This window comes from Lepisosteus oculatus, chromosome 3 (genome assembly GCF_040954835.1).
Source record: "Lepisosteus oculatus isolate fLepOcu1 chromosome 3, fLepOcu1.hap2, whole genome shotgun sequence".
NCBI classification, from domain to species: domain Eukaryota; kingdom Metazoa; phylum Chordata; class Actinopteri; order Semionotiformes; family Lepisosteidae; genus Lepisosteus; species Lepisosteus oculatus.
In genome coordinates, this window is record NC_090698.1 from 53820620 (window position 1) to 54108977 (window position 288358).

General features: G+C 36.1%; 4 protein-coding genes and 2 long non-coding RNA genes across 11 annotated transcripts; 1 reads left to right on the top strand and 5 right to left on the bottom strand.

Moving 5' to 3' along the window:
• Positions 1–4677: 4677 nt before the first annotated feature.
• On the top strand, positions 4678–89641 carry sema6a (sema domain, transmembrane domain (TM), and cytoplasmic domain, (semaphorin) 6A). Of its 4 annotated transcripts, XM_015368123.2 has the most exons (20): positions 4678–5135; positions 43324–43467; positions 44158–44275; positions 51506–51566; positions 52101–52163; positions 53291–53392; positions 57415–57505; positions 60425–60544; positions 61273–61361; positions 62670–62887; positions 65416–65547; positions 66389–66544; positions 68586–68759; positions 69608–69748; positions 70103–70180; positions 72180–72238; positions 72822–72842; positions 72994–73044; positions 75426–75584; positions 85964–89641. In XM_015368123.2, the coding sequence occupies exons 2-20, from the start codon at positions 43368–43370 to the stop codon at positions 87133–87135; spliced, it is 3105 nt and encodes a 1034-aa protein (XP_015223609.1). In that variant the 5' UTR covers positions 4678–5135; positions 43324–43367; the 3' UTR covers positions 87136–89641. The 4 variants fall into 4 exon arrangements, with proteins under 4 accessions (XP_015223609.1, XP_015223624.1, XP_015223617.1 ...); XM_015368138.2 differs by lacking the exon at positions 75426–75584 and having other exon boundaries at positions 4679–5135; XM_015368131.2 differs by lacking the exon at positions 72994–73044 and having other exon boundaries at positions 4679–5135.
• On the bottom strand, positions 22503–30089 carry LOC107080001 (uncharacterized). Its single transcript, XR_001480888.2, has 3 exons — positions 29935–30089; positions 22837–22877; positions 22503–22671 (listed from the first exon to the last, which is right to left on the bottom strand). It is a non-coding gene; the product is annotated as an uncharacterized lncRNA (long non-coding RNA).
• On the bottom strand, positions 51492–62778 carry LOC138237729 (uncharacterized). The gene is made up of 3 exons (XR_011189090.1): positions 62570–62778; positions 58381–58466; positions 51492–51757 (listed from the first exon to the last, which is right to left on the bottom strand). It is a non-coding gene; the product is annotated as an uncharacterized lncRNA (long non-coding RNA).
• A 19388-nt stretch (positions 89642–109029) lies between the features above and the next one.
• On the bottom strand, positions 109030–189093 carry commd10 (COMM domain containing 10). Its single transcript, XM_006626854.3, has 7 exons — positions 188984–189093; positions 188478–188568; positions 187838–187948; positions 185103–185258; positions 183769–183879; positions 110290–110349; positions 109030–110183 (listed from the first exon to the last, which is right to left on the bottom strand). The coding sequence occupies exons 1-7, from the start codon at positions 189010–189012 to the stop codon at positions 110145–110147; spliced, it is 597 nt and encodes a 198-aa protein (XP_006626917.1). The 5' UTR covers positions 189013–189093; the 3' UTR covers positions 109030–110144.
• Positions 189094–193635: 4542 nt separating this feature from the next.
• LOC102699005 (aminopeptidase Q) lies at positions 193636–230017 on the bottom strand. Of its 2 annotated transcripts, none has more exons than XM_015366045.2 (20): positions 229236–230017; positions 221041–221183; positions 219134–219273; positions 214575–214701; positions 211502–211656; positions 211098–211211; positions 210022–210165; positions 208702–208767; positions 207977–208042; positions 206664–206830; positions 206259–206335; positions 206015–206151; positions 204968–205023; positions 204470–204617; positions 204282–204379; positions 203741–203851; positions 203243–203398; positions 201029–201169; positions 199164–199245; positions 193636–197191 (listed from the first exon to the last, which is right to left on the bottom strand). In XM_015366045.2, exons 1-20 carry the CDS (start codon positions 229856–229858, stop codon positions 197030–197032), a joined length of 2913 nt encoding a protein of 970 aa, XP_015221531.1. In that variant the 5' UTR covers positions 229859–230017; the 3' UTR covers positions 193636–197029. The 2 variants fall into 2 exon arrangements, with proteins under 2 accessions (XP_015221531.1, XP_069043351.1); XM_069187250.1 differs by lacking the exon at positions 229236–230017 and adding an exon at positions 226422–227098.
• A 10955-nt stretch (positions 230018–240972) lies between these two features.
• On the bottom strand, positions 240973–279280 carry ap3s1 (adaptor related protein complex 3 subunit sigma 1). 2 transcript variants are annotated; one of them, XM_015336468.2, is made up of 7 exons: positions 279042–279280; positions 274048–274139; positions 265730–265841; positions 261059–261130; positions 256436–256543; positions 250946–250987; positions 241471–241559 (listed from the first exon to the last, which is right to left on the bottom strand). In XM_015336468.2, the coding sequence occupies exons 1-6, from the start codon at positions 279108–279110 to the stop codon at positions 250952–250954; spliced, it is 489 nt and encodes a 162-aa protein (XP_015191954.1). In that variant the 5' UTR covers positions 279111–279280; the 3' UTR covers positions 241471–241559; positions 250946–250951. The 2 variants fall into 2 exon arrangements, with proteins under 2 accessions (XP_006626918.1, XP_015191954.1); XM_006626855.3 differs by lacking the exon at positions 250946–250987 and having other exon boundaries at positions 240973–241559; positions 279042–279278.
• Positions 279281–288358: the final 9078 nt, after the last annotated feature.

The following is a 288358-nucleotide window of genomic DNA, read 5'->3' on the forward strand; positions in this document are numbered from 1 at the left end:
ATTCTTTTTATAAGGAACAATATTGTAAGCTGATGTGAGTAACTATTGACGATCCATTTGTAAGCATGTCTTTTTTCATAATTAAAAAGGGAAGGTATCCAAAATGCTCCTTTCATTACATTAACAATTTTACATTGCATTAGTAGCTAAAATTGTCTTCATTAGCCCTATAATCCACTACTCACCAACGCTACTAAGAAAGTTTTTATTGGTGCACTCATTTTTGCAATGAGATGTCAAAATAATCTGCCTTTCTTTGCCAAACAATAATACTAGGACTGCTTATTGCATATTAATCAATGTATTTCTTTGCAGCCATCCACCTCTTAATAATCTGTATAAAACACAGGCTATTAAATTATCATCATAGACCTTTTCTTCCTTGACATTGAGAACACCAGAACTGAACATGAATTACAGTACAAAATAGATATGTATTGTGAGATAAATACTATTTTTTCATGGTTGCACTTAATAAATCCTTTAAAATACATTTATATATGTAGCTGTTAAACACACAATCATCTTTGTTTTTTTATTGGCATGTTATCTCATTCACTGAAAGACAAATAGAGGAAGTATTAAAAATAAAAGCTTATGTTTACTTTCAAGTACTTTTAATAAAACACATATTTTCATTAACATCTCCAGACTATGCATAGCTGTGTACATTTTTTAATACAAATGTTCTTTCCCTTACACTCATATCATAGAACTGTAACTTCAAAGTTTCTAGCCTTCAGAGATCTCTAGACTAGCTGAAGTTCACAGCTTAGAAACCCTGGACTGAGCTGGCACTGTCATGAAAATGTGCCATAGACCTTATTTCATGCCAAGTGTTTGTGGGACAGGAAAAGCGCAGATAGAAATTTAGTGAATCTAAAAGACAGGTCTAAAGCTTTCTCTCAAGACTAAATGATGTGAAGTACTTTAGAATGTCATAGGCATTGTGGAGCCACTCTGTAGGTTGAAAAAAACTTAAGCAGTAAATAAGTCAAATATCAGTGTACTTATCTAGTACGATTATACCAGATAATCACATTCAATCTTAGAGTCTGCAAGAGAAGTTTCATCCAATAAGATTTATGTGTGTGGCTGAGTTTTTGATTGTGAAGAGCTTTTGCCAACATGAAAGAGACATACTTTATAAGCAAGCAATATAACCTTTGTGCCACTGTAATATGGCTACTTTTGCATCTATTTACTTGTGAAAAAAAAGAATGAGATTTTATCAGATGTTCCATGAAGAACAATGTCATCCCGGATAACAACACAATCTGGTTTATTGCTTTTCAACCAAAATATGTTGAAGGCAACAGCTGCACAACCCCACAGATTCATCATCTAATAGTATTGTTTTCTCTAATAGTGGAAGACAGCCTGGGATTATCTTTTCCTCCCTGCACTAATGTTTTTTTCTTAATACATACAAGTTAATTGCTAATTCCTGTTGTCTGTCTCACATAGTATTCTTTGTGAAATGTAAAGTTATGTGTCCAAACCTAGCCAACACTTATTATTTTATATTGACAGTCAACCCAACTTATTCAGACTTATTCAGAAGCAATAGTGAGATGTAAAAAGAGGACACAAGTGGAACTACTGTAGAATTGGAACAAAGAGGAACTTTTGAAGGATTGGAAAGAAGTAATCTAATTGGCTTCTTTCAAGAAACAACTGGAAGAAATTTTCAGACTTAAGTGACCTACAGTAAATGGGCTTAATAGTCTCTTCTCATTTGTAACTAACCTTTCTTATTTTCCTATGTTCTGAACTTTGCTGCTGTGTATAGAAAAAATCAGGAATCAGGAAACCGGCTAAAGTGAGGCACAGCCCACATCCTTAAAGGCAGTGGGTCAGCACACCAGCCCAGGAACGTCAAACCTATCTTATCCATCTGCATAATCATTTTACTTCAGTGGCTACTAAACAAGAAATTCCAGGAAGAAATCATTTCTAATAATGGATTACAATGACAAGACTTTAAGAAAACAACTTTGAGGTCTTGACGTGGGCAGCATTTATCTTGATCTAAGTCCAGCAGGACATTTGTGGGGAAGCACTCACTAATCCCATCCCCAGCAGACAAAATGAGACCAGCCAACCTTTGCAAACTGCACAAAACAAGGGGGAAAATCCAGCTGTATTCTGTCCAGAAGCTGTTTTCTTCAGAATTTCTATTGACGCTGTGTGATATCTGTCTTTAATACTTAATTCAGTCTGTGAGAATAAAGAATTGTTTTTTTGTGCATTCGAATATGTATTTTAAAAGATATAATCAAAACCATATTTTAATTTTTTGCTTAAAAAATACTATACTGTATGGAAGCTGACTAAAGGATCATCATTGTTCTGGAACCTGTGCTCTGGAAGTTTTATTATAGTAAGCATTCTCTTGATACAAACGCGAATGTACAAAACCCACGTGAATGAGTTCCTGTATTTACATGCCCTCTAGATAAATAACTATCCAGTGAAGGTAGACTAGACTCACAAACATCACTACCCACCCATGCATGCCCCTCACCGTCCATCAGTGTACATAAAGAGTGCATTCTTCAGATAAAAAGTGGCCTTTACAACAAGTGAAACATTGTCTAATCCAGTGGCAGTGACATGCTGCATAGGAACATAAGAAAGAGTGCATGCGACAAATGACCATTTGTTTCATCTCATTTTTTAGTTTAGTAACTAAATGAAACTAAAATTTTGTCCAGCTGTGTCAGAAAAGTGCTCAGAGTTTTGGCTTCAAGAACCTGGCTGGGAAGCTTGTTCCAGATACCCACGATTATCAGTGTAAAGAAATCAGTGTCCATCCTGAATAAATTCCCTTTTAGTTTCCAATTTTGTAAAACAGTCCCATGGTTAAACCTATCTATATCAGTTTGAATCTTGTATGCTTGAATTAAATGCCTTCTTGACCCCTCTTGTTCTATACTGAAGATATTTAACTCCCTTAGATAGCCAGTATTTGGCAAACCCCCGAAACCAGGAATTATTCTTGTGTCTTTATTTTGACCACCTTCTAAGGCTATAATATACAGTACTTTTTGTGGTGTGGTGAACAGAAGTGAACATAATGTTCTACATGAAGTCTTATTAATAAAAGGCTTAAATATAACTACCTTGGATTTAAATTCCACATTTTCTGTTATATACTGTATCCAGGATTTCTGTTTACTTTTTTATTGCAGCTACAAATATTGATAAGGATACAGAAGAAGGATACATTAATATCCATGTCACTTTCTTCCGCAGTTTTCTGCATCTCCTAATCACCCACGATTGACTACAGTTGCAACGGCTGGTTATGTGACATCCCGTTATATTCTATACTTTATATATTACATTTTAAACGAAATTACATAAAATAGAAAGCAGCCTGGCTACATTGGTTTCGCGTTTGTTTTTGTCTGATTAGTGATACGATAATCTCACGTGTACATATAACAGGGGTTTTGAAAAAATCATTAAATCGTTATTTGTTATAAATCAATTGATATCCTGATGAAAACGTATCTCAACTTATATTATGATCTCCCAGGTACCATTAATCATCTACGACACAACAATCATGTAGAAACAATTTTTAGCAAACCTTTTGCTGGCTAAAAATAAGCAAAAATAAGAAAACTGAATTAAATTTTGTAAGTAGTTACTATTGTTATTTACTTCAATTGAGTATTTTTTAATTGACTAGAAATTAATAATATCACTTTCTGTTCACCCATTAATCATTTTAGAAATGAATCATTTATAAACTATTTCGGTCTTCAACACTGTGTACAAAATCACCTGTCGTGTAAAACAGTGCGTCTGTATTACAGCCTGCCAAGCCTGTCATCCGTGCGCTTCGTCATTACTCCTATAGATAGATTGCTATAGAGGTAATCCCTTTACAATTGCGACTTTGAAGAATTGAGAGGGATTTCTGGAGATGTATTTTGTATGAACGAGAGTTCTTGTACCACAAATATCGCACAGTGTGCTAAACGAGCAGCAGAACATAGTTCCTTAAGAAACATGGGTTTATGCACAAAAAACAAACCATGTTCAGCACAACTGAAATCGCAATACCGAAGCAGCAACTTTAAAAGGATTTGCTCTCCTCTTCCCTCACAGAACTGATTGGCTATTAAGGGGATCAGGGCGATTAGAAACACTGTGCCTGGAAAATCCCAGCCCACCGGAGTTGGGTTTCTTCCTCCATGACAAAGGAGAGTTTAAAAGACCACAGTTTAGCCGCCTAGAACTGCATTTCGTCTGCTTTTCGTTTCAATAAGTATACGAAACTTATAAAGCCACATTGTTTACCATGTGTAAAACTGTAGAGGAGATATTTTAGTTTCCTACTGAATTGTTGGTTCCTTCCTAGAAACTGCGCACGTGAGACAGGTGCATTTTACGCATCATTAACCCATTTTAACGACAACACAACCAGGACATCAGGGTAAAACAAGGTTTACCTATAAAAAACCATTGAATTATTGAACATATAAAAATAATGTAAGTAGTAATGCTAAGTAAAACTCACTCTCTATTTCTATTTTTTTTTTAAATTATAGACGTTATGGTTCCGTTCAAGTAAACATTTGGTAAATACTGTATGGACGGTAGCACAAGGAATCCAAATCCACATGACTGTGATCCAGTCTGGAATTTAACTCCTCCCCATTTGTAGCGAGTGACAGCTGGGATCGGTGTGCGCTAGTAAGAAACCTTCATCTCCAAATAGGATGACTAGGAGCTTTTGTGAGGAGCGGTGTGCTAGCCTGCTGCGAATGAACAGGGTTCGGGACACTACATGGTCAATTCTTGGAGGCAAGATTTATTCTGTTTCGGTTTCCTTAAAGGATTTAAACAACATTGGCTTTGAAAGTGGATTTCTTCTGGATTTTCTCGCTTGAAGAACAAAAGTTGTTGTTCAAAGCTCCCTCACGGTCTGTATGACAAAAGCGCGTACTCTTCACAGATTTCTAAAAGAAAATATTCTACTTAAACACTCATGTAGTTATACGAAGAACAAAGATACTTTAAATCGGAACTGCCCAGGCAAAATCTTAAATGGATTACTAACGGGACGGTCTTGCAGCTAGTTCTGCTATCCTTGCCTGCTGCCTATTCATGAGCAGGAGGTAGAGTATTTTTCTTAAGTTTCTTTGCATGCGTGTCTCTGGATTGTTTTTTTCCTTATATATAAGTGTATGTATTATTATTTTGCATATTAACACGACGTTGTCAAATATGCAACTTGTACAGCAAGGCTGGCTGCATCGCATATTCTCTTTCATTCGAACAATGTGTTTTCAGGGACTATTCTATTTGTAATGGTCTGCCTTTATTTTGTATAAAGCAAAGCTATTTTCATATTTATTTGATTTTGTAATCACTCTATGTTCAAAGTCCCTTAGTTAAATATAGAGACATTTTCCACTCCGTGTTTTGCTAGAGTAAAATACATGTAGTGACAGTTTTACTGTGGATATATTTCCCATCTAAAAATGTGAGCTGCTCAGCTTGTAACTTGGCAGTGTTAGCTACTAGGAAGCCTTCATAAAATTGTGAAGTCCTGTCGTAAAGTTAACAGAAACATAATATAACACTAAATAATTTAAAACATATCTCCACTTAAACTCAATTTTGTCTTTCAAGGGAAACATGTTCTCACGTCTGCTGGTTTACAGAAATGTATCCGTATATATGTGATCTTAAATAAATCCTTAAGCTTGGGATTTCTCATGTTAGCGGAGTGACTTTATGTGCCCCTGAAACAAGATGAGCAACAAAACTCATCTTGTTTTATGTATATTTCCAAATAAAATTTAGAGTAATCTGCGCTGAGTGGTCCTGAAGATTTTCATCCGTGACACGGAGTCTTAAACCAGTTGCTAATGTGTTTGCGTCAGTGCTATTGATACTGTGTACATCAGACTGTGCATTTTACAAGCGAGGTTCCTTGTATCTGGAAGAGATTTTATGCGTATTGGGCAAGTCTGTGAGATTCAGCTATTTATTGATTTTACAGCAACTTCAGAACTTGTAAAAGTTTAGCGCAGCTTTCCTGAAGTCCAACATGGCGAGAAAAAACGTACCTTTTAGGTCAAGGCATTCAACTCTGAAGTTCGGGCAAAACACTATGCCACTTGCCTTAAGAAGTTTTAAGGGACTAAAGTAAAATAATATTCCAACAAAACACCAGCTTCCCAGAGGTACACGGACCCAATACACGCAGAGGCTGTCAGGATTCAAATGCGTGAAATTTTAAACAGAACCATTAGTCTTTTATGATAGTGTCACAATGTATAGTCGCAATGTGCAGTATAACACTAAACCATGTGGATAATTAAGGAGTTGGCATTTGTGTTTAAACGAAAAATACCATATGCTTTAGGAACTAGTTCTTTGGAAAAAGAACGTAGAAATATACAGTATTAGTCGAGTGCCTGTTTGCAGTCTGGTCTCGGGTTTTTTTCTTTCGTTACATTAATTTGAGCCATTTGTAAGCAGGGGAAGAATAAAATGAACCACATCCCCTGGGTAGAGCACAATCGCTGACAGCAACGGTGTTAGGATTAAATTGACCCCCGCTAATACGTGTGCCGCCTTGTAACCAAGTCATGGCGCTGAGCGCATCCTTTCCTACGAGGGAGGTGTGTAGTAATATCACAGCCTTTTTGTGTCAGTTGAAATACATCGCTATTTAAATATATCTATATTACAGTCTTAAAACCCCTTTCTATCTTTGTGCACTTAAAACGGAACGTTTTCGGGAAGGAAGTGAAAAACGTGAAACGGCATAACAGAATAGGTTCAACAAAGATTTGATTGCAGTTATACTTCTTGGATAACTACCTTTCTGAACACAGTTCGTTTTACCTCGGGTTTTTTCATAGGTAAATAATGCGTAGAGATCAGACACCAGGTTAAATGGCAATGTAATTATAAATTACTCACTTAAAGTATTTATAAACTGTAAACCAATGTAAATTCATTCATGCCACTCAGGTTTACATCTGTTACTTTGAAAAAGGTCAGCATTTCTGTTGGTTTCATATAAAACTTATTTTATGAAATGTGTTATCGAATTGATGTAACATGTTAACCGTTTAATGACTTACAGAGAATCGGAAACCGACGACGACTATTTACAATAAAGACGATAATGTTAAAAATGTAAAGCTACGGAATCTGTTTTTCCCACGTTATTTTTACCCAGTGCGATCTTCATGAGCATCATCTCAAAAGTGCCTTTCTAACTCGGGGTACTTTAAAAGTTAGCATTCAAATGCTTTAACCCAAGAGATCTTGAAACCAAATAGTTAAAAGCAGTTCCTACTGAAATCTGCATTGTAAATTAGGTTTTGTGTTAAAAGAAGAAAGTTAGAGCTTCAGAATACTATGTAAAGGGATTAAAATACAAAATGAAGTACTGTATCAAGATGATTAGCAGACAGCCATCCACTTGTCTTAAATTATTTTGTGATCATGCATTTCTTGGAAATCCATTGTCCTTATTCAAGTGTCTGGCAAGTGCACTTGGAGTTGGGTTTGATGTAAGCGCATCTGTGCTCGTCCTGAGTTATGGCCTTGCTAGATTGTCACTGGGATCTTCATCTATTAATCATGGAGCCTGCTTTCTTATTCGGTTGCCATAGTTTCAAAGCCTCAGATAGTGTTGGGGTGCCTTGGGAATGGCTGGAAATATTGCAGGGCAGTGCTCTTAGCAGTCATTTTCAATGGCATCATTTGCTCCAAAAAGCATAAAAGCTTGCAATATTGTGTTTTTTTTAATAAAAGATTTTATGGTGAAAAAAATCCCATGGATCTCACCGTAATTATGCCTGATATATTTTTTGTATGGATCTCAAGCCATTTGGTCTGTTTACGTAGTAGTTTTTTGGCCTCACACTTGAATTTGCTGGTAGTTTACAGTTCAAAGATTAATGGCTGCCTTTGCTGCCAGACTAGGGAGGCTTTTCATTAGAATTAATGAAGAATGGCTGGGCAGAGGATTGAATTTAAATATTGGCAAAGAATTTCTGATAATGTCGACAATGTGCAGAGAACATTTCTGTTTCTCTTACATTAAAACAAGAAGTATACTAAGGCAGTTTATCTTTAAATCTGTTTGTTCAATGGAAAAAGGTATTAAGCCAAAGTAATATGTGAATTGATAGATACTTTATTGATCCCCTGAGGGAAATTGCAGATAATTAAAAGTTTAATGTATAATTGGATACTTTATTACACTTGAAACCCTTGTGATGAGAACAAGTGTTTTTCCTGAAAACCTGTTTTTTATGTTAAACCTGAATTTATAATGAAGAAAGCTTTGCCATACACTCCCCTCAAAACTGAGAAAACCTTTGAATATGGAGTAAATGTGTGAAGTTTTTTCACTTTATAGCTATCAAAGATCTTTTGTAGAGTAAGTATCTGCAACTCTGTTCAACTCCATCATTTTCAATAGAGATATTAGTGTTGCAATGCAAAAAAAAAAAAACACTTTCCTGATCAAAGCTTTCCTTTTTCTGAAAGGCTGTTCTTATTCATATCCAAGTTATGATTTATCCTAGATTAGTCCAGGTATTTAGTATGTAGTAGAAACTACTTTGATAATATAGAATAAGAACCATTTACTTTGGTCTAGCTTATATAGATATATAAGTATCTGACTTTTGGTCTCATAGTGATTGTTACAGTAGTATGAATTGGATTACGTTTGATAAAAGTGGTAAATACATGAGTTGCTTGTTCTAAGACCTTTATGTAAACTGTGTTGGTCTAGTGACTGAATAGTATTGTATCCAACTGTGTCTTCGAATGGCTTCCACTGTTTCTGTTACCGATTTAAAAGTAATTTGCAGGTGGTGTGTTCCCTGTACAAAGGACCTAGTAGTGGCGCCTGTATGAGTAGTTGTGACAGTGATTTATTTTGGGACCTGGTTGTTCACAAAGTCTTTTGTATGCCTCAGTTTAGTGCTATGTCACATTTATAGGACATCTACCTCAAAATGTGGTTTACACTGCTTGTTTGTGTCACGTCTTGTAATGCCTGTTATTGACAATGGTAAAGTATAGTGTAAAATGTTTTATGGAATGTCTTCATACTCTTCTATGAGATAGGTGTCTTAAATCAGACTTATATTAAAGTACAAGACTGTAGGACTTTGATTAAAACAGTGACAGTACAATCTACGATCAGAATGATTGCTTGTTCAATTGGCAAAATATTCTCTTTTTAAATTTTTTTTAATTAACTAGAATGGTTCTTCCTTTTTTATTATTTTCTTGCTTAATTAGCTAGCTATATGTTTTACCATAATAAAGAAACTTGTCTTTGTGAATGCCATTGGACTGAAATCCCAGGCAAGATGACACACAGAAGCTGTGATACTCTTGGTAAAATGTCATTTTCTAGCCAGAATGTTACATTACAATAGAAAAGGAAATGTGCACCTTTGGATTCTGACATAGATGTTTTATTTTTCCTTTAAACTGTTGTGATCTTTGGTAGGTGCAGTAGAATCACTTTGAAAACATGTCCAGGTGCAAATAAAAACCTCTCCAACCTTAGAAGTTTGACTGTTTGGGAAAATATTGTGTTTCTTTAATTTTGCAAGAAAGATGATTTTTGAAAAATGATATTGGGAGTGGGTGAAGCTATTTTCTTGTCCTGGGGGAAAGGACTTTGTTATCTCCAAGGTGTTTCCTTTTAAGTATGATTAAAGGAAATGTGTTGGACATGAACGTACTGATTACTGACCTTCACAAAGACACATCTTTCGGGTGGGGTTCCTGGTTTTTCTTGTCTGTGGTCCAGTGTTGTTGTTTTTTTACTGAAGACCTATTGACTCTTTTAAGAAATGTTGCATCAAGGTTTCCTTTTTTCCCAGGGATAACAGAAGTAGGTGGTTCTAATAATAATGTAAAGAAGTCCATTTTGATGCAGAATTGCACATATTCATTTCTTAGCAGGCTGTTACCATAAGCAAGATGGTCAATTAACTCGAAATAGAAGTCACTTGTGGAAAAAAAAACTGAAGAAAACAATGCACAGCACTTTTCTTTCTACTGTGCAATGCAGTCTTTTGAATGCAGCAACATTCATAGTGAATGGCTCATTTTAAGCACGATGTCTTAAAAACATCTTAGGGAATTATTGAGTCAACTTTATTAGAATCAGACACTGCACAGTAAATGAAGCAGCGCATCTAAAGCTGTTGGTTTCAAGTTCTGTTTTAACCTTGTCAAAAGAAGAAGTATAGGAAAAACGAAGAATATGTTTACATTTATTATAGTTAATTAACAAAATTGTTCCCACGTGCATGAATGAAGGCTGTCTCTAGTTCACGCAGTACCACTACAAGGCTCTCACTGTTTCACCACCTCTTACTTGTTATTCCACTTTATAAAACATAATGAAAACATTAAACAGCCTCTGAAAGGAATGGTAGAATCAGTTGTTCATTATGCTTTGATATATGTGGGGTAGTTACAATACAAGGACATCTACTGTATTGAAGGGCAGTATGCTTAAAGGCATAGAGGCTAAATTCCTTACCTGTTATGCTGTTCAACTTGAATATATTAGAGAATCAAGCATAATATCAGTGCTTGAAATATTTGCATCTGTCTAAATAAATGCTAAATGTTATTTCTAAAAATAAATGCTAAAAGGTAAATGTTATGGCTTGTATTCTTTATTTAGCACTTCTATGTCCCACACAATGGAGTGTTTTGGTGTATTTTCATAGCAAACAGTTGCAATAACTTTGTGAAATTAAATATTAATGAGGTCTCACCATTTCACAATGCTAGAGTCAGTCAAAATACACTTCTTATTCTGTTTTGCATATTAAGTCAGAGACCACAATGACAGAAAATTGTTGCACTATTTTTATTAGCAGAGCATAGCTAATAGTGGACAGTGAAACGTGTCTTATGAGAAACATCTTTCAGGATTATGATGTGTTTTGAAAAGCAAGTTGTTCCTGTGAATTATGTGAATATGAATATATGAGCAATGCCTCCCTGATGAGTCCTGGTAATGGTGAAATAGTGACAAACACAAAAATATTCACCTGCAACGTAAGGAGTGTGTAACAAAGGTGAAAAAATACATTCAATTAATAATTAAAACTAGAAAAAACAAAGTATCTGGGAAAAGCTGATAACTGGAGTGTTTTTGGATGGCCTCTTGTCATGTGAGAAATTCTAATTATTTTGATTAAAGGATATTGAATGTATTAATATTGGCAATTTTAAGGCCCTCATAATTAAAGTCTGAATTGGATTCTAGCTGATTGCAGTGGCTATTTCCTCTTTAAATGTTCCTTAATTGATTTAATTGTGTGCTTTGAATTATTCTTTTGTCGAAATATAAATCTATGTTGAAAGTTTTTCACCATTTTGTTTATTTTATTAGTGAAATGGTTAGTACTTACAGAGTTAAAGCAGGCACAAACTCTTATGGAGCCATCATCACTCTTGGTAGAAGATCCATTTAACTTCTCATTATTGTTTTCTCCTTTTGTCCTCCATGTGAATTATGGTTCAAGCTTTCAGAATTGCTCATTTTTGACTAGCGGATATACCTGTAGTTTGTGTATTTTATTCAAAAAGACGTTTCCACTTACTGCCTAAGGCCCATTGATGCTAAATATGGTACTACTTGTTTCCTGTAAACTTCTTTGCTTTTTCATGCTTAGATGATGCCATCTGGTCACCTGGTTGAGCAGTTTTGTGATTCAGCAATAAGACTGAGTGGCCGTGCACTCCTTTAACCTATGATCCAGGTTGTGATATAGATGATGGGTTTACAGCCTCTTTAATATGTGTAAGTCCTGTTGTGAAAGTCATGTTTGTAGGTTCATTTAAACAGGTTCAGTCTCTATCTGTTCTGTTACTGATGTGAATGTTTATAGATCTCTCAAACAAATTATTTTATTGTATTTACAGACATTCTGCTTTGATTATTTGCATTTTTTAATAACTTAGTACTCTGAAATCCTCCAAATACATAACCTTCCTGCTAAATGTTTGCTAAACATTTGTCTGGTATCTGTACATTTATTGTACATATGGTGATAAATGTATAATTACTGGTTTCTGTAATTACATACTTGTTTTTTCATATGTAAACCATGAGAAAATAACTGTGTCCAATCATGGTATTTTTGCTGTGTGGTGTTGTGTGAAATACACAAAATGTTTTGTATTTTTATAAATGTATTTTACCTTTAATTTTTAATTAAGGAATTGATTCCTTTACCAGTATTAGACTTTATATTCATTACATTGTACAGATTACACAGGAGTTCAAGCATGTCTCTTATTACAACTGTTATCTCAATAATTAGTAATGAGGTAGACTGGTATCTATCTTACTGTATATTCCGGTTTTATAGCTTATTAGGGTGCCCTCTAATGTTTATGAGAGCTAATACAACTTAGTCCAAATCTTCTTCACAATGTACTGGAAAAGATGTTGCTCCTTACAATGTAGCTTATTTAATTGGGGTTTTTGTCTTGTATCTGGAAAAAAAAAGTTTTTCTGCCTCATTTTGATCTATTTTCACCCTTTATAATCCTTCTTAAAATTTAATGTGAGGCCTCAGCATTTCATGTTCCTTTTCCAGTGCTGGGGCTTGGGCCTGACTTCTTCTAAATGTTTAATGTTGCAAGACTTCTTATCTTAAACAAACATGGTTTAATGTAACTGCTTGAGCTGATTTCTCCAGAAGGATTTAGCACAGTGTTATGATACCATTTCATCCTGGGTTATTCATTTCATATGTAAACAACTAAAAGGCAAAGTACATCTTCTTTATTACCAAGTGTCATATATAAAAAAAGGTTTCAGATAGATTACAGGTCTAATATTCTGTTACGTTCTATTGATAGATTCTAAAAGCTCCATACCTAACCAATATCCTTATTTCTCTGCTGTCATGTGTAAAGTTATTCCTTCAGATTCAAAATAACAATCATTCCATCTACTACATGCTACAGCTCTACAATCATTAGCTGTTGAATGCTCAACAAAGACTCATGTAGCAAAAATTCATACTTAGACTTAAATTTTTCAATCAAATTTACTTTAAGTCTACATCTCATTGTGAACCTCAGGCAAGACAGCTTCATTTAAAATATTTTCTGACCAGCAGAAAGCTGTCATATTAAAGTTATAAATTATTCTATAGTTTTTAGATATGGTAATGGGTGTATGCGAACTAGTTCTGAGTTTGTTTAATCTCATCTCAGTTGTCACTTATTGTGCACTATTCTATGGAATGTGACAGCATTTGGTATTTTGGTGGTTTAATTGTTCCCCCTCCCAACACGCTCAATGTATAAAGCATAGGGCTCATTATAAGAAGCAATACACGCTTCACTTGCATTGTCACATACTATAAAATCTGTTTTGTGCAGCTGTTTTATGAGTTAAAACTGAAAAAGTATGATGCTTAAAGAATCTTGTTCACCACTATACAATTTCCCTTTTCCACGTTAGATAAACCAACAGAAAAGAATTCACACTCTCTGCTACTATTTTAATTGATTTTGTTTTTGCATAACCTCATCTCTATAATCTTTGGGTATATATTCTTCTTCTCACTCTCATGTCAAACATGGAACAATTTATTGTCTCTACTGCCTTGCTTTTCAGCTAATACTTTCAAAAGAACCGTGGGCGTAACACTACATACCTGTATGCACTAGACCAGTGTTAATGCTTCAGATTTTGTGGATGAAGAATAAACATTTAATTTAAGTAATATTTAACTGGGATTTATCTTATAGATTTTGCATGGCCCTAAAAATGTTTATATCTATGGTCCAGTATCAGACAGATGCCTGTTTGTTATCTTTACGTGTCAGTTGAAAATGTATTGGGTAAAATGTGCTTGTGGAGAACAGGACTCCCAAGGCCAGTATGACACAAGAATTATCATCACTCATGTAGGCTGTGTTTACATCACATTGATAAGACTGTCGGGAAGACCTTCAAATTTCTTTACTCTTTAAAATATTTTTTGTCCAATTGGTGCTGACATAATATGTGTACTTAGCAGTATCTCCTTTCTTCCATCTTGAATTTCCTAAGCTCTAGTTGACAAAGCTATTCAGTGTAACTAGAAACTTTTGGAAAGAGAATCTCACCTATAAAACACAGACATGGGACTATAATTTATAAGTCAGGAGTTCTTGTGTGTTTAAATAAAATGGGATTCAGTTCACATTGGTATGCTTGTGCTTAATGCCCTCCACTGATAGTTCTTATTGGACAAGGTTTTTTTTTTCTTTGTCTGTTCTGTTTAATTTATATTATAATTTTATATCGCGAGAAGAGTTTTGTTTTTCACAGTCCTTTGTAGCCATATGTTTAAAGGTCATAGTTTTGGTTTATTGTTTATGAAGAAACATTTGCTTTGTTCTAAATAATGTGACATTGTAAGGAAATTTACAATGACATTCATTTTTGTGTAGGCAAAATGACCAAAAAATTGCATTGTCTGGCATCATGCATAGCCACTGTAGAATGTTAACAAAGTACATATAAAGCACTATTTGTTTTTGTTTTAGCACATCATTTTCACGGGAGCAACCTGCTTTGCAGCTATAGTCGCTGAGCAGCACGTGGTACTTCAGAGAAAGGAACCTCATGTTTTCATTTAACAATTCTGGATTGCTCCACTATTTTTAAAATAGATTACTGTTATCAAATTCAATGTCATATTTATCAGCTCTTGAGTGAACATTGTTTTCTTTAGATATTTCTCAACTCTAAAAGGAAGGTTTAATGCAATAGTGTATTTTGTCTTTTATTTCTATTAAAATGGGTTTAAATCTTCCCTGTAGTACAACATAATAATAATGACTGGGATGGTGTTGACAGTAGCTGTAGTCTAAAATAGAATGTAATTTAAACTTAATATTGTGTTTTAATATAATTCTTTTAATTATTATTATAAATAAAATAAAATAATTTTATAAGCGTTGGCTCTGTGGCTAAGGATCTGTGCCTGTGGTTGGAAGGTTGCCGGTTCAGATCCCACGGCCAGCAGAGGAATCCTACTCCACTGGGCCCCTGAGCAAGGCCCTTAAGCCCAACAGCTCCAGGGGCGCTGTATAAATGGCTGACCCTGTGCTCTGACGCCAAGCTTCTCTCTCCCTGTCTGTGTGTTTCATGGAGAGCAAGCTGGGGTATGTGAAAAGACAAATTCCTAATGCAAGAAATTGTATATGGCTAATAAAGTGATCTTATCTTATCTTATATCTTATAGTCATTATTAAAGGATAACTGTTACCACATGTACCACTTAAGCCATGTACTAAGAATGTGTGGGCATCATTTTTCTTTTAACTAATACCAACAGCAATGAAAGGGAAATGAGCAACACTACTAAAGTACACTAAAGTGTACTTCCTCAAGAGAAGCTGTGTGAGGGATTACTGGATGAGCGCACGTGTAGTTAGAGCTAAGAAACATTTCCAACTTTGAACCTCCAAGAGCTTAATTGTCTTACTTCTTAATAGTGTCAGATCACTGTAAAAAAAAACTCTACTCGACGTAGTGTGAAATTCATCAACCACAACTTGTTCCGCTAAACTCAAAAATTCCAGTCTCCATGATCATCCTTCCAATCCCATTGAAACAAAACTGCCATTCTGTGTGCTTGTTTAGTTTTATTTGTACTAATTTATACCTTTTTTCACTAGGAGTAGTTTACCTCCCAAGAAGGTAGCATTTATATAAGATGTCTGAATTCTTCCACTTAGGCCAAAATCTTTTTGACAATAGCAGAACCATGTTAAAAAATGTAATCTTGGGGTCTTAACTCTCCATGGTGGACTAAACCTTAAAATATGTGTCTCTGCTGCCTTTTTTATAGTGTGTACACAAGTGAATTTGAATAATTAAGAGATTACAGATTACATTTTCAAACTTACATTCCAAAACTATGGCAAGTTTTTTTTTTCATTAATCGCTCTTTTGAAATGTAATTTAAAACTTCTTCTCCTGCCGTGTTTCATTCTGAGTGTCTGATTGATGTGAATGTTTTATGAAGCCATATGTTTATGTTCACTTCTTACTATAAAGAGCAGTCTTGATTGAAACTGGCTTGTTGATTGCCTTTGTTATTCGTTGAACGTGATCAGATAAACTGGAAAGTAAGGATCCAACCTAACCTCAAAACTTGCAGTTGCTGGCAATCAATATTAAAACAATTCATGGTCATTATGTTTCAGAAGTGTCATTGTCAATTACAATAATAGCAATCATGCGGTTTCATAAAATTTTGAACATGCAATGTGTGGGTGTTATAAATAGGGTATTAGTTTCTGTTCATTTGAGCTTCGGCCTCATGTTGCAGTATTCTTTTCACTTATTTGGTTGGCATGCTCATAGGGAACAGGCTAAAAAAGTCAGAATTCTTCAGAATTATTTACTCCTTTCTTTTGTTCCTTCAAAACTTTATTAATTTTTTATATGAGACTTAAGGTTATGGGAATAAACCAAAGGAAATTGAATTCTGAATATAAAATACATATGAAAAACACAAAGCTTGAAAAGAAGTATTAACTACAATATGCAAAGATTTTTTTGTCCAAAGAAATGGAATAAAGTAGTAAGAGTTCTCTGCATATCATTCGGTATGTCATGTATTCATATTAATACAAGTGAACTTATCAAGGCATGTGAGTCTGTGATTGTATGGTGGGTAGTTTGTGACACGTCTCCTCAGTTGGCGTCCAGTGTATACAGTATATGTGACTTGAGATTCTTTTTTTTTTCTTTCAAGCAGTGCTTTACTGAGAACATTCAACATGAGAACAGTGCAGTATTTTTTTTGGCTTGGCAACAAACTTTATGTTTTGAATATAAGTAAAAGTGTTACATAATTTGCAACATTTGGGAACAAGGTGGTGACTTAGAATACCACCACTTACCCACAAAATTAATTTAAAGAATCTCTTGGTTGGTTTATTATTAAACTGGCAAGAAAATATACGTATCCAATTAAAATGAATGTCATATTGAAATAGAGATCTACTATATCGTTAAAAATATGAGATTAAGTTACAGTATCTAAATCTAAAATATGGCAGATTTTATATGCATTGATTAGAAAAAAAACAATACATTTCTTAAAATATTTCTCAGTAAATGTGATGTTTTGAAAAAAACAAGAAAAACTGAGTGCTTTGGCTTAATTTAGTATGCACAACGGATCAATTTGTGTGATTGAAATGGCATTGATATTCAGATCACCTAAGATCAATCAAATTGACTGCATTCGCTTTGATGGAAAAGGTACATTATGCCAATTCTTGTGCAATGTGCTCTACAGTATGTAAGGCAGTCCACAGCAGTCTGCTTGAACTCCCCTGGCGGAGTGCAGTGTTGATTGTTCAAGAGCCACTGGCAACAAACATGTAAATCAGGTTGAGATGTCAACATCTGCTAATGCTGAGATGGTCCCAGACATCAGATACTGCTAGTGTCTGCTGAGCCAGTAGACAGCACTCCAGTCGGTTAGTATACACTGTTTTTATTTCATACTGAGGTAATCATTCAATTGCACAGTGGTGGTTAGGAAAAACATAGGACAGCAACCTTCATGACTGAATGTGTGGTGCCTATATTTAAAGAAACCCCAAAGCAACACAGACGCAGTTTTATTTTTTCAGATCAAGTGAGATATACTTGTGCTGAACCTTTGTTTTAGCATGTACAATTTCTATTGAAAGAACGTGTCATTGTTATGTGGGCAGTAGTTACAGTGCCTCCTTTTCACTCACTGCCACCCCTTGGGGCTCTGCTAATTGGTTCTGCTGCTTGAGTTCTTTTGCCTAAGAGTTTTTTTTTTAAGTGTCCGCGGGTATCATGTGGGCTGAAAGTAAAAGATGGGACAAGGGGAGGGGCATAGGATGGTGGAACAAAGCATAGCAAGTTGATTAGAGAGAACTACAGTATGTGCAGTCTATAAAGATGATATATCAAGTGAGACTCCTAAGTTATTTGTGGCCTAGATACTCACCCATGTGTAAGACATTTCTTTGCCTTTCAGCTCTGCACTTGTATAATTAATTATTTGCTTTTTCAAACCTTTGTGTATGGCGCAAAGTATGACAGCAATAACAAACTGGTCTAGTGGGCGTGAGATGGGCTGTAAGAAGCTGAAAATGTGACATTGTCGGTTTCCGTCGAAGGACTTTGATTAAAAACATGAAGATCCCTTGCTAAGCAGAAAGCACTTTAATAGTTCTGCAGCAAAATATTGATTATTCTATTTTAGAATGACTTCAATGAGGATATTGCAGTGAGCTACAATTAAAGGTCATATTAAAAGACCTATTTTATTGCCTTAGAACTGTAAGGATCAGTAGGAACCTTCATGAAGGAATTGCAAAGCAAAGACAAAACAAAGCTACATTTTTAAAGTATATTGATGAAAGTACAGTGCAGCTACATCAGAAATGTTTTTAAAAACACTAAATATGTGTCCATGTAATGTTTCAAACACTTCTTTAGGATACTTTTACTGTACTTGACAAATAACAGACAAATGTAATTTGTCTTTTCAGCATTCTTTTTTATTAATTATTAATTAGTGTTAGCAATATTTAATCAACCTATATCTAAATGGTTCTGACTAAGGACAATGTAGTTCATATGAAATATTTTGTGTATATTGATTATATTATCATTTCAGTGTTCTTTAGGGAAGGGTCAATATCATTGGTAAGTTTATGTTCCATGTTTTTAAAATGTGGGGTTATAATAATTATGTTGTGTTAAATAGGCTAACTTTTATGCCACATCATCTCAAGATGCTTTACAGTACACATTGTTTCACGGAATGATAAAATTATTCTTTTGATTTTAAGATATGCACAGCCTGAGGGTTTTCTTACATAAAGTACTTTCATGTTATTTGTAAAGTGTTGATGTTAACAGAAATAGTATTATTTGGTATTGTAAGTGACTTTTCTTACAAGAATAAAATATAAAGATGTTCATGAAAAGGACATCTCTCATGTTTTTATAGTTTAAATAATTCCTTGTATTATCAACCCAAGCCTTTTTTCTGAGATTACATCCTTGTAATCTTGTCATTCTACCAGAGCTAGAAACATTCTCTTATGATCCCATGGCTGAAATAAGATTTCCAGCGGGTTGATTAAATTCCTCTGAATGTATTCCAAACTGTAACATGGGCTTCTAAAGCAAAACAAAACATGTGTTAGAAAGACGGTTCTATGACAGAATTCAGTGAGAAAAGGCTATACATGCAGTGCTAAGTATGTATAGTAATAGCAAGAAAAAATAATGAAAAAAATAAATAATGTAATTTGAATGGATCCTAGTATCCAAACATTCAATAGGGGTTTGAGTCAACCACACAACTCAAAGTATATTACTTCAGAGCCCAGCAACACTAGGTGATCATGACAGCCAATGGGGGATGCCAAATCATGAGATTTGTGAAATTGAATAGTTTGATTGCACACCATAACTTTATGGTATAGCACAGGCTGTTGGTCAGATCAGACTGACTCGTAGCCTGTCTGCTGAATGTGCTCACTGCATAAAATGGTTGCTTGTTTGGATGTTAACGTTTAATGAAATGGATAAGTCAGCAATCCTTAATGACCAGCTGGGTTGCAGCAAGATGTACAATTAATGTTGGTCATTATACTTGGGGATACAAAAATATAGTGTAGAATGCTAAACATGAAAACTGATATAAGAATTTAAACTAAATGCCGAGCATGTATTTCTCATATAAAGACAGGTTGAATTTTGTGTGTATAAAAAACATTTGAAAATGAGAATAAACTTTTTTTTTTGGTTTTAAAAAGGAGGTTTTTAAAAAATAAGTACAGGCAAGGAAGCACTGCCAGTGTCGTCTTTTAAATTTGCTGCTTCAATAGCTATGTAGTATATCATTGAGTATTGTCTTGAAAGAAAAGGGTGCAGTTCTAAACATAGTGAAAATTCTGAAAGATGATTCAAACAAATATTTTCAGCATGTTTCCATGACGGTTTTGGCTGTAAGATAGTCAGTAAGGAACTTTCCCAGAAGGTGACTGCTGAGGTCTCTAAACCTAAGAGTATCACTTTGATTGATGTCACTGCACACCCTGATAAAAGGTTGTGATTTGAACTAGTGAATCCATGATTCATTGTTGTTGACGTGGTATGGAAAAAATGAATTTTTCCTTTGTGCGTGTATCAATACTCCGCTGATGTCAAATCCGTAGTGTTGATTGGTTAACACTTCCAGAACCAAATGTACCTTGTACCTGTCTATATTTGGCCTCCTGTGCCATGAATGGTTTTCTCTATTAACTTGTTTACTCACTAATACATTCTGGGCCAGGCTATGTACTCACTCTTTAAAAATGTATCGTCCTATTTCACAGGCTTCTGACCGTCCTTTCTCACGACTTTAATCACTCACTGCTCTTGGCTCTTTCCATGTATGTTGCCGTTTCTCTCTAATCAGAGAGATGTCGGTTATACCTGTGTTTGTCTTCCCTGGATGATAGCCAAACTGACAAGCAGCATTCAAAATACATCAGATGAATATTTCATGTAATTAAGTTACGCCTTTTAGATACCCTTAACTCATAATAAACATATATATGTATGTATGTAGGAAGCACTTTGAAATCTGAAAAGAATATTTAAATGCTCTTTCTGTTCTGATATTGACAATAGTCTGCATCTCTGTACCTCAGCCTTAGTTGTATTAACTCAGAACTTCTCTTATGTTTAACAATAAAGAAGACTTATACTAAGTTGCTTTCTGAAATGTAATACATTACATTCTTTCATACGTACACAATACATTCAGCCCCTGCAGGTATGTTCCTTTTACTTCCTTAGCTACACAGGATACTATATTTGAGTCATACATTTCCGAAAGCAAACTTAAAGTTATGTACTATGGCCTCATATTGAAACTCACACAGCTACTGGTCCATTTCACTCATTAAATAGAATGGGTGTAATGAGTTTCAGTCAGTTACAGCTTTTGTGTGACTGCCAGTAGTCCCTTCAGTATTTTATTACAGTCTTACATCAGCTTGTTGGCAGCCTGATTAATGCATGGAACACTGCTCAATGAGCTTATGCTGGACCTTGATTAGATGGGGACCTTGCATGAAGCAGCATACGTCACCCTTATTTAAATAGTTCATCTGCTTCTAAGGACAATGCCTATTTCTTTAATTCACTAACGTTCCAGTTGAACTTCTTTCACAAGAACCATCCACAGATTGCCGTGAAGCATGGCAGATGTTTTGCCAAAGTTTCAGTAATGTTCTGCAGGATTTCTTCCAAGCTGCGTATGCAGTATATATTAAGATTTTGCCAATTAAAATAATTTGATTTGCTTAAGGTCTGAGTTATATCATAAAACATATAACTGCATAACTCTCATTTTTCATTTGTCTAAACTGGAGTATTCACATAATTATTTCCCCCCTTTAGTTAAATACCTTTAACTTAAAGTAAGATGTTTTAATGCACCACACACTATTTTGTTAATTTTACAAAATCATCTTACAAACTGATTACATTGAGGAAGTTATGTTTTAGTTGTGGTTTTGTATGTCTTGTTTCATTTAGATAGATTTTATGCTGGGATAACTGTGTTGTATAGTGATGAATAGATATGAACTTTTCCACTTACTATTTTTTGTCCTGTGCTAAATACTGATTTTCTTAAAAGTGCTATTTGTAATTAAAAGTAGCAGTGATCATTTGCAAATGTTAATGAATTCAGATGTTATGGAGGTGGTCTAATCTTGTTTATTCAAATAAAGAACAGCTGCTTTGATTTGTAGCGCCTGCTGGAAGGGCCTCTGTTTCCACCAGATAAAGTTATATCTGAAGGCCTTCCTGTGCAAAGCTGATATTAATCCCTACAATGAGCCCACTTGAAGGAGAATTTACCTGAAAAGCTGTATAATCTGTCCTGCTGTACAGTTTTACAGCACCCAGCATTACTATTAAAGGAATATCTCCAACAGGGACAGTTTATTTTGGTAGTACTAGCTACCAGTGAAAGTATGGCGTCAGAGAAATGGTAGTGTTCCAGATTTTAGTGTGAAATATGCATTACAAATATGTGTTTCCAGCATAATAGACAAATTTAGAAATAATACTGTAAATAATTAAAAACAAATGTGCGTGTCGTGGAAATACCAGAGAAAGAAGAATTTTTACCGTTTGTATGTCACAGTGTTCATCTGGAAAGTTTATACATTGCATTTACAAGTATTAAATATTGCTTTCTAGATGTTGTTTACGTATAGGTTTTACATTGTTCTCAAGCAACAAGCATCTGGGCTAACCTTGCAGATTCAGATGTTAAGGGTACATAATGGATTGGTACACAAACAGTTAAGTGCTTAAAGGATGAGCAGGCTTATCTTCTTTATGTCTTAAAGACTGAGACCGACAGTAAAGTAGACACAGATTTTATTGTTATGTCAAGAAGTCTCAGGTTGCTGTCTGACAATGATTGCTAACTACCTTCCCGGAAGTCAGACATGTCCTTGGATTAAGCATCATGATGAGAGGTGGGGGTGTGGTCGGAAAGCATCACTGACAGGTTTGGTAGCAGCGGGACATTAAGCAGAGACTCACTGAAAAAAAAAGTGTGTCTTTCAAGCTACAGCATGACATGATGCAGCAGCTGTTATACTGTTGCTTTAGTCATTAGTTGAGTGGATACTTGAGCCTAATCACTATCAAAGAGATGGTCACAGAGTCCTCAATTCCATTAAGTTAATTTACATTACTCAGCTTACCCATGAATCAAATTTTCCTGCTGCATTAATCTGCTCACCATCTAGAAACGTAAGAAAAAGCAAATGAAAGTCATTCCATCAGATTGTCCAGCAAAAATAGGCATTGCCATTACTATAGAGACAATCTGCTAAAATACTGCGCACTTAGTGTTGTGTCCAAACAAACTTCTGTCAGGTGGATGTGTCTGGCTGTAGAAGAAATGCTGCTGAACTCCCTTGATCTGTTGTTTTTCCTTCAATTGACCTATTTAAAGAGTCGATATCACAATTGGAAAACACTTTAATGTGCCAAGGGTTTCAGCTTGGTGTGATTAACAACATTGACAAGATCATTTTAGATGTTGTGTGATTATTGTTTTACAAGTGGAATCAACTCATTTATGAGAGAAACGATACAATCAGGAAAATAATAAGAACTGATAAAACGGAACAAATTTGTTTCCTTGTTTATTTCTCATATTTCCCTGGTACATTTGCAAGTGGAGTGTGAAGTAGGGATGGTTACATGCTGTCAGTAAATGTCTTTCTCTTTTACTGAGAATTCAAACCATATATGGGAGGCTGGATTTGTCTTATTATGATTCTGATCTTGTTGTAATCTATTCTAGTCTTCAGTGATGCTCAGTGGGGGTAACAGGTTTTAAACATCTTCTAAGGAAGTAACATTTTTTCTACATGTGAGAATGTATCCAATTATGTTAACATATTTTTAGTTTAGTTTGAGTAAAGTGTACTGAGTAATGTAACACCTTTCTACTGTTGTCAGCTGAAAAATACTAATATAAAGTAACATTCAGAAATGAGCAGTTCTGTAAACCTTTGTGCTTGATGGATAAGAAGCCTAAAAATAGCTGAGTTAATTTTTGTTCAAACACTAAGAAGTAGATAAACCACAAGGCTGGCAGGCTTTTTTTTTTAGTTTAACAATACCAGGATAGTGAATAAATATTAATTACACTTTGTGAAGAATTAAACAAAACATACCTTGTGAAGATAACAATGGTCCTTTATAGTGGTCATAGTGGGTGCACAGTATTTACTTTTCCTGAGAATTCAGTCACCTCTAAATATCCACGTGTTTTTTTCCACCTAAAGATCCAAGTCTCCCATATAACTTGTTTTTAGGATCAGTTGGTAGGTTTCTGAAGTTATCCAAAGCTTCCCTTGTATTTCTCAGAGGGTGTGGGTTTCATACAAACAAGAATTATAATCCCTGCAGAAAGCAAACACTACAGACTGTACTCTGCCAGGTTCAAGTGACTCGAGCACTGGAGATATGACGGCAGATGCTCTATCTAAGATCTCTTCTGGCTTTCAGATTTTACTACATAACAGCTCACTGCTACCACTGTGAAAAATGTGCTTTTTATCTCATAAAAAGCACCCAGGAAAGTTAAGTGAACAATTGAAAATCTCAATGTTTTTTCGTTCATGTTTTCTTAATATATGTAAGCAATAATATAATAGGTTAGTGTGGGAGTGTAGAGTGACAATTGCAATTATTTATGGTTCCGAATGTTATTAACTCTTTATTCAATCACAGCATTGCAGGAGTAGGACCTGTCATAGATGTGATATCTCTGTCCACTGTAATAGTTGTGATTGGACTATTGTGAAATTAATATTCATATTCTGTGTAGAATTTGTACTTTTTCCTTGCATTTGGTCAGGATTTGCCGTACTTTCAACACAGTATTGCAGTACTGTGTGCAGCCTGATGTGTGATATTACTGGGTGACCAAAATTAGAAATTAGTGACTCTTACAGTGTTTATTTGTCAAGTTTGCTGTGATTAGATTTGTGACATTCACAAAATGTGACATCATGTTTCCTGCATACTGTATGTATATTCACTGCACCATATATTGTTTTACATGCTACTGTATTATAGTTTCCTGTCAGTCAGCATTTCCTAGAATTATGATTATCCTTCACTAAACTATCATTTCTATTGATTACAAAGGAGATATGATTACATTTTTCAGCCTGGATCACACTTACCCAGAGATTAAATGCGTGACTGCACAGAAACCAACAGTCTCATATATAAAGCAATTCAATAATTGGTCTAGGTGAAACAATTTACAGTATGTACAATTACAGAAGCTTTAATTCATGATGTGTTCAATTTATACTTGACCTCCCCCCACAAAAAGTAAAAAATAATTATCCTTATGTTATTATTTTGATTAGCAGTTATGTACCCGATTGTGCTTGTTTAGGTGTGACTGCATGTCTTAATTTTATTTTAGAAGGTCTTATTAACCTGATTCCATATGTTTGGGATAAAAGGGTTGATTGGTGGGTGTCCTTGCATCCTGGTGAGTCACTCCTTAGTTGCTAAGGGAGTTGTTTTGGCATGTGATCTATTGTACCACTCACTGGTGCAATGAAATACTTCCATCAGAAAAATTGCTAGGAATGAAGTTGGTAATCAAGGAATTACAAATACAATGAAGAGATCTACATATCGAACGTGTCATTCAATCTAAGAATAGCATTTACATGTCGGAGAGATAAATCAGTGTTCTCTCCCAATAATTTATTCCAGTTTTATGGAGATATTTAGCGAGTGCATTTACAGAATGATGTTTAGGTCAGAAATGTTCTAGATTTTCATTTTAAAAATAATTGAGAGATATGTAAAAATTAATAGGGATTATCGTCCTTTTCTGCTGAATAAAATGTGCATAGGTACATACTGTATGTTTTCTGGCAGTGTTAATACAGTGATTGCAGTGATTATAGGAGAACAAATAATTCAATGCAGTCAGAATAGGGCCCCTATTCAAATTCTAAGATCCACGCATTTCATCCTATCAATACTAGTGTCAGTGGAACATTAGAATTAGCAAATTAGATGATAATAAAGTAATAATCATGAACAATTATCGGCTCATAATCAGGGACCATTACCCTATAATCTTATTCTTGAGTAAAATGGAGCCTGATAATATTTTAACCACAGACAATTAATTCACCCTTCCACCAAATTACCTAATTTCATCGTCTAGCGACTAGACAGCCTCCCTTACATAACCAGTAATTGTCACTTGTAGTACAATTGGAAAAATGAATCCCAAGAATTTCTGAAATGTTGGGTATTGTGATCTTAAGTAATCCAGCAGAAAACTAGATATACTGTATGTTGTACTAACCATAGAAGGTCATGCAAATAAAACAAAAGCTTGTTGCATGAAAAAAGAGAACAGGGAATTTGAAAAGTCATTTGAGAATAAATTCTGATTTATAATGAGAAAGGGGATGCCCATTTGTAGAGCAGGACATTTCACTGGATGGTGGCAAAGTAGTTAGCATTGCTGCCTCACAGCACTGAACTTGAACTTGAACCTGAACTTTATTGCCATATGTAACCAGCACATGTCCTGGTGCAATGGAATTCTTACTCACAGAAAGTCTCTCGATTGTGACAAAAAAGTGTAAAACACAAAGTGCAGACGGTGCATCAAGACAATATACAAACAAACAGTAGACAATGTAGGAGTAAACAAACAAGTAAACAGGGCCCTTGGTTCCATCACATCACAGAGCTGGCTTACTACCTGTGTGGGTTTTGTATGTTACACTTGTATTCATGTAGATTTCCTTCAGGTCTTCTGGTTTCTTTCCAGAGTCGAAAGATATGCTGCTAGGTTATTTGCCTTTTGGGAAAATTGGCCCTGGTGTGAGTGTATATGTTTGTGTCTTTGTGTCTGTCCCATGATGGACTGGCATCCCAACCAGGGTGTACATTGCCTTGCGCACACTGCTTGTCAAGATAGGTTGCAGCTCCTCCGTGACCCAAAAATTGGAAGAAGAAGTTAGAAAATTGATGTCTGAAGATTTCACTGGATTGATCTGAGCAAAGAACATTGATTTAGGGCACAAAATCCCATCTAGCCTTATGCCCGCTGGTCCAGACTCCTCACCACTAAAAGGCACAGCTGTTCTTTGTACATTGTCTGTATACATACAACACCAAAAAAATAAAAGTTTAATTCTAGAAATGAATTGTCTGGTTGGGCCATAAATTACATGGATAAATATATTAATTTTTCAGTAATTTTCAAGAAGACAGCATCCCATACCATAAAGTCTAAAAACACCAAATAATTCATTTTTTACTAGAAGTCGCTAAAAGCACAGATTTACAATTGACTGAAAAATATGAACAAATCTAGACAGGTGTTTATGTTGTTGTATAAAGAAATTGCTTGCATTGCTTTAAGACTTGAAACTGCTGAGTGGAAGAAATTAAAACAGCCCTTATTTCAAAATGTGGTTGACTCAGTTTTCTAAGTTCAGTAAGTGCTGAAAGCCCATGGAGGATTATTACATGATATAATGATATAGTAATTCCTGAATTGATTAGTATGTGTCACATTTTGCATTACCATGCATTCTAACAGAGAGGAACATTTTATAAAGATTTGAGTGTCAAGTAGTTTAATAGAAAAAAGTCTCAAATTGTTATATCCCTGTATAAGATAATAATATTGTTAGATAAAATAAGATCACTTTGTATTAGGAATTTGTCTTTTCACATACCCCAACTTGGTCTCCATGAGACACACAGACAGGGAGAGAAGCTTGGGTCAGAGCACAGGGTCAGCCATTTATACAGCACCCCTGGAGCAGTTGGGGTTAAGGGCCTTGATCAGGGTCCCAGTGGAATAGGATTCCTCTGCCAGCCACAGGATTTGAACCAACAACCTTCAAGCCACAGGCCCAGATCCTTAGCCACAGAGCCACTGCACCGCACTGTTACAGATATTAAATACATTTGAAAGAAAAATAGAAAATACTAAGTAAGATCAATAATTAAACTATATATATAACACCCATAAAAGATGTGCCAAGAATATACCCATGTCCTGACAAACAGAAAATCCAGACTGCTAACCCAGTACTCAGATATCCTATGCCATGCCTAACAGGCCAACAAAGACATAAACCTACATCCTAAATAAAACAGAATACAGCCCAAAGCTCAATACTCCAAAGTGAATGTTTCCCTATTCTATTTTTAACTAGTTAAAATGCATCCACTAACCATGGAAGATTGTTTTAAACTTTGGGATTCTTTATAAAGGAAATTAGAGTTTCCTAATATGAGACAGCAAACTCTCGTAAACAATACTTAGACTTTTAGAATCTAGTCTTTAAGGTTGATTTGAGTTCCTCTTGCCTGGCATACAGTACTTCATCTCCTTTCTATTTGTACTTCTTGTTCTTCTTCTTTGTGTGCATGTGTTACTTGCTTCTGCTTCCTGTCTTTTATCTTGGATTTTTTAAGTAGTTGATTAAGCTAAACCAGAAGATTAATATTATTGTCCCATACTATTACAGGGTATAATATTGATCCTTGAAGAACCTCTGTGGTTCTATTTCAAATCAGTTTGTCATTTTTTGTCATTACAGACTTATCTCTGGAATATTGCCATTAGAATTAGATTTAAGGATATCCCCTGTGAGAGACAGACTAAAAAGTAATATTGTTGTCAACACACCATTTACGGTACAACAGGACCTACTTACCATATTCAGTTCAGTTTTCTTAATCAAATGAAATTAATTAGCGGCAAGAATCTTTCTAGGTTGTAGTATTGAATTGTAACTTTGGGTAATGTTTTTATGTTTATAAGTCCAATCTTTTACGAATATCATAAATGTTGCAGTTGACATGTAGAGCTCCCAACAGAAATGGAGATAACTTCATGAATAACAAAATTTATGAGAAGAAATGTGAAGACACTCCAAGTCATCCAAGCATAACAATTCATATCGTTTCGTGATTGAACTGTGTGCACAGGTTTACAAGCCTGGAGAAATAGAAAAACTTTCTAAACATAACCACAATATATGCGAGAGAACTGATGGCAAAGTTCTAAAATAATGCATAAACATGAAAAGTATTTCATATATATTAATTCTGTGTAAATCTACAGTGAGTAAAATAATATTGTATGTGAATGCTTTTAACAAATGTGGTTTAATTTAAAGTGTAAAAATCTTTTCAAATTAGGCTCATATTATTTAATGCTAAAATATGCTAAAATCATTACACAAACTAATATAATGGTACGGATATAATATATCGAAGTTGAATTAGATAAAAGGTATGTTAAAAATGTGCTATCCAAAAAAGCAATATTAAATCAATACGTAGGAGAAAAACTAGTCTACTAAAAGACGTGCAAGCTTGGAATTTACAAGATTATAAGCTTGTAATGTAACAGTTAAGCAGTAAATTAAGAATAAATGTTCAGGCTCCTCTGGGATACTTAATAAGGTGTTTTCTACAAATTGTATTGATAACCAGTTTTTGTGTTCAAATATGACTGCTTTTGCCTTTTTGATTTAATATAGTTAATAGAGCTTTTCTTGCTTGAAAACAGGAAGAGAAGATCTTTTCAACCTAAAACATGAATAGCCACAATCAAAAATAAGTTTTGGTTCTGGTTTTCAGATCTTTCTTACATTTCTTACATAAATTGGCACATTGTTGTAAATGAGCATAAATAACAAAAATAAAATAATCTAATATAAAAATGTTTTACCTCAAATTTTCTCTGTGATTACATTAAAATTCTGGTTTCAAATGCTTGCTTGCATTTTGCTTTCTATAGTTTCATCAGTCTGGTGATAGTAGTCAGGTTAATTGAATTTTAAACTAATGTTGTAGCTAATGACACAATAAGTGCTTGTAAAGAGTATTTTATTTATTTTAAAACCAGTTCAAAAAAGCATGTGTAAACTACTTCTTTACTGAGAGTCCAGTACCATTTGCAGAGCAGCTATGCTTTTATCAGCAAACAGATATAGATAAAGATTTAATTAGCTTGTAGCTTTTAGTATTAATAGTTTGTTATGTAGCTGTTGAACGAACTATTCTAGATGTGTTTTAGTTCCCAGGTTGTACAGGTGAGTTGATTGTATAATTATCTGTTTATGGTAATGTGCTTCTTAAATAGATAAAATATGATCTACTAGAACTATTTTCACCAATCTGACAGAACTTCTTGGGCTAGAACATTATCGTTATCTTATTGCTATTATTATTTATTATAGAACAGAAATACACATCTTTATACTTACAGCACTGTAAACTTCCTTCATGAAAGTTGAACGCCTTAAATATCTTGTAGGTGACATTTATCCTCCTCTAACGAAGACCGTGGAGAGCAATTTTCTATCCATTTACAAAAATGTCAAAAAGGATCAACTTAAATGGATGCAATACCCTTATTCAATTCAAGCACATATGTCAATTATTAAGATGAATATACTTTTTCAGATTACTTTTGTCTGCTTGATGATCCATTTACCTCGTCATAAAGGGTATTGTGACAGAATTAATTCATTAATTGCTAAAATTATGACCAGGTCACATGGCCTGGCCCAAAGCTTTTTATGTTTCTGTCAAATTCTAATGGTGGTCTGTTTCTACAACATTTTGAAATCTTATTTCGGCCAACCATTCCTCATGTGGTCACTGTATGCCATAATCCCGAGATCCCTCTTTCATGGATCCATGGCATGAACTCAAGTCAAATGAAGTTTCTCCTTAAAAGTTATAGTACCTGCTTATCCCCGGATGATCTATGTGATTCAGATCTTTTATCTCATTTTTAGTTACAATCTAGTTTTGCAGATAAACATCAAATTGCAATCAAAATTGTTTCTACAATCCCCCTCTTCCATAATGCTTCTCTTTAACCAGAAATCACCAGTTTGATTCCCAGCAATGGTCATTGATGTCTCACAAAGTTTGTATAGATGTTCAGAACATTTCAGGATCTTCCTTTTTCCTTTATGTGCAGGTACAAGTTGCAACGTGATCCCATTAAGTTCCCTGGGGCAAAATACTTACTGTATTTCTGACTGCTATTTGATATTCTGTATAGAAGTAATTCATGGTGTTTAGATTCTTTTATTCCTTCTTATTAAGGAAACCACTCCAAATTATGAATATTTTAACCAAGGGAACTCTCACTTGATTAGAGTATTGAGTATTTCATGGTAAGGTTTGGAGCAAAGCATGAAGTATGCCTCTAAAAACCCAGATCATCAAGTGATCTTTTACAGATTTATTAATATGATGTACTGTACTTAACCACACACAAAAGAATTTTACTCCATCTAGCTGATTCTCCACAAGGTACACTATGCCCCCATGGAATAGTTGGGACTTTCTTCCATCTGATAAGGAAATCCTTGGTCTTTCTCTGGTGCCGACAGATCTTTTTCTTGGTGTATGTTTTGTTTCTGGAACTTTCATTAGCTAATGGGTGCATGGGGTTGGACACTGGACTGTTTGCTTCTTAGAGCATGAAATAGAATTATTTATCTTGTTTGCAGTGTGTTGTCACTTAATAGAAAGTAGTTCACAAAAAATAAGCTTCCGCGGCAAAATGGTGCTTCAGAATATATCACATATATGTACAAATCCTGTCATTCCTATTCTTGATTTCTTGTGCATTTCCAACTGCATTTTAAATGTCTACATCAAAGGAAACCAAATGATCAACAAGCAAATGTGCTTTAGTTTGTTTTCTGTGGCAATGAAGGAGCTACCTGTCAGCAAAACTTGTGATTTCTGCAATCTACCACATTACTTGAATGATCTTTTCTGCTGAAATGTCTTGACCCTATACGGGGTGGCTACTGAGCCCGATGCGATGTAGTTTAAAGAATGCTGTATGTTTTCTAAGCATGAAAATGGGATCTGACCCTCTATTTCTGTCAACCCAGTGTGCACTTTTCTTATTGCATGCACCATGATGTATAAAATCGTGCCATGTTCAAATCACTATGCTGTTCTTAAAGAGCAAAAGTGGTTAAATCAGGTTCTTCAAATCTACATGTCAATATATATTTGTAGCGCTTGTCTGTTGTGCCTAAATTTTGTACAGATTTCTCTATGGTGTACTTCTGAATCACCCTCGTAATTAAAAATTGCACTTTTTACATTTGTGTTTTTCTGCCCTCTCATGATTCTCTCCTGCTATGTCTTCCACTTTTGACCTGTTACTTATTTAAACACATTGAGAGAAAAATGAGAACCGGAGAAAATGTTTTTAGTTGTTTTAGATTAGAATCACCCTTGCAATGTTTTCTCCGTGTATCTCACTTAAATATTTCTCTGAAATTGAAAGCTCCATGTGGATATGAATGAAAGAAAAAAAAATTAACACTCAGCTGCATTTTATTATGTTGTTGACAAACTCTAGAGAGAAAAGGGTCAGAGATTCGTGTTTAGTAACACCCTGGCAGCCAGTGTCTAGCATGTCTCTTCAGAATTTTTACAGCTAAAATTCTGAGTGATAGTGCATATTATTTGGATAACGAACAGGGCGAGGATTAAAACCCTGGAGTGAGCCCAAAAGTTATCAGAAAAAATATGTATACCTGTAGGTAATGCTTTCAGCATGTAATTAGCTTCCTCAGAAGGAAATTTGATTGTTCAGTGGGACTTGCATGCTATTCAATAGCAACATATGGTTACCATTTACAATTTTTGCTCAGAGTGCTAGTGATTACCTCATGACAGGTTTAGATGAATGGAGAAACTGTTTTCCGAACTTTTGCTTCTTGTAATGCTGGAAATTGTATAGTATTTACAGAAGATACTGTAAATACAGTTAAGAAAATCCTGTCTACTGCTTAGTCATATTTTTGTTTTGTATAATGATACCATAACTCACTCCACATTTTTAACACATTCTGGAATTAATATAAAACTAACAAATGTATTACCCGAAGAAGGCTCCACAGCAGAAACGTTGTGTTTCTTTTCACCATAGAAAAAACCTATTACTTGTTCCTTTGTAGCCTACACATGCTGACGCAGCTACCTACCTGAACTATATTTGATTAGTATTAAATTGTACATAATAATTTATTATAATAACTTGATATTATATTATCTTGAGTATTATTATAATTATACCCATAATAAACTTTATTTTATATAGTGCCTTTAAAGGTAGATTCTCAAAGTGCTTTAAAGATGTAGTTGTCTTAGATGACCAATATTAGAAAAAAACAGTTACATGAAAAGATTGATTTTTCTGCTTCAGATACAAACAATTCATCCTTAAGGAAACTAATATTAGTTCAAGAGCAACCCACAAAAGCTGATTGCTTGTGATCTTTAAAGCTTTTCTTGTGTGCTCATGAAACATTCAGTGCTCACTAGAAAGGTTTAAGACAAAAGGTACATTTTGGATTTCAATAAAGTGCATATTATCATGTATTTTTTATGAAATTATTGAATGCATGAATTTTACATTTTCCTTAGAAAGTATGTCTTTTAGATTGTATTAGAAGGTACTATACAGTTATGTAAACTGAACTCCTCAGTTTCCTGGGAAGAGAAGCATCATACAAATACCCACAGAACCTTGTTCCCAGTGTTGTTGTATAGTTGCATACCTATAAACTTCACAACATCAATGGTAAAACATATCCATTCAGTCATCAAAGATTGACCATTGATCATTGGTCCCCAATTGTATTGAAATATGTAATATGAAAGACTTTTCAAATTAATTCCATATAATTCCGTTGTTTTTACCTGGTTACTCAAAGCATACTGTACTTCTTTAATAATCTGGTTATTTATGATATGTATTTTTTTTAATTAAATGTAAATATTATGATCTGCTACTTCATTATAGTGGTACAAGATGTAGGTTGATTTAAAAAAAAACATTTACATTTAATTAACAATGACTACTTTTTATCTTCAGTGTCTGTTTTGACAGTTTAGATGCAAATAATATAAAGAAATATGAGAAGTCAGAGGTGCAAAGTTAACCTGTAATTTAGAAGATTTAAATTGGATGTGCATTCTGCGTGAGAGAAGCGACATTTACTGATCTGAGTGCATTATCACTGAGCCTGATGAGGGGGGTTGATCTACAATCCCAGAACACGTATAGCAGCCTTTACCTGGATGTTTTATAATTCATGAAAATGATCTTTATAGTCTGGAACGCTACCTCCAGAATGCACCACAAGGCTCTCATTCAGTGGTTGAATGAAAAGTTTAACAGGTTACCAAGGAGACTGCATCTTTGCAAGGGGTGATGTGTATCATGTGTAATGTGTATCATTCAAAAACAGGTTTCCAGTCTGTAATTTTGGAACTAACATGCTCCACTGATAGAGAATCACACATCAGGTGAGACACTGCTAAAAAAAATGAAAGCACCTAAAAAGTTCATTTGAATTACAAAAATTCTTGTTATCCACTAATGCTTCCAGCTGTTATAAGTGGTTTGAGCTTAGAAGCTCTCCTAAAATATAATTATTTTGGTCTCACTATTGGAACAGATTAAATGAATTCCTGTGAAAATGCTGGTTGTTACCACTATTGGGTAGTGGTTCTGACTTCAGTATTAGGATCATGGAAGAGTTGAGGGTGTTTTTGTGGGTGTTGTTGAGTTGACAGAGTTGTGTTGCCAATCTTTTGACAGGGAGAAGGGGCATTTGTCTGCATGTTTTGATGATGTGACTTGTGCATCAGATTTTAACACACCTGTCTGAGCATTGTCTTTAATCCTGATTATACATATCAGGTGAATTAATGTGATTTGTTTGTAGTTTGTGCTGTCAGAAAGGTAAAACAGCTTGCGGAAACAAACAACATAATTTGATGAAAGCAGGTATTAAGAGGTTCAATCATGTTTTCTATATCAATGCTAATGGCACATTTGTAGAGGTCAAAGGAAGGTGTATCCTACAGCTATTGCCTAATAGTGCTATAAAATATGTAATGAGGATGGGAAGATCAATAGGAGACACTGGTATTAAAAAGATAGCTCTTCCTATTAAGATTATAAGATTCTTGAGATACCAATTGCTAATATACATGAACAGATGAGTAAAGCCTGTTAAGAATGCTCTCTTGACTTTCAGATTGGCTGCTGGCAGCTGGTATCTCTTCCACATCAACAGTTTGTCTGTGTGATGGTGTGGTGTCAAGAGGTTAATTTTGACACTTCATATCCAATCCCTTGTGTGCCCGTTAGTTCCTGTGTTTAAGAATTTGGCACATTATTGTCAGCTTCAGTAGACATACTTGTCCATGGAAAGGTGCAAAAACTAATTTGCTGGAGCTAATTAATCAGAAGCAATAAAAGTTATTTTTCTATATTACTTAGTAAACCTGTACAGGTAACTTGTGATAAAGTAAAATGATTTTCAACATGAAAATAGAAAGTGTCATCAGGTACAAGTTTGGTAACCTGTGCGAAACGTGTCTGAAACCACCCATGGAGCTGTCTGGGATTCAGCAAATTGTACAGTTGAGCATTTTACACTCAGGTGTAAGCATTTTTCATTGTAAATACTTATGGTTTTTATAAAAGTAACACTTCAGCAACCTTTGCACCCTATCAATTAAGTTTGTTGCTTGCTAAACAAAATGACAAAACGTTTGCAAAACAAAAGGATTTTTCTTCTGTAAGTTCAGGCATTTATTTTTTTCTCTGAACATTGGGATTTTAGTTTTTGTAGTAAAATAACCATCTTGCTGAGGAAATGATATTCAAATAGTAGCTTTTTTAGCTACAAATGGAATTCAAATTTTTATAAGTTAAATTTGAAATCTCCTAAAGCTAAAGCACTATTCCACTTTATTTATCTTGGTTATATTATTACTGTGCTAGTTTTTCGTGTGGAAGAATTTGCCTTAATAGTGTAGGTGTGCTCTGATTGTAACGAACAGTTCTTTCCGGACCCTATGCGGATGACACAATCCGACGGAGTGGGGAAACACTAGGGAAACGTCATGCAGGAAAACGGGGCTGAAGACAGGGGGGCGTGTCCAAGGTGCGCTGGTGCACGGGGGAGGTGTGGCCGAGGCGAACAATCCCAAAGAGTAATCCATAGAGTATCCAAAACACGAAGGTAAGTCCATAGCCAGGAGATCCATCAAAACACGACGTTAAAACCACGAAGGCCGGGTCGGAACCGGCGGACAGGGGACAAGGAACAGGAACAGGGGTTAAAACCTTAACGGGACCAGGCGCTTCCAGGTCCCGGACTCGCACGATATGGAAATCAGCTGCAGAGCCCGGAAGAGCGTCAGTGCCTGGCTTTTAAGGTGGGCAGGGAATGGGAAACAGGTGCAGAGAATGAAGTCTTTAGTGAAAGGGCTGGAGCACCCTTAAGGAGGGGGGACTATAGTCGTGACACTGATGTGATCTTTTGTGCCATGTAGAATTAACCATTTTGGGTGAGACACGCTTTAGAAGCAGTGTCAGTGAGAACAGCAATCTCTTCATAGGGATTGTAATCCATTTTATCTAAATGGCGATACTGTGGTCTAACTAAATAAACTAGCTAAATATCTTTTTATTTTACAAGAAAATGTTGTGGATTTTCTGACTCTTTGTATTTAATTAATCAGATCCGCTCTGGTTTATTAAGCTCACAGCAGCCATAGAATAATATTATATGGGTCTTGCTTTTTTTCAGAGAGTCTGAGCTACAGTACTTTATCCATAGAACATGTTACTGCTTTAATTTCAAAGACAAGAGCAGGATCCTGCAAGCTTCAAGATTATTTAACTCTATATATTCAACATTCAACAGTATGATTTAATTAACATTACGCCAGGGGAATGTTCAAAAACCCTAATTTGATTTACTAGGCAACACATACTGTATATTCTCCGAGTTCTCAGTTATACAGTACAGCTTTCATTGTAAAAGGGGGTCACGCTGAACTGGCATCATGCTTATAAAACTGCAAAATATGCCCTCACTAATGTTACCTTGCAAAGATTGCAAAAAATAATTTTGATTTCAAATTAGAACTTGTTGCCATGAAAGTTCATTACTAATTCAGATATGCCGAATGGAATTTCCCTATCTGCCCTGCCTTGAGACGAGACAGTCCCATTTTAATTCCTGCTCAGTAGAAAAATAAAGAAGCTGATGAACCAGTCCAGCAGTTCCTTGGGTCACACCTGCCACTATTCTATATTACTTTTTTATTCAGGAGAGTCATATTTCCTAGGCATTCCTTTACAGCTTTTCATAATTAGTTGCTTTGGGTTTGAAAAAGTGGATTCGAAAGGAGCTCAGAGAACTACGATCCATGTCATACACTTTGGAATCTTAAGGTCACCAAATTGGGTGAGGAAAGGATAAAATCAAATCAAAGAGGAAAATGTCGCATGTTACAGTGAAGAAAAGGGAGAGTCATTTTAATTGGCTTTGGAAGAAACTGTTTCTTCATTTTCTTCACAAATCGGGATTTCCAATGAAGCACCGTCTGTGGCATCCCTGCTGATGGTTAACAGTAAAGGTTGCGTGGAGAATTGATTGGACGTCAGAGGCCTTTCTACTAGGGAAGGTTTGTTCCTTAGTAATCAAGCCTCTCAGACCATATGGACAATATCCTATTAAGGGGATAGTTATTAAATGCGAGCTGCCGGTCAGCAGAGGTTCCTTCAATTTAAAGCAGTCATTTATTCTCTAGAAGACATCTCAAGCCCTTGGGGCAGAAGCTAGCCACACTAAACTTTAATAGAGATATGAAACAGTGTGGCTTTGATGAATCTAATGTATATTCACATTGAGACCTGACATTTGGATTTCCTAATTCTTCAGGATTGTGTACAATGTTACAGAATGTATCCTTTTCTCAACTAATCTACATAATCACCAAAGGTCAACTTTGCCATTTGAGTTTTGGTTTATTTATGAGTTATATAACATTTCCAATTAGTCAGAATTGTCAATTTAATCACTTTCTTGTATAAGGTTACCCACTTAATTCAAGATATTCAGTTTTGTGTTATATGGATAAGGTGAGCAAGAATTTGGGCTTATGTCCTTGTAAGAGCTTATAAAGTTTTTTTTTACGTTCTAAATTAAATTCTCTCTATGAGAAAATGACATCTTTTTTTATTTTAACAGAGCTAACATTTAGAAGTTACTTTGTGAAAAGCAAAGTCAGCTCTAATTTAATTTAGAAAATATGTTTATCGTGTCCAGGACATTTACATGTATCTGGTTAATATAAGTAAGGATCATAGCTCTAAAGATCCTGGATTTGCTTTTGAGGTCTCACTGTAAAATCTAGAGGGGAGACAGTGACCTCTTTATAGTACTATATCTGCAGAATTAAGTCTGCTTAATAAAAGAGACTGCACTAGCTGACCTTCTGACTGGGTAATGTAAATAATGTTCTTTTCTGTGTCTTTTTTTAAAGCTTTTTTAGCTGCTGGAGTAAATGGGTTTCTATGATCAAACTGTGCATATGTCTGTCTTTAATTCTGTGATTGAGCAGAATTCAACCCACAAAATACCCTGAGTCTCTGAATTTCCACATAAACATGGAACAAGGGCAAGAAACTGGGGCTCTGCATAAACTTCACACACATTTTATTGTATTTTAATTTGTAACCTGGAAGAGTATGAATGAGTGCAATTAAAAGCGATTAAGATAATATTTTTTTTCAACTACGTGTTTTATTTAACCTTGTTTTATAAAGGTCTTAAAGGTCTATTTATTTTCTTTCTTTCAGTATTCCCAAATACTGTAATGTTTCTTTAGCTACAGTACTTACACATTACAGTATATCCAAAAGACTTATAAATTTAACTATAATTAAAATTTCATATTTTTCAGTGAAAACTTAAAAAAATACAGTGTGCTTCCCTTGTGCCAATTCAAAATTAATTAACCTAAAAGATAAATACATCACCTTTAACATTAAGCCACATAGAACAGATTGTCGGGAAGCTGGCAGAGCTTTGTGAATTCCTAGATGTTTTACATCTAGTATACATTTTGTCTGTGTTCTCGACAATGTGTTACTGATGTTGTGGTAGCATGGTAGTTCCAGTTTGTTTTTAGAATCCCAGTGCTGTCTTGCATCAGGAGGGAAGTTCGTTGTTGTCCTCTTTTTAAATTTCCCCTGTCCTTTTTATTAATGATTGACGACTGTGGAGAGGTTCTGTAATTTAATCTGCCACCTCATTTTCTAAAGGATCAAATGGTTGCAAGATAACAGTTGGGGGCGTCCCTGAATAACTTTGGATTGACAAGCCTGTCAACAAGTAGAACAGACCAAAGTAATGTTTGATATTTAAACATTAAAGACATCAGACACTGATGGATGAGGCTGCCATATGTAAACAATATCTTAAGCTGTTGTTCTGTGCAAAAGCTACTGTTACAGTAATTGTCTTTGAGTTGTCTATATGTTGTTTCTGTTTACATTGCTTTTAAGTGATTGATGTCCAACTGGGAATAGCTCTTGAGCTTTAAATTAATGTAATACTTGGCAAACTGCTGCACAGGGTGAAATCCTAATAAAATCCCAGCTTTATAGCGCTAGTCCCTTTGTTTAATCAACTGGTTGCTCACGTCTCTCCCCTATAAATGTTGTTATATCTGCAGCCATTGAATGCTGTCCAAGATATGTGATCCAAATCCTTTTCAAAGACAAAAGTTCAAAACCATAAGTTCATAAAGAGTTCAAATTAATTTCAAATGCTTAACAAAGGAAAAGGCTGCACTTTTAATTCTTGGTTCCAAGTGAGGCAATGAAAAGGTGATTATTGAACAGTGGAGGTTTTGTGCTGAAACATGCCTTTTGCTGTTAATATTTTCACATGTATCTGAGAGGTTCATGTCCTTTTCTGCAGTCTCACAATGAAGCTGTTCCCAGATTGCCTCAACAGCTAGAGCAAGTGTAAATTGCTATACTAACAGTTATCAAGCAGGTAGGGTATGTATTGCAGGAAAAGGCTAGAGCTTGAAGTACTCTTGATGTGTTACCATAGGTCTGTGGTTAATTCTGCTATCTCTGGCAGTACCATGATAAACTGATCTGAAAACACATATTCTCTCATAATCAAACAATCTGATGACAAAAGACACTACCTGACCCAAAATCATGATATAATGTGATTTCTAATTGGACTAACTGTTTAAGAATTGTCTAGTAAAACCCCAGATTTGCCTGAAGTTCAGAAAAAAATGTATGTGCCTTAAGAGGGCATTTATTTACTGTGAAGTGTTATGATCTGTACTTCATCTACGGTATTGAGAGTACTTACAGTATGTTACATTTATCCAAAGTATGCTTTGGCAAATTTTTCACAAGAAATTAAATACTATATTTGTGTCTGGTCAAATGAAAGAAAAATCAAACCACTATTATCTAGTGCTGATGTCACAAGCAGTTCTTTCCGGGCCCTATGTGGACGACACGATCCAGAATAGAGAAGACACAAGGGCAAAAACTTGTCATGCAGGAAAAGGGTCTGGAGACGGGGGGCGTGTCCATGCAGTGCAGGTGTCCAGGGGAAGTGAATCCAGGCGAACAATCCATGTAGGAAATCCAAACGGGAAATCAGAAACAAGGGCTGAAGTCCATAAACAGGCGATCCATACGGTGGGGGGGAACAGGTTGGAACCGGCGAGGGGAACCAGGAACTAGGAACAGAAAGTTAAAAGCATAACGGAGCCAGACGCAGCAGGACCTCGGGCTCTCACGATACGGAAATCAATGAGGAAACCAGGAGTAAGGTCCGCGTCTGGCTTTAAAGGGGGAGTGGGATTAGGGACCAGGTGCAGACAATGGGGCAGAACAAGGAAGGGCTGGAGCGCCCTTAAGAGGAGGGGTTAGCGATCGTGACAAATGTCACATGCTCACTCCTAAAGATTTTTTATATATGTTTTGTAATGTGTTTAGAGAAGTAAACAGAAAGCAAACAAGAAAACAGTTGTGTTGCGTTGAAGAGATTATCACTGTAATTGATCGGTAATGCCTGTAAAGCTTTTTTAATTTGAATCTGAATTTGGTTGTTTGTACTGTAACATTTCCAAGGAGTGACATCTAGCCTTTTGATTCAACTAAAATTAATTGTATTTACTTTGTTTAATATTGTTATTTTTTATTGTATGTGACGACCTATTCCTCTAACATTTGTAAGATCAATATTGTGTGAAGTACAATAATACTGATATTCTCACATGCACCTTGTATATTCATCTTCTTTACAGCCAAAAATATTAATGTGAAGCATTTACAGCAATAGCAAACAGTTTCCTTTTCACTAATTTTATAAAGTTTATTAAAGTTTTAGAATCATTACTTGAAAAGTGATTGCTTGCATTTATGGCAGACCTTTCACTCAGGAATCATTTCATTTAAACGCAACACAGCATTTATTTTTTAGCATGTTTTATAACATCTTAAATCATATCTTAAAGGTTTCTTCCAAATTCCATAACAATGTTGAGTTATAACTAAAGTATACTTACGAAAAACTTCATGAAACATTTCTAAACATTTTAGACGTCTCTACACAGTTTTTTCCTGGCATAAAGTTATTTTTTGTTCCCTTTGTGCAGTTAACCTATCTCCACTGATTTTTGGGGGAAATCTCACAGCAATCGTGTTTTAACATGATTGCCTAAAATGGCTGTATTTAACCCAGAGTGGCCTAATTCCAGACAGTAGCATAAAGCATATCTGATGACCTTACAGTGATACACATCTTAATCTTGTCTTTATCAATGGGCTATCTTGGTAGAACTTTGCTTAAGGGAAAAGAAGAAGAAAGGCTTGGGATTACAATTTCCTGCATTTAAAACTGCAGTGTTATTAATACAAACTGACATTCTGCATTGCCTGAAGATATAAGCTCCTAACCTTGCTGTTCAGAAAGGGTTCTAGATCAGACATGTATTCCTTATGTGCAAGGTATAACCATTCAAATGAGCCTTTCAATGATAAAATCTGCAGGAAGTATTACATACTGTCTAAAGCATAAGAATATGGTTAATTTAAACATCTAAAAGTATTTGTTAAATAACATATTTATCTGGTTGAAATAGGCTTTCTTTTTACAAGCAATCTCCTGATACTCATTATGATGAATTAAGTACACAGTATAATATTTAAATACATATGTAATGCATACTGCAGGGCATGCTTGCTTTTCCTGAACATCAAACTTTCATGCACAACTGAAATTAAATGCTTTCAGTTCATCTGACCATAGTAATATGAAAATAGATATTTTAATAATTTAAGCAAGAAGAAAAAAATAAATATGTAATATTTTTAAAAACTGAAAGTCTATGCCTTATTTTAAAACATGTTGAATGACCCTTGTTGAATGTTGGGGACATGTTAAATGTCCCTTTCTACATCCACCACAGTACAAGTGTACAGTTGAACTCTACATTAAACTCTGAAGCGTGTCTGGAGAAATTGAAGAACAAACATGTTTTAGTTTGTTGTTTATCTTGGGTTTCTGCCATTAAATCCTCAGTATTGCATGTCTGGTTTAGCCAGAAGTAGCCTCAAACTTGCAGGTATCCACAAGACAAAAATCTCATCGATTCAATCCATTTAAAAAACTGTAGTGTCAAAATCTGTGAGCAGGTTATTGATATATCACAAACATGATATTTTCCACAATCACCACAGAAATGCCACTTCAAATGTAAGTGTCACACTCAGGGCTTTTTGAGTCACACTGAATGAATCTCAAGTAACCGCTACTGCATTAGGTTCAGGGATAACAGCATCTCAAGACATAATTTCTAATGCCCTTTATGAAAAAAAATGTTCTTCAATAAATCTTTACATGGCATTCATATGTTTTTATTAGTCATGAGACTTGGCTTTCATTGTAATTGTCCCTCTTATTGTCCCTCTTCTCTTCAAATTGTTTAGGACTTATAAATAAATATATTGTTGTGGTTTCAAGATTGCCTTTTCCCTAGATCACACTTCAGAAAAACATGTTTAATGTGGTTCTCAGATGTAGAGGGAAAAAAAATTCTAACCAAGCACAGCATTGATTTGTCCAAATGATAAGAAGGATAACCTTTTAAGTTCCTGATCCATAACTATTGACTACTGCTCTATCTTTGCCAACACTGATGAGTTAAGTATTTTTACTTGACTAAAAAACAGCTACAACCTACTGTGATGACCAGGACAATTTGTCCATTACTGTTGTATCCACATTGACAAGACCAGAAAGAGCTGGATGTGAGCACATATATCACAGGTGTTTAAAGACACTCTTTTATCAAGTAAGAGAAAGAATCAGCTACAAACTGTTTTTTTAGGGTTAAAACCAGATTATTGATTGCAATTAATGTTAAGTGAAGGTATTTTGATTTTGTAGGAGGAATCATGCCCCCCTAAAGTACTGCTTTGTAACTAACAAAGACAGCAAATTTGCAGCTTTCATGTTTCAGAACTGCAAATACCATGTCAGGCTTCTGAAAGCCATTTTTCTTAGCATGTGCAAGTGGAATCTTAAGAATGTTACCATCTTCTTCAGATGATTTTTTTTTGTACTGCCATGCATGTTTGATTTCTCAGAAGACAATATTGACAGTTGGCCTTGATCTAGAAGAAAAGTTATGTAATGTTGGTGACAGTTGCAGCAGTGATAGTAATAATATTTTGTTTTCTTGCTCACTTTCAGGCCAACATAAAGAAGTAACCAAGTAAAGGACGAGCTGCGCTACTATGAGGTCTGAAGCCTTGCTGCTATATTTCACACTATTACATATCGCTGGGGCTGGATTCCCTGAAGACTCTGAGCCAATCAGTATTGCACATGGCAACTGTAAGTACACCTTGACCAGCTCTTCAGTATTGCCTGATTGAAAGACACTCCCTGAATTTCCCTCATATTGTATAAGCTTGAAATGTACATTGGTCATTGGTAACTAGAACAAAACTCTCCTTTAGTTATATCTTCTTAGATAATGATTTATTCCTTAGAAGAAATTCGAGACACAACTAAAAAGCTTCTTGTGTATGCTAAACAATTTCATTCAGAAATGCATTGAGAAAAATGTCTTTTCTGATGAGACAAAAGATGAGAACTTTTTATCTCAAAGTATGCAATTGTCCTAATGATAAATTTGCAAATGTGCAAATTGTTCTGGTATAAATTTGAGGATGTTGTCTGCGTTGGTGAGAAAGTTACCATAATGATTTGCTTTTATAATTTGCAATATATATAATACCATATGAAATATAAAGTATGGGCAAAAAATAAATTCAACTTTCTTTAGAGTGATTAGTAATATAGAATACCAGAGATTATATTTAAAGCATTTGCATTACATTATTTTTCTTCTGATTGCAACCATAAATAAGTAAAAATCTTAAACATACACTTCTTACACTTACACTACATACATTAGGCATGCATGAAATAATTTTAAAAAGAGAGAAAATAAGTATTTTTATAGAACTGTCCCAACCAGTGACTCAGGTATTATGTGATATGTTTGTCTTTTCTTGACAGATACAAAACAATACCCAGCTTTCGTGGGTCACAAGCCAGGAAGAAACAACACGCAGAGGCATAAACTGGATATCCAGCTGATACTGATAATGAACAGGACACTCTACATTGCTGCTAGGTCAGTCTTGTTTTAAAGGCAGAGACGGAATCTTTTAAATGGCCCCACAGAATCTTTTTGTCACAATACAAGGAGACATAATCGCTTTCACATGAGAAGGTCACAGGGGTAAGGCTAGGACAACAGTATGGGTCTATCTGCAACATCTGATTACTTTATTAATTGCTAGTTACAAATTAACATTTTCCTTGTGGAATGCCAATGTCCTGTTTTAACCCTAGCCTGTATCTATGTGCTTAAAGTGTTCGTTTCTGCAAACCTCTAAGATACCACAGCCACTATAGTCTTAATAGCTGTTAAGTGTGAAATCCCTTTGAGACAGAAGCATATTCTTAAATTGAATTGATTCTAATTTGTAAAGTATTCCTAAAACGGCTCTTGTATCTTTTTGATGACAAATGGGGATAAAGTGGGCATAAGGATAGAGTAAGAGCAGGAGATATTTAATCCTTGTTTAACTAATTACTCAGCCCTTGGAGATGTTATTTCAGATGGTTACTCCTCATTCTTTTCCAGATGTGTTATGAAATAGAGTATGACAATTAAATATTTATATGCCACCCAACCAGTTTTGACTATGCAGAAATTAGACATACAGATGCCCATGCTTATTCTGTAACCATAAACAGCTGGTAAAGTCTGAAGGGGTTTTAATGTACTGTACATGGTGCTATTGTTTGTCTTAAGAGCGGCATATGCAAGGACTTTTGCTTAAAGAATGACAGCAAACATAATAAGAAAACTTCAAGCATTAAGGCCTTTCCTTTTCTTCTTTTTAATTTTTTTCTTGATTTTCATGTTTCCATTTATTTTGATGTTTATGGTGTGGTACTCATGTTTTTTTTCACATCATACAGACATGGTCTAGCAGCACACATTAACAACAAAAAACAAGTCCTCTGTGCTAAAGAAGAAACAAGTTGAGATTCAGTCCATGCTGAAAACTAAAAAGAGAATGAAATGTTGTTCCTTTTGTATTATGCATGCTAATGAAGCTCACCACTCTTAAGATATTCCATAGAAGCAAAGTCTTATAACTCCTGGTCATATTCTCTCCTAATTGGTCAAAGGCATAATGTTTTGAGAAGCTACAGTACGTCTACTCCAGGACATTTGTTTCTGGGAACACAAAAACAACCAGCATGCACTTTGAAATATTGTTTATGGAAGCTTGTTTCTTGTTTTATGCAGAGCAAGAATGTGCTTAAATACTGTGAGAATGGAATTGAGCAATCCTGGTATCAACAGCCTTTTTCACTGACCTGCGATTGTCAATAACCATGCTTGAGCATGACCCTTATATATTCCAATAGGATTCCCTGTCTGGTATCCTCAGTTTATTGTTTGTAAGTTCAGCACATACAGACATTTCTTAAATCTGGTAGTAAGTGTATAATCCCTGTTAAAATATTAATAAAAAATATGTTTTAAAAAAAATACCACCAGAAGCAAATTGTTCAGTTGTACATAAGCTTACAAAGTCAATGTCATTGATTTCTTGTGAGTGTCTTTTTCACATTTATTAAATGTTAATGTATCCAAAAATAAATATTTAATATATGTTGTTCTCTGAAACCCCTAAGAACTTACAGATAAGAACTTACAGAAAAGTTACAGATAAGGAGAGGTTCATCTAGCTTTGGTTGCTAGTAGCTAACGGATCTGAGGACTTTTTCCAGCCATTTCCTGCAAGAAGCCAGTCTAGGGGCTTCAACAACATGGTTGAGTACCAAACATCAACACCCTTTTCCTGGAGAAAAACGTCCAAGAGCTCCAATTTCCTAATATCCTTCACACGGAGCAGGAGTGTTTCAGTTACTGTGTTGAATCATGTGGATTCTGACACTGTTATTTGTCAATTACACCATGTTGCATTTAGGTTCCATAAAAAGCAATTCAATTTCCGTTTCCCACACAATGGTGCAGCTTTTTCTTTTTCCTCATCTTACAGTGCTTCAAACTTAAAACATGTTATAAAACCCCTGAGCATTTAATGCTTTTGGCAGTGTTGCTCTCTATATGCTAAATCTAAAGAGTCTAGAAAACATCTGTGCTCTTCAAATGTATAAATTAGACATGTGAGTTCAGTTCTGACTCCCTCCTTGCCTTTAACTGTAAGGTAGCACAGTAACCTTGTAGATGGCACAGGGTGGGTTATATAATTCATTATATTTCAGGTGGGTAGCTGCGTCAGCATGCATAGGCTGCAAAGGAACAAGTAATACATTTATTCCATGCTGAAAGAGAAGAAAGAAAACACAACATTTCAGCCGTGGAGTCTGAAGCATGACACACATGAAGAAGGCTCCACAGCCAAAACGTTGTTTTCTTTCTTCTTTTTTTCAGCATGGAATAAACCTATTGTTCTAATTCATTTTATTTACTAGCAGTGCTTATTAATTACAGCATTTCTCAGTGCCTTTATGATGGCTCATACTGTCGGGTTATATCAAACCATGGTTCAGTGCTATAGCTCACATGTCTTATCAAGTGGCGTGTCAAACTTTTCACAGGCAGAAATTGTGACACATTACACTTCTCCTGGCTTAAATACTGTTACTCAGTTCACCCTTGTCAATGGGGGAGCCAGCTCCCATGGCCTGGTTTTAACTTGACTTCAACTCTGCGCTAGACCTATCCAGTGGTTCCTGTAAATTTTGGAGAAATACACTACAGAAGCAGATGTTGTACAGTATAGTCAACAGATAGTCACAATTGGTGGTCTCTCTAAGAAATAAAACTTCTCCTTGATACATTAAGATTATCTAAGAATAATTACTATCTCCCCGTCCATTTCTGATATGTCTGATTGGATCAGTATTTCATTGTTTTCATGGAAGGTGGTACAGTACTGCTACTGTACTAGTACTATAGTAGTCTAGTCAAGTACTGGTTGTGAACACTGGAGTGTAGACTGTTCTGAATCCATCCCTGCAAAAGCATCCAGGTGAACTGATTTTAAGAGACAGCAACAGTCAAGGAGAGCATCTCATATGCTTTACACCATTTGTTATGTGTCAGTGCTATTGGCAGTATGGTTTAAGAATAAACACGTTGCCTGAACCCAGGTGTCTATTATAGTGCAGTTCTACAAAACGTTTTTCAGATCCAAAAAACAGATTAATAAAAAAACACATAATCTAACCTCCATTAAACTGTTACCTACTTTAGCTTTTGTTCATATTTTTTCAACTAACATTAAATCTATTTTCCCTTTTAGGGAATTCAATTTAAAAATTGAATATGTGCAAATAGATTTTTTTTATAATAAACAAATGATTATACATAGAATTGAAGTGTACTATAGAAGCCTAACATGGTGAAAAAGTTGTTTGCTCATTAAGAAAGTCTTTTGACAATCAAAACTATCTCTGCACTATATTTGTGTATTTTATGTTACCTAAAGGTGTGTTAGTGAACTTCAACTTAGAATAGAGGACCTATGCAGTTCATACAATTCATATCTATAACACATTTTATGGATCAAAAGCACAGATTTTGCATGGCATAAATTAATAAATTGCATTGGTCCACTTTTTTACATGGAAAAACAATCTGGACACCTGCACGTCATTTAAAAATTCTGTAAAATTCCTAATTTTCACTGACTTTCAGACAATAATCTCTGTTTGACATTTAGGCATACGTTCTTTTTTCTTTTTCTGAAGTAATTTGGACTTTCTCTTTAAAACTAAGTCTTCTTCTGTCAACAGGTCACAAATGAAATTCTCTGCCCACTTTGATTTTGAAATCTTAATGGAATCAATGGATGTCTAAAAAAATCCTTTGTATCTGCTGTTCCATCTCATGCAGCTATCAATGTTGAAATATGAATTAATATTAATATTGAAATGTCACAATTCTCATTTTCCTTTAACGCTGAAACTGAAAAACAACAAAGGGGAAGGGGGGATGGGAGAGGAGAATTTTTCCAAACCCTTCTTTCTCTGTCTGAGGGGAGCTGCAGAAATCCAGAGCTTATCCTAATTAAACTTGTGCTCAGGCTGTCCCAGCTCTGGGGTTCAGTCATCACCTGCCAGTTCACCAGCAGGTTTCGCAGGATTATTTTGTACCCAGGGCATTGTCTGAATTTTTTTCCTGTGCTACAGTACACCATGGCAACCCAAACCAGTTTTCCTGATTGAAAATGGGAAATCGGAAATGTTGGGATTAAGGGACTATTTTCAATCATTCTGAAAACTGGACCATTTATTACTGCACTAGAGGCTCATCAATTCAAATTATTGTGTCAAAATCAAATCCTGTTAAAACCTACTAATGAAGAGGATTACACTTTCTCAAGCTCTCTGTGCCAGATGTCAATGATTGATGGTTACCTTATTGTACAGGTTTTAAAATTCTAAATGGGAAATGACAATACTGGCAAACAAAATTATGTAAATTTATCTTCTGTAAATGCATCTTTTATATGATTTATCGTTTTTATATATAACATTCCCCCTTGTCTTCTGGAAGCCTCCTGAAAGAAAAGGATTACAATTACATCTGCTAGCTCTGGCCGGTGCCACATGAGAATTTTTTTTTTACAATACAATGCACAATAGTCTCCTGCTATGCATTCTTTATTTATGAAAAGTAAAGAAAGTAGCGGGGGTGGAGAAGACCTTTTGGAAGTTAATAGGTGCTTCGTGCATACTAATTAGGGTTCCGTTTCTCAGATCACAGAGTAACTGTATGCTGTGGAAAGTGTCATGTGATAGACTGCGTAGCACAACTGCATGGACTTCAGAATTTCAGAGTTAAACAAAGTGCATGCTTCAGTACAAAAGACCTTCTGTTCACATAGTTTACATTGTGGCTACAAATTACGTTTTTCCTCTCTCCTTCTTCTTTTTTCCCTTGCTGTTATTTTCAGAACTCAAAATACAGACATTAAAACTGCAAAAAATCTTTGAGAGCCTTAAAATAATACATTTTTACCTTGTTTTTTATTACTCCGAGCCAGTATGTGGTTTGTAGGATAATTGCATTACATTTAAGAATTTATCATATTCCTACAAGAACTTCACAGGATGCCTTTATTTACTGAATGCTAAAGAAATTAGTTTTTGAAGGTATGAACACAATGTTGAAACACTTTATTTTCTTTCTGGATAAAGCTGAGGCATTAAAGATAACAAATGCCATTTAACAACAAAGGTTTGAAGCTGATAGGTTGAATTGCCAGAACATTCCTATTTCCATTTGAAGGGTGATATTTGTGTGCAGTACTTTATGAAATATAAATATATTGTCAGAAATGAGTTTTTTTTTTCCAAAGATCATAAGTTTCTGCAGGCTCTGGTTTATTGACCAGATCTACTACATTTGCTATTGAAACATTCAATAAAATTACAATTCCAAAAGTGAATTTATTTGCAATAACAAATATTGTGAATTTAAGCATACTTATAACAATAGCAATAAAGATATATTCATTCGTGAAGAACATATCAGCAATTGTTTGTCCATTCTTACCCTTACAGGGGAATTTTCAAACCTTTTCTTTCAAAGTAGGATTTTCTCCTAATAAGGTTTTTGGAAAAGTATGGAGATGCCATCAAAGCTAGTGGAAAAAGTGTGGAAAGCAAACTTAAAAATAACATTTCACATTTTTCACTTAAACATAATTTTACATTTAGGAATAGAATTTTGGATTGGGCCAAAACATTTAGGTAGTATTCTTATGTGCATTTTCATGATTTTTTACAAATAAAGTTTCGTAAGAATATTTCACTTCTACTGTATAACCTTAAATTCATTTTCTTGGTTTGTTTGGTTGGGGGGGATAATGGAATTGACAGAGTGCTTCAGTCCAAAAATGTGATTCAACTGTTGTAAAAATAGTATAATAGTCTTTTTGTTACAAGACTCACAAGGAAGATAGGAAGTAAAACTGAGAGAGGGAAACAAGTATTGACTTGCATGGGTATGACTAAAAGTGCAGACATTGTTTGTCTTACCTTATTTATATAGTGACAGCTTACAATAGTTTTCCCAGGATGTTTGTTAAAATGACACATCAACTGATTCTTATCTACTTAGTAATTCTATAGAGACAGACTTATTTTGCATATTAATGGAACACTAGTTATGTTATCTTTTATGGAGCCCAAGATGATACTGTTCTTAGTGCTGTGAATACAAGGGCCATGTGTTTAAAGCATCAAATTTTCATTTAGAATTTTTCTTACTAGTGCTTAATGTAACATTTGCAGTCATATCTTAAGAGGGTATATTGTCCTTAAGTCTCCCATTCTTATTTATCCTTCAACAAAAATAGTTTTGCACTCAAGTTAAAAAAATTCTGTTTATATATATCCCAATATGTGAAGACAGCAGGTTTCAGAACAGTCAGTAAATTTTAGAATCAAGTACAAGGCAAGCAGTTCCGAAAGACAGTGTATAAAGTCCAGCATTAGTTATTGGATTTTCAAAAAGAAAAATGAACTTTCATAATCCAGCCAAGTCTTTTAACATTAGCAAGATATGTTCCAAATTTCTAGCAATTTATTGAAATTTAAGAAACCATTGGCTCTACAATTTTCTCTCTTTTGTCAGAGGTTGAAGTAGACCATTGGTCCATGTGCTTATAAATTTTGGCAAGAGAACTAAATTTGCTACAAAGGTGTATGAGTTTATTGTATAATTAAAATGAGCCTCGGAGAGCATTAAGTAAGATGGTGTAGGATTAAAAACACACCTGCAATTAATCATAAACCTCTAAAACAATTTGGAGTTTTTGGCTTGAACTCTGTTTTTCCTCTCTTCAACTAAAGGCTTTCTTTTTTCACCTTTCTGCTTTGTTTATAAAATTCTTGTGGTCAGGGAACATTTCTAAAATAAACAGAGCTTCTTTACGTTCCATAGTTTTTATGATAGTAAGAAACCTGAAATGTCAGGTTGAGCACAAAAGTGCAACATACTATTTAAGAACTGTTAATTTAAACTTCCTAAGGCCAAACGCCATGCTTAACTGACCTGAACAGAATACGGTTAAAACTTCATGCTAAATTCCAGCTTTTGCACTGCACCTGTAAACCTCCTCAGAAAACAAAGCGGCCTTTGTTTGAAACAGCAGTACTGTAAGCCCCTGCTGTCTTCCTCCAAGTGAGAGAAGTGATAGTTCTTTTACAGACTGCTTTTGTTTTCTGTATATACAACATTCAATTTAGTTATTTCGTTTTTTATTATGTTATTTTAATGTGTCCTTTTTTTAAATCTTTCTAGGGATCATATTTATACAATTGATATGGATACATCGCATACGGAGGAAATTTTTTTTAACAAAGTAAGTATGTTTTTCCCTTCAAACTGTTCCATGTACCATGATAGCTTACGTGCTGTGCACTAATTACCTGAATGGAGTGGAACTTGAGAAGGATCCGATGACTCAGACAGGAAGAAAAAAATACTGTGACTCCCCCTTAAGCTCATGATACAATCTGGAATTGAATGGCTCTTTCGGCATGCGTCATCTTCCTGTGTACAAGGAGAAGAGAAAGCATTTACATGAACATACTAGTCTTCTTAACTTACCATGCCATTCATGATATTCAGTATAAGAAGGATATTTGTTCATTTTGATAAAGTTCACTTCCATCAGAAAAAGAACTTGAATATTTATCACAAAGTATGCTTACATAAATGGTCTGGTTCAGAAATAATTTTAAAAACAGGCAAACTGTGCAAGAGGGAATTTGCCATAATCTTTTGGAAGTATTGTGCTCATTACTCTTGTTATCTCTAGAGAGTACTTACCTTGAAAATCAGCCACAGCAATATTTTTATCTCTGTCGATTTGCCTTTGCTTTGCTCTTTACAGAAATTGACATGGAAGTCTAGACAAGGCGATGTCGACACTTGTAGAATGAAGGGAAAGCACAAGGTATGCTGATTCATTTTGAGGATGGCTTTTAAAAAGGTCACATCTGTCTCTTGTTTTCAAAGCTTCTGTAATGTAACTAGTGTTTCCATGTGTTTACTCTTCACTTGTGTGGGTTCACTGATTGTCAAAGAGCATTGAATTGAACAGCGAGTTCTTTCTGTTGGAGGTACCACAGACTGTGAATTATTGAGAGAATTCATGGCTATTTATCATATTATAAACTACAGTACCATTTTATTCTCATCATTAGACTGTATTGTGTAATTAGAAGACCTGAAATTGAGAACAAATATATATATATACTGAGTTGCATTAAAACCACAAGACATGAGTATGGGCCCCCACAGCATATGTGCTAGTAGAGATTAATTCTACACTGAAAAGCAGGAAGAAGAAAAACTAACATCTCAGATATGGAGCCTTCTTGGAGTTAAAATAAAGTTTCATGGTGAATTAAAATGTGATCAACCTTTCTGATGGACAAGAACAAAGGCCAATTCAAACAGATGTTTTTTTTTTATTAGGGAAGATTTAAACCACAATAAAGCATTTTCAATTAGACCAACAACCTTCTAATATCTATTAAGCAAGATAAAATGATCAACAGTGTCAAAGGACAATATCAGCATGTACTATGTTCCTGCAGAAAACATTGGGTAGAAAGAGAATCCTCACCAGATCATTCACAACTCTGAGAAGAGCTTGTAACTGTACAGCAAATGTCTGTTCTAAAACCTTTGTTAAGAAAGGTCATTTATCTTTAAATGAGGTTCACACCTTCCACGACCTCTCAATGTAAAGATAAGAGAATGCTTGAACTTTCTAAAACTTTTATTGTTACCCATTTTTCCAAGCATACCAATTAAAACAATGCATAATTCTGTGCTTTACTGTGATTGCAATGCATATAAAAACATTTTAAAATTCTTATATTCACAGACCCAATTTTTTTTCAGTTATTAAAATTATTTTTACATTCCATACTAAAAATATGTGTTGTGATATTAGTAGTGATTTGTGGTTTTAGCTTCAGTTACAGGTATTCAAAGCCTACTTAAAACACATTTTCCATGAAGGCAATACAAGCATTCCATTGCTTATGGGAGTTTTTCTTTGTTTTCTTCAAGGACGAATGTCATAATTTTATAAAAGTTCTTCTTCAACAAAACAATGATACATTGTTTGTATGTGGAACAAATGCCTTCAACCCTGCATGCCGAACGTACAAGGTATGTTTCTTATTTTCTTTTCCAGTCTTGTAGCTAATGGTAAACATTAATGGAGTTTATGATTAAAACAAGTAATTGAAAATAAATAATTAGAATTAATCATTGAAAAGTAAAGATAATGGCGGATAAATCCGTTTGTACATCATGTAGTAACAGGTAATGATTTCAGATTCACCATATATCTTTTTTTCAATGATGTTAATCTAAATTTTCATCATCCTTATCCATATTCAACTGTACTCCTTAAAAGACGTTTTCCAAACTCATGGTTCAAGTCTGTTATCCCATGCAGTCTTGAGTGCAGCTGTTATCCAGATTAGTAATGGAAAACTTCACAATGGATCACACACCATTATAAAAACCTGAGGTTACACAGCTACTTATTTCCTTGAAGGACACTCAAAGAAATCTCAATGTCTTGCACACTGTCCTCAAACAACTTAAGTTTCATTTTTTTTTAGACCTTGCTATATGCACTCCATGCACTGTGTAATACCTTTGGAATGTAACGGCAAGACACGTTTATCTTTTAGTAAAATGAAAAAAGCAAAATGCAACGAAATCTTGTTTTGTGAATCAAATGAATGCCAAGCTCACAGAATTTCTAGGACATCTGGAATTCTTATCTGTGACACTTTTACAGTGTAATACTTCATTTTAGATCCTGTTGGCCATTGTTATCTGGGTATGAATTATTCAAATGTAATAGTTTCCTTGTTGGCTTAAATGGCCTTTTTCACTTTTCAAGTAATAATTCAAGTAACTCTGAATTTTACAAACATTTTAAAATCATCATCTTAATTTCTCATCTGTATGCTATTCTTCGGGACTCTAATAATTTATCATTTCTTAAGCGCAGGCATTATGATAACAGTCTACATTTCTTTAGCACTAGAGCACTTTCTCTTATCATTTAAAAATAAACCAAAATCCTTTCAAATCAATCTATTTGATTTAATGAAGCAATGGAATTGAAGGTCTATATTCGATTGATAAAGAACCTCTACAACTTATAAGAAAAACTGGAAATCTATGATTTTTTATCTGTCAAGTCATTCTTAAGTACTGAACGTGTTGTTAAATTCTAAGGATTGAAGATTAAAACAGACTAATATACTAACAAAAGCATCTGTCAAATTGCTCATATTTGGTGTGGATGGAGATCAGGCACTTTCAGTTGTGTGTTCGTATGTTGAGCTCCTGTGCCATAGAGGCCTCGGATGGAAAAAGTATCATATGACACTAGAGGGAAGGGGCGCTATGTAGTGTACATGAAAGTCAGGATGAACAGTTAGAAAACAGGGCTTGTGATGAAGTATTGTTTAACCAGCAAGTCGAAGCAGGCCTCTGAATAAAGAGTATTGGAGTTCAAAAAGATTTAATGAATGACACAGAACAATCTTTAAATGCAGCCTAATTGTAATGGGGAGAAGCTCAATTGACAGCTCTGTTGGCAATAGCCTCCTCAGCAGAAGATAACCCTTTTAATCTATTTGGCTTAACTCTAGTGTCTGAAAGAAGGAGCTGCACGTGTGCACATCTACCTTGGCTGCAGTTTTCTTTTCCTCTTCCCTCGTGTGATTGGCCTGAATGGAGCTCTGTTTCAGGGGCTGGCACATTTCACATTAATCAGAGTCACTTGACAGGGGGAGTGAAAATCAGTACAAATGTTCTTGTCAGCAGCATCTAACCTCATCCATCCATCCCTAGCCCCATCTGCAGCCAGCTCCAATTCCTACCCAAATATTTGTGTTTCCAGCTCTGCTTATCACAGTTAATGTTCCCAATAAACACCTTTCTAGTCTCTTGCCACAGACAGCCTCTATTTTTTCTTATTCCTCCTTTGTTTTCTTCCTGATATTTTATTAGGATGAGTTAACCAGGACTCACTAATGGCTTTTACAGCTGCATTCCTACCTTGATATATTGCTAGTATTGATGACATCACCTGTTGCTGCGCTGTGTTAGGGATTTAGTGCTGATCTTTGCAGGTCACATGGGTACTTGCAGTACTTCTTTTTCACCATCTTTAATAACTGAGAAGGGCTGAAAAGGGACCTACCTACCCTTAATAACTGAGAAATGCCTGAGACAAGTCAAAGCAGTGGATATTGATTTTGTGGCACCTCGGATTCTGAGCCAAAACTAAGATTAAACTGGAATTACACAATTCATCATGACAGAGATTAGATTGGAATATCGTAATTTATTCTGACTGCGAGGCCAAGGAAGACAAATGTTTTCATATAGGTTCAAAGCATCACAGTACTTTGGGGTTTTGCAGACAGCAAATTAGAACTTTGTGTTAGGAATGATAATTATTTTATAATAAATAATTATTTATTAAAGCACATCTATGTAGAACATTTCATTCAGAAGTATCCCAAACAGTACAAGAGGACCCAGTGAAGTACAGCATTCACCTGGGTAATGCATGGCACTGATGCATCAGGAACCCAGTACACTTTAGCCTGCACAGCAAGGTTAACATCCCTGCTCTTTAATGATCAAGTCAGGGCCTCTAGATTAACATCTCATCCAAAGGACAGCACCTCTTACATGACCAAATCTCTGTTCACAGTACATCGCCATTGATTTTGCTTGAAAATTCTTATCCAGAGGGAAGAGTGAAACATACTTGTCCACGAAAAGCACTTACAGCAACAACACGATTTTCCTTGGAGGTCTCACTTCCCAGTGCTGGCCAGGCCCAGCCTTGTTTAGATTGTGAGATCTGACAAGATGAACTGACAAGGTGATAATGCAGCTGCAGTGTGGTTGTATTGGCCATCATATTTGACAAGAAAATGGGGTAAAGAAATCAAGAAAGATGATTTAAAGCATAAACCAAAGTATTTTATTTGTTACACTGAGGGGTTGGCATCAAATATCTGCTGTCATTACATTCTCAGATTGATTGATGGAAAGTTTATTTTATTCTTTAGTACTACAGTTAAGGATGTTCACTTGCATTGTAAAATGTAGTTGACTGAATTTATACACCTTTTATAAGGAAGTAGAGAATTCAGATTCATTTCTGTATATATGTTCAAATTAGGACATTTATTTGATGCGTATATATGTTTTTAGTATATTTGTGTTAGGTTAGGCATTACAAAAACCTGGAACTCGATGGAAGTGTGTTGAATTTAATTAAAAAGAAAATTCATTTCTTTACCGGATAAAATCAGCTTACTGTTCTTTTTTGCCTGCTTCGTGATCTATAGACCTCATATGTGTCCCATTTATTTGTCTGCCTCTTCTTTCGATTTCTCTCCACAAGGATAAATCAATGACTGTTTGCCAAAAACCACAGACCGCAAAGTTCCTTGAACTGTTCTGAAACAGGTTTCAGTGACTTTCACCCAGTGAACGGGTGGAGAGAGAGTTGAAAAAGCTGCATTTTCTTGTTACCTGTAGATGTACTGGAACATCTTAAAATGCTTGAAAAAATTAGGAGTATGAAAAATGAGGAGTGTGAAACAGAATGTAAAAATAATTTAGATTGTTAAATTTAATTGCAGTTATCCTTCTTCAAGGTTCAATTATCTTTTTACTCTCATTTGGCGTTTTAAAAAAGTTATGGTTTATGTGGTAATTAGTTGAATTTCGAGAAGTAGCTCCCAACAGAGCTCTTTAAGTGCTTTGACTTTTTTACACAGATTTTGTAAGTTCTTCTTATGTTGGGCAGGTTCCATTGAGATTTGAGCAAAAGGAGATGCTAAAAAAGTAGAGCATAATATTTTTATTTTGACCAGCCTCCCTTTTTCGTCAGGAAAAGCTTGAAAGCCTGTAAACCTGCACAGATAAGCTAAAATAGATCTTAGTCATTCTAAACGAAGTACCTAGCACTTGATAGAACACCTTACAGTATATGTAAATGATCAACTACATTTAACCCTACTACAGGATAATTAATTTCTACCCACACACATTCATTCACTTATCAATGTGTGTAATTAAATATGGTCAGAAGGCAGCCCTACCAGAGATATTCTGAAATCCCTCTCCCTGATTTGCAGATGGATTCCCTGGACACCGTTGGAGAAGAGATCAGTGGAATGGCTCGATGCCCCTATGATGCAAAGCACGCCAATGTTGCTCTTTTCGCTGGTACGTTCATACACCAAAATGTAAAGATGTCTGTGTTGTACCCATGAAGAATGCCATAGAAATGTGCTTTTGTCGTTGAAAACGGTGCTTTATTCAGAATTTTGTGTTTCCTTAATTGTGTACTTAGTCCTGTAAGAGGAATCAGTTTTCAAATAAGAAAAAGATTATAGCTTCAGCATAGAAAATAAATATTGCCTATATATTCTTTATTACAAAACAAAGGCAGTATATTGCACATAACTGTATATCATTATTATGAATACCATCTTGTCACTGTAAAATTAGGCAGAATTCACAGAGGAGTTATGTATAAATGGAAAAAAACATTGGTATGTTATGTAATCAGTGGTATGATACTCAAAACAATTGCAACAATTAACCGTAATGTAGTACAATATAACATGATTTAGCAGTTTTACTGCAGTAATTTTAATTCCCCTGTCAAATTAAATTTTGAAATGATACATATTGCAGTCCTTGTAAAACAAAAATAAACATATTTGATGAAAAACTATGTAACAAAAACAACTCACTTATCAACTGATTCTTTTAGGAAAAGTCCCTTCATAAATCTCAGTTTTGGTGTAACGTTATATGAAGAGACCGTCATTTTTATGTGACTTATGTTATCCCTGTCCACATTTTTAAAAGATAAGGAGGCACATTCAAGGAGGTTGTTGACTTATATTGGTAAGATTCGCATGACGAGTTCTGCCACAGATGGAAATCTTCTTGTCATGCTTCTCTAGATTTGGAAAACATCCCTGTTCCTTATTTCTTAAGCTGCTCCACAATAAGCAGAATATTCAGTTTTTCAAAAGTTGTATGAATGCCATGGCCTCACAAATATTAAGGTGCTTTAATTAAATAATTACCTTTTTATGCAATAGATCTTTTCATCCCAAGTGATGAAATAGGAGTGTCCACTTCAGTCACCACAGATGTGTCACACCACACCAACCTGCGTGATAAACAACAACAGTTGTAATCATACAGAACAGCCTCACTATGTAGCAGATGATGTGATGAATGCCTTTACCAGATTAATGGATGATTGAAGTTACTACCCCTAGTATTCCAAACTGCCACGAGATCTATAACGACCACATAGTCAGGACCTCTGTTTAATGTCTCTTCCAAAGGACATGTCCTGTACAAAAGTGTCTACCATTTTAGGTAATTCAGCAAGCACTGAATGAATGAATTCCACTCCACTCGATTACAGATTGCAGCCTTTCACACCACCCCCTGAAACGTGTCTTTCAAATTTCCATCTGCTTCACTTGCTAAGTTGTTGTTGCAGAGTCAGTCATTGGTAATTAGCAGTAGCAAGTTCATTTTGTTTCTTCTTTTCCATTTGTCATGTTTATAATTTATAGTTCTAGTTTGTCATGTTTATGTTTTTTTTCCTTTTTTTGTGCGTTGCACCTGAAGAGCTAGCCAGATCACTGATGTATAGTGTATACATTTTGAGAAATTCTAAATTTGTGTGGTAAAACATCGTAACACACCGTATCCCTTGAGTTGCACAGGCCTCAACAAGGCTTTAATCAGACTGTCAAAATGCATAATAAGATCATAGGTCTGTCATCCATGTCATGTTTATACATAATAATGTTGCCAGTCCCCAATGAATGCAGCTTCCAGTGGTATCTGCCCTCCTCCAACACCTGACCAAAGTGATCCAGATCCACACAATTCACATTCGTAAAAAAAATAATCTTATTTACTTATTTAGTCTGGTCTATAATAAATCACATTATAAGAAAGAAGGATTTAAGGATTCAGACTAATACATAAGGAACTACAGTGGCTTGTGCCTGGGAGTCACATGTAAAGTTACTATGTGATCTGTAAACATAGTATGATTGTGTTCATTAGTCACTTATTTCATTGATGATCGATTGGCTGCTGAATTGTAAATCATTATCTACTGTAGAGATAACAAACAAGGAAAACGGTAGTTGAAGGGCCAGCTTGTGTCTTCCTCTCTGTGGAGCACAGGTTTCACTTGGTGACATTTGTTGTACTGTAGCTGTAGCCCATTAAGTAAGTTTAAATAAAAGTATTTATGTGGTCTTGGTAACTGTATTTTTAAATGTTTTTTCAGGCTCTTACAGTAGTTTATATTTATAGTATATATTGAGTTACATAAACTTGTGTATATCAAATTTGTAGCCAAACAAGTTGTACTGTTTTCATCAGTTGTAAATATAGTAACTACTGATGCCTGGAAAGGTCATGCAATATCTTTTCTGAACAGTACATTTCAAAATGATTTGTTGTTTAAGAAATGCACTCAATATACTGTATACAATTTAGCCTTTATTAATGTTGTATTTCTTTCACAGTGATTTCTTGTTGCATTGGCACATGCCCATTTTATATTATTGAATTAATGAGGAGAATATAAAATATTTCAGGGCCTATGAACAAAGAAGCGTTTCTGGAGGTCTCAACTTAATTACATAAATGCAATGTGGACATCTCAGTGGAAAATTAGACATAAGAATATTCAGCGATTGCCTCACATTAAGAACAAGACAATAACAAAAACTGCAGTGTGAACTAGCTTTTTAGGATGATGTGTAGCTTGTCCAGATTGTTTTACTGTTAGATTCTCTAATTCATCCCCATTGATATAAATTGCTAACTTAATTATTATCCTCTTTTTTCCATTTTTCTATGGCAGGGTAAACATTTCAGGGCTACCCCTTAATTTCTGACAGAGTTGTAAATCTCTGTGTAATTTAAAAATCCAAACCATTTAGTCTTTCGTTGCCTCTCCAATTATGCAGTTAAAATTTCCAGTCCAGTGTTCCAGCATGTATTGAAATGATTTCAGTCATCCAGCTTATTTTCTTTGTGTGTATGACTGATGTGGGAAAATGAGTGCTGGTCTCTTTCTTTTCTCTCCAGATGGGAAGCTTTACTCTGCCACGGTAACGGATTTTCTAGCGATCGATGCTGTCATTTATCGCAGCCTTGGAGACAGTCCAACCCTGCGAACAGTCAAACATGACTCAAAATGGCTGAAAGGTGAGTAAACCGATGTGTACATCAGACAATTCTTAAAATGTTGATGGAAACACAATGCGTCTGAATGCAGGGTCAGGTCACAGACAGAGTTCTGGGATTTGGCAGAAGGAAATGGGTTCTTTGGTTCTGGAGGCAGGTTTGAGCTATGCATGTAAGAACAGTTGCCGTGCTAAACGCTTCAGATAGCAGCTTCACTGTCCTCCTTGCCTGACCGTTGATTTAATGAGTAATGTTTAAGACAGCTAAGCTCTGCCTATGCCTGATTTTGCTTTTAAGCTAGCCAGTTGTTAAGCACCGAGGAAATAAGGAAACTGCATTTTCAGATGTAAATCAGATGTGTTTTAGATGTTGGCTCCAAAGCTTTATAGTCCCCCCTTCATCAGCTGAAATTAGGCTAACATTCCTGACATCTTGACAAGTCAAGCAAAACATTTTTGTTGTTTATGAAATGCACACAAGCTATATAATTTAGCCTACTACCTTCGGAGCCAAGCCACAGTTTTGGCATTAGTATTTATTTGGAAATACTGTAACCAGTGTTTTAAAGTCAAATGTATTTCATTTCTACTGTGTAGTTAGAAGCTTCTGTAATTAAAATAACATGGTGGCTTCAATTAAAGTTACATCGGATAGGTCTCATCAATATCCCATATTTGGCTCATTTTTTGCTGTTTGATTCTTTTTGTTAGAAATTGCCCTGTAATAATCCTTCTTTTTCTTTTTTTCAGAGCCATACTTTGTACAGGCAGTGGATTATGGTGACTACATCTACTTCTTCTTTCGTGAAATTGCAGTGGAGTACAACAGCATGGGGAAGGTAAGTCTGGGCTAGAGAACGTGGAAGCTACAACAGACTTTGCCTCACACTGCAGCAGAATATTGGTGTAAAACAGTTTCCGAAAACACTCTGGCTTCCTTGATAAGACCAGAAACCGGATAAAACATTGGCACATAAATGAGGTGGTTGTATTGAGTGCCTTGTTGTTTTTTGCAGGAAGAACATAAACTTTACTAAAATATATTAAACTAAATAGTCCATTCTATGTACTGATGTAAACAGAATGTTGCAGTTTTGAAAGTGATTGAAAAAGAATGATAATACTGTTTAAATACATTAGGAATATATTTTTAATATACAGGATATTCGCATACACATATCAGTCACCTCAATCACTGAATGATTTGTTCAAGTTTCTTTATGAATGTTTGTAAAGGATCAAAGGAATAATGGCTTTCTGAATATTTTATGCATTAAAAGGGTTTGACCATTTTTGAAAGACTAAGCCGATCTTGCTGCTATTGCTGAATCAATTCTTACATAGAGAGAATTCTATATGTAAAGATATTTGTTTAGGAAAAAGAAAATGTGACCTCTTGCAAATGATGTACTTCTTCCATAACATAAAACCCATTTTCTAGGGAATACTATTTCCCCCCACACCGTTTGGCACATTTAATTGAACTACAATTTCAATATTTAGGATGAAAACAGAAAAAATAGTTGCTAGGAAAAACAATTTATGCAAATTCACTATTCTATTTTCATATTGAAAACATCAGTAGAGGGCATACAATTTTATTTCTAAAATGAGGAAACAGCATTTATTTTTTTGTTGTCTGTGAAAACAGTATCTAGGACATTAATTCCAGGTGAGCAGACTGATTACAATTGTATATTGAAATTTCTAACCTACAGTTCCTAATTAGTCAAGATAAGAAGGTTAGAAAGGTTAGAATCTAAGTAACCTTTGCACGTATGAGTTCCTGAATATCTACTGTCATAAAAACTCCTGAAGGGTTTCTGATATTATTATAAATGTCAGAACCAAAAGGTCTAAAAATTATCTGTTTTAGGTTGCTGCATGCAAGAGATAAAAAAGAATCTTTCCAGCTTTTCAGTTACTGAATTCTGAATCTATTCCCACATGTTTAAGTGTCCTTTTGGTAAACGGAGACTTGAGTTTATCACATTATTCTAGAGCTGGAATAGCACCGTGGGTGGATAGAAAGAAATATTCAACATACCAGATAATTTCTGATCTTTTTTTTTCAATTGTCCTGGCAAAACCCACTGTGGAGACGATTGGAGAAACGCAGTTTTCTGACCCAGAAACCTTTTGCCCAGGTTGTTTTTCCCAGGGTGGCACGAGTGTGCAAGAACGACAGAGGAGGGTCTCAGAGGGTGCTGGAGAAGCAGTGGACTTCATTTCTCAAAGCTCGTCTCAACTGCTCGGTCCCTGGGGATTCCCATTTCTATTTCAACATCCTCCAAGCTGTGACTAACGTAATCCAGATAAACGGCCGTGATGTAGTCATGGCAACATTTTCAACACCCTACAACAGGTATTACTTTTTGTTGTTGTTGTCTAGTCTAGTGGATTGAAAATATTTTCTTCTCAGGCACTCTGTGAAACCTTGTCTTTTATGTCTTACATAATGCATATACCCACCTAATGATAGTGCAAAATAGTGGCTGACAGAACTACACTGCAAATACTTATCGGTATGAACGTTCTTTTACTCACCGTTAGTGCTAGTGTATCCCTGTTTGACGTCTTTTACGGCTTTTTACTTATGACACTGGGGAAGTATTCAATATCCTTCTGAAAATATCCTCCATACTTCTATGGAGGTACTTTGAGAGCCTTCAAATAGATCGGTTACCTGGCACCTAAAACTTCCATGAGTTCCATTACATTTAAATAGAGTTCAGGATAGACAATATTCAATTCAATTTTGTATAGCGCCTTTCACAACAAGGTTGCCCAAAGGCACTTAACAAAGCTGTGTGACAACACATGACATGACAGTAGAAATAAGCAGCCCAATACTTGGATTTATTTCTTATATTAAAATTTGTTGTTGACGTGCTTCACAATGTTATCACAACCAATTGTGAACTTGTATCCAATATGCCCGAGAACGACAGATACTCTTTTCTACACAATGAGTTAAAGCAGGCATCGCGGTAGAACCATTCATGTGTTAGCACACCAGAGACAATGCAGCCGCAGGACGGCAGTTCTGTGCCAGTTGGAAAAACACCAACACTGCAAAGAAGGGGCAGGCATCACTTGGAGCCAAAAGAGCCCCAGTCAACTAATTCTAACCTTCCTTCAGCAGTGCTCAGGTAATTCTGTGCCACCTTTTATGGAATCACTCATAGTCAAATACTGATGTGACTCAGCTTAGAATTCATAACATATGGATGGTTGAACTCCAGTTGTGCTCAGGTGTACACCTTTGCTGGTTGAGTACAGATGCCCCTTGGAACACTGCAGACTGTTAGCCGTCATTATTTCTATATGTTAGTTTATTACATGTGCTAGTTTTTAGTAACATTTCTTGGCATCCCTTCTTCCCTGCTTCTAGTATCATTGTACAGTTCTTTTACTCTCTGAGGTTACCAAGTTGAACTGCAGGGCTTTTGTTATTAGATAAGAGATTTCTTGAACTCTTAAACAACTTGTATTTAATACTTTAGTTTGGATAGAGTTCTCTTTTTGCTTGTTTATTGGCACCACTCAAAAACTGATTGGTCTGTAAATGTTTCTGCCAAAAGTTGTATTGCTTTTTCCTTGTTTATTTAACTTTTTCAGGTTTGTCTCCTACTCTTTAGTCATGGCTGTTGCAGAAGTAATTACCTTGAATGCCTTACAGAATGCCTCAAAATTAAGAGGATAGACAGACTTTCAATAATGTTTGTTAGATTTTGTAGAGGGTAGATTTGGCTGTCTTCCTATTACATGCCCATCATTACAGTTCTAGTTTTAAATTTGTATTTTTTTTTACTTTCTACAAATACAAAAAAAAAACATATTTTGGTATTTTATTAATATAATATATGATTCTGACATTTATCATGTTGCATGTTTTTTTATCATCAGTTAAAGTAAGAAGGCAAACATTTAATTTTTTATTGTATTTGAACAATTTTTGTTCCGTAAGTGTAAAATTACCCATGAAAAATATTTGGATTAAATGCTAATTATTACTATAAGGAACAGTGCACAAAGTGATCACATAACTGAAATGCCCTGGCTTGTTTTTAATCCTCAAAATCCACATTAAAAAACATTTAAATGTTTCTTCAAATACATGGATACTTACATTATCTTAATGTATTCCATTATATAAATTGTGTGTGGAAGCAGTTCAAGCTTAAAATTATAAACTGTATCTTTATTTGTTTGCTGCTTATTGCATTAAATTATAGATATGGAAGACTTTGGGCCTGTCACCTAGTGAGTTCCATCGTTCTTTGTTCTGTTTTGAGCTGCATTACCAGTCGGATAATGACATAAAAGTGGCTTCCTATGAAGCACTGACTTGCAGAATGAATATCCTAGCAAGCACAATGACTCTGTTTCATGAATTTAAAAATTTAACTATTTGCACGGTTAATTAAGAAATACAATCATAAGCATAACATCTGTCTAACAACTTATTCAGCACTAGGACATAATCTTTTGATTAGGTCATGTATTTTAACTAGTGGGAGGAAAGAGAAAAGGCTTTCTTTCAAATTGCTTTATGTTTCAGTTGGATAGAACAGCCATAAAATTGGAAAAAAACAGTCATTATCTTGACAGAGTGCCTATACATTTAGTGCCTTGCTTTCTGTTCTTGACATATCTAATGCTCTCTGATTTGTGTTATTTACAACTCGCATTATGAGGTTAATAGAATAAGTTCTCTGTAGCTGCCACAATTCTGCCCTTTGTCTACAACCATAGTGACTGCCATGAATCTAATGTTGCTTTAAGTTACCCTTTAAAAAAAAGAGTTGAATTTAGCATATGATTCAGAGAAATGTTATGCATAGCTCTCATTTCAGTAAGAAATATGTCTTGTGCAATGTCGAATTGCAGCATCCCCGGTTCTGCAGTGTGTGCCTATGACATGGCAGATGTTGCCAATGCCTTTACTGGAAGATTCAAAGAACAGAAGTCCCCCGACTCCACTTGGACTCCCGTCCCTGATGAGAGAGTGCCCAAACCGAGGTAAACATCTCGTTTCCCTGTTCCAGCAGTCAGTGGAGAGAAGAAAAAAATAATTCCCTCTGAATAAACGAAGAACGCAATTCTAAAAAGAATTTCACAGATGGCTTAGTGATTCTCTTATTGCACTAACCAGATATACTTTTGTTCTAATGTGTACCTAATTAATTCAGTTCCTTGGACCTTTTGTGTCTTAAAAATAGCTTTAACAGAAAGATCTTTACAGGATAATTGCTACTATGCACATTCCATATGGCTTACGTTGCTGTTAAGAGATAGAGCAGCAGGATATTTTATAGATGAATAACATAAAATCATTCCCAGTATCTTGTAAAGTCAGGTGTTGGTGTGATATAAAATCTGAGAATAAACGAAAAGGAGAATTCTCAGAAGGTCTAAGGAATGTTCATTCTCTTCTTGACCTTTTAAAAAATATTTTTATTTAAAACTACAAAATAAATATTATTAAACATTAGCACTTAATTTTATGAATGCATCAATTAACTCTGTCTTAGAGAAGACAAAATGTAAGCAAAGATTTGAATTGTACTGTACATTTAAAAATGAAACTGTTTTCTGTTATAGACAACTTAAGAATACTGGTGTATGGCCAAATGTATTTCCCATTCAAGGGGGAAATTGCGTTCAAGTTCCCGTAAAGAAAAAAAATCATACACATACAAAGGATTTCCTGTTCCTTCTTAAAAAAAATAAACTGATTTCCTTTTGTTTTCAAGCTTGATGGCATTTGTGTTCATAACTCACCATGTTTACTAAGCAGATCATTGAGAACTCTGCCTGTTTTGTCTCCTCAACAATTACTCTTTTTGTCCCCATCAAACAGGCCGGGTAGTTGTGCTGGGTCAGCATCAGTTGAGAAATACAAAACGTCCAATGAATTTCCCGATGATACCTTAAATTTCATTAAAATGCACCCGCTAATGGATGAAGCAGTGTCATCCATTGCAAACAGACCATGGTTCTTGAAGACAATGGTTCGGTGAGTAGGAGTTCCTGCAGTAGTTGTCAGGTTGCTTGAGTATGTATTCCGATATGTATAATAATTTGAATTAAGTATAAAATCCAATATAAGTTCATCTGAATTATTACTAGTACAGTTGGAACTAAGTTGTTGGAACCTTGTTTTTCTTGTGAGGATTGTAGGATTAGGATTTCTTCCTTCTGCTGTTATTTTCACATGCACATGAAACTCATTAAATTTGGCAAATTGTTTAGGTCTTTGGGGAAAGTTGCACTGGTAGGTTTGATGATTTGCATTCCATATAGGATTTGTATCAAAATGGTATGACATATTTATGATGAAAAAGTGTTCACGACAAGATGACTGGCCATAAGGTTTGACTTCCTTCTTGGGTTTGGCAAAAACAAAAGTTCTCTGGTGAAGCCATGAGGCCGAACAAGGGGAAACTTGATATACATCAGTGGGCCATGTTGTCTGTTAAGATTGTTCCTGGCAAGCTGATACTTTAAAAAACATTGGCAGCATGAGTCATTAAACATGAAGGTGTATTTAATTTTTATGCATTGTATTCCATTTTGTCTTAGTGGTACAGTGCGCCATACTCATGAAACTCCGTCCTACAGCTCACGGTGAATTATTTGGATGTCACTTCCCTATGCAGATTCAGGAATTGCTCACAATTTTCAAAAGATCTTCTTTTAAAACAATGAATGTCCAGGTCTGAAACCTGGTGCAAAATGTTACCAGCGTCATGTCCGAGATCTGAGTTGTTCAGGAAAGGTAGTTAGACTTCCATTTTTGGATTTGTTAAATAGCATTCAAAGAACATTTTCATCCAAACAAGAGGTTCCCTCTTCGCATTGTTCAAAATGATGTTTAATATGCATCTTTGCAAAATGTTACAAAGTATACAGTATATATTTGTAGGCTCATGAATCATTTCACAGAGCAAAAGTATTCTAAAGCTTTTATAATCTACAAATGAATATGACTTCAAATTAAAGTGCAAAACTCTCTCTCAGCTTCTGAAAGATGCCAGGTAGCACATTGGTATTCTGGATCACATATCAGAAAACATGTTCTATGTAGGAAACCTTGATTTATAAACAAATATGAAAATCTGTATGTAGGCTTGGCACTTGGTCATTCTTCTTCTTATAATCAGAATTTGCTTAGCAATTAGCTAATTACGATAATACAGTGGTTTTAATCAAGGTAAATGCATACAATTTGTAAATTCCTAACATGTCCACCTCATATTTACATGGCTCATGCTAAAAAACTGTTTTCTTCACAATGTGCAAGAAAACAACTAGTTTTGGTTCTAAAAAATAAATTGTTTTACAACAATACTATATTTGTACAAACCTAGCAAAATATTTCTATAGTAAATGCCTGGACAAAGGAGACGTAAATATTTATGATGCTACTGAATTGTTGGTAAATTAATTCGCTTGGAGATAGAAAAAGGAGTGCAAGTGTGGATCTTCAATAAAAGCTTTAACAAATAATATACAAATGCATAGCTTTCACACGTAATGGAGATATATACAGTTACAGACTGGAGAGGATAGTTGAATCTATTGGCAAGGCTATGAATGGGGATTTTTATTTCTACTATTAAGGAATCCATACTGCTTTGCCGAGGCAAACAGAAAATAAGGGACTTAATTCACCTGAAGATCACATCTACTGTAACAATTGTACTCAGTTACTTCTAGTAGTATCAGTACACCCTATTTTATGCAAGTTTCAAGCTTATAAATGTTATCAGCTATGAAACTGTTTATAGAAGCGTTTCTCATTGAAGGTTGCAACACTAGGAGGACAGGAGGTTTAGAGGCCACAGTTCAAACTTCAGCTAGGTGGAAGCCTGAAGTCTAAGTGAGAAGCCTAAGGTCTAGGAAGTATAGCACACCTTACCATTTGTTACAGATTGTACACGTTTCCATACCAAAGAGCTGATCGGCAGTCTAAATCCTTTCAAATGTACTATCCTGTTGGACAAATGACAATGAAACCAGTCTGAAACAATGAAACCTGCTTTGTCTCTTTATAGATACAGACTGACCCGCATTGCTGTGGATAATGCTGCAGGACCTTATCAGAATCACACCGTCGTTTTCCTTGGATCAGAGAGGGGGATCATTTTAAAATTCCTGGCCAAAATGAGCAGTGGTTTCTTAAATGACAGTCTTTTCTTGGAGGAGCTGAATGTCTACAACCCAGAAAAGTGTGTATCTCATTAGATCCCTGGTCAGAGTCATCCAAGGAGATGGCTTGTCTTTCATTTAAATAATTTTATCAAGTTTCATTGCAATACAGTGGTTAGTAAATTAGAGAGCTCGTGGAACTTGTATTCTGAAGTTCCTCCATATATACCCTGCTTATAGTTAATAGAAGATTAGTCAAGAAAAAAGACATTGAAACTGTGTTGGCCTTTCAAGGCAACTTAGACATTCCTTTTAATGTCCTCTTGAAGATAGCTATACTTACAAATGCAGAACAGATTTATTTAAAATGAAAAGCAAATGTCGTCTTGGTAGGTTTTGCATTTACAACTTTAATGATTTAAATATAAATGCAGGGAAGGTTTTTACTTTTACTTTGAACTGATTGAGGTCATTTAAAAGATGCATGTTGTCGCACAGTGCAAGGCTTTTAGTAATGGTAGAGTGTGCTGAAGGACAAGCCAGCTCTTTCTTGTTTTACCAGCAAAAAATGCCTTGGCTGTAAGTCATATGGTTTAGCGGTTAGTGTAAAAGTGACTCTGCAAGGGAGGAATCACTGGGGCGAGTGCTGACTTTGTATTACAGAGCCTAGATGTAAGCTCTAATTGAGAACTGTGATGTAGATTGACTTCCCTCTTTTCTAGATAAATTACCCTAAGATCAAAGTTAGTCTCTCAGCCTTCAAGCTCTTGTGTCCAAGTGTTTCTTAGCTCTTTGTAGCTTGGCATAAGGTCTGAAATTAAGGTTGACAAGCAGAGGCACTATAACATTTATCTTTAAACTACTGCTGCTTTAAACTTTAAAGGTAATTGCTCAGCCTTACCATGCACATGTCTTTTGTTTTTGCCAGATGCAGCATTGATGGTGTGGAGGACAAGAGAATTGTTGGTATGCAGTTAGACAAAAAAGGGGGTTCCCTTTATGTGGCTTTCACATCTTGTGTCGTAAAAGTGCCACTGTCAAGATGTGAACGTCATGGCAAATGCAAGAAGTAAGTTTTTTTTGCTTATTATTCTGTAATTGAACAAACACACACATGTATGTATGCAGTCCATATATATATTGTTTTAAACCTTCCAAATCCTCTTACTGGCTAGTGTAGTTCAGTTTTTGAGATTGTCTTATGTGCATTGGTTTTGAAAAGCTATGATAAGCAGTGTCTTAAAGGACACTGCAAGAAAAGAGTTGTTGAATTGGAAAAGAGGTTTTTATTGGTTTTAATGCATCTTTTGAATTCTAGTATTAACATGGAAGTAATTAACGTGCATCAATAGAGTTTGCAAAACACAATGTAATTATAATGTAAATTTGAAAACATAGATCATTTAAATCTTTTCTCTTAAAGGGCATGCATTGCATCACGTGACCCCTATTGTGGATGGGTAAAAGAAGAAACATGCACAGACATCTCACCTGACACCAAGTAAGACAGAGCTATCACACTGCATTTGATTTCATTGAACATTACTGTTTGTTTGCCAGGTTGTTATTAATTAATAATAGCATAGTAAGAGTGATTTCTAGCATTTTTTCAAGTTGCTAAACATACAGAAAATGTTCAAAAAATATAAATGAATGGACTGTGGTGCAGTAGTTAGCATTGCTGCCTCACAGTGCTGGGGCCCTGGATTCAATTCCAGACCTGGAGTGCTATCTATGTTCATGGGGGTTTTCTCCTGGTGCTTCAGTTTCCTCCCACAGTCCAAAAACACGATGGTAGTTTTTTTGGCTTTTGGGAAACGTGGCCCCTAGGTGCAAGTGTGTGCAGGTTTGTATCTGTGTGTGCACCATGATGGAATGGCATCCTATCCAGGGTGTATCCAGTCTTGTGTAGTTGTGTCCTCCTGGGGATAGGAAGTGGCAGTCCCACGATCCTGTACTGGATGAAGCAGTTAGATAATGGATGTATGGATAATGTAAGTCAATGCTAACCCTACCACACTAGATGGATGAAATAACCGTTATAACACGTCATATTATCTTATTCACTAAAAGAGTATCTGCCTCCTAGTACTACATATAGTTAAAAATCATTAGGAGTTCAACATCTGCCATCGATATTTATTACAATTGTAAAAATAGGACAGCTACTACTGCAAAGCATATTGTATTTCATCAGAATCTGTCATTATTTTCTGAGCAGAGCTCTGATGGTTTTGATAGAGTTTCCATTTCAGTCTGTTTTGGGAATTGGGTGGACTGAGGCATTAAGAGGTGACGTGACCTTGACGTTACAGTATTCTTAAGTGGGTGAGCTGGGATTAAACAATCATGATCTCTGAGCTTGTAGTCTGCTGCTGGAAACATTTGACCATAAGCACTCCAAAGTTTAAAAAAAGAAAAAAAATGGTTTAATTCAAACAGACTGTGGAAATTTTGTAAAGGCCACTTTGCCAGCATGTTCGTTTAAGCTCCTTTCAAAATTCTCAACGGAACTGTGGTGCCATCTGGAAGTAGCTGATAATTGGCCTATTGCCCTTTTGAAATCCCAGTTAAAATTTCAGTAACAGGTTGGCCCCTTATCACCAGTGCTACGCCCACAGCAAACCTTTATAACAACTTCATGATTGTATGCTTCATCTTAGTCATAATGACTAACATTACAAAGATGTCTTTGGGGCCCCATTAACTCGACCACTTCCTGTGCTCAAAGACTAGGGTTGTAAAATGATACATAGCTAAGGATGCTCATGATTAAAACTGCATAAGGTTTGGTTAGCTTTTTTTTCAGGTATTGGGTGTCTGTGGTTTGCATAACCCATTATCAAATGCCTGTAATGGAGTAACCAAATTACTTAATAAGTAGAAGCCATGGATGTTAGCTGTGTAATTGAGTAGCAGATCTAAAAGAAAATGCTTAGTTTTTCAAATTACATATGAAGAAACTTCACATGTAGGAATGACTTGCATTTATTTTTTTTTCAGTGTTATTAAATTTCAAACTTTCTTTTTCTCTGCTCTCAGTTGTCATCTAATTACCAGAAAGCCTATTATTACCATAATGAAAACAAGGTTGTTTTATAAAGTGTGGACTATAATGTCTAGGTCTGTTCTTATTTCTGATTCATTTTATACGTGTTGGTCCTTAAAAGACAATGCATTTCTCAGGTGGGGACAATTGATCACTGTGAGGTGATGCTAACACAGGCTATTCACTATTCACTGAGTTGTGAAGTGTTTAAACAAATGGCCATTGACTGGATGCACAACCTGCTTTGTCAAACTCCTGTCAGTGGTTTCTTCTTATTGGAGGCAACGTGTGATTATTAAACCAGGCTTGTTGTATAAACAGTGGATTGTAGGCTTTGGCACTGTGAAAAAGCTGAACATATTCTTTCGAGTCTTGCCATCTTTATCCTATTAGGTATTCCTTTCTGTTGAAAGTTGAGATGCTCACCATGATGTCTCCTTTCATTATGCAGATTGGCATTTGAGCAGGACATTGAGCACGGCAACACAGATGGGCTGGGTGACTGCCAAAGTAAGCAAGTCTTCTTCCCTCTGTTTATCTTGGGTCAAAGTGTCTTTTTTGTGCAGTGTAGGAACAATATTACTTGAACAGCTTTATGTTGACAGAAAATGTATAAACGAAAAAGGAGATACAGAAATAGCTTGAAAAATGTCTAGTCATCTCAGAACAGGCCATAACAATATCGAGTCAAGATCATTTGTTATGGGTATCTTATTCTTTTATATTTTTTTCTATAAATATGAAATGTTAACATGCACTTAATTTTTTCATTTTTTTAATGGTGACTTATAATTAATCTTTTTAAAGAAATACTTTTTTAGGGAGTTTGAATAATTTGCCCAAAAAAAGCCCTTCAAGATTTAATAAAACAGATGTATATTAAGGCCATTAAGTTTTACAACTTGCAGGGAGCCACAAACCTGACATTTCAGTTCAAAAGTTGAACTTTAAAATTTTCCTCAAGAAAACCTACATTAGTATAATGCTGGTGAAATGAAAATATCTTTCTACTTTATGTACTTATAATAACACTGGTGATGTTATTATGTTTTTTCATGTACAAGTGTTGACATTCTATTTTTTTAACTTACAGATTCTTTTGTGGCTTTGAATGGTAAGCTAGCATACCGTTTTTAATCTATGATGCAAACTCTGTAATGTATTGTGCATTTATCAGTAGATGGCTTCGCAATCTTCCACAAATACATTTTTTTTTACTTTCTTAAAATACATTTTGTTGAATTCCCTTCTTGTTTTTTTCATAGACATTCCAACCAGTCCTCAAGGTCGTGAAAAGTCTCGAAACTCTCTGCATGGTCAGTTTTTCCCCCCACATCTTTAGTTCTCTTGCTGTTTTAGCTCAGAGAAATTAACCCCCTTTGACCTTAGAGTTACCCTCTTGTACAAGTTCAAATATTGTATATTTTCCCAGCTGCTTCTGCCTTTCTTTGTCATGTTTTGCATTCTTGCTAGCCTCTGTAGCATTGATTCTGCCTTGGCCTTTAATTGTCTAATTAGGTTGCTATAGTTGTTAATAAGATAGAACTTGGTGCTTCAGGGCCTCTAGGGTCTTGCTGACTTGTGCATATTAGAAGAACAATCAAGGCTAATTTGAGTGGCTGCCCTTGTAGAAAGCTAAACATGGACTTGTTTTTCAGCAGCCTAGAAATAATAGATTAAACCACAATACAATGTGTTAATCATGAAGTAAAGCAAAATGCAACTTGTTTGACACAAATGTTTGCTTCTCTTTCGCACTAATCAGGTGTTTTTTTGTCATTTGTGACATCATTTTCCACCTGGGACTGATGATGAAACTTAACACCTTGCATTAGTCTTGTCAGACATGTGATATTCAGTCTGGTTTTAACAACAGACTCAAGTCTTGGTTCTAAAGTATTTTTGTTTGTTTTCACTTTTGGAAAAATGTAGAACAGAATATAGATCATTGCATTTTTTGTGAGTAACAGAGGACTTTGTAATCTTCCCCATTGAATGAGGGCAAGTTGCCTTATTTGAAGGACTGAAACAGCAAAAATGCAAACATTTTCTCTGGTAAAGACTTAAAAGTCCTGTGGCACTACTGGGGTCCATTATTCTTTGTTTTTAAGTATATGTAATCTCTACAATAACTGCTGTCCTTGTTTTGGTTTCACTGAAAATCACAGAGCAGATTTAAAATTGCACAGGGCTGTTCATATTTCTGGAACCATGTCTCCTTATTGTTCTTGAATTCTTTCTATAAAGGGACATTTTGTAAAACTGTAAATGTAGCACTGACCAGAAGAATTGTCTTACACAGCTCTTATGCTTTGCTTTATAAAGGTGGTAAATTTAAGAGTATGCTATGCAGTTATAAGTATGCACATTATATTTACAATTACAGAAAATGCTGAGTTAGAAAAAAGTATTAAAAATCCCCACAAATTATATTTTAATTAATATAATGTATATACCATCAGATTATAACTGATGCAGTATTACCTAGTTGTTAAAATTCCTCTCCTGTGTCTCCATTTTATTTGCCTTAAGGATAAGTGATCCAGAAGCAAACCGTTTGTTTATCGAAATTAGGCATCCGTTTTTTAGTATGAATGTCATGTGCTTGAAAACTGACTTCCTGTCAGGGCTGATAATGAATTATAAAATAGCCCTGTCACACTAATCTTTCAGCCTGCGGTACATTGTTAAATAAATCATTTTAATGATTATGAGTTGCAGTCTGGAGGAGTGCAGTGCTTGGTAGAACCAAAGCTAACAACACTGGCTTCAAAGGACCATTTTTCACATAGGGTGGTTTGTTAGAATTGGTTTATTGTGAAAACTATAAAGTACAAAAGGATTGATCAGTATGCAGTTTGTCTCTTTGGAGCTCGGTGTCCCCTTTTCCATCAAAGGCTTCACTTTATGCTTTAAGATTCTGTGAAAATTGCCTTTTAGGATAAAGAATTTCTTTTCTATTTCTTTCTAAATTAATAATTTGGCATCTAACTCAAAATAGAATACTCATCTGTAGACCAAAAAAAAAACCTAGACTTTTCTGCTTTAGTAAAATCTATGTAACATTTCATTCAAAATATTACAGTTTAAAATAGCATTGGTCTAGGGACAGAAAGACTGGAGTTGTGTTGGAAAGTTGTATAGTTTGTTTCTTCATTCACATCCCCTAAACACTCTACATTTGCAATATGTATTGATAGAATAATAGTAATGGAATGACTAAAAGTTAATTCCACACTGAAAAGTAGAAATGTAAAACTCAGTGTTTCAGCAGTTCAGCTAATTGCACGTATGAGATGTGCTTCTTCTCACCTGAAGGCGTAAAACAATCTTGTTTTTCTTTCTACTTTCTGTGTGAAGTTGAATTTTTACCTGTTTCCTTTCAACCAAGATACACTGTTGCAGCTCCCCACGAGAAATAATAATTTGAATTAAAAACTACTTTTAAAAGGTTGCAAAATGCACTAAATCCAACTGGCGAACTGAGTTGCTAGATTTCTAGTGGAATTCCTAAAAGGAAAGGAGCTTGTTTTGAAGGCAAGGTTATTCCATGCAGCACGCGTACTGCAGTATCCTCTCAGTCGGGGGTACCACAGTGTTCTTGTCCAGCAGCGTGTAAAAGAAGGTTTCTATAATAAAATCATGAAATGTCTTGCTGTTCATATTGCAACCTCTGTTGTGTTTCTGGCACTAATAGGACACACAGGCTTTCCTTTTCTCACCACTTCCCACACACCAGCCAAAGAGATACTTGAGGATCGGGGGCGAATGCTTGATCAAAAAGATACCGGAGCCCCCTCTGACAAGAAGGACCCATACATGGCAGGCTCGCCCCATAATCATCATGATACCAATGGTAAGGCCTTGGAATAAAAATATTATTTTCCTGTGGTTGGGAATAGAATTACAGTGTAACTGCTTCCAGCTGAACCAATATGGTTTTAGTATAATAGCATCCAAGAATACTGTAGCCCACTTGTTTCTATGAAAACCTTTATGCCTACAAAGGAATTTAGTACCCAGCTGATTCCAGTTCAAGTCTGGCTAAATTGTTTTTAGCTTCCTTTAAAAGATTATGCCATCTTGATCTCATTTTTTACAGGACATTGAATAACCTATAAGGCTGGACCCTTCTATTGGCAACATTGCCATCATAAAAGTTCAGTCCACCCAAGGTCAATTCAAGGCATAGACAATGAAGCAGCTGCAGTGCAGAGACTAAGGTTGTTGCTAAATGGGTTATTCAAAGTCATATAAAAGAATGGTTTTACCACTAATAAATTTCAGTAGAAAAAATCAAATGCCTCTGTGGGGAAGCTTGTAAATTACATTTCCTTAATTGTTTAGGAACGCAATTTAGGGCTAAAATGATATCTGCTCATTAATAATCATAACAATTACAATCTGCCAAAATAGGTGCAAGGGGAAGGACAGACAAAAGAAGCTCTCTCTCTCGGCGTGTGTAATACACATCTCCTTGAACTGTGATGCAATTAAACTGACTTCTATGTATGAGATCATCTGAAGTGACCTGAGCTTCATCAGTTTCACTTTGGGTGATGTGTTGGGCATCAGTCGATTGCAATCTCTTCTGGGATAAAGAATGGCACAAGGGTCTTATTACTTAACGGGGTCAGTTTAATCTCCCAAGCTCCAGAGGAGAAGTTATTATTGACAAGGCTGGAAGCAGTACACCTAGAGACAGGAAGCAATGGTGGCAGAGGTGACTGCATGGATATACTGCATTAATGTGTTGCGTTATTCTCCCCTTTGCCATTACCGATTCAAATTCATGCTTCACACATCATTTAGGTAAAGGCAATGGGGGGGTCTCACATTTTAAAATAAAGCCTACTCTTATTTTGTTTTATTTAGAACTAAACTTTTCAATTTGTACACATATGTGTGTTTGATTTAATTAGCAGTGAGCATTTTGTTGGAAATATAATTTTGCTGTTTTGGAGTTGTGTTGCATGGCTTTCTTCTTGCTGTTTTGGGGTATCTTTATAGACTCCCCTGCTTTCAGCCCTTTGTGTTTCATAAGCACTGTATATTCCGATCAACCCTGGTTTTTTTTTTCTGTGGGAAAGCTGTTCCCCTGGTGATCTCACTTCTGTGTGCTTTCATCCAGACAATCTTATCCTGGAAGTAAACTTAAAAGACTTGTCTTCCAGCTAGTAGGTGCATGTGGTTATGACACATTTCCAGTTCTACCTTTGCTTAATGTACTCTGAAAACCACCAAACCATGAGAACCTTAGACTTCTAATCTCTCTAAGCCAGCATAGTTTGTAAACAGATAACACCCAAACTGGGAACTCCAAAGTACCTAGAAGTAGTTGCATGCTGCTGTTTGATTTCTTTTCACCACCTTGTTGTGGTGAGGTTTTTCACAAAAAATGAAAGGGAATGACATAGACACCCTGGCTAATTTCCTAACATGTTGTTCAGAGGACCCCTAACTCCAAAAAACTAAACTGAGAGTACTTAGTGGGATGTCCTGATGTCCTGTCATTCAGATTAAAATAGCAATCTAAATTAATATTTTACTTTCCACAAAAAATAGGTTTCTTAATTATTATTATTATTATTATTATTATTATTATTATTATTATTGTTGTTGTTGTTGTTGTTGTTGTTGTTATAGTGCATTTTTAGTCATAAGATTTATCCTCAGCATGGTGTGGTTTTCAAAGTATATTTGAGCATTGTTGTTCCGGAGCAAATCTTAATGTGTGTTGTGCTTTTTTACAGTGATTTCCAGTCACATTCCCCCACCTAACTAAACCTCCCTCCCCCATCTGCTACCATTGTAATTAGTCTCCCTTCCACAGGACATTTCATCTGTTGAGATGGAATGTTCCAAGGCTTTACCTTATGTAGTGCAATTGTATTACTAACCATATTGATGCAGCATCTGTACTAGTTTAACAAAGTTGTATCTCTTTCTTGTGCGGGGGAATGAAATCTGTCCTGCTCTTTTTTTCCCTTCCCTCATCCTGTGGTCATCCTTGTATATATTTCTATTTTGTAGACTTCTCTTTGTCACCCAGTATGTCGTCTGGAGTCTTTAACTATAGTGTTGACTTTGTCAAACACCAGCAAAACAATTGATTGACAAGTATGCCGTGTATTTTGCTTGACTGCATATCATGTCCTGATCTTTCTTCAAACAAATAGCAGAACGGAAACCATACTATAAGAAGAAAATGTAAGAATCAAGAAACTTTTCAGAGACGATGATTTAGTTGCTTTAATCTTTGAATATCTCAGAAGGTTTATTTTTCAGTTCTTGTATGATAATCCTGTGTTTTTGGCCATGTTCAGGTCATATTAAATAAAATGTCATGTCTGTGATATATGGGACATAATTGCTTTCTGATGTGCAGTTAAATTGCACATATTTTTGACACTGCTCCTGAACAGTGTATATAAAAATGTGCTTGGGTGAAATCCAAGAATGAGAAGAATAAACATGAGCCAGTCTTAGTACTGGATTTCTTATTTTGCAGAAATACTATAAATTTTATTTTCTTGGAATCAGAAGTATGAAGTTTTCAACTTACAATTTTAGCTCTATTTTTCCTACAAATGAGCATGATTTGTGACCTACATTTCTTGATAGGCCACCTACCATTAACAGGTCATTATGAAAGTTAATACCAATGATATCATGGTTCTCTGTGATTTAGATCTGTGGAGCAGAAAGGGAGATACCAACTGGCTTTGATCTACTATTTCAGTACTCCAAAGCCAAAAGGTGGCTAATTGTGTGACATTTGAAAACATTTGGAAAAAAAAGATGTCAAGGGTGATATAGATTGTTTTAGTCAAAGGGACAGATTTACAAGTCTCAGAGGAAACAGGGGTTAGGAAACAGTTAATGCGAGTGATCAGGGCACAAACAATTTAGGGAATTTTAGGAATCGAGGAATTGATAAAGATTGCTTTCACACACCACTACTAATACTGATGAACCTGTCATTCTATAAATCTCAAACAGAAACTCAATGAGTTAAAGATATCTGGATCTGGAAAGGAGTCTGTGATTGCAAAGCTTCAGCAATATGCCAAATAACGTTTTTAAATATGACATTAAAAAATGTGCTTCACAGGAAGGTGGAAAGTGTAGATAAGAAATGTAAAATCAGGTATACAAATGAATAGCAGAAACATGTGTATTCACAAAGAAACATTAAAGCAGTACGTGAATTCGGGCCCGTATACTGTATATACTTAATATATAGCTAAGGAGGAAAATGAGAATGAAGCTACAATAAGTCAGGTTTGTAAACATTTTAAGAAAGGGTGGGTTTCCTTTAAGTTAATTTCTTTATTTATTAATATTTAACCATTGTCTGAACAATATTCAGCAATTCAGAGACCTCTCTCCATTGAACAGTGTATCCTTCATTTTATTGATTTTGTACATTCTGTTCACATGCAGAAGTAATAATGTCAAATAAAAAACAATATCTCCTCCTTTCCTTCAATATCTTTACTTTGTCACTACACCTCTTGTAGTCTACACATAAATGTGTAGAAAATTCTCTATTAGTGTCGGTCATCAGAAGAAACAAAGGTTTTGTTTTGTTTGACTTCTTCAGCTCCAGGATGATGCAGTTTTGTGAAATGAATGAGCACTCGTTCTACCATGGATTCCTACATATGTGAAGTTTCTCATTTATTAAAATTTTAGATTTTTTGTTGAAATGCTGCTTTAAGACAGGTGTGCCAAACGCATTTGCTGTTGTGGCCAGATTTGTTTATATCTACTTCAAGTGAACCAGAAATTATTAAAATTAAACACAACCATTATATAGTTTTATTTATTGTATTATTATTTTGGGATGTTTATCACAATGATATACCTCCTTTTAAAATTCAATTAGAAGGCTTTACATATTCACTAGATGTCAGTTTAGGAAAATGTACTCATTACCCTCTGAGTATGAGATTTGTTTTGCGTTATTAACCTTAATTATTTAAAATATCATTGTTGTGATATTTGTACACCATGTAAATCTGTACTGAAAGTTACATTGTCAGGGCATTTCAATAACTGGTGAAAATAAATGTACAACTGTATAACCCACCACTTGCTTTTCAGTCACTAGATGTAAGAATTTTCACATCAAAAGCTGTTTTCGTTGTAGCTACTTCCAGTTTTGTCTAAGTGATTTTTATAATCAAACATCCTCCTTATTTTTAACATCATGTCAGCAAAATCCATTTCATTTTAATTGATAAAATAACAAAGAAAAATTTCCCCTGGCTGTAGAACAGACAGAAGGCATTGTGAAAGAAGAGGGGTCGAAAGTCTAGAATTGACCTGCACAGTACTGTTGTTCACAGTACTTATTTGTCTTCTTAACTACAGGACTAAGTTAGATGGGCCAATTGTTATACACACCCAAGAATGTTCTTTGGTGATTCAGTACTTTTGAGGTAATAATGCGTAATATTTGGCAAAGTTCTAGACCTCAAAAATGAGTCGTAAGCTTTTACATATAAAGTAATGGAAACTTAATTTACCATTGTAAACCATGGGAGGGTGCATATATATAAATTGGTAAACTGCAGGACTGAAATGCATGTTATACAGGCTCTCGGCTAAATTATAAAGTTTTACAAACAGCTGTGATGGCAAGTGAGAAGCGGTTTGCCTTGTTTTTTTTATTAATTTTAAGATTTTTGACTTGCAAACAGAATAAACAAAATGTAAAGTTAGAAGGATGTTGCTTGACTGAAACAAACAACGAAAGTTGGAGAACACAGAACACTCACAAATCTCCTAGATATAAGTTTTATTAAAACAGCAATAAATTCACTTTAACAACTGTGTCATCTTTTGGAAACAAAACATCCTTTTGAGATCATAAGAGTTTCAGTAAGACAAAGGGTGCCAAAAGTTGTCAGGCTTGAAATTTGGAGTTTAGAGAAAGTGTGTGCTCAGGTCTCACAGATGTCAATTTTTCCCCTTTTCCCTGTTTTCATATAAAAACATGCCCCTGTCAAACTCATTGTAACAGCATCAAACATGGGGGCCAGGAATGGACAGTGATTTTAGAACCACAGGGAGTGCAGTGCATGCACAACTATACATCACTAAGGGCACTTGTGTGTAGGCTATGTGGGCTCTGAAAAAATACAAATTGAATCCCAGCCGATAGCTCTGCCCGCAACTTCCACTTGGGCCGAACAAATTGGCTTGGCAGGCCAGACCAGGCCCGCAAGCCTCATTGACACCCCTGCCTTAAGGCTATGCTGGAGCTGTAAAGTGTGCATGACATCATGAAGAGTCATGTCATTATCCAGTCATATTTTGGGCAAAGTTCCCATTGACCCGGACAGAGTCTGGACAGAGACTAAAAGTGGGAAAGGCTAGAGATAGAACAGCAAAATAATGGAGATTTTGTCTAAACATTGCAGAATCTAATGCACAGGAACCTAAAATCATACAGCATGTTGCTAAATCAGTATTTTGGTTAAGTGTATTTTTTAGTGGATTGGCATACTGAAGAATTTCATGTTGTCATTGCTGCCATTCAGTTTCATGAATTTAAAAGAAGTCTTACACAACACGAAACATTTTGGGGTACAGGATTGTAAACAAGTTTTCTTATTGGGGCTTTTCATAGAATCGTTTTATTTTACTTTTTTACCATCTATATGGTTTTGGATTCTAATCAAAGGCACAAAACCTTATTGAACACTTCAATCCCTCTGTTTTCTGTCCATTTAATTGTGAATCATTTCAGTATCTATCCATCTATCTTTTTATCTAGCTATAATGGTGAATTACAAACAAAATGCACTTGTTCTGTTTGGGAGATTATACTGGAGCATTGAATTCTTTCTTTCTTTTCAAACAATGGCTTCCAATTCATTAGTCTTAAAGTAGTAGATCAAAGTTAACAGCCTTGATGGAACCTCTGCCATTATAAAATGTCTACTTTGAAGTCCCCATAGACAGAGGGAATAGTATTTGTTGTAATGAGTAAGGATGAAGTCAAGGGATTGAAATATAGAAAGGTCTCTGTATTTTGTTTGCATGCCCACGAAGGATTAACCAGGGCATATATATTGTACTAAGCATGGGTGACCTTGGTCTGAAGAGATGTGGGAATGGTCTTAAATGCTTGTTTAATGCTGACACAGGAATTGAAAATGAGAGTAATAATTGTGAGTGTTGGTTCCTTGTTGTAAAAAAGCAGTTTACATCAGGTAAAACTTAAAAGAGCTCAGAAACCTTTAGCTGTTTCTGCATACAGTAGGTATTTTATGAATCAATGTTCATGCATATGCTGAAGTTATTATTTGCCTGCAAAAGAAAGTTCATTCCCCAGAACTTATTTCACAAAAATAAATAGGATGTGAATTGCTTGTACTTTACTTTGAGCTTCAGATTGGCTGGAAGTATTATACCTATCTGATCATATTTGCTCATGCATCCATAAAACAGAAAATCCTGAAACTCTTCTATGCTTAAAATAAACCATTTGAGTACTCCCTCTTAGGCTCAGAACTAAGACATAATAATATATTAAAATCAAGTATATGAAAACCAGTGAAGACGTGAATTGCATAATAAAGGGAAGTCTGGGTAAGGTATCCTGCACCAAATGTACTGTACATCTGTACCTCCTAAAACACCCAAAGATCAGATTAGCTGTAGTTTAGGGACAAACCTTCCATGTTGCTGTAGGTTAGGGAGATGCCTCTTGTGTTGCTCTAAGTCTGAAACACACCTTTCCTATAATCAGTGATGAACATCCTGTGTTATGTTTACATATTTTACATAATATAAATAAATGTTAAAAAGATTCTGTTTATTTCTCAAGGAAAACATTACAGGAGCAATCACACATATCAGATTAGTTACAGTATACTTGTATTTGAAAATCCAGTGTAGACCATTTACACTGTACTTTGAGGTGTTTTAGGTTGTTCCTCCAAATTCATTAGTAAGTGATCTCATATCAGGACATGCTTGCTGGCAAAAAGCATTGAAGCCCTTTCAGATTTTGTTTTTATTTTAACACAGCCTAGGGTAGAAATGTGGAATTTACCTGTATGTTTGTAGAATGTTTCACTGAAAAAGTCAAAGTGACAAAGTTGTATTGCAGCTCTATGTTCAGTTATAGTTTTGGGTGGCCTTAAGATCTGACTGTTGTGTCTACATCTGCAGCTTAGATGAGAAACAATTTACTTAGTAAGTGAAAGATTAAAATCTCCAGAGTCATTCTAGGTAAATTTTATGTTTCTTTCACTTTTCCATAATGAGAACGTTGCTTGAATTTACCCTAGAGCATTGATCCTTATTGCACTGTTCCACTTATTCTTTCCAGCAAAGATAAATATTGCCATGGGCACCACAGGACTCTTATTTCTTCATTATGAACTTGGGCTTTGACAGGCTTAAAACTTTGCCGTCACATTCACTAGTTTATCATTCCAAAATGTGAAATTCTATCCCTTAAAGATAATATGTGGAGAAAATAAATACAGAGGGGCACTGCTTTAAATGAGCATTCACAGTTCTATGTATGGCTCAGAATATATAGCGAGTATGTCATTTGAATGATAGTACGTGTTTAGACTATACATTCTGAAGTCCTCCTAAGGTTAAAACTTTAATCAAATGTATAAAGAACGGTGTTTACATAAAAAGGGCAATAAAACCAAAATCCTCTGGATTCAGCAGCTTCATTTTCAAGCTTTATATCTGTAACAAATCAGAAGCAGTGTAAGTAACTTGAGATCACATCTAAACGTTTCCAAAATGTTTGGTTTTATAATTTACGTGGGTTGAAATAAATCAGGTCTTTATTTTAGAAAAATACTTTGTTTGCATTGAACCTATTGTTTACATTGAACACTATTAAAAACATCTTGTTCTATCCATTAGACCATAGATGCAAAAATGGCTTAGGTCTAATTTTCATAGAAAACAATTAAGCAAATTTGTTGGATGAATATCAGAGAAACAAATTGCTGCCTTAAAAACTTCACTGTATATATATTGTCTTGTTAACTCAGTTTTGCTAGCTTCTTTGACAAGATTGTACAAGGCTTTTTCATCATGTAGGTAAGTTGTCCACTTTAGCTGATACTGACTATTATCATTCAGTCCAGTGAAGCAGAGAACTGAGTGACTGATTGTGGGATGAGTGATTGGCCCTTTCAGTGAATAGCCTTCTGCACTGTTTACATTCTGATGAATCAAAGAATTTGCTGGCATTTTTCTTTCTACAGATTAGGCTTTCCCTGATAATCAGGTCTCCCTTGTAATTTCCAGTTCATGGCAGCTGCTAGATCAATCCAACACAGATAAAATGAGTTGGTCAATGATCTGCATCCTTCTATTAGTGATGTCAATATGGTAAAGAGCAAGATAGTATCCCTTAACTGCAGGTGTGAGTTAAAAACTTACTCCATCCACACATTCACCACATCTTCTATATAGAGGCTATTTAGTTAATGTTTTCCCATGCCAAAATACAAAGAGGACATGCAGTTTATTTAAACAAAATCTGATGATAGCCTTGAAAATAAGCAGATACTTACTCTCCACATGCATGTCATTCTGTTACTGACTGGACGCAGATGAAAACCTAAATGTCAAAGAAGGTGACCATTTGTTATGTGTAATGGTATGAGAGGTCTCTCTCTTATGAAAATATTTTTCATGTAAATATTTTTAGCATTAAACAGATTTTGCCAGAAATATCCAGCTAGAAAAAAAATAGACATAATCTCTTCAAGCACCAAATAAATGGACTCAAGGTCAAAGGGCTTAACAGTATCCCTCTCAAGTAAAGACTGACATTGTCAAGTCATGGCAGGTTAGCTTCTCACTAACTTAAGTTTAGCAAACCACCAGATCGACATTCCCAGAAACGAGTTTTCTTTCTATGGAACGTGTGAAGTATGATCATCAAAATAGATGCCATGACATATGGTTCAACTTCACTGAAAAAGTTTTCTCTGTATTTTGAAAAGGCACTAGAAACAGAAAAATAAAAGCAGCTTTATATCAGGGATAACCAATCATTAATTAACTGAACCAACTCAGAGTATTCTCTTCCTAAACTGGTCAACTTTTTATGTTTCCAACATCCTGGTCAGCGGTACCTACCTCTGTAATGAAATATAACTGTATTTCCCGGTTTTAGTAAATATTAAATTGTTTGTGTAATATTCAAAATACTGTAATGAATCGAGGTAATAATGTTTTATGGTAATAAAGAGTATCTTGAATTTTTTAACTAAAGTTTAAAAATTGAGTTACTGTACAATATAGTAATCATTGTGAATTCTAAAATATATATATATATTTTGTCTTATATAAAATGAGTACAGTATAACACTCTGTGGAATATATTGTTCTCATTTGTTCTTTTAAGATAAATGGCAGAATTATCTTGGTATATTCACATTCTCTACTAAGTAAGTCAAAATATTTTTCATATTTCAGTTTCAATCATGCTACAATTTATAAAAATCACAATCTCCAACAACTGAGACCAGTAATAGACTTTAATTTTTTTATTTTTTATTGTAAAGCTGATACTTAGCTGCTGCTACAAATTTGTTTTGATTTACAATCAAAACATTAGATTACTATGTATGTCAACAGATTTATATTTCCCAACAAGATGATTAACGATCCCAACAATTTTCATTTAAAGATACTGATGCATTTTCTGTGCAGGTACTTCCAGTTAATAAAAAAATGAGAAATAGATACAATTCTAAATTATTGAGCACATCTGAGTAATTCTTCAAAAGCACATGGCACCAACTGCTAGTCCTAACCTCCTCCTCAGTTAACCTTGACCCCCATCAAACTCAAAGTAGCTTAAGTAGACCACCCTTTGAAAGCACAGCTGCTCCAAGCCCACAACATTAATCAGAAGTTCTTTGTTAAATGTTTTTTAGAATCATTAGAAGTCATTTGGGTAGGTTCTTAAGTCTTAATTATAGCTTTTTTCCTGTGAAGTTAAATCTGCAGGAACAGGTCTAAGTACTTCTGTAAGCTTACACCAACTGGATCTCTATGTAAAATGCCTTTCAACAAGTATTAAGTATTAGTGAAGAATAATGGGGATTTCCAAGTTAGCGATGCCAAGTGTTCTTAAGTTATACTAAGAGGTAGTATGGATTTTCTTTTGAAGTATAAACAAATGTGTTCTTTTGCAAAGTGTTATTAAAGGTATTAACTTTCTTACAGGCGTGATACGAGAGAGTTACCAGAAGGGTCGTGATCAGCTCGTTCCTGTCACCCTCTTGGCGATAGCAGTCATCCTGGCTTTTGTAATGGGAGCCATCTTCTCCGGAATCATCGTCTACTGTGTGTGTGACCATCGGAGGAGGGATGTGGAGATGGTCCGGAGGAAAGACAAAGAAACGGTGCACTCAAGAAGAGGGTCAATGAACAGTGTCACCAAACTCACAGGGTTGTTCGAGACCCAGGCAAAGGAGCCCAAGCCCGAAGCTATCCTCACCCCACTGATGCATAACGGCAAGATGGGGACGCCCAATGGCACAGTGAAAATGCTGATTAAAGCTGATCAGCATCACTTAGACCTCACTGCGCTGCCCACTCCCGAGTCCACGCCTACCTTACAACAGAAGCGGAAGCCGAGCCGCGGCAGCCGTGAATGGGAGAGAAACCAAAACCTGATCAATGCCTGCACAAAAGACTTGGCTCCGATGGCTTCTCCGGTCATCCCCACGGATCTCCCGCTGCGGGCGTCTCCGGGGCACATCCCCAGCGTGGTGGTCCTCCCCATCACCCAGCAGTCTTATCAGCATGAATATGTGGACCAGCCCCACAGGGTTGAGATGAACCAGATTGCCATGGAAGACCAGAGTGCCACACTGGAATATAAGGCTATTAAAGAACACCTAGGCAGTAAGAGCCCATGCCATGGCTTAAATATAGTGGAAAACGACGCCATCCCGCCCAGAGTTCCTCAGAGAGAAGCATCCCTGGGGCCTCCCACTGGAGTACCTCAGATGGGAAAACGTCTAGAAGTGCATTCCTCTGCATATGGCCACGATTACAAGAGGGGGTACCCATTAAGCTCTCAGCAGAAAAGCCATCAAGGATCTGCTCTCAAAAAGCACAACACTAACTCCTCAAATTCTTCACACTTATCTAGAAACCACAGTTTCAACAGGGTGGAAAACCCACCTCCTGCTCCACAGAGAGTGGACTCCATACATATGAATGCTCAGGCACAGGCTGTGACTGTGTCCAGACAGCCAAGCATGAGCTCATACAGCTCTCTGCCCAGGACGGGGGTGAAACGCACACCTTCCTTAAAGCCTGATGTACCACCCAAACCCTCATTAGTTCCCCTTTCAGCAAACATCAATCCAAATGATGCATGTACATAATTACCACCTGAGAGACAGGGAACGCAACTGCATTGACTTTACTGTCTCTTGTCTGTGTACAGCAAATGCAACAAAAGGTTTTTTTTAGGAAAAAAAAAGGCTGTTGTTGAGCTCAGGATGTTTGGTCTCATTCCCTGGGAAAAGTGGAATATTTTCTGTTGAAACCTACAAACTACGATGAAACAAAAGAACAACAACAACAAAAAAATAAGCCACGCCATCCTTCAATGCTGTAAGAGATGGCAGCAAAGCATTATACAGCAACCCAATGGAAATTTTGTAACAACAGGCCAAAAGCACAATGTTGCATTGAATGTGTAATCACTCTTGTACTGTACAGCTCGCTCTCAGCTCAGTGAGAAGAGAGGAGAAAAGTGCATTGACAAAGCTGACTCAGACTTTAAACAATGGCTTACGTTTACTGTGTGCAGATAACTGTGAAACGCCTCTCAGTGTTACACCAATTGGTCATCGCAATCAAGTGCTGCTTTGGTCCAGGCTTTGGCCTGAAAAATCTGCTACTGGTTACTGAATAACACATGACTGTTAACACTAATAGCTCCTTGTATTTATTATTTAAGTGCTTTTGAAAAAAAGAAAAAAGACTGCCTTTGAGGCTACAAAAATCTCTTGAGACAATTAATCAAGTGTGAAATTATTTAAAGTCAATTAACTGGAGCCAGTCAATGTTTATTTTTTAGCAAATGGGTCCACTAACTGTGTGGAGCTGGTTTCTTGAACTTTGTTTGGACTTTCCTACACACATGAATTTTCTGAAAAAGGGGGAATATTTATTTAATTGTGCCAGGTGGCTGCTGATTGGATCTGAGATCGTCAGTAAGCAAAAACTCCAAGGTTGAAACGTAAAACAAACTACAAAAGGAACTCGTAAACTGCACATTTATCACACCATTGATGTCAGCATTCAGTAATATGGCTTTTGTCAGTAGTTGATACTTTCTGAAAAGGCATTGGCTTGTGACGTGCCATCTCATTTCACATTTGCATGTAAAAATGCAAACAAAAAATGGAAAGAATACCACGCAAAACTAAAGGTGTGAAAAACATTTATATGCCAGCTATTAAAATGCATAATTTGTAGTCTTATCACACGGGTTCTTAGTTGGAATACATCTGTGAATAGCCTGTTTTTTCTTCCACATGTAAATTTGTGCCTTACACCCTGAGTTGTGCATAGTTCTTTAGCTGTTAAATAAGTTTCCTTTCAATTTCAGTTGTTTTTTTAACAATTAAATTATTTTCCCTTGTCTGATTAAAGCAAATAAAAGAATGTAGATGTTATTGTTGTAACTCTGGTCCCTAGAAATATTCGGGGGTAGCACCACACCCTTCATCGTGGTTCATTTCTAATTGTGCCAACATTGCTCTTGAACAAACCCCTTGTTGTGCTGGCAGTGTAGACAGTGCTGTGGGTGGCATTTTTTTAATCATTGAGTCCTGTTTTTTTGTCTTCTTTGCTGTTAAAGAATGAGAGATGTGAGTTCTTACTATGGCCTCTTTTGTGTGATGCACTGATATATGAAACACTATCTGATTGGCTGCAATGTAGATGAAAGGGCACCATGACATTTATAATGTAAATTATAGAAATCAATAACCAGGCAGTAGATGCAGGCTGGTTCCTGCAACAATGAAAAGCTGCAAAATAAGGGCAACCAAAAGGTTTTTTTCTCCCAGAAAAGAATTCATTGGACAGCTGGTTTTAATATTTGGTTCTTTTGCTTTTTTTATTCAACCAGATTAGCATGTTTTAATCTATTAAATATCTTTATCAACATGCTGTAGGGATTATTTTTATGTACTAATCTGTATTATTTCAATTTTTTATACCTAATTTTCAATCTCCCCTTTTTCTCCCCAAATGGACAGAAGGACTGCTCATCAGGTAGTGTTTAGCATTTAGATAGATAATTTAGATCAGCTAGGTAAAAGTGTGTAACAAGGGTGTATGCACCTACTTGCTTCCCCATACTCTGTTTTTCAACTAAATCTGCTTTTTACTATAAATTGTGGAGAATTGGCTGATTGTCATCAAACAACCAAAGTGAATTAAATCAATAAGTGGCTTCTTCACAGTCGAAAGGGGTCAAGTTGTTTAACCTTTACTTGTTCATCCAAATTTATTTCTTAATTAGGTCTGGGTTGTTTTGGTGGTGTTTTTACACAGCCTTAAAACAGCAGCAGGTATTTAATATAGGGACACTCATTTTGAATTGAATCAACATGTTTATCAGATTACCAGAGATACTGCCCACAGTGTCAATGGCATCTTCATAGGCCATGAGTCCCTTAGTGTGCCTTCGTCTTTCACCCTTGCTATACACTGCTAGAAGCAACTAAGTCAGACTCTTGATTTTTGTAAAATATTGTGATGTCACAGACTTCCCCTTCTTCACCTTCTTAACATCTGATTCACAGCTAAATGTATGTTGTAAAGAAATTCTCTTTAATAATTGAAAAAATGTAATAAAAACAAATGAAAGCATGTTTGTATTTCAGTGTTTTCTAAACGTCAAAGCAGAACGACAGTTCAATCAAATTCTGAATTACCACACACTAGCATGCTACTGTATGTGTGCGAGCACACACATGCACCTACCTGTAAGTAAAATACTTTTTTTAACTTCTGTAAGGAATTGAAGAAACCATTCTTGAAAGTTTAGTGTTTCCGAATTCAGTGTGCGTTCAGTTTCAGAAATGGACAAACTGTATTTGAAGAAACAGATATGATTGTGATATCTTAAGCTAAGCATACGTGCAGGTACAGTATGAAAAAACAAATAAAAAGTGTATCTACAATCTTGGGGAGTATTTCTTTCTATATATAAATAGTTGGATAAGAATCAGTCTGGAGCCTGCAGGTTGACTGACTGGGTGAAGGCTTTTCACCATTATTTTGATATGGTAGTGAGTCACATATATAGAAGATAAGTACAAGGAAAAGAGAACTTGGAAGTGTATATCTAATTGAATGTCATTTTTTCTGAAAGCTTTAAATGACATTCTATTGTATGAGGACTACGGTTTGGTCATACAATACATAAACGTCTTAAACTATTGTGCTCCATTCCTAGTGTTGTGGAGTTACTGTAAAGGTGATTCTTCACAGTTACAAGCTACAGTACTATACTTGTGCAAGGGGCTTAATTTAAAAATTAATAAGAAGGGGGTAAATTTAAATAGTACAGTAAACACCTAATACCTTTAAAACTTAAAAGTAACTGCACACTGCGTAGATCACTAAAATGTTACTATTATTTTCTCCCAACTTCTGGTTCATTTTAAAATGCAATGCCTTACGGTAGTTGCTTTTAACTTTGCACTATGGTTTAAAGATAAGATTTTGATTTTTATGGACACACAGCACTCCTGTACATTTAAATAGAATGCAAACTAAAAAAAAATGAAGAAAAGAAAAACATTGCACATTATTTTATTACAAAAAATAAGAAAGACATTGCACATCACTCTATTGCACATTTGTAACATTTATAACACATCACAAAACATATTGCATTCAAGTGGGTTGGAAGAGTCAAAATTGTGTTTATCCTTGACATTTGCATTGACAGCTTCAATGGATAGTGGAACAAAGGAATGTTTGTATCTGTTTGACGGTTTGTATCTGTTTAAAGTTGACTTTACCCAGTACTGTCCATTCTATTGTACGTAGAATATTTTCAAAGAAAAAGTAAATATGCTGCTTCACAAGGATGCTTCTTCCAGCTTTAAATACACTATTCAGGACCATTCTTCCTTTTCTGAAGATAGAAGACCTAATTTGTCATGCCATAATTCACTGTGCTTTGAGATCTAAAATTCAAATTAAAAGAGGATTTTAATTTAATATAATAAAGGTAATCACATATTACATAACAAAGAGATTCATCATTTAACAACTACGAACATGTTAAATTAGACGGATGATGGTTTTGTTTTACATATTTGTCTTCTGTTATTTCCGTCTGCCAGCGTATTTGATATTTTGCCAAGACTCACTGTGGCCTGTGATGGTTATGGAAATCCAACAGTGATTGTCATTATTAACTCAGGGAATACCATGGTTTCAATACAAATTTAACTCCTGTACATTGCTTTTGTGATCTTTAGTATTCCCATAGGATATTCTAGAGAAGATGCATTCTAATTAAAATATTTTCAATCTGCAGACTCAAAAATGCAAATGTAGAGAAATTCAGAACAATGAAATTTACTATGACATTTTACCTTGATAATAAAGGTCAAAGTTTGAATTATGCTCTAAACATGCTCATCTCAACATTTTAAATTTAAATCTCTTATGCATATTGAGATTGTATGCAAAATTAATTCTCTTAGGAAATAGATCAATCTTTTACCATAACTTTGCATAAATAAGAAATTTTCCTTTTTTTCCAACTCCGATTTATAGTACTGTAGTAATTGTGTAAAAGCAATTTTTGTATATTTCAATCACATGCACAGTTGCTTCTTTAATAGAAAAGGATATTAATTCTCATCCCCAGATTCCTCTGACAGAAATGCATACATTGCTTTCTGTGCTTTCTAGTATCAACTTCAAAATCTATGCTTTTCAAAGGTTTCAATTGAACCTTTACAGCTTCTTAAAAAATTGAATGCTGCCAGACAAAATCCAAGTAAACTACACAAGCTTATATATTGAAAACTGGTAACATCTAGATTTATTTTTCAAATAAGTATGATACAGCACTTTATGAGCATTAGCCAACAAAACAACATACAACTCACTTTGCCCTTGACTAATCTTCAATGGGTGGAAAACATAGTATAGCTGATTATCCAGTAGATACTATTCTTCTCATTTTTGTTTTTCAAAGGCCCCAAATCTTGATTGATTTGTTACATCTTAAATTAAGTGAAGGCAATTCCAGAGTTGAACGAATACTCTGACACTCCTCTCAGCTTGTGATAGTTGTTCTACCTACCAACAACCCTGGGGACTTGAAAAATAAAGATAATTCACTGTTACAAAGTAGGGGAAGGCTATAAAAAGGTCTTTAAATGCTTCCAGATTGAAATTTTAACTGTCAGAAACATCATTAAAAAATTGAAGTTAGGGTGAACTGTTGGAATCGAGGCAAGAGCTGGGAAAAAATAAATCTTTCCAGAAAGATCTCTGACAGAACTGCTCAAAACTGGTCACTTCTGCAAAGCAGAACCCACAGCTCACTGCAAAGGACCTACAGAAACGTTTAGCTGACATTGGAGTACCTGTCCACAAGTCCACAGCACAACATTTCTTACACATAAATGATGTGCATGGGAGAGTTGTCAGAACAAAGTGCAGTGGACTGAAGAACGTCATGACCACAACCACAGAAGACACATTTGGAGAAAAATGGGTGAAACATTTGAGGAAACCATTTGCTAACCATTAAGCAATCTTTTTGTTATATTTACTGAGTTTGTACAGTTCGGGAGGTCAAATTTCTAAACTTGCCTATTTCGACTCTCTTACAAATCCATCCTTTCTTGCGCATTAAAGTTTGTTCTTGCCTGAAATAGATTTTACCTTCCCATACTCCATCTCAAACTTTTCATCTTCCATCAATCCTGCTAGCTGATGTCCCCATGCTTGCAATTCTAACTATTCTAATGGCAGACCTAGCAATCCAACTATTGTTTACCTCCTTCAAGCTGAGGAAGGAAGTCATCCTCTCACTCCACCTTGACCAAGTGAGTCTTCCACCTCTGCTTCTTCATGCTCTTCTAATCATCTGGCTCCCCATAGTTACCATGATGTCCACAGTCCTATTCCAGCTCCTTCTGAGATCATCACCCATCCCTGGAGCTTCAGAACAACTGCACTGCTGTCTTACATCACCCTTCCCCTTTTTCTTACTCCTCCCTTCTTCTCCACGGTCCCTGCTTGACTCTTCTTCTTTCTTACATTTCTGTCTTGTTACATCATCAGTTTCATCTAATCTTTAGTCCAAGCCAGTATCTCCTGTATCTCTATCTTTTTGTTTCTTCCACTTTCCCTGCTATCACTGCTATCTCTGTAGAAGCCACCTAATCACTGATGGTCATTCTGAGCCATGCGGATAGCTCATATCATCAGTCTGTATTGGGTTTTGGCTCCTTGTTCACAGGCTAAACCAGAAATGGTCCCTGCATCCCAGTCATTGAGCCAGCATCTCTGCATCTCATCAGAGATACCTAGTCTCTATTAATCGGACCCAAGATTGGAACTGTGCCAATCAAACAGATGCTTGCACATGCCAAGCTCTGTTAATGAAGAACTCTGCATCAGTGCTTTGGGTTTTCATTGATCTCGTTTCGATATCTGGTACCCTTGACCTTATGGTCAGACTGCCATTTCGTTAGCCAGGTTAGTTAAGCTAAATCTTAATACTCTGTCTTTACTAGTGCCATAATTTCATTACATTATTAAAGATGTGTCTGAACTGCTGATATTAGTTTATTCCCATCTCTGATTGTATTTTATCGAGATTAACAGAAAGCTTTTATTTCTATCTGCGCTTGCTACAGAAAAAAGTGCAGATTTTTGCAACATCAAAATAAAAGGGAGGAGAGTATTTCCAAGAGTATTCTACTTTTCCAGCGGTAATGTACAAGCTAAACATCATAGGTTTGCACGAGCACTATTTATTAGCATCATAGTGCCAAAAACAGCCATGAAAAACGCCATCCATATCTTTTCTAAACACTTCATCCAATACAGGGTTGCAGTGAAGCCAGAACCTATCCCAGCAAGTAACAGTTGTAAGGTAGGATACAATATGGGTGGGACACCGGTCCATCGTAAGGCACATGTAGATACAAGCATATACACACACAATTCTCTTTTCAAGCCAATTAACCTAACAGTGTGACTTTGGAGCACCTCGAGGAAACCCACTCGAAAATATAGGGAGAAGAATTGGCATCACATCATGCACCATTATCCGATATTTAAGATTTACAGACTCCCTCATTCAACAACAACTTGGAAGGCAATGAGATAAATACTTTCTAAGATGACCACTTCATATATAGCCGTTTCGGAAAAATGACTAAAGAAGCCAAAAAGTGGTGGTATTCTTCACGTAAGGATCACTGAGCTCATGGTCAGTGGCAACGCTAGGAAAGACTGATTTCCAATGGTCTAACATACAAATACAAATTCAAAGGTTCTGTGTTTGGACTCAGATTACAATTTATTCTACACCTCTGGTTGAACAAAGTAAGTTTTTTAATTATAAATGAGTCCTTAGTGAAATTAAAACTTTAAATTAATCACTCTTCAGCTCATATGAGGTAGCATTCAGAACTGATGCTGCATTTCCTTGGTCTGTGATTACAAGTTTAATTATTTCAGAAAATGTAAATATCTGGTTTAATGACACAAATATAAGCAGTATTAAGTGAGCTGCCCTTTGGTTAATATGCAAAGAGTCCTAAAGCTAAAAACAATTAATCAAAATATGATGGGAAGTTCATATAATCAAGTATATGTTTGAGTATGAGCTATTCTAATTAAAATTCTAGACAGTGAAGACCTTCCTTCTGTGATGAATGATAATTACCAAGTACAAATCCTGATTATTATTTTTTTTATATTTGTCGCTAGAAATGCGTTTTAAAACATTTTTCTTTATATATTAACATGGTGAATAGAGTGGGGAGCTGTGCTAGTGTATGAGCTGGAAAGGAACAAGCAGATTCCACAATGAACTGTAAAGGAAGAAGAAAGCACAAAGGGTATCAGCTGTGGAGCCTTTTTTAGATGCATGTAACTGCCTGAAGCCAGTAGAAGACTCTACTGCCAAGAAGTTGTGTTTTTCTTCTCTTTTTATTTTGAAGCATGGAAATTCACCTCTGCTTTTATTCCTTTATGAAAGATTTGTTCATGATTAAGAGCCAAAAACTCACTGAAGCCTTGTCTATCGAGATCAAACATTTAAATAGTGAAATACAGAAAGATGTGAAGAAGAGAAGACAAGCGGACTATAAGAAACTATGGGAAAGTACATCTACTGCACAAGTATGAACAGAAGGCCTTGTATTACACAAGATTGTGGGAGTAAAGAGAGTATTTCTGTCTACTTTTCTACTAGTTTGACATTCAATGGATGTATTGTACTAAGCAGGGTTTATAGTTATGTATTTCCTTTTATACTACTTGATCACATTTCCATTAAATTTCCTGATGTCTTTATAACTGGACTGTCTATGCTAAGAGATGATCTGAGAATAATCTGGGGCAGGGAGCTCACTTAAGCCTTTTGTGTACAACATGGAAAGATTCAAAGCATATTCCTGATTTGTTTTTGGTTGACAAAGATACATTGATACATTGATCATACCCATTCTATCATCCATACTCAATGTCCTTGTTCAAGCAATCATTGCATATTTGAATTGCCTTCTCCTCCTTAGTCTCCCCACTATGGTCAACCAACAGAGTGAGAGTCAGCACATTGCCTCCATGCCCCGTAACTGGTCAAACTTACTAATGAATCATTTTCATAGCAAAGGTGCCTGAAAGGGAGAGACTAAGGGCCAGTAATGTAGTATAACATTTATTGCCTAATAAATCTTTAACTGTGCAAGTTCATCTGGCTGCCTCTCTTTTTTTTTGCAGAAAAAAAACATACTTTTTGAACAGCAAGGACAAAGCCTCTTTTAACAAACTGTCTTACAAGGATACCTTTAATCATCTTCATTTTACTATTTTAAAACTGACAGTTATATCCTTAACATCTGTATGGAAATATTCTCTGTGATATTAATACTTATGTAATAGTTAGGTGATCGCATTAGCTTTTCTTTCAAATACTTCTCATTATCTGTTATATGGAATAGACTGCTTTTAAAGAGCCACTATCCAATGGCAGGGTTAGAGTATTTGCATTTACAGTAATAAACCCTGCTTCTGAAGTCAGATGATTTTTTTAAACCCATAAAGATATGGCAATTGTAAATTATCAGTCAAATCAATTATAGTAATCTGAAAAAGAGTTCAGATTCCATACCCCAGCTTTATGTATGCACAAGCTTATACAATTTTGAGGAATTGTATTTTCTAATTAAAAAATCATCACCACCATCACCTTTTTTCAGATGAAAAAAACTGAATTTCACAGGTTCATTTGAGATTCATTAAAAATACTTTTTTTCTGCTATATTGAGACAGTATCAGATACAGAGACATTAGCCTCTTTAGTGCTGTGACATTTGCTACTTTTGTATTCTGATTCTTTTGTTCTTGTGTAAGATCTAGACTGACAGCCAATGTGTGGAAAAAAAATCTTCTATTTTCAAAAGCAAAGAATACATGCAAAAACTTTCCAAAAGCAAGAAAAATAACATTAAAATATTTTGAGAAAGGTCCTGCATCTTCTACAACATGCACTAGCAATTTGATCCATTCACTTCCAACTCATTGTGAATATAGAGACCCTTATTCTAAATCCTGTATCTACTTGTGTCTTGTCTCCTTTTGCTGGGAATGTTTTTGACAAATCTGATCATTACGTGCAGGGTTTGGAGAGTTATGTTTGTTATGAATCATGAGTGAGACCAAACGGCACCATACAAAAATTGTCCTGCGTTTATCTGAGGTACAAAAGAAAGAAAGAGATAAGCACATTTATTTTTTAAAGCATGCCTATTGTCCATAAATACAAAAGAATGTACAGAGTATGAACAAATGGCTACTTTATAGTGAATGCAAGATCATTCTTAGTATGCAAGCTTGGTTAATATCTCTTCAAATGTTACTTTCAAAGAGGTAGTTATCAGCACGATATACAGTAGTAAGAACCAAATCTTGGAAGACATTCCAAAAAATCTAAGATTGCGGGCAAAGGTATTACATACCCTTATCTAACACAGAAGGTGGTTGTGCTAAGATTCTCCACAAAGTTTCCTGAAGCTTTTAGTTTTTTGACTAAATAATCCTAATGCTGGATTTTACAAATCCTTATCAAGTTTTACCTAAGAACATATGTGTTTTCTGCTATGTTGTATCCATATGATTGCACAGACAAGACAAAAAGGGAACCTCTAGTTTAAAGGCTAGTGAAGATTAAAGTATTGGATTCCAATTCCTAGTTATACCCTGCAAGAAGTAAACTAAGTGTGTGGCTGGATTCCTTTCAGCTCAATTACAAGCCTTCAGTCACGTCAAATGGACCTATGGGAGTTGATGACCAGCTCTCAGGGCTTTGCTTCTAGTGCCATCATTTTTATCCTAATCAGTGGAGTCTTTTCCTGAGCAAAAATAGTACCGCCACATTACAGATTGCTAAAGGTTAAAGAACCCTCTACTGGTAAATGACAATTCCCTGAGATTTAGAAGGTCACACTCACAAACCCTGCTGCACAATTATATAGCACAGGTGCCCCTGAGGCGAGATATTTAATTGAGTTTCTGTCAGAAGAACTGAGAATGGAGGGGATCAAATGGTTTTTAAACTGAGAAATGATTTTCATGTTACCTGGTATGTTGTAAGGTTACTCACCGATGTATCAATTATCCTTTTGAATAATATGAGCTTACATTATCGGGTAGCAAATGGAGTAGAAAGCAAAAGAGGAAAAGCTGCTGTGTAATAACACAAGACTCTGAAGTCTCAAGACTCTAAAGTCTGACAAGGAGAAATGACTTCAGGGTTTCAGAAACATTTTATCTCATTTATTTTATTTACGTTTTAGCTTTTGGAAGTCAAGTGAATGTAATGACCAGTGCAATAAATTTTCAGACATGACCCAGCCAGAACCATAGCAGGCAAAATCAAGCATATAAACAACTGAGTGAATAAAAAACTGGATTAAATGTCGCAATAACACAAAACATCAGAAATCATAAGAATGCACTATGATAAAAATCATAATGTTTATGCGTAACATTAAAAATCCCAAAAACATTTCTTATACTGCTATTGAGTATCTGAAGGTTAGATTCTTGGAATGTAAGTACAAAGTAAGGCCTAAATTAAAGCACTTACATTTACACTGCAGAGTCAATTAAAAACAAATGAGGGGAAATATTTTTAAACCTGATGGGAAAAAAAAATATTGTTAAATCTATAGTAAGAGCAATCTTGGAGCAAGTCAGAAATATCTGTATGTAAAATAGCTCAGCGATGAAAAAATAATCTTGAAGAGAGATTGAATGACATTCAGAAGAATCATATGACAGATTTGTTTTTCAAAGCTGAGTAAGCATCATTCACTGATATATATCTTGAAATAGAAAGCTGGGTTTCATTTTTTAATTACTGTTACAAAAGAATAAAATACATTTTACACAAATTGACAGTAAAACTTCAGCAAACAATTCCATTATGGGGAAAAGAGGGGTGATTTCTACACATAAGTACTAAGAATAACCTTATGTAACCTTATGCCTTATGAAGAGGCAGTAAAAATACAATAAATGAGTATAAGAACCTTTGTGTTTCATTATAATTATATATTTATAATCTCATTTATTTTTTAAATGTGAACAAAAAACAGTATAAGAGTGACGCAGTGGAACAGTGGTTAGCATTGCTGCCTTGCAGTGTTGTGGCTCAGGGTTCTATTCCGGACCTGGGTTACTATCTGTGTGGAGTCTGTATGTCTTCCCTGTATTTGCAGGGGTTTCCTCCCAAAGTCCAAAGACATATTGGTGGATTAACAGGCTTCTAGGAAACTTGGCCCTGGTGTGAGTGTGTGCATGTCTGTGTGTAATCCAAGATGGATACACATCCCATCCAGGGGGTTTCGTGCCTTGAGCCAGTTAATTGCTGGGATAGACAATAGCTGCTCTGTGATCCTGTATAGATAAAGTGGTTAGAAAATGGATGGATGAGTGAATAAAGTAAGTATATGAATTTTGCTTCACAATGATGTGAGTATATACTGTACAGTAATATTTATAAAAGCACTGTATACTGCCACTGGAGGATTGTAACATAGTTAACACCTGCAGAAAAAGTGTGATAATCCACTTTACACTTATCACAGTCCACATTTTATAATAGTAAGTAAAGTTATATCTAGGTAAGCAAGGTTGGACCAGGTCAGTGCTAAGATGGATGGAAGATCTCAAAGAAAAACCAAGCTGCTGTTTAAGGTGGTACTTGTGGTTCAGTTGGTGGTACTTTTCCCTGCTATTCCTGCTGCACCAAAAGTTACGAAATCCACATCCCAGTCCAGTATGGTGATCAGCGACACAGTGCTGTTAGAGGTGCAATTCTTTCACAAAGCTGGTGAAGTAATTGTTCACTTCCTCACTTCAACTGTATAGAGGGGCTTCTGGCACATAATGGCACCAAGGCACCAAGGTGGGTGCTGCAGTTCAGTTTTAGATTAAGTAGGTTCATCTAAAACTGGGGCTGGGGATAATAGGTGTTATAAAGTGTCATAACCACCTAAAAGTGGCTGGGTATAATAGGTGCTACAGTATATAAATGTAATTACTGTATAAATAATATCTTGGGTGGGGTGCTGTAAAAGACATACCTATATGTATTCCTTTCTGTTTTGCTTAAAGTGATAAAACCCATATACAACATCCAGATATCACTATGGTTAAAACTGTATGGACCTCATGGAAAATACAATTCAGCTGTTTCAAATAGTCTAGAATATATAAGAGACTGTCACAAAGCATAACGCAAAATGTCACTGAAAAGTGTTGTTACACAGTGAAAGAATTAAAAATGTTTGGGATTCTCAGAGTAAAAATATTTAGCTGACTTTTGAAAATAACATATACAGTATGTTGTATAAGTGTTTTTGATACATGCCATGGAAAATTAAATACAACTATCGTGCTTTTTTGGCAAACATCCAATCACTTAACCTGGGCCCTGGAAGATAGTATAAAGGCTTAAGGTTGATATTGTTTCCATATGGTTTGAACAAGTATTTAAATGTTCCTCATGCTTTCTTTATTAATCATGTTATCTAGAATTTCCACTGTTATATGTATACTGTTATATGTATTAACTGCTAAAAAAACTATTTAGCTTCACAGCTGAATGTCTTTGGGGCGAAGGCAGTTTCTCCATGATAGATGAGGTGAACTAAGGAGTCCCAGAAGGTTTTCTCCCACATATCCATCTGCCTAAAATCTCTGTTTTATTTGCATGCCTACTACAGTCTTTCATTTGCAATGCTGATGATGCCATTCTATAGTTCTGTAGGCACCCCAGCTCCTGTAATGCTCTGCAGCAGCTGATCTAACACCATACCAATTTAGGTATGCTTTCATCACACAAATCATGGATTAAGTATACAGCATGAGACTGCACCACATAGATCTTCATCTATTAACTACTCATATATTTAAGGAGCAGTCCTTTTGAGAAGACTGCTGTTATTATCATGTAAAGAGCATTTGCACATCACTATCTTTGTTTTCACTGATTTATTTAAATCTGTAGTGGGGAGTATAGGAAGATTAACACATAAGAATAATTGCTTGCATAAGTCGCTGTTCGTCTTTTAGCTTCTAAGCATACTGAGAGAAGTTGCATTCATCTGAATTTGAGGAGATATCTCATTCAGAAATGTGGCGAACCATAAATAAAAATTCTTCAACCTTAGACCGACCAGGATAAACCCTATTTTCCATTAGAGCAGCTGGACTGCATGTCTCAGATCAGCAGCATACAATGCAGTATCTGGAGAAACCTTCAAGGCAGCACTGCTCACTGGAACAGATCAATGTTCCCCAGGGGATATCTCCTCTTCTGCAGATGGAAGCTGCACTAAAATAAATAAGTAAAACAAGCGCAAAAAATAAAAGATCTAAACCATTGACTTTCATTTGACTCACATAACAAAGAAAAAGCTAAAAAAGTTATACTTGGCAGGTTTCCTATTCCTTTTAAACATACATAAAATACCACAAAAATCAATATTCTATTCGTTATGTCAAAATCACCACTTAAAACATTTTTGCAATATCAGACAGAGCAGCTTCCTTTTTCCTTTTAAACATACAAATATGCCTCATAAATATCAATATTTTACTGGTTACTGTATGTCAAAATCACTTCAGAGCAATCACTGCTTAAACGATTTCTGCAATATCAGAGAATTTGGTGTACTGTATTTAAATTACATGATGGCGGAGAATGACTTGTAAAACCCTTCGAATGTGATGTAATGAAAACGTGCCCCATAACTGAACATTGCTTGATACCATTCATAATGTTTTTTTAAGTGGTAGATTCTGAGGAATAACATATTTAAAAATCTAGTATATTTAAATAACTGTACTTATTAAAAAAAGAAAGAAAGAGGTTAGATTTTAGTTCACATACATTTACTTTAACCCTCTGAAGACAAATGGCAAACAATGCTTTTTACAAGTCACCTTGTTCCATGAATTTTCCCACCAGCGTGCTACAATAAACTGCTCTACAGCTTTGGGCATTGGCACCCCTAGCCACTTAATCCCATTAGCACATACCTGAAGACATACGATGACACATACATTGCATACCTTCCTAATCAAAGCTTTGTACTGATTCATATTACATGTACATTCAGTCAGATGTTCTGCACTGCCTTTCTACAAAATAAAGCAGGTTCTGAGAACCCAACAAACAGGCTTTCAGCAGAAACTATAAAAGGTGGTTTATGACTTCCCTTAAGTTAATAAAATGCACTATAATTATAGCCAATGATCATTCCAACAGTGCCTTTACAGGCATCACCTAGAGCCCATTTTAGATTAACAAACTGAAACTAAGAAAAGAACATATACCGTAGGCAGTCTGACAATTAATCATACATTTTTAAAGAACAGGGAAAATGCACAACTAATGAAAGACTTGCATGTCTTAAGCCTTCAGGTTCAAATGATAAAAGAATATAAAAATAATATCGGTTCAGCCTATAAAATATAAGAGTTTTAAATCTATAAAGATATTCCAATGAAACAAAATGAGCACAACTTTAGATAAAAGAAAGCATATAACCTGTGTAAAGCTGCAGCTTTAAATAATGAAATGTGACATAAAGTGATTTTAAAATCTTAAAATCAGATCCTTTTCTTTAAGACAAAGGAGTACTGTATATTGCAATAGTGTTTTCATGCATAAACAGATGGAGAAGAGACACAGGCAGCGGTAATTTCTCCTGGGAGGCCAAGGTGCAGAGGTTTGTAAAACAGGATTAGCAGTAATGGTACTGCAAGTGCTAAAAAGAGCATTTAAGTGCACGTTCTTTGGACAGGGAAAAATAGAAACGAGTCTTAAAAAGCACTAATTTACACTTTCTCTTATTTTTATTACTATTTTTGAATTATTCTTTGCATGAATATTAATCAAGGCTGCTCAGTTTTATGGGTCTTTTCAAACAGAATTTGACAAGCAAAAAAGAGGTCAAGGACTAAATAAACACACCATTTTCAGAGCATTGCAAAAATAAATCATAGGTAGTGGACAGTGTCTGTTATATAACTTTACATTGGCTATATAAACTGCAAAGGATACATCCGTTATATAGTGCTGTCTTATTTCCAGCTGTCCCCATGATCATAAAAAAGAATGCATTTTGGATTGTATTCTAATTTTCAAATAGATTTGAGTATGCTAATGATATACTAGTCTAGAAGAATATTTAGTCGGTGCACTAGTGAAATAAACTGTATCGTGGATTTTAAGAAACCCAATCTGTAGATTATATAAATAAAGAAATCCAGTAGCGCAATGGTTATCATTACTGCCTCACAGTGCTGGCACCCTAGGTACAATTCTTGAGGTGCTAATGTACTTGTGTGGAGTTTGTACATTCTCTCCTATTGTTAACACAGATTGTGTCCTTGTGGTCCAGTTTCCTCCCACAATTCACTGGTGGTAGGTTGATTCCTAGGAAAAACTGGCCCCAAGTGTGAGTGTGTGCATACTGTATCTGTGTTTGTGTCTGTCTGCCCTGCGATGGACTGGCCTTACATCCAGGGTATATCCTGCCTTGTATCCTGCCAGGGTTAATCTCGGGTTCCCCCTCAAACCTGTATTGGATAAACTAGTTAGAAAATGTATGAATGGATAAGGAAATTTACTTAGTAGTCAGTTAAAAAAAAGTTTGCACTATTAGGTGATCTTGAAACAGCATAAACAAATGTAGTTTCAAGGTCATCCTGTAGCACCATCTGTTGTGACACTTTCTTTTTGTTTAAAACAGACACATTGAGTTGTTGACCTCTCCTGGGAAAGAGAACATGGTAATAGTGCTATTTTCAGTCCAAAGGTGATGGAGCTGTTTCCTTTCACCAAAGCCTTGGGAGTGGAGGAGGTCAAGAGGAGATTGGCCCATAGAGCTTTATTAGAGAGAAGAGATCCCTTTATTGGCCACATACAATTTCTTGCATTAGGAATTTGTCTTTTCGCATACCCCAACTTGCTCTCCATGAGACCCACTGACAGGGAGAAAAGCTTGGGGTCAGGCATTTATACGGTGCCCCAGGAGCAGTTGGGGTTAAGGGCCTTGCTCAGGGGCCCAATGGAGTAAGGTTCCTCTGCCGGCCATGGGATAAGAACTGGCAACCTTCCACACACAGGTACAGATCCTTAGCCACAGAGCCACTGCACCACTTTATTCCTGTATCAAGTAACTAACATCAGCTGTTCCAGATACCCAGGTATGAATTGAGCTGGACATATAAGGAAACTGGACAATGCTACCTCAATTTCTCTGGGTGAGGTATAACTCAAATCTAGGTCAGTTAGTGCTTCAGTATCAGTTACAAAAATGTGACAATTTGGTGTTGCAATTGGCAGGCATCCAATCTAGGGTGTATCCTGCCTTGCGCCGGTAGCTTGTCAGGGTAGGCTCAGGCTCACCCTCGATTGTATTGGATAAAACGGTAAGAAAATGAATGAAAGAATAATTATCTGTTAATTTCCAAGAAATTAATTTAAAACAATCACTTATGTATACTGGACAGATCTTAAAAATGTTCGCCGGGTAATAAATCAGACTCATGAATGTAGTAATATTAGGGCAGAATAAACCTTTCGCATTAACCTTTCCAAGTCAGGGCATTCATTACTTTCCAATTATATTTCTTTCATGGTGTGCAGTATTTTAACTTACCTGTCCATATTTCTTGTGAGAGCAGGTCGTACTTTGTTGCCCTGTGTGGCGAGAGGTAGATGAATAGGATTAAATATGGGCCTCACATCAAAGATTAAAAGGATGTGCACTCACTGAGGTCAAAGTAGGGAACCTGGAGAGGCAAAAAAAATCTTTTGGGGGCTCTTTGATGCATTGTAACATACTTGGGTGAGTGAAGCTGGATTACACTCTAAAATCTGAGAAAAGCTTTTATCGCTGCTTAGGGTATAGCCTTACACGTCATTTTGGAAATTTATATTGCCATAGTAACAGAATTTTGGCTTTCTTTCTAAGGCACATATACTCAACTGACAGCTGTTCTCATCCACTTCACTGCTGCACCTTATAAACCAGCACTTCCAGCTATTTTCATCCTGTTAATTGTCAATTACACAATCAAGAAACAGCTTTTTGTAGAATTCTACTAGGAATGATAAATAGTCCTCTTCTTAGCAATCTGTGCTTGTTAAACCTGTACAATTCTTTTATAACAAATTGATCTTCCATCATTTCTTAACCACGTTATCAAATTTTCAAGTGAGGTGATCCATGTGCCCTGTGACAATGGAAGAGCTTTCTAAATCTTACAATGGCTGTTATTTTTGTTCTACTCACTCAATTTCGAATAGCTGTCTTCCTGTCTTGCAGCACTTCTTCTCAACCAGCACACGGTTAAGCACCTTTTTCTTACCAGTTGAGCCACAGGGGAGGCTCAAAATTCCTTTTTTTTTTTACAAAGTGTTAATTAACTTCCTCTATTCCCTAGCATCACAATATCAATTCCATCTTGAAATCTGATACAAAAATTAATTGCTACTAGTCCTGAGATTTTTTACCTAAATCCCAACCCCTCTCCAACACTGTCTTCTGATGTATCATAATCTTAATTATATTCTCCTCATCTATCGAATCAAACGTTTTCAAAACAGTTCATGGTGTTAAACAGTTGGAGGCTTTAAGTTGTCAATATAATTGTACAGGAAAGGAGATACCTAACAAGTTCTTTATTTTGTAATCAACACTCTTTTATAAACACTCCTACTGATCTAAGTGGGACCTTAAATTTGTTTTCGTATCAATAGAAGCTATTTAAATATATCAAAAATGTATACATGTTGAAAAATGCCTATTAAAGACTAGTAAAACAATAATGTAACAAAATCCTAGATGCCTAAAAACCCTTAAGATGAGTGGATCAATTTACTTTAATGAGCCATCTGGATGACCTTTCTGGGTAAGATTTAAGTGTAATTCTATCTTCAGTGACACTTCCTTATATACATTTCATAAGCTGGTACATTTTCCAGAAAAAAAAGGTCTATGTGCTAGCTGGAGTTCCCCCTTGTACATATTTTACAAGGTGTTCAGTTACTAGGTGTACTTCAAAGAAGTTCTTGAAATTAGAGAATGGATTACATAGGGTCATTTGTAATTGAAGACTCACAGTAATCCTTCTATTATGCTGGCCTAAAACTGTCACATTTCACAGCCTGAGAAATAGGATGGTACTGTAGCTTGGGGCTGGTGATCTCAGACTATGGTGCTATTTGGATCATCAGAGGAGAAATACTTCCTGTAAATTCTAAAGATGACTCCCACAGACTACCATCTGTGTTATCAGTCATGTTCCCTATGAGCTAAAGCAGCACAAAACTGGAATCACAATAGACTTTTATTCTTACATAGAAAATCTTTATGGTGAAAACTGGACATTTATACAGGTATTTTAATCTATTAAATAGTTTTTGCCTTGGTAGAGGTCTATTTAATGTTTCAGTGCTGAAGTTTTTTGTAGATGCTAGCTAAACCAAAAGCATATTTTTGAAGTGGATACTGAAGGGTTTCAATGCTTGAGTTAAACATTTGCCCACTTAGTACAATGTACACCAAAGGTAATTCTGTATGGGTACGGACAGCAGTGTTTTCTTTTTTTCTATCTTGATATCTTGCAAACACTTCTTTTCCTACCACAACTTTCAAACCTAAGCTACTTTAAGGGTACTAACTTAGTATGAGGTGCATTTCTGTTTCATACAGGCAGGCAGGAAACTTTCTTGGAGATTATCCAAGAGTAGCCCTGCTGAACATCTGCAGAGCATCAGAATTCAATTCAAACCAAAACCCTGAAGAGGAAGAACTCAGCAGACATTCCCAGTACTTCTGACTATTAGGGTATTCAGTGGACTGATACAGGCACAGACTGTCTCCCACCACAACACCTATAATATCCAGACATTTAAAAAAATATATGAAGCTTTCAAGGCATTTCAGGCATGAAGATACTGTAACCTAGAGAATTCATAAATGTAGAGGTATTGCTTCGGGCAAAAATGTGAGTCCCAACCAAATGTAGGTTGATGAAACGGGATCTGTCAAAGTCCTTGGTGTTGTGGCCTCAAGGGACAGCAATGCCTGTGTTATGGCTGGCTGCTTTAGACTTTCCTGAGCCATCTCATGACCATCAGTAGTACTGTATGTAGACTAAGGCCAAAGAGAAGACAGAGTCAGAGCTATCACCTATGCAGTACAAACACGAGTGTTTTCTACATTATTTAAATGTTTACAACAGTGGGTTTTAACCACTGTTGTGCTAACTCAACTTCATTATACCCCAGGGAGCTCACTATGGCATCAGAGGAATCAAAATAAAGCCCCATGGACATGCACAGAAATTCCTGCACAGCCATATATGGTCCTTGATCAGTGGGGCTTCATGACAGGTTTAAGAGTTTCCTGTCTAGAGTCAGACGTCTCCTAGAAAAAAAAAACAGCATTAAAAGAGTTCTTAGAGTTACAACTCTGTGGCTTGTAGACAATTTAAATGGAAAAAAAGAAAAAAAACATTGAGGAAACCAACAATGTACCCTCAATTATGACTAATTTATTTAATGGAAATGTCAGAAAATGTTAATTAGGTTGTTATGTTACAATGAGAAAAAAGACAAATGTGACATTAATGGTCCACCCTTTTCACATTAAGTACAGTATATGCGTGCCAGCAAATTAATTCTGCTTTAAAACACTGTTTCCCCATACACTCCCCTGGGATGTATCATAAAGTACGTACTGCTGGGATAACTATCTTATGTAATGAATCCTTCAGTATATACTGTATACTTCAAAATCATATTGCTAGAAAAAGGGCAAAACACTAGAAGTCAGTTCTTGCTTTATGCGGAAGATGCATTCCTAAGAAAATACTGTGTAAGAAAATTGCAATAAGAATGCTTGGAAATAAGGGGGATGCATTGTGGGTCCATTCCTAGACTTAAACTCAATTACAGGAATTCATTCATGTCAAATGTTTATGTAGTTGTAATTAGAGTCATTTTTAAACTCAATGATTACTCATGTTTCTCAGATTTGTGTAAAAATTGAAGAGAAGACTGTTGTTAGTGGAGGGTAGTGAGCAGTGTGGAAAATGCAAGAGTCATGAGCTTAGAGACCATCTGGACTGTGCAACTATCTGAGGTCCTTTAACTCTCAGTAAACTTTTTAAATACTTTTTATTTTAAAGTCTTGTAAGCAACACATTTTTTTCTTTTTTATGGTTTCAGACAAAAATAATAGACTTTTTATTTTTTTAATCTTTATTGAGAGTGTTAAGGATGACAGTTTTGTTTCTGATGTTTTATTAAATGACTTTAATCACATTTCAGGGCACAAATTGTGGGTGTGGATTTTCTTAAGATTTATCACTCAGGAATGTACTTTGTTTTAGAATTTAATTGATTTTATTTTAGATTTTAAACAGCATAAATTGACTAAGACAAAAAAAAGCCTTATGAAGCATGAGACAATGGGAGAAAAACTGGCTGGGTGAACACTGGTAACAACTGCCCAGGTACACTACGTGTCACCTAAACAACATTTTTCATCCCAGCGTGTACAGTAGTAAATGGGTACATGTAGCCATATACCATCTAAAAAACACTACAGCAAGGTCATTGTCACTGCCCTCACCCAAGAGCTTTAAAGTGAGAACATGTCCACCCTAAATTAAGAAGTGCTATATAAACTTGAACAACCAAAAATTCACAAATGAAGATCACATAAACTGAGAACTACACTGATTTTCAAATCACAAACTTATTTTTAAACTACGGTATATGTCTAAAATAATAGCATTTCCAAAAAGGAAACTAAGCACCTTCAACCAGATTGTACACTTACATAAAATTGCAACTCGCTAAAAGTTTTTTTTACCTAACCATAATCATCATTCAGATTTACTTAGAATACGTGACAATCCAGTGGTTTTTGTTTTCATTTCAATTTAAAAAGTGGTTAATGCAACATCATTGATTTGTTTATGTACATTGCTTTTGTTTTATTGGTATTGTTTCTCCTCAGAGACGCAGCTTTTTGAAAATCCTCCACACTTCTGTAGATCTAATTATTTTTTTCACAAACCGAGATGTTGCTTTCTCATATAAAAATAATGTTTCCTTGGCCTCCTTTAATTCAGTGACAGATCAGTCTCAGTGTTATTTCTGTCTGTATTACTGGTGCTCCATGGGAAGCAAACAGCATAACGTCTTCTTATCTACAAACTACCATCTGTTATGCATAGCGCCTAACAGAATACTTTCTTCATGTTATGACTTCTGAGTTTTTTCATACAAAGTCATGTATAGCCAGGCACAGTAATTATAAGATATAGTCACTGACGTTCACATTATATTCACACTTTCATATTAGTACTTAACACCTCATTGCCATCACCAAGTTCTACATTTAGCATTGAGTAATTGGTAGAAAAAACAAAATTACATGAAAAACAAATAGATTAAGATTATTTTAATGTATACTGCAGTGAGACAAAATATTGCAGGGCGCCTGGTTCCTTAAATAACCACATCAGTCTCAGTAACTTTCCTAACTGATTTTAAATCAAGCACTTATTAAATGTGAACTAGTCTCTGGTTTCAAGTATACATTGCTGCAGTCAGGTCTTGAATTATTAGGAGTCTCTCCTGTCTCAAGATACACAGCACTTCAAACAAAATAACATTTCTCACCTCGACCACATAAGAATGTACCAAGAATTGGTTTACAATGCCAATTTATTACAGATGTAGCAGATTTAAAAACTGAAATACTGTATACTGTTACATGAGATTCTGAATTTCTGCTATGGTTCTTCTTATATGGGTGATTAACATACAATTTAGAGAACTATGTACACTAAGCAGTCAAATAATGAGAGAAAAATTAGATGTTTTTACTTCTACTCGTTAAGCCTTTGAATACACATGATAAAAATATGTTGAAATGCATTTTGGCTCGATTTAACAAACTGCAAAGAACAGTCTTGGTTATGAACTAATGTCAAGACAAATACTGTACAAATACCATGCGCCTTTCAAAACCTGGCTGGCATCCAGCAAAGCATTACTGAACTTCTTTACAGCTCTTATAGTAATGTACATGGACAAAAAAAATCCATATCAAATGCAGTAGCCTACAGTGAAAGTCTAGGTTTGTGATGTAGTGAAAAATGGCACTGTGCTGGTTAGTTTTCTACAGTTTCAATAAAAAAAATGATTGATTGTACAGTCCTTTGTTTTTCTTCTTAATTGAATATGAAAAAAGCAATTCATAACATACTGTAGTAAGCATAAAATATAAACAAACATAATCCAGTAAATAAAACTCATTCAGCTAATTTTAAAAAATGAAACAGCTGTGCCCCTTGAACTAAATGAAATTATGAAAAATAGACTTTAGTTTAAGAAGGAGAGGGAAACATTCAATCTCTTATTCTGGAAAAAAAAACTGCTTTGCTTTAATTAGTTTTGAAAAAGGTTAAACTCCATGTGTATATTATTCCAAGTGCACTGTCATCCATTAATAACATCAGACACAGGAATGACGGGAGGAGATCAAATTCAATGGCATCATGTGAGGGAGTCCAGCTGTGCTTGAATGGTCTCTAGCTGTGAGATAAAAAAATAACAATATATTATATTAAACAATATAGACAGAGAGGTAGATTAAAAAAAATAAAAAATAAATTAAATAAAAATTAAAAACTTCACTAACCTTATTGTAAAATTCAAGAAGTTCCTTGTGGTTGAATTCCAAAAAAACTTTCTGTGTGTTCTGTCAGGAAAGAAAGTGCAGCATTAGCAAAACAGTCCACCAAATGTATTTCAGATTCTCTCTTTATATACACTATGTACTAGCATTTTGTGACATTTTCGACTATACAAAAATGGAATGTAAATTCTCATTGGTATAAAAATGCTAAGAAGGTGTTCCTGGAAAGACACATAGGAATTTATCATCAAAATGATGAATGGGAACTTTTCATCCTGTCAGAAACCACTTTAAAATAACTTTCGTCATCCATAGTAGAAGTCAATGTTGCTGTGTTTTCTGTTTTGTATTCTTCACTTTTGTCAAATGACTGGTACATATGCTTGGTCCATATGCTCTCTAAATGTAAGAGGCAAAACATCAGCATCAGAACATAACAAGGGTTACAAATGGGCCATTTGATCCTTCTAGCTTGTTTGGTTACTACTAGTTAAGTGATATGAGGATCTCATCCAGTGACTTCTTGAAAGAAGCCAGGGTGTCAGATTCCACAACACGCTGGCTAGCTTGTTCTCCCACAACCCTTTGTGCAAAACATCCCGTCTGATCTGAGTTCTAGATGCACTTCTCCATAGTGTCATCTGGTTTTTGTCATTGCTGACTGTGAAGAAGTCAAAGCCTTTGAGGATCTGGAATACTATAATCAAGTCACCTCATAGTCTTCTCTAGTAGCTTAGAGGCATGCCTGGGAATGTATCTGGTCTATTCTCTTTGAAGCAGAAATATCTTTTCACATACCCATTATACATTTTAACATAACACCCCTTGACTTCCATTCTTCGATTTTAATCAGGTGGATGCTGCACATTGGTGGTGGTGGAGGGGAGTCCCCATTACCCGTAAAGCACTTTGAGTGGAGTGTCCAGAAAGGCGCTATATAAGTGTAAACAATTATTCATTATTATTATATCCTAAGATTCTGTTTTCCCTTCTACTGCTTTCTCATTCTGCCTAGAGGGCAAAATAACTGAGCAATTTTAAAAATTACCTTCTAAAATCTAAGTGATTCCTATCTTATGTACAGTACACAGTTTATGGTTATACCAAAATGCATGGAAAACACATCACTCATCTAGGTGAAAAGTCATCTGCCACGTTTTTGCCTAGTATTGAACTTTGCTTTTGATAAATTTGGAAGCACCCAACATTTCCTGGAATGAACAAAGTCTGTCTACTTGGTTTAATAGCTACAGCACCTGCAATGCACAGGGCGAGAGAGGACCAAAAGACGTGCTCCTCTGATGCTCGCACCTGTCATAGTCTTCTGTCACTTGACACAGTGCCTTACAGGAGAGTTAATGCCAGAGATTAGATGATGTTGACGTCACTCTCGGCCGCTGGCAGGACACAGGAGTCTCTGTTATCCTGAAAGCCGGGAGAAGCCTGGCTGTATAAAGCCCACCTGGCACTCTGCCGTGGTGCCCTGCTGCCTGGGGAATCACACTGACATTTATCTAATGCGGCAGCCCAGGCCTGAAGCAGAGATGCCCAGACTACAGACTATCAGCACAGTGTATAGTGATCAGCCTTTGCTCCTCCCTTACTGCAACTCAATCAGCAACTGCATGGGCTGGTAAAAACTAATAATACAAAATTATAATAATAATAATAATTTCTTACACTTATATAACGCTTTTCTGGACACTGCACTCAAAGCGCGTTACAGGTAATGGGGACTCCCATCCACCACCACCAGTGTGCAGCATCCACCTGGATGATGCTATTAGTGGGGAGGAGAGCAGAGTAATGAAGCCAGTTCATAGAAAATTAACGGGTTTCTGTTAAGGATACCAAAGTTTCAGTCATTGAACATACTTAAGTACTGTGTTTTGTTTCTCATTTAATTTAGCTGCTTCATATGGTATACAGCTCAGGTCAGGGCTGTCTGATCTGGTCCTGGAGGCCTAGAGTCGGCTATGAGTTTTCATTCTAACTCATCTCTTAAACCAGCTGGTCACTGGCTAACTAGATCACCTTCCCTCTGTTCGTTAGGTGCTGCTGCTTTAACGAGACGTTATCCAGCATAGCCATAGAAATATCTTTTTGAGGCAAGTGAATTTCCTTTGGAAACACCTTCCTAATAGAAGGATAAGTTCTTGAAAACAGTAAAAACTGAGTTATGGCTTAATGGCATCCTCTTATGTACTATTATCCCAAAATAAAGGACAACAAATGCTTAACAAATCTAGTGAAACCAATGAAAGAATAGTACTAGCATGTCAAATCAATGTATCTAGTGTTCACAGAATATAATTTTGTAATTTAGCTTAGCGGTCATTTTCACAGTTGTTTTACAAACCAGGTTCATGCACATTTGTATTCCCAAGCACTGACCAAGAAAAATCTACAAATTCCCAATTTCACATATTGTAGGTTTAAATTATTTTTAAAATTTGTCATTTTGAGGGTGAAAATATGAACTTGCAGCATTGTGTCAAAAAACATTTTTTAAATAAAGTATGCCTTTTAAGAGCAATGACAGAAATTAACAATGTAAATTGGTTTTAAAATGCTCAATCTCAGTGGGGACCTAGGCAAACCTAATTGTTGTTTAAATTTGTGAGGAACTAGGGTCTTTAATCAGAAATTAGGACCTAAAAGGACATAAATAAAATAGTCCTGAGCATTCCATTCTTAAAATACTTTGCATTTAATAAGGTTCATGCTATTATAATTTGTACCTAACACTACTATAGAGATACAACAGCTTCAAATAGAGATGTAAAGTTAATTCAGCAAAACTGACATATTATATGTTTTGATTAACTAAAATTTACAATAAAGAACTTAAAAATCCAATTTGTCAAGATAAAGACTAAATGAGAGTATTCCATTATGTCAGCAGGAAGGCTTAAAAAGAATGAGAAAAACCTTTTATAAACAGATGAAAAAATTACGCGACAGCACTAACATTTCTGGGGTGAACATAATGGTTTTACTGCAGTCTACCAAAGAATTTAAAGATTAGAGGCAAGGAAAACATAAGTAATGTGATATATATGACTTTCCAATGTAAGTGTTAAGCACTATGATGTTGTACACTGGTGAATAACAGTGTACATAACCTATGACACAATGTCTTGTAACCTGACACTCTGAACAGCAATCTAGTTTACAGAGAAATTATAGATTAATGCCTATATATCAGAAGACATTTTTTTAAACTTTGGGGTTTTTCCTACTTCTTGATGGGAATTCTATGACATATCAAAAACACTTTGCCTGAATTGTTATTGTGTGGCAATATTTACAGCTTCTTTCATTTAAAAATACTCATCACAACACTGTGGAAATTTGTTTGGAACAACAACCTCATTACTGATTTAAAGCAAATGGACATTGTGCTATTGTGTCTTGTGTCATTTACGGTAAAAAGAAACCCATATACAGTATAATCTATATAGGAAACAGTTACAGTGCCTACCTCTTGTTCTATGAATGCGTCATTAAAGAAAATAGTGGATTGTTAGTGAATAAAAGTTTTAGCTAAATGGCAAACAGTGCAAATAAAATAGAGGCAGCTATAAAATGAGTTTTCAGATCAGATCTTATGGATGATTAATGGGTGGACTGGCAATTCAATTTTCGTGGTCTGTGACTAAATATTTAATGCTCTGATTGGATTCCTATATAAGGAAAACAGATGTTTGTTTAAACTCTTTCTCTACATCATTTCTGCAACTGTACTGAAACTTTTCACTTTACTATCATGCAAAGTATGGACAGTTATAAACAGTTCAGAAGCTTAAATTATACACTCAGGCAAAACTGTTTTTCCTATTTAAGTGGAAGCTCTGTAGTGTTATTTTGATCTTTTTCAACCAACTTCTTTCATACAAAAAAGGACTTCTGACAGCGTGACTTTTTTTTCTTTATAATAGGATAAATGTTAAAGCTATTGCGAATCGTGAAAGGTAGAAATGATAAAATACCAGCATTAGGCACATGATACTTAGAGATCTCGAAATGTACCATTTCTGATCTCCTTAAAAAGGCAGTTTATGCAGTAATGCTTTCATTCTCAGAAAAAAATAGATTTAAACAACGTAATTTAACTTATTGAAAATAACTTTATTAATACTACAATTTTTCACTTTTGAAAATAAAGTTAAGATGACAGAACTCTTTCTTGACCCAATCTGATTACGCCAAACAAACCATTAGTTCATTAGCCATTTTTGGTGGAACTATGAACATTATCTTCTGTAAATGTAAATGTACTAAATGATGCAAAATGACAAAGTTCCTAGTTTAAGTACTTTAATTAAGTTAGGACAAAACATTTCTGCAGAATCCACGCACTGTCATTTGTAGGAACTCATACAAAAATGGGGCTATAATCCATTAGGGCACAATAAAAGAAATAATTCTCTATAAAAACAGTCTAGGTCATGTGTGGATAGGTACCAACTTCACAAAACTGCCAGCAGAATTGGCACTGGATTTCAGTTCAGTTGGCAGTCCGGGCTACAACCGCAGGAGAAAATGAATCAGAGAACAACACTCAAGAGAGCTGCCTCTTGTTGGGGATGGTGGAATTTAGATCTATGTCTCATTTACTAGTGCATGAGAGGCACTAAAAACTGTCACCAGTTCATTTGAAAAGGTTTAAGAAGTGAAAAGGGCATTTGTTTTTCTTCAATTCTTCTGCACTAGGTTTCAAAATTAAATTTTTCAGCTGTGGCAGGGGAAATGATTGAAACCAGAAATAGCACATATTCCTCAGAAAGCAGTAATTAAATAATATAACGTAGCTGAGCAGCTTAGAACTATAAATGTTAGTTAGTGCATAAAATGGCCTCATTTAAAAAAAAAAAACATGGGGTACAGTATGTTCCCAATTTATCTCACAATATAAGCCTCTCTGAAATGCTTCAGGATAATAGTACTCCTGCTCACCAAACCTAATATATTTAACTGTTAGATTTGCTCCTGCCAGAAAACATAATGTAAAACATCTGATTAGCAGATAAACATGAAAAACATTACATGTATATGAAATTATTAGAAACTTGGGATATGATCTCATCACATAATCTCTTTCATATGAAATGAAACACTCTAGGGTAGTTGCAGGTCAGCTAGGCATTTTTATTATTTTTAAATTACTTTTTATTCAAGAGAGAAAAGTAGTGTTGTTAATTTCCATCATAAACATTGCATTTTGCTGATGCAGTGTTTTCTTTGCTAAAAAAATTATACACAATGACTTTACAGACTACCTGACTGTTACAGGTTTTCAGCAATTATACACACACGGTTTAAATTAGGAAAAGGATGTTCTGTAGTTGTGGATCTTGTAAACTGGAAAAGAATATATGCATATGTGAAATGCATTCAAAGAAAGGTAATTAATGTTCTCCCATTTTTCTTTGTGAGTAGAAGACAGTTCTGCATAGCTGATTCTCTATTTCAACCAGCATTTGATTAAAAACTCTAAATCTACTTAGCTGTCTCCTTCCTACCTTCCTTCAGTCACTTCTCTCTCCTACACTGTTCCTTCTTTTCCAGTAGACTTTCTGTACCCCCTGTTCACTCTCTGACTTTCCAAATCCATTCATTCTCCACGCTTGCTCCTCAGTAGTGGAATGAACTATGAATAGTAATCAGAATTGCTCTCTCCCTGAACACCCTTTCAGTGCACCAGACTCATGTGTTTAGATGAGTAACCTTAACCCTGAACTCTAGGCCGTCTTTCATAGTCTGCATAGTCATGCGTCTTTGACTTCTGGACTGGCAGTATGGTTGCTACTTGCTCCTGCTCACCGTAGACATGGAGTGTATATCACTAGGTTGCTTTGAGTTGTAATTAGTGTCCGTCTGAATACTCTTTGGGAGCTTACTGTTGAGTTTTGCCTGGTACAACTTCACTGTTGCTTGTACTGGCCTTATTTTACTAGTTTATATACATAATATACATAACTATTATTTAATATTTCATACAGTGTATTGTATGAGAACATTGTAATTCCATTGTTCCATTGTAACATTGTAAATTGACTTGGATAAAGGTGCCTACAAATAATAAGAAAAAGAGGAGAAGGACAAAGACAAAGAAGATGTCTTCAATCTATTTCCTCCTTCGATTAGGTGCGATTTCTCACAGAGAAGTGAGATGTGAGAGGAAACCTAGATCTAGAACAGTCACTATTTCATGCCAGCCAAGGCAGAGACTGCTGTAACAACGTGCCTCTCACTAAAGGCTGCCAAAAAGGCCTCTAAAAATTGTAAATAAGCTCACTGGGTGCTTATTAGTTGATTAATGATATGATTGGTTCAGTACTGGAGGGCACACTCTCCCATATAGTTTATTTAGTGGTTAGGGATTAGCGGCCATCATGGGGATGCCAATTTTGAGTTATTTTACTGTTAATCTTTACAAACTCTGCAATAAAGCTCCCTTAATGACTATGGCCATTGTGAGTTTATTTGGTGCATAACCAAGGGTGGGGCCAATCACAATCACATTAATTAGTCACAATAGTTGGAGAATAACCACCAAAATGAATATCTATTTTCCATCTCTCTCTGTTTATTTGTATTGCATCTAGTAGTACATTTCTATACCATCTGCTGCTTATGAGCTATCAAAACAAATACAAAATTATAACAGGGAACATTATGCAATATTATAGCATTAATGTTATGCATACAGTGTTACTCTTGTTCACACTTCTTTTAGTGGTATTTTCAAACACTCAGTTTGTCTTACCAGATGTTTAGCAGAGTGTACCAAATCCCAACCAGTGTTTCTACACAGGCAGTAAAACAGCTGCCCATCAAACTAAGAAATGTGAAGTTGAATGTAAGATTAAAATGCAATCAAATGAAAAGTCCTGAATATGATTTGGCTAGTAAATCTGGTCTCCCCAGTTAATGAGTGTTTTGGCGTTTTCTTTCGGCCCAAGTCAGTTAATGAACTCATGTTCCGTATCTCAACACACAGGGCTCCCTGATGTTATTGCTATAATACACAGACCCCCAGGGTAAAGTCTAATCCAGTCAAGTGTTTATTATTATTTTATTGTCATAAAATTCAGCTCTTGCTTTTGGTTTATCTGTCAGCCAAAGCAAAATACATGACATTCTGTAACACAATATACTTTATTTTAAAAAATGTGAGTGCAGTTCTATCATCATAGACCAAAACTGACAAGCACAAGTAAATATGTGGTAAAGATACTTTTATGTGACTGTTAGCTATTAAAAGAGTTCATTGTGGCATAGCACATGATAAATTACTTGCAGATATGACTGTGTTGACAAGAATTTTCAATTTTTTTCAATTATGACATCATAATTCATACTTAATATGACTGTAATGCATTACCCAGTTGTACCAACTGTCCTTATACATAGCTTATGTTATTCAGAAAAGACCACCTGGATGAGAAACAATGGACGTCCATCTTAGGCCTGGTCTATTTAAACATAACAATCAGGCTTTATAAGCATCTCAGCACCATGCCTTTCTTTCTGTCTCAATCTTTTCTCTCTTTATTCACACGTCACTGCCATTCAAGTGTCAAGTTTAAATATCTGTGCCATATTTACCCTGACCCCACCAAGGACCTGCATTCTGCAGCTTGGTGCCTCCGTGCGTAGAGTCTTAGCCAGCTAGCTAATGAAAGAAAGGCCAGGATGGTGACAGAGGAAAACTGTGAGACAAAAGATACAGGCATGTTGGGAGGAAGATTTATTCTTCCCAGCAACACAAAAAACAATCACGTTAACTGGCTATATAGTTGAAACAATCATCAACAAAACACTAGATTGGCTGAATAAAAGCTAGAATAGAGGCAGCGTGGTGATTCAGAAAATAATAAGTGATGGGTGGTCTTGGAAACTAGCTAAAGGGGTTTTAGAATTACAAGTTTTATTTAAAATTGAGTCTATTTTGGCTAAAGAGTGCTGAAAATTAACAACTCAATTTCCTGCTTACATAAATAAAGATAAGTACAAGGTACAAGTTTAATAATAATACAGGGGGTTTGGAAAATCTAAAATATACATTACTAATAAAAGCAGGATTTTTTAGACATTGGTTAATTGATGTTTAACTTAAAGCTTCTTTACTGCAACCCTGTTTTCAAAAATGGAAGTAGGAGGAGAAAAAAGCATCACATGATATCCTATAATAACTGAAAAAAGAAACATCACAGAAGAGAATAATATTTTAAATGCAATTATAGCTTATGACTGGGAAAGGATTATCTTAGACACATAAATAATTTACCAATTATACAAGTAGCTCAAAGCCCTGCCTTGTTTAGCGTTCTCTAGTTTCCATGGTGACCACCCAGTTCAGGATATGCACAGCATTTGCACTTTGTGAGAGTCCAATCCAAAAATTGCATTATAATAATTTGTAAAACAATGTGTCAAGTCTCCTCTACACTTAAGTACTCAATAAAATCCTTGTAACCAATAAACAAATTCTGGTTAACATAAACCAGACTCGAGTGCTTTCATCTTGCAAGATGAGCTGCTGCCAGTCCAGGGAGCCTGGCATGTCAGATTAAATGAATGTCACAGTCCTGCAGTATAATGTTCAGTTTGGTTGCTTTTCCTTGCAGATTAATATGTTAAAAGACATTAGCCAAAGGTAGTTCACTGGCTTAAGACTATAATTAATCTTATAATAACCATATTTTGTACCATAAAAACAGAAAATATACTGATCCTTTCCAGAGCTTTAGACAGACTGCTTTTTAAAGGCCCTGGGGAAGCTCTGAGAACAGTTTTCCCTGTTCTCCGGATAAAAAACAACACATAAACACTCCATCAAAAAAAACTACTTTAAAATAGCAAACACATCAAGTAAAAGGCAATACCCATCCTAAGGCCTTTTTAGTCATAGTGTAGAACAAGCTCTAGGCAAAAAAAACTGTTAGGATTAAAAATTATTTGAAAACAAATCCTCAGCCAATAAGCCTGTGCCAGAGGCTAATGTGTCAGTTCGTAGGTGGGATGTTGTCTTATTGAAACAACTATAGGCATTTTAATTAACCCACTTAGTGTAGAACTGTAATGTCCAATGATTTTATTACAGAGCAGCTCCCTCTCCAAAAGCCATTAAGAGCTTTAATATCAAATTTGGAACATAAGACCCCCTTAAGAAACATGACAAAGATCCCTAGCCTTCACAATAATGTCCCAACAAAGTCTGAATGAATAGAAAAAAATGTCTTTGAAACCAATACATGAAATAAAGTGACATAAACTACTAAATAGATATATTTAAATGTATCAAGAACATGAAGGTGGTTCTCTTCTTTCCTATCTCATATAACGGCCTCATACTCAGACTGCTGATAATGCTGGTTCAAGGGCTTGTTGCAGCAGATCACGGCATGAAAACCCTATGATTTATTTTCTTTTTCATCTGCATTTGAACAACCACAAATACGCACAGGTATCCCATGCGTCTCGTGGAAGCATGTATCTATCACAGTCTCGGTATCTTGGCTGCTTCACCTCATTCAGTCATTCCCCAGATAATAACTGAAATTCAATTAGGGAATATGAGGGTAGGAAAGTAGAGCACAGCATATGACGTCAGCTCATCTACTGGACTTCAATCCTGCATCAAAGGAAACCTTAAATAAATAAACCTTAAAGCCAAGCACAATGTGATCATAGTAGCAAGAACTCTACGACAGTAAAGCCAGCCATCAGAGAAAACCATCACTCTTATTAGTGGCACTACTTTGAGACACATAATCATCAATGGAAAACTGTGTGCCTTAAATAAAACACACTCATAAACAAACCCACTAGGAATCGAATAAACACCATTAATATTGAAGGAAGGATGAACAAAGCATTCTCTGTAATTTAAGCGCAAGCAATCTAATTAAAACAGAAAACAATGAATGTGTACCTTGTAATCTGAGCAAACACCACACCAAAGGGAAGGTTTAGTTTCACACGAACAGCCTCCCCTTTCTCCATCCTTGGCTACAAAAACCCATATCTTCAGTTGTGGCTTCAGCAACATAAAGAAGCCACTCTACTCAGCAGACAACATGCATCCCACACATTTGACTCCTAACCAACACAATCTGTTTTAGTTTATACCAACAAAACACTGAATGTATTTCAAAAAGTTAATGCAAGCCTGAAGCCCTGAAGGAATTTGTCTGGTCACTCTGTCCTCAATTTCAACAAAGAAATACTTTGCGTACACTGCTTTCTATTGTAACATGGAGCGTCCCGGACTGCTTCAATCCTTCACCCCTGGAGGGTATTGTCTCACTGTATTCAATTCACCATTCACAGCAGCATATAGCCATGTGCAACAAAAAGAGACAAAGAACTTAATTGTCATGTCCTATACTGTAAACTCAAAAACACATCAAGAACAGACAGAACGTGAGAGATCTCACTGTGAGCACGTTCAACATTGCTTGACAGATTCTGCTGCCCTTCTTCCAGTATGACATTGCTGTAAGTACATTAGGATATGGCATTCAGCAATTCTTACATATGCAAACAGTAAGTCAAGATGCTTGATTTAAAGCCTCATGAAAAATAATGAAGTAACAACTTTTGAGTTCTGTATAGTTTGGGGTAAAATTATATAAAAATGAATAACTGTTATCTAAAGATTACACAATCTACACATTCCTTAGAAACACTGACTACAGATCCTCAGATGAACAACTGCAAGAAAACTTTAGTTTATGATAGATAAAGAAACCACGTACGTCAATTCCAGATTCGAGAGAATATTTGTATTCTCTCGAATTGACTACTGCAATGCTCTGCTCCCTGGGGTATCTAAATCTACTCTGAACAAGCTGCAGTATGTCCAAAATTCAGCAGCCAGAATCCTGACCAGATCTAGTGCAAGTGTTCACATTACTCCTATCCTGGAGTCCTTGCACTGGCTTCCGGTCAAATTCCGCGTAGACTTTAAAATCCTCATGCTCACCTACAAGGCTTTACATGGCTTGGCACCTCAATACCTGTCTGAACTTTTATCGCCCTACTCCCCACCTCGCAACCTCCGCTCTTCAAATTCTGCCCTCCTTACTGTCCCCCAAGCCCGTCTACATTGTATGGGCGACAGGGCCTTCTCCTGCTATGCCCCCAAGCTCTGGAACTCCTTGCCCAAGGATATTAGAGAGTCACCTTCTCTAAACTCCTTCAAATCCAGACTCAAAACCCTCCTTTTCAGAAAAGCCTTTACTTAACTGCTTCCATTCTTCACCCCTCTGCTCTTCTTAATACCATCTTCCACGGTCTCCTCTATTGTTATTGTTGTATTGTTGTAATTATAATTGTGTCCTGTCTTGTGAAATTTTCTTATTTATTGTTGTAGTCTTCTTATTTATTGTTATTGTCATCCTGTAAAGCGCTTTGAGAAGCCACCTTTAAAGGCGCTATATAAAATAAAGTTTATTATTATTATTATTATTATTATTGTCATGTCTATCAAAAATAACTACCAAGATTTTTCTTGAATATTTGTTTTCATTATACTTCCACAACACTAGGGGGCGGTGCGGAGGCTCTGTGGCAAAAGATCTGCGCCTGTGGCGGGAAGGTTTCTGGTTCGTATCCCGCGGCCGGCAGAGGAATCCTACTGCGTTGGGCCCCTGAGCAAGGCCCTTAACCCCAACTGCTCCAGGGGCCCTGTATAAATGGCTAACCCTTCGCTCTGAACCCAAGCTTCCCTCCCTGTCTATGTGTCTCAAGGAGAGCAAGTTGGAGTATTTAAAAAGACAAATTCCTAAGACAAGAAACTGTATATGGCCAATAAAGTGATCTTATCTTCCAGTATCTCTATTAATGAGCAGACAAAAGCCAGAACTGTAACTTTTAATCTAAATGAACATATTCTCATAAAATATTCATGCATACTATCATTTTGTACTGGTGGAACAATGACCATGTTTACATGTAGAAATTACGAAAAATCACATTGATTTTACCATAAAGTTCTAGCACCTATCAGACATTAAGAGTTTAAATGATGTTATCTCAGAGATAGCAGTGTCCCATCAAAATGCAAATTATCCCATCAATAAATTAAACTGTTGAAGGGGAGATGCTATAGACTCCAGAACAGCAATGCATATCAACTGCTCAGTTAGCAACCACTTTTAGCTGAGGATTTGTGCTACAAAAAGAGTGCAGAAGAGGGGAAAAAACAGACCTAATTTTACCACACAATAGCAATTAATGTAAATGCTATCAGATTTTTAAAAAAAAAACAAATAATGCAATATAACAAAGCAACATACAAGCAGGGACAATTTAATGTGATCTAATTTAATTTAATCTGAGAAAGAACCAGAAAGGAAACAGAAAGACCCAATTGAAAAGTGTGCTGTTTCTACCCTATGCTTGTGTTGTTTCTGTCTGACTGCTTTTTTGCAGAAAATTTCACAATATGCAGACAAAAATAATGTCAGTAATCAAAAACAGGTTTCCCGATCAAATGTTAAGAATTTCACCTGGCAGTGGAATACACTATACAATTGGTTTCTAAAACAGCAGAATTGTTTATTTACTGTTATGACTTCCATATCTAGAGCTACCGTATTTTACAGACACCTCTAGCGTCAATTCCTATGTAGCTCTTCATGCCCTGCAGAAAGGGAGAAAATTAGAAAGTTGTCCCTAAGCAGTGGCAATAACAAAGCCAATCAGAATGTTAAGATATATAGTTAAAAGCATAGCATTGAAACAAAGGGATGTTATGTTACAATTATACAAAACACTATCAAGGGCTCATTTAAGAATATTGTGTTCAATTTTGCTCACCACATTTACAAAAAAGCCACTGCTGCTCTGGAATCAGTCCAGACAAGAGAGATTAGCTACATTTCCAGGCTTAAAGGAACAGGCCTATTCTGACAGGCGAAAAGAAATGAAGCCTTTTAGTTTTGAAAAAAAGAAAACTAAGGGGGGACCTGATTAAAGTATTCGAAATCCTCATAGGGACTGACGAAGTCAAACACATTGGATTACTTCAGAACTGACAATGAAACATTAACCAGAGGATACAAAAGGGAAAGTGTATGTGCCTCTAGATTTGAGATCAGGAAGCCCATATATTTTTTACAGTCAGGGCTGTGGGAGTCTGGACTCGGCCATTTTGAAGATGACATTACATTGTTTCTTTCAAGAGGTGTCTGGGTGAGATCCTCCTATCACTTAGCTACTAAAAACATGTCATTTAAATAATACTTTTCATTCCAGATTTATTTAGGTAAAAGGTGAAAGATTAAAGGCACCAACTGTGAGGTGCTTTCTAATTGCAGACTCAAGGTTTCTACAATTCACAGTCTCCTTTATATCCTGTACATGCAAGACAGATGAGTAAGGAGCAGTTCTGTTATTCCAAATGTGCCACTTCTATTTTGCAAGGAGCAGAAATATGTATGAAAAACTACATTTCTTTTTTATTGTGTTATTGAAGTTCGTCGTAATTGTGAATAATATTGGCAGGTAATTCATATACTGTATATTCCAAGCAAATATTGAATCATACATTTCAGAATGAAGCTTAAAATGAATACATTAGAAACAATCTCCAGCTATTTCAACATTGTCAATAACAGAAAGTGGTAAAAACCTAAAAGTTAAAAAACTCTCAGTAAACAGTCCTTTCTATATCACCCTCAAACTTCTCATTGAGTTCTTAAAAGGCTAATATGAACTGTCAGGTGTGTGGTTCTAATTTACCAAATAACAAAGCAATGCTCACCTAAACACTGCACAAAAGATGCAGTCATTTGGTCCATCTGGCCCAAATACAGGTTCATCATATAACAGCAAAATAAAGATTTCAATTTCAGCAGAAAAACAAACTCCAACTCCATTTTTATAGTTCTCAAGACATGAGAATACAGTAAATGTGTTTTCACTGACGCATCAAAGGCTCAGATTACTTTTTCTCATAGCTGAGCATGTCACTTCTACTCCTAACAAGACCTAATCTGCGTTCATAAATCGAAAACACAAATTTAAACATAAAAAGTGAACTTTGATGGATAATTCAGTCTTTTGTTATCTGACCTTAAAACTATATTTATGACACCTAACAGGCTAAAACACAAACAGTTCATAAGTCATTTATAGGTATCTGGCAGTATAAATTGAACTACTGTATATATTTTGGTCATGTAAATACACACTACACAATCAATACTTATTCCTATAAAGGTCTGGCACATACAGTATTCATTAGGATACTGAATGGAGAGTTCTATCAGAAAATATAAATGTATTTCCCACAAGATGTTTCCATCCATGGTTAATCAGCCATAAATGTTTATTTAGAGGGACCATCATGGCCACAGAGACTGGATAGATCCTTCAATTCAATTATTAATAAAGACAAAGCATAACAGTGACACACATTACTGTTTGTTGATACTCTCTGGGTGACAGGAATGTTTGTTGGTGTTCCCCAAAGTGCTGGAAAACCATCAGAAAAATATGATGTTCTCAGCCATGGCATAGGCCTTGAATGCTTTTAAATCTAGCCTGAAACTTGACTTATTTAGAGAAGATTTGTTTTGTGTTTGAGTTGACTTCATATCTGCTTTGTTTTCAGCTTTGTAATTTTTAATTTTCCTTTACTGTGATGTGAATTATTTGTCTGGTGAAGGGATTTGAAATGACCGCTTTTACAGGCGCAGTGTAAACCCAAGTTTATTATATCATTATTGCAAGTTGACAACACTTGGTGGAGGAGTATATTATAATAAGTCAAATAATAGTGGTAGAGGCATGTTTAACCATTTTGGTTAAATCAAGAACATACCAGAATGTGGTACTTCTACTCATTTTGTTTCACTAAACTTTCTTTAAGCCTACATTTTCTGTAAACTGCTATAACTTCCTGCTCATGGATTCAGCTCAAATTAATAAGTGGGTTCTCCTGCAGTAAGAACCACTTCAAGCACATTTGAAAGAAGGCTGACTCAATTTTAATGGGGCATGCTTGCTGGTTCTCTACTAGAGATCTGCTTTTTATTTCATTAGAAAGTATCTTTTGTGTTTGCCATGTGTTGTGGGTTCTTTAAAGTGTGAGCCCTTTCTTGTGGTTCAAAGCCGGTGATGTCTCAAAGGACAATTTGCACGACAGACAGGAGAGCATGTCTGTAACTCAAAACTCCTAAGCTTATTCCGTGTTTTGTTTTCTTTTTAGAATTCAAGGACACATCATGAAGTTTATCCTCAATATCCTTGTCTCTTATTACTATCGAAACATGACACTTAAAACATTGATGAGAGACACTGACTGACTTCTCAGTGGCACAATGTTAAGAAAAAAGAGGCATATAATTTAAACTGAAATAGCAGGCTCTGAGCATGTGGAGTTATACTTGAATAAATGACATTACAGCACAAACACACAATTGAAACATACTGTACAATTGGTGAAAAAGGTTACAGATGTCAGATGTCTCTTAAGAAGTGAGGGAATCCAGGATCCAGGATCCTTCAGATGTATTTTTTGTACTGCAAATTATTTATTGTGATTTGTAACAATGCAAATATGCATTACATGTACATTCAGGAGCCGAAACAAATGCAATTAACCCCCCCCAAAATAATGAAAATTATTTTCATTTTCCTATTAATCAAAACAATATTAAGGGCTTGGAATCCGTTGCAGAGCACCAGTAGTTTATTTCACTTCAATTGGACTAATTGTGGGAAATAAAACTACTGCACATCTGCAACGTCCTTCCACTGCTATATAATCCTGAAGACCTGTTTAGTGAGCTCAGTAAGCAAAATAAAGACTATTTTAGGTCTGAAATGGAATCCAATCCATAAAATTCTGCATTTCAAGTATAAAAATACACTGATGTAGAATGAAAACAACTTTTTAGTGGTAACATTATACAATATGTATAATGATAAACAATACATCCTATGGTTAACTGTGGTACTGTTTTATGGTTTTCCTGGGAAGCTCACTCAGTATAAAGCAGGTTGGTGTGTCTACTATTTTGAGCAGAGTACAACTGGGCAATTAGGTTGTAGGAAAAGTGTATAATGTCAAGGCAGTACATGATATTATTTGAGTAATAGTGATCGACTGATAGCAGCTGGCATGAATGAATGATCAGCTCTGCATCAGCAATCACCAAACCTGACCAAATAAAACCACAAATAACCTTTATTTGAGCAGGTCACACCCAGGAAAGCAGGATTTATCCATCTCTGGCTGAGACTGTCACATTAGTTATCTGCATTTTTCTTTTTTACTTTAGCAGTAACAGCAGCAGGAACACCAGGAAAACCCACTCTGTATAATAGGCAGACAAACTGTATCATCCTATCAGCATGGAAATCAGATATGAATACTGTATGGACTGTCCTATTTGTCACACCAAAACACAAGGAATTCACATTCATACACAAACATTATATTAGACATATTAGACAACTAGACATACACAACACAGACTGTAAATTATTACAAAATAATCCTTACATCTGAAAATTATAACTGTATAGCAGCAAGATAAAAAATCTGGAATATTTATAAATAATGGCAAAAATATTACAATTCATGTTGTATTGATCAAGCAAACATTTGATATACGTATAGTCATATGCGTTGATACCTAATATAACACAAGAACACCTCTGATATCCAGGAAGGCTAGGAGCACAATATCAATGCCATCAGCAAAAGATATCTCCATTAGCAAAGCCACTAGCTTGCAGCCTCAGAAAAGCAGGGACAGAATACACCTCCACAATTTTGAGAGGTTTATATGATCCATGTACCAGCGATATCAATAATGGCTGAATGCTGTGAGAGGTCATACCAGATATTAAAACATTGAAATACAGCAACAAATCACATTTTAAAAAATCTTTGCTTTGTAGGACTTAATAAGGACATTATAAAATGAAGGAACAAGAGAGGCTCTGTGGCTCAGGATCTGCTCCTGTGGCTGGAAGGTTGCCGGTTCAAATCCCGTGGCCGGCAGAGGAATCCTACTCCGTTGGGCCCCTGAGCAAGGCCCTTAACCCCAACTGCTCCAGGGGCATTGTACAATGGCTGACCCTGTGCTCTGACCCGAAGTTTCTCTCCCTGTCTGTGTGTCTGTGTCTCTCGAAGAGCAAGCTGGGGTATGCGAAAAGACTAATTCCTAATGCAAGAAATTGCATATGGCTAATATACAATTGATCTTATTAAGATACAGTGATCTTATATTATGCTTAAAATTGAAAGAAATAAGAAAATACATAATCTGTAAAGATGTGTGGTGATTATGTGTGTAAGTTACTGTATATGTAAATGTGCATATTTTGCAGCAGTATGTTACAAAAGCAAGAAGGATCTAACCTTCATTCTATCTGGCAGTGTTCTGCAGGCATTCTGAACAATCTTTAGATAGATCAGAAGACTGATTAAAAATTGGTTACAACAACAAGGTTTAGTGGTACTGAAAGATATAAAATAACTTAGTTTAAAAATGACTACTTTAATAAACACAGTTTACAAAACCGTATCTGCCCAACTTTTGGCACTATTGTGAAAACCTGGATCTCAGCTAGCTATATTAACCTATAGGAAGGTCACTTTTAAGCATAATGCCAAAAAAGGAAATAATGTATTTTGCAACATCATCAACAAACAAAAGTGACAAAGAAGAGAAATGTAAGTCAAGAACCACTAGTAACATCTACAAACAACAAGTCTGCACTGTATTAGTAGATTATTCTTGATAAACTTTCAGAGAGGGTATCAATTCAGTCTCTTTTTTCTAACTCGGCAACAGCATTACATTCTCACACCCTCTATGTACATTATTCAAACGAACACAGGTTTGCCCCTAGTGAAACTGGAGTCAGCTGTATGGAAACGTGTTTTTTCATCGTGTCCCCCACCTTGCAGATTTCCACTGCAGTGACAGAACGACAAAGCAGGATGCTGATATTCAACTACTGACTTCAGAAAACAAAGAGTAGTTTATTTACTAGTGCTAGTTTATTTGCCAGTATTTCCAAATACTGCGGTGTTAAAAAGGTCAACAAAACAAGGACTTGAAAAGTCAAACTGTTCTTAATTACAGTGTTTGCAATCTATTTTGTTGTTTTTATATACATATATTTCTGTAAAACAATATTTACAGAGTAAATGTTGTAAACCTTGAAAATGTAATTTTGGAATGTTAAAAAATTCATGTTCAACTGACTTGATTAAGTAGTGATATTTGAAAAATTGTAAAATTTTTAGATATCTCACAGAAAATGTTCCTAAAGGGATAATTATGTGCTTTTGTCTCACACTTCCCTGTCAACCCAAAATTGTTTGCAAGCATCAATATGGTAAACGTATTCTTAAATTAAAACATTTCTATTTCAAACATACAAATGTATCCTGTTGATATCAAAGAAAAACTGATTGACAGAAAGACAATGAAAGAATGTAGGGTATTGTTTTCTTAAATGTTCATATTCTATTATGTTAAAGGGAAAACATAAGACTATTTGTGAATGCAGAATGAAAATGTAACCTGGCAATGTGAGGGAAAAGAATTCAGAAAGTGCATCTAAACAAACAAGTAACATGCAAAAAAACTAATTTCTAGCTTCATTCAATTTCATAAAACTTACAAGACAATAAAAAAACAAAACAACAGAACAACAAAGAAACTACAGCAATAATAATGATCCGAAAATCACCCATGTACTGTACAAAGTGCAAACAGTAATCTAATACTTATCTTAATACTTATCGTGGTAAAACAAACGTTAGCATTCCAGACCTATCTCAATATACATAGGCCAACTATAACTGTTTCTTAGCTAAGTCACAGAGTTGTGATAATGACTGAGGTATTTATTGATTCTACAGTATATTAAATATCAAAAGACATTTATCAGTTATTAGTGAAACCTATTCACAAAATTATCAGGAAAATGATAGAATCTTTTTTTTGTGGTGTGCCTGAACACTTTATTGAAAAGGCAAAGGTAAATCCATTATGCCGATTAATATGTGTCATGAGGAGAGGGTCTACTGTGAACGTCCCAGGCTAGAAGCTTATTTGACCACCAGTGGGATCAATACAAGAAGTAGATCTGTGACACATGCTTTGCACCAGTGCTGTCGTGGAGAATTGTAGACCTTTCCTCTCACAAAGCCTGCACAGCCAAGTGCCTATTCTCTGGTCACTGAGCCTTAGCTGCCACATATTGGCACAACAAACACCACAAATGTTCAGTGGGACTCACGTCTAGCGAGTAGGTCATGAACAGTATTAACTGTAATTTTCTCATCTCACAAGGAAGATGGTGTTACACAAGCAGCATCAGGACATGCTTTGTTCTGCTTAGCTGGGTCATGTCAGTATTAGCCTGCAGGAAGTGAAGGTAGGAAGTTGAGTAGCACCATACAGTCAGGTGGCCAAACACTACAAGTTGCTTTTTATAGAGACTAGACACTCCTACCCTGCCCAGCTCTTTTGGACAACCCCACCAAGTGGTCTGTTCTCCACAGAAATTTGCATATTTTGTATTACATGTGTGCACTACCTTTGACGGCATCCATCAGGGTGGTCTAAACAAAACCTTGATTCACTGCTAAAGAGGGCTTGGCTCCACTAATAGCGATTTTCACCTGGGGCGATGTAATCCAGCTTCCAACATACCAGTGGCACAAAGCAGTTATTCATTTAATAAGTGGGGCATATTGATTCCCTTTCCATGTTTTTCTTTCCTGAATCTCACCTCCTAATCATCAATCAATTCTCTCAGTAATGAGGTGATTTAGTGCATAGTCAACAGTCATTTGAGTGTGAGACGATCAGTGATGAATGACCAATAATGAAAATCAAGCCGAAAAACAATTAATCCGCATTTCAACTCTGTTTGCTTTATTTTTTCTAAAAAACTCACATATACATTCATTGAATGACTAGTTTCTTTTCATTCTCAGACAGTTTCCTTATTTTCTGCTAATGATCAAACTAAGCCCCAGGGTCACCACTCCATACAGTGCAGGGAGATCAAAATACTCATCTTGAATATGGTGTTTTAATTACCTTATTTTTATTTATTATTTTGCTGAAGGCTTTTAATCTGCACATAAAATGTCTAATAAATGAACTACAAATCAATAATTACACATAGCATCTATAAAAGAATCCTCATAGACTGTGACCTACTCATGGATACCTTATGATTTATACAGAGTTTACTTTAGAAACAGGGAAAATGACGATGCAAATTGTCTATAAGACAATCTGGTATTCCATTTTCCATGCTGATAATTATCCATTGAGAAAAGAAAGTATCCCTAGAAGCAGCAGGGACTGCTGATGGTAGCCAAACACAAAACAGGAGATCTGCATGGCTTGTGAAGCAAGTTTAAAATAAACGAAGGTAATTTATCTTGTGTATTGGTATGGATTTTGTAAACATTTAAAGGAACTTGGCCAAAAATAATCCTAACCATAAAGAAGTATAACTTCATTGCTCAGCCACCTTAATAATTATAAAAATGTAACAAGCAAAACTGTCATTTGAAATGTATTTGTTCATAAATTATTCCCCTCCCCCCCAATATCTCAGATCGAGTCTTGACTTGATATCAGGGATTTCTGACACAGACCATGTTGACTGTGGTATCATGTGTCTTTGACTCAAACCGTGGTAACTTACAATAGACTAGAAACATATTGACTCAGGCTCAAAATCAGAGGACTCAGATAGAAGCCAAGTTATTGTGTATACCACTGTTAATATCATTATTTCACCTACTATCACAATTACAATTGTAACAGTGCCTGCAGACACAAACAGCTGAATTAGTGCCCCATTCCTACAGTATATCTAACTTTTCACTTCCTGTGGGCACAGGAGAAGCCAGAAGTTTTTTAACAAAGACTTTTATTTTATTTTACTTGAAACCACGCCAAATTCCATGCCTGGAATCTTTACAAATCCCGAGAAGACAAAAAAAAAATAACGGTAATACCTTCATCTCAATGGCATTTTTGCTTCATAGGAGCAATTTTCACCATTTTGACATCACACTTTGGGTCACTACATCAAGTGTGCAGCAGTAGGATTCATATGAGATCTTCTTTAAAAGATAAAAATCTGTATAAAAGCTTCACTGTGTAACCCAGATTCATTTCAAAATGGCTTACGTCAGCATTTCAGCCAGTAATAATCAATACTCTTGGCAAGGTTACTACATCTTGTAGGAGAACTGAGGTAATACTGTTAAGAAGAAAAAAATGTCCTTCCTATAGATTTTGAAGCTAAAGCTAAAAAATGGGACACAGTTCAACATAGAGCTTGACTGAAATAATACACTCCTATGAAATACAATAAGAGGAGGGATATCAGTGGTATGCAGGCTTTTCTATTTTGAGTTTGACATACATTGCCTGGCTGTTCTATAGAAAAAGCAATTCCTGTAATTCTGTTTGTACATTTTCAATGAAATGGAAAGCAGGAACTGATTCAAAACATCTCAAATCTTGTATTGTTTAATTTCTTAGGTTTTCTTACTGTTTATTATAATGATAAAATGAAACAATTTAAAAAAGTTAACCGTTTGCTAAATCAAAAGTAAACGCTATTTTTAAAGAAGAAATTAGGTTAAGAGTGCATTTGCTTCTTTTGAAGGGGGGATCTTATGCAATGGTCAAATAGCATCAAATTAAACACTCCCAGAAGCACGGCAAAGTCACGACAAAGAAGATACAGACAGGTTTTGAAATCTTTCAATCAAATGCAATTAGCAGGTTACTCCACACCCAAAGAAGGACCAGCATTTGAAACTATTAACCTCTAATTGATCCTATGTAATCAATGATACTGAGTATGTCACTAAAATGGTAAGGATAAAACCTTAGGGACATACTCAGTATCACTGGTAACAAAATTACAATATTTCCAGACATGGTGACAAAATTACAATAATTCCATTTTCCTAGAGTACTGTATTTTAAGAGGATCTACTGTACTGTATGTAACCAACACAGCTGAAAGTAAAACAAATAAATCACCACAATTTCAATAACATCTTGCTAGTCATTTTCATTTCTCAGAAATCCTGTTTTAGGATATCACTAGCAATCAGCTATTACCGAGTTTTTCCACTTCGTACTTTTAGACCATGAATGAGTATTTCTGGTGAGCTCAGCATATGCCTTTTTCCTCAGCCCACATTTCACAGAACAAAATACCTATAAAGTATAACTTTATTATTTTTCTTTATTTTCTTTATTTATTATTTTATTTCTGTTAGGTCAAATTTGTTTGCATATATATATATAGATAAGGTGGCAATTATTTTAGATATGTACTGTTTCATGTTTAAAAAATATTTTTTAGAGTGGCAGATATAGAATGTGTTACTGTATAAGAAGAAATAAAAAAATCTTTAAGTTTGGATTTCGTTTTGAACAATAAAAACCAACATTTATATGGATTAAATACTCTCCTTTTGTATCGCTTTTCAGTTTTTTTACAAAATATATTTGAAATATATATATAATTTTTCACACAAGTTTGCCTACTGTGAGAGATAGGCTTTGTCCAGGAATGTTTGTTGATTTAGTGGTTTAACAGTTTATTAATCTCCATGTAAAAAAAACTTTGGCTGCAAAAAAGCAAAAAAATTGCAATAATAATGTCCTTGTGTACCCGACGTGTACTAAACTGATTTTTGTGTTTTGTGTTAAAGGAATGTAATTTATCATAATCAATGTGCAGATGAATTCCCTAATTTAAACAATCCACTGAGTTGCCACAATTGTTAATGAATGTATTACATTAGTTGATTAACCTTAGCTGAATTTAAAGAAAGTACATACAATAAATATACATAAAAAATAAAGCAATCAGAGAAATTCAAAGCCAAACAATGTTGCAGAAAGATTTCCCCTCTAAAGAATTAAAGCAATTTCTCACTTCTCTCCCTGATCTGCCATGTTGTGTTGGCTGTTGACACTCAATGTTACTGCACCTCAGTAGCAGGTGACTGGGACTTCTCCTTCGTGTAAAGCTCCTTACTATTGACAAGTTGGTGAAATGTGGATAGTGTTGATGAATGTTACTTTTCAAAAGTAATTCATTACAGATATTAATTACTTGTAAATGTTTCCACAACATAACATAATGGAACAGCTAAAGAGTACATGAAAGTGGCTTTATTTAATTCTCTAAAGCATATACAGCTGAATGATGTATCATTAATTCCGTAAACTGTGCTAGTGAACAGTTAGACATGTGGAAAGTATGGTGGATCTGATTTCCTTTTTTGACTTATTATTTATTCTTGTTTGTGCCTTTTTGCATTTACTTCGTGCTTTGTATATCATTTTACATTGATTTACAATTGATCTCCAGTGATATATTTAGTATTTTCGCAATGTAAAAGGCGTGAATAAAGAATTTTGTTTTAAAAACCAGACGAGCATAAGCAGGGAATTATTCCAGCAATCTAAATAAGTTTTAAAATACAAAGCCCAGACAAGTCGAAAATGGTATAGTGCTGAGCCTCCATCTCCACATAGCCATGACTAAAAAGATTCCACCAGCCGAGACAATGATGAGAATAGGGGCTTGGATGAGTGGCCGCCTGAAGCGGAGCTTTGTTTTATCTGCATTTAATCTCTTCATTCTGTTCCACTCCAGTGACATTTTTAGGGTTCACAGATCTGCCCTTATCAAGGATTCACAGGTCCCCCTTGGCATATACACCTCTAGTGTCTTCTATCATAACTGTCACCACTTGCTTTAAACTGAGGAGTGATCTTTTGCTCTTCTTTTCCTGCAAAAACATCAAAATGTCTTAAATGCTGCATGGTATATTTTTAATGAGCAAGTGACAGATCCAGAATATGTGAAAGGGGTTTTTAGTAGTAGTAAATACATTTAATCAAATGTTGATGTAGATTACAGAGGTAATTCATTGAGACTGAATAAATGCTAATGCAATTTTTATATATAATATGCATCTATAATTTTATTGTAATTTTACATTTTAACCTACTGTATATTTTGAAATTATTTTCCCTGCAGTGTACCTGATACTTGTGTTAAAAAGCACCTTTCTTTTCATGTTAAACTTAATCTTTCATGTTAATAGGTGTGCCTTAAAGGAAGACAACAAAAACATTTTTTATTTTGGACAACATGCAAATAAAAAATCCAATTGAATAATATCATAATTATATTCGTTGAATACAACAATTACAAAAAGGTTATGGCAATGTATTGAGAGGTGACTCTGTGTGAAAGCCACCATCATGGCTGAAATGTAGGCCCAATGGTGTGGCCTTGAGCCAACATGGTCACCAGTTAACTGAGAAAGGCTGCAGAACATGGCATAGCTGGTCGAATCTTTGGCACTCAGAGGGAGCTGGATTCCAGGTGAGGAAAACGAGCTGTCAGGATAAGATCTACATGGAATGCCACTCCTCTGGGCTAATTAAGAGGCTTGTAAGACCTGTGGGGTCTTTGTCCAGGCTCCTGCCTAGAAGAACAGAGAGTGCAAGTTCCAGTGTTGGTCATTTTTAGTGGTGACAGGCTGGGCTGGTTTACATGCTACGAAGTAGTTTGTGGAAAATACAGGCCTGAACAGAGGGATGTCACAGGTTCTGTACAGCCGGGCTATGTGGTAGTTTAAATAAAAAAGTACTCCCTATGTCTTAAAGCTGCAGACTGACCAGCATGAGATTAAGAAAGGAAGAGAGTGAGAATATGAGAAAGAGAGTAAGGAAATGACAAACCCATTTATAGTAGACATAATGTTATTGGTGAATACTGAAAAAACTGGGTGACCAAGTGGAATTAAATATACCAGTATCTGGTGTTTGGATTAATGAAGAGTTAAGGAGAAAGCTTGGCAACATGAAGGAAACTGGGTTGAATACTCCAGTGCCTGCTCTAAAAATAATATGAGCAGAATAAAAGAGTTGAGAGAGTGTGATGAGTCACAAGGAATGTTCCCTCTATTTTGTTTTCCATACTGAGCAAACTGGAGTGTCTCATGAGCACAACCATCAGTATACTGAGCAGCCCAGGATGTGTTAAATATGTTAAACATGGGCATGGCCAAAAAGTATGTAATACTATTACAGGAAAGTTAGATTCCCATGTGATCTACTTTAATTTAATTCTCAATGGCAAAACAACACACATTAAACTATTGCTAAGTCTAGCTATTTAAATTCAATTAATGCAGTACTGTTTGCTTCGACCCTATATTTACATTGTAATGGGATTGTAGAACAATATTTGACTTCAAATGTTTAAGAATTTCCCCACAGCCGATTCACCAATGAATACGATATTCAGAGAATTAATGACTGAAACCTTAAAAGCTAAAAGGAAAATAAGATTATAATTAAAATTTTACTGTAGTTTCTAATTAGAAATTACATTTGTATGACACTTTTTGATCCCAGAAGATCCCGAAGCACTTCATAATTTGAAGAGGACCTTCTTCATTCACTACTGCAGTGCTGCACCCACTTACTATAGGTGATAAACAGCAGCTTTCCTGCCCCCATTCACCGGTTGAATAAACGGGTGAATTTAGAGAGACCAGACTCTGCAGACCTGGAGTAAAATCTAATTAGAACACTGAGCTCACCACCTTTACAGTCACAAACAGTGTCATTGCACCTAATCACCATCTGGACTTTGGTTTTATCTGCACCTCCTACAGCATAGTATACAGAAGAAATCTTTGGAAATACTGGTCCAGGGCCACCTACTGGTCCACCAATGACGGACCATTGGTGGACCAATGTCCCTTCTAGCAGAAAACTTTCCTTTGAAGTCTTTTCAGTAGAAACCAGGCCCTACCTTTCGTAGCTTCTGAAACCTGACAAGATTAGGATACAAAGTAGTAGTGTTGCTGTTATATATATATAGTATACGTATAATATTTACCCTGCTCTTGGTTCCAATGTTGCAACGTAAGGGGGCACTCACACTTGAACAGGGCGTTTTAACATCTTGTATAATCAGCAACCAATCCTTTGATGACTGCTTTACTGAATGCCTCACATTTAGCAGCTGGTGCGTATTTGTTGTGCCTCTGACACAGAATAAGCTGAAACAGGCAAGGCCCCTACATTTAAAAGTTTAATAAGCTGTCAAATAGACAACTAGTTTGCATTACTTATGGAACAGGAAATGTGGCTTTGATCATGAGGTACCTTAATTGTGTAGCCCTCCTCTATAGGCATATTTGCAAAACCACAGTCAAATCTGAATCTGCAGAGAACTGAGGCAGAACATGCCATATAAACCACATCATTCTTGGAAGCGGCTCAGTGAAAAACACCTGCAGGATGCATTATCCTTGAACTTCCTGTCCCGGGACATGCTGATGGAAATAACTTGCACAAGTCCAAGAAATCCCCATAAATACTGTCACTCGCCCTTTTCCTCTGGTACACATAAGCTACGATGAACAATAGGAATCGATAAAATATATCCTGCCCAGTGTCCTCGGCCTATAAACCGGAGTGTTTTAACATCTGTGACAATAACATTCTCAGCATAATTTTTGGAACACAGTAGAGAAACCAGTCCACAGCAGGTTATTATATCACTGATGTTATGACAGACATTTTCAACTGTTCACTTCCGAGAGAAGTCTGAACAGATATATAAAAATGAACCCTTACCAGTATTTTAGAAAAGATTTAGACATTCCTGCACAAGGCAAAGAAGTACATTTTGCATGTGATTTGCTAATTTATTTGGTATTCCAATGTAAACAAAATGTAGGTTTCCAAGTATCATAAAGCTCTGTATTTCCTAACAAATGCAGGACTGTGATAATAAGCTGTATTTTTTCCAAGAAGTATTCTGAGCACAAGTGATCAATCAATTACAGGATTTTACTGAACCAATACCAATGAGTGACCAAATATTTTGGATTGGAAGTATTTTTGTCCATTCATCTCCGTATATGAGGGGAAATACAGAAGGGAGCTTTGATTCTGCCAACTTTAGGATTTGTTTCATAAAATGGACATTGCATTTTACACCATATGAAAGTACTAGAAAATACTGTTTTCCATAGGGGTGACTCATCCTGTCTAAACTAATAGGAATGGCCCACCACACTGTGTGTCACATGATTTCCCAGGGCTGCAAAATAGTTGCAGACCTGGCCTTTTCCTTGACAATAGATAGAAAAAAAGACAGTAACTGTAAGTGCAGCTGGGTCTACAAGAAGCTGCTAAAGTAAAAAGAAAGAAAACACACTCCCGTGGCTCCATATCTCCATAGACATCGATGAATGTCGAGTGGAAATGTGCCAGGATGTGTCGCAGTTGTAATCGCCACCAGAGACGGACCGACCCCTATAATGTCAGATGTGCTGTCAGGCCAGTGTACTTGTTCACACTAATGAAGAAAAATCAATAATTAGTTTGCATATTGCACATTTAGCATTGATCTTTACAAGGAACTGGCATCTCAGAGTTGAAATGTAATAAACTGTGCATTGCGAAACAATACATTTTTGAATTGTCCCTAAGTGTACTGAAGTGGTCTGTACGATAATACAAATAAATAAAAAAGGCTCTTTTGTGAAACGGTAATGATAAGCCATCCAACATTTTCTCTGACAATGTATGTTTTCTCAGTCTAACGCCTTCAACCTAGTTGAAACACCAGAGAGAATGCCTGCACTGATTTATTTTTTTCCTAACACTCTTACAGAACTCTGTACTGACCATAATTTGATATGCTTTTAAGGCTATTTTGTAATTGTATAAAGTCCATAAACAAAGGTTTCTAATTTCAGGAAAGCAGCTTACAAAGGAATGAGACAGAGCTTAAGTGAAGCAAAATAGGATACAATAGGTATGAAAGAGGTAGAAAAAGAATAGCGACAGTTTCAAGATGCTCTGCTTGAAAATACAAAATAGGTCTAAACAGGTGAAAGGTATTCAAGGACCAAAAAAGCATTAATATAGCAACTATCTATAAAAAAGTGTGGCCTAACTGAATCAAGAAAAGACAGACCAATTAACAAATTATAAGATCACCTGTATGGAAAAAGGATTCTAAGGGATACTCTACATGGATTTAGAAAAATACATTAAATTTGTTCTTTGAACAAACAACAGCAAACAGAGCACACAACATGTTAGATTTAGATCTACATACAGTAAACATTTTGGTAATATTCCTCATAAAAGATAATTCCCAAATTACAGGCAGCAGTTAAATGTCTGTGGAGTTAGATCTGAATAATGGGTTTAATGAAGAAAATATAAAGTACAGATAAATGGAGGGAATACTGAAATTGGAGTTATGTAATTAGTGGAGTACCACAAGGAGCTGTATTAGAACCCCTGAGCTTCTTAATTTATTTAACTATTTTTTGTACAGTTAGTAAACTAGTCACGCATGCAGAATTTAAACTCGTGGTATGACAAATAGTTAAGTAACAGAAAAATAGTTATTGTATTTTACCAATTGTGAATCTCTTGCATTTATATCACTTCTATTGAATGTTTGTCTCATTCTTCACATTTAATGTTTTTTTTTTCTTGAAACAGTCCAGCTAAGACCAGAGCTAAATTTTTAGATATAAAATTGAATTAAATCTTACTTTAACTTATTTCAATCATGAGACTCACATGTGCAATAAAACAAACCTTTCTGAGAAATATACTGTATGTGTATTAAATTGGTAATGACAAAATAAGGTTTTATAACAAAATGCTTGTTCTTCCTAGAGCAAAAGATTTATAAAATTAGGACATCACCACAGAGCCTAGTTAAGCAAGTTAATTTTGAAAAATTAAAAGGGAGCAGTTTCAGGTAGTAGCCAAACTGAGTAAGCCAGAATTATTGTTCTGGCTTGCAACTAAACAAAGGCATGAAGCCTTTGTTAGCGCTGGCTGCCCATTTGGAAAACCCACCAAGCAGTGCTCATGTGGAGACTGGGAAGCAAATGACACAACAGTACAATGATGAGGAATTCACCACACCAGCAATCTCCAGCACCTCCACGGGCAGTGAACTGGAGCAGGGTCATTTTTATCCAACCAACAGAAGACAATTTTGTCTTCAAAATGAAAATAATGCAGAATATCATATCATAGGGCCCTACAAAGGAATCAATGGCAACTCTTCAGAGTGTAAGGCTCGGAGGATAAATTCGAAAGAAATGAACAGGCTATTTATTTATCTTTTACAGTTCTGTTAGTATGTGATGCCAGGGGAGCGTGTGTGAGTGAGCCGGGGAAATGCACCAGGGCTCGTTATTGTAAAGTTCCATCACTACTGTGGACACATCATTTTCATCTAGTAAACGATGTGGGGAAGCAAATGAAAAGGCAAACAGAATGTAAATATAGTTAAAAGTGTATAATTAAATAAAGGGATTTTTATGCGAAATCTGTACGATATTGCGAACAATTGTGGTCACCACACTGTAACAAAGATTTTGCTGCTCTAGAATCAGAGAATATCAACCAGATACATTCCCAGAGTCAAATAAATACTCTTAATTGACAGAATGAAAGAACCAAAATGTTTATTTACTTTTTAACATAAAAAACAATGTATGATATATAACACGTACAGTTAGTTATGATCTTCTTAGTTGTGAAAATTTTTCTTTGTTCACCCATTAATCCCAAATAAATCTCAGTAACTGAAAAGTTACTATATTAAATTTTATAAAAAGTGAAATATTGTTTGAGGTAGTAAGTAACTGATTTAAACATCAGGCAAACTATTAACTGATAACGTAAAACAAAAGATTAGATTAAGAAAATATATAACCAATGTACTCCATGATAAATCAAAATATATATATATTATTGTAACGCTTACGGCTGACAGGCACTGTGTAAGAGCCGGCGTACCAGAGCAGGTGACGTCACCGCCCTTCCCTGTGATAGCAGGACTACAGCTACTGGGCTGTAGAGAGATCTCTCTTTAGCTCACGGGGCTAGGTCGCTGCAGAGAGACGCGGAAGTCCCGGGTTCGAGCCTCAGTCGGGATGGGGCCGACCAGATGCGGCAAGGGCGCCCGCCTGAGCCCCCGTTGCGTTACATTATGTTTAATTAAAAAACTAAAAAATGTTGATCTAGTTTTCTAACATACAACAGACTTACATGTTTAAATCTCTACAATCTTTTCAGATACTATATGCAACTGCTTCTTGTAAAATAAACATTCGTCAGTGGTTGGAGATTTCTGTATTTTTTTTTTAATGGTTGCAGTTCACGGAAAATGTTTACAATTAAACAGCAAATTTGCTGACACCTTAGCCCTGCACATTGGTGGTGGTGGAGGGGAGTCCCCATTACCTGTAAAGCGCTTTGAGAGGAATGTCCAGAAAAGTGCTATATAAGTGTAAGAAATTATTAATTATGATTATTATTATTAGCCCTGCATTGACACTGGCTAAGGTTACTATGGTTACAAAACATGCCAAATGTAACCAGTCAAAACTGGGTTAAATGGAAAGGCAGAGTGAAATGCAATTTAGAGCATTCAAAAAGAAAAAGTAAAAATACATTGAATTTATATACTGACTACCACCGTGGGAAGATGTTTTGGTAAGGACGGTTTAACTTTTAAATAAACAAATGCAAACAATTAAACGTGTGACTAAACAGAATGAGGGAAATGCATTTATGTTTCAGTTTTTCCACTTGTTCTCCATTTTCACAACAGTATTACACTAAGCTTTGTATCAACAGAACCATTTGGCAGTTCCTGCAATTTAGGCTCTTTTGGTTTATGGCCCTTGTGTCACTGCAAGAATGTTATAGAAAAATATACGAGTTCTAACAATGAACAAGGAAAATCACAAAATAATCTATGGCTGATTAGTGCTTGTTGATTGTACATTCTAACACTACAGCAGAAAACAAGATCTAACAGTGAGTTACAATACTCAACAATACTAGAAATTATTTAAAAAATGACAAAAATAAAATCAGGCCATCATGTTTAGAGTTGTTTTTCTGTGTACTGTGTAAGAGCTTATTAGTCTTACAGGAGTGGAAGAAGCTACAGTATACCTTAATTGCAATGTATTCATGTTCAGGATGAACCTTGAGTCCACATTAGTGTGCTGTGTTCCGTGTTTCTCCAGTTCTAAACTGGAATGCCACAGCTAGCGAAATACAGATACTGTAGATGCAGAAGACTGGGAGACTTGCAGCTCACTCATCAAGGAAGATTATCTTGTAGACACTCCTTTCACACGATTACCAGCCCACACAGGTGCACTGAGCCCTGCAATTTTCTACATGAAAAGCAAAGCAAATAAATAAACAGGTCACTTGCAGTGATGTGGTAATAATTAACTGAATATTCTATTGTGGTCAGAGAAGTAACTAAATAATTTTAATTTAAAATAACAATAACAGAATAATCTAATTCATCCAACACTACTAATTCTTAAATAAACATTCTCAGTGAAAGCATGAGCCTTAATAAATGTTCCTTGGAACATAAACTAAAGAAGGAAAATCCAGTGCTGAATGCTTTTTCCCCCATATGGCTCTATGCGGTTATTTAACTGAGCCACAGATCTTTATGAATCAGATCATGGTCAGTGACACATTATTCTGATACTGCATACTATGTATGAGTCACTTTGAGCAGGAATAATTGTATGATATAGGAGACTAAGTTGTAAGCATATGGACTTAAAGTCCAAAGGAGTCATTCCAGGCACATTGCACAAAATGTAGCCACTTAACTGTGTTTTGGTCATTATTTTTCACTGTTCTCTATAACAACTAAATAACAATGGAAATTGTTTAACACACAGTTTAGGAGCTGCAAATATGACAATAAGGATCACCAAGAGCATCTGCTTACTTATCAGCTGTTTCTACAGCCCAGTGATAAGGTGAGTCTAGAGAACACAGCAACACAACAGTGCACAAAATGAAAGTAAATAACATTAACAGGAGAAGAGAGGCAAAGTCAACATGAAAATCAAACTCGTTTCCTGAGAATCCTTACAGCACAAAACAATCCACTGCCATCATAAGCCATATGGTCCTTTGTAGTGGAGAGTCATTGGAGGACCATGACACAAGTAAAGAAATGGTGGCAAGACCTTCTTTGGTGAAACATAGCAAAACTGAAAATGAATTTTATTATTAACAGCTGGGCCATCATCAACATCACAGCTGGCACGGCACATCTACAACTGTGCTGGGTGTGCCAGGCTGTCTGGATATTGGAGCGGCCATCTCTTGAAAGGGCATAAGGAGAGCTATTGTTTTTAAACAAACAGACAAATATCTTTTGAGGGGAGAAGGGCGCTCACAACAATTTACTTTTCGGGAAGAGGGAATAATATAATTTAGCAAGGTCTCATCCGTGGCTTGTTCAGTTTATGATACCAAAATAATACTGTCTTGTTCAGATTAAAAAATCACAGTGGCTCTGAGTGCACCACACTTATGACTTGTGGAAGGTGAGCAAGATGTGAATCAAGCATAACTAGTGTATTGTCTCCTTACAACATTTAGCAATGTACTATATTACAGCTGCCATTCTGTGATTAATCAGCTCTTTGAAGATGCTTTTTATGGAGTTCTTAATCACTTTGTTTAAGTTGATGTGTCAATTAAATAATGAAACCCAAAGATCTCACTTTTATCTTTGGGATTCCTTTTTGTTCCAGATCCCTGCACATTCCTAACCCTTTATTATTCATTACACATATTTCATGTATTTCATAGTGTCATTTGCATAGTTAAACAAAGGGAAAGTGCTAATTCTGTAGTGGGTGCAGACATCCAGGTTAACACCTTTCTTGACAGACACCACATTTGTGGCTTCTAAGGTTCCTGTTTTGCATTACTGCTGCTTTTACAACCATTTTGGCCATATGGCAGTGTTATAGTCACAATTCATTTTCTGCCTATTTTGACATCACCCTCTAAGTTTCAACACTATGCTGTGATAAACTATATGTATTATAATAGCTTTTCTATTCTTGTTTTCCAGTTATTTAAAATGTATATTAACATCAAATTATGTATAACTATATACTTTCTTATAAGACTGTTGGAATGCTTTCTTATATCTAAAGTTAGCTGTTTAAGAATGAAAACTTCAAAGAAATTCATAATGGTACCTTAATCAGTTTAATGGAGTTTCGGACCTTAATGGCCTGATTGTGCTGACTTTGAAAGTAGCTTTTTTTGCATTTCTTATTTATTATAACCTGTGTCTGCAGAATCCAAAGACACGGTGTCTAAATAGTTATTCTACATTGCCACACATAGGCATGTGTGTGTGTGTAATGGACTGGCAGCCCATGTAGAATATAATCCCACCTTGCACCTGTACAGAGCAACTCTCTAACACTAGTATACACACTGTCTGTATACTGATTTAAACCATTTGCCTTGCACAGCACTGATTAAGTACCCCAGCTGTGTAAGTAAACAAAAACACAAAATTCAACTTATGTTCATGCAGTAATTGTTACCTAAAGTAAATTCCATATGTAATGTAAGCAACCCGGGACAAATAGTATATGTTGATCAAATAATTAATAATATGCAGACAGTACGACTGAAAGTGCTAGCTTCTCTTAGAGTGCTATTGTTTTTATTCAAGGAAGGATACGTCTACTACATTATTCATTCCTGTGCATTTTAGTAACTGTTAGCAGCCTGATCACTACCTAGATGGGAGACCTCCTGGGAATAACTAAGGCTGTTGCTGGAAGAGATGTTAGGCAGGCCTGTAAGGAGGTGCTCATCCTGTGGTCTGTGTGGGTCCTAATGCCCCAGTATAGTGACAAGGACACTATACTGTAGAAAAGTGCCATCCTTCACATGAGACGTAAAACCGAGGTCCTGACTCCCTGTGGTCATTAAAAATCCCAGGGCGTTTCTCGAAAAGAGTAGGGGTGTTATCCTGGCGTCCTAGCCAAATTTCGCATTGGCCTTTACCATTCATGGCCTCCTAATAATCCCCCTCTATGAATTGGCTTCATCACTCTGTTCTCTTCCCCACTGATTGCTAATGTGTGGTGAGCGTTATGGTGCACTATGGCTGCCATTGCATCATCCAGGTGGATGCTGCACATCAGTGGTGGTGTGGAGTGACTAGAAAAGCACTATACAACTGTAAAGAATTATTATTACTCCATATAATCATGCACTATATGATTAATTTAACTGTACTGTGTTTACGTAAACGTAATAGGTGACAGTCCAAGGCAAATGCACAGAAGACAAATATTCCATACTTTGTTTAGACAAAGCAAGAGTCTGCCTTATCACAATCAATATTTCTCTGTTTTTCTTCTGATATTCTTTTTTCTTCTTCAGGTCGGAGTTTTATAAACCATAGACAGCTCTTGAAAGTGTTGCAGACATACGGGTGAAGATAACGTAAAAGATATTTCACCAGCTTAGGCATCAGTTAAGAAAATATTAGGCTATCATCAACAAAGTTCACCGAAATTAAATTAAGCTTCCCCATATGTGTACACATATTATAAACCAAGGCACATAAAAAAATGCATGGCACTATTATTATCTCAATGTATTTGGTTTGAATTGCACATGTCTGTTGTGTTATCTATTCTATATGTGGTAGGCACTACTGTATATACCATATGTTTTCAATTTTAGTAGGTTTCATATTAGGATACCTCAAATAATCTTCCTAATTTCTGCATCATGTGTTCTGGATCTTTTTTTAACAATGCGCAAGATACTTAAAAAAAAGGTAGAAGAGAAAAGCACATTTGACGTGTAAGAACAAAGATAAAACATCCATACAAACATAGCTGAAAGCCCCAGGGAACAAACAGACACCAGCAAGGCCTTGGGAGCTAATTATGTATCCCATTATGTAGGATTTTTAACTGAATCTTCACACTCTCTACATTCAACATAAAATATATTGCTTGAGTATACATTTTTTATGAACTAAGTAAAAAGAAAGCTATTGTCAAACAGTAAAGGTATGTTAAGGAAACGAAATGGCATTAATGTTCATGAAAATATACTTTACAACTGGTCAGACGTGGGTAACAAATAAAGCGCTGCTGCTGACATTTAGACCTTGCAAGGAAACACTATTAATCAATTTTAAAATGCTTTAAGAGAAGGGAAAATAGTAATTTAAAAGAAATGTAGTGCCTTTGTGGCTTCATGCTGTGGCTTTTTGTAATGCTGCCTCAACTGCTTTTGGGGCTCCGGCTTCAATTTTGTGCCGAGACGATTTTGCATGTTCTTCCTGTATCTATATAAGTTTCCTACAGGCTTTCCAGTTTCTTCTCACCTTGCAAAGCCTTGCGGACCAGGTTAATCAGTGTCTCTAAATTGTCTGTGTGCTATATGTACACCCAGCAAGGGACTAGGCATACACATACATTCCTAGTCCTACCTTGTGGGGTGTATCTCCAGGATAGAGTGAGTTGCTGAAACCCTTACCAGGAATAAGTGGCTTTCTGAAACAGAATGGTTGTATTGGCTTTTTTACTTACTAATCCTCTTAACATAGTCTCCTGATAGGAGCAAACTGGTGATTGCACAGTTAACAAGTTGCACCCTGTGCTTTAGAAATCACTAGTTCAAGCCAGGGTTGTGTCACTTGGCCAGCTGGGATTCAGAATTCCAGAGCAGTGGTCCACAATTGGCTTAGCAGCTTGGGGTTGGATGGAGGTCATATCTGCTAGCGATCTCTGTGCTTTTGGCTCAAAACCGATGATTCTGGAGACCTGCTAAATGTGCAGTTATGTCACTGAGAAAAGTACTTCTGCAATCAGTACTAACTCGCTGGTAATGAGCTAGTTGAACAGAAACATTTCTAGTTGTGTCTTCCTGTTCCTAAAGCATGCCTGAGCTCACAGTAACTTAAATGATAAATGGTTATTAAGTAGATATGTCAAAGGAATTACAACAATAACGAGGAGTCTGCATTTCCCCATGCAGAAGGTGTATAATTAGTCAGCCATTCAAAACTAGGTGGATATGAAATAGAAAAAATAAAATCTATCTGGCCTAGTTATTTTCATTAGATCAATAGATCACTATAACACTGAAGAAACAAAAATCTCTATTGGGAAAAGCAATATTCACTTGGACTGTTATATTCTCAAATAGGTGGGTGGCTTGCTTGTTCTAGTTAAAGATGATATGGTATCTCTGAAAAGACAGTCATATCCTCTTCAGCACATCCCCATGTGCAAATGAATCAAGAATTTCAAGAGTAATAAAGACAACATCCATTTATAAGACTAATGCCAATTAGTACCAACATGTTCCCTTTTCATTCCAATAGATTAATTTTATGCATATCAAACTAGGTTACATGGTATTGATTGCAGCTTTCAGTTTCTTTCAAGCATAGGTATTCTGTACAACACAGAGGTTTTCCGAAATAAATGGGGTTGTTGACATTCTCAAGTTTCATGTCTTATCTTAGCCTTTTGTATCCTTTTTTTACCACTCAGTGGCATGAATCATGTCAGCACCACACTGTGGAAATGAGACCACTGCCTTGCCTTCTAATAAGAGAAACTTGGCATGGTCCTCCCTCATAGACGCATTAATTGAATTCAGACAGAACACACATCCAATAAGGCCAGCCAAGAGAAATCAAGCAGCTGGTTAAGTACACCAGACTCTGCATCAATTATCATTTTAACACTCTCATGCAACTCAAAAAGAAAAAAAGTATTCCTCCAAAACACAATGGCATTTAATTCTGTGAAACAGCATTTGCTGATTATCAGCTCCCCGGCACAGAACTGAAATTGCACATGAGGCATACATACTTTAAAAACATGAATGCATGCACTAAAGCTGCATAACTTAAACCAAACAGAAGCTGAGGTGTCTTCTCAACAACCAAGTTTTCTCTGTGCAGCAAAGGAATGGTTTATTTAGCAGGGGAAGCGCCAGGGTTAAATTGTAACAAAACATATGTCCTTTCCCATCATGATTCAAGTCCAGCCAAAGTCGTATACAGTACATCAGACCCAATTTGGTTTTGGTAAACCCAATTTTTTTTATCTGCTACAAAATGAGGAGAACTACAAAAGGTCTCTTCTTTAAGACTAATTGCATTAATGATGTCCAGTTTTGCAGACTAAGCATGTTGGGTAAAATATAAAAAATAAGCATATTGTTAAACAATCTACTGTATTTAGGTTACTGAGATGCAAAGTTTCTAACACAAAAACAAGAGTGATATAAGATAGTCTAAGAAAGATTTCAAAAGCATGTGACAACGGAGGCTCTCTCTGATTATTGATCCAAACACTACACAGTTCAAGTATCTAAAAAACTGAATACTTTAGTAGCAGCACAATACTAGTTTATTCCATAGCTCTATAGAAAGTTAAGGGCACCCTCCTCTTATGAGAGCCATGACTATAAGATACATTACAAGATGAAACACAAGCCCTCAGTTTTTCCAGTTCTTTAATTCTACTCAGATGGGAGTGACCTATGCTAATATTTTTATTGACTGAACAGAAAACGATTCTTCTCCACCTACATTCGTTCCTAAACTCGACAAGCACAAGATTGATATCTGTTTTGGCAGTTCCACTTGCTCTAGCAATTAACTACAGCAATTCCAAAATCATTTCACCAACTTCCATCCATCTCTCTAATTCAATGTTAATGCATGTTCTTTTACTATTGTTTTCCTGGATACAGACCACAGATTCACACAATTACCTCCTTTTACAGCTCCTTCCATCCACAAATACGGATGCTAAAAAATGTTTCTGAAAATATATATAATAAATATGCTAAAACCCCTTCCTTTCATGGTGGAACAGATGGGATACTGTGGAATCTATCCTAACCATAATTATGCTGACTTCTCTGTGAATAACGGACTCTTATACTAAATAGCCATCTGAAGTCACAGCCATCCCTAGACTGGGTTCACAAAGCTTCCCATCACTCAGTGAATGACTGATCTCTTTTTAATCTCCCCATTCATTTACAGATTACTCCCGGAATAGATCTCCCAGGGTACCATTTCTTTAGCCCCCTTGTTACCTACCCCATTCCCTCTTTTTGTTTTTCTCAGCCTTTTCACGCATAACTCTGTTTTCCTTATCTCACCTCCAGATATCTGAAGAAGAACCCACCGCCAAAATGTTGTGTTGTACTCTCTCTTTTTGCTTTTCAGCACAAGCTTTACCTCCCTCTGTTCCAAAACACAACAATGACACACTTGATGAAAGAGAAGAAATGAAAGACAGAAAAAAATCAACTCTGAGAGAGTTGCTGACAGGAATCTTGCAACATGAAGTCACAAGGGCATTGTGGGTTCACCCATCCACTATCAACAGACTCTTACAGTAGAATCAGCTGATAGAAAGTATCTAAATTTGGCCGAACATGTGTAATGACCAAACAACAGAATGTATGTGGGATGACCTCAAGGGTCACTTCTGCACATTAGCAACTATGGTTGTTAATGGTACAGGATGGTATGGAAGACCATACATTTTGATAAAATTCATCAGATGATTCAGAGATGCCTGTATCCAATTCAGGCACCCCTACAATGTTAACATAATGATTTAATGTCACAATGCTGTACAACTGCAATGTGCTCATTAACCCTGCTGACATCACCTACAGTATAAGCATGACGTTTTCCAAAGTATCCATATTCTATCACTCACTTAACAAAGATAGATCATGCACCAAACACAGAACCTATGAAAGGTTTGCTGAGGACACACTGTAATGGCAGTAGGTAATAGTTTACAGGGGCATTAGTACTAACTTATGAAATCAGCAATATGATGACATTAATTATATACTTGTTAGACACATCAGCCCTAACATCAACATGTAATTTTTTTTTAACCAAACCAATGCTTCATCCTTCTGTTAAGGTTCACTCAAGGCTTTCTGTTTCACAAGATGGCCCCCTCTATTATTAAATCCCAACCCCATAAAGCACTTGCAAGTCAACATGGGTATCCATTCAACTACCATATAACACTGCTGATTTGGCATTGCTTCATATGCTAAAATGTAACTGCAACAAGTGCTATTTGTTTCAGTTTCAATAATTATTTGTTACATTTGTAATGCCTCTCAAAATATATAGAATAGTACAACATCACTATAACAACTTAAAAAACAAGTATCAAAAGAGAAGAGCCCATTCAGTTCACCTAGTTTATTTGTTTTCTAGTATCTAATTGATTAGAAGATCCACAAATTGTTTTAAATGATGCCTATCTGGGATAGTAATGGAAAACCTCCAGAAGGCAAAAAATAAATGACTGATGTGTTGAAAGAATACTCAGGTGTTCACCAAGAAGTAAATGGACAACATGCTGATCAATGACAAACTTATACATTAAATAATATTAACAATATTAGCATAGAAGAGAAAGAAGTGTTATGGATACCAGAAGGACTTAAGACAAAGATATTCTCCAAGCCATCATGGTATTACTATATGCATATATAGAAATGTAATTTCATTCATACACTGGTAGCAAAAGTCTTCCAACAGTTACTCAAGACAGAGGTACAACTTTTTTAACTGATAAAATGCTAATGTAGTATCCGTCCATAAAATGGGTGACAAACCTGAATCAGGTTATTATAAACCAATAAGTCTTATTTATAGAAATGATACATATAATAACAATTATTTGGGTCTTATGTCTTGGTGGCAGCTTCCCATTTCATTTCCACAGGTTACATTTGTTTTGCTACCTACATGTAGATCCACGTGTGAAATCTCTGCCAGCCTGTGTCACAAACAAACATGCGTAGATGTTTCTACACATGTGTAAGGAAGCAGAAATGGAGATCAAAAGTGTTCATTGGAGGCACAGAGCACGATATAACATAAATTTGCATGGTGCCCTTCCTCGTCTTTTCAGTTTCTCTTTACAGTGTGTTAAATCATCTATGAGGTAAATATTGAAAAAAAAGGCTCTTTAACTTTGAATTAATGCAACCTTGTAGCCCCCTGGCCATGGACACAGTACTATGTGATCTTCCTGTCCCATTGTCTGCCTAGACTTGCCTATCGATACTTTATATTCATATTGAAAAGAACATGTCAGATTAAGTTAAATAACTATTAATTCCCCTTAAGGAAAACATACTGGTAGATTATTTGGCTTCTGGGAAAATTGGTACTGGTGTAAGTGTGTGTATGTGTCTGTGTGTGCCCTGCAATGGACTGGCATCCCATTCAGTGCGTTATCCAGCCTTGCGCCTGTTGCCTGACAGGATAGGCTCTAGCTTACCTGTGACTCTGTGTTGGATGAAGCATTTAGAAAATGGACGGATTGGTGGTAGTTATATTTTAAGAGATTAAGTTCAAAATTTAACAACTGAAGGAATTGCAAGGAATTATGTACTAGAGTATATACAAGCTGAGGAAAACTGCCTGCTACTAGAAAACTACGATAAGAATGCAAAAATAATTGGGTGAACTATTTTGTGTGTTTTGTTACGGCTTTTAAAATGAATTCCTTGCTCCCTAACTGTATGGCAAGAGCTGTCCAAAATGTCACCAACTAATGAGGTACCAAACAATAAAAGGTACTTCTCCAAAGGACAAACAAAACACTCACCCAACTTCAAGATGTTACGGAAGAAAGAGTACTAACTCAGCCCCAGGATTAACTGAATTTTCAAGCCTTTTCAATGAAATAAATCTATAAAAGCTGTTACCTCTAGCATGCTTCAGAGTCTGAAAAAAGGCAATCTTCAGATTGTTCTAACACAATTGATTTTATCACACTTGTAGGTAGATAAACAGGTCTTATGATACAATGGGGAAAAGCGATCTACATTTCTATAGCCTGTACATTTCTCTAGCCTTTAGGCTTATCATAGAAGATTATCTCAAACATCTTTTTTGAGATGCCTGGGGTTAGACTAATACTGTTAACATGTATATTAAAGCATCTTTGCTTTTCATGAGCCCTGCATGTAATATACGGATATTTTTTTTCTTATTTTTCTCATCCTGGGCTTTATCTTTGGTCATCTGCTTTTGCTTATGACCTTGTGATTTGGATTTGGTTGGTCATTCTGTAGATTTATGCAGTACACAGATACAGAATGTCCCCAGGATTTCTCTGAAAAAAAATGTATGTCTTGGATGTCATTACAAAAACACGAAGACTAAAAAATCCACTTGTTTGTACACTGCCCAAGGCACATCCTGAGGCATTTTGAGAAAATACGGCCTCCATGAAACCTATTTCAAATAGTGGTGTATAATTGGGGAGTATGAAGCAAGTCTGAGAGCCATAATATACCGACCAAATACGAACATTTATGTATGGTACAGTTTCAATATACATAATTCATCTGGTTTTCCTCTGAAAAGGTCTCTCTGGAAAGTGTCAGTGGACATATGATTAAAGTAGGTTTTAGTAGCATCTGTGAGCAGCTTGTCAGAAACAGCAGTGTTGGGAGTGCCAGTTACCATTATCATCCTTGTGGTCAGAACACACTCTAAGGGATCTGCTCAGAGATTTTGGCCCTTTAAAATAATAATTTTGTGTGCATTAGAAAATGCTTTCATGCTTCGCCTCTTGCCCACTTCAAGTCATTGTTTAATGAAGCAGAATACCAGACCATCAAGAAAGACTTAAGAACTGACATATGGCATCATGGAACTAAAAGTAAACATATGTTAAAGTTCCCTTTTGAAAGTGATTCATAACGGGGTTTTTTTTCTATTTATATAAATTGACTCATTTCTTGATCTAGAGAAGTTATTTTTTTATGAAGATGCTTCATAAAGGACTTGTAATCCGTCAGCAGAGCGTTGAAGGTCTTGGAGTTTTTCCGAAACTTTCACACTGAAATGTTGGACCCCTTTCAGCTTTTGAACAATTTCCAATGTTTAAACTGGGGACAACTGCTAACCGGTATACTCTAAGCCCAAAAAAGGAACAGAAAAATTAAGACTTCAGACCACAAAACCATCAACATATCCGTTTGGAAACAACTGGATCAAATATAAAATCAGACAACACATACTCAGTCATTTAAAGTATTTATATGAATAAAAATATGACAAAGGGACAATATTGAACTTTAACCTGCACTATTAATAAGTAAGAAGTGCCTTACGCGATGAATGCCCATTTAGATTATACAGGCATTTGAATATTAACACTAGTGTTTCACTAATGTTCTATGGAACCATCAATGAACAGCATCCTAATATCTACTCCATATGAAAGATGGGGTCATGTACAGCATTTGTCATGAACAATTACCAAAAAATGAGAAGAAAAGCCCTTCAGCAAAAATCTACAACAATTTAATATAATAAAAAAGATATTACCCTTAACAAAGCAATTCTATAAAACCTTGTTACAGTAAATTACGATGCTTTCCTATTAAAAGTTACTCCAAAATTTAAATACAGAGGGCACCATGTTATTTATTTACATGAGATACACATCAGCAGACTTTTGGAATGGCTTGTATGGTAGTTAAAGCTAATTATTTCTACATCTTGGCCCGGAATCAATGAACATTTACAAAAACCAACAGAATTGGTTTATCTTTGAGGGTAAATGGTTTACAAGCCTTCTTTGTTTGTTTTTAGTCAGTCACATGACAATGATTTGGCTTGCTAATGAGATCACAATAGACAGTATAAATATAAATGACAATACAAAACATTGACTTTCCTCTCTGTTGTACACAAAATACAGTGTACTAACTAGTTTAAGATTAATTTTTAAACTCTCAAAAATATATATGTCAGATTTAATAAAGACAAAACAAAAAACAACTAATGATTCAGTCATATTCTAAAAAAAGTAAATACTGTCTTCTTAAAACACTTCACAAGTGCACAAGTCATGCAAATAATTGTATCTCATTAAATTACCTCAGTACTGGGAATGCTGGTTTGTCTTTATTGTTTGCCTCAGCTACATAGCTGAAAAAACATTTTTTCATAAATAACTTTCTTTATATTTCAGAGTAAAAGTTATGAAATTGGGGATTCTGCAAACAATTTCAGAGGATTACTATAACAATTTGGCTGCAGCCCCCAATGGCAGTAATAGAAGGTCAGTATGAGCTGTTTTTACAATCTTTTATGTGGCTTTTATTTAGAAGGCAAAAATGAGTTATGAAGTAGAGAAACGAATAAACTTAAGATATTAAGATTTTAAGTCAGTACTTTCAGGGAACCCATCAGTCAAAACTCAACATAAGCACATGATTGATTTTTAGTTGCGAAATAAAATATCAATGAGTTAAAAATCTGGGTCGGAATTAAAACTATGAACAAATTGTCAATCACAAATTATAAATCCAATACTTGATGGCAGGTTTCCACTGAGCAGAAGAAGCCTTTGTGAAACACAGTGTGCAGTGGCCGAATTAAAGATATGCCATAATTGGGGTCTTAAACCAATGCAAGTACATAATAATAATAGAAAAAATAGTGCATGGTTCGAAGCTTCAATACACACAGTTTAATATAATAAACAATATTTTAGCATATTTTCAGCTGTTACATTATACAGAATGTGTATTTAAACTACAGAGAGACTGGCATCTGAAGCCAAATTCCCTTTGGTGACATTGCAAAGCTGAAAGTAGACTGAACTCTACTATGAAGCCTGCAAAAACATTGTCTGACAGAAAAGATTATTTGGTTGGATCACAATTTGAGGATGTGAGGATTAAAATGCATGGGCATAGCATCCCCATGCGATTAAATTACCCTAATAATCTCAACTATTTAACAGCTGCTAAAACTGAATTTATAATATGTTGAAGCACCTATGCAAACGTGTTGTGTCATCAGGTAGTCATACTTAACTTACAGATGCTTCTGTCTCTTCAGTATTGGCTGTGCCCTTTATTGCCTTGTTTTCAACTTGTTGGCATGTGGTATTATTCTTCACAGACAGAGCTTGAGCAAATGAAATATAAAACTCCAGCCACATTCAGATATAGTTTTGACACATCTAAACAGTAAAGACCTTGACGCACAACTTCCCAGATGATGGATTGGACACAGTGTGCAATGTCTTTTGAACCGTATAGATGTTGTGCTTGAGTTAGTGGATTGAAAACTGTGTTCAAAAACATATGGGCAGACTTGAAAGGTGACAACTTTGTTCAAAAGCGTATCAGGGGCATTCTTTCAGACGGAGTCTACTCAAAGATGGCAGAGAATTAAAACGGAGTTATATTTCAGGCCAAATCCAAACATATCCAAAAAAAGAACCATTTAGAAAAGTCTTGGAATATAGAACCATACACAAATTTATAACATTGTCCTGGCCTTTTGCAAATACTGCCTTTGATGCTCTATAAACTACATAAACATGGTCATGATTAAACAATACATGGCTACTGAGTTGATTGCATTTAGATTATTCCCTGTGATACTCAATGCTTTTAAATATTGCCAGATAGAATACTGTATTGGTTCCCTGAAAGGCAAATTTATTCTTGGTAAATCTTATTAAAGCACCAACTGATTTAAAACTACAAATTACATTAAGAAAGACTTGTATCACTAGTTATTTTTCGGAGAGATTAATTTTTAATTTCAAGGGCAATCATCAAAATTATCACTGGGTAGGGAGTCTTAATTAATTTTATGTTTTCTTTTTCTATGTTCACAAGAAAATTGATTATACAGATGAAAACAGAAAATAATGTGCAACCATGTTAATTTAATCAAGCAATGGATCTGATAGTGCAGTTCGGTCATTTTACTGTTCTTTAACTTCAATACTTTCGATACTATCCTTACTGTCCTTAATTGTCCTATTATTCTGTTACACTTTTGTTTATATTAAATACAGTACATCATACAAATTAATAATATACTATAGTAAGTTCTTCACAATAAATGTATTTAATATCTTTAAAAAATTAAGTAATTTTGAATTTCTTGCATTTTTTTTAGCAACCTCAACAAAACCACCACTGGTTTTACTGCAATTGTATTGTTTTTTTATAATCCTAAAGAATATTTTTAAATTATCAATAAGGGCCTTGCAATTATGTTAGCTTAGAAAAATAAGTTGTGTGATTAAAAAATAAGTTGTGTGATGGAGAAACCTTAATTTCTTCACATTCAGAAGAGAATAATGGAAAACTGATATGTTTAATTTGTACTTAATAGGCAGCTGTCTATAAACAGGCAATGAGTCATAATCAAGAGTTGGAGAAGTGAATTTATTGCTGTTTTTATATCACCAATACCTAACAAATGGTGTTACCCATTTTTGGTGTTTGTTTTTGTCACATAACTTTATTTTAACCTTGCCTTTTGCAGATTCAGTTTCCCAGTTAAAAACACAAACTCTTGCTAATTAAAAAACACGGCATGTTGCTTTTAACTTATCACCACAGCCACTTAGTTTAAGTCTTATCAGTCACTCTGGCAATGTGCCCAGAGAGGTGGTGTATTGGTGCTTGAGGAAGAAAGGAGTACCAGAAAGCATGGTGAAGTTAGTTCAAGCAACCTATAGAGATGCAACTACGAAGATGATAACACAACGGGGAGAGACAAAAGAGTTCGAAATCACAGTTGGAGTACACCAAGGATCAACACTAAGTCCTTTCCTTTTCATAAATATTATTGACACACTGACAGAGGAGGTAAGAACAGAAGTGCCTTGGGAACTCATCTTTGCTGATGATGTAGCACTGATGGCAGATACAGAAGTAGAACTACAGGAGAAAGTGTTCAAATGGCAGAGGAGTCTGGAAAAGGGTGGACTGAAAATGAATGCAGAAAAATCTGAAATAATGGTAATGGAGAGAAGAGGAGATACTATGACCAATGCTGACAAATGGAGGAAAACTGAAACAAGTTGATGGCTTTAAATACCTTGGATCAAAACTGGTAAAGGGAGGAGAAACACTAGAGGCAGTAAAACAAAGAGTGAAAGCTGGATGGAACAAGTGGAGAGAAATAACTGGAATAATCTGTGACAGGAAAATTCCTAGAAAGTTAAAGTGCAAAATGTACTAGACTGTGATTAGACCTGTACTACTATATGGAGCTGAATGCTTGGCAGTTGGAAAGAGGGAAGAGAACTTGATGAGAAGAACTGAAATGAGGATGTTGAGATGGATTCTGCAGATTTCAATGAAGGTTAAGATCAGAAATGAAGAAATCCGTAGACGATGTAGGGTGGTGGATGTGGTTGAGAAGATGCGAGAGGCGAGGTTACGGTGGTATGGACATATCATGCGGAGGGACGTTGAGGAAGTAACAAAGAGGGTAATGGAATTTGAGGTGGAAGGTAACAGAGGAAGAGGCAGGCCTAGAAAGAGATGGATAGATTGTGTGAGAAAAGATATGGAGGTATGTGAAGTGAGTGAGGAAGATGTGCTTGACAGAGACAAGTGGAGAAGAGCAACCAAAGCAGCTGACCCCAGGACAGCTGTGAAAAAGAAGAAGAAGAAGAGTCACTCTGGCAATGTGATACTGATCTCTAATTGCAGACTCTGTGTAAATTGTATTTCAGTCCTTCAGGTTACCAACTGATACACATATAAATCCTTCCCTCAATTACAAAGGTAATTCAGTTCTTGTGACAAATTCTGCCATATTCGTTTTTCATATCTGAAGTCACCTGTTCCCATTTTTTATACCTTTCTTTGGACCCTCTCCAGAATCTAAGAACCTATACACTGAGGAAGACCAAGTGGACTCCTCCCATCTTCAGGTCTTCTCTGAGTCTCCTACCCTGGTAAGACCTCAAACTCTTTCTTTTAGCTCACACTATCTTTACACCAGAAACCAGAACTTCTTTAATTCCTTTCCTGACATTGTAATGCAGTTCTGTCTCACTGTTCACTAATACCACTTACTCATACTTGTCACTCTCATTCTCACTTCATACGTATTCTCTACGACAGTGGTTCTCAAACTGTGGAGCGCCGTCAGCTGGTATGCTGTATGATCCATAGAACTTTGTTGTGTGCACTGAAAAATCAGGACGGTTTTCATATTTTCTATTTTAATACGTGTCAAATACGCAGCCTACGTACTGCGATACAGTGCGCGCTAATACTTCAGTGGACACAAGAGATACTCTGTAATTCTATACCTCTCTATAGGAATGCGTGCTACGGACTAAGTGACGAATTGTATTTAAAAAAGCAAATAGGGAGGTAGGAGAATGTGCGTGATTTTGGAACAATGCCAATGTTGTAAACACAGGAATGCATAGAAATATGTGCTACTAACGCTTGTAATCTTGTGAGCACAGGAAAGCGTGACAGATAACAGAAAAAATATTTAAGAACTGTTCAAAGTTAATTTGAGAAAAATACACAGGGCGTCTCTGTGTTTCGCTCCCATGCGAATGAAATAAAAACGTAAAATAAATACGGAAATAAAAACGGAAACGGGGAAAAATGCAAGCTTGCGGATTGCTAAAGCAGGTAAGCTCCACACTATTTTTGAAGAACCTTATTTACCGTTGGCAAAAGAGCTGACACGTATTATGTGTGGAGAAAAAGCTGCTAAACAGCTCGACCTGCTGCCCCCATGAAAGACACGGTCATTCACAGAATTATTGAAATGATATCAACGCTGATAGAGCACGTTAGGATGAGCAGATGTTTTTCACTGAAATTAGCTGAGTCTGTAGTCAATTTGGCCAATTCACTCGTTTACGTTAGATACGAGTTTGAGGGTACGTCCCATGAGGGCTTTCTGTTATGTAAGCCGCTACCGACAGGAACTACAGGAGAGCACATATTTCAGCTTCTGAATTAATTTATCGAAGAGAATGGCATCGACTGGATAAAATGTGTCGGAGTTTGTACAGATGGTGCTAGAGCGATGACAAGCCGACATAGCGGTGTAGTTGCACGAATTAAAGAGGTTGCTCCAGAAATTAATGGACGCATTGCAACATTCACCGCGAGAACTTTGCATCAAGAAAATGCCTGACAATTTAAAATCTGTTAGACTCTGTTGTGAATTGTATCAAGGCTCGAAAAGTGAATTCACATCTGCTTTGCTCGACTAAACAGGCTCACCCCTCTCACTGAAATGGTGCTTTTTTATTATTTTTATTTGTTGTTGTTACTGTTTTTTTCTGTAAAACGCTTTGAGAAGCCACATTTAAAGGCGCTATATCAAAGTTTATTATTATAATATTTATTATATGTATGTGTGAGTGTGTGCACGCACACTCATGTTGGTCATTGAGAATTTCTGGGGTTCCTATGAGATGATGACTTGTAGGTGGCATTTGGATGCGTTGTTTGGATTAGGGGTGGTACTTGGTCCAAAAAGTTTGAGAACCACTGCCCTACGCCATGACTCTTGAGTGACTCTCCCAGATGATCCTGTTTGGCCAGAGACAACTCTCAGAGCAAACATTTGCATACCATACATAGAAGCAGTCAATGTGTTGTTTCCTTACTCTCTCTCCCTGAGATAGTCTATCTTCTGTTTTTTAGACAATAGGAGAACTCAGCACTCAACCTGTACTAGACTCCTCTCTCTGTGAGCTGGGGGATTCACTTCTGCCTTCCCAAGCAATGCCCCAGTCCTCCAGGTGCTTATGTGCCCTGGCATCCCAGAATCAGCAGTCGATGCCTATTCCTCAGCAGTACACTTCGTTGCCAGTGGGCCGTGTGAGCTACCCCAAGGCCCATCTATCTGTCCAGAACCCATGATATAGACTAAGCTATACCTTCCTCAACCTGCTTTCCTAAGCTAAAATTTCCAGGCACTACCTGTCTCCCACAGGGCTATACACCAGACCAATCCATCACCATTAAGAATGCCACTAAATTAGCCCAGAGGAGTGGCTAAACAGATTCCACACAGATCTCATTCTGACAGTTCCTTTCCCTTATATTGAAATTTCATTCTCTCCGATTGCTAATTACTCATTAAGACAACCTGTACTCCCTTTTGCAGGTTTCCTCAATCAACCGGTGTCCATTTCAGCTCAAGGCCACAATATTGGGCTCACAAATGAATGCACCTCTCACTGCATTACATAAAATAATAAAATAAAATAAATATCCATTTATTTTTATGTGAAAGTTTAGGACTCATTGTCGAGGTCCAGGAAATCACCCGATATTATTCATTACTATTGTTTGTTTTCTAGGTCTTTTAGTAGGATCCTACTTAACCTAGTACAGTAGTTAAGATAAATTTGTAAAAATTGCAAAAAGTTGCCAAACATCAGCACAGTGCATCTAAGTTTGTGTCAATGCAAACATCTTTCGACTACTGGTCTTATTCAATCCTTTTTATTACTTCAAGACAGGGAAAGTAATTTCTTCATGCTTTGTTTTATTTGCTTTTTAACACCTGAACACTTGCAACACATTTTTCAAAATGAAGTAAAGAGGATGGTCAACATTAAAAAATCGTTAAGTAACAAAGATCATGAGAAAAGCAGCAGCAGTGAAAAATGGGTATTGAAATATGTGTTTTGCAGTAGTAATATTCAGTAAATTGAGCTCTAGTAAATTAAGGGATAGTTATATAGAGTATAGGGAGTGGACAAGTAATAGAAAAGTCACGCAAAGTGACCCAAAATGTAAATTACTAAATCACAATTAAAAGGACATGTTTCAAATTAATTACAATACTAATTACCAATGTGTTTCTGCTATAAAAGACATCTTAAATTAAATTCTTAAGGAAGTGAGAGATCTAAAAGATTTCGAAAAAGGTCAAATAATTACAACAGTGTTGAAAATCAGGACAGTATACACTAAACAAGGGAAATCAGCATCAGGAAGAAGGCTCCACAGCCAAAACATTGTTTCTTTTCTTCTCTTTTCAGGAGGAATAAACCTTTACTTGTCCCTGTGTATGTGCTTATCCCATGTTGTCCTTCTCTAAGAGACACACAAACCAGTTATACTAGAAAATCACTGTCACATATATTAATTCAGGGTGATCTTTGAGAATGCAGGATTATTTTCCATAAATAATTAAATCAAATAAACTAGAGAGAATTTTAGTTTGTCACAATGCACTTGATTTAAAGAATGTCAAAAATATATTGAATTTCAAAGTTTTTGCCTTTTCAAAATCTTTATCATTTTTACTTCCATGACATGAATTTAAATCTAGGAGCAAATAAAATGTCCTATAAATTTCATAAGTAAAACAGTGAGAAGAGCAAATTACAAATTGAGGTAAAATGTAAAAAAAAGCTCAAAGGATTCTCCATACAGGTAATATGTAAGAAATTTAATTTATTTTGTGATAAATTATGTTGTGACCTTTATTACTGATCAAAACAAAATTGTCACGCAAAACCCACTTTGGCATTTCCTTAGTTCTACTTTACCAAGAGGTGTTAAATACTATGTTACTTGTAAAAGCCTTTTGAAAGGCTTGCATATAAAATATAAATCAGAGGGCATTAAAAAAAATGTTGGGACTGGCTATTATATGAATGGATATTTCATACTGATAGAATCGTAATTTCTAGCTTTCAGAAGATATTGTGGTTAAATAATTCTGAAATTGTACAAAAGGCTTCTATGTAACATAAAAGGCTTCTTACATTCCCTTTCATTCCAGGAGTTGAAGAGGTTAAGCTCTTTCTCAGCAGAGGGCTATCCTCGCTGGGATTTCAGCTAAATCAGAGCTTATACAAACACTAACACTTCCCAGCGATGTTAGGGAGTATCCTATTGTTCATCATGCCATGACACTCACTTTAAAGGACCCCCAGGATTCGCTGCATGTTTTATAAGACACAGGGCACCAGTATTTTAGTTTTTGTTATTACCTCATTTTCTAGGCCAGCAACTAAGAAATATGTTCCAATGTGATTCTAAAATAAAGATATTTTATTAAGATTAGTTTATTAAAGCAATGCACTGTGTATGCAATTTGCTTGATAATCGCACTACTCTTAAAAGAAAAGATTGCTTACTGATTTTTTTTACTAAATTTCTATATTGTGCAGAAGAATGTGGACTATGTAAATAAAAAGGGTTTAGGTTAAAGGTTGGACTTAACTCAAGTCTTGTCCAGTCACATGAATGATGGCTTCCAAATATAATCTGGCATATATGCCTTGGAAAAAAAATAAGTAATTTAAGTTAACAGCATAACTTTGCACACATATGTGCCTTATACTCTAATGAGTATTAATGATTATTATTGTGCTGTCAAAAGAAAAGTTCTGAAGTCACTAGTGTCCATCTTTCAATCAACTCTCCACTTACCCTTTATTACAATGAAAAGAAAACACCATATTGCTTTTTCAAGATAAAAGTCTTAATGCTATCAGAAAAGTGCAGTGAAGGATGTTTTAATAGATACATCTGGAATTTAGGCCTGCTCTTTCAAGCTGTGGAATGAACAATTTAGAAAAGACGCAATGCTTATTCCCACAGTACATAAAACATTATTATCTTACATTAGCTACTTGCCTTCAATTCATCCCTATCAGCTCTTTTGTGCCATACATTCTAACTGTTTGCTGATCTCTGTGGATTGCAAAACTGTAAACATCCATAGTCTGGCAGTCCTACTATGATCACCTGCATTATTATACCAGTGGTGGATTTTACAGATGTAATCTAACATAATGATGATATTATTATTATTATTATTATTATTATTAAAAATAAATAACTAATTACAAAATTACAAGCAGTTAGAAATAAATGCAGCAGAAATACATGGTCATTAAAAACAAACACACACAAGTCAAAGTCTTTCTGACTTAAATTCACTCAGTGTAGGTGACTCTCTGCTACCCTTGGCAATACAATTCCAAAGCTCTGGGGCAAAGAAAAAAACCATGCCATCCATAGAATACAAACAAGCTTGCTTGTTACCACTAGGTGACCACAAGGCTGTGAGTGAGATGGGGAGTACACAAATAAGACAAGTTCTAAAGTGCCAAGTCGTGTAAAGCCTTACAGTTAAGCATGAGGTTTTTGAAGTCGACTCAAAACCTGATAGGAATCCAGTGCAAGGACTCCAAAAGGGGTGTCATGTGATCGCTGACATGAGACCTGGTTTTGGTCTCTGGCTACCAAAAACTGAACATATTGGATTTCATTCAGTGCGGGGTTAGATATCCCAGTAATCAATTATAGAAAAAAACTAATGTATTGACCCAATTTTATTTTACAGTCAAAGACAACATATGACACAGTCTGGCATTATTTCTGAGATAAAGAAATTGTGTTTTTATAATATTTTCCATTTGAGAGTCAAAAGTCAAGGCAGGATCACATATCACCCTTAAATTCTTCAATTTTGCTTACAACCCAAGAACAAAGTCTTCCACAGATAAGGTTACTGGAATCATATGACCTCAGTGTTGTCGCAGTTTAAGTTAATAAGATGTTGAGTCTTCCACATTTTATATCAGAGATGTCATGAAAGAGTGTAGAGACAGCTACCTCAGTTTCAGGTTTAATATATAAAGGATATAAAGGATATAAGGATATAAATTTCAGTATCATCAGCATACAAATGATAATTCAGGCCATGTCATTTTAATATATGACCAGGTTGAAACTAAAAGTTTCTAAAAGTCTCTGTGGTAAAAGTTGAATAGCTGGGGTCCAGTATTGAGCCATGGGAAACACCAGACTTAACAAAGCCAGCTTCAGAATTAAAACCCTCAAGGGAAAGTGTCTGCGATCAGGAAGATAAGAGTTGAACCATTTAAGAGTGATGTCAGAAACTCCAAACACAGTCTCAAGATGGCAGAGTAAAATGTCATGATTAACAGTGTCAAAAGCAGCACTTAGGTCTAGGGGTATTATGATAGATAGAGAACTGGAATCAGCTGCCTTAAGAAGACTGTTAGCAACTTTAACAAGGGCAGTTTCTGTTCTCTGTAATTATCTAAAACCTGATCGGAAGGGTTGGAAGATTTTATTTTCAATGGGATGATTGTTAAAACTCCACGTTCTTAAATTTTCACAAAAAAAGACAAGTTAGTAATAGGATGAAAATTATTCAGGTTGTACAGAGCCATGTTTGGGTTTTTTAGGCACAGGAGCATAACGGAGTAATTTTAAAGGCTGTTGGTACCTCTCCAGTGCCAAAGGACTCGTGTACAGTATTATGTCGAGGACGCTAGGGCAGAGGCTTGGAAAAACAGTAAAAACAGGCATGCAGGGATGAGGTTTAGCAGTGGCAAGCATGGCAGGGAGAATATGATGCTGGATAGAAAACAGGCAGATGGATGAACATTGTTAACACTGCTGCCGTACAATTTTGTTTTCCCAAATTTTTCCAGTGGGTGTTCTGTAATTTCTTTCTTTTCTAAGATTGTATGAAAGGTGAATTTGTAAGTGACATCAATGACAGAAGAGTGAAGTTATTATTTTCAATGACAATACTATTTCTTATAACTCTGGGTAAAATATTTTAAGCATAGTTCAGTTTCCACCATCACTTGTAAATCAAACTTTTTCAGCAGTTATAGATAGATAAGACTTTATTGATCCCGAAGGGAAATTGATGAAAGACACATCAATTTCACAGACACATAAAATTATACATATTTAACTAGTGCACAAAGAGGATCTAAATGTTGAATGTGTGTAACTGTATCTGCCAGGGGCCAAAATAGACCTTTTTGACATTTCCTAACTTAACAACAGCAAACAAAAAAATATGTAAAAGCAGGGAAACATTAAAACATATAGGTAACATATTACAGATTTCATGTAATGGTTATTTTCTGATGAATACCTTTGCAGATGTGATAGACTCTTTTCACCACACCCATCCCTTTAAATATACTCAGCCCCCTCAATCTAACTTCTGACTTCAAAGTTGTTTTGCTAAGTATGGTGGTGCAGTGGTTACCATTGCTGCCTCACAGATCTGGGGCTCTGGGTTCAATTTCAAACCCTGGGTGCTATCTGCATGGAGTTTACAGGTTGTACCCATATTTTCCTGGGTTTCCTCCAAATGGTCCGGTTTCGTCAACATACTGGTAGGCTAAATGGCTTCTAGAAAAATGAGCCCTAGTTGTGAGTGTGTATGTCTCTGTGTATGCCCTGCCCGGGACTGGCGTCTTGTTCAGGGTATATCCTGCCTTGCACACACTCCTTGCCAAGATAGGCACTGACTCTCCCATGACCCTGAATTGGAAGATGTGGCTAGAAAATGGATGAAAGGATTTTAATTCACATCATCTTGTACTTACGTTTTTATAATCATCCAAACACGCGATGATTTACCGGTGAATTTCACCTTGAGAGAATGATCTAACCAGTCAATTTCCTTTATCTCTTCATTATGAAGTACCTTGTCATTCTACATGTTGAGTCCTTCCAGTGAGGCAGTTTAATATGTTCATTTTATTTCTTCTGTCAATCATCTTGGCTGCTCTTTATTGTAAAACTGACATGGATACATTTGATCATCCTTAAAGTCAAGGAAGTTTTTTAGACCCAACATTTATACTAACAGTGTTGATTGACGAATGATACCAGTCTTGGCATCATTTTGAAAAGCAATTCTGAAAAACAATGTTTAAAACTTGTTCTTGGATAATATCAAAGTACTATTTTGTTCTATTTATGAATTATTATGTAAGTGGCTTCTTGAATAAAGATACTGGCTTAAAGTATATATTTTACTTTATAATAACCCAGTATGTACAAGCAGTGTTCACATCAAGGAAAAGTAAATAATTTGCACGTACTGTAGACCATTATACATTGAGCTGACAAAATACTCCAGAAAAAAAACTTTATTTGCTTTTTTGTACAAAATAAAAACAAAGAGATTAGCCTGGTTGCAAAATAGTACTGGTGTATCAAACAAAACTGAACAAACTCCAACTGAATGTTTCCTTACATTCCAAAGCTCCCCCTTGTACAAATTAAGTTGCAATTACCTGTAATTTCAGAAGATTTTGCAGTAAAACTGCAAAAGGCTTGCAAATGTAAAAAACTGTACACTTTGAATACATGTATTCAGTAGACAGCACTGGAAGCTTGGTAAGAGGAAATAACCTATAATTTCCCATAAAGGTCTACCAGATGTATGATCGAATACACATTGGGAATTTTGTGATTATCTTTAAAATGCACATCTGGGAGGGAGCACAGCCCTGAGAAAGTTTGTGACCTTCTCCTGCTTGCTGTGTTCTACAAATTACTGTAAAGTACTGGGAATGTAAGTTGGAATCAAGTATGTTCAAACAAAGTAACAGCTGCATATGTCCTGACCTGTGAATAAACACAGATCCAAAACCATTATAGCATATTTGTTTTAATACTCCCACAATTCACAGAACACTCTTTTAAACATCCCTTACACTTGTGTCAAATCCCTAGCACTTCTCATACCAACATGTTTTTGCGAATTTTACTGTAATGTAGGGTTGCAGGAGAGATGAAAACATTCTAAAAGATCTAGCATATCTGGAATTGTTCCCCTGTACAAATCCTAATGGAATAAAATGGATAGTTTCCATATGAAGCTTCAAACAATTTGTCAGTACTATTTCCTGATACAATTATATTTTTTTAGAAACATTAAAAGTCTAGATAAATAAAAATTACCGCATATTTCTATGAGCTACTGTAAGATACAGATTTCTGTTTCCAACAAAGAACAACTTATCAGTGCATATCATCACCCAAGGCTGTCACTGTTCTCATTTTGCTGAACAAATGGAAATGTGTTCTTTTTCCATTTGAGGAGACTGCATACATCACTCTAGCACTTCTATTAACAGAAAAAAATCCCTCTCACCATCACAACATTCTGAAAACATTCATTTTTTTAGCATCATCATCCTATATTGGCTCATGTTGGTTTAGACTAATAATGGACAACAGGTCATCTCAGAATGGTCCAAAATTCAAGAACATCTTTGCAAGAACTGAAACTATCTAAAACAGTCAACAGTTCAAATAACTGGTCTTTACAGGAATCACAGTGAAAAGTATGTCCCCATTATAAAACGATGAGACAATCTTTAACTGTAAATACCATTTGCTTGTAAAGGTTTTTGGGCAACTTCCCAATAGTTGGTGGCCATTTTTATAAGTGATGTAGATGATTAATACAGTATCACTACTGGTGCTGATATAAATAATAATTTTGAAAATACATGCACAGGTTCTTGTAAATAAACAAGGTTTTTGAGCTTTTCTCAAGATTATTTATAAGTGTGCTTATAAAATAGAAGGTTACACTGCATATATGTAACCTTCTATTACATATGTATATGTAATATGTAAACTCAAGATTGGAGTTCTCCTTATGAAAAAGCTCTTATTTAGTGTGCACTGTGGTGTTGTGAAAAGATGTTGCCTGTATAGTTTCTCAGTGAAAAACAAACTAAAATGCATAATGCAGTTTGTTATACCAATGCACAGATCAACAATCACAGCACAGGACTTTTCAAAAGAATATCCAAATTGAGTGCTAATTTTGTAATTGTTCATTTGTAAAAAAAAATACTGTCTCACTGGTAGAAGCAAATGGTAGTTAAATGCAAGCAAAACTCAACAAAGATCAATGTGGTGGCTCTGACAAAGCCAGTAATTATTCATAATTTACATTATAGCCTCTATTCTCATAATCGTGTGTTCCCAATCTAAATGGAGAAAGCTGAAGTCCCCCATGATTAAGATTTCTACTTTGGTACATGAACATCTGAGTTTACTGCACAATTCAGTATCTGAAGTTGGTGTTCAACAACACACTCTTAGTTGCAAAGCCATGAGTTTTTGTTCAGGAAACAGATCATGAGATTCATTACGTAGACTCAGAGATATTTGTTTCTTCTAGTATAAGATCTTGTAGGCCATTCCTGATATAAATTGCTATTCCATTGTATTTTAGTCTGCTCCTGAATATCCAAGCATAGCTAAAGGAAATAATCGCAATGTAAGAGAAATGGAGCAATTTTGCTGAAAGTGTCCAACATCCTTTAACTTTCATAATGTTAGCATACTACAAAATGGCCACTAACAAAAAATAAACTAAACACTACATTTTCAGGCAATGCTGAAGATGGCCTTTAGTAAATGTCAAGGCAATTAAACAAATCTAAATGCATGAATACATATTGATTTCTAAAATGACATACTGTCACTTGAACAGGGTTGAATTAAACACAATCAAAAGAAAAACAAGAGGTTTCCTGTTGAAATGTACTTCACAATTGGTTGGATTGATGTGGAAAAACCATTTATACATTGGTTAGCCACACAGGATCCTTCCCAAACGGAGCTGAACATGCTGAGCACTGCATCTGAAGTTAAGGGTAAGCCTCTGTTGTCATATGGTAAAGTTTCCATGTGCCTCATGCACACATTATACAAATACTATTACCAAACTACCGGCACATTTAAAAGGCAATCCTTCCTCTAGGAGCTATTTAAATACACTGGTGACCACATACAGACTATGAGAGAAATGGAAAAGACTGATTTAAACATAACTAAGAGAAGCAGGCAGAAGCCACAATGGCACAAGTACAAAGAGTGTCTAAAAACAGACTTAAATTATTCTCTTTGACCTGTTTCAAACATATGTAACATTTAGATCACACAATTTCCCATTTACGTCTGTTAAAATGTACTGTTCTACTTTAATGCACCAATTTTTGCCTCATCAGTTTATTTCTCTTTATTAATAATGTAACACGTTCAATCGTTATTTTTGTTTTCACAAGCCAGTTCTTGCTTATGCACTTACATGTTTTTTTTTTCTCATATCAGTCCTGAAATCATCCTTACACAGCTTAAGAGTGGAAACATATCAGTGCGTAAGCTGCAAAAGATCAAGTACAGGTTAATTTTATGTAAGAAACAAAGGCAAAAATGGAAAAAGCACAACATTTCTGCTGTGGGGCCTTCTTCTTTGACATGACATACGTAAAAAAAACCTGTGCAGTCATAATGTTTTTTTTTTTCCAGAAACTTCATGGTACATGACTATATTAATAAATATACAAGATTTGGATGACAAATCATTGCAGAGTAAAGCCGAATCAGCCCATGTGATACATTTATAATTGAGGTTCCTCTCAAAAGGCCTGGAGTTAATCAAAGATTTGTTTAGTGGATGTTTTAGACAAAGCAAATTTGTGGTTAAAGGTAATTTTAACATCCACATCACAAGCTAATATCTGTTCAAAGGATTGTGTTCTTTGGATATACGGAGGCAATGCCAGTAACTCCGAAAATATACTTCCATTGTAGAAAACACTCATCGCTTTTAACAATCAATTTTTTAGATTCAAAATCATTACCCTTTACTATTATATAGCTACAATAAAATAGTTCTTAGGAAGGTTGGCAAGGTCATGTAATATTTTTTTCTTAGATCTGATTTGCGTAATGCATAAACTATTTTATGATATATTTCGGAATCACAAAACCAGGTCTGAAGAAACCTATGGTGAAAAGAAAATAAAGCTACGATATTGTGAGATTTGTATGTTTTGCATAGATAGGAGTCTCAAATTACAATTCAGTGTAATGTTAGGGGAAAAAGAAGAAATTAAGCAATTCTAACAATGTGAGAAGTTCAAATACTACTCCATAAACATAACAGGAAGTACATCTGAGAACATATGGAATGGATTAGAAGCCTAATTTCTCAAAATATAAACAAAATACATGCTCACTACTGACACAATAAAGATTAAGCACAGTTTTGTATATGTACATGAAAGTATAAGCATATCAGTGCCCAGATCACAGTCTACCAGCTCTTTCATAAACAACAAAGACCGATTTACAGATGTGATCAACAGCAAATAATCACTATTTCAGCACCATTTCAAATTCCTGCAAATATGCAATAGGAAGAGATCCATTTTTAAACACTACTGTATACAATATTTGCATTTATAACTTGACCCAGAAAATGTCTCATGGCTTACATTCATAACTGTAGAGAAAATGGCTCTTGTGTGGTAACTTTAATTATTGCCTAGACACCGTACTTGATCTTTCTGGTATGCAGACACTGTGGCCTTTGAGAGTGAAAGCGCCTTTTCCATTTTACAGTACGCTTGTGGGAAACAGGCACCCAGCAGGCCAAATATTCACAGCTGAACTTCCAAATTCAATGCAGTCATCTAATTTAGTGCCATCAATCAACAGAACTACTCAAGGACATTGAGGGAACAAAATTTGTTACCTTAAACCCCCAAGAACAGCATTTAGTCAAACACGGAGATTTAAAGTGCCTAAGAGAAAATTAGACTGCGACACTTTTGGTAAGGCAAAAAAAAAAATCAGAAATCTAAAGCATCACAGTTCATTTTTACAATATCCAGCATTTTATGATGAGACAAAAAATAAGAACTCAGGAAAGCACATAAATCATTCTCTAGTCACAGCTTGTGACAACGCTTGAATGAAGGCTCACAAAAGCAATTTATGGCCACTTTAAAAAGAAAAATAAAATAATACTGTACTTCTTTGTTCAGATGGTTGACCTCATGCACACATAATGAATAACCCTTGATAGTCAAACATCACTCAGACAGCTCTGGATCAGAGCGTGGTTCATCTGTGTCAGAGGCAGGTTCTATGCATTGTGCTCAGTGAAGAAATGCTGAAACTGTAGCAAGGCAACTAAAAACAGCACTGGGGAGAAAAGCAGATATCAGCTCCCCACTCCACCATTTACAGCCTTAAGCTTGTGAGAATTGTATGAAGTATGGAACAGTGCTCAGAGTAACATAATGGAGATACAGAACACACCACATACTCTTGAATCCATTCTACCCACTGTGGATTCGTCACTATGATCATTTTTACCACTCAGTAAGCTTTTGGTTCATTTTTTAATATTGAGTTCTATTAACATAGAACATTTAGTTCAGATGGAATGCTGCAGTAATAATTTTTTTTATTTTAAAAAGCTGGCCTTTTTAAACAGATTCTTTGGGTCCTGTTCAATCTTAGCAGTAGTCACTTTACCCTGTTTCACTTCACTTCCAGACATCCAATCAAGCTACTGTTAAAACAATGCTTTCCATTTATCTTAAGGTGCTTCACAAATAAATTTGCATGTTGCTTTGTCATGTGCAAATTTCATGATGTATCTTTTTTTGTACATTGTGAGTGCTTTGCAGTGAAATGCAAACACAGTGAAAATTACATTATTGACCTGAGCTCTACAAAGACCTACAGAGGCCTTTTATGGGGCAGCAGGAAACTAAAATTCCAACAGATGTCTTGCGCCAGGAAATTGCCAATTTGAAAAATGGAAATCACTTTATTGCAGAACATGGCACCTGCCATTGCCTTACATTTTGTATAAATCGAAGTAAGATTAAACAGTAGGGTTTTGACATTCTGTGAAAGTACTTCCTACCCATCTTCCGTATCTCACCACGGTCTTGTTTTTCTGTTTCTGTAATGAACACTCCCAGGTCCGTATCTGCAGTGTGGGGACTGACAGGCTGGAGACAACTTAACAGGCTCATTAACAATTATATTGCCCTCTGCATTACAGTGGAGCGTAGAGTATAGGCATCCGCTGGATACAGAGGAGCGATTCATGTTGTACATTTTAGCTGAGTATAAGTTTTTAATGACTTGAGTATATTGTTTTAGTTGATCAATAATTTAATTAACTGAAAGTGAATAAATTAGTACACTAAATTAGGGTTACTGTAGTTTATAGTATGAAGCGACAGTATAAGGGTGGACTTGGTTATATTATGTCAGGTAGGTAGCTGCGTCAGCATGCGTAGGCTGCAAAGGAACAAGTAATAGGTTTATTCCATGCTGAAAAAAAGAAGAAAGAGAACACAACGTTTCGGCCGTGGAGCCTTCTTCAGGTGTGAGGAAGGCTCTTCCTCACACCTGAAGAAGGCTCCACGGCCGAAACGTTGTGTTCTCTTTCTTCTTTTTTTCAGCATGGAATAAACCTATTACTTGTTCCTTTGGTTATATTATGCTAACTTGTCTATGCGAGACGGTCCTTTGCACCAGAAATTTGTGAATGTTAAGACCCTACTGTATGTGCTGCAAGATGTACCATGTGACATTTTGCCAAAGTACAGCTTTACATTAGCACACAATTCACTTCACTAGAAATAATTACAATAACAGCAATGGATCAGAGGATAAAATATCCTCTTGTTTTGTCTAGAGGGAAACAAGTGAAAAGTGAACAAAAGTGCACTACAAAGTACAACTTCAGAAACAGCAAATGTAAAATGGGGATATACAGTAATAATGGGATTTACTTGACCAGGTAGAAAAGGTAGAGATCAATAGTCTCTAGACTAAAATAAAAAATTAGAAGGAAAAAAAAATATATCAAGTAAAAAGTATCTAAAAAAACATTATATCCCTTGCAAAAGAGCTCGCTGTATCACCTGCAAGTACACAGCCACCACCACACTCATTCAAGGCCCCTCAGGACAATTCCGGATCACCCAGACAGCATCTTGTACCTCCAGCAACCTTATTTACTGTATCTCTTGCAGTAAATGCCCAGCCATCTACATTGGGGAAACAGGAAGGAGACTCGGAGACCGCTTCAGAGAACACGTCAGGGCTGTAAAGATTAAAGATCTCTCCAAGCCCATTGTTTCTCATTTCACCTCTGACGGCCACGACCACTCTAATCTCTCCGTCTGTGTTCTCAAAGACGGTTTTCCGAACTCATACATCAGAAAGACCACCGAAACTAAAATTATTCTGCAGCTAGGATCACACATTCTCCCTTCCCTTAACGACAGATTACTGTTCTTTTAAATTTTCTCCATTCATTGGAAGTTTCATTTCACACCTCTCTACACCCATTCTGACTTCACACCTCTTGATTGGCCTCTCTTTCTGTCCCCTGCTCCCGCCTCTCACTCTTCCTCCCTCTCAACCTTTGTTCTCCCACTACTTTACCTTTGCCTACTGCCCTGTCTCTCTCACACATGAAGAAGGCTCCACGGCCTAAACGTTGTGTTCTCTTTCTTCTTTTTTTCAGCATGGAATAAACCTGTTACTTGTTCCTTTGCAGCCTACGCATGCTGACGCAGCTACCCACCTGATTATATATATATTATATTCAACAGCACTTGAAGAATTTGCAGAACTAGTACAGGTCTAAATTTAACAGTTTTACTAAAAAGTAGTCAGAATAGTTTTAAAGGGAGTTAAAAACATTTCTGAATAGGTCCCAGGATGCTTTTAGTCAGAAATTATTCCTAAAAATTTGTAATCATTGAAAGTGAAAATGAACATTCAATGTAATGATGAAAATGAGTCTAAAACACTGTTAAACATTATCCTGTAATTAACAATGTATACTTGAATATAAGGAAACTTTACCTGTTCACTGACCCAATAAATAAAATGCAAGAAGCCCATGTTGAGTCAAAAGACAAGACATGTTTTAAAGCTTTCCTATAGAAGAAGGAAACTATTCAACTAATCACTTCCTGCTTACCTTCTCAATTATCTTAATTACTAATCACTTTATTAGCCTGACAAAAAAATCATTTTCCAAAAAGCACAATACATGTAACAACAAAACAGTAATTCAAAGCAGTTATAATACATTAAATGCATAGTTTTCAATTATGATAAAGTTTGTCACAATAATTAGCTGAACTAATAAAGTTTAAGACTGTCATCTTGCAGGATCAGATACTCTCATAATGTATTAATGATAAAGGATTTATTTAAAAATCAAATACTTTTTATTATGAAAAAGTTTTAAAAAATGATATTAAGATGTGAAGTGTTGCTTACAATCCTATAAATAATAAAAAGGCAAAGAGATAAGGAAGACTCTTACCCACACTATCACAAAAACAGAGACTCACAGTATAAAGTAAATTAGTCCTCCTATGGATTAAACCTTTTCCTGTTTTAAGATGACCTAAACTCTAGACAATGTAAATCAATACTATAACATTTTACTTAAAATGATTAAGATAGATTAGAATGATAAAGATGAAAGTATAAAGCCTACTCTTACCCAAAAAAAACAATTAAGGTTTTTGCAGCAGGTGTTTAACAGGTGCTAGAATATTAATTGCTTTCTGCATGAATAACATATATTAGTTTTTAATTTTACCTCAAATTTCAGCTGATTTCAGCAGCCCTCAGTCTTAAATAACATTTGTTCACTTATCAGGAGGGAAATACAAAGATATGCTTAACAAGCATCAAATTACACTCTACTCAATTCATTTTAACCTTAATTAATCAATTAAAGGTGCATTTAAAAATTCTATTCAGAATAAAAAAATGTAACTTTCTGGAATAAAATAAGACCAGAAATCACCTGAATAGGATTCAGATGCACTTCACAACCAGATTGAAAAAGGTACGCAGTATGTTTTTCTGTAAAATGTATTTGAACTAGATTGCGTCATAAAATGGAATTACATCACTACCTCCAATCTCCCACTCACTAATGTGAAAGTTAACAGTCCTACATTACAGTTTCACACAGAATCAGAAATGAACATTTCCAAAAATAAACACTGTTAATTTCAATTACTGATATTTCATTTTTATTATTTATTTTACATTATTACTGATAAATGCTGAGTTGTTTTGACGTCTGTTGCTCCAGTATCAAGTGTTACTTTTTTTTTATCAGTCATTCTGTTATAGGCTAAACTCAGTGCTGGAGGCAGGGTGCAATCTCATTACCCCGTTTGGGATCATTTAGAGTCTGTTGAGCCAACTGTTCAAATTCAGATTTCTATACTGTAGGTGGAATTATTTACTCTAATTTATTTTTACATACTTTTAATTATACGCCTTAGTGGTTTTTACAAAAATCGTCATATTTAATGATGATATTATGATTTGCCAGTTACACAAACCAACAAAAACTTTTTTTTTCAATGATCATTTATGATAGAAACTTTTAAATACGATCTGACACAGTTATCATGCCTTTTCTGTTCTGTGGGGTTTGTATGGATTTTATTGTGACACAGCCACTGATAATATATTATTTATTGCAAAAATATTCATTCGCAACCTACAATATCACATTTTGACTAAATGCACAGGGACTAAATGTAGCATAACTAAAGGTAATATAATTGCAACAATCAAGCTAAGTACTCTTATATGTTAAAAAGCCTGAATGTCAGTAAACCAAAGTAAAGAAGTTATACAAAGTGAAGTTTAGTGCTTGCAGAAGGGATCAGCATTCTAAGTCAGTAAAAGGTAGAAGCACCTGTGGCAGCAATTACTGCTCTCAGTATTTCTGTGTCAGTTTCTTCCAGCTTTGCACAGTAGAATGGTGTAATTTTGTCCATTCTTCTTGTCAAAAGTGCTCGCCATAAATTCTCTATTGTGTTTGAAATTTTGATTGAGCTTCTCAAGGACATTCACTATCTTCTTGTCAGACCACAACAATGCAAACTGTCGACCCATTTTTAGATTATTGGGAGACCTGAGAGGGTTCTCTACTAGGATTTTCTTGTACTTTGCGCCATTTAATTTAATTCAAAGGGATAAGTAACCTCCTCCTGATCTCGGCCCCTCTACAACTTTATTCCTGGTTTGTCTTCATAATCAGTTAGCCGTATCACTCTGTGGAGTAGTGGCTTGAAGTTCAGTATCTGAGGGAACTAAAACAGACAGATGCATTTACTCTGACATCTAGCTAAATCACTTTGATTAGACACAGACAGAAACAATTAGACTAATTCAGTCACATAAGTTTATCTTCAAGCTATTCTGCTATATACTTTTAACTGATTTAGGATCGTCGCAGCAAAAGTGCTCTGCAACTGAGAAGAATCTTCCAAATTTATTTAAAAATTTGGATACTTGCATACAGAACTTTTTTAGCTTTTTCAGTTTGAGGTAGACTGTGTATCTTCTACTAAATGTACAACTTTATTTTAAAGTGTCATGATTTTAAGACATGGCTCACACAGTGACAAAATGTGAAACACCTTGAATATTTTTGCAAGGCATTTCATATTGTTTAGCAAATGGGAATTATAACAACTCACTTCAGCATCAAGCTTTATCCCTGATCTGACGAGTTTACGCAAATCATTATCTTAAATACAGCTTCCAGTCTGCTAACATGAAAGCAACATTCTCTGAACCATTTCGGTGATACATCAGTTTGAGTCCCCATTTTCTTAGTCACAACATGATAAAAGCTTCAAGGAATCAGGAAAGATGTCATGGAAGACTTCTTTCTTACACTGCAGCCAAAAACACAGAACAAACCTGACCTGACACAAAACAATCCTCCGAGACCCAAAGTCTATCCTTAAAAGCCATACTCCCTCAAGACAAAGAATAAATGTTTCAAAGATCAAAACTTGCTTCTTTTATTTGTTCTACCTGCTGAGCTTCCCTTCCTCAAGTGGAATCCAGCTGAAGGACGGCTCCAGAGAATCGTCTACAATTTATTTTTCCATCTCTTTTTAAAGTAGCAACTGATTTGAAGCTTCACTATACACGCCTGCTCTACATTAACAAAGAAAATTGATATTTCCTTTGATGCTGCATATGCATAATTCATAGCTGTTGCTGGATTTTTAGCGATGCTTATTTGTGTTTAATAAACTTTTCAATTAAAAAATCTTCATGGATTCTAAGGAAGGTTGTTAATGCACTATGACACGTTAAAATCGTAGCGATTTATCCATTTTTTAAGATGCATTAAAATACATGACGCTGATTTCAAAATCTTTTTGATAAATGAACTTGATAAATGTAATTAAGACTGAGAATCAAGAAGCTTTATTCCCTATGAACATAGTGGAAAACAAATCAGGAAAAACAATGTAAAACTTCTTGCATTGATTAGTGATCTGGGACACCATTTTAAACTTGCAGATGGTGTCAGACAAGTTAATTACTGCACCTCTTCAAAAGTCAAAGGGGAGATTTAATTGTATTTTGTATCTCTAGGTGATAATAAATGAGGTCACAGCCTTCACTGTGGGCAACTCAACAAAGAGATTCTGCTTCTCAAAAGCAAAACTCAATGAAAATGCATTACAATAACCTTGCTTTCAAGTCCGAGCTTGGAGGAATTTTATATGGGCAATAAAAAGAACATTATCTCTTATATGAGGAACTGTAATATAAAAATATCAGAAATAGAGAACTGTCATTTAACTCAAAAATAACCACATTTTACTTTAAAATGAACATTTTTTTTTTTATAAAGAAGATACTGCCAAACCCCACTGGAAGTAAATACATTTGACAGAAGAAATTCGCAAATGAATGGCGTTTGCCTCCCATGACAGCATTTTTAAGCCAAGGCTAATTATTCAGTATGCAATGGTGAAAGAAATAGTTTACTTTTACAAAAACTATTCTGTGAGTTGCCGCTGCAATAGGTTAAATATGGTAGTATGAGAGACCGAACGACTGAGTTTGTTTTTTGTTTGTTATGTTCACTGCACTGACTGACAGTTTTACCACAGGGAAAAGGCAAACATGATGGTGATTGAGATGCACAGGGAATCACTGCTGTATAAATATGAAAGCAATGTGAAAATATTTAAATAATTCAAATATTATGCTATGCAAAACCCCAGCCTTTTGAGGCTTCTCTTTGGGAGTTATACATGAGGAAAACTTCAGGAAAGAACAAAAACACTCCAAAATTTTGAAAACAAACTACAGCAAACCTACATAAAGCAAGAAAGATAAAGAATTTCCTTTATAATGGAAATACTAAAATAATTGTTATGACTAACAAAATACAGGTACTTTTCTACACACAAGACTGCAATTTAAAATTGACCAATGGACAAAAAAAAGACAGTTTGTCTTATTTTATAAATAAAAAAGCAGGTCATAACGGGCTTAAACTGGACCAATATGAAAAGGCTGAAGGCTGACTTTTGACTCCAACCCAATTTTTGTTCTCAGTCAGTGGTCTCCCAACGGTCTGAATGACACCATCTACACTGTCGCAAGCTGCTTCGTTTCTGAAACGGCCTTTTCTTGTGTGTCTGTAACCACAAATTACCCAGGGTTGGATGGAGCTGAAAAAATTCCAAACATCACATGGCTGCAACCCAGAAAACCCATGAACAGCAGATACCATCTTCAATTACTTGAACGGTTATCAGTGATTTCAGATAGTTGATTATGTAATACTGATATTTATCGACATGTGACTTCACACACGTGATGGTATACCACAAAGAAAGGCAAAGCACGTAATCTTTGTATTCTTACTTAATACTTGAAAAAATGTCTCATTGCAAACCCCTGACATTAAAAAGATATCACAACAATACTAATGACATGACTTCTTAGAAAAGTTTTACTTCTTATGAACCAGATAAAAAATTAAATTGTCTGTTCCAGGTATTCCTGCTCTAGAACAGGACTACAGAAGAGGAACTACATACATTTCTGGGTTTAAGGGAATATTCCACAGAGAAAGACAAAAAAAACTGGCAACTAATACAGTTCAGAAGACAAACGTACTGTTCCCATATATCATTACTTTCTGGCCCCTAACTCCAATATATATATATAGTATCAGGGACTGTTTATGGACTAATTATAATGTTTGCTAGTATGATTTAAAATCATACTGTTTATAAATTAACCAGCAAAAAATTCCAGAAAGTCCACCCTTACAGAAAGAATATATTTTAATATATTAGAATATATTTTATTTAAAAAAACACCACCACTTCAAATACTTCAACACCTTACAACTTCGTGAAAAAAATGACAGTATTTAGTAAAAGATATATAATAATAAAACTAAAAATCTGAAGCAGTGATGTAGGGTAAGTAGTATTTTTATTCATAATCCTTTATATATTTAAACAATATAAATGATTTTAGAAATAAACCATGGATTTGCATTGGGCAGGACCACCAATTCTCAAAACACCAAGTTGCTTGCATTTCATAGGAAATATGTAAGGAGATATCAGATCTTTAAGACATTAACCTTGAATCTGATAATGGACTTTGGAACCCACAATCCAGAACATTATCAATATTATCAACACATAACTCACATCTGTTTGAAATGCATGTAAAAATAATGTATTGTTAACAACTTCCTGACAGATAAGCAATTAAGTTCACATCATCAAAGTGCCACTTTTCTCCTCCTACTCTTTTCAAACTCTTTCAAATATAAATCATACTGCCTTGACTGGCAACTTTACCTGCAGGTGAAGGCAAACACAGTTGCAAACCTGTACAAGTATAAATGCTATTTATTCTCTTCTTTAATGGCAGACACATCTCATTTGGCTAAAAAAAAAGTCTTAAAAATGAGCTGTGGATCATTGGCGACACAGCAGGACCATGCAACTTTTAATATAATACTTTCTGCTCTACAGCTCTATCATACATCATTTCAAGCAGATTATGACTGTCCCTACAGCACAGGGAATGTGTGTTTTGCTGAAGCAAATTGAGTGAATTATATGTAGTCCATTGTTTTTTTCCCAAGTAAGAAAAGTAAGCCATCAGGCTGATGAAAAACACAACTTCGCACCAGGACACAGTTCAGATTGGGAGCAGAACCACTGAGACAGACTGGATCTGTTTTTTATTTTGAACACAAAGATCATTATATAAGAGACAGAATGACACATATGGCCTGAAACACTTCCTTTCAGCTCTCTCAATGAGTAACAGAAAAGTTGTATTAAGGAGCACAGGAATGCCTTTTAAAAACATTTTCCCATTTACAAGCTTTGCATATAATTAAAAAAATATTTTTACAGCTACCAATTGTTTTTAAAGAATTTCATACCAAATTCTCAATTGAATTAATGAAACCTACAGGACCCAAACAATATCAACAGACTGTATTTTAGTTTCATCATTATTGAATACAGTAGGTGAGCAATCAATACAACAGGTTTTGCAACATATTCTATTAATTTATAATCACTTTCCAAAATTTGTTTAAAAAAATAAAACATAAGTTTGAATACTAATTGTGAAATTGAGATGGATGATCTCATATTTTGGAGCAGAAAATATCAGGAGCATTGCGTCTAAAATACATGATTTTATCAACATCTTAAGAAGTCACTGTTCTTGACATTTTTAAAATACAGAAGACAAGGCCTGTCTGTGCATTCAAGCCACTTTGTGAAATCAGAGAGGCTGGAGGTACTCTGTTTAATCTTTCAAAAGCATATTTACCAGATACCCCTCATCTTCTTCTTTACCCATAACATATTTTCAAGTTCTGTACTATGCCTTCACAATTTTTCAGCATGATCTCACATTTCCTTGTCTCTACAGTCTCTGTATCTTTCCTCTGGTGACACCTATCAGCAGTACTAAACTCAGACAGAGCTGGCCTGTAGAGCTTCAGGATTTCATTCTCCCAGAGCTCTCAGGTATGAACTTAATTGAACTGAACTTTTAACTAGCTTTACAATTATATATTATTACAACACTGTTATTTTAAAAGAACCTGAAAATATTTTAAATATGCTCAGCTGATCAAACAATCAGATGAACTGCAGCTGGATAAATAACTAGAAGCCCCTGCAGCTAGTTAAAACATTAAAATTTGACTCCCTGGATCGTATGAGATTTTAAAGGGATTTAATACGTTTAAAAACACAACTATAAAAGAAATAATAATAGTTGAGACTTTATTGTAGTCTCACAATATCTTAAAATAGTCTGCTGAAAATGTCTATGCTCCAAACAATTTACAGTGCATCAAGAAAAACAATCAAAGGGCTGAATCGACCCTTACAGCCACAGTTCTACATTATTTTAAGAAATGGTGTTTGTTACCTAGGTGAATTTGGCACTTATGTTGGATATTAATATTAATGCTAAGAAACTTAGGTGTGAAGCCGTATTGGTCCAGGTTTAGGTTTTGTTTGTTAAAAAGGCCAACTAAAAGCTTAGGTTAAACACATGAAATCGACAAACAAGGGGAATAAACAAAGCCATTTTCACCCGAAAAAGAGTCTGGCACAGAACTCTATAATACCGTCTTCCCAAACTGAATTTAGCAATAGTGATCTTGAAAACCAGGGCTGGACAATTTCATTATATGCCATCAAATAAATTATTATTATTGTGTGGTGCAGTGTTCATCTGTCCTACTCTTACTCAACATCAGCAGAAAAGCATACATTTTGTTATTCAGCTAAGAGGATTTGAGGGCATTCATAAAGCCACATTAATGCAATGAGCAGCAGCCTGCACTTGCTATATTATAAGGGCGGTTGCAACCTTTTAGGAATACGCTTGATGTGTGAACTACTGGTGTGCCTTGCATCTGAAGACCAGTGTGCTTTACACAAGTTCAATCACACAAGACCGCAACAAACCACTATGGATTCTCTGGCAAAATTCTCCAAAAAATGCACAAAAAAACACAGAAAAAAATACACAATTTGTGTTTTCTATTAAAACAACATGAGAATTGCCCGATTCATCAGAACGTCAGCCCACGCCTTCCCACAAAACAGAGGCGCAGTGGAGGGAACTGTGGTGAAGGCTCTGGACACATAAAACTTCAAGACTGTGGGCTCATATCCCAGGTGGGACAGTGCTGTAGCACCCTGGAGCACGATTTTGCACTCAGATGCGTGCGTGAAATGCCCAGTTGTACAAATGGGTCCAAATGTCATCATCTCTTTGTATAAAAGCATCCTCCAAATAAAAAATAATAAAACCTGGAAATAGAATGGGCCCATTTTTCAATTGGCTCAACCAGAGATAGCTCAGATAAGGATAAACACGCATGTAAACTCTGTCATTAATATTCTTCGTTTAAGCATCGATGGCATCCCTGAATAAATTATCTGATTATCTGTTTTGGGTGAGTCTCAGACTTGGATAATGAATGTTACATTTCACTATTACTCTTATCTCTACGTGATTAAAATGAAATTCCAGTGTGTGGAAACATTAAAATGCTTTGCGCAGACAGAAACAAAACATCAGCTTTTAAATTTAGAACAACAAACAACGGGAAAAGCAGAGGGGTACAGAACAGAACAGTACAAAAGACAGAGAAAGAAGCACATACGCAGTTCACACATCGACTGTCATCATCTCCAGTGCATCATTCACTGATTAGCTGTTCCTTTTTGAAAGGCTTTTTTTTTTCCCAAAGACAGGCTTAAAGATCTGTTTTGGGCTAGCTTAAAATAAACATCTGTGTGATACCAGTCAGAATGTATGCACAGTCTAACACCTTAAGGGCTCTGTCTGCTGCTCTGTGTAGCCCTCCAGAGAACAGACCTACAGTATTTCATGGACTAGTTGCATCCTAAATCAATAATATTCAACGGCTTCAGAGCAGCTGTTTTATTTTTCGTTTTTTAGTGAAGTGGAAAGATGGTAAAATCCCATTTCACCACCTTTTATGATCCAAACTGGTATTAAAGTATTGTGTGCTTGTTTTCATGTAAATACATACATATATGAATATAAACAGTATACATTTTTCATTTCATGCATCTATACACAGAAATAAAATTAAGTACAGTACAAGGATGCTAAAAATCTATATGTGTATTCATTATTGGTTTGGTCAATATTATAGGATTGTCTAGGAGAAATACTGCCTTAAGCTTTCCAGCTGGAATACTGGATCAGGTATATATATACATTTTTCACCTTTTGTTTCAGAGCCAGTTTGTTTTAGCAAGCAAGTCTACAGAATATACAATTTCTAAAAGTGAAACATACAGAAATTCAAAAGATCATTAAATTGCAATGCAATTACCTAGAAATTACATTTTCTTAAAAAAGGTCAAATGTGTTATTTTGTGTATTTCTAAAGTATCATCTCTGCACACTGTGAAAATGGCTCTTTTTAATAATTTTAAATAAATGTGAATCACCCAATCAAATAACACATTTCCTTTTTTACTTTGTGCTCAATCCAAACCTTCATTAGAACACAGGCTATGTAGTCTTCATTTTAAGCTCATTTATGTTCTTTAGCTAAAACAGTCACCGTACATTGGACCTACTAAAATTCCTAATACATCAGTTCAATTAAAAAGAAGATTAAATGATTTCCTTCATCAGTTTCTCACATGAACGTCACAGCAACTTCAGATTAACAAGATACTGGTATTAGTAAGATAACAAAATATTTGTATTTTAAATAATTATTTTCACATTATGCACGGTTTTATTTTTTATAAAGTTTGCATTAGTCTATTTAGTAGATTAAAGTAAGGAGTAGTAAGAAGTAACCTTTTCATACACCAATTTTTAATATAACGACCAACCATACATACTTTATTATCAGTACAATTTAATTCCTTGGCTAATCATACCAGTCAGTTATACACTGGGTAATGCTCTTTTTTAATGTGGTAACAGTGCCCCCTACTGCATAACAAAAAAATTACAACGCTTAGCAACACTTCTCTCTGTTACATACACAAGGCTGTTGCTCCACATTTGCCACTTTGCTCTAGGCCCTATTTAATTCCCAGCGGGGAATACATCAGTAAATGTAAATTACTCAATTTTCAATCCTGAGAAATTGTAGTTGGTAAGGAAAAGAATCACAGGGTAAAAGATTTATTACACAATTACCCAGCATATTGATGAAACACAGTTTTTTTTAGGAAAGTAAATATAAAACACGAGAATTATAATGATTTAGCAAACAGATAAATGAATCGTAGCTGCACAACGACATTAAATTCGCTATAAAAAGTGAAGCCCAGACCCTTGTTATCAAACCTTTACATTTCAAATAGAGAAAGAAAAACAATTCTCACAACAAACCCTGTGGATTTTATATTTCTGTTAGATGCCATTAATTCTTAATAGAAGTATAGAAAATTATCTCTATTTTAATACAGGCCTTTCTTTTTCTTCTGCAATGATGAAAGAGTCGGGAACAAGTACAGCAGCTGAGCTAAATACAATCATGTACGGGACTTATGTCTTCAAATAAATTTGTACTTGCATTGCCCATTTTAGAATTTAGCAAACAAGCTGTAAGACATGTTCAGCTGACATTTGGAAGGGTGGTTACCAAGGCTGTCAGCAGCAGAGTGTCTAGAGGGTTGCAGTGTTCAGCAAAGGTTTGAACACACCTCTACTAACAGAAAATATACTCTCGTGGCATTCACAACTGCTTCAAGAAGCAGCCCTCCAAAGCAAGAGAAACTCATTTATTTCTTCTTTATTTTGCAAATGGAAATAGGGATGCAGATGAAGTCTGTCAGGAACAGGGCAGACTGTTGATAATGGTGAATGCCCCATTGGAGTTATAAACAACCCTGCCCTCCAAGGTATTATTAATGAGCTCTATTTATTTTTTATACTTCTAACTCAGTCAGGAGGGATTGAGACAGGATTTGCATCTTTTATGAAAGCGGCAAGTCCCGGGGAAGGAGTCTCTGGGTTTTGCAAATCTACTGTAATTACAAATCACCAGCGTAGATAATGATGGAACAAAAGAGCACATGCTTGATGATAACAAAATAATTTCACATCCAATTCTGGCACTGAAGAGAGCTTGACAGAAAAAAAACCCTGGCAGATTTACCTCCGAGTCTTCATTGCTGATCCCAAGCTCCAAAACAGCACGTGGCGATTTCATTTTTGCTTGTCTCGATTGTGCCATTTCTAAGTTTAGCTGCCATCCAACACTCTCCAGCTAAAATCAAAGCATACATGAAACGATAAATGTCACATCCAGAAAATCACACAACTGATGTAAAAAAGAACTGTGATTTGCAGTATTGTACCCTGCGGTATCACTAAGTTAGCAATTACACAACACATTTTAATAAAGTCATAGATACCAGCTTTTCAAAGTAATGGTCCAAGATTCTTTTTTTTCCTTCAGTAGCAAAGCATTTCAAAATATAAGCTTAACTCTACTAACAATAACATTTGTAATTAGGCATTTAATTTATATATTTAATTTCCTCCAGTAAAAAAAGCAAACAGGTGAAACCGAATTGGAGATATATACAGTACATGGCAAAATAGACTGATAGTTAGAAAGAGCTCAACAAATAACACTAAGTTCTTTAAGAATTCCATCAGTTAATACATTTAAGCACTATTTTTTTAAAGAAGACCGTTTTGTTTGAAACAGAACGAGTGCACTTTTATCAAATTAAGAAAATATCCTGCAGAACAGCTGAAACACCTGGGCATGAAGTGTGATGGCAGTGAAAGAAAATAATTGCAGCTTTCTTTTTAAAGGTTCTTTTTGCTTTGAAGTAAAAGACAATTACTTCTGTATGAGATAACTAATGGTTTCCTAGTAATGAGAAAGGACTTTTCAGTTAGGTTCATAATGACCCATGGGGACACTTTGATAACTGATCAAATGGAAAAGAATATAGCATCCTAAATTTACAATGTGATTAAAATTAAGTGCTGTCCTTTCAAGAGGTTATCCCCCATTCTACGTATACTGTATTATGCATTTTCCCATACTGTATAAACAAAAACATGGTACAAGTGCATTAAACATGAATAAGGCTTAGATATGGAAAAATATTTAGCACTAAAGCTACGAAATTGGTTAAACGTGTAAGCAAAAAATGTGGATCAATCTATATCAAGCATCAGCTATTCAGAACTGTTTATCTTCTTAATGATAAACCAATGTATTCATTTAGATTAAGAACACAACAGCGTAAGAACATAAAAACAATTACAAATGAGAGGAGACCATTCTGCACAACTAGCCCATTAAGTAGCTAGTAGCTAATCGATCCAAAGATCTGATCCAGTGTTTTCTTGAAGGAAGCCATGGTATTGGCTTCAACAGCATTGCTGAGTAGCTTGCTCCACACATATTAATATGTTCACTTTGCACAAGAAGAACCATGATTTTATTTGAAAAATAAAAAAAACTCTTACCTTTTTAGGAGCAAATATCCGTTGCCTGAATTTTTCTACAGTGTCTTGGCCTGCAGTTGCCCATGCCTGAGAGAAGACCTCAGCCTTGTCAGGGTTTAATTTGATGTTTTCTAGTTGCTGCTTAAGAGATGCTGGTTTCACATTGTGATAGACAGCCTGGAGAGGTAAAATTGAAACAAAAACTAGTTAAAACATCTCTTGGGATGAAATCTTGAACTTGTTATTGAGGGTACAAAATGGACCAATTCCTTTTAAAATATTTTTCTTACAACTATATTGACAAAAGATAGAAAATGCAGGTGAACTCAGGATTAATTAAAAAATGTGACTTGTGGAGAATGCAATTGTGTTAAGATTATGCATCATGAAATGTCAATTGCAATCATAAAGAAATTCCAATCCAATCAAAACTGAACTGGAGAGTAAAAATATGGATTTTGTCAAAACCTTGTACTTAAAAAAACAAAGAAATCTATTAGATGAACACAAAATACAATGTGCTTCTTTTAGCCTAGCATCCTTCGGCTGTGCACAGATTTGGCACAGGAACATAGGAAATGAGTCGAGTTATTTCTCTTGACCTCAATCCTTCAGTTATTCAAGCTTCCAGAAGGTTCTGTCTCTAGAGGAATGCACCGTTCCTAGTGAATGAAAGATGTGCTATTTCTTTCTTAATAATTCATTTGTAGTTAAAAAGCTAAAATATGTATTAGATCTAAGCAGATTAGAGTACACTCCCACTTAATATTATTTAAAAATATAGCAGGTCTACAGAGGGCACTAGAAAAAGGGAGCAATTATATTCATGAAATCAAAATCGGTTAAAGCGTTATATTCTGCTGTTTTGGGAGGCCATGAATTACAAAACCTAACTGACAGCTAGTAAAGACATATTCTCTCTCTAAATATAGTACTACAAAATCACAGCACAAGCACAAAATCCCTTAACAACACACTCCATACTCCTTCAACAATATACAAACTATAGTAAAAGATAGCATATCATCCGCTTACATACTTGAAAAGAATGCTTATTATCCACAAATTACACCTAAAAAAATCACTTTTTAATTCTAAGGGCCTGTTTCACAAACCAGAATGAGCTGTACTTGTAGACCTGTTTACCTCAAAGAATATTAGGTCACTCAAGATTAGTGCTAATTAATGTCTGTACAGCTACTGGAAGAGCTTACAGTTTTACTTACATTTCATACCATAAAAGGATAAAGCCTATTACTCAAAAGTCCCATGGGTATCTGTACTGTATGTAAAAAGAACACTGCAAGGTTAAGACTTCAAGGTAATTAACCAAGACTTTAACTGTAGATCTACTGCAAATTCACATAATTAGAATCAATTATATCTGGGTCTTCAATTATAAAACTGCAGTAAAATAACAAAAAGACTTACACATACTATTGTTTTGACTGCTACTGCTTAGGGTTTGTATCTAATTTTAGTCCAATGCCAACTAGCCTGCTGTTTATTAAATATCACTTTTTGTGCTGATGCTTTCGCATCACAAGATGAAGGTCATAATAGAGAAAGGCATTTTCTCAGCTTCTGCCTGAAATATCCTGACAGATATTTCACATACACTTTGTGTTTGTGGATAGAAATCACTGTTAATACTAGGTGTGAGGTGTAGGTTTTTAAAAGTCTGACATTTACCATTATCTTTTTTTTTAAGTTTACAAACAAGAGGGTGCCATGTGGCCCATCTAGCTCTTGTTTATATTAGGCATCCGTATGACCCTTTTATCCAGCCATTGAGAAATGCTAAGGGCATCATCTTTAATTTCTTTGGTAATGCAGGGAGGAGCAATGCCAGTGCATACTCTGACAACAGGTTCTGCACGATTTACCAGTAACTACAGTACATGGTGAATGAGCACATCTCACAATGCATTATAATGCTATGCCATCATAAACTCACTCCACATTAGAGACTGGGCTGACTACATCTGCAGGACAACCACTTTTGTATTGCAAGTGTTTAGCTTGCACTGCTTGCAATGTCCCCAACACATATTTTTGTTAGGGCTCTAACACAAATATGTGTTGGGGACAGATGTGTGTTAGATTTAACACATCTGCATGCATGTATGGCCTGGTGCACAACGCGAGGTGGAACACTGGAGCGTTCACTGCCATTCTCAGACTCTTCACCACCTGACTATTTTCTTTTTCCATCTTTAAACCTTATCACCCACTCAAAAACACTGGTTTGGCTCTGTGCTCTCAACCTACAAACATTTTTTTTTTCCTTCGGTGAAAAAATTCTCGGCATTCTTGACCTACTTTGTGAGGAACATATTCACGGCTCTGTGTTTGCGTGGGTTTCGTCTGGGTGCTCTGGTTTCCTTCCACAGTCCAAATAGATCCTATTAGGTTAATTGACTTCTGGGAAAGCTGGACTTGGTATGAGTGTGGGTGTGTTTGTGTGTCTGTGTGCCCTGCAGTGGAGTGGTATCTCATCTAGGGTGTATCCCTGTGCCTGCTGAGCAAAGACACTTATTTATGGAGAGCAATGCCCTCTAAAGCATGAGACTGCAATTACACCAATAATTACTATTTACTTGGAAGTACCTGACTGGGTATTTTGTTTTTCTATACTAAAAGTTTCCAAGCACTGCTTATATAAGACAGAAGTAAAATGGCAAATATACGTATGTATTTCATCTGAAAAGCTTTAACTTAAGCATACAAAAGTGTGGCTTCAAAAGAAGACATGCCTGCTCTATAATATAAGAAACTGTTTCCAGGACTAGATGAAGGGCTTGCTTTTCTAGTAACAGAGCAGTCTGTAGTTTCTCCTCTTCCTCCTCACTGAAAGAGCGTTCGGCCTGCAACATGAATCATAAAAATTAGATAAATGAAGAAGTGTGGTAAGTTAATTACAGAACGGTATCACAGTTCGTACATTGAAGTCTCTACAGCAATGCATCAACATTTAGAAAAAAATGCTTCACCCTGTTTCTATTCATTATATACAGTAGTTATACAGCAGATTAGTAGATTTATATAGACAGTTGTTTAAATCATATGCCCATCATCAGAAAGCAACTTATTCATGGTAAGAGTCACAGCAAACAGGAGTCTATCTGATATCTAGTGATAAATATCTTTTTGGTAATATGCACGTTACAAATCTTAAAAATCAAAAAAGCTGATGTCTGTTGAATAGACTCTTAAAGACGATAAGGTTTCTGGGGCTTACATTAAGAACATTTCAAGCCAAGTTGGAAAATATAACCTAGTGAAGGTGTTGTAGATTTAATACCAAAACTGTTTACTTTAAATAGTATCCCAAAGACAGTAAAGGTTGTTTGCCCTTTTCACATACATCTGGAAGCTTACAAAAGAGTAATGTACCTTTAGGTGGAGTTTCTGAAGAATTCGCGACAGCAGTTTTGGAAATTTGCTTGGGTCGATTTCATTGATGAACAACACTGCTTCTTTAATGCTGTGGATAGACAAACATCCCCCGAAAAATAACTATTTATCGGAGACAAAAATCAGCGTAAAACAATACATTATCGAACCTTTTAGAAATCGCGAAACAAAGGGCTTTTTTTCTGTTCTACGACATTGAAAACTTCACCAGATCGTTGGTAATCGCACAATTTGTACACACAGTAGAACCAGAAACACATTAAGGGGAAAATAACACATTATTCAGGATCATAATGAGTATAATAACAGGGCTATATCTACAACCCTGTGAAGTAGTACAAAAAATAAACATTTAGTTCCATTGCATTGCTACAGCAAATGTTGATTTTATAAAAATCAATTAAACAACTATGCCGACTAAAACAGTGTCACTATCATTTTATTATTGATCCACTGTATAAAGAATAATAATTCTGCAACAATACCTTTGAGTTTCTTTAATAATTGCAGTCATGGCAAATCTCTGTGGTTCTTTGCAAAATTTCAACTTCTGTTATTTTTCCTCTCTTCCTTGTCACATGTCCACAGACAGCTGTTAGGACAGATACCGTCCAGGGTCAAACTGAACCAAAGACTGAAACGCGAATCTTGAGTATTTCTTTATTCGTTATTGCCACACAACAGTAGTTGGTGGCATTGGCTTTCGGAGCAAGAGAACACTGATGAAACAGCCATAAAGCACATAAAATATTTTAAGAATACATATCAACTGAAATTAAAAGACAAGCATCACACAATCACGTAGATACGTACAGTTAACATTAACCTTGCATGCAGCAAACACGATTGTAAAGGAGCTGCTCACGGGAGGCTAAATAACTGAAGGAGGAGAGTTCGAATTCTTACGGCAGAGGGAAAGAAGCTGAAGTTGAGGCGTGTAGTTTTTGAAAGGATTGATTTCAACCATTGTCCCGAATGAAGAAGCTAAAAAAGATTATGAACTGGATGAGAGGGTCTGAAATAATCTTATAGGCACCACCTGAGGTACATCTTGTGTAAAGGGGTGAAGCTGAAGATAGTTCACAGCCTATTATTTCTCATGCTCTGGACACGATCCTTTCCAGGTTTCCTTTTGTATATCTTCCAAACTGTGATGGAAGTTGTTAAAATCCTTTGAATTATGGCTGTGTAAAATTGGCAAAGAAGTTGCTGGTTTACTCTGTATTTCTTAAGTTGCCTGAGAAAGTACATCCTCTACTGTTCCTCCTTACACACTGTATCTGATCTGTGCTGGAGCTGCATTTATGATCATTACTTAAGTTCCCAAAAATGTGTTTTGGAATTTGTAGTCACAATAGGATGGTCATTAATGATGATCGGGAGCTTTATGTTCTGGGCACACATAAAATCAATAATGACTTCCCTAGCTTTTAATGCATTGAATAGAAGGTCTTTATCAGAACACCACGTTGTTCTCAGTCAATCTCTCAGTACAGAGGCTCATCATTATCAGAGAAAAGGCCAAATATAATAGTATAATTTGGATGATTAAAAATCATAACCGAGCCAACTTAAGATGTGAAGTTATTTGTGAAAAGGGAAAAAAGCCACAGAGATAGGAAGCCTTGGGGAACAGCTTGTCTCAGAGAGCAATATGTCCTGTTATTCCCTAGACAGGTTCTTGGTTGGCGACACCTCAGAAAGTCCAGAATCCAACAGCACAACCAGAGTTGCTGTTCAAATCCAGCAATTATAATTTATACTTAGACTGTACACTGGTTTATTTTTTAACTACTGGTACATGAAAAAGACATAACATCAAGGAGTGTTTTGTCAAATGAAGGAAAAACATGCAGTGTTGTTATACAACAGCCTAAAACGTCAGTAATAAAAAATAATTTCAGTGCAAGTCTTTAGTATAATCAAAATAATCACAATAATGGGAAACAAACAAAAAATGTTTTCAATAAACATTGAAATAAAATTATGTACCAGAGAAATAATATTTACCAGTTTAATCAATATACATGTATTGTAAACTGATGTTTACAAACAAGTTTCTGCCTTGTATGAGAAAGCAAATACAGTATGGTGCAGCCACCTTCTATAAAAATACTGTTGTTGATCTAATACCTATTGCAACAGCTAGCTGCTTTTTCTAGATTGCATTCAGGACAAGAATAGAAGTAACAGCACATTCTTGGTCTGGGCCTGTTATTACCTGAGCAATTTTAAGAATATGTTTCTGAAAGAAACTGAAATCAATCAGCTTGTGATTAAGGTGCAGAAGACACAGAGATCTCCCAGGACTGGAATTAGTGGTTGAGGTAGTTCTAGTAGTCTTCACCAGTGCAAATAGCAGCCATATCACCCTGCAACTCATAACTGGCAATCCACTGAAGCTCAACAGGTGTAAGCCTGGTCAGTACCTGGATGGGAGACCCCCTGGTCAAAAACTAAGGCTTCTGCTGGAAGAGGTTTCAGTGGGGCCAGCAGGGGACACTAACACTGCAGTCTGTGTGGGTCCACATGCCCCACAAAGGCACTGCCCTTACACTGTGATGTAAAACCGAGGTCCTGACTCTCTGTGGTCATTAAAAATCCCAGGATGTTTCTTGAAAAGAGTAGGGGTGTTACTCCAGCATCCTGGCCAAATTTACCATTGGCCCTTACCAATCATGGCCTCCTAATAATCCCATCTATGAATTGGCTTCATCACTCTGTTCTCCTCCCCAGTGACAGCTGATGTGTGGTGGGTGTACTGGTGCACTATGGCCGCTGTTGCAACATCCAGGTGGGGGCTACAAATTGGTGGTGGTGGAGGGGAGTCCCCATTACCTGTAAAGCGCTTTGAGTGGAGAGTCCAGAAAAGTGCTATATAAGTGTAATGAATTATTTATAAGTTTTGTACTAAATAAGGTGTAATTATTAATGGTCCCTTCACGATCAGATATTACCTTGAAGAGGTTTAATTAATATTTCAGAATTTAAAATCAGATCTATAGCTTTTACATTTATATTAATTAAGCTAGCCTTGTATTCACTGTATCTTGATATAACACAAACTACAACTGAGTCAGATGTAAATATAAATTCATTTTAGTGCAGAACAACTTATTAATTAACCTGTTCAAGTGCTGAAGTCAGCATGCATAATAATAATAATAATAATAATAATAATTGCTTACACTTATATAGCGCTTTTCTGGACACTCCACTCAAAGCGCTTTACAGGTAATGGGGACTCCCCTCCACCACCACCAATGTGCAGCATCCACCTGGATGATGCGACGGCAGCCATAGTGCGCCAGAACGCTCACCACACATCAGCTATTAGTGGGGAGGAGAGCAGAGAGTAATGAAGCCAATTCATAGATGGGGATTATTAGGAGGCCATGATTGGTTAAGGCCAATGGGAAATTTGGCCAGGACGCCGGGGTTACACCCCTACTCTTTTCGAGAAATGCCCTGGGATTTTTAATGACCACAGAGTCAGGACCTCGGTTTTACGTCTCATCCGAAGGACGGCACCTGTTTACAGTATAGTGTCCCCATCACTATACTGGGGCATTAGGACCCACGTGGACCACAGGGTGAGCGCCCCCTGCTGGCCCCACCAACACCTCTTCCAGCAGCAACCTTAGTTTTTCCCAGGAGGTCTCCCCATCCAGGTACTGACCAGGCTCACACCTGCTTAGCTTCAGTGGGTTGCCAGTTGTGAGTTGCAGGGTGATATGGCTGCTGGCCATATGTTCCTAGAAATGTTCCTAGGCTGCAAAGGAACATTTCCATGCTAAAATAAACCGGAGTTCACACCCGAAGAAGGCTCCACAGCCAAAACGTTGTTTCTTTTCCTCTTTTCAGCATGGAATAAACCTTTACGTTTTCCTATTCATTAACTTGTGTTGTTTTGCAGGTTGCAGTTAAGGCCCAACACTCTTGCTAAATGCAATTAAGTAAACTCGTCACTAGGAGGAGCTATATATCCATGAATTCCTATAGTTAGCACTAACCCACATACAGTAGGGAAAAAAAAGGATGAACCTCATATGAGATCATCTAGTCGTGCATAGCACATAAGGGCAATTACTGTATATTTTTTAAGTTGAGACCTTATGATGGTTAATTTAATACAACCTCAATAAAAATAACCATTGTGTAGGTCTTCCATCCTTTTACTTATGTAAAATAAAAAAGTGAAATCCATTAAATACAAATGATCTGTTTGCCAAAAGATTTTAAAACAGCAATGTCTACAAGCCCTACAACATACAGTTAAAAAAGTGAGCTTTTCAATTTTCCCAAAAAACTCATGATGCATTTTATTTCACTAATTTGTTTTAATAAATCTTGTTTCTTTACCTGTTCCTTAACTTTAACAAAGTCCCTGAGCTCACTAGCTGGTTGATGCTGCACTGGAAGACTTACAGAATATCCCACAACGGTCTGTCCACAGACTGATTAGGTCTATGCAACTATGCTCCCATGTGTCATAACAGGATCCATTTTAATGGAATGAAATTCAAGAATTTAAGAAAGGTCAGAAAAGCGATAGAAACGAATATTGCAATGGAGGCTATAGTATAGTTTTTTGCCAGTACAAAAAAAAAATAACGATGAAGCAAAATGTAACTGGAAAAATAAAGGAAAACTTCTCGACCTAGAAGGCGAAACACACTCAGGCACTAAATGAACTGCTCACTCAGGTGTTTGTTAAGGAAGAAGTCAGCAGCGTGTCTGTGCAGTATTGAGGCAGAATAAATTGTGTCTTGTACTAGAAGCACACAAGGCAAACAACACAATGGTCCAGTGCTGTACAGCACAAGGCAAGGTGTAGAATGCACAAGTGCGCTATAATATCACAAGCCAGAATAAGACAAATAGGGAAATGTATCCAATTTTAACATTTGCATATCATCTATTGTAGATTATTACAATATAACATCTAACATTTTTAAACAAAAATACAGAAATAAAGATATAACGGTGTGCTACTAGAAACAAACAAATGTGCTTTTAAGTTATACTTCAAATATCTACATTACAATATTCAGTAAAACGTAAGTACACGCAAATTGATGGTCCCGGGTGAATTGTTTAAAACCTGTTAAAAGGAGTTCACAAAGCAAGAGAGTCTTTAGTTTGGTTTATTAACTGTCATTGTCTGTTTCTTTTTTAAATGATGTACCAAAGAACAAACTGTGTAAGAAGAATTTATAAAAAAGTCACTGGTTACAAAGTTAAATAAATCAACATATATAATGTTTTTTTCATATTACAAATATCATAAAAATCCATGTACTTTTGAGGTGAACACTAACAAGTTTGAATTACCATGTGATGTCACAGCACACAGTAGCAAATTGTTTTCACAGAGGAGATCTCGGGGGTCTCCATACTGTACGCATTGCACCCAAAACATAGTGGCACAGTGATTTCTGAACGAGAGTTTTCATGACAAATTCCAATTATAATTATTTTTCATGAAAAAAATATGACTGATAAGTACAGCTCTGGAATATTTTTTTGATGAAGCTATAATTCAGTTCTAACCTCTTGTGTCACAAACAAAATGTTTATTGTTTATTAATTGTTTATTATTAAAGATTATTTGAAAGGAAATAAAGTATTTTGGCAATTAGTTGACAGGTGACTTTTGTTGGGTATTTTATTACCCAAAAATAGAATGTATATTATATTGTACTTATCATTCATTTTAATCTCATGATCACAAATACAAATTGCTTGACTGTAAAGACAAAATAAGTATTGTATATATTTGCTGGGCTAATAGTTCTGATTTCAAAATACATATTTAGAATTTAAACATTAGTGTATCTGTCTAAGCAAAGCTCTATGTCTCACAACATTTAAAATTGATTTTCAACTCATATCAATTCATGGCTTTGGTAACAGTGCACAAAATTATTTTTTGCTGTCTTACATTGTTAACACAGTACTGTCTTAACAGTGTCGTTGCATAATTATAAGGAAAAAGATTAAAAAGAATTCCCTTTTGTTCTGACATTTTTGCATGTATTTTACGTAAACAATGGGCTATCGGTCAACAGTTTGACAGCTCCAATTAATTTTGCAGGAATCTCTGTTTAAAGTGAATTGTCTTAGCAGCATCAATATAAAATAATTATTTAACACGTGATTGCTAAAATATAGTCATATAATATCCCAAACCCAGTTTAAAACATTGATAACAATCCTTGTACAAATACAAGGCAAAACATTAAAATTAACCTTTGCTTTAAAATTTACTTGTTTAAAAAAATCATCCATTCAGAATGAATACAAAACATAACCATTAAAGGCAATTAACAATTATTATACTAGATAAATTGTATTTCCAGATGGTTTCCATAAAATCTTCAAGGTCTCTGGCTTCTAAGTGACTATACTTGAATAAATATGTTTGAGAAAATATGAGGTTTTCAGGTTGAGAACTGCATTAGTTTATAAGATTTAGCAAAATTGACACATTGTTGCAATGTGACAAGCTTTTAATTGTGTTTAAGTATACTCCAAAGGATTATCAACAGAAATTGAAAGAGTAAGGAAACCAAATAGTAGTATTACAATGTAACAAGTTTACAAAACAGAGAAATACTTGCAGAATTTTATGAAATGAACTGAGTTAAAAAATGGAACCTTAGCATCTAGACTTACAGTTCATTGTTAATTGAAAGAAACTAGATAACATTTAAGAACTGCTTCCATCTCTGAGGCCTGCAAATGCTGTATAACAGCATCTTAAGTTTGAAACAAATGTTTGACATTAAAAGGTCTACAAATACAGTATAAGGGGGACTTTTCATACAATGATGATAAAAAAAATGCTGATGATACAGTGAGTTTGTCTAATATAGATTTCATTATACACAAAAATGGGTACAAATAAGTGTTGAATGCAATGAATGTTGAATGCATGTAGTCATACAAGGTCCTTCTGTAGTGGAATGCATGGTGATGTGTGCTCCAGAGTGTTCAAGTAATCGCTTTCATTCCAGCCACCATCTCTCATTCTACGACCCCACACCATCTTTCTGTCTCTTGTACTGTTACCCTAAGAAACTCAGCAAAGTATTTGTTTTGGTTAATACCCTTACATTGCAGTATGTCATCAAAACACAAGGCACCTGAAAGTGGTTGTGTAGAGAAGATAAGTTGAGAGGTTATTAGACCAGAGAGTAAACATGTAAATTCTGGACATCATACTGTATGTGGAGGTGTGAGTGTCATAAGTACAACTTGAAAATGTTTACCACCTGCACCATCCAAAAGGCTGAAGAAAAGAAGAAAAGATTTACGCCAATGTTGAAGCTTCTGCTCCTTAAGAGATAAGGTTCCTCCTGTTTCTATGGCGTTAGAGGCCTAATTAATATTTTTATGTCCTAAATGTTTAATGCTTTTTTATACCATATATATTTTATTTTGTATTAAATGTTAGTTTGATATGCAATTAAGTTTAGGTTTGGCTATTCATTTGTTTGTAATATTATAGGTATATAAAGTAGGTATTAATAGATTAATTTAAAAGGCCACATTCACATATGCTTATTTATTATTAAGTTTCTCCAGTACAGATTTTCTTAATATGCTGCTCTGGAGGAACGTAACTCCTGTTTTGAATAATGGTCTACTGTATTCTCAAAAAAGATGTACTGTATAAAAGCAAGTGTTTTTATGCCATTCAATACCACTGGAAGAAGATAAATTGAGGCATCATCTTGACGGAATATCAAATGATGTTGAGAATACTGCTAGAACTAAAAAACACCCTGGTTACAAAGGTATACATTTAATATTCAAGCTTTTTTTTTGCAACACAGAGTCTGTCGTGTCAATGAAATGTGTGAGAAGATGGAATCGGAGAAGGACAAAAGAAAGCCTTGGGACTTTTTTCAACATCTCAAAAGTAAATTGGAATATTACCATCAAGAGGGACAGCACAGTGGTGCAGTGAGATCCTGGGTTCAATTCCTGATGTACTATCTGAATAGGGGCTGTGTAATCTCCCTGTGTTTGCATGGGTTTTCCTCTGGGACTCCAGTTTCCTTTCACAGTCCAAAGACATTCTGGTAAATTAACTGGCTTCTGGGAAAACGGCCCCTGGTGTGAGTGTGAGTATATGTGTGCTTATGTCTGTGTGTGCCCTGTGAAGGACTGGGTTTAGCCTGCCTTGTGCCTGTTGCCTGTCAGGTTGCAGTTCCTTCACAGCCCTGTATCGGACAGAGTGGTTTTATATGGATATCATCAAGGACACAGTGTAAGCTGTCAGTAAGTCAGTGACTGGACATACAAAATAATAAAATAATAATCTAATCTTAATGTTAATTAAAGCTTATGAAAAGTAAGTTTTTTGGTATTTTTTTCAGTGTCATAAAACTTTTACAGCTTTAAACTGTAAGGCCTTTTTTGTTTTCAGACTTTTGAAGACTTGTACTGTACATACACACATACAGTATCTTATTATTACAATTTCAAAACCAGCGAACTGAATAATAACAACTAACATAAAGTCAGTACACATCTTCACTATCTACATTTTCTTGAAACCATTTGTAAATTCTGTGAAAGTATTTGGTTTTAAAATCTGATTTTAGCTTTTTTACTTCTGTGGACTTCTGGATTATCTCCGGCAACTCTTCTGGACCCATAGTCATATTTAAAATCTTTATCAGCTGAAAAACAAAGGAAAACCAAAAGAATTCAAATTACAACTAGTATTTCCACAATTTTAACAGATATCCTTCAAAAGGCCGAAGAAGCAACTACAGCTAAATTAATCAACAAATCAGTTAACTAATTAATCATTGAAAACACTTAGTAAGTCAACATTCTGTAACATTAAAAAAAACTTAAACCATATTTTGATAATGATCACAACAAATAATTGCCAATGACCTAACAAACACACTTGACTTTACACACATTTCACAATTCACTTTTCAATATGTTTGCATCTTCATGTATGGGTATGTTTTATATTGAGTCCAATAAAATCCCTTACATTGAATTTACTGACATTTAAACAAGGATTGTTTTCAAAAATACCACTTGCATTAAAAGGAAAATATTCAACTAGTATTGCAAGAGCAATACATTTTAAAATAAAAAGTGGATAAATTCTCTCTGGCCCTAATAAGCTATACTGTACATGGCTTTGATTTCCCAGAGTTGGGGGGAAGATTTGTTGGATGTGGTTGAGTGGAATATGTGGTAAGCCTGCTGGGAACTGATGACTCTGACTGCCAGATTCTAGGTAACAGATACGTTTCACCTTCAGAAAATTCCACTCTACCTCCACCTTTCATTTTTGTGTAGTCCAATAATAAAAATGTCAGTCCTACATCTATTCTTTTATGCTTACACATATGTATTTGCTATATTCAAAAAACAGAAATGTTAATGACCATTTTTGATGCATATCCATTTATATTTCATTTTTATGCACAGGTTGTTTTAATGTAACACAGTTTTGCTACATTTTAATTATGTTTAATTGAAGATTTTGCCTGAACTATAGCTGAACTAGTGGACAGTAAATGACGTCAACATTTCTGACTAAAATCATTTGAAGATGACTCATTGTACACTTTGGGACATTTTCCAAAACATCTGTCAGAACAGAGTCCATACAGTTGTTAGTCATGATGTTAATGCGTATAATGCACTACAATCCAACCATAGTATCCCTCTCTGTGATTTTCTCAACAGACTGTACAGAATGAAACTACCCACACCTTGGATTGATATTTGCAATCAACTGATTCAGAGTTGTTCATCTGTTTTGCCTTGCATCTTGAACCAATGCACTGGCATCACAGTCAAGGAGAAAAAGCTTTTGTCCACGTTTGCCCCTAGATGATGATGTCTTTCTCTCAGACTTCCATGCCAACATCACCTTCTCCACTGTTGCTCATGAAACATCATCATACCTGAAACTCTGGTAATCATGCCCCAACAATCACCCCTCTTTCAAAGTCATGGAGTTCTCATCTTCTAGCAATGGCAGCCAAAATAATGGAGAACTCTGCCTACCCCAGCCTTTTATACATGACACTAAAAATGATGGGAATGGGATGTTAATTGCTTGCTTAACTCAGGAACCACACCTGTGTGGAAGCATCTAAATGATATATAAAACCCTATATTTGTCTATCAAAATAAGTAGGCTACTATATGCGTTTGACTACTGAGATTGAAACAAAAGCCAGAAATTATTGTGTGATCAGTTTGTTTTAGGGAACTTTCACTGACAGAAAGAGTTTGGAAATGAAACATTTGGCCAGAAGAAAATAAGCCAAAGATGTATTTTCCTGCTGTACAAAAAGAGCTGAATGGCCTCCCCTCAACTGGAACCTTCCTTAGTTCTCTAGAGCCATGATCAGTGGCCTTCATCAACAGCCTCCTGATTCCTTCTGAATTTGGGATTCTGACTATTTTCCCATGGCCACCTTATCATCCTTCAGCTAGGAAACTTTACCACAATAAATCATCTGAAATTGCGTGGCTTTCTGTGTCCCCCTACTGGCTTGCATGCATCTTACTGGCATGTATCTTTCAAAACAGTACAGCTCAGCCTTTAATCCCTAAAAGTATAGATAAGTGTAAGCAGTTATTAATTATAAATTATAAAGACAGTTTTCTCACCTGGTTAAACTGAAAATCACCTGAAATCCGGTCGGCAAAATGTCCAAAAACTGGCCAAAGCTGGTGATTAAATGCTTTGTCCCTGTAAGTTAAAAAGCTTTCATCAAATAACAGCCGAAAACAGAAATAGTTTTTGTTAATCAACATTAACATTCTTCATGTCCCTCAGAACAGCATTGTTGTAAAATAATGGGAGGTTGGCTGTTGGTTAGGTGCTACTCAAACAAAATTTCTTTGAATTACAAAGAGGAAAAAAAGTGTAAAAAATGACTGACATTGGTTATGATTTAATTCAAAGGAAAATTAGATCAAAAAGTTCACAAACATAATGGTCAAATATCTACTAAAGGAAAAACAATTTCACGGATATCGTCAAATGTGTAAATCTGTATTTTGCATTGCTAGGAAATCTAACAAAACTGACACCAAACTACACTTCATTGTTGTTTGGACAGACACTATGCTTTCCCTTCCTAGAGTTTATTTCCATAATGCTTGTGAGCAGAAGCATCCTGTTCTCCAAGAAGTTTCTGGATTATTTAATCAACAAAATGATCCGACTCTAAACATCCACAATTCATTAAGTATGAGAACTCTTATATTCAGTAACTGGTAATATTTGAGAAGCAATAGCCTCAGGTAGATGCTTCCTGTAACTGTGTGTAAGTCCCACATATGGGTTTATGACATATGAGTTTATTTGACAGCTTCATTGCATGTACAGTTTGCTTCAGGTCCTGCCATTTTGGAGTTCTTGTTTAGACTGTAATTTGGATAACCCACGTGTAATATTTTTCTTCTTCAGCCATTCTGTTATCTGTATGTCTAAGTTTGGGATCATTGTTTTGCTATTTGACCCATTTTTGGCTCAGTTCAGCTGACGATTGGATGGCCTGACTTTCGCCTTTACAATTGGTTGATACAACAACAAGTTCATAGTTTTGTCAATAATAGCAAGCTGTCTGGGTCATGAGGTATCAAAGTAGCCCCAAAAAATGATACTCCCTTCCACTATGCTTGAAAGTCTGGATGAGCTTCTTCTGTTGGAAGGTTGTGTTTCTTTTTCACCATACAAAACATTTTTCATTGATACCAAAAAGTTAAACTTTTCAATCAACTGTCTATAGAACATTCTTCCTATGTGCTCTTTGACAAATGTGAGACAGGAGATAACATTCTTTATAAAGCCCATTTTTCTTTGTTATCTTCTCATGAAAATCATTCCTGTTCTGTGTTTTCAAGATGGTTCATGTAGAAACACTGAAATTAACCACCGCGAGAGACGCTTGCTGATCCCCAGATGTTACTCTGGGGCTCTTTGAGAGTTCCTCAATGATATTCTGTCTTGCTCATGGAGATCTTGGCAGCACTACTGAACTTGGGTAGAGTCACAGTAGTGTTGAATATTTTCCAATGTGTAGACCATCTAACAGTAGATTGATGGAGCTCAAAAATATTAAAAATGGTTTTGTAACCCTCTCATGACTAACAGGCTACACTGAAGTCCTTTGAAATCTCTTTTGATTATGGTAGGAAGTATTTCCACTAAGCTATATGATAAAGACTAAACTCACAAGGTTAGAGTACAGCAAAAACTTCAGTAGAGACTTATCAAAACAGTTGCAATTTCTGCCAGATATTGACTCTATGAGTACTTATGCAATCTATACTTTCTAGTTTTTTTTCTCTTTTCTACAGAATAAATTATTATTTACTATGTTCAAAAAAAAATTCAGTCTGAGCATTTTAAAATACTAACATCATCCTCCTTTTATTAAAAATAATAATTTTAAGTGCACTGGTTCTATGTATAAGCAAAAATCAATTTTTAAAGATGAGTACTCAAAACTGAAACATTTACTTACTTGGTTTGAAATATCTCCATGTTTTCTTGAATAAAATTCCATACTAGTGGTTCACCAATTATATTTTTCAGTATTTGTCTCAAAATGCTCGATATACGCTCTGATACAACAGATGATGCATCCAGCAAATGATTAAGGTACCTTTAAAGAAATGACAGTTTTGTACATAATAAATATTAAACTGTGTTAACTGTTTTGCTATTTAAGAAGATATCCAAACAAGTGTTCCTGTTTAAAGCAAGTGTCTCCTTAATGTAATTTGAACTGAGATATTCTAGTTATTAAATCAGAGGTTTGTCTGTAAACTGAAATGGTTTGTCTGTATTTCATTTTGGGTTTTTATAATGAAAATGAGTCTCACACAATTTTTAAGGGCCAGTACTTGTAAACAGAATTATGGACTGTATAGGAACATAATAAAGGATAAAATGAGATTTTGGCTGATCTTGCATATCTGATTTTTACTAATATACATATAATATTATTCAGATGTATTTGACCAATATATCATATCTAGGATTAAAAGTTTAGAAACAACAAATTGAAACACCATTTCTGTAAATAAATTAGGTACCTACAGTATCAAAAACACACTGCCTAAGATAACCCGCTATTTCTACTATGCAATATACTGTATACTGTGAATGTAATGCTCAGTCAATCTTTCTAATAACAGAATAATTCACTTTTGAGATTGTTATAGGAAGACATTGTATAATGTTTTACTTTACATTTTTTGACAAAACTGAAAATCCTCACACAACACAAAATTGGTAGCTTTTAAAATGTGGTGCTCTCACACATTCACAGATAAACTAAAGTGTAAATGTACCAAAGAGAGGCATTCAACAAAACAAATAGACAGAAGGTTCCACCTGTAGTGCATTCTACAGAAACCTTTGAACTATTTTCCGTAAAGGACTCTAACTATAGCCTGTCACAGTGGCACGGGGGTTTGCAGTACTGCCTTGCAGCACTCGGACCCAGGGTCCAATTCTGAATGTGGGGTGCTATCATTATGGAGTTGGTGCAGTATGTTCTGCCTGTGTTCACATGGGTTCCCTCTGGATGTTCGTTTCCTCCCACAGTCCAAAGACATACTGGTAGGTTAATTGGCTTATGAGAAAACTGGTCCTGGTGTGATTATGTGTGTGTTTGTGTCTGTGTGTGCTCTGTGACCCTGTACAATCTCTGTATATAAAAGAAGTAGTACTATTGGACATACAATATTAATGTCTAGACTACATTTGCTGTGGTCATCGTAGTGCTTTATTATTACTATGTCTTTACTAACAGGTTTTGTAGTTTAGATTATAAACTATTTTTAAGAGTTTCTATTGTAGCTACAATGACAAAACTGTAAACGTTAGTAATAAATGCACACATTAGTTTTATTTCTCTCAAGTTCATTAAAAGGTTAATTACAACATTTGCAGTTGGAGAAAAGACTTCAAGATAAATTTAAATGTATTTATCAAAAATAAAATGATTTGGAGATTTAAAAATGTCTGCTTTCTCCAGTTGAACTTGAGTTTGAAGCAGCAGGTATTTCACACCAACACATGCTCCAAGGAAAACAGTTCCTAAATTGAACTGATGGAGACTGACAACTAAATAAGTAGTGAACATAGTCTTGTTTTACATTATTTTATACATTTGGAAGCCATGTTGAAGAACATCCTGTTTACACAGTTTGTCTTTAAGTTTTACTATAATCTTTTAAATTTGTTGTATTTATGGAGCTGTTAAATGAATTTGCTTCAAAGGACAATTCTTTAATTGTTTCCACATTTTAGGTGATGTAATCTGAAGGTAATTGACTTATCTCCAGTATTTATAATTACTTTAAGAAGAAATGGTAACAATGAGATAAGCATATTACAGGACTTCCATTTGACAAAAAACGTTTTCAAGTTGTATTGTTGTATTACACATTTATTTTGTGTAAACCAATTTCACTGTTTTTCAAAAGTCTATTGACCTGCCATTTAGTTCCCAGACACACAAATTAAAAGGTAGTCTCAGAGTAACATAGTAACTATCACTGAACAGACATACAGTATGAGCATGCTATTTTTGCCATGTGGTAAATCTCATTACTCAAAATCAGATAGTGGGAGATCAAAATTGTGTATTTTGCTCATGACATTTATTTGACCCTTTCCCATATAATTGGAAAACACAATATTTCACTGTTATTTTTAGAACGCATACCTCTTCAAAAGCCAAGGTTCTTTGGTACAGCTCAGGGGCCGGATTAAATCTATTTGATTCTGCTCCTGAAGCTTCTTCCATGCAAACTCCCACTCTCTCTCTTCTCCCGCAGCTATTCCAAAACAATAAATATCTTCTCTTATGTAGAATGGGAACCTGGATCAAAACAAGGCACGTTATCATTCTAAATAAGCATGGATAAAACTTTTAAACTGCAAACGAAGCACACTTATGACTCAGAAGCTAGAGATAATCTTTCTCATTTATTGTGTTAAAGAAATTTTAGTTTTGGATTAATCGAAGCTCAAGCATAAATCAAGAAAAGATTATGGGTGGGAACATTTAGTAAAAAGAGAAAAATTGCAGAAAAGACTAACTTATAAAGTTAGTCTTTTAACATCTGGAAATCCATACAGTAAACTGATTATTCAACACACACAAAAACCGCTGTAATCTTTTTTCAAAAGTTAAAAGGTCGTATATATAGTGTTTCCTTACATATTTGTGGTAGAATTCTTCATCCACTGTGCATACAGTTTAGATGCATGTTGTAGGCAACCTTTATGTCCAAATTTGCATGCAATCTCCATTGACTTTTGCACAGACAACCTTAGAGGGAGACAAATATAGTACACACAATTTTAAATACAGAAAAAAAATCTAATGAATAAATTCTAGTTTTAATTTATATACAGTATGTACAGTACGTTACACCTAAAATTGAAAATACATGTATTAACCTTATCCTTGCCCTTGTTCCTGGATGTTTCTAATGTTGTAGCTTTATTTCTGGAAAAACCATATGATCTACTGTATAAGGTTCAAAAGCAAAAACAATATTGTGGAGAATAAGTACAGTATGACTGATGAATTACATATTATGACATATTGAGCAGGGAGTCATACGTTTAAATCAAGTTTGACATAGAAAACATTTTCTATCACAGACTTTATGAAGCTTTGTTGCAAAATAAATTATACTGATACCAAAGCAATAACATTATAATATTCATAAACCTATATTCTTATAATCACTTACTGCAAATAAGAGTCATCCTCTCTTACATTCAGGAGATCTCCATCTATTAAATCCATGTAGTAATTATAAATGGGAGTAAAGGTTTTCAACATATATCTCTAAAAATAAAATCAAAAACATATTACTGAAGGTTCTTTACATTCACATTTTGTTATTGGATTAAGTGTTACGATGCTGGTTTGAAATACCTTGTATAATCCGTACATATTGGAAGAAATCACAGAATCCAGGTAGCTGTTAAGGATCTCTATTGCCTTTGACCACACTACAAAGTCTTTTTCCCTTGAGAGATATTTAGTCGTACTGAGGGCAACTTCAACATCTACATATCCTGCCCTGAGTATTAAAAATTAAATAAAAAGAAAAATTAATGTCTACTAACCCCAGTTATAACTCATATGTTTATGCCTATTCATATACATAGAAATATTACAGTTGAACCACCTAAATAAAACATAATTCAATGAGAATAAAAATAATCTAAAAAATTAAAACCATAACTTTGAATTAATAAAAAGTGTGGTTTCATAGCCAAACCACGTTACCCAGATCACTGTGGGCAAAGTATTCAACCATTGCAATTTTTTAATGACAAAAACTATATTTTCACTGAGCAAAACAAAACACTATACAGTATGTATACTGTACATGTCATTCATTACAACAAAATCCAATCTAATACTTACAACATTAACCTAAACGCATCATCAATTATTTGTGCCCTGTTATTCACTGGAATGACCTGCAGGATACAGGGGAAGATAACATTTTACAGCATAAATAAAAATACACTCAAGTCTAATCTAAATGGAGTTTATTAGGAAAGTTCAGGAGGAATTACAACAGCCAAGTATTTTATACTGACAATTTCCTCACTTAAAACATTATAAATACTGTATGTTACGCCTTCTCTCCCTCACATATGTCTTCCTAATCCCACCTCCACCTCTGCAGCTGCCCCTTGGTCACTCCTCACTCTGTATTGGGGCTCCAGCCTCCTCATTCTATGGCCTGGAGGTCACCCCCTTCTAACTTTACCAGTGGTTGTCTCTGTTATACACATGCTTGAATGGATGAGGCTGTTCTTAAATGTGAATCATAATTTTGCGGAATTGAATGGGCAAGTGTGGAATTACTGGCTGCCTTTTCACCAGCTGAGGTTCAATACCTCTTGTCGAGGTAGAGAGCCGATGTGTAAGTCACTCAGAGTTGCGTTCTTTCAGCCCGCAAAAATAGCGAATGGCGAGAATCTACAGTACATGAGGGCAGAGAATTCCCCAAAATAAAGAAACGTTCTACCGCAGCCTTCCAACTAGTGCTGTGGGTCTAAGGTTAACACGGGGACATCGTGTGAGAATGTAATACAGGGTTCTAATGAAGACCCCAGGTGTTGCTGATACACATTCCCACGCGGAAACAGGTAGAGAGCGAACAGTTAGCGGGCCCTCTAGTGGTGCACAGTGGGAAATTTCTTCCCACTGTCAAACGTCACAAGCTCTTTAAATTGGATTTAATGATTCACCAGCACACCCTTGTTTCTTCAGTACTCCATTGCTGTTGTTCAATACAGTGTTGTTGGACTCAACTATTTAAACTTAATTTCAGGTTTTTCAGATGCTATTACTTCCTGTGGCATGAAAAAATAAAATATGTGTTCAGGTCAATGACTATCACCATAAAGTAACATAATCAAAATAACCTTGGAATGAAAATATTTAACAATATTGACTTACATTGGGATCTTTCATCATCTGATGGTGCAGTCGCTCCATGTTCTGTTCATCATAAATAACTCTATAATAACCAGATACGTCCACGTTCAGTAGTATCCAATCGTCTTCTGAGGTAATGGCCATCTCAGGGAATACAGCTATAGTAACAATATGAAATATATATCACCGTTTGATGCAAATTAAATATTTACTGAAGCACAAAAAAAGCAGAGCTGGATTAATTAACCTGAATTTTAAAACTTACACATTTTTGCATCAAGCCATTTTAAAGGTTGCAAAGATCCATTTTTCATCCACTGTATAGGAACATACCAAGTAAAGCTAAAACAGGCAGAGAAAAAAACATCCACGTCACCAAATTATTTTTTTCACTTTCTAAATGTACCAGATCATAAGATTTGCAATTACACTAAAGGCCCTCAGAGCATGCTGCAAGCATAAGAAACCAGCGTCAACACAAACCTAAGTACACAATTTTTTTTTCTGTTGTCAGCTACATATCCCTTTTCATATAACACAATGTAATGTTAGTTGTCCACCAAAAAAATTTTCCTCCATGAAAGGAACAGTTTTGACATTGCTTATATAACTTTGCACATTTAACATCTGATTTGCCATAAATGAAAAGCTTTATAAGAAAAATACATACTTGCCATTAGAAGTTTGGTTTTCTGTTGGTAGGGCGCATGGCTCCTGAGTTATAGTGCCAGTGCTTGTATTCAGTGAAATAACAGGAAATCCTGGCTGCAATGTCCAGGAGTCCATTATACGTTTTACAGATGTGGGCAGCTGCAGTTCTGACTGACTGTTGGCTGCCTTATCAAAAGACAAAAACATTCTGTTGTTTAAGCACAAAAGGAAATGTTATGATTTGAATGCACACATTTTGAACATCGACATATATAATACATACAGTATGTGTATAAGAAAAAAAATAAGACTACCGTATTCAGTTGATGCAGAGTGTTAATGCACTCTGGGTTTAACATCAATAACGCAAGACAGCATAGTATTGGATTACAATGAAAAAATCTCAGAAAGAATGGTGAGGTCTTCTTAGAGGCACATTTCTCCCTGATCAGGCTGAACTGTGGCCTGATCTCCTAATCCAACAAAACATCACTGGGACCAACTCATCAACGTCATCAACAGCAGACAACTGTGACTAGCAAAGGCTGCCAGTTCCCTGCAGCTGCACAGGGCAATGGCAAAGCATCTACAGCAGTCTATCTGAGAGTGATCGGGTTTATGAATCAACTCTGCCAGGATTTAAGAACCAGTTTGTTAAGAGGTCATGGCCAACACTAACTTTGAAATGTTTTCACACCAGTAGTGTGTCTATCTCAGAGTGAAAACTTAAAATTATTTTGATTTGTGTGATGTTAAAAACAGCCAGTCTCTGAAAATGGTTACAAAGGCAACTGATTGTCACTCTTCGTCACTGAGCCCTTTAGAAATCTATTTAATATGACAGACTGAAGTCTGTAATGAATCAAAACTTTCACCCATTTGTCAGTCATGAAGAACCAGTCATTTGGTTCATAGAACAAGAAAGAAGCCTTTTTCAAGCAAAGGCTGTCATTAAGTATGAGGTTTATGATTTACCAATGAAGTTTTGTTTTAACCAAATGAAAAGCATGCAATGCTTATTTCAGTGATACTGACAAATGGGCCTAGTGAGCCAGTTCCACTGGAAAGTCTTTCATTCTTAATTATATTTGAGCTGTCAATAACTTAGTCAAATCAATTATTGACTTTCATTTATTGAAATTGACATTTGAAAGTCTTTACCTGTTTTGTAGCTAATTTAAGCTACTTCAGTCTCCAGTATCAGGTGTGCAGATGTACTGTACATACAATAACTTCCACAAAGAATGTTTTAGGTACCATTCCTTCCTTTTTGAAAGAGTAAACAAATAAGCAGTAAGCTTTAACCACAGTAATGAGCTTAACAGAAATTACCATTTGCCAGTGCTTCCAAAGATCATCCTGATCAACATTCATGTAGGAAAAGGCCTGAAGATAGGTCTAAGAGAAACAGAGAGTAAGCTGGTCAGAGTCACCAGTTAAATAATTATTGGTACAGTGCCTAAATAAAACAGGAGAATATATATTAAGGTACTGCATAAGCAAAGTAATGGGTACATGTAGTAACTAAATTGAGCTATTTTAAGCCATAATTTATAGAATCTGTAGAGCACATACTGTAAATACACAACACTGGGTAAGTACATGTGTGAATCTTATATTATACCATTGTAAATTTGTTATTATTTCAGGACAGCCCTGTCTTTCTGCATACAATTCTATCCAATTGTACTAAACAATTATACAATAAATAAAAACATACTCATTAGTACTGTATGCATTAAAAAAACAGTGCATTTTATTTGTTACTATTTTCCAATGTATTTAATGAGTAAAGGAAACTGAACATCATGATTAAGTACAGAAAATCAATTTTTACAACTGTTATGTAACCATATTTTGTAGATATTGCACTGTCAACAGGCTGTGTAATATTAAAATACTTGTTTAATTAAGAAACTTGCTAAAAAGCTTTCAATAGCAAGACAGCTCTTGAACTAAGTGTTTAAAACTGAATAAGATAAAAGATACTTAGCACCCAGATGCATATAAAAGCAAAAATTATTTTCATGATGACCATCTACGTATGTAAAACTCACCATGAGCCCTTTTCGGAATACCTTCTCCGTCAGAAACTTTGCAGTCATTTTAGTTATGGAAGAACCCTAACAATAAACAACAGAATTAATGTTGTTAAAACAACAGAATTATTACCACACAGAGGAAAGAAGAAAATGTATCTTTCATGTGATGAAGTAAATCAGTCATGTGACCTTTTGACAAAGGTCATAAGACTAGTAAAATAAATTCCATTTCAAATCTGTAATTAGGCTGTGGATACAAAATCAAAGGGCATTTATAATGTCAATTCTGAACACAAACACATGAATTGTTGTTAGTCACATGGCTAGAAAATCAAATGGCATTAGTCCTTCATCTTTTTGTTTTACAGTTTCAAGTCAGACTAGGTACATTTACTACAAATGAATGGAAATAAAGATGATCACAAACAACTCAAAACTGCAATTATAGGTGAGATACATTTCACACTATGTATGCTGAGAAATTATTTGTTGCTGCTAAGAACAAAATGTGGGTGATGAACAGAGCACAGCACTATTCCTCTCTATTGTTATTCTCATGCGATGCTATCAGTCATTGTCAGCTGTAACAACTTTCCAAAGAGGAAATAGACTTAGCCATAGATTCAAGACAATAGGACCCATTTAGGGGGTCTGCATCTACTTCTCAAAGTGTCTGTGATGATGAATCTATGCAATGAGCATTTGGTAAATCCTTTCCAGTGGTTCCATTTCAGAAACTGGCATCTTTTCCAGCTCTGGTCTTCAAGTCTCCAAGTAGACTAAGTCTTTTATCATCTGGGATTCCACACAAAGTTTGGTTTAGCTTTGTGTAGATAGTGTATATACTGTAGATTACATGGATTCGTGTATAGCCACAAGTTCAACTACAGGTCAGGCTTTGTTCAGGCCTAGACAGGAAGTAGAGGTGACTACTTAGGCATAGAAGTAGAAGCAGTGATAAATTATTCTATGGACACTGTGTTAAGTCCATCTTTGAGAGGAGGATTGGTGAAACATATATAGTAGATCCATAATCACATTACAGCACAAATAATGCCTTGAGTTTGTGGCCTTTGAGTCTGAATAGTGAGCTGTGATAATAAGGTGTTAACATGTTTAATCAAACCCTAGCCCTGGAGCTCAACTGTGGAATTCTTTCAGAATAGAAAAGATAAAGAAAATCTCTGAGAGCTCTGTGTCAGAAACATTTTCATTTTGAAAAGAAAAGCTTTTCTTCAATGCTACTTATTTTTAGGGAAAAACCTATTACACTACGTATTTTTACATTTAGATAAAAAACCCAGTATCACTTTATATTTTCTGCAGCCACTTTACCTTTGAATAAGTCACTAAATCAAACAGGCCCATTATCTGAGTAGGTGTTTCAACATCTTTTTCTTTAACAGCCAGTGAATGACTCATTTGTATTGAATCTGTAAGAAGCATCCTTTGCAAATCATGGATGACCAATTTGTCTTCCTAAAACAAGAAGAAACATATTGAAATGTCCGGCATAGTTAATCACATGTACATGAACTACAGTATCTACTTTTTTCTTTTGCAATTTTGACACACCATTAAAATAATTTCAGTTTCAAATGAAAAATAACACTACATAAACTTAATCTGTGGCAAGTGAAGACCCAGTGAAAAACAATCATGAAGGAATAGACAATGCAATGATTATCCACCTTGGGTTTTCCCGAAGAAACATTCCTTCCTCTGCAATAACCTTCTATTGAAGTAAAAATGTGTGTCAAGTCAATGTAGAGGTAAGGTATCTGCAGGATGATTTACAAGCTTAGATCATCTGTGCAAAATTGACCTAGTGAGGCCTTGGACCCATTTCTAAATTTATATACAGTTGAAGTGGCTGATTCAAGTTTTTAAGTGAACTCATGTGTTTTCGTTCAGATACGCTGGCACTAGATTACATGTTTTGATGAGAAGAGATGCATGAACTGTTTTGGAATTTGATCTTTCATCTGGTCTCAGTGTGCAACAATAGAACAAAAGTTGAATAATGACCGTAGTTTAATACATTTTCTGATAGTTAATAGTTTGCAACTGTCTGTGAGGCTTTAAATTATTGAGATTACAAATCCTTTGATGGTAAAAGGAAAATTGAATCGAATCTCAGAAAGTCTCTTCTGTCCAGTATCTCCTTTAATGTGCTTTTAAATTAATAAGGTAAATATATAAGAGGAAAATTATGGTAATTAACTGGAATAAGCAAACTTTAAATCAAGTTATTTTTATTCTTTATTGAAAGACGACTTAAAGTCTGGGGAGGGTAATTTAATGGAAGCGCACTAAAAGTGGAAGCTTATCAGCCACTACAGATTTCTTGTGAAATGTTTGGGTTTTTTTCTCTCAGAGAAAAGAAAATTAATATTCAACAACAAACTTACCACATACAGCTGAGGTTCCACTTCAGACGGAATGGTGGATTCAATGTATGTTGACAATCCTTCATTAAGCCATATGAAATTCCACCAATTCATAGTAACTAGATTTCCAAACCACTATAAAATAAACATAGGATACAGTACGTAATTTAGTAACAGCACTTAACTCTCATGGCTTTCATACAAAGGTAGCATAACAATGATGAGAAAGGAGTAAGGGGATAATAGAACATATCTGTGTGCCAGAAACAACAAAACAAACTTAATGCTTGCATATCTTTCACTGCTGTGGTCACTAATCAAAACCAGTATAGACATTTTTTTTTATTTTTTTTTGTGCCACAGCCAGAAAACTACATCTGTGGAGAGAACCTGAGACAGATGTGGAACAGTAATCTTTAACTTGCCTGATGTCCCAGCTCATGTGCAATGATTTTGCAGATGGACACTTTGCTATCAGAAAAATGTATGTTAGGATTATAAAACAATGCATCCTCCATGAAAAGAAGGAGACCCCAGTTTTCCATTGCACCCGGAAAGAACTCAGGCACTGCAACTATGTCTAAGGAAACAAAAATGTAAACATATTAATATGTAAGCTTCTCATTAAATCATTAAATCTTATATTAACCTCCCTACTTCCCTCAAGCTAAGTAAAGCACAAGCTAAGTAAAACAAAGTTTTAGATGAAAAAATAGATGGAAATTTTAATCCAATGCCAAGGAAGGAAGTGAGTGCAGCTCTTTTATAAAGTTTATGGGATGAGGTGCAGGTTAAGGACAGTTTAGATCAGAAATATAAAAACTGGACACTAATCACTTGGAATTAGTTATACAACATATTCATTTTTATTCCACAATGAAAGTCAATCTGAACTCTAAAACGTGATTTGGTTTGGGGTGAAAACATGGAATTCATTGAAGCTGATGTTAGGAGACTGGTGAAGGATCTCCTCTGGTTTCAAAACCTGTTGTCTTGATTTTGAATGAAAAAAAATGCATTTATTCTGCCTGTTCATCACCAGTTTGAAAACGAAAGCATGATGTGCAAATTTCCTTTGTGCGAGAATTATGTTTCTACAATTAATGATGATGAACAACATTAAACTTTTGTGTTAGCACATCTATGCTGTATGGTATTTGGGGGATGTACTGTACAGTACTCATGGGACTACACTTTAAGTAACCACTGATGGTTTTAAGGAAGGAGAGAATATGTTTGATAATGTATCCACAATTACTTTTCATATAAAAAGATACTGAGTGAAACTGTAGAAAAAGTCAATGAGGAACAGATTGTGGCCTACAATCAAAACATGCAGAAAAAAGAGATATCAGATATGCAAACAGGATTCCAGGGCAGGAACAACAAATAGATGTAAGAGAAGCTAGACTGAGTAGCAAGTATTCCAACTAGTATTCATTCTCCTGAACTAAATTTCACATCTATTCTCTCCATATGAGAGAACACAAATACTGTACATTAATGCAGATTTTTAGAAACTGTAATCTTGAGAGGAGCTGCATCTAAAAAAATTTGATCAATCAAAATACCTGAGAAGCATATTTTGAGGAGAGATAATTGCGAAGTTCAACGAATGGACAGTAGAAAGCAGGCAAGACTTCAGTGAGAGCTTGCAAGGAAGAAACAGGATAATGAACAATATAATCTAAGGAGACGAATTGGGTCTGAAAGAGACATAGTGATGGAGTGCAAAGAGATTTTATTACATTTTATTACAATGAGAAGCAGGATTGAAAAACATAACCATAGAAACAAAACATCACACTAAACAGGTAGGCAAATTGCTAGCATCTGCTGTTGACAATATCAAAGAAACATATGTTCATTAGTTTCCTGAACCTGCCTGAGTCAGCCTGAGGCCCTGTTCCATGGAATAACTCTTCTTCACACACACAGCTCGTCCACCCCTTTTTTGGTGTCCAAAAATTCAAATTATAACAATAAAGTACAAATTTATTTCAGATTACAGAAAGTAATCAGACACACTTAAAAGCTACTCCTGAAAGTCACCACTTAATTCAAAACCACTGACAAACAGATTGTTATTAAGGAACAAGTAATAGGTTTATTCCATGCTGAAGAGAGAAGAAAACACAACGTTTTGGCCGTGGAGCCTTCTTCAGGTGTGAGCTGAAACATTGTGTTTTCTTTCTTCTCTTTTCACCATGGAATAAACCCATTACTTGTTCCTTTGCAGCCTACGCATGCTGACGCAGCTACCCACCTGAACTAGATTGTTATTAGTTCATTAGGAATAACAACACCCAATACTCAGGATGAAAAAGAACCACTCTGCAGATAATACCAAAATAGGAAGGTTAGCAATTACTATGGAAGCAGAAAATATAGACAAGTAGTCTATACTGTAGTAAAAACGTAAACTATATACTGAAGAGCCTATTTAAATGAAAAACAGTTAGGTGCACAATGCACAACTAAGATCATATCTGGAGTATTTTGTATAATTCTGGTCACCATGTTCCAAAAACTATTGCTGATTTGGCACTTGTCCAGAGAAAAGCAACCAGAGACATTCTGGTACTTAAAAGAATTTCCTAAACTGACGGGATAAAAGAATCAAACTTGCTCTTCAACAGAGAGACTACAGGGAGATCTGATCCAAATATTCAACATCCTCAAAGGTATTTACAAAGTCAAACCAACAGATGTCTTCACAATCATCAGTGAAATAGATTCCAAAAACAGGTCAAAAGTGGAAGCTTTGAGGAAGCACATTTAAAACACACTTCAGGAGGCTCTTCTTTACACACTATTGAACAAGCCATCTTGCTACACCGTTCAAGACTATACCCTGCCTTTCTTTCAAGGAAATATTGCTGTTAAATTTCAAGATAAATGTGAAAGGTAAAAATCTATCAATTCTGAAGATCTCTAAAGATTCACATCTTTGCTCGGTTCCCAAGATGTGATTATTTTATTTCTAAATATCCCTTCATTTAAAGATTTCTGCCTTCCACATTGCCCCCGGAATGTGTCCCTTTACCGTCATATTTTCGCTCTCTCCCACATTTCCATACACGCCTCAAGACACCACAACTGGTGTTTTTATTACTTTCGTCTTACTTTGCAGTATGGAATTACCTTTGCTCTTTCCTTTGCAACCTACTGGCTAAAGCAGTTCCCAACTCTGATTCAGAAAATATAATAATTATGATTATTAGTCTGTTAATAGTAAAGACAGTAGACAAAAGATATTCCTTAACCAAACAGTGGATGATTTCATTCTTGTGAATAACTTAAAAGCCTGGCACTAACTGGGTCAAGTGACAGGTACAGATATGTGTACGTTAAAATATTTTAAACTCTTCCTATTCTGGTTATAAATTAAAATGGCACAATCAATTTCTAAAGCTGTGAAATTCACAGAAAATCTGTTTGTTAAGAACAGTGTAAATGAAGTATACCATTTGCTCTAGATCACTTAAAGATACTCACCTATTTTTGACAGTGGATAACTTACATTCAGCAACTCTTCCAAGTGCTTTAAGATTGGTCCTGTGACATTTAGAGCGTAGTCAACTTCACCACTCCGGACAGCACTTTTACGAGCCCACATACGCAACTGAACAAAAAACACAATACATTTGGAAGTTAGCATAATTATATTCTATGGATTACTTTTCAATGCTGTTCAGAATTAATTAATAAATTGTAATGCCTGCAAATGCTTTCCTATTCTTAAGGTGCGTTATTAAACTGAGGTTTAAAAAAACTAAACTCCGGATGTAGAACAGAGCTTGGAAGCATGTTTTTTAGTCTCCCATCTGAGCAGACATCCATCCATCCACTTTCTAACTGCTTTATCCAGTTCAGGGTTGCAGGCAAGCAAGGAGCACAAGGCAGGATACACTCTGGAAGGGGCACCAGTAAGTTTGTGAGTAAGTACAATACTGCACTTATGTCAATGCTGCCTAGTGATAATTAAATATCTTCCATGTAGCAAACATTTAATGTTCAGCTTATGTGTTAATATTTTTTTTATTTAGAGGCAAGGTGAAAACCTCATCCTGTCTGAAATTGTCCAGTGATTTCCAAAAAGTGAAAGTTGATCTGGGGGCCAGATGGAGACTCTAATTTAAAGCAGCCATAAAATAAAAATATTGTCAAACAAAGTCATTTAAAAATAAAAGAAAAAATAATTTGAACATCTATAACATAATATACTCCCTGACCATTGGTTCTGTTCCAATATTGTAAGACTTCTATCAGCTCCTAAAGATGGATATACAGTATGTGACACAAGTGCAATATTATCAACACAAAGCACCTTGATTTCTGGTAGAGAAAATAATCAAAGCATATGCTAAAACCATTTACAATGCCTCTCAGAATCGTATAGCTGCCACTGCAGTCTTACTGAAATATACAGTAGCAAGAGCTGGAAGAATCATTATGAACTATGGATGAACATTTGAACTGCATCACTAAAGGCATGTCTAATAAAATCAAAAGCATTTTTAAAGCATTTCTTAATAAAAATTGGAACAGGAGCATGAAAGTAACCCTCTTTGTTTTACATTAAGAATCTGTAGTAGTTTATTGCCTCTGTGGTATCAAGAGATAATTTAATTGGTTTAGATTTCATTAGTTCTGTCAAGGATCATTAACATGTACAAATATACATTCTGTTCTTACTGATGTATTTCCTCCATGTGAGCATTAACTAAAAAGCTCTAAAGATTCATGATAACATGTTCAAACTGTACTATAGGCTGTACACAGGACCATAATGTGAGTTATGTAAGAGAAGAAAGTCTTGTATTATCTATCTATATACCAATTATTAAAGGGCAAAAAGGTGAAACCATGGTTTAAAGTGATGTAATGTGAAAAGCTATAGCCTGAAAATGTTTGGTTTCACAAAACAAATGTTGTACTGTATATATGGCATGGTGATGGCAGAAAGGACTGCGATGACCATGAAGCTGTGAAAAAATGGTCTCAAACCTTAATACTTGCACTCTGCCCTGGCTCAGCATTGACGTTCGGATGTCCTGAGACCCGCCTAGCACCAGGGCTCCCCACGTCTGCTCTCTGATGTCACGGACGTCCAAAGGGACTAACCGTGGGGAGCAGGAGAGCAGAAAAAGACCCATATGCGTAGCGGCGAGACAGGAAAAAGGCCCGGGCTCAATAGTGCAAAGAGTTCAGGAATGCCGTATAGAAACCTATGCCCTCAGGGAGCGGACGTGGGGCGCCCTGGTGCTAGGCGGGTCTCAGGACATCCGAACATCAATGCTGAGCCAGGACAGAGTGCAAGACCCGGAAATATATAGCCCAAGGGAAAGAGAGGGACAGGAAGGGCAGCAGACCGGAAACTAGGGACAGGACAGAGAAGGAGCGCCCTCTGGCTGCAGAGGGCGTGACACCTGAGGGCATAGGTTTCTATACGGCATTCCTGAACTCTTTGCAGTACGAGCCCGGGCCTTTTTCCCGTCTCGCCGCTACGCATATGGGTCTTTTTACGCTCTCTTGCTCCCCACGGTTAGTCTCTTTGGACGTCCGTGACAAATTTAGCCAGTAATGAGCTGATTGATCTTGTTGAGAGCTGAGTTGGAATGAAAACCTACAGACACACAAGCTCTCCAGGTCCACAATTACTCACCCTTGGTTGGGTTTACTGATACAGCCAAGGGAACATGTTAGAAATTAAAAGGAAAGCATGATGAACAGCTCCCCATAGAAACCCTGATATTAACCTATTTCACTTCATTTTCCAGCCCACCTGCCATTGGCCCCAGCAATGTCTACTTTGTTTTTGTCTTTCTCTTCCCCTATTTCTTTCCACACTCCTGCAGGAACCAGCCTGATTACTGATGCTTGCCCCCAGCCACAGCAGCATGTCTGGGTCTGTCCTTAAACAGCTCTTGCCCCATGCAGTCCCTGCACTACTGTCCCTGCTCCTCTAGTGCCATACTACCTTTTCTACTCCCAGCCCCAGCTCACGTGTCTAGTGTCTGCAGAGGAAATGGCTTATATTCCCTTGGCTTCACAAAATAACTCCAAACTCCCCTCTGGGATTCTGTACAGTTCCTGCATTACAGTACCTGGCCAGCAGCCATATCACCCTGCAACTCACAACTAGCACCCTACTGAAGCTAAGCAGGTGTGAGTCTGGCCAGTACCTTGATGGGAGACCTCCTGGGAAAAACAAAGCCCCAGTATAGTGACAGGGACAATATACTGTAAAAAGGCACCATCCTTTGGATGAGATGGAAGACTGAAGTCCTGACTCTCTGTGGTCATTATAAATCCCAGGGTGTTTCTTGAAAAGAGCAGGGGTGTTGCCCCAGCATCCTGGCCAAATGTCCCTCTGGCCTTTACCAATCATGGCCTCCTAATAATCCCCATCTATGAATTGGCTTCGTCACTATGCTCTCCTCCCCACTGATAGCTGATGTGTGGTGAATGTTCTGGTGCACTATAGCTGCCGTAACACCATCCAGGTGGGGCTGCACATTGGTGGTGGAGGGGAGTCCCCATTACCTGTAGAGCGCTTTGAGTGGAGTGTCCAGAAAAGCACTATACAAGTGTATTTTTAATTATTATTTTGTAGTGCAGGGTTTGGGAGACCTCTTCCTGAAGCAAAGCTCTGGATGCGATGCAGGCCTAACACTGTCTCCTCCTCATTCAGACGTAACAGTACTGTATATTCCAGCAACACTTTCACCACCCTCATGCACAACAGTATTCACTACACCTCAAACTCTTTACTCTCACGGGTTAACTTCGAAATGTTACTGAGGCTTCCACTGGACCTTTCATGTACAGTTTTCTTTATTCTATCAGCTAACCATATCCTTATATTATTTATACATTATATAATAAAAATAATAACACACTGGGATTTTTAATGACCACAGAGAGTCAGGACATCAGTTTTACATCTCATCCAAAGGATGGTGCCTGTTTACAGTATAGTGTCCCCGTCAGGTACTGGTCTCCCATCCAGGTACTGACCAGGCTAACACCTGCTGAGCTTGGGTGGGTTGCCAGTTGTGAGCTGCAGAGTGATATGGCTGCTGGCTGATATAGCTGCTGGCTATATATTCTACTTTAATATCTGTAACTTATGAAATATACATCAGCATTATGAGGTCCCCCTCACTTCTTTGTGGGAAAACAATGGCCTCAGCCTCATGGCCAGGCTGTCATTCTCAGCCAGGTGACTAAATCCAATAAAACATTCTAATTCAACTCACACTTCTGCTCTGTCTTAATTAGAATTTAGCCATTTACACTGAACACATAAAAAATGCAAAACAAATTACTGGGGAACATATGTTTAAGACACACTAAAAAAATGTAGGAGTTTAGCCCAAATATTGGGTGGTTCCTAGAGTAAAGCATATGTTTTGTTTTGCAAATGCAGAAATGGCAAGAATTGTAAAAGGCGCAATGCCATTTCAGTTGTTTGCGAAGGGTAACATTTTCAAGTTCAGTATAATAACAACTCAAATCATACATTTTGTCTCTGTAAGTAGACAAAAAAGACACTTGCACACTACTGAACATGTGAGTCAGAATGCCTAGAATATGCACATACAGCATATACAAATGAGAAACATCTGCAGTAAAATGGCAACATAGTCCCCTGTTGCATTTCTTTAAAAAAATAACTCTGGAAATCAGTACTTTAAGCAGATTTCTGGCAGTGCTGCACACTGGCTAGGGTTCTATAGAATCATGGTTTCAAATCCCTGGTGCAATACTGCTGTTGCACCCTTGAGCAAAGTACTTTGCCTGAATTAATTCATTAAAACACCCTGCTGCATAAATAGGTGAAAATGTGATCTGCTTAGGATAAAAGTATCAGCCAAACAAATCAGTAAACCCTTCATACTGCATTATATTTCAGCAATATTGGGCAGATGTCTGGTATTGTGTATGATGGCTGTGAATAAATATATTAGCATTCGCAACCCTCGCTTGTACTATATGAAAATCATGTACATTAACAGACTTGACAAATTAAGTTTTATTAATTGACATACCTCTATTCCATTTTCGCGACTTTCTATATAATCAAATTCACACACCATAAAAGCTACTATGTAAGTTGACATTCTTGGTGTTCTTTTAAATGTTGTAACATTCCACAAGGTCCCATTGTTATCCTCTATTTCAGAAACACCTGAAAAAAATAGCATTTGTTTAACAAACAACAAATACATAACAGCAAAGTTCGAATATTTAAGAACACTAACCTTTCCAACTCATCTACTCTTTGGAATCTATGTAAAATCTATCATTGTAGTACAAAACTATGAAATTGTCAGAAAAGCATAGCAAACATTAAACAGTCTTTATAGAGTTCTATTACATTTGAGGTTATTTGATTTTAGACCATAATAATAGGTCAAAATCTAAAATATCTGGGCTTAATCCTAATTAATTATGCAATGTAAGTAACCAGACAGTTTAGCATCTCACAGATTATCAAAGTTCTAATGAAACAGGACATTTTTTATGCTAGAAAAGTCCAAATAAACTAGGCCCAAGTGCCAGACTGATACAGTAATTACACATAATGTGAAGACATCTGTTAAGTAGATAAACACTTCTCTGTTGATCTTTGTGCTGCTCCTAGGATGTGAGCAGTAACTGTGCTGTTAAAAAGTGTCCCTTCGATAAATGAATTCAACATCGTACAGAATGCTGGTAATCTATATCAAACTGTCAACAAGAGTGGATGTACAGTTCTTGCCATAAGTGGCAGGTTATGTGACATACTCTCATTAAAGAAAATGATAAGAATTGAAACACATTTTAACATGCCAGATAGCACTTACTTAATTTACTAAAGCATTTTAACTTACTTAATAGCAATGTACAAACAGTTTTACAAATGGCAATCTGTGTTAATTGCGAGGTTCACTGCCCTTTCGTTTTTCCCAGTCTATTTGTTGTTCCAGCGACACTGATGAGTGAAAGGCAAACCATAACCCCTCTGAATCTGACCACCTGACAGCATGAGATTGTACAGATTCACTTCTTTGCACACTGTCTCCATGTTCAGCATATGCTACCGCTGAGTAAACAATCTTTGAGTATGTACATTTAAATGCAGAGTTTCAATCATTCATTCATGTGTACAATATCTGCATGGTCATCAATCACATTTAGCGGAAACAAATGACAACAGCCTTCCTTGTGATGAGAGTGGTTGTTTTTCCTCAGTCGGTCACTGCTACTGAAATAACACATACTGTAGACTGCACATAAATGTAGAGGCAGGAAACCTAATTTTGCAATTAAAAGATCTCCAGCTGGGTCTTCTCCATTTGATTCCTTACCGGTGAAAACGTGTTTAAAGAGGGGACTATTTTAAATTACCCTCTGTGATGCTTGTGCCTTAAAAGCTGCCACTGTTTGCAACACTTGTACTTCAGCCAAGGTCATAAAAGTCAGCTAAAAGTAATGTGTGAGCCTTGTTAGTGACTTTACTGAAATGTTCCCTTTAACCTGAACAGGCCTCAAGTGTTACATTTTTACTACAGGACTTCAGCAGCGATTTTTTCCAATAGATAGAGTTTTGACTGATTACACAAAAGTTCCTTGTTATTCATTCCTTATCCCCAGCATATATAATATTTAGAAAAAAAAAAAACATCCTCCAGAGCAATGAAAAGAAGGATGTTTCACAGTGACAGCATGAATTGCTTAGTCTGTCTGGATGCAGAACATTCACTGAGCAAAATAATTAATAAAGCATTTGTACAGTAAATTTTGAGACCACTTTTGAAATTCTTATAAGATTCTAATAGTTGTCTACTTTTATTGATCTATCGTATATACAGAATGTAAACTTTACCAATTTTAATGAATGGTGTCTATTTTTAGTTTTTTTTTTCTTCAGTGCTTCATGTTTGCCATTACAATACAAAATATTTATACTTACCAACAGCTGCCATGTTTGAAAGCACAACATACTTAAAAAGGTGGACAATCCGTATATCAAATGTGGCTTTCATTGCGGGTTCATCAAAGCAAGGAAACACAGATCTTGCATGGGTTGGCTCCAGTTGGGAAACAGCCAAAGTCCTGGTGGTTACATTTTCAATTAACAAAACAAGCTTTGTACAGTAGGTTTCATGGTCACAGCACAGTGATTTCAAGCTTCTGTATAGACTGTTTGATCTGCATGCACACAGCCATTATAATTTTCTCCATGCTTGTTTTAATATTAGACCTTTTTCATGTGCATATACCTCTTGGGAATAGTTATTATTAAACATACAGTACCAGCCTGCTGAAGTTCAAGATACTGTATACATGCGTTACTACAATTGAAAGATGTCTGCAGATGAGTAATGAACAAAATTTACAGAATACAGTAAATAGCCTTAAATTAAACTTTGATACCCATTTCCTTATTCTTTCATTTTTAGGTCATGATAGAATAAGGGTAATTAGTTCCAGACCCACTCTACCCTCTCTCTCTTTCCTAGCGTTAATCCCGCATCAGCAGGGTCCCCTTGTCGGCACACCAGTCTCCATTTGGTGGTTTGAACCAAATCTTTACGCTGACGTTGCCATTAATTGCAACCGAGAAATACTCCAACCAGCACGTCGCTCTGCCTGCCGTCGGAGTGGGAAGGGGGGGGAGGAGAAGTAATGTAGCCAATTCATAGAGGGGGATTATTGGGATGGGAAATTTGGCCAGGACACCAGGGTTACACCCCTACCCCCACTCTTTTCGAGAAACACCCTGGGATTTTTAATGACCACAGAGAGTCAGGACCTCGGTTTTACGTCTCATCCGAAGGACGGCACCTGTTTACAATATAGTGTCCCTGTCACTATACTGGGGCATTAGGACCCACCTGGACCTCAGGGTGAGCGCCCCCTGCTGGCCCCACCAACACCTCTTCCAGCAGCAACCTTAGTTTTTCCCAGGAGGTCTCCCATCCAGGTACTGACCAGACTCACAGCTGCTTAGCTTCAGTGGGTTGCCAGTTGTGAGTTGCAGGGTGACATGGCTGCTGGCCAGACCCACTCTACCCTATTACTATATAACAGCATTGCTAATTGGAGCCTGGTCAAAGAATGGCAGGTAGAATTTATTTCATAAATACATTTTAAAACATTATCTTTATTTGCTTACGCAGAAAACTACCCAATAAATTCAAACTTTATAGGAGTGTGCCACAGTGGCACAAGGAATTCACTCACTGTAAAAGATTATATTTTCAAATCCTGCAGAAAATTTAAACTTCATGGTTTTCCATATGGCTCTCATTTTCATGGTCCTCATGGATAGGCTGCTCCTTTTTAGAAATTCACTCCTTTTAAAAATGTATTTTTAAAAAACAAATATTATTTTGACAATAATGGATATGTCAAAATATATTTTTGATCTAAAACCATAATTCCCATTGTTGTGCAGGTGAAGAAAGTAAATGGTATACCTTACCAGGAATAGAATTACACAGATATAGGTTATCTCTAGAAAGTTCAGGTGGGTAGCTGCGTCAGCATGCGTAGGCTGCAAAGGAACAAGTAATAGGTTTATTCTCCACGGCCGAAACGTTGTGTTTTCTCTCTTCTTTTTTTCAGCATGGAATAAACCTATTACTTGTTCCTTTGCATCTCTAGAAAGGTAATCAGAAAGAGGAAATGCTGTATTTTATAGACAGTATGAACTACAGCATGTATGAACATTCCATAAAGCATGCATTTGTTGGTAAAAACCATAAGGTGATGAAAAATTATTTCTTCATGATTTTGTAATCCTGAATCCTATTAAATAGCTGTTATTCAAGATGTCATCCCACAGTACAATGGAAGAAAACATTTTTTTTGCAACATTGTGGGATTCAGTCACACAGTAATCATATTAATTTCCTGAAATTTCTCTCATAGCACGCCGTTCAATATGAAAGATAATCATGGATAATTAACCATTACATTTAATTCCTTCCATGGGGCCAATGGAACGCACTTATACTTAACCTTTGTTATCTATAAGGCACTTCTTATGAAAGACAGATAAGCCAATATGTTAGACTGATTTTCCATTTGTCTTTATCTAACCATATATTTCAAAGCCATCTGCTTAAGTGAGAAAGGAGAATTCAATTACAGGGGCTAATAGTGTCATGGGTCAGATAAGGTGTCATGTCAATAAAAGATATCCAATGTTTTATTTTGATTGAAATGAATAAACTTTACAATATGTCAATGTCAATTGCAGAGTATTTCTATCTTATTGGATTTACGAAAAAATATTAATGACAAGCTTATATTCTTCCAAATTAAACTATATTGATAACAGTCAAAACTACTGTATTATACAGTGTATATTATAAAGCATTTGTAATATATGTCTACCATCAGTAGAAACACAAACGAACTTCTAAACTTTCCTTTTGGGGCTCTTGTATTACACACTGGTACCTGGAAGTCTCTGGGTCACATATTTTAATGACAGGACAGTAAAAAATTAGGTGGAACTAAAAAATATGCGTCACCGGGCTGGCTGCTTGGATAAAGTGTAACAGGACAGATAAACAAATAAAATTAAGATAAATAGATAGGTAAATAGATATATATGATTTTTTAAACAATTCTTAGGCCAGTTTTTCCTTAAATTGCCTACAGTATACCTTTTATTGTTTATATAGTTAAAGTCATGTAAGCATTAACATGGATACTGTACATACAGCAGAAGACTCTTACGGTACAAATGGATGAAACTTTGAAATAAAAACAAAGCTTTGCTTCCTTTAAAATATATGCTCAGTTCATACATTTTACTTCATGAATAATATAAGTGTAACAAAAAGAGTTACAGGTAGAACCATTATCATATGAGCCTTGTGTTTCCATGGAATTAAATTAATAATTTACAGTGTGACCAATACTGTATTATGATTATAATTTTGATTTGTGTCATGGTACTGTATGCTGTATGTGTATGAATAATTATGACTCTGTACAGTGTGATTACAATTACAGTATATTTTTTAAATTGTTTTAAGTAAGACACTATCAATCTTAACTCATTTTTTATCCTATGTTATTGTTTCTATTTTATTGAGGTTATGAATAGATCTAGAGGATACTGTATGTAATACATTTAAACACCATGAAGAAAAATGTCTAGATTGAGTAAACAACACAAAGCCAAAAAACATGTTTCAATTTGAAGCATATGATCTGGGTTTTATTTGGGTTAAAAAAGTTAACTGAAATATAATGATCACTGTTATTTTGGAAACTAAAAAAGAAAGGGTGTTTTCACATTCAGTGCCAAATTTCCAATAAACAAATTATGTTTAGTTAAACTAAACAAAATTTAAACCAATTTAGTTTTGTTCTAATAAACTAGTTTAGTAAACTTCACACTACTGCAATACACATACAAAACAAATTACTGTTATCCCTGTAATATTTGTGATAATCAATATTTGGAACATCAACATTTACAGTACATTAACAGGGATGTTAGGTCAGGCAGAGATACCACCACACCACCGCTATAGAATTGTAAGATTTTAAAATTCCATAAGAACAAGAATTTAAGAAAACCGATGACCTTCTTGTGAAATGCCATTGCCAGAAACTACAATTCCCATTGGGATACTGAAAGTGAGGAAAATACTGTACTATATAAACTGTGTATATATTAATTAAAAGGTTTAATATAATCAGACTGAAATACATCTGCTAGAATATGAGTAATTGTATCGTTTTATACACATTTGTGATACTTAACATTATTATGTACCTCTCATCGTTATAATGTTATAACTTTTTTATATGTTATAAAAAATGTCATTTTGCCATTAAGTTAAAAGTAAAAATTAAGACAAATAATCCTTCAAATTTGTTATTTAGCCACAAGAGCCATGGCACATGTTGATCATGTGTTTTTTTGTGTGATATGAATCATAGATTTCTCTATTTGATTTCAAGTGATTATGAACAGTAGATCTGCTTTTGTACTCCAGCACAATATTCATGAGCTTCGGAACAGTTTTTTATCAACTTTTTATCAACTCTTATCAACTGAGGATTTACAATATTTGAAGCACTCTTGATTTTAAGTAAAGATTTCATACAGGCACTTCATGAGTGCCATGGCATGGCTGGCTTGCAAGGAGTGTTCGGAATCAAAGCAAGGCTGAAAATCAACACCTGGATCTATGACTCAACATTTACAGTACATTAGTACGTTAGCAGAACAGAAGACGTAAGTCAGGCAGAGATACCAGGAGATGCCAGGAACTAAAGAATCAGACACAGAGGGAAGTTAGGCCAGACAAGCAAACAGACCTGAACAAAACAGGAATACGTCATAAAATGAAATAAAATCATGTCAGATTGAGACAAGGGAACTGGCACCATTGAAATTCAAAACTGAGCATGGCAACATGTTGAAAGGCAGTAGGTCCAGATAATATTTACGTTGCCCTGCTTGAAAAAGCAGGGGAGGCCAATCGGGATCCAAGCTATATGTTCCAAAAACTGGAAGACAGGTGAATGGCCAGAGGAATGGACACATTTAGTATTCATCCCATTATATTAAAAAAGTGTTTCCTGCGACTGTAACAACTACTGAAACAGTGCACTGGTATCGCAAACAAGCAAGATCCTTGTAAGAGTGATCCTAAAGTCCTAAAATCCTAAAATCTTCCAAAGCAGAGATGGAGACTGCTGATGAACAGGCTGCTTCCAAACAGTAATACTAGAGTTCAGATAACACATCTGCAAATCTTCATAGAAAAGGCAAGAGTGCATCAGCGGCCACTGTACCTCTGCTTTATGGACTTCCAAAAAGTTTTCAACTGTGTGCCCTTAGAAACTCTGTTATTCAGAGCTCCAGCTGGAACACCTTGACCAAATGATTGTGAATCTATAAGGTTGTGCACCACTTGTGCGTCATCTACCTTATCCTATATAACATTATCCTGCAATATGGCAATGAGGCAGACAAGCAAGCATTGGAAGGTTTTAAATGTGGCTTCAGCACAGGTGTAAAAAATATCACTAACTTACTGAACAATGAGATGATGACCTAATACAACTCACCTCTACAGTAGAAAAACTGCAGGAGCTAGTAAACAGAATAACCGAAACAAGGGAACATCAAGAAAAAAACAAGTGTTAGTATCCGATTGGCTAACAGTTAACATGCTGAAAAAGCATTTTTCAGCATGGAATAAATCTATTACTTGTTCCTTTGCAGCCTACGCATGCTGACGCAGCTACCCACCTGAACTATAACAATTAACATGTAAAAGGTACATGTTTGGAATAGAAGATTACTTTATCTACCTAGGTTCAACTGTCAATCAAAGAACTGTCACCAAACAGACTGCTCCAGGGCGATTAGAGCTTGCCTGAAAAAGGTGTCCTGTTTGATGGAGAACCTGAAAATAGAAAAAGCGAAGGTTCTGTAGTACTCTCAGGTTCACATGGGTATGCGCCCTCTCAGCTGTCGCCTCAGGTCGGCCTCCCACCGTTGGGGACTCGAACCCAGGCCTCCGGCGTCACTCAACAGGGAACCAGCCAGTTGAGCTAAAGGGAAATCTCCCCACCAGCCCGCAGGCTGCGGTCCCTGCTATTCACAGGGAAGGGCGGTGACGTCACCGTGCACCGTGACGGTGACATCACCATGCCGCCAGCTGCAGTCCCTGTTATTCACAGGGAAGGGCGGTGACATCACCGCGCTGGCAAGCTGGCTCGCACAACCTCTAATGTTGGCCGTATGCGTTACACTCTCCCCCGCTTAATTCGCCATCCTCGGCGAAGGGCTATCCCATCCCACTCTGACACCAATGTAGCGCTCGAACCTGGGCCTCCGGTGTCACTCAACAAGGACCCAGCCAGCTGAGCTAAAGGGAAAGCTCCCGTCAGCCCGCTGGCTGCGGTCCCTGCTATTCACAGGGAAGGGCGGTGACGTCACCGTGCTGGTAGGCCGGCTCGCACAACCTCTAAAGTCGGCTATATGCGTTACAATACTAACCAGCTGTGGCCAGCTGCAAAGTACAGTTTTAAACTTATTTAGTTTTAGTTTTAAATTAAAGAAGGCTGATTGTCAGGGGATAGAGGCATTTGAGATGAAGAGGAACGTCTTTGAGCAGATCAACACTGGTCATTGGCTGCTGGGAACAATCAAAGAGAACTAAAAACTAAAAATACTAAGTATAAAAGGTTAGACAAATGGGAAACTTTCTACCAAAAGCCATGTTTCAAGATTGATCTAATGGAAAAAGGCCTGCAGGGAGACTGAAATGGATGAAGGATGTGTTACAATGAACAGGAAAAACAACTGCAATTGTCAAATGAGAGAATGTCAAATGTGTGTAGAAGAATAATTAATTTTACCGCCTACAGAATAGAATAAAGCAATAAAGAGGGTGTGTACTTTCATTTGTGTATTATTTGTATTCTTTTTCTTTTCTGGATGTGTGTGCTTTAATACACATTTCTGTTGGTAATTTTCACAGAAACTTTCTGTGGCTGATAGTTGCCACAGAATTCAATGATGAAATGTGAATTCTGCATTGACATCTGGGATTGCTGAATCATGAGTACTGTTCTGCATTTACTGATTGTGTCTTGATGGGGCTGCCCTCCACTACATTCTGGCTACATGTACTGTACTTAGGCAATGGAAAGAGTGTGTGACACTGGGTCCTGCGTGAAGTGTTTAGGTGTTGACTTGCTGATATAATTCTCCATGGCATTTGACAAATTAAGGAATATGCCTCTGGGCCAAAGACCTCCCATACTGTCATTCCAAGAAATGACATCTAATGCAATAAAAGACCAGATTCCTGGGACACATTATTATCCCTGACAGCACATCCACCAATGTGGAGAATGTTGCAATAGTCAGCTTCTGGCCATTCTCCAAGTCAGTTAAATAAAAACACATGCAGTTAGGCTTGGCGTCTTACAAGTACTGTGTCATCTTCAGCTTTGCAGACATTGCCACTACTCTCATCACCTCACCATTAAAAAATCCTGTTTCCCCCAGAATGAGGACTGCCAGATGGGCTTTCAGCGGCCCCACTCGGCATTTATGAAGGTACAGTACCAGCTCTGGCCTACCTTTGTGCTGAACACAGATGCCCAATGATGAGGCCACTCTCATTACAGAGGAGAGAGCTATGTATCCTCTTAACCTGGTGTTTGGAAAGTCTATGGAAGATTATCCTTTCCCCCATCTGCCCCCAACTTTCCAGCCTTAAAAAGTACATAAACGCTGCCCGCATGTCCACCCAGGACAGCTTGATGTGACCTGCACCTTCCTGGGTGTGATTTAACAACTGTGGAGCTGGCATGGATATATCACCCAAAGGGGCAAAATATTTAACTGCCCTGAGAAACTTAGTGCACCACACTTCAACTGGGCAGCTGCCGGGAAAGATAAGGTCTGTTTGTATTATGCTAGTTCAGTCATGTTCCATTTTTCTTAAGGTTGCCACCCTTGTGTTTGTGGCATCACTGTTATTGACTGAACTGTAGTCTTGGTGAGTTTAGCAGCGAGAAAGTGGGTGTGTTCATGGAGAACTCCCTGCTCTGGTATTGCAGATCTCCCCCTTGTGGACATAAGGACTCACTACATACTTCAAAAATATTCCTAGTCAAAAATAACCCACAGAGCTAGTAAATGTTAAAATATTTAAATTCAAACTGAAAACTGTATATTAATATATTTAAGTTGATAGTTTTTATGGAGAAAGACTTGAGAGATGTAAGCACTATTGTTTTAATGTAATTTTAGACTACTACTATTTAAGTGATAAATGCAACTGCATTAATGAACTGCTTTTTCAAAATTAATTTTAATTAACATATATTTACAATATATTTATACACTAGATTTGCATGAATTACCTTTAATTGAAAAAGTTTGGACTGTGTGGTCCTGTGGAATTATTGTGTTTTAGATCGAACATGGACTTAACCAGCATATAAACGTTAATATAGTGTACCAGTCTTTAATGATCTAGTGGGACCCATCATTCAACAAAACATTTTAAAAATATAAGATATAAGTTAAAATATATAATCTCAAAACCATCTGTTTTTTTTTTCAAATAATTGAGAAAACAGAGTCCTTAAAGAGAATAAACTTACATGTCTTGTCCGTCTTCTGTATAATGAGAGACAAAAAGCCCAAGCCGTCTACCAGTACTCATATATCCGGAAAACCTGATTCTCAGTACGTAAAAACTACCTTCTTTTAGTGTCTTAGATAACTGAATAATCATATAGGAGTACACATCCGAATTCAGTATGTCTAAAACCTGTGGAACATCTGTTTCCCCATCTGTAACAACGTTAAGTTCAACTCCTGAGTTATTGAGTTTTTCGCTGTGAAGTACAATCAGATCCGTTTCTTGTTTGCAGGTGAAGGTGATGTTGATCTCACCGGTGAAAAGGTAATTGTCGTTATCATCGGGTTCCAGACGTGGCCAGAGCTCGAGCTGGTAATTAATAGGTGCCAAAGTCTGAGGAAGTCTGTGGCTACCCCAGATTTCGGGGACCGTTGGTGTGATTGTGGACGCAAGGATATAACCCTTAGTGGTAGACTCTTGATTTAGCTCTTCGTCGTGTGTCCTGTTTCCATAATCAATCCGTGATCTGGCGTAAAGAGTTGCCAAAGTTGTAAAGCCAACGAGCAAACCAGCGAAGAGTAGCGTGAACAGTATTACCGCTGTTTTACTCAGATAAACGCCTGTTTTGGATTTGGGACCCATTTTTCTGGATTCCAGTTGCGATGTGAGGTAGCTAAAGTCAGCGTTCCACTGCACAGCTGTAGTTTATTTATTTGAAGTTTTCTGGCATGTCCTGAAGTAGTACTCTTGGTTTGTACTGGGTGAGATGAAGTGGGCAGTACTTACCGGTTGACTCCAGCTCCCTCCTTTCACAGCTTGGAAGTGGAAACCTGCAACACCTGCACTTATTAAGACAGAATATTGTACAGTAGCAAACAATACTGAGTTAATTTTACTTACAAAATTCGGAGAATCTGTACTCGAGAAAATGATACGTCCTTATTTTACTTGCTGTCCTTATAATTGCACTACACTGTTTGAAAAAGTAAAATTCGTTATAATGTATGGCTGCGTTATCATTATAACGCAAAAAACTAAGAGCTATAGTATAATATATATAAAACTATATATAATATCAATTGAAACCCACAAAACATGGCTTTAACGTAGACAATCGCTTTAATCCTAAAGGAGACTAACAATAAGTTAACACACCGAAAGTAAACTAGAGCACCCGGTTTTATTCTTGTACTGACGTGTAACAAATAGTAAACGAAAATAAATTGAAAACAATTTAAATGGAGATTAACCCTGATGATGACTGACCCCTGAAATATTTGTTTTGCACATTAAGTATTAATTTATTATTAGAGAACTTTCATGTACTTGCTTCAAAATATTTAACTAAAAAAGTACTACTATCCTTCTATCGGTTTCATTCCATGAGCTGTTACTGAACTGACCGAGTAGACAACAGATGTGAAAATAATAATTTTATGTTAGCATCTAGGGGATAGTGTGTTCCTTTTGGTTTTAGGATTACGGTAAGGAAGCTTCTATTTTTACTTATAGATCTAATTCTTAGGTTACAGTTCTGATTTTAATGATAGACTTAGGTTTTACACAATTAGGGTCTGAAGAAATAACAAAAAGGTGCTGTTGCCACGCAGAAACGTTTAATACCACTAACGCAATCCAAATGAGATACATAGGTAAACATTTAGTGAAATGATTTGCAAATATATACGTAACATAATTCTTCGTTTTGAGGCATAACTTCATAATGAACTTTAGGTCACTTTTAGTCCCCAAGGAATCTCCAAAATGTTCTAGAATACCTGCTTTGAAGTTCCCGTATATCTTTGCCAGTAGTACAAATGCATATTTCTAAACTGAAAATGAACGACTAAAAATGACTGGTTAAACCTGGTCCAAAATACAAATTTGCCACTGTGTCTCAATTTTTGGTTATGTACAGTAGTATTGTACAGCAACTTAGTGTACAGTATGTGTAGCTAATCCAGTAGCCTCATTAAGTCTTTGACTTCTTGGAGAAATAGTTCTGTTTACAAAATTCACATTGTGGTTAATACATTGGTTAATACATCAAGAAATGCATGCAGTCTTTTCAGATATTTATTTTTTAGGAAAGGTAGGAATGCTCCTTTTCTGTTCATCCAATATTCTTTTAGTGATTCTGCCCCATTTGTTTTTATCGTCTCCTGTGCCCAGACAGAGATGGTCAGAAGTGCGAGTGTTTGCACATATAGAAAACAAATTAGGAGAAATAAATACATATTTCATTTTCAAAGACTGTAATAATTAGTTTCCCTTAAGGCCTTAACTGTCATTGTTCAATAGGGACAGATAACTGGTATTATTGTGTATTACTGTAAAGGGAATTATCATTTATTCTTACTTTTTGGAACTGCCACTAAAAGGCATGGGAGCAGTGAGAACAGATGATCCTCTCCCCTGAAGGGCACAGGAGTCTCAATCATCAAGCATTATTTTTGAAAGCACTGAGAATGAGCATTCATATGACAGACTCAATTATAATAGAGCTATAATTTAATACTAAATATATTAAATGAAAAATAACAATATCTCTAAGTATATCACTATCAATTGAATATATTAAATTATTGTGTTACATATAGAGATCTTAATATTTAAATATATTCTATATGTATTGTTAGAGCTAGATGGGGGATGGTCAACATTTAACTGTTACGTACTCTGAGGGAAAAAGTAGGAAAAGACCCTGTGAGGAGAGTGAGTGAGAAAACGTTATCCAAGTCCTGAGGCTAAAGCCAGGTCGGAGATCAGAAGCGGTAGGTCAGAAATCCAGGGAGTCACAAGAGCAAACGATAACTAACTAGAAACGCAGCTCATGCTGAGGAAACAATAATGAGCTCAATAGTAAGCGAGGACAAGTTGCAGAGTGGAAGTTTAAATAGACAAAGTGTGTGAGGTTAATTAGTGGGTGCTCGTGGGAATGTGACGGTGTCTGCGTGCCTGTGTGCGGTTTGTGATATTAACGTCAACAATTGCAGTTCTTGGGAGCTTCAAAGCATGAAGGGAATTGAGGTGTTTATTGAGTGGTAGGGGGTCTGAGACACATGGCCAAAGGAGTTGCCTGGTTTATCTTGGTTAATTAAGATCTTGGTAAATCATCAAGTACAGTCATCAACATCACAGGAAAATAATATGAAATGACAGAGAGAGAGGGACAGGTGAAACAGAACAGAACATAGGAGAGAGAAAAGGGAGACACCAGAGGCAAGAGGAGCTGGTTCGGACCACACTTAAAGGAGCAGATTCTAGTTAAGTATTTGAACCTGGTTAAGAAAGCTTGCTGTTCAGTTTTTTTTAAGGATACTCTGATTTTCTCTGTAAAGAATCCCTATCTTAACCACGGTCTCTACTGGTTTTTGGATCAATGTTTTTAGAATAGGGACAGGGTTCCATTAATTTTGTAGCACCCAGAGTTTCAGTATAGAGAGGGAGACTTAAATCTAGGTCACTTTCTATTTTATTTGAAAGGCAGTTTTGAGAGAGTGTCTTTATTATCCCTGGGATGGGCAAGTTGCTTTGCAGCAGCAGTGTTGGTGTACAGATTATTATCCCAGAATAAAATAAACAACATGAACAACAATATACTGTGCATACATATTTGCATAGAAGGTCAAGTGTTAAGTAACCATATGGCTACAGGTATGAATGGGAACTTGAATCTGTTGGTTTTGGAGTTGGGAAATCGGTATCTGTGTTCTGATGGGAGTAACTTGAAGTTATTAAACAAGGGGTGTAAAGGATCGTCACATGGATTTCGCTTTACACAAAACATGTGAATGATAGATGGAGGAGATGTCACGCCCTCTGCAGCCAGAGAGCGCTCCTTCTCTGTCCTGTCTCTTGTTTCCGGTTCTTTGCTGTCCTTCCGGTGTTTTTCTCTCTCTGGGGCTATATATTTCTGGGTTTTTCATTTGCCTTCGCTCAGCATTGACGTTCGGATGTCCTGAAACCCGCCTAGCACCAGGTCGCCCCATGTCCGCTACCTGAGGCCATAGGTTTCTATACGGCATTTCCTGAACAGCTGAGCCCAGGCTAACCCCTGTCTCACCGCTATGTATAGGGTCATTCCACGGTTTGTCCTTTCCGACATCCTTGACAGGAGAGGGCTGGAAGATCAGCGCAATGACCTTTTGACATGTTCACAACTCTGCCCAGTTTGTTCTTGCCTCTCAGATTCAGGTTGCCAAACCAGCAGATCAGGGTAAAAGTTAGAACAGATTCAACGAAGGATCAATAGAACAAAATCACCAACGAAGTGAAATACTGAAGCTTCCTTAAGAAAAAAAGATGCTGTTAACCTTTTCTGAGGATCAGGTCAGTATTGGCTTTGAAATTAAGCTTGGAGTCCAGAGCAGTCCCCAACTACTTGTATTGTTCTACTAGCTCAACTGAATCTCCCCTGATGAAGGTTAGGGTGGGAGCGTGGGTGTTTTTGTGTCAATTCTCATGTCTTTGGTCTTGGACACATTTAGCTTGAGGAAGTTTTGTTCACACCATGTGGCAAACTCATGAACAATTGGTCCTCGGTGTCACGATCATAAGCCCCTCCTCTTAAGGACGCTCTGGCTTTTCCTCTTTTGTCCTGATTTTCCTGCAGCTGATCCTGTTCCAGCCCCTCCCTTTAAAAGCCAGACGCTTGAAATTATCAGACCTTTTCAGTAATGAAAAGAGCAAGACAGAATTCTAAAATATTGAGACTGCAGGAGGGGAAGGCATCAGTACTGTATGTTTACTGTAAGTGACAGAGAGAGAGCTGCAATCAACAGATCTACAGTATTTTGGAAGGAATCAGGAGACGGAGTGAAGAGATGAGCAAGAATAATGTCTACACACCATAATGTTTTCTGCCTGAGTGAGAGGGAGAGAGGGCTGAAGAATGTGTACTCCCACTGAACTATGAAAGACACCCTGGAACAAGAAGGGAATCACAGATTGCAGGGATTCTAGGACCTTGTTGTCTTAGCCAAGGAAAGGATGGCAGACTCAGGGCAAAAGAGGACTCTAGCCAGGAATAGTGACCCACCTGAAAACCAGTGACAAAGACACAGAACCTTTCGGATCCAAGCTTCAGTAGATGGTACACCAGTTGAAGAGTTGGGGAGAGAGGAGAGCAGAAATAAGATTACACATCAAGGAGGATCAATCAGATACATTTGCAAGAAAAAGACTGAGGACCCTTTGGAATTCCCTGGTTTTCTGCATTAATTAATCATACAAATGTGGTCTGATCTTCAACTATGTCACAATAATAGACAAACACAATCTGCTTAAGCTAATAACACTCAAACAATTGTACTTCTTCTTGTCAATATTGCACACAATGTTTAAACATTCACAGTCCAGGCTGGAAAAAGTATGTGAACCTTTGTGTTTAGCAACTGGTAGAACCTCCTTTACCAGCAATAACCTCCACCAAACATTTCCTATAGCTGCTGATGAGACTTACACAACAGTTAGGATGAATTTTAGACCAATCCTCCATACAAAAGTGTTTCAGTTCATTGATATTTCTGGGATTCCTTGCGTGAACAGCTCTCTTCTGGTCATGCCACAGCATCTCAATTGGGCTGAGGTCTGGACTCAGACTTGGCCATTCCAGAAGGTGAATTTTCTTCTGTTTAAGCCATTCTGTTGTTGATTTACTCCTGTGTTTCAAGTCATTGTCATGTACTGTAGCATCACTCAACTTCTATTAAGCTTCAGGTGACATTCTCCTGTAAAATTTCTTGATACAATTTTGAATTCATTTTTCCCCTCTGTGATAGCAAGCTGTCCAGGCCCTGAGGCAGCAAAGCAGCCCCAAATCATGATGCTCCCTCCACCATGCTTCACGGTTTTGGTGTTGGTATGCAGTGCTTTTGTTTCTCCTCAAAACATAGCGTTGCGTGTTTGTCTCATCTGTCCACAGAACATTGTCTCAGAAGCATTGTGGAACACCCAGGTGGTCTTTTGGAAACCTGAGACATGCAGCAATGTTTTTTTTTTTTTGGAGAGCAGTGGTTTCCTCCATGGTGTCCTTCCATTAACACCATTCTTGTTTTTCTTATACTGGAGACATGAACAGAGACTTTGGCAAGTTCAAGAGATTTCTACAGGTCCTTTGCTGTTACCCTAGGGTTCTTTTTCACCTCCTTCAGCATTGAAAGCTGCGCTCTTGCTGTGATCTTTGCAGGACACCCACTCCTAGGGAGAGTAGCAATAGTACTGAATTTCCTCCATTTGTTGACAATTTGTCTGACTGTTGATTGATGAATGCCCAGGCCTTTAGAAATGCTTTTGTAGCCTTTTCCAGCTTTATGCATCTCTACACTTCTAAGGTCCTCTGACATTTCTTTTGATCGGGGCATGGTTCACATGAACAGCTCTTTCTTGGGAAGAGCAGACTCTGTCAGTAACAAACCTTTGTTTGCCTTTTTTATAGGGCAGGGCACCTCCAACCCACACCTCCAATCTCATCTCACTGATTGGAACACCTGACTCCAATTAGCTTTTGGAGAAGTCATTAGCCTAGAGGTTCACATACTTTTTCCAGCCTAGACTGTGAATGTTTAAACGATGTGGTCAGTACTGACAAGAAGAAGTACAATTGTTTGTGTGTTATTAGTTTAAGCAGATTGTGTTTGTCTATTATTGCGACTTAGTTGAAGATCAGACCACATTTTTATATGTAATTAATCCAGAAATCCAGGTAATTCCAAAGTGTTCACAAACGTTTTCTTGCAACTGTAGACCTGGATCAATGTGGATTGCAGTTGTGGGTTTGCTTGAGTGGACAGACACTTCTGAGACTTGGGTAGGTGGGAAGTGGTTGGTAAATAATTTTGGATGTCAGGGAGCAGTAAAAAAGACAGGGGTTGTAGGGGACAGTTTTGCCCCCCTTTTTATGAATAAATGTTACAGTTGCAATTGTCATCTGCAATCTGTAAATACCACTCCAATTCAAAGTGAGTTGACATATCTTAGCTTGGAGGCCCTAAGATAACATCCCTCATTTCGTAAAGCACAGTAGAAATTGGACAAAATACTATCAGGATCTGGTGATTTATGGGTTTTTAATTGTTCTTAACCCTGTTGAACCTTGGAGTCAGATACGTGAAAAAGAGGCCAGTTTTGGCACCATGGCTGGGCATCTTTCCATAATCTCACAATTTAGTGACATTAAAATAATTGGAAAAGTCTTACATTTGACATACTGTATAATCTAAAGTTATGTTTTTTTACAAACCATTTTCTTACTTCATATCTACTAATACACTTTCAGACATGCCAAATATTTGTATCTACTGTACAGATGTTTGATTCAGTCTCTGGTGAATTGCTTTAATTCATACAAGGTCCTAAAAAATGAGGAGGCCAACATTTGATGCTAAAAACAGCTGGTTCTTTTTCCTGTATGCTCATGTTATTTGGATTTTCACTACCAAAAAAAATTAGACAATCTTCTTTTTTGACATAACAAAGTGATCTTTGTTTCATGACATCCTTTTGTATGGATAATTTGGAAAACAAAACAACTCATAGAATCTTGAGACATGACACAGATCTACTGTTTCATTTTTTAAATAAATGTTTTTAGATAAAAATTTTATATCAAAATACAATTTAACACATCCTTCCAGCCATCCATTTTCTTACTGCTTCTTCCAATTCCAAGAGCAGGAGCCTATCACAGCAAGCAACAGGTGCAAAGCAAGTGTTACAAGGGCCATGGCGAGCTGAGTTTCAAACAAGAGAAGCTTCAGGAAGTCTTTGGAGCGACTCAAAGGCTTAACTGAGGCGTGTTTCAAAATATGATGCAGGCTAATTGGAGAGGTTAGGTAAATGTTGGCTTCTTAACCAACAGAAAAAAGCTGTCTGTTGGTTCAGCAGAAAGGCAGGAGACCAGCACCTTGGGAGGGATGGAGCAGGACTGTCAGTAGAAAGAGACAGGGTCCCCCAGCGGGGAAAGACTGACAGAAAGTAGAGGTGGAAAAAGCTGGGGAGAAGATGCCTCAAAGGAGACAGACAGTCAAAAAAAAGGTTAAAATGCTGCACCAACAAAAAATGCTTTTCAGAGGGCTGGCTACTGCTAATCCGGAGAACAGCGAGAACTCTGCTGAGCCAGTGTTCAAATATTTTGTTAGGGGAAAAGGGCATTTGTTAGGGAAAGTGTAAAGTGAAAGTGAAAGCAAGCACAGAACGCTCTAGCTGTCAAGAACTGGTTCTGCAGTCCATGTTGGGTGTTGTAATACACCCTATGCGAAGTGGTGAGGGCTGAAGGATACAGGAGGGAAAAACACACAGGGATTTAATGGTGCAATAAAGTAAATAGTGAGAGTTCGTGAGACAGTGAACAGGGAAATAAACAGCGGCAACCAAATCTGAGCAGGTCTAAAACAGGGTCAGACAGATCCATCCTGGGACGTGACAAGGTCCAAATCCCCTGGAAGGGGGAAACACGAACACACTAACATGGAGATCCTGGGATTTCGGGGCGAGGTCCTCAAGACCCAGGGCTCAGAAGTGGGAAATGTCGGCGATGAGGCCTATGCTCTCAGGCCACAGACATGGGGTGACCTGGTACAAGGCGGGCCTCACAACATCCACATCCTAATGGTGAGCCCTAAGCCCTGGAGGCACTGAGAATTAATAGGGGGAGACAACAAGGCACACCTGGAACACATATACTGTATATGATCACAAGGAACTATTGACAGGAGTAAATGGAGCGCCCTCTAGGGGTTGAATGTCGACTGTGACACTAGCTAACTGTCAGAGCGTTGATAAAGTGGAGCTAATGCCTTAATAGACAGTTTAATAGAACTTAATGTTGATAGAACTTGGTACTGACTGCCTTATTGAAGGACAGGTGATCTATGAGAAATGTGTCCCCATCATGTTCGCAGGGGGAAGCTGAGAGCCTGTGTTAATGTTCATGTTGCCCAGAGCAACGTCGGAATATGAGCTGCTCCCAGCCCAGGCATAACAGATACACTCTGAATGGAACACCATTGCATCACAGGGCAGATACAGACACAAACACAGATGTACACAAACTCACACATATATTTTTCCCAGAAGCCAATGGGAAAGCCAAGCCAACATACCTACCAGCAATAACTTACCAGACTATGAGAGAAAACTGGAGCGCCTGGAGAAAGCCCAGGTGAGCACAAGTAGATCGTATTGTACAAACTCCACTATGTGCCACCAAAACTCCCCAATTTAATACATACAGTATGGAAGGCTATTCTCGAACAAAGAGTTAAAAAATTACGTCATCAGATTTCTGTGGTAAGAACAAAGTGATTAAATGGCTAAGGAAATTATATTTTCCACAACTGTCTATATCTTGAATTAAAATCATCTGTGTCCTGTACTATGACTCACACTGTCTCTGGAAAGATGTATGCCATTAGATGAGTTTTTCTAAAAGGCAAGAGAAAGGAAAACACTCAAGCAGAACAAAGGTAACAATTGCCTTTTTAAAATGTTAACAGCTCTAAGTGCTTGGTGCATTTCTGCTATTCATCTCCATAAAGTAGTAAAACTATTCAACTATAATTTATAAAGTCACAAAGGAGAATTCTTCAGTGACAATACTGTTGCCAAATGTCTGTCATTGCTATTAAGTCAAGGCTGCACTTTAATAACTGATAATGAAAAGAGAAAACAGTTTTCCCTGAAGTATTTGGGGCAAACATCTTCTCTCTCCATGTAACTCAAATATAACTATGAAAAGAAGCTATTTATACCCTTTAACATATTCAATTTTGTCTATCTGACTGTATGATGCAATAAGAACAATTTTAAAACACGCCGTCTAGAAGTGTGATGCCGTTCTCCGGACCCCCTGTTGTCCTCTCTGGAAGATACAGTATATGCCCTGCCATGAGGGACCAGCAGCTTATGGTGGGCGGGGTCCGCTCCATACGCAGAAACTTCAAGGTACCTAAAGCTCGCAAATGCAAAAGCTTTACTGTACGTATTTTTAGAAATTAAAAGAGAAATCCCACATGGAATGTGAGTTAAAGTTTAGCATGTAACGGTAATTGTGTTTTCCTAATGTCGGCAGACAAAGGTGATATCTTTGCGTATAGGTTTAAAAACTATAGTGGAAGATTTTTAAGCCAGTTTAAAAACATTGACACTCACAGAGTCTCTAGTGGATTTTGGCAATGAGGAATTACAGCCTCAGGAGCACCAGCAAGAGAGAGAATCCTTGAGTCTGAGACTAGAGATAGACCTTATGTCTACAGTCTGTAACTGTAAATGTCTTATCATATATACAGCATATATAATTGTTACATCAAATATGCCAAAACACTAAATAACACCACCAAAAATATGGTCCACACTATTTGCCATGAGCTTTTCAACCTCTTTATAGTGCATTGTCCAGCACTCCAGTGGTAGCAGGTATGACTGTAATATCATTATTTCTTACCAGTGGTTTGCAGTACCAATGAGTGAAATTAATTTAGCAATAAGAAATTAAATGGGTGAAGACAACAGAGTCTAACAGATTATCAGGCATTTTCATGGCTGCCAAGGCCTCGCGGTGGATGCTGGAGTGCGTCCACTTCATATCTGGAGCAACCTCTCTAATTCGTGCGACTACACAGCTGTGTCTGCCGGTTAACGCTCTTGCACCGTCTGTACAAACTCCGATGCATTTTATCCAGTCAATGTCATTCTCTTCGATAAATTCATTCAGAAGCTGAAATATGTGCTCTCCTGTAGTTCTTGTCGGTAGCAGCTTATGGAACAGAAAGTACTCATGGGACATGCCCTCAAACTCATATCTAACGTAAATGAGCAAACTGGCCAAATCAACGGGATCTACAAACTCATCCGATTGCAGTAAAAAGCATCTGCTCATCTTAACGTTGCGCTGTCAACGTACTTTTGATATCATCCGCCATGTCAATAATTCTATGAGTGACTGTGTCTTTCAGGGGGGGCAGCAGGTCGAGCTGTTTAGCACACATAATACATGTCAGCTATTTTGCCAACAGTAAAAGTTCTTCAGAAACAGTGTGGGGCTTACCTGCTTTAGCAATCCGCAAGCTTTCGTTTTTCCCCATTTCCATTTCAGGAGTCCGTCTCAGAAGTTAAAAGAAGTTTTTATTTCATGCGCATCGGAGGAAAACACAGAGAAGCTCTGTATATAAATATGTTTCTGTTATCTATCACGCTTTCCTGTGCTCGCAAGATTGGCATTGTTCCAAAGTCATGCACATTCTCCTACCTCCCTATTTGCTGGAGATAACTTTTTTTAAATCCAATTGGTCATTGTTTGATATAACAAAGGATAAAAAAAAACTTAAAAATGGAATATGATATTTTAAACAATGCAATTCCATACAGCACAAAGAAATCAGTTGTATGCAATTTTGTGTCAGAAGCAAAGACATATTAAAAATTATATGTGCAGTACTCAACAGCTCAATTACTTTAAGTCTGCCAGCCCTGAAATGTCATAACATATTTTTATGATTAAAAACATTTCTCTGAATGACTCTGCAAATACAAATGTAAGAAATAAACAGTTTTGAAGGGGTGCTCATTTTAATACATTCAGAATGGGACTTGAAAAAAGTAATTCCCAACTTCTTTTTTGCCTCATATGAAAACATTAAAAATAACACTGTGAATACCACATCGAGGAAGTACTATTAAATTTGATTTTTGAGGTACGGGTATCAATAAATAAGAAAAAAAATGAAGCCTTAAAATAGTGATTAAAACAGAAGAACAAATGTTTGAATACTTTATTGTTCTGCAGTAACAACAAAAACAACCCCCTACATGCAAAGATTGAAGTAAAACAGCAAAGAAAAAATGAAGGAAAAAATACATCTACATATAAAAAACAGATTGATTTATATAAGAATAATTTGTTATAACTGTTTTTACAAAGTCCAGGAAATATTTTAAACACTTTTTTGTATTTTTAAAATACTGTAGCAGCCAAGACAATGACATGCCTTTTCAGGGGCAGAGGAGTGTAATTAAGAAACAGTGTAAGAACTCTCAAATTACTTTTAAAGAAAAAAGCAAGGCAGATAACATTCATTTTCCATAACACAAAACAAAAAGAATCACACAGTACCTTCAATTTTTTTTCTCTGATAAAAGTTAAATATGTTTCTTTGATTTGGTAAACAAATTGCATCGTAAACATTGGTGAAGCAGTGTACTGGAAGCAGCCACATTATTTAAAGGAGGGCAGATTTGGCACTTTTATGCTGATATCTCCAATATTAATATTTCGGGGGATTTCAGGAAGGTTCATATTCTTTACAGCAGACACAGCCCTTGCCGGAGCCCCTGCTAGACCAGCCTGCACACAGAATACAGACACAGTTAGGGTTAACAATACAATACCATGAAACAACAACAACAGCACAGAGCAAAATAAAACAACCCATTTTAAACTCACTGTACATTTACAGGCATGAACAGACCATATTCAAGGCACAGACTCCATCCGCATACAGTATGTACGAACTACAGTACATAAATAGATGCACATGCACATTTTTCCAACTTGAAATGGTTTATATTCAAAACATACAATGTAGGACACAACATACAAGAAGAAACAGAATTGTAAAATGCTGTTTTGGGGAATGTCATCCCCACTAGCTGTTTTGGAGTATTTACAGAGTGGAAACAAGACCATGCCAATAAACGAGGCAAGTAAAATTACAGATTTTCTACGTGTGGAAATACAGGACACACAGCATGGAAATGTATTTCAAGGCTGTCTTTAACATATTAGTATAATGATCAATACCACAACATAAAATCCTAGTGCATATTGAAGGGATATGTATGCTTTTACATAAGTCAGGGCTTTCTTGAGATAGCAATTACTCATGAAAACACTTTCAATTTACTGTGTTTTTAAACTACTGTGTTAAAAAAAAGGCATACACACTGGTAATTTAGCGCAAGGTCAGATGTCAACCCCAATTTTTCTGTTTGTGTTGTTTGTGTTCTCTATCACGAAGACATGCCACCTTAATTACCTAACAGAGAATTGTTCATTTACTCGGTACATGCACAGTGTATGCACTGTATAGTAAATACACAATGGCTCTGTTTTTGGTATTAAACTAAGTCAATTTATAAGAAAAGTATCAAGCATTGAGGGCTTTATGAGATAACACATAAATACTTCATACAGTCCCCTGAAAAAAATTCCAAAACCCTCCAGTAGAAGCAGATTTGTTTACGGTATCATGAATTGCAGTGACTCTTAACAGACAAGTGTGCTACCTTTCTTTTGCTTTCCAACAACCAAAAGAGCTGTGTCATTCAGCCTGGTGTTAGGTAAGAGTGGACATGGGTCATATATAATGATGTAAGACATGGTGGAGAAATGGTATATTTTTTACTCTTTATCAAACTGATGATGCAGTATGGATTTTGTAATAAGTATGAGAGAGGAATAATAAGGCGTGAAGGGCAGAAGGAAGTGGTATTGTGGGTACATTGAAAACTGTGAGTGTACAGCCTGTCTGTATGTTTCCAACTTGGCATGGTCTGTGTCACACAATGCACAGCATCCGTGTCTGGTTACATACTCATACCATGACTTGCATAGAAGCCCAACTGCGAAGCAAACATGTGAGGGATCCCCTTGAGAGAAATGATTGCAAAGTGTTTTTTTTAGTCAAATAGTAGCAGCAGCCTTGTGAGGAGCATGCCTTGTTTTTAGAAAACTAATTAATACCAAATGCTGACCCGAAGGATATTGGGAATTTATTAACCAAATACTTCAACACACTTAGTACTAAAAACAACAGGAAGTAATTGTTATAACAACTGGAAATCTGAGAATAAATAACATATTCCAGCACCTATATCCTCTTGCAACTCAACTGCCACTGAAGCTCAGCAGGTGTGAGCCTGGTCAGCACCTGGATGAGAGACCTCCTGGGAAAAACTAAGGTTGCTGCTGGAAGAGGTGTTAGTGGGGCCAGTAGGGGGAGCTCACTCTGCAGTCTGTGTGTGTCCTAATGCCCCAGTGTAGTGACAAAGACGCTATAAAAAAGGCACTGTACCTCAGGTGAGACATAAAACTGAGGTCCTGACTCTCTGTGGTCATTAAAAATCCCAGGGCATTTCTCGAAACGAATAGGGGTGTTACCTTGGTATCCTGGACAAATTTCCCACTGACCTTTATCAATCATGGCCTCGTAAATAATCCCCGTCTATGAACTGGCTTTTTTTAAAATTGAAAATAAAGATAATTTCCACAACGTGATTTTGTTAATTGTTTTTTTTTTTAGAACCACTTCCAAGATTTGTTACCCAGCAGGCTCGTCCAGCGGGTTTATTATTTTTATAAATGATCTAAGAAAATAAATATTTAATCCAAGTGGAGAGGGAAGCCCCTCCTGTTTCATTGCCACCTACATAAAAGTGGAGTCATACTACATTCAGCCACTCAAACACCTCCAAGTGAAATTCTGCTGCTCCTTTTCCAGAGCGTGTGGGCTATGCAGTAGATGAGCATGACAGAGTGGCCTTTTGGTTTGATTTCCAGCTGTATGCTCTACAGAAATAACTGCACAATAACCGTACACTGCGCTTTAGAACCACACATTTGTTGGTCACATCTTTTCTTTGAAGTGGTGGAGCACATTTTTTCTCTCATTTTACTTTAGAAGAATGTCCTGATTCAGACATAAAACATTTTATATGAAATGTCTTGAATTTGAAAGGCACTTTTACTTCTCCAAATATGTACAAAGTATGATACAATTACATTCTGGAAAACTGCACAACCATTTTAGGTATTACAAATTTGTTATTCCTGTGAGGAGGAATATCGCATTGGGCCAAAATATTACGTACTTTACTATACAAAATAGCATTAACAGATTGGATAATAATAAATCCTACAAAGATTAACATGACATACTGTTAAAACATTCAATGGTTTGCCATAATAATAATAATAAAAGTAAACCCAATGCAAAGTCATTTTGGTGCCTCAGTTACATACAAACTTTCACAGCACTATTGTATTTAGGACTCTACCAGTGCAAGCTTTACTGCAGGCCGTGATAGTGCGCACCTCCTTGTGATAGCCTCCTAGAGTAAGTTTAACTCATGTTCAGGGTAATTCACAGGTGAACCATGAACCTTAACAAGGGCTCTGCAACTGCTGAAGCACGACTTATATTGTTCAAATGTCAATGTGCACTCTGAAGTGCCTAAGAAAAGTCAGACGCTGAAAAACTGTTTTTTTTTTTTTGTAAAAATATGTATTTGTTAAAAAAACAACTGAAATAAGACCTGGGACATCTGCACATCTGAAAAAGTAAAACAACAAAAAGTATAAGCACTGCCTAAGCATGTTAATAAATGTCTCTTGAAAGCTTAATCACTTTATTTGGTAATCCGCCAATATTTCTGCAACCAGAATTCAAGCATTTAACTGTCAATTCCAAGGTGTCAACATTATGTATGACTGCCATTACTGTAAGCTGATAGTTAAGGCCAATTATGGCACTAAGTTATTTTTTTTTCCCCCCAAAAGAGATTAATGGCAATACAAGACATTTTAAAGATTGTGTTTATATATTTACTACTTTTTTTGCTATAAAGAAACCACATTAATAGTTTTATCTAACCATCACCCCTAGCTGATGTTAAAAGTGCTTAAATATTTTAGTTTTAATAAAGAATATCATCTCTTCTTTTTATTCTCTTTAATCCTGTGTGGAGTTGTTGTTACATTGAGGTTTACCATTTTATTGTTCCTATTCGAGAAGTTTCTAAGAGGACACCTCACCACTTTTATATGAATTACCCCGACCACAAGTTACTGTTTTTATTTTCTACACATGAACTTTGAGAAAACAAAAAAATTAGGCTCACTGTTGAATTAAGGGTAAACTGTCATAAGGTACAACAAGGACTTTTAAAGGCATTTCTGATATTGATGTTAAGATACAGTATACATAATGAATTAACTTGAAACCACTACTGCTGTTGTGATCTGAAGCCTTGAACACTTAATTTTGATTTTTTTCCCCCATATACTGTACATAGGACAATTGAACTAGTTTCAAATCATTTACTATGAGACGGAGAATCTTTTTTTTTTTTAACTTGTGCCTGAAGTGAAAATAAAAGTAAGGCACTTCAGGTTAAGAATAATCTTGTTTTAGTAAGAAAGTTCTAGAATGGTACATACACAGACACAATATACAGTCATGCACTCTAGTAATGACAATGAGGTTACAGCAGGCACACACTTATCACTGCTTCCAGGAAGACATGCGGCACAGTCACAGGAACATTATCGATTGTATACTCAATGAGGAAAGAGGAACAATGGGGCCATGCAAACAAGCTGATCCAGGAAAGCATCTGATCAGAAAAGCAAAACAAGCTAGAGGAAACGGGAGAATTTAGTTCAGGGCTTATAAGGTGATGTCTGCTGATCCATACCAGACCATCAGCTGGGGAATAAACCCCAGTGTAACTTCAGAACTTCATTCAGGATATTGGCACTCATCATACTGTGTATAGATCACATCAGGTTAAATCTCCTTGTTTCTTTCAGTCTCTTGTAAATTCTGAAATGCCACCTTTATTGAGCCTTTACCAAAGATGTTTAGTTATTTAAGGCTCCTTAATATTGAACTCATTTTCAAAGCATGTAAAGAAACATATGGTCTATGCATGTCAAACAGAAACTCAGTGTTTGCCTTTTATTTAAAACTACTGCATTTGGCAGCAAATATAATCACTTGTGGACATGTAGTTCCCAACCTGGGTACTAGAGGTGGGTGTGTGACATTGCTTCTATCAATTAGTAGCTTTTAAGTAGATTAGTCAAGGCACCATTGCCACTCAAGCAGCAACACAGAAGCACGAAGGGTAGTGATTGCTTTGTGATTTACATTACCACGGCACTTATAACACAAATGGCATTGTTAAAGGGGAACTGCAGTCCCAGTTTCTCAAATCTGTTATTAAATCTTGGTAACAAAATTAATTCATTGATGGTGTAGAAAAACTTTAGTAATTCAGAATTAAGCAGTACTTGTGATGTGAAGCGACCCTTCCTGCTCACTAGTCACTGCAATGACTAACCCTGATATTATAATAACCCCCAAATATAAAAAATGGCATTGCAGTGACATTTTAACCCCAATATCCTGGCGATATTTCTCTCTGGTATTGTACATTTTGACCTCACTGAATTTCCTCCTTAATTCAATTTCTCAATCCTTTACCTGATCTGCAGTGCATTGGGGCTGATGTAGAACCCAATTCATAAAGTTGAGCTCTACATGTCAGTGTATTGAAAGTAGCACTATCCCAGATGTAAACCACTTAGGGATGGTTTGGAATGGAAAGTGTTAGAACACTAATTGTTTATAAACAGTTATGACAGATACTTAAACTAAAGGGTGACCAAAACTAAACTGGGATACTTTTGTGCAAGGAAAAAGAAAACACATTTGAACCAATATAATCTGTTGGATTGTAATGTCTTTGAGAGTGCTTCAGGGCAGTAAATTATTTAAAAACTGATTTGATTTAGTAATAACTACATTTTCATATCTAGTAGTTCATTTCACACTATAGCTAAAGCCTTGGAAAAACACACTAGTTGCCTTATGCTACAGTTTTCTCAAATCTAATAACTTTACCTATGCCACCCTTGTAGTATTAAGATGATGACTAATTGAACATTATTGCTCATTTTAACCACAATAACCTAAAAAAATGTAATAATGATCAGCAGTTCCCCCAGTTTCAGCAGTGGCCATGCATGCCCAGCCTTTGCTTCACAGATGAAAATGTTTTTAGGAGTATCTGTGGTTGCTTTCTGTGCACACTTCAACCTTTACAGTACATCACTCTGGTGAATGTTAATCTTGGTCTTATCTATCTTCTAAACTTTAAGTACTTTTCTGGCTCATTTTGTACTTCAGAGGAACTTCTACGGCACGTTAGAGGTAATGTCATGGTTTGGATGAAATGGTCTAGAGTAAAATATTGAGGTTTCCAATCCAACACTTAGGGTAGGTTAAAATCACTGAGTACAACACAACATATGTTTTTGTTCTAAAACGATTAGATGCATGCATGAAATTATGCAAAAATAAAATAGAGATGCATATTAATCTCATGATTACAAATACAAATTGCACACTGTGAAGCAAAAATAATAGTTTAACAGAGTGGTGACATTGTGGCTAAAGATCTGCACCTGTGGCTGGAAGGTTGTCGGTTCAAATCCTGCAGCCGGCAGAGGGATCCTACTCTGTTGGGCCCCTGAGCAAGGCCCTTAACCCCAACTGCTCCAGGGTGCCGTATAAATGGCTGACCCTGCGCTCTGACCCCAAGCTTCTTTCTCCCCGTCTGTGTGCCTGTGTGTCTCTTGGAGAGCAAGATGGGGCATGCGAAAAGACAAATTCCTAATGCAAGAAATTGTATGCGGCTAATAAAGTGATCTTATCTCTTACTGTCCCAAACGTTTGGGAAGGTATTTCAGGATACCAAAAAGGAACGTCGTCTTGAATAATAAAGAACAATGTACCCTCACGCTGTGGTTCTAGAAAAGCTATGTCCCATAATTTTGAGAAGACTTCCACTGTGAAATGGCTGAGCTTCAGAAGCTTTGCCAGCTTAACTGGTGTATTCACAAGTAAGCTTATCATGATGTACTTTCCCAAATCTATGCAAGACCTGTTCAATGCTAGATAACCCCTTCAAAATTGTGACTTAATATTTAAATTCTATGTAAATATTAATTCCATCATTATGCGTTTTGAAATCATTAAAAAATGTCTACATTAAAATAAAAAAGACAATAAGGTAATCTAATACAGTTACCCTTTCTCCTAATTAATAGGCAAAGTCTATTTTGCATGACACCTACTTCAGTGAAAATAGTAGGGTTTAGAGTATTTTCATCCTCTTCCACCAGGGAGACACCCCATTACATCAAAAAAATGTTATCTGTAATTCAGAATTCTTAGGTTGCTTACCAGCTGTTCAATTAGAGGAATAAATATATTACTTAAGCTTTGGAACATCAAAATCCTGTTTAGCTACCTTACAAGGACAATGTTTTGCCTTTTTCCTAAAGAAAACAGTACAGTTCTAAAAAGGTGCTAATTAATCAATTAATAGTATACAGGCAGTAGGTACAAAAAATAGAAACACCAATGTAAAGTCACTTATTAGGGCACTGGGCCATCACATCCAGCCAGTAGGCTGGCAGTATGCACGTTTCACCACTTCCATGAGAAAGGAAATCAACTCACACCTGGCCGTTGGCGGTGGAAAACACTTTCTTGTGCTTTGCTCCAGGTTAACCTACAAACAATCCATTAGGTTCAGATCTGGGGACTGAGAAGGCCATGACATATGAAAAATATTGGTGTCATACTCATCACACCACTGTACAACTGCATGATCTTTGCAGATATGGTCACTGTTATCCTGGAAGTCAATACTCCTGACAGGAAAGAAATTCTGCATAATGGGGCACATGTGATCATGGAGTTACATTAAGCAATGATTTTCATTTTCCTGGCCTTCGAAGGGAATGAATGCACCCAAACCACAAACTACAAAAATCACAGAACTACAGAACCCTTCACTGTTGGAACCAAGCACTCAGAGTTGTAGGGAGTTATTTAGTTTGGCACAACATATGCACTCATCCATTTCTCATGAAATGGTGAAGGATGACTTGTCTGGCCATATTGCCTTTCTCCACTTCTCTGCAGTGCCCGAAATCTTTGCACCACTGGACTCACGTACAGTACTTGGAGTTCCAACTGTGATGAGCACTTTGTGATGTGACTATGGTATCCCACTCTGTGGGGTTCTCAGCACACTTGCTTTGCTAACACCACAGGCTGAAATTTCTATTATATGATTTGCTTTCCTGTTTCGATTTGCGCTTTGAATTTATGTACATATATTACAATCGAAGTAGTATCATTCACTGTTGTCCTTTGCTGATGATGTCTTTCCCTCCATCTTATGACTAATCCATACTTCCAGTATAAGTTGTGCAACATTTACCAAGGTGTTTCTATTTTTGTGCCCACTGAGTGCATATTTGGTTCACTACTGTACATTATACAAGATACATGTTTCTTCTAGCAAGTTATAATCACTTTATTATGGCACCTTAAGAGCAAGTAGCATTTTAAAACTGTAAAACTGCTGTCTAACCCTAAGATTGAAAACTTCCCTTAACTCGCAGGTATTTCCAGAATTATTCTTAATTATACCTTTATATCCAATTAACCACAGCCATTATAAAATGACATGGTAAAATCAACAAATCTTAAATACTTAATTTTTAAAACTGAAACCTTTCTTCAGCAACCTACGAATCTTCCTGGGCTGAAAGTAAAACACTGTATGTAATAAAATGATGGCAGTTCGGAGTGCAAAGACACATTTAACAAAACTGAATTTCAATACTGTACAGTCAGTGCAGTTCTGAGCACACCACCACAAAATGAAAACAAAATAAGTTCTGGCGATACATTGCAACTGAAAAGTGGAGAACTCCCTGTTTTTACAAGTGAGATGTCCTTTGGGAACAATCTTGACCATGATTTGAGAATTTGGGGTTTACCTATAATTTTCATTTCAGAGCTGTACTTGAGATGCCTGAGCTCCACGGAAGTCTTACCTTAAACAACCAGACCCAAAAAGCAAGAAAAAACTACTACTGGCTCTCTTAACTACTTTTATTTCTCACAAAAGTGCAATTATATTCATATAATTAAATGAATATATACTGTATCAGTAATACGTAACTTTTAACCCCCATCGGGTTTTCCAGATAATCACTGCAAATAACTATGAGTAAGAATTTCCCTTGGCTTAGACGTTCATATAGTAGGTTTATAATTTATAAATATATGTATGCTATATATAATAAATTGTTTATGGAAGATGCTACAGTACTTCCATAATAAAATGCCGCAAAACTTTTTTACGAAATTAAGCATAGTTTATAACGTGAAACCCCCAATTCCTCTAAGGTCCTATAGGCACTAAAGGCAAGTGCCTTTGTTCTTGATTATGTAAAGTGTTTTTCAGTCCTTAATTCACTGTTGCATAACTCCCTTGGCAAAGTTACATACCACATGAGATCAGATATGGAAAATATTTAAGTCAGTACACCTAACATCTTTCATTTTTCCCCGGAAGACAAAGTTTGGGAAACAAAAGTAAAATGTAGTAAAAGAAAACAAAATGTTCTCCCACAAAAGTAAAAGTTCAAAAGGGGAAAAATATGGTCCAGATTACCGGTTTAAGAGACATTCTGGAGTCTGCCTTAAAGGCTTAAGTGTTTATGGCTTCATTTGGCTTTCAAATATGTAGTCAACGGCAGACTATATACAGTAGCACATACAAATGTACATACAGTACATACAAACATACCCCAACCACATTAAAACGAGCACCCCCAAACAGACTTTCTAAAAAACTTCTGTACCCACAGTATACATATCAGCCTTTTTCACAAGCATCTGTGTTTTGTCCTTTCATAAGCATTATTGTGCTTGTGCCCAGTCTATTTTTTTGCTTGGTGGTGTTTTATCCATGTCAAGACTGCTTATTTTAGCATGACAGAGATCTCCACACACATATTTCCATGTGTATATAGAGATACTTTTTTCTTTGGCTGTTGCTTTGTTCGAAAATCCACAGTACCTGTGTCTACCTGTCCTGTCTGGGAGACTGAAAGATAAAGGTCTGTAAGAGAGAAGAATGGAAAGAACTAGAAAAGGTCAGGAGATTAGGAGAAATGAGGAATGAATCTTAAAGCACATAAAGATTAAGTACAGTACCATAGTAACAGAAAGAGTGATGTGACCTACCATAGACCAAAGGGTAACTGAAGACCATTCTGGTCTCCACTATGATACTTTCATATGCGATTCAAATATGCTACCACTTTATACAAAATTGACTGTATGAAAAACTCAAAAGGATATAAATCATGAAGTCCATGATGCCAGTCACTAGTGGCATGTGTATAAGGCATACTATACAATTTTTATTTTGAAAGACCATAGGATTCTTAGTATCTTATTTGTGATTATGCACTGTACAAAAATAAAGGTTAGTAAATTCAACCATTGCAGGACTGATGTAAATATAACACTGTAGGGTGAAGTCTTTTTAGCTTTCTGTCTTTAAAAACTTATCTACAAGTTAACAAAACACACTGCTGACTAGTTGGACACCTCTGTAAATTAGAAAGCAAAATTAACAAAGTTAATTTCAAATTAATAATAGAGGGTAACAATTTAAAAAGTGAATTGTAAATTAAACTTTGGTTATAAAGGAGACAGAAATATTAATTACATGATTAAGATTAAAGAGAAAAGAAAGCCACTTCATAATGCCTTATGCATATGAATCACATTAACTTTTTCAGCCATTTTGAACTGCCAGGATCACACTGGAATTATTTTTTATTTAAAGCAGCTTGAACAATGAACCATAAGAGATCAGTCCAGTGTACTGCTGTAATACATTAATTCAATCCCAATTTTGAAGGAAGTCAGGTCTATGGTAGGTCTGAGAAGAGGAGACAAGAGAACAGATTTGATGTTTCAGGAGCAGTCAAAGACTTGCTATACATCTGTCATGAATGATTCAATGGCTTTTGGGTGTAGCCATTTCAATGGCTTAATTTGGGTTCTTGCAAAACTTTAATTTATAAACCAGCGACTTCAATGCTACGGCAGCAGTTTCCTTGGGTTTAAAATAACGAACATACTGATTCCTGAACTAAATCTCTTACATTTGTGCACATTTACTGTACTGACACGTTCTGAAATTACTTTTTTTCTGGTGGGATCTAAAGCAAGTCCACTTCAAGACTTCAATTTTAAATACAGTACCCAATTTTTCAGTGCAGACAACAAATTTCCAGGGTCATCTGGCGTACCCCCGGGGGGCGCTGTGTTTGAAAACCACTGCTCTAGAAACTGCTACAGCTCAACTTTGCATTCAAACTTTCCCCTTGAAGTTAAAGGGAACTTTAAATTTACTTTAATCTCAGCATTTTTAAAATTCCGAATTAAGCACTAAATTGTGAACTTTGCGAAAGTACCGTATGGTCGGCATACTCGCTGCTGCAAACTCCTGGTATCACCCATAGGCGAGAGCGAGAGTTCACGCGAATTCTGACGTGAGGTGGCTCTTCCTGCTCGTTAACGGAATGTACGAGTGAAAAAGCACAGGTTGTGCAGCAGACATTTCACCGCAGAAACGTGATCTGCATGTGGAGTTAACGCATAAGATGCTGGCAAAACCGTCTCGAAATCAAGAGCAATATTTCTACTGGATTAAAAGAGATGTATTCACAAGCCTGTTTGTTTACAATTTAATATGTCCACTTCACGTGACCGAAGCTCTGTTGCCTCGTTCTGAATCGCAGACTATAACGCCGCGCATATCTGGAAATTGTATCTGTTTTGTGGCGTAAACTGTACATTTTTCACGTTATCGTGTAAATGTTACTTTCACTGTGGCTTGAAATTAACTCTTCAATGCCGATTCTTTCTAACTCCGAAATACAAAGACAGTTTTATAATCCCTTTTTAAGAAACAGATTCCCAGGCTTCATTGCAGTTACTGGAAACGACAACAATAAACATTACCCAAGAAAACATCTGTTAAACGGTGTAGCCTTTATATTGAAAACCTTATTGAATGGAATTCTATTTCATTTTCAACCGTTTCCGATTAAATAAAATTTTATCTAAGTTATACTTGAAAGTCACATTCGCAATTTAACTAGCAAAACTTCAAATGAGGTGATGCTACACCAGAGAAATTGAAATATTTAAAAGTAAATGCACGATCAATGAAGGCGATCCCTTAGAGAAAAGAAAAGTTGATTTTGAAGACCTGGTTAAGGATTTTAAATAAGTGATTCACAAAATATTAAAACACTAATTCTAACAGGAGTACATTCTCTTTATTATATAGTTAATAGCAATACCCATCTTTAAACAGTACAACAGCAAAACCTATATCTTACCATTATTTTTGTGAACGACAACTACATTTCTAATGAGGTATATTCTTAGATGTACATATATTAATATTGCGATAAGAACATTTATTTCATTTTGCATTTAATCATTTAAGTAATACTGAAAAGCTGTAAACATTCCAGGAACTACTGTTTTATACAACTCTTTGAAAAATTTAATATTTACTGAAGGTTTCATCAGTTCTGGGATTTGTGTGTGTGTGTGTGTGTTTTCCTTTATCTACACAACATCTGTAAAAAATCATTCAAAGTGGCTCACTAAAACTCTTGACCTTCAATGGTTTTCTAACCTTTAACTTACTTTTTGTTCCGACATTTTGAAGTGTACACTTTAAGAATACAGTGCTTATTTATGCAATACAAGATATACCAAGGAAGGTCAAAGAAACAAAATATCATTAGGTACAATCTGGCAAAATAAAACAAAAAAGATTTTATGGAATGTTTATAGGCATTGTTTTCTAGCATGAAGATTTTACATTTTTGCTGAAGCCTTCCTGGAAAGTATTATCTGGTAATTCTTGGAAAACGTGCAAGTAAATGTGTCACAAGAGAAACAGAACAGTTTAAAATGCTACTTCACAAATATGTGGTGTAATATGGCAAAACTGATGCAAAAGTCCCATGACACTTGTTGGGAATAGGAACTGTTATATGTATCAGTGAATATTATTCACAGCTAAGTGATAAGTCAATTGGAAGACAGTCTTTAATACAAAGTAATAAAGCTCAATTCCTTCTCTTATTTGTCTCTTTAAAGGCTCATTTTACAGAAGTTAGAAGCTGTTCTCTCATGTTGGTTTGTCTGGGTTTGCATGGCTCAGAAATACAAGCAGCATATTAAGCCCAGAGAGCTTTATTTACAAGCCTGTTTGCATTTCTCATAATTCCTGTACTACAGAAAACCTGTTTGGTTCAAGGTGGCTTCTACAGTCAAACATGGGGTCACATTGGCCAATTTTCAGGCAGACCGTCAGTACAGACCAGGGACAACCATGTACATGTACATATTGTGCCCCATTTTCAAAGCTATTTCTCAGCTAAAGTTGAGCTGGCTGGTCTGGCCAGGGCGTACTTAAACGTGTCCACCATTCTTTTCTCAGCTGTAGCTGGATGTGGTTCAATTTCACTGCGTAGGTTCATTGGACATATTTGCAGATGTGTGAAATAAACAAGCGGGATAGGTTTTCTCTCTTACATCCTCTAATCTTGCCACCTGGAGAACTAAATTCTACCAGTCCTACTGCTCTATAATTTTTTTTTTGAAAAACGGGAGTCTATTGGGAATGATAATCCAAAGGCGTACTTAAATGTGTCCACCATTCTTTTCTCAGCTGTAGCTGGATGTGGTTCAATTTCACTGCGTAGGTTCATTGGACAAATTTGCAGATGTGTGAAACAAACAAGTGGGATTGGTTTTCTCTCTTACATCCTCTAACCTTGCCACCTGGAGAACTAAATTCTACCAGTCCTACTGCTCTATAATTTTTTTTAGAAAAATGGGAGTCTATTGGGATAGATAATGCAAAATTTTGTTGACGTAATCTTCCCCAATGGACTCCAACTGCTCTTCAAGCACCAGAGGAGCCGGAAGCAACATGGATATAGATTAATTCAGTTATTCCAGGAACCCAGCAAAAGTATTAACTATGGGATAATAAAATAACAATGTAAATATTCATTAATGTGAATGAAACCACCTGAATGATACTTTCAAACTTACTTCTCGGTCTTAAGGTGCATAAGGTAAAGAGTACCAGATAATTAGCTGTTATTCCAAAAGTTATTTTGTATGACCTAAATTCCCATAAAGCTGAATAAAGTGCAACATAACCCTGGCAGTTAATGCAATAATCAAGACAGGAAACAAACAGAATAAAGTCAATTAGAAAAATACAAGACTTTTGAACATTTTAGGCAAATGTGAGGTTTTTTAAAAATTTCACTTAACCTCTATAGAGAGCAATTTTAAAACACTTTTTGGAGAATATGTAATAAAAATACAAGACTTTTGAACATTTTAGGCAAATGTGAGGTTTTTTTTAAATTTCACTTAACCTCTATAGGGAGCAATTTTAAAACACTTTTTGGAGAATATTTTTGGGGGGTTTTGTAAGTTTTCATTTGTCACATGATTTAACAGGAATGTAAACACCTAAATGTGGAGGTTTATTTTTGGGTCTCTGGGCATTAATGAATAATTTAATAGCCATTTATTAAAACAAACTATAGCTTAATTGACACGGGGAGAGGCTGACATCAGAAAGGCTGACTCAGTGCTTCAATTAAAATCAGATGTTGAAAAAATACTGAAAAGTAGAAACAGAAAAGCACTAAAGGAAGTACAACAGGCCAATTGCAATAACACAATCCTTTTCAGTAGCAAGCTTTAGATTATACAAGACTGAGGAACTGTGTTTTATTTTGAATACAACTTTAGCCATTTTGTGGGTAAAATATCCACATTTCCTTATAAACAGCCTACACATATACCATACACTTAAGCATGTATTTATAGTATCCAAATGTATACAGACATCTGAGCAAAACATGAATCATTCAGGTGACAATGTATATCCTGCTCAGTCTGAAAGTCTTTGACTTAAATACCATCAAATCTTACTGCATCTTTCTCCATTTTCATGGCAAAACCCTTTTTGGTTACAACCAAGAATTGAAATTGCAGTTGAAAAATCTGTGAGTTTAAAGAGAAACCCGGATGGGGATAGTGCACCTATAGTATAATACACAGAAACTTAGGTGCACATTTCACATCATTCATGTTTGAAAAGAATTCCTTCCAATTAGTCTTTTTTCTTGAAGAAAAGAGCATTTATTTCCTTCACAACTGCTTAAATCTAGGTTATAGTGCCGCGAAAAGTTATAACTGAAATGAAGGCAAATATTTAGCTTAAAAAAAATCTTGTAACGTAAAACTGAGGCAGCTAGACAAATGCTTGCACTTTTCAAAGCTGCAACATGCATAAGCAACAGTCAAACAGCAGCAGCAAAATACATAAGCTAGCTAGGATTTTGCATCAGGGATTATACACAAGGAAGAGGGGGTAGATGCAGGGTTTCACAGTCATGCTAGTACAGGTACAGGACATGATTGCTATGGAAGGTCTTACCTCTGACTTCTCCATTTTGTTTTGGGCATCAACCTGTGTAACAATTTCATTCATATTTGTCTCCAGTACCATTCCTCCCATCACCATCTCAGCCAGGATGTTGTGAACCTGATAAACACAAAAGTAAATACAAAGAAATCAACATTCACTACATAATTCACTGTCATATTTGGCCAGCAGCCAAATCACCCTGCAACTCACAATTGGCAGCCCACTGAAGCTCAGCAGGTGTGAGCCTGGTCAGTACCTGGATGTGAGACCTCCTGGGAAAAACTAAAGGTTGCTGCCGGAAGAGGTGTTAGTGGGGCCAGAGGGGGCGCTCACCCTGTGGCCTGTGTGGGTCCCAATGTCCCAGTATCGTGATGGGGACAATATACTGTAAAAAAGCGCCGTCCTTCGGATGAGACATAAAACCGAGGTCCTGACTCTCTGTGGTCATTAAAAATCCCAGGACGTTTCTCGAAAAGAGTAGGGGTGTAACCTCGGCATCCTAGCTAAATTTCCCATTGGCCTTTACCAATCATCACCTCCTAATAATCCCCATCTATGAACTAGCTTCATCACTCTGTTCTCCTCACTGATAGCTGGTGTGTGGTGAGCGTTCTGGCATACTACGGCTGCCGTCACATCATCCAGGTGGGGGCTGCACATTGTTGGTGGTGGAGGGCAGTCCCCATTGCCTGTAAATCGCTTTGAGTAGAGTGTCCAGAAAAGTGCTTTATAAGTGTAAGCAATTATTATTCCCAGAAGCCAATTAACCTACCAGTATGAATTGATCCCCTTGTAAAAGTTGAATAAAAAGATTATTTTTAGTTCACGTGTATACCATCCATTCATTCATTTTCTAATTGCTGGTTCCAATTCAGGCTTGGGTGGGAGCTAAAAAGCCTTTCTCACAAAGCAGGGTACACAACTCACACCAGGGCCAAATGTTCCTAGAAGCCAATTAACCAGTTCATCCAATTCAGGGGGAGCCCGAGCCTATCCCAGCAAGCAATGGGCGCAAGGTAGTAAGCACCCTGGATGGGAGACCATTCCATTGCAGGGCACACACAGACACAGGCACATACACACTCACGGCTGGTCCAATTATCTACAGTACCAGTAGTAGGAAACTGGAACACCTAGAGGAAACCCACGTGAGCAAGGGGAGCACACAAACTCCAGGCAGATAAGACGCCAAGTCCGGAATTGAACCCAAGGCCTCAGTGCTGCAAAGTTAACCACAGAGCTACTCCATATTTTAATATCCTATTTATATTTTAAAAAGCCCTACAAATCAATTGGAAATAAGTATGATGCTAATGAATTCTGTGTAGTAGTCATTTCCAAGGAATCATCAACCGGTACGTCCAATAGATTATCTGCCCTGATCTGTAGTTCTTTTGGTTATGTCCTTGCACATAAATCCTTGTAGCTATACATCATTGAATAGTTTATCAGTCATTAGTAAGACCACCTTTGAAAAGTCTAACATTGCCAACACAAAAAGCTACACTGTCATGCTAACCCTTTTAATAAACAATGTTTTTCAGATGCATTTAAGTCTGTGTGCCGCTCCTCCAGTTGGTGAAAAGCCTGCGATAATGAAGTGTGGAGCTTGCAACACACTGATGCCTCTGTCAGTCTCTGACAGATTCTGACAAAACATGTCAGTGGATCAGATCTGCGGGTTCTCATGCTCTCTGTGCAGCACAGTCGCAGCTGACATGCTGCCACTGTCAGCAAGCTAAGAGAGGCTACAAACAAGAGGAGGGCAATTCAGCCCATCTAGCTAAAAGAGAGACTTGATCTGGAATTCAGCCCAGGCCACAGCAGTGAGTGTGCCTAATCCTAACCCTAGACTTTCACAGAGTGCAGTCTAGCAACATACACAAGACGTAATGGCGAATATACTGTAAAAATGGGTATGCACACTATAAATGAGGGATTTTAGAACCTCTCCCACTATCATGTTTGAAACCGATTAATCAATTAGCATTGCAGAATTAATCATTATTAATCAGTTAATATCTTGAAGTCTTCAGTGACATAGGAAATCTATATGCATCGCTTTTGCTACAGATAGCTGTGATATTGGCTGAACCTTGTCGTTTGTATGACAAGTCATTTTATACTCTGTACTAAAAAGTACAGAGTGACAACAGGGTTTCAAAACTACAAGGGCATTCAGAACAACATCGGCTTAAAATTAATAAAACATGAGATGTTAATTACCAAATCACTCCAAAAACAACAAACTATTTTGTCATGTATGAATAAATTTCCAAAGAAAAACAAGATATTTTCGCATGCCTGCAGAGCAATAGGAAATACCAACATTCATCTAGGGATTTTGTAAAAATAGTGTCTTTGTACAGCTTTTGAACAATGTTGTTATTTGTAACACACATGACTGGAGAGTGCAGTTGAGTAATCCCGGAAACTGGTGCATATTTGTTCAAGATGGTACATAGTTTAGAAAATAGTAGGTAGCCTGGGGCTATGAAAATTTGGCCCTCAAATCCTGGGAAAAATTTTGTGATCCATTTCATTTAATCGGGGATATTAAAAAGTTTTTAAAAGCTGACATGCCCCCAGGCTGGGTACTGTCAACAAGGGGAAAAGACAGTATTTTGTTGTAGATGTGTTCCAGATGCTGCTGTAATGAGCCATTATGAATTCAAAAGTTTTCTTTACCAAAAAATACAGTAAACACTGCATATCAAACAGTGAAGCAGTGATCCTACATGGTCATGGAGTTTTTTTTTTACTTGCTTGTTTTTTTTGGCCTTCACCCCAAATCTTAAGTAATTCTGAAGAATATCGAGAACAGCCCCATTTCTTGAAATGCAGAGGTAAAGAGAAGCCAACAAGCAGTGTTTATTTTTTGTACATCTCAAAAGATATACGAGGTGTGATGGAGGTACCAGAGCTCTTAATCATCAGTTGTGCTTAACATCAACCATTAATCAGTCATTTCAGACATCATAATCATATGCTATTAGGCCCACTGTATTTCTGAAACAATTCTACTGTCAGCACGTCCATAGTGTTTCAGAATCTGAAAGTATGATCTCCCACTAATCCCATACTGTACTGTATATGGGGCAGGTCCCAGAGCAGTGAATGCTACAGAAATGACATCACACTAATAAACCTAGGAGGCGCCTAATCCTGCTGCTACAGAAGATTAATTTCTGACTTAGAAGAGTTCTCTGCTGTCTAGGGTGTAGTGCACTGTGGCTCTGAGCCCCGTGACAGAATCCTAGCAGGGGCAAGAGCTACAGTACATGTGTTACAGTACATACATGTATATATAGCCTGTGGGTAACCAAATCGACAAATGCTATTTTAAGTGTAAAATTCTCATCTTTTTTTCCCACAAAACCATGATTTAAACATATTTTTGGTTTTACGCCTACAATGGGGCATATACTGTTTTGAGGAATACGGCCTATCATGCCAACTGTTCCTGCAAGAACTGCTGGGTCAACTGACTCTGTAAAATGTAAAGTGCCATTTCCGTTACGATACATTTCAGCTATTTTGATATGGGCTTCCTGTGCAAATGAACAGTGCTGCATGGATCCCTTTTGTTTCTGGTAAGCGATTGGCCAATTAACTTTAAACATACTAAGCTCAGACATGATAAGAAGCCTCCAAAACTGCTCGCAGCTTTCTTATTTTATAAGAAATCAATGTCTTTTTTCTCCTATTTTTAAATTAAGATAGTATATCACTAGAAATTTTGCAAAATACTCTATTGGACTTATATGCTATATATTTACAGCCTCTAAATGGAAATAATACCAGTTAGAATTTCCTGATTGGAAAAACAATTGGCACATTTGGAAAGCCTCTTTCGTACTGAAAATAGAAAGGGTAAAAATTGTCCCCTCAACCTAGTCCATTTAATAGAAAGCAAACTGTAGACTGTTGCTCAGTAGCTCAGACGTCAACCTTCTGCTCCTTACTCTACTGTAAAAAAAAGCAGTTGCAAAACATGAAGTTTAAGACCAGTCTGAGTGTGTTTAATATGGGCATAACAGTATCGGAATTAATAAAGCACCCATCTCAAATATATAAAAATATATTGGCACCACAACTGACATCACTTACATTTAAAGCATTTTACAAATCACAAATCCCAAGTTATTAAGATAACTGAACGTCTTAATATGTGATATATTTTTCAAACATTTAAGAAAAAAGCAGAATCAAAAGTTAAAAACAAAATGAAATGCTTTGTTTAACTTTAGTTTCATATCCGTAAACTATTCTATTCTGGACTAAAACAACTAAGTCTCAATGAAGTGGACAGCTTTTTAAAGAGCAAGAGTTAATGACTGCAACCACTCTGGAAATAAATAAGCTACATGGGAATTAATTTTAGGCATTTTTACTTGGACCATTTTCATTTAGAAAGCTTATTTGTTTGGGAGGAACAATTACACAAAGCTTTTCCATTCTGAAATTTCATAGTAATTAGTGAGATCAGCTGCATGCCAGGAATTTTGTTCATGTTTCACTAATTCAAAAGATCTTTCCCTCAGAGACATAATCAATCTTTTCTGCATTAATTCCAAATAAGAGCATCTTTTTTCACATGCAATAAGCTGTAACAAAAGAGCACTGTATTACCTTGTCAACGTGGAAAATTAAATCCAGCTCACAGACGTTCTCAAAACATTTGTCTAGTGTTTCTACAAATACCTGTGGATAGACATACGAGGTTAGTTTTCTGAAAGAAAAGAATGACAACTGTAGCAAAATGTCACCAATAAAGCAAAATATAATCTTAAAATAAGCTAATTTAATCTACAAAGGTCTACCAAGCATCAGTAGGAATACAATCCTCACTGACTGGCCCCAGGAAGCCAAGGAAAGCAAAAACAGAGCACATTGCTTTAACAAATGAGCGGTACATTCAGCATAAGATAAAAAACCAAATGTATTGTGCTCTGCAGTGATGAAATGACAAGGCAGGTAGACTTCATGCATAGAGTAATTAGTCACATTATTCAAATATAAATATATTTACATTTAAAATTAGCTATACAGTATACATATATATACCACATTTAAAATACATTGGCCTTTATTTGGGGTATTAAATTATAACTGTGCTCAATTAAATAAAAAAAAAGCAAGACACAAATGGACAAATCCCCATACAGCTCTGAAACGGTCCTAAAGATATTACATCAATGTTGGACACACAAGTCAATCGAGATTAAAGCACCTTCACTGAAACACTTTTTGTCCACATCGTGAAAATATTCAAAACAGTAAGGTCTCGAGATTCAGTCTGGCTGACGGGGTCTTGAATGGAAGCAGAGCAGAGTGGGATGAAACCAAGCCGAAGGCTGTTAACAGATTAGGATAGTGAGATGAATCTAGCTTTGGAGAGGCCTCTCCCTGCACCCTGCCCGAGAACCCACTACCCAGCATCTGCACCTAAGCGTGGTCTTGTATATTGTAATGCACACTCCAGGTTTTGTGTCTGCAGTGTGGGGCATGGCATGCTGGAGACAACTTTACGAGCTCACTTACAGTTTTATTGCCCTTTTCACAGTTCACACAGTGAGGCATGCTAGTCCCAAAGGCAGAGAGAAGAAGTACAGGTTGGACACAGAGAACTGATTACTGTTCTTTCTTTTAGTTGAGCAGTGCTATTTAATTTAAAGCCAATGCAGTAGGACTTTAATTATCATATAAGGGTGGGTTAACTTTGTATTTTAAACATACAGTACACACTATATACTGCAGTATAACATGTAACGATATGCGGGTGGACTTGGGTAAATGCGACTTTGGTTATTTGTGACTGTTCTCTGTACCGAACCATCATGAATGTCGAGACCCTACTGTACTGGAATTTTTACATCAATTAAAAATAGATACAGCTTTTTTCTTCAGCTTTTTTCCTGGTACTTCTTACCTTCTCAAAACGATATTTAGGCTCAATAAAACTAGGTATCTTTTTCCTTGGGTTAAAGGAATATAATGCTGTTTCTTTAAAAGAGCTCTGAAATTAAAAACTGTTCTCTGTACTGTGTTTGCACCCTTCCCAGATGCACTCAATGGTGATACTGAACAGGAAACAAAGCCATATTAAGGTTTTAAAGAGGAATCCCCCACAGTAACTTTGTGCTGAAAAACCTAAAATATCAAGTTGTGAAGATACTATGTAATAAGAAAAAAAAATTAAGGTCTTGTAAGGAGAATTTAAATTAGCCAGAGAGGAGAATTAACAATTTTGATAATGTGGTATTATTTTCCAAAAGACAGCTTTTTCCTTCAGAAATGTTTCTGTGGTTTATGATAAATTCTAATAAAACAACAGTCGCAGTGTCAAGTATCCTTCAGAGCACCACAAATGATTTACCAGACTTAAAACGAATTTACCCTGATATTCCAAGAAACCTTTGTGCGTGGAATGGAAACATCTAATACAATACTCTGCCATATTTGGTCAAAATCCTCACTGAGCAAAGTCCACCCAGTGGATTTCTTCAGAATATACAGTGAAACGCAAGCGATCACTACATGAAAGTGGGTTAAAACCAAGAACAGGTGGCTCTTATTTACACAAAGAGATGTGGCAGCATGGAACAAACTGCCCGGCCATGTTGTTGAAGGCGATATTCTGACTTCTTGGATCAATTAACTACTAACTAAAAAATGGACAAGATATTTCCCCTTTCTAAGTGACAACTTGGTATACAAATGTACGTTATGTATTTTCAAGAGGAAAGATGGCTAGGCAACAGTAGTACAAAAACCATCCCAATGAGACAAAAAAAACACCTCTGAGCTTTAATGAGAATACAAGCACTTTCACTTACTAACACTTAAATTGTTACTTATAAAAGTACTATTTTACATTCTATCCTGGGTAAGTTCCACATGACTGGTTAGACTGCTTTGGTTTGTTTGTTTGTCTAGTTTAGCAATAGACTGATAAAAGGGTAGTGTGCACACAGTTCCCTCTGCTGGAACCTCTTCACACAGACAACCAGCTGCCCCAGTGCAAAAACAACTGGAAAATAAACAAGCCGTCTAGCGATTCACACAGAATAATAATTAACCAATCTACTAATGCATATTTAAACAGAAAATGTTGATTACTTGAATTCTATGGGCTATATCTAATGCATCTATGCATGGTAATGGACACCTGCACAACATTCCCAAGAAACAGTACTGCAACTACAATTTGGGTAATTTTACAGATTATTTCCACCTCAGCAACAGAATTTCCATGACACAAACATGCTGACTACATGGAAAATGTAATTGCCGAATAAAGGACATTCCTGAATTCTAAAACAATCTTTACCTACAGGGTCTCTGAATGTTGTTTGGACCCCTTTTACTTTTACTTCATTAGTAAAAAGGATATTTAGATAATTAGTTTGAACAGCTCTGTATATGTTCCTCTGTATAGATCCATGAAGCTATAAAGCTATAAACTAAACAGTATTAAACTATTAAGCTATAAACCTCTATAGGAAAAATCAAAATGGCTAAAATTTCAGCACAACATACCCACAGAAATGTGTTTCTGCGTAAAGGAGGAAAAACACTGAGCATCCAGTGGTGAATAATGGAAAACGTCTCATGGCAGTGTGCATAACCCAGAGCTTTTGATTAGGTTGCATATTAAAACATATCCCGTGGGTTAGAAGAGGAAGTCACGGCATGTTTCGGAATAAAGCCAGATATTAAGTAAGCCACTGCATGTTGTGGAATAAAGACAGATATTTAGTAAGCGGGCTGAGCCAGACAGATAAACTGGGTGATGAAGACACTCCCACTCTACACAACTTCCCCATGGCAATGAAATTTGGCATTGGCAATGTCACCATGAGTGAAGGCAGAAATATACATAAATGTTCAGATGACCAGAAACACACAGGAAGATAAACAGATGGTATCAATAGATTTCCTGCCTTTAAACGTTTTAATTAGCATTCGCTTTAAATGGTCATTTATAAGCTACACAAGGCTGGGCAATCCTGGTTCTGGGACGGGAGACTTTCGAGGAAATCAGGTTGCTGTTGCAAGTGATGTTGGTGGAAAAGAAGGTAGCACCGCTCCTCCAGAACAGGTTTCCAAACCCTGTCCCCATATGGTGAATGGGGAAATCACTGGTACAGTGGATCGAGTGAGACAAAGATCTCTTCAAAAGAGCAGGGGTATTAACCACTAAAAATCCACCCTGGGCTTGAAATATCTGGCCCAGTTCCAGATCCCACTTATTTTGATTGCTAACATATTCGGTCTTCTCCATTTGACCGGCTGTGAGACTGCTGGCATATGACGGTTGCTGTATTTCTGTACTGGATATACATGTTAAGTGTTTTGGGATTCTTTGAGATGAAAAGCACTACATAAATGTGATTTATTATGATTCATGTTAATAAACGACCTCTTGAAAAAACAGAAGGTGGGAAAGGATTTGCCACTGCTCATTTAAGGTGTGGTCCTGCCCCCTGGTGGTGCAAAGAATTATTGCATCTCAAAATCCTGAGACAATAATTAAATGATCTTGGCGCAGGCAAGCCTGACAATAGTTTCCAGAAGACGACAAATAGTAAAAAAACAAATGTTCACATGAAGATTTTTTATATGCTTGCTCACTGCTATTAATAGTAAACAAAAATCATATACAGATAGTACACACGGAGCAATTACTGGAACAAGTGAATCTTACTGTATCTGTAATAGTGCTGATACTGAGCAGAGGAGTATTCATATTTCATGTGCTCCTTTCATCTCTTAATAAATATTTCATTGCATATAGACAGGTCCTGTTTCAAGTCACACTACAACTGCTGTGTCTCCCTCAGCTAATTAGCACAGAGTCATCTGTGTGTTTCATTGACAACAAGTTATACACACTGACACAGAAATAGCCACACTGTTGTATTTTAAATTCTGTGCCAGAAAAACCTTTAAATCAGGTTGTTACAACAGAAAGTCAGATTATTCACACAAACAGACAGATAATCTACAGGTCAGGATTAGAAATACAAGGAAACTATCAAAGAAGCTTTTATTTTTAGAAGAACTACAATTATACTTCAAAATTCATTAAAGAAAACTGTTCAAACAGTTCAATAGCACTGTAAAGTAATGTCAGTTTAGAACACACACATAAAGCAGTGGTATTTCAGTGCTTTCCCTCATTTTTACAGGAGCAGCATATATGGTAACAGTGAAATTACATACACAACTTTATATTATTTTACTTTATTACATTGTTTTTAGAAACTACAACTGACTAGTTAAGGTAACATTACATACCTGTATCAGGTCCAAGATACCCAATTCACTTTCTGATGAATCCACACAAAACACAAAATAGAGTGTAGCATAATGTCTATAAATAAGCTTGTTGTCTGATCCTCCGATCAACCTAAAATGACACACAAATAAACAGTGTTACTGCTTTTGGGAACATACCTGCATTATTACAGCTTCAAAGGACTGAGTGTTTCATGTAGCAAGGGTGTATATTGAATAAAGTTAGGAAGAACACCAGCTGAGGCTGAAAAGTGACAATAAAGCAATGATGCACAACTCCAGTCCTGGTGGAATACAGGTATTCTAGGGGATACATAACAGGCTTAGAAATGTACAGTAGGTCTTGTATAACAAACATGCAAGAGTTCTTCAAAACAACAGCAGCTTTTCCATAGAAAGCTGCCCCATAATCCGCAGTGGATACAAATTTGCTTGTGACATATTTAGGATTTTACAGATTATTTTTTATGTTCAACATAAAATAATTTTCAAACTACACGTGGTTGTGTATTCGAGGTAATTAGTTGACTGTTCATCAATGGATAGTAGAAATAGAGGTAAATGCTCTAAATGGGGCGATGTAATTAGTAACAGAAATCTATGTATGCACCAGAACTCCTTCTACGATATAGCTGAGATCTCAGTTCAGGTACAGTTAGTAAAGTAGCTCTTGACAGCAGATGATAAAACTGGAAAATCCCATTTTAAAAGAAACGTTCCAATCAGAACTACAGGCCATTAGTGCTGCTCTGCACTGCTCCAACAACTCCCTGTTTAATACAATGACAATGTAAAAGCCATGCATTACATGTTATAAATTCACTGCTCACCCATCCAAAATCTTGGTCATTAACAATCCTTTTGTCACAACGTTTTAAAAAAGTGACCTCTAACAAGCCTCATCTGCATTGTGGTTTCAATAAAACGGTGTTGATTGCTTGGACCTATACTATATATCACCATACTGGCACCCTTGGAAAAAAACAGGCTTTGGCTTGCCTTAGGACTAAGGCATTTACAGGGGGTGGACAAAATAATGGAGACACTTAATGAAAAATAACCTGTACTGTATTTTAAAGTAACTAAATCCATTTTAAATTAAATTGATTTTTATACTATTTACCAATAGGCTTCCACTATAAAAGACATCTTATAATCAACACTTTAATGTGCGAGTTTCTAAAGCAACATGAGAGGGCTAATAGATTATGAAATAGGTAAAATAGTTGGTGCCGGACTTGCAGGCACGTCAGTTACTGAAATGGCAAAATTATTTAATGTGCCAAGGGTAACAGTGTTGAAAAGCATAACGGTATATGCCAAACAAGTGAAAACAGCACTTAGAGGAACAGTGGTCAAAAGTAAAAGCTTGCTGAAATGGAAAGATGAACGTTAAGTTAGTTGCTAGAAACCACAAAGGAAAGGCCTCAAAAATTACCATAGAGTTCAATGTAGACCTCTGTGACCCAGCAAAACTGTACAAAAAGAGCTTAGCAAAGTTGATATTTATAGTAGGGCTGCCATTCAGAAAGCACAAAATGGTGTAATGAGCACAAAACCCGGACTTCTGAGCAGTGGAAGAAAGTAATGTATTTGGAGGGGATTAAATAAGGCTGTAAGGTTGGAATAAGAGACCAAGGAATAGGAAACCATTATAGGTAACCAGGTTCACCCAATGCACAAACATTGTTTCTTCAAGATATTTCCATATTCGAGGAGGATAACTGCGTACATTCAAAATAACTAATGGACAATGATTCGGGAGACCAAAGTGCCAAAGTAAATACTTGAAGCTGGAAATAAAAGTCAAACTGTGTGTATCCACTAGAATCAGACTACGGGTGATCCACTAGTCCTGGGGTGGAAAATGTATGTCACACACGCCATGAGTGGCACAAAACCATTTGGAGAGGCTTACGCAATGAAAGTGTACAGTACTTCATGGCAAAGAAAGAAAAGTGGCAAAAAACTTTCCATCTTTAAATTACACTAAGCCAACAAAGTTATCTGAGGTGGAAAGAAAACAAATGATGAGCTCATTTACAATATTACTTTTAGAAGGGCAACCTTGCTTCACTGGGAAGCGCTGGTCTGATGTTATCTGAACTGATCACTTTTTTTATAGTTAACATTTCAGACACAATATACCGTAAGGAAGCTAGATTCAGCACTTTTGGACAGGTGATTCGTTCGGCATAAAGGCCAGGCATCAAGAAAAGTGTTTGCTACACATCCAACAACATTTTCAGACAGAAGCATGAGAATTATTTCAAGGATGAGGCCGGAAGGGCTAAGTCAAGTCATTCAATCTGAGATACAGAAGGTCAAGCAATGTCTTTACAAAGTTTTACAGAGAGAAGTTACAAAGTCACACAATGTGTTGCAAAAGGAATTTACAGATGGGTAATGTATATAAGAGGATTTTCTATGGTTTGGGTGTTCTGTTCAATCATTTGACCAAGAAAGACACAGTCATCACCAGAATAAAAACCCGCCAGATGAAGTAGGAAAATGCATTATTTAAATGGAAAAAAACTTTGCATCTTTTGATGTCACCATCTGTTTCTGTAGAGATACTTAGTGTAGCACTTGGTAAGTGTGTAGTTTAGTATGGTTAGCAATTCTTGCAAGATAATATGACTCAGACAAAGTTCAAAGGTATCGAAAAGAGATATGCCGCCTAAAACCCATACGTACATGGAACATTAACAGGGGAAGATGCAGCACAGACGTTTGTTAATCATCTGAAGGAAAGAAGAATTCATATGGGAAAAATATTTTCTGTGACAGCTGAATTTGCCTCTGCTATGGTCAGTAAACTGTAGGGATTTGTAAAGATCACTGAAGATCAAATTGGCCACCCACTGGTACTTGGAATGTCGGAACTTTTCACTATTACAAATTCACGAACTTATCAGGAAAATGTTTTTCTCTGGTTCTTTCTGCTAGAAGGAAGATGGAGAGAAAGCTTTTCTGTAGCAGATTAAGTGACATTTGCTATGTAGTAACATTTTATTGACACGTGAAGTACTGTATGTAAATTCATTATACTGATTAATACTTGTCAACAGAGTCGAACAAGCAATCTACTGTTAAAGTCCCTGGCCTTTGTAGTGCTGTGTGGGGCTACCGTTAGAAGCATAGAAGCTGTACATCTGTGAAATGCTTTGCACTCCGTTGCAGATGCTGTCTTGTGGGCTTCTATCCTATTCCTCATGTAAAGCCCTATTCCTCTTGTACAGCATGTGACTATTCTGACTCTAGATGGCAGATATCGTCTCAGCTCATCCAACAAATATTTGTTGGGGCTCAATCTGACAAAGAGGGCACTGATAGCAAAACTGTTGCTTTCTACAAAATGTATTTCAGTGCAAGGTTGTAAAACTAGATGGCACAGTGGAGCAGTGGCTAGCATTGGGGAAAACTGAGCCTTGAGCAAGCGCAAGCGTATCTGTGTCTGTGTATGTGGACTGGCCCAGGGTCTCCTTGTGCATGTTGCTTGCTGAATTAGGCACTGGCTCCCCTGCAACCCGGAATAGGATGAAGAGGTTAGAAAAAGGATGGATAGGTTAGTGTTGAACAAATCTACTATGGTGGGCGTGATTTAATTTTAATGTACTTTAAGTGCATAAGAGCAAGCATATTGCTTACTTCATCCAGAATGACCCATAAGTCCAGCATGGATTTTCTTAGCATCATTAACTGTACTCATAGAAAATATCACAATTGTGAGTATACAATGTAAACTTACTGTTGAAAAGAATATGGGTAGGACATCCCATTCTATAACTGGCAAAAATAAATGAGTGACTATACAGTACACCAACCCCTCACTATATAAATAAGTGCTCAATTTGTGAATATTCACTGTGAAAAAACTGCAGAATTGAAATGCAAAAAAAAGCAACCAAAAATACTTCTACAACTACTGCTATTGCTCTTTGGTAACAGCTACGGGTTGTACTAATCAAGCATGTCAGCTTTCCATTCAATTATAGAAAGAAAAATAAATCTCTCACTTTTCTTGAACTGCAACTTTTTTTCTACAATAACAACTACAAAGCCCTTATTACTATGTTTAAAGATCTTCCTTTAAGATAAAAAAAAAAATCACCAGAATTTTGGAAGGAATATAAAATCATTCAACTTTTGCAAACAGTTTCTTTTTCGGTCCTTAAAATGAGAAAAAACATGAAAATGTCACCATGTTAAACAATAAAATGGAAATATGGGCACTAGTGACAGATGGCCTTGCAGACTGAGAGATAATTATATCTGTAGAACTCACTTAGCATGAAGCCATATAGATTCATCTCAAGCAGAGTAGCTTCAGGACAATAAAAATCAAAGAGATTTTCTTTCACACTGTCACTCCCTTTCACAGCTCCTATAGCACTGTATTATAAGTGTACTGTAAAGACTTTGTGAAACATTAGTACTGTTATTATATTTTTTGGCCCTTCTAATATCTTTTAAATGTTGCCTCTAACTGCTCTTGATATTATATTTCGAAGGAAAAGATTGAAACCTCTTGGTTTATTCGTGTCACTGTTTGTCTTTCAATATCTGCTAACCAAGCGCTGACCAACATCCCAGGCAATACTGCTCGAAGATAAAACTCAGATCAAAAATGAAAATCAAATTTAAAAAAAAACCAAAATAAATCTGTTTTGGTGGACATTGAGAAACCTGTACTTCAACTGTAAAGTACGACAAGCGCTGGGGAGCTGCTTTCGATATTCCAATTTGTGGCTGTTATTTATTCAATTCATTTACCTATGCACTTGGCTGGAGCTCTGACATACCACATACCTCTCAATCAGGGCCAGCAGACAGAAGTCCAGCACTTTCCCATGAAAAAAAATTGAGCTTGCATGTTTACGAAGAATTAAGAATTCAAAAGAGTTTTAAAGACAGTCACTGTTTTATCTCCTCAGTTACATTTCTGCAAAAAAAAAGTCCTTATTTGCTCTGTATGTGCAAACACCTTAAAAATAGATGTGAAGTGTAAAAGAATTAACAGGATGCCCAGCCTCTCACTTTGCTTCTCTGCTGATGCACTGAGCAGCCTGCTAGGGCAGACTGACATGATCTGAAGAGGAATGATGTGGGAGAGATTCGGCTCAAATATTAAACACATTTCCTCAGAAAAGGGAAGAAAATTGTTTGAGGAGGCAGTACAGTGCAATCATGCAATCTGGCTAATGGTAGATGAAGCCAGCTTGTACAAGGTAAGTGCCTTGATGGTATTACACACCTCCTCATAGCTTTTTTTTTTTAAGCCAAAAGTGTTTGCATCATGATTTTAGGAAAATGAAGATGACAGACCTTTTCTTAAAATAAAATGATATATTGTGACCTATATAGATGATCACGGACTACACATACAGTGCCTTGCAAAAGTATTCAGACCCTTTAAAAGTTTTCAAATGTTGCTGGAGTACAAATGATACTTTCAAAGGGTCTGAATACTTTTGCAAGGCATCTGCTGTGTGCTTTCTGGGATTTGACCATGGTCTTACACAGACGCAGAGCAGTCACAGCATTACTCCCTAGACAGCATCACTGTGTCAAGACTCTTTCTCCACGGCAGAATACTATAGTTAGTTTCAAGGTGGTGGCATCACTTCTGTAACATGCTCACTGCATTGAGCCTTGTCAAATACACAGTGCAGCTAATGGGAGATCACACAGTCGGATTCTGCAATCTTACAGGTCATTCAGAGTGGAAATGTTTGAAAAGCAGAGCAGGTCTAATATCTTAGGATTGTGTTATCTGGAAATGGCTGATTAAAAATGGTTTTATGTTACATTTTTAGCATGTTATCGACAGTGGTGGCTTGAAAGCTCACATTGTTAAGCATTATGCACATGTCACAGTTAAGATCTCCAGGAGTTCCATTGCTCCTCGTTTATCTTCTTTTTCCTGTTCACACTGAGCTACAGCACCTTCAGATTTACAAATTAAGCACTGTGCAGAGCTGATAAGGTGATTTAACCTGCTGTATAGCACACTTAGTGAAAATCACAAAAGAAAAACAAGGAAAGGAAACTATATGGCCCACCTATCAAGACATCAAGATAAAAATGTTTTTGTGCGATCTGCATGTTAAGAGTTTGGACAACTTCACCTCAGGAAGACTTTCCAGCAGTGTCACTGAGTCCCTTTTAAAAACAAAAATATTTTTACGAAAGTACTTGGGATTAGGTCATTGATGAGGGCTTGTTTCCTGTATTCATAATCACATTATATTTGTTGCTTTCTTTAAATGATGAGCTCTCATTATCACATTGTTCGTCACAGCTCTCACACCGGCAGAGGTCCTACTGTGTTCTGTGTTTTTACATTAGAGATGAATTTTCATTCATTCCTAACCAGCCTCAAAGGCAATGTATTTGGGCAGGCAAAGAGCTTTGAAGTGACATCAAGAATGCCTCCGTAACATGTACATCAGAAGTTACATTGTCTGCAAGGATGCCTGGTACAGTGCCCTCCAAAAGTATTGTGACGTGTTTTTGAGAAAAATGTTCTTTTTTCTTTTAATAATTTTACATCACTGAAAGGTTAGATTTCTGTGTAAGATCAAGCTGATGAACAACAAAGACATTTTTTCATAGCCTTTGTTGCTCATCTTTACCAAGGGTGCCAATAATTCTGGAGGGCACTGTAGGTACAAAATGCCCAAAAATGACCAAATTATGAAAATGATTGGATATCTTGACATGAAACTTTGCCTCAAATCATTTCACCAAATGGGACAAAACTATGAGCCAAATTTCAGGAAAATGTCATTTCCCATGACCTGTGATGAATAAGATCTAGATCTATTGCTTGGCTGTTGCTCAATTAATGCTATATGTCCACTCTGTAAACTGCCTGGAATAAGGTTCCAGAATCTCTCCAATGCTAGGCCAGAAACTAATACAGTCACACTCTGAAGTTTTAATCTCCACGTACAGACAATGGGATACTAAGGCAACAAAAAGTCACATAAATCTTCTCATTTTGCATTTTCAATTTGATTAAAATGTGTAAAACTTACCCTTTAGAGATCAACAGTAAAATTTACAAGAATAATTTCATGAAAACAAGTCCATCAGTCTCCGAGAACACTTTCTAAAGAACTCCAAAGAATAGTTATCTGGTTTTGAGAAAAGGGATTATATACAGTAGGGGGAGAGGGACAATGGAATATACTTCATTTTTATAAACCATAAATGACCTCAAAACTGGTGTGACATTTTTTTGGTTGATGTGTTTTCTTGTAAATAATATTTTGCGCTACAGAGAGCACCATATACTTAATACACTATGTACTGTACTGTACAAAGTATGAAGGTCGTGTTGTAAAATGTAGGGAAACTCAATATTCAAGCTTTTATAGATTGTGACACTGCAGTGATCATAAGATTACAACTTTACACATACTGTATATTAACAATACATTTCCATTCTTTATAGAGCCTGACACAGCCAAGACTAAGGTGAACAGAACCTTTAGAGTGTGCAGACTGTTTCTCTGTTACTCAAGCAAACTCAATTCATGTTCCAAAGGAACGGGTAAAGTTTTATTCCAGGTGTGTCCCCTGAAGAAAGCTCCACAGCTGAAATATTGTGTTTCTTTTCTTCTCTTTTCAGCATGGAATAAACCTTTACTTGTTCCTTTGCAGCCCAAGCATGGTGATGTAGCTACCTACTTGAACTCAGTTCATGTTCAATTACTGGAGCTACTAGATACATTATACTCCAGCAGCAGGAAATTTTCCACACAGTGTGATAAGGTTTCACAAGACAAAGAAGCTTGCCTTACGAATTTAATGCTTTCAGCTTACTTTACAAGGCTATCTTCTTATAAGGATAAGCACTTTGTAACACAACCCCGAACTCCATTAATCAGATAAACAAAACTAATAGAAAAGTTTAAAAACTTTAGCAGACAACTAAATAAGACTTAGATGTACACTAAGACATATTTATTTTATCTTTTTTGAAAAAATTAGAAAAAGGCCTTAGTGTTCCTGTAACTAAGAAAAACTGCAGAGATGTAATTGAAGCCTTTCATTGTGGACTGCCTGAACACTGTAAACATTCTTGGGTATCCTGTGGTTTATATTTACCATTTCTCCTGCTTGTTTGTTTGGCTTCATGGTGATTTTAAATCTGATCAAGAAAAGGTCTCATGCAATAGTTACTGTAACTACAAGTTAACTGTAAAAAAACAGTGGCAACATGTTGCATGTATTTGTTTCTTTTAAGTCTGACAAAGTTCTGAAAAGTAGGTATAGCTTACACTTAAATTTCCAATAAATACACTTACATGCCACCTTCCAGGAAATTACATACATTTTCATCTCTTTTTGAGACTAAGTGGAATGTCTCTCTTATTATTTGTTGTTCTGTGTCTTCACTCTAAGGAAAAAAGCAGAAGATAATTAGAATAACGTCGTAAAAACAGTTGAGTTCACAGCAAACTTCTCAGGCCATGCTTCAGAAATGTTTAGTTTATAATGGACTTAACTTTGTTTTTGATATGAGGATTACTGGAAGGAAAAAAACAGGGGGACTCTTAGGTGCCCACTTGGGTACAGACACCTTTGCTGCAAAAACAACATTTCATTCATTCCCATGCAATCTGCAGAACAGCTGGAGGACTAACCTACTGTAGGCTTTTTAGAAGGCATCATAAAATTGAAGCGAAACTGTTAAAAAAGTTAAATTTAAGGCTAAAAAGCAAAGGAGCAGGTAAAGGTTTATTCCATGCTGAACGGAAAAGAAAAGAGACTAAATGTTTCGGCTGTGGAGCCTTCTTATGGTGTGTCACCTTCAGGTATGTCACACGTAAAGAAGACTCCACAGACAAAACGTTGTGTCTTTCCTTTATCTGTTCCTTTGCAGCTTACGCACCCTGATGCAGCTACCTACTAAAACTAAAGTACACAACTAAATCTTTGCAAATATTTTTTTATAATAGTTTTAATAGAATATATTCAGAAAGTTTAATTGAAAATCCTGCTTTCTCCCTAGATAGTAGAGTACCACATAGATCTGTACTGGTGTAGTAAATTAAACTTGCCAAATCTGCAGAGTATTCTAAATAATAAAATGCTTCAAAGAGGTACAATTTAGATACAATGTATGACTGTACATACACGACAGAAGATGTTTAATGTAGGTAAGTGCAGTGCTTTGGCTGCAGGTAGAAAAAAACTAATTATACCTGCTACATGAGCTACTAGAGGACGCAACTTACAAAATGTCGATACATTGCTTACATCTTCTAGGCAAGCAATTATAATAAAGGCATACAAAACCTAAGGATATTTTAATTCTACACTTTTAATTAAATTAAGTCATGTTATGCTAAAATTATATAGCAATAATAAAGCTTAATTTAGAATATTGTGTGCAATTTTGGTCACCACATCATAGAAAAGAAATTGCTGCACTGGAATCCATCCAACAAAGAGCAGAGGACTTCTTCATAACCAACGGTTAAACACACACCAGAGGGTACAAGTGGAAACTAAATAGCAGTACATTTAAAACGGAGAACAGGAGGCACTTCTTTATCTAAAGGGTTTGGAACAAGAGGATGAGATCCTTGGATCAATTAGATAAGATAAAATCACATTATTGGCCATATACAATTTATTGTAGTAGGAATTTGTCTTTTCGCATACCCCAGCTTCCTCTCCATGAGACACACCGACACACAGACGGGGAGAGAGAAGCTTGGGGTCAGCCATTTATACGGCATCCCTGGAGAAGCTGGGGTTAAGGGCCTCACTCAGGGACCCAGCAAAGTAGAATTCCTCTACCGGCTGCAGGATTTGAACTGGCAACCTTCCAGCCACAGGTGCAGATCCTTAGCCACAGAGCAACTGCCCTGCCCCTGCTAAATACCTCTCAATTATCATCTTCTTTTATATATTCTTAAAGTGTCATACTTCGGGGAAACTCTACACAAAAAAAACATCAATAGAAAGCACGTATGCAGATTTTGCCTAAACAAAACAAAAAAAAACATTCTGTTCCTTATCCAGTTTAATTACTGCACAACACATATTTGGATCAAAGACTTATGAAAGTGTGTTTTAATGTAAATGCAAATGCTTCGGCAAAATTGCATAACACTGTGTACCTTACATTTTCGTACATGGAAAAATTACAGTGAAGGTAGATGCCAGCACTATCTTTGTAATTCATTAACATAAGATAGAAGCTGAGGCCATCTAAAGCCTATTTCCTCATTGCATGAACGCAGCTGTACTGAATCATGTGATGTGTAGCATGGGACTGAGAACACACAGGACACGTGGGGGAGGGGAACAACAATCTACCCACTCCACCCAGGCTCTGGACTAGTTCATATCCAAGTGCCACATTCAGGTTGACTAACAAATACTGTGCTTCAGCCAAACCTGTGACTGCTCCCTCTTATAAAGACAAAAATGACACAGTGTCAGGAGGCCAGACTCCATCTTTCAGCTTTCTTTTTGTTCATTCTGTAACAATCTGCCACTCATCTACTATCGAGAAGTCACCTCTGTCACGGTGTCCGAATTCCTATAATTTAAATCACCTGATTCCTGCATTCTCCCTTTCCTTTCCTAAGATTACCACACAAATTAACACATCTAATGAAGGAACATCATTTAAAAGCAGCGACCATACAAACTACAGTTCTTACACAATAAACCACACCTCTTACATAACATATGAATTAATTTTAAACCACAAAAACAGGCTACGGGTTTTAAACTCAAATGATTTACTTCACATACACGTAACACTTAGCCTCCCTCCTTCACCATTTTTAAATAGTTTGACTCAGGATTCAGTAATAGTCAACTATCCAACAGTTATATTTTGTGTAGGACAGTAAGGTCTGGCAACACACCATCAACATAAAGTATCCCCAAGCATTATTGCATAAGCATAAATTACAGCTGAAGTAGTACACTGAAATGGCACAGGAAAAGAGGAGAACATTGTCCCTGATTTGCTAGTCTGGTCCAAAAAAACTAAGATGCATCTGTAAGTACTTTCTGTAAATTTTCAATACCCACAGTCCGGGTTTTTCATGAGCTAACATAAAAAATGTACAGGATGTCGGACGTATTACATCATTTTTTTATTTTTGGGCTTCATTCATATAGTAGGAAACTGGGCACAAATTTTGTCCCATGTTAAAATACTTTTTATTATCAGTTTATCTTCTTCTCAGTGGCTTACATTTAAAATAACTCTACAGGATAATCCTTCGGCACTTCTGAACACTAATTTCCTGTGAATGTAGTATCTCATTACGTTATTAACGTAAGATGGGTGTGCATACGTTTCACGCTGCCTGCATCACATGGAAGAGAAAAAAAGCACCACATGATTTTGGTGATGCTGACAAGATTAACACTGAATGTCAGCTGATGTAATCTGCAGATCTACTCCCTAAAACAAATACCTATTTATTCATGTTAAACATTATAAAAAATGTTAAGTGTATCTAATAACTGAAGAAAAAAAATGTTTGCATTTCTGTACTGAACTGTGCAACAAGGAACTCCGACACTAGAGTCAAGAATTTACTAAGTAACCATTCGTTTTGTTTACAAAATACCTAAATGGACAACACGTGTACAGTATATGTTATTTTGTTATTTTAATGTTTATCAATAAATTACAGCAAAAAAAGAACAGATAGTTAAAATTAAAACCTTTGTATTCACAGCTTTTTGTGCCTCTGACATTGAGCTGAAAAGACTTAAAATAGTTACTTCACTGGGGAAATACTTTTGGTAAACTAAATCTTAAAGCATACCTTGTTTAAAAACCTCAACATGCTTGCATGAGTAAATGACACATCACAGAGGCTAAAGCAGCCAAAACAAAATCTTGGTTACTTTAACTCTTTTAATCGGTTTGACTATCAAGGATATATTCCTCAAAGTTCAAACAAATCCTACTTCTAAAATGAATTTGAATGTATTATTGCATTATAAATGGATAATGTATTATAAAATAGATTGTTTTCAAAGATGACTACAATAGCATAAATTGACACAGACAGACTGTATATATTTTCAAACCTTTAGGATTATAGGTGAGATATGCTATACTGTACATCTAATGTAACTGAAAACTTGCCAAAATCATCTGCTTACAATGCATCAACTGTTCCATTTACTGTACTAGCCACTACAATGTTAAATTACAACCACCTGTCTTACTGCAGAGATTGCAAAGCACATCAGAAAGTTTCAAGACTGCATTATGAAAGAAAGAGAAATGTCATTAGAGACTTGCGCTGGGACAGCTGTAGAAGAGACTGACTTCAAACCACATGAATGCTTCACTGCTGCCTTTACAGAGGACAATGCATTGTCCCTTAACACACTATTTGACTGGATCAAGTACAACTTGGCATGCACAATTAAAAAGCTTCATATTTATCTAGTAATTTAGCTATGTGTAGTGAAATAACCATGTACAAATCCATTACTAGATTTACAAAACCACTTTTTTTGTGAAGAAATTACTAAGGCATCTATAGAAATGAAGATTGCACAATTCAGTATTCCCATCCAAAGAAGTCTGCAAAGCTCTCCAAAACAGCTTCAATACAGCAGTTTATATTGGTCAGCATTCTATTTAGAAGCCTATATATATTTTATATGTATAAAGAAGCCAAGTTTATGTGTATATTTAAAGCCAATAGTTGAGACTATTTCAATTTAACAGATAATTTGCTAAATAAATTTAGCCTTTATTTGGAATCAAATCATGTTCCCTGCATCCCTCAGGGGTCTGAAGTCTTTTAACAGATCAGTTGCTTAATTAATCAATAAAGTACATGTGATCTATAAAACTAACTGGATTATTGCTCTCCAGGAGCAAAACAGTATTATTCTAGTGGTGCTCAGAGGCTGACAGCTCCAGATTGTCTTGAATCTGATGGCTTTCATGCTGATAGCATATTCAAATTAACTCGCCAGCACTTAAATTGAACATTTTTTGGAAAATATACCAGTGCAGTATTGAGCTAGAGTGAAATAGAAAAAGGACTGTATCAATAAAATAAAAAAAACAACTCCTAAGCAAAGTGGTTTACTTGATTTGCCAGATACTAATGTAGTTTGTAACAGCGGACAGAAAAAAACACGTACAGTACTGACACAAAAAATGAAAAACATTCCGTTTTCAGCGTGATCATAAGTTTATATTTCTATGTAAAACATTCCCGTCAGGGACTTCATTGAAAACTTCAGCTCCAGTCACACATTGATGACAGTACACACATTCAGCTATACTCACATAGTGTTCGTAAAATTTGGAAAGCCGGGGTTTGCCATGGTTGTTAAATATTAGGATGGCTTTGATCATGGTTTCACCAAAAACGTATCAGAAGCTGCGTTCTGACGGTCAGTCTGAGAACTAGGAGATAACAACTACTCAGATTCCGTTTTATTAAAGACCCAATTCCACCTGAACATCAGCTGCAAATCCTCCCCCGAATCACAAAGCGGAAACATTCCACGTCAAAGCATTCATTCCTCATCGCCGCTACAGAAGCCGAAGAAGGTCAAACTGTGTGGCTGGGCATAAATCTGATCGACACAGACGAGCGATGAATTAGACGTTTATTTTTTTCCAACGTTTATTGAACATCAAATAACACAAACAAAGGAGAAAAGAAATCCCAAAAAAGTTACTTGATTAAAAAAACAGATCAATTTTAGACTATTTTAAATCTGAACACGTTCAGTTAAAAATGTTACATACTGTACATCAATTTGTTTTGACCTTGTTATTTTTTTTAAGTTTTCAACAGTTTAAAAAAATAGACGTTTATGGATTGAAACGTTTAGAAGGAACAACGTCAGAAATATCACCAATTAGGGAAGGCGGTTCTTCCCATCAATCTTACTTGGTTCTATTTCTCTAATCCCACAGCCAATACTGAAATGTCAAACCTAACCAGTGTTTCTAGGAGGTGGGAAGATATCAGAACACCTGTAGAAAACCCACATGAATATGAGTAGAACAAGCAAATACCGTACAGATGGTGCACCAGTCTGGAAGAGAACATAAAATGCTATGAGGCAATAATGATAAAGGCCATGCCAGTATGTTATACTCTGATTAAAATTAATATAGATGATAGCTGTTTTCTTGTGAAAGTAGCCCTGAAACCCTTCAGCATTTGTTTTGCTTATGTCCTATTGTAAAAACCTTCTGGATTGATTTGCAGACTTATTAAAATATTAAAATAAAGGCTAATTTCGATATTATTTTTAAAGAAATAGATGTTATGTTGAACTTCAATCCCATTGGAAATAAAATGAAAATTATGTTTGAAATGGACTTAATTATTATACTGGCATGCTATTATATACATAAAGTGAAATGGTCTGGGAAGAGTATTTTAAAATAGAGATAAGGGTGTATTTGCAGACTGTAATATCAGTGTAATATTTAATATCAAATAAAAATAATAATAACTGTATAAAAATAATAGTTATAAGTTGTTTTGAAATACTGTAAATTAGAATCAAGAATTATAAGAAAAAGTCATATATGAAAGAATTAAATATCCACATGTTCATGTTACATGTTCCACAAAGTATTAGCCTGTTTCTAATCTGAACAAATTTATAATAGGGACATAGGATAAACATTGTGTTTTAGGGGACCATACTTGTAAGATGTCTGGGGGCAAAATCCCATGAAAAAAACAGGTATCCTATTTTTGTGAAATACTGTTGCAAAAAGTTCTACACAGTTTCACCTGTGCACTTTAGGAAAAGGAAGATTCACTAATGCAAAATGAAAAAAATATCCAGTACTTGTTCTCTGGCTATTCAACTCTATTTTACAGGTATTTGATTTAATAAAATGATAAAACACTTTAGAAAAAGGACATCCAAAATATGTTGACATACAAGCTGTTAAAAATTAAACAACTGGAAAGCATAACTTAATTGCTTGCAATGTACACAATTTTTATCTAGTGTAATCAAAAGCATTGTTATAAATATTTAGGATATTTTATAAATATTTAAGATTATAAAAGGGCCTGATCTTATATCATTTCTTATGATTGCAATACATTAGGTATAAAAGTACACTCTGTAATGTTCAGTTCCTTTAAAGAGTCTTGCTTCTTCCCTGGAGTGTTAAATCATAACTACAGTACGTTTCAAAACAGCACTGAAAATAGTAGCTCGATCAGTAGGGCCACTTGAGTCACACTTCAGTCTTACTGGAAGAGGTCCACATCCTCATGACTAGTGAAAAGTATCATTGAGCTAAACTTGTTTAATCAGAAGAATAAGGGGTGTTCCTATTGACTGATCGTCAATGTAAAGGAAGAAAATGTGATTGCGCAGCATGGATATGGATTGATTACATGGAATTTCCATAACCAACTCAAACAAGGACTGATAACACCACAAAATGATAACATACTCCATCCATCCATTTTCTTACTATTGACTGCTAGTGGCCATATCAACCTGCAACTCACAACTGGCAACCCATTGAAGCTAAGCAGGTGTGAGCCTGGTCAGTACATGGTGTTGTTATTGCTTGAGATACAAGCTAACTAAGTTTACTCCATCATAGAGAATTTACTTGCTGTGTTTACTTGCTAAAATGTTGTCATGTGTTCACACTCTCTTTTTGGCACTATTTATGTATTATAACTGTAAAGCAAAACCAGTTTTGTAATAGAAAATTACACTCAGGGATTGTTTTTCTGAATATGACGTAAAGAGAATCAAACACCCAGAAAAGGATCAAACTTCCATGTTTTAAAGTCATGTTTTAAACCTCTTTGTGCAATAAGACTTTTTTCTATACAAGTACAATATCGGAATGCATTTTTAAAAAAGAAATTTCAATATATTTTAGTTATTTTTTAATAACTATAATTACTTTTGTGGGACTTGGGGCAGTTTCAATATCAACCATAATTTCATCACACCCTGTCACAGATATTCTGGCTGTGCTAGGGCCGTTTAGCCAGTAATTCCAGCAATTTAGGGATTTTTCTCTTCAGAAAATGTTTAGCACAGAAATACTTAGCGTGCAAAGTAGAAGAATATAATGACAGTAAGGATTTTTCCTCCAGTTTTAAAGTGGTTGTGTTCGAAGTCAGGGTATTTGAGAAAATTCCGTTTAAGTGAGTATATTTGGGCAGGTAATCATTAAATTAGTTTAATTTAAAACAATCGGGGTTGTGCGTCAAACAACATGGCGACCTCATCCTTGTCTTAATTTCGATCACCCTTTCAAAATCTACGCAGGTTTGAAAAGCTGCTGACGAGAACCGATTTTCTTCTTTTCTCCACTAGATGAGGCTAATAGATTTTAAAATGGTTTATTAAAAGGGAAATAATAGTGGACAATGCGAAACAAGATGACATTGATAATGGGACGAGCCCGTTAAAAGCTAATAAACATCACTTCAAATTCATTTGTTGGAGGTATATATTTTTAAATCGTACTTTCCCAGAGCATTAAGATGTGAAATTCGGGGCATTTGTAATAAAACGAATTTAGTATATCTCTATTGTGTATATTCATGAAATCATGGCGATGAAATTGCGTGTAAAAAAGAGGAGGAGGTTGTTGATAAACTACATGTCCCCCTGTCACATTTTCCTATTTCAAAAACAATTTTAAAATGCATATTTAAGCACCTCCTAAAACTGTTTGTCTTCGAAATGAAAATGCGGGGAATGGGAAAACACTCGAGCCAAAGACCGCAGATTATATGTAATTTTAACCGAGTACAATTTAGAACAGCGATTTTCAATTCAGGCTTTCATTACCCTGTGTCAGCTGATTTTTAAGTTCCATCCTTAACTGAAATTACTAAAAATTGATGGCTTAGAGCTTTATTTCATTGCTAAAAATGCCTTCAATTTGCTCACTATGTTTTACAATATATGTGAAATAAACTTTACTGGCCATTCCAGAACTGAAAATAATTTCAAAGGCATTAACTAGTACATCCACCCACTTTTTAACAGTTTTATCTACAGATAACACGGTCGCAGGGGAGACAGAGCCTACCCGGCAAGCCATGGGCGCAAGGTGGGAAGCATCTTGGACAGGATGCCAGTCCATCGCAGGGCAGACAGAAATGCAAACATGCACACAGCCACATCAGGCCATTTTCCAGAAAAAAAAGTACATTAGTGCTTAAATTTGGGGATTCAATTAAAGACTTAAGAGCTCAAGTAGAAAAACCACCAGCTGCTGAAGTAAAGAGAATCAGAACTAGGAAGGCCTAATGTCTCAAGATTGGTACTTCCCAGTGTAAACAATAAATATGATAAACTGATATATTTTAACCTTTCCTTACCACACTTCAATAATGGTTCCCTTTGCCACCAAATGACTTGCTCTGAAATTCATATGAGTAAGTACAGTTTGTTATAAGCAAGTAGCAAAAGCATACTAAAAATATAAGATGGAAAAACTATTTCAGTGTTTATGTTAAAACGCAATTTTATCTTGTAGACAATGTGTAAAAGAAATAGTAAATGTTAGGATCAGTGTTCTGGAAATTTACTTTTAAAAAGTAATCCATTACAGGTACAGGATACTTGTGTGAAGGATTGTTTTTTAACAAGAAATCGGGGAAAAGTTATTTTAAGAAGTATTGAATTGTTTTACATAGTAATTATTTGCATGTTGCATAGATCTCTAAAACAGGTGACTTTAAAAACTTTCGTATTCCATCCCTTACACAATTAAATGAGTCAGGTCATTTCTTGGCCCAGTCAGCTGGATATTGACATTTCTTCCCCAGTTTGCTGACATGATGACCCTTCCTTTATCCAACCTGATCAGGATAAAAACTTTGCACAAGTTCCCCTGGAGAGCTGATGGCTGCAGTGACATTTCTATTCACACAGTTGCCTTGGGTCTGGTGAAGTCTTTTGGGGAACAATGGCAGGTAAGGAACACCCACCTAGTTATATGTGGAGCTGCAACAAAGAGAGACGCAATACTCAACATTCAAAGTAGAGCACCTACAGAAGCTATTATAAATATAACAATAAATAATCCTTAAAATTATGTAGCGCTTTTCTGGACACTCCACTCAAAGCACTTTACAGGTAATGGGGACTCCCCTCCACCACCACCAATGTGCAGCCCCACCTGGATGACGACACAGCAGCCATAGTGCTTCAGTATGCTCACCACATACCAGCTACTGTATCAGTGGGGAAGAAACCAGAGTAATTAAGCCAATGCATAGATGGATATTATTAGGAGGCAATGATTGGCCAATGGGAAATTTGGCCAGGACACTGGGGTAATACCCCTTACATAATACCCTGCGATTTTTAATCACCATGGAGAATCAGGACTTCAGTTTTACGTCTCATCCGAAAGACGGGGCCTTTTTTACAGTGTAGTGTCCCCGTCACTATACTGGGGCATTGGGACGCTTACAAACCTCAGGGTGCCATTAACACCTCTTCCAGCAGCAACCTTAGCTTTCCCAGGAGGTCCAACAATTCAGACTGGAAAGTGATCATTATGCTCTCCAGTAGTTGCACAAAATAAAGGACACCAATAATGAGTGTATGTGTTAGGTCTTATTATTATATAAAATTTCCGTCACTGTAGTCCATCTCCCTGGAGTACAGAATAAAGTCACAGATTTTTCTCATGAAATCCAACTGCCTTGACCAGGAATAGTGCCTCTCAAGACAAAACAAAACCCTGTAAAATGTTCAGTTGTACAGACAATAGAATTGTAGAGACGCAGTTGACCTGTGCACAGACAACGTCAACCACACAATGACTGTGTCACTGCTTCAAAAGATGAAACAGTCAGTGTGCCCAGTAAGTAATGCTCACAGGGCAGTCACAAAGGGAGAACATTTCTTGTATATTTAAAAGATAAAAGTGCTGTTCCCAAACTAGTGTTATGTAACTGGTTACATTAATAAGTCATATACAATGACTATCCGTTTGACCTATACTGTACATGTACTGTATGTATAGCACATTAACATTACTTGATTTTTGTATTTGAAATATTAGACATTCAGAAAACCTGAATAATTTGTAGCTGTATTCATTGCATCGTAGCAGGCTTCTTGTGGTGCTTGTGCTGGGGTAGAAACCTCAAATCCAAGGTTTGTCCCACCTGCAAGACTAGTGAGACACTTACATGCACTGTGTTTTTATCGACTGCCTAAGTCAGCCTTTCGTGATTTCAGGTTTTCATGTGTATGTACTCTTCAGAAAATCTGAAAATTTGTTTAGAGGTTGTGTGTCACAATGTGTAAATAAAAGGGAAAAAAATCTGATTTAATGTGCCTTGATTTCAGACTGTTAGTCCACAAAATGTGGTACTTTCGAAGGGGCATGCAGACTTTCTATAAGCTCTGTTTGTTGTGTCTATGTTCCAAAATTAATTCAAATTAGCAGGAATTAGGCACGTTTAACAGGACAGTCTAGAAGATCTTAAGGCATTAAGATACTGATCTCTGGGGAGCATAGGTCATCCAAACATATTTTCCAGCAGGCTTAATGCGGTGCTGTTCTCTAAATCGCCCTCCTTGATATTCCAGTTCCTTCAGTCCAGCCCCGCTGTTCTTCTCCAGCTGTTTCTTGGTCGTCCACATTTCCTCTTGCCCTGTGGGTTCTAAGTAAGGGCTTGCCTGGTGGTATTATTTATTGGTTTCTTCACTATGTGCACAATCCTGTCCCATCTGGATTTCTGCATTTAATCTGTGTTTCAATTTGTTTTTGGCTTGTGTCTCCTCTAAAAGACACTGACTAAGTCAAGCCATTGGACTTCTTCGTAGTCAGCAGTGAAACATTTCAGTTGAGGCTGGTCCTCTACTTACTGTACCCAGGACTAAATCACAGACTTTTGGTGGCTGTGCCTTTTCTGTCGCTGCTCCAGTGTGGAGGAATGACCTTCCTCAGACTACACAAGAGACAACTTCTTTAACTCTCTTAAAATCTAAACTTACAATTTATCTTTTTACTGAGGTCTACATCCAATTGCCTACATCAGTAAAAACCTGTATGCACTTTTTTTCCCCTTAATTTACTTTTCTTGTACTTTTTTGTGTTTTTCTTTATTCATGATGTACAACGTTCTAGGGCTTGGAAAGGCGCTTTATAAATGAAAGATGAGCTACACGGACCAAATGGCCCCTTCTTTTTTTTAACCTTTCTGATGACATCATATGAGCAAAGACTGACTGGTTTCAGCCTTGGGCTATTCTATTTTGGGGTGTGAATTGGAGGACTTCTGATGCAGACAACCAACACCACACTGTAGAACTTATTAGCTTTCCATTTTTGTCCACTTTTTCTTTGATTCTTAGAAGATCACAGTGATCCAGAGCATTATAGGGCACAAGACTGAGCTACGGACCTGGACAGAATGCCAGTCAATCTCTTGGTACACACACATAACTGCACTAGCACATGCATACAGGGTACAAGTTAGAGATGTCACTTAACCTTAATAGCATGTTATCGGACTTTAGGAGGAAATCAGAGTAAATAGTCAGTGAATATATCACCCAGCTAAGCATGTGTGAGCCTGGCCAGACCTCCTGGGAAAACTAAGGTTGCTGCTGGAAGAAGTGTTACTGGAACCAGTATGGAGCACTAACCATGAGGTCTGTGTGGGTCCTTATGCCTCAGTATAGTGATGGGAACACTTTATTGTAAAATTGGATCCAGGGCCCTGGAACTGTAAAATAACAGTGCTGCTCTCTGAGCCACAGATTGTTATAAACTGTTTTATCATTTCTGTCAAGTGCTGTGTGCTGCTCCGAGTCATAGCCTAATTCTGGGACCTGGTGTGCAGAACTTTAAACTCTTCCCCATTTACTGGGGGTCTCCCATATTTTTTAGTCTTCTTGAAGATAGCACCCTAGCCATGCTTTCTTCCATATTTTATACTTCCATATTATATGCTTCATAATTATTTTTTACTATAAAAGACTACAGTATGAAATGCAATCATATTAGATAAACATCACACCTTAGAACCTTGTGAGTGGCAGGGAGTTTTCTAGTGGTCCCTCAGGATTTAGAGTGTAGGAAGAAACAGCACTTAGACTCAGAAGGATAACAACGTGTTGAGTGAAGTCATTTCTTCTCAATGTACAAGGACTTATCAATGTGGACTGCTTCACAGATACTGTCCTTTCAAAATTTATTAGGGCACAATTTAAAACCTAATCCTGTGTTAAGGGTAATGAGTATTAGGGATTGATATGGTCAATCTGTTCCTGAGAAATTTGCAGATAGATTTCAAAGGAGTTAAATTACAGATTGCAGAGCATCAGACGGTGCCTAATTTTATGTTCTTCTTACATACAGTGCAAGTAAAGCTTAGATCTTGAAAAGTTCTTTTGGTGGACTGACATTGCTTAAAATGCTAAGATTTCAGAAGTAGTCAGCCTTTTGGCCTCTCCATTTAGATGTATATGCAAACTTGAGGTTGTTAGTGAATTTTATAGAAACGAAACAAACAAAATGGAAGAAAAAACACAATGTGGCTCCTCACTTCTTCAGTTGTATGGAAGAGAGAGGCAGAGACAATATATGAAAGCAGTAGAGGGAAAGTGAAGTGGAGAGTAAGTGCCCTGTGTTCATGTGGATTTCCTACAGTCCAAAAACACACCGGTAGGTGACTGGCATTTTTTGGAAAACTAGCCCTGGTATGACTGTGTGTTTGTTCTGCTCTGTGATGGACTGGCATCCCATCCAGGATGTACCCTGCCTTGTCCCCGTTGTTTGCCAGGATAGGCTCTGGCTCCTCTGCCACCCAGAATTGGAAGAAGCGGTTGGATTGATATTGAATGCTGGAGGAATGTATGAAACCAGTCTAAGGATACTTTTAGGTTCTGATGTGTATTTCAAATACTGCACACGTCTTTGAACCCCTGGGAAAGGATGCTAACAGCAAGTTCAGATTAACCTCAGTTATCTGCTTTTTATATTTATTTTAAGATTGTCTCTATCGTATTTGAATTGGGTGGAAGGGTTATTTGCTGATTAGTCCTGCTGCCTTATAGTTCCTGGGTACTGAGTTCGAATCTAAACCTGGAAATTGCTTGGTCTCTCTTTGTTCTCTAGGTACTCCAGTTTCTAGTTCAAAGAAATGCTGTTCAGGTTGATAAGCATCTCGTTCCCTGTCTGTGCTTGTGTGTGCTTGAGTGCCCTTCAACGGACAAGCCCTCCTTGCATACTGTGTTTTCTGCATTGGGTTCCACCTTACTGCCCCTCGTAGAAGGAGGTGGTTACTGAAAAAGGATGCCTGTATTTTTATTCTATTTAATGTACTTTGGGGGAAAGTTTATCCAACCCTGAAGTGCAGCACCCAGTTGGTTGAGACTCAAAAGCCATTACTACTAAGCAGGAGGTAGAAATTATTAAAAATTAGCTTCAACAATTAAAATGAAGTTTAACCACATATTGGTTAAAACAAATCACACTTCTAAAGAGCGAGAAGAATGTCTTCAAGAGCTCGACAACAAATCCTTGGCTTTCCAGGCTATGTTTCATCATTTAAAAGACCGTGCTGATGTTTTGGTCGCTGTCCTGTGGCGGCCCTCCGTTAACGGTATCCC

What these genes read in the sequence shown, in the direction of transcription:
- ap3s1 (XM_006626855.3), bottom strand. Translation starts at nt 279,110, where the DNA reads ATGATCAAAGCCATCCTAATATTTAACAACCATGGCAAACCCCGGCTT. An exon ending in GTATCTTGGACCTGATACAG is followed by an intron (nt 261,131 to 265,729) that starts GTATGTAATGTT and finishes GTCTATCCACAG; the next exon opens with GTATTTGTAGAAACACTAGA. An exon ending in TAATTTTCCACGTTGACAAG is followed by an intron (nt 256,544 to 261,058) that starts GTAATACAGTGC and finishes TGTGTTTATCAG; the next exon opens with GTTCACAACATCCTGGCTGA.
- LOC102699005 (XM_015366045.2), bottom strand. Translation starts at nt 229,858, where the DNA reads ATGGGTCCCAAATCCAAAACAGGCGTTTATCTGAGTAAAACAGCGGTA. An exon ending in AACCAAACTTCTAATGGCAA is followed by an intron (nt 206,336 to 206,663) that starts GTATGTATTTTT and finishes TGCCTGTTTTAG; the next exon opens with CTTTACTTGGTATGTTCCTA. An exon ending in ATGGCTTGATGCAAAAATGT is followed by an intron (nt 206,152 to 206,258) that starts GTAAGTTTTAAA and finishes TTGTTACTATAG; the next exon opens with CTGTATTCCCTGAGATGGCC.
- sema6a (XM_015368123.2), top strand. Translation starts at nt 43,368, where the DNA reads ATGAGGTCTGAAGCCTTGCTGCTATATTTCACACTATTACATATCGCT. An exon ending in CAATGTTGCTCTTTTCGCTG is followed by an intron (nt 57,506 to 60,424) that starts GTACGTTCATAC and finishes TTTTCTCTCCAG; the next exon opens with ATGGGAAGCTTTACTCTGCC. An exon ending in GTCTCGAAACTCTCTGCATG is followed by an intron (nt 73,045 to 75,425) that starts GTCAGTTTTTCC and finishes TGGCACTAATAG; the next exon opens with GACACACAGGCTTTCCTTTT.
- commd10 (XM_006626854.3), bottom strand. Translation starts at nt 189,012, where the DNA reads ATGACTGCAATTATTAAAGAAACTCAAAG. An exon ending in TTCAGAAACTCCACCTAAAG is followed by an intron (nt 187,949 to 188,477) that starts GTACATTACTCT and finishes TTCATGTTGCAG; the next exon opens with GCCGAACGCTCTTTCAGTGA. An exon ending in TTTCTTATATTATAGAGCAG is followed by an intron (nt 185,259 to 187,837) that starts GCATGTCTTCTT and finishes TTACCTCTCCAG; the next exon opens with GCTGTCTATCACAATGTGAA.